General features: G+C 43.2%; 2 protein-coding genes and 212 non-coding genes across 216 annotated transcripts; 1 reads left to right on the forward strand and 213 right to left on the reverse strand.

Moving 5' to 3' along the window:
* Positions 1-25,920: 25,920 nt before the first annotated feature.
* On the reverse strand, positions 25,921-26,063 carry LOC148522371 (U4 spliceosomal RNA). The gene has a single exon (XR_015878719.1). It is a non-coding gene; the product is annotated as a U4 spliceosomal RNA (small nuclear RNA).
* A 450-nt stretch (positions 26,064-26,513) lies between these two features.
* On the reverse strand, positions 26,514-26,654 carry LOC148522372 (U4 spliceosomal RNA). Its single transcript, XR_015878744.1, has one exon. It is a non-coding gene; the product is annotated as a U4 spliceosomal RNA (small nuclear RNA).
* A 450-nt stretch (positions 26,655-27,104) lies between these two features.
* Positions 27,105-27,245, reverse strand: LOC148522373 (U4 spliceosomal RNA). Its single transcript, XR_015878533.1, has one exon. It is a non-coding gene; the product is annotated as a U4 spliceosomal RNA (small nuclear RNA).
* A 449-nt stretch (positions 27,246-27,694) lies between these two features.
* LOC148522374 (U4 spliceosomal RNA) lies at positions 27,695-27,835 on the reverse strand. Its single transcript, XR_015878568.1, has one exon. It is a non-coding gene; the product is annotated as a U4 spliceosomal RNA (small nuclear RNA).
* Positions 27,836-28,271: 436 nt separating this feature from the next.
* LOC148522375 (U4 spliceosomal RNA) lies at positions 28,272-28,412 on the reverse strand. Its single transcript, XR_015878602.1, has one exon. It is a non-coding gene; the product is annotated as a U4 spliceosomal RNA (small nuclear RNA).
* Positions 28,413-28,860: 448 nt separating this feature from the next.
* LOC148522376 (U4 spliceosomal RNA) lies at positions 28,861-29,001 on the reverse strand. Its single transcript, XR_015878598.1, has one exon. It is a non-coding gene; the product is annotated as a U4 spliceosomal RNA (small nuclear RNA).
* Positions 29,002-29,437: 436 nt separating this feature from the next.
* Positions 29,438-29,578, reverse strand: LOC148522377 (U4 spliceosomal RNA). Its single transcript, XR_015878725.1, has one exon. It is a non-coding gene; the product is annotated as a U4 spliceosomal RNA (small nuclear RNA).
* Positions 29,579-30,027: 449 nt separating this feature from the next.
* On the reverse strand, positions 30,028-30,168 carry LOC148522378 (U4 spliceosomal RNA). Its single transcript, XR_015878724.1, has one exon. It is a non-coding gene; the product is annotated as a U4 spliceosomal RNA (small nuclear RNA).
* A 448-nt stretch (positions 30,169-30,616) lies between these two features.
* LOC148522379 (U4 spliceosomal RNA) lies at positions 30,617-30,757 on the reverse strand. The gene has a single exon (XR_015878745.1). It is a non-coding gene; the product is annotated as a U4 spliceosomal RNA (small nuclear RNA).
* A 436-nt stretch (positions 30,758-31,193) lies between these two features.
* On the reverse strand, positions 31,194-31,334 carry LOC148522380 (U4 spliceosomal RNA). Its single transcript, XR_015878577.1, has one exon. It is a non-coding gene; the product is annotated as a U4 spliceosomal RNA (small nuclear RNA).
* A 447-nt stretch (positions 31,335-31,781) lies between these two features.
* On the reverse strand, positions 31,782-31,922 carry LOC148522381 (U4 spliceosomal RNA). Its single transcript, XR_015878599.1, has one exon. It is a non-coding gene; the product is annotated as a U4 spliceosomal RNA (small nuclear RNA).
* Positions 31,923-32,358: 436 nt separating this feature from the next.
* On the reverse strand, positions 32,359-32,499 carry LOC148522382 (U4 spliceosomal RNA). Its single transcript, XR_015878630.1, has one exon. It is a non-coding gene; the product is annotated as a U4 spliceosomal RNA (small nuclear RNA).
* Positions 32,500-32,937: 438 nt separating this feature from the next.
* LOC148522383 (U4 spliceosomal RNA) lies at positions 32,938-33,078 on the reverse strand. Its single transcript, XR_015878637.1, has one exon. It is a non-coding gene; the product is annotated as a U4 spliceosomal RNA (small nuclear RNA).
* A 450-nt stretch (positions 33,079-33,528) lies between these two features.
* Positions 33,529-33,669, reverse strand: LOC148522384 (U4 spliceosomal RNA). Its single transcript, XR_015878641.1, has one exon. It is a non-coding gene; the product is annotated as a U4 spliceosomal RNA (small nuclear RNA).
* A 448-nt stretch (positions 33,670-34,117) lies between these two features.
* On the reverse strand, positions 34,118-34,258 carry LOC148522385 (U4 spliceosomal RNA). Its single transcript, XR_015878741.1, has one exon. It is a non-coding gene; the product is annotated as a U4 spliceosomal RNA (small nuclear RNA).
* Positions 34,259-34,707: 449 nt separating this feature from the next.
* Positions 34,708-34,848, reverse strand: LOC148522386 (U4 spliceosomal RNA). The gene has a single exon (XR_015878731.1). It is a non-coding gene; the product is annotated as a U4 spliceosomal RNA (small nuclear RNA).
* A 423-nt stretch (positions 34,849-35,271) lies between these two features.
* On the reverse strand, positions 35,272-35,412 carry LOC148522387 (U4 spliceosomal RNA). Its single transcript, XR_015878534.1, has one exon. It is a non-coding gene; the product is annotated as a U4 spliceosomal RNA (small nuclear RNA).
* Positions 35,413-35,861: 449 nt separating this feature from the next.
* On the reverse strand, positions 35,862-36,002 carry LOC148522388 (U4 spliceosomal RNA). The gene has a single exon (XR_015878569.1). It is a non-coding gene; the product is annotated as a U4 spliceosomal RNA (small nuclear RNA).
* Positions 36,003-36,439: 437 nt separating this feature from the next.
* LOC148522389 (U4 spliceosomal RNA) lies at positions 36,440-36,580 on the reverse strand. Its single transcript, XR_015878743.1, has one exon. It is a non-coding gene; the product is annotated as a U4 spliceosomal RNA (small nuclear RNA).
* Positions 36,581-37,016: 436 nt separating this feature from the next.
* On the reverse strand, positions 37,017-37,157 carry LOC148522390 (U4 spliceosomal RNA). Its single transcript, XR_015878603.1, has one exon. It is a non-coding gene; the product is annotated as a U4 spliceosomal RNA (small nuclear RNA).
* A 436-nt stretch (positions 37,158-37,593) lies between these two features.
* Positions 37,594-37,734, reverse strand: LOC148522391 (U4 spliceosomal RNA). Its single transcript, XR_015878610.1, has one exon. It is a non-coding gene; the product is annotated as a U4 spliceosomal RNA (small nuclear RNA).
* A 437-nt stretch (positions 37,735-38,171) lies between these two features.
* LOC148522392 (U4 spliceosomal RNA) lies at positions 38,172-38,312 on the reverse strand. Its single transcript, XR_015878645.1, has one exon. It is a non-coding gene; the product is annotated as a U4 spliceosomal RNA (small nuclear RNA).
* A 437-nt stretch (positions 38,313-38,749) lies between these two features.
* On the reverse strand, positions 38,750-38,890 carry LOC148522393 (U4 spliceosomal RNA). Its single transcript, XR_015878664.1, has one exon. It is a non-coding gene; the product is annotated as a U4 spliceosomal RNA (small nuclear RNA).
* Positions 38,891-39,327: 437 nt separating this feature from the next.
* On the reverse strand, positions 39,328-39,468 carry LOC148522394 (U4 spliceosomal RNA). The gene has a single exon (XR_015878714.1). It is a non-coding gene; the product is annotated as a U4 spliceosomal RNA (small nuclear RNA).
* A 438-nt stretch (positions 39,469-39,906) lies between these two features.
* Positions 39,907-40,047, reverse strand: LOC148522395 (U4 spliceosomal RNA). The gene has a single exon (XR_015878605.1). It is a non-coding gene; the product is annotated as a U4 spliceosomal RNA (small nuclear RNA).
* Positions 40,048-40,495: 448 nt separating this feature from the next.
* On the reverse strand, positions 40,496-40,636 carry LOC148522396 (U4 spliceosomal RNA). Its single transcript, XR_015878535.1, has one exon. It is a non-coding gene; the product is annotated as a U4 spliceosomal RNA (small nuclear RNA).
* Positions 40,637-41,072: 436 nt separating this feature from the next.
* LOC148522397 (U4 spliceosomal RNA) lies at positions 41,073-41,213 on the reverse strand. The gene has a single exon (XR_015878559.1). It is a non-coding gene; the product is annotated as a U4 spliceosomal RNA (small nuclear RNA).
* Positions 41,214-41,649: 436 nt separating this feature from the next.
* LOC148522398 (U4 spliceosomal RNA) lies at positions 41,650-41,790 on the reverse strand. The gene has a single exon (XR_015878587.1). It is a non-coding gene; the product is annotated as a U4 spliceosomal RNA (small nuclear RNA).
* A 437-nt stretch (positions 41,791-42,227) lies between these two features.
* On the reverse strand, positions 42,228-42,368 carry LOC148522399 (U4 spliceosomal RNA). The gene has a single exon (XR_015878665.1). It is a non-coding gene; the product is annotated as a U4 spliceosomal RNA (small nuclear RNA).
* A 437-nt stretch (positions 42,369-42,805) lies between these two features.
* On the reverse strand, positions 42,806-42,946 carry LOC148522400 (U4 spliceosomal RNA). The gene has a single exon (XR_015878704.1). It is a non-coding gene; the product is annotated as a U4 spliceosomal RNA (small nuclear RNA).
* A 436-nt stretch (positions 42,947-43,382) lies between these two features.
* Positions 43,383-43,523, reverse strand: LOC148522401 (U4 spliceosomal RNA). Its single transcript, XR_015878536.1, has one exon. It is a non-coding gene; the product is annotated as a U4 spliceosomal RNA (small nuclear RNA).
* Positions 43,524-43,960: 437 nt separating this feature from the next.
* On the reverse strand, positions 43,961-44,101 carry LOC148522402 (U4 spliceosomal RNA). Its single transcript, XR_015878666.1, has one exon. It is a non-coding gene; the product is annotated as a U4 spliceosomal RNA (small nuclear RNA).
* A 437-nt stretch (positions 44,102-44,538) lies between these two features.
* On the reverse strand, positions 44,539-44,679 carry LOC148522403 (U4 spliceosomal RNA). Its single transcript, XR_015878703.1, has one exon. It is a non-coding gene; the product is annotated as a U4 spliceosomal RNA (small nuclear RNA).
* A 436-nt stretch (positions 44,680-45,115) lies between these two features.
* LOC148522404 (U4 spliceosomal RNA) lies at positions 45,116-45,256 on the reverse strand. Its single transcript, XR_015878648.1, has one exon. It is a non-coding gene; the product is annotated as a U4 spliceosomal RNA (small nuclear RNA).
* Positions 45,257-45,692: 436 nt separating this feature from the next.
* LOC148522405 (U4 spliceosomal RNA) lies at positions 45,693-45,833 on the reverse strand. The gene has a single exon (XR_015878732.1). It is a non-coding gene; the product is annotated as a U4 spliceosomal RNA (small nuclear RNA).
* A 450-nt stretch (positions 45,834-46,283) lies between these two features.
* On the reverse strand, positions 46,284-46,424 carry LOC148522406 (U4 spliceosomal RNA). The gene has a single exon (XR_015878671.1). It is a non-coding gene; the product is annotated as a U4 spliceosomal RNA (small nuclear RNA).
* Positions 46,425-46,861: 437 nt separating this feature from the next.
* LOC148522407 (U4 spliceosomal RNA) lies at positions 46,862-47,002 on the reverse strand. The gene has a single exon (XR_015878627.1). It is a non-coding gene; the product is annotated as a U4 spliceosomal RNA (small nuclear RNA).
* A 450-nt stretch (positions 47,003-47,452) lies between these two features.
* LOC148522408 (U4 spliceosomal RNA) lies at positions 47,453-47,593 on the reverse strand. Its single transcript, XR_015878694.1, has one exon. It is a non-coding gene; the product is annotated as a U4 spliceosomal RNA (small nuclear RNA).
* A 437-nt stretch (positions 47,594-48,030) lies between these two features.
* LOC148522409 (U4 spliceosomal RNA) lies at positions 48,031-48,171 on the reverse strand. Its single transcript, XR_015878686.1, has one exon. It is a non-coding gene; the product is annotated as a U4 spliceosomal RNA (small nuclear RNA).
* Positions 48,172-48,619: 448 nt separating this feature from the next.
* Positions 48,620-48,760, reverse strand: LOC148522410 (U4 spliceosomal RNA). The gene has a single exon (XR_015878537.1). It is a non-coding gene; the product is annotated as a U4 spliceosomal RNA (small nuclear RNA).
* A 436-nt stretch (positions 48,761-49,196) lies between these two features.
* LOC148522411 (U4 spliceosomal RNA) lies at positions 49,197-49,337 on the reverse strand. The gene has a single exon (XR_015878624.1). It is a non-coding gene; the product is annotated as a U4 spliceosomal RNA (small nuclear RNA).
* Positions 49,338-49,773: 436 nt separating this feature from the next.
* Positions 49,774-49,914, reverse strand: LOC148522412 (U4 spliceosomal RNA). The gene has a single exon (XR_015878611.1). It is a non-coding gene; the product is annotated as a U4 spliceosomal RNA (small nuclear RNA).
* A 439-nt stretch (positions 49,915-50,353) lies between these two features.
* Positions 50,354-50,494, reverse strand: LOC148522413 (U4 spliceosomal RNA). The gene has a single exon (XR_015878652.1). It is a non-coding gene; the product is annotated as a U4 spliceosomal RNA (small nuclear RNA).
* A 436-nt stretch (positions 50,495-50,930) lies between these two features.
* Positions 50,931-51,071, reverse strand: LOC148522414 (U4 spliceosomal RNA). The gene has a single exon (XR_015878566.1). It is a non-coding gene; the product is annotated as a U4 spliceosomal RNA (small nuclear RNA).
* Positions 51,072-51,507: 436 nt separating this feature from the next.
* LOC148522415 (U4 spliceosomal RNA) lies at positions 51,508-51,648 on the reverse strand. Its single transcript, XR_015878643.1, has one exon. It is a non-coding gene; the product is annotated as a U4 spliceosomal RNA (small nuclear RNA).
* Positions 51,649-52,085: 437 nt separating this feature from the next.
* LOC148522416 (U4 spliceosomal RNA) lies at positions 52,086-52,226 on the reverse strand. Its single transcript, XR_015878683.1, has one exon. It is a non-coding gene; the product is annotated as a U4 spliceosomal RNA (small nuclear RNA).
* A 448-nt stretch (positions 52,227-52,674) lies between these two features.
* On the reverse strand, positions 52,675-52,815 carry LOC148522417 (U4 spliceosomal RNA). The gene has a single exon (XR_015878742.1). It is a non-coding gene; the product is annotated as a U4 spliceosomal RNA (small nuclear RNA).
* Positions 52,816-53,249: 434 nt separating this feature from the next.
* On the reverse strand, positions 53,250-53,390 carry LOC148522418 (U4 spliceosomal RNA). The gene has a single exon (XR_015878538.1). It is a non-coding gene; the product is annotated as a U4 spliceosomal RNA (small nuclear RNA).
* Positions 53,391-53,826: 436 nt separating this feature from the next.
* Positions 53,827-53,967, reverse strand: LOC148522419 (U4 spliceosomal RNA). The gene has a single exon (XR_015878669.1). It is a non-coding gene; the product is annotated as a U4 spliceosomal RNA (small nuclear RNA).
* Positions 53,968-54,416: 449 nt separating this feature from the next.
* LOC148522420 (U4 spliceosomal RNA) lies at positions 54,417-54,557 on the reverse strand. The gene has a single exon (XR_015878562.1). It is a non-coding gene; the product is annotated as a U4 spliceosomal RNA (small nuclear RNA).
* Positions 54,558-54,995: 438 nt separating this feature from the next.
* Positions 54,996-55,136, reverse strand: LOC148522421 (U4 spliceosomal RNA). Its single transcript, XR_015878733.1, has one exon. It is a non-coding gene; the product is annotated as a U4 spliceosomal RNA (small nuclear RNA).
* Positions 55,137-55,574: 438 nt separating this feature from the next.
* LOC148522422 (U4 spliceosomal RNA) lies at positions 55,575-55,715 on the reverse strand. Its single transcript, XR_015878726.1, has one exon. It is a non-coding gene; the product is annotated as a U4 spliceosomal RNA (small nuclear RNA).
* Positions 55,716-56,165: 450 nt separating this feature from the next.
* LOC148522423 (U4 spliceosomal RNA) lies at positions 56,166-56,306 on the reverse strand. The gene has a single exon (XR_015878661.1). It is a non-coding gene; the product is annotated as a U4 spliceosomal RNA (small nuclear RNA).
* Positions 56,307-56,743: 437 nt separating this feature from the next.
* LOC148522424 (U4 spliceosomal RNA) lies at positions 56,744-56,884 on the reverse strand. The gene has a single exon (XR_015878600.1). It is a non-coding gene; the product is annotated as a U4 spliceosomal RNA (small nuclear RNA).
* A 450-nt stretch (positions 56,885-57,334) lies between these two features.
* Positions 57,335-57,475, reverse strand: LOC148522425 (U4 spliceosomal RNA). Its single transcript, XR_015878579.1, has one exon. It is a non-coding gene; the product is annotated as a U4 spliceosomal RNA (small nuclear RNA).
* Positions 57,476-57,925: 450 nt separating this feature from the next.
* LOC148522426 (U4 spliceosomal RNA) lies at positions 57,926-58,066 on the reverse strand. Its single transcript, XR_015878653.1, has one exon. It is a non-coding gene; the product is annotated as a U4 spliceosomal RNA (small nuclear RNA).
* Positions 58,067-58,502: 436 nt separating this feature from the next.
* LOC148522427 (U4 spliceosomal RNA) lies at positions 58,503-58,643 on the reverse strand. The gene has a single exon (XR_015878585.1). It is a non-coding gene; the product is annotated as a U4 spliceosomal RNA (small nuclear RNA).
* Positions 58,644-59,083: 440 nt separating this feature from the next.
* Positions 59,084-59,224, reverse strand: LOC148522428 (U4 spliceosomal RNA). The gene has a single exon (XR_015878746.1). It is a non-coding gene; the product is annotated as a U4 spliceosomal RNA (small nuclear RNA).
* Positions 59,225-59,660: 436 nt separating this feature from the next.
* On the reverse strand, positions 59,661-59,801 carry LOC148522429 (U4 spliceosomal RNA). Its single transcript, XR_015878557.1, has one exon. It is a non-coding gene; the product is annotated as a U4 spliceosomal RNA (small nuclear RNA).
* A 437-nt stretch (positions 59,802-60,238) lies between these two features.
* LOC148522430 (U4 spliceosomal RNA) lies at positions 60,239-60,379 on the reverse strand. Its single transcript, XR_015878734.1, has one exon. It is a non-coding gene; the product is annotated as a U4 spliceosomal RNA (small nuclear RNA).
* Positions 60,380-60,827: 448 nt separating this feature from the next.
* LOC148522431 (U4 spliceosomal RNA) lies at positions 60,828-60,968 on the reverse strand. The gene has a single exon (XR_015878640.1). It is a non-coding gene; the product is annotated as a U4 spliceosomal RNA (small nuclear RNA).
* A 436-nt stretch (positions 60,969-61,404) lies between these two features.
* LOC148522432 (U4 spliceosomal RNA) lies at positions 61,405-61,545 on the reverse strand. The gene has a single exon (XR_015878560.1). It is a non-coding gene; the product is annotated as a U4 spliceosomal RNA (small nuclear RNA).
* Positions 61,546-61,995: 450 nt separating this feature from the next.
* Positions 61,996-62,136, reverse strand: LOC148522433 (U4 spliceosomal RNA). Its single transcript, XR_015878705.1, has one exon. It is a non-coding gene; the product is annotated as a U4 spliceosomal RNA (small nuclear RNA).
* Positions 62,137-62,572: 436 nt separating this feature from the next.
* LOC148522434 (U4 spliceosomal RNA) lies at positions 62,573-62,713 on the reverse strand. The gene has a single exon (XR_015878606.1). It is a non-coding gene; the product is annotated as a U4 spliceosomal RNA (small nuclear RNA).
* A 436-nt stretch (positions 62,714-63,149) lies between these two features.
* On the reverse strand, positions 63,150-63,290 carry LOC148522435 (U4 spliceosomal RNA). Its single transcript, XR_015878735.1, has one exon. It is a non-coding gene; the product is annotated as a U4 spliceosomal RNA (small nuclear RNA).
* Positions 63,291-63,740: 450 nt separating this feature from the next.
* Positions 63,741-63,881, reverse strand: LOC148522436 (U4 spliceosomal RNA). Its single transcript, XR_015878672.1, has one exon. It is a non-coding gene; the product is annotated as a U4 spliceosomal RNA (small nuclear RNA).
* A 437-nt stretch (positions 63,882-64,318) lies between these two features.
* Positions 64,319-64,459, reverse strand: LOC148522437 (U4 spliceosomal RNA). The gene has a single exon (XR_015878628.1). It is a non-coding gene; the product is annotated as a U4 spliceosomal RNA (small nuclear RNA).
* Positions 64,460-64,909: 450 nt separating this feature from the next.
* Positions 64,910-65,050, reverse strand: LOC148522438 (U4 spliceosomal RNA). Its single transcript, XR_015878701.1, has one exon. It is a non-coding gene; the product is annotated as a U4 spliceosomal RNA (small nuclear RNA).
* Positions 65,051-65,487: 437 nt separating this feature from the next.
* On the reverse strand, positions 65,488-65,628 carry LOC148522439 (U4 spliceosomal RNA). Its single transcript, XR_015878687.1, has one exon. It is a non-coding gene; the product is annotated as a U4 spliceosomal RNA (small nuclear RNA).
* A 448-nt stretch (positions 65,629-66,076) lies between these two features.
* On the reverse strand, positions 66,077-66,217 carry LOC148522440 (U4 spliceosomal RNA). The gene has a single exon (XR_015878539.1). It is a non-coding gene; the product is annotated as a U4 spliceosomal RNA (small nuclear RNA).
* Positions 66,218-66,653: 436 nt separating this feature from the next.
* LOC148522441 (U4 spliceosomal RNA) lies at positions 66,654-66,794 on the reverse strand. The gene has a single exon (XR_015878625.1). It is a non-coding gene; the product is annotated as a U4 spliceosomal RNA (small nuclear RNA).
* A 436-nt stretch (positions 66,795-67,230) lies between these two features.
* On the reverse strand, positions 67,231-67,371 carry LOC148522442 (U4 spliceosomal RNA). The gene has a single exon (XR_015878612.1). It is a non-coding gene; the product is annotated as a U4 spliceosomal RNA (small nuclear RNA).
* Positions 67,372-67,810: 439 nt separating this feature from the next.
* On the reverse strand, positions 67,811-67,951 carry LOC148522443 (U4 spliceosomal RNA). The gene has a single exon (XR_015878663.1). It is a non-coding gene; the product is annotated as a U4 spliceosomal RNA (small nuclear RNA).
* A 436-nt stretch (positions 67,952-68,387) lies between these two features.
* On the reverse strand, positions 68,388-68,528 carry LOC148522444 (U4 spliceosomal RNA). The gene has a single exon (XR_015878567.1). It is a non-coding gene; the product is annotated as a U4 spliceosomal RNA (small nuclear RNA).
* Positions 68,529-68,964: 436 nt separating this feature from the next.
* LOC148522445 (U4 spliceosomal RNA) lies at positions 68,965-69,105 on the reverse strand. The gene has a single exon (XR_015878644.1). It is a non-coding gene; the product is annotated as a U4 spliceosomal RNA (small nuclear RNA).
* A 437-nt stretch (positions 69,106-69,542) lies between these two features.
* On the reverse strand, positions 69,543-69,683 carry LOC148522446 (U4 spliceosomal RNA). Its single transcript, XR_015878684.1, has one exon. It is a non-coding gene; the product is annotated as a U4 spliceosomal RNA (small nuclear RNA).
* Positions 69,684-70,131: 448 nt separating this feature from the next.
* LOC148522447 (U4 spliceosomal RNA) lies at positions 70,132-70,272 on the reverse strand. The gene has a single exon (XR_015878738.1). It is a non-coding gene; the product is annotated as a U4 spliceosomal RNA (small nuclear RNA).
* Positions 70,273-70,721: 449 nt separating this feature from the next.
* LOC148522448 (U4 spliceosomal RNA) lies at positions 70,722-70,862 on the reverse strand. The gene has a single exon (XR_015878736.1). It is a non-coding gene; the product is annotated as a U4 spliceosomal RNA (small nuclear RNA).
* A 423-nt stretch (positions 70,863-71,285) lies between these two features.
* Positions 71,286-71,426, reverse strand: LOC148522449 (U4 spliceosomal RNA). The gene has a single exon (XR_015878540.1). It is a non-coding gene; the product is annotated as a U4 spliceosomal RNA (small nuclear RNA).
* Positions 71,427-71,862: 436 nt separating this feature from the next.
* LOC148522450 (U4 spliceosomal RNA) lies at positions 71,863-72,003 on the reverse strand. Its single transcript, XR_015878670.1, has one exon. It is a non-coding gene; the product is annotated as a U4 spliceosomal RNA (small nuclear RNA).
* Positions 72,004-72,452: 449 nt separating this feature from the next.
* On the reverse strand, positions 72,453-72,593 carry LOC148522451 (U4 spliceosomal RNA). The gene has a single exon (XR_015878563.1). It is a non-coding gene; the product is annotated as a U4 spliceosomal RNA (small nuclear RNA).
* Positions 72,594-73,031: 438 nt separating this feature from the next.
* LOC148522452 (U4 spliceosomal RNA) lies at positions 73,032-73,172 on the reverse strand. Its single transcript, XR_015878740.1, has one exon. It is a non-coding gene; the product is annotated as a U4 spliceosomal RNA (small nuclear RNA).
* A 438-nt stretch (positions 73,173-73,610) lies between these two features.
* Positions 73,611-73,751, reverse strand: LOC148522453 (U4 spliceosomal RNA). The gene has a single exon (XR_015878702.1). It is a non-coding gene; the product is annotated as a U4 spliceosomal RNA (small nuclear RNA).
* Positions 73,752-74,200: 449 nt separating this feature from the next.
* On the reverse strand, positions 74,201-74,341 carry LOC148522454 (U4 spliceosomal RNA). The gene has a single exon (XR_015878541.1). It is a non-coding gene; the product is annotated as a U4 spliceosomal RNA (small nuclear RNA).
* Positions 74,342-74,791: 450 nt separating this feature from the next.
* LOC148522455 (U4 spliceosomal RNA) lies at positions 74,792-74,932 on the reverse strand. The gene has a single exon (XR_015878595.1). It is a non-coding gene; the product is annotated as a U4 spliceosomal RNA (small nuclear RNA).
* Positions 74,933-75,382: 450 nt separating this feature from the next.
* On the reverse strand, positions 75,383-75,523 carry LOC148522456 (U4 spliceosomal RNA). Its single transcript, XR_015878654.1, has one exon. It is a non-coding gene; the product is annotated as a U4 spliceosomal RNA (small nuclear RNA).
* A 436-nt stretch (positions 75,524-75,959) lies between these two features.
* Positions 75,960-76,100, reverse strand: LOC148522457 (U4 spliceosomal RNA). The gene has a single exon (XR_015878626.1). It is a non-coding gene; the product is annotated as a U4 spliceosomal RNA (small nuclear RNA).
* A 451-nt stretch (positions 76,101-76,551) lies between these two features.
* LOC148522458 (U4 spliceosomal RNA) lies at positions 76,552-76,692 on the reverse strand. Its single transcript, XR_015878662.1, has one exon. It is a non-coding gene; the product is annotated as a U4 spliceosomal RNA (small nuclear RNA).
* Positions 76,693-77,141: 449 nt separating this feature from the next.
* On the reverse strand, positions 77,142-77,282 carry LOC148522459 (U4 spliceosomal RNA). Its single transcript, XR_015878583.1, has one exon. It is a non-coding gene; the product is annotated as a U4 spliceosomal RNA (small nuclear RNA).
* Positions 77,283-77,718: 436 nt separating this feature from the next.
* On the reverse strand, positions 77,719-77,859 carry LOC148522460 (U4 spliceosomal RNA). Its single transcript, XR_015878747.1, has one exon. It is a non-coding gene; the product is annotated as a U4 spliceosomal RNA (small nuclear RNA).
* Positions 77,860-78,295: 436 nt separating this feature from the next.
* On the reverse strand, positions 78,296-78,436 carry LOC148522461 (U4 spliceosomal RNA). The gene has a single exon (XR_015878586.1). It is a non-coding gene; the product is annotated as a U4 spliceosomal RNA (small nuclear RNA).
* Positions 78,437-78,876: 440 nt separating this feature from the next.
* On the reverse strand, positions 78,877-79,017 carry LOC148522462 (U4 spliceosomal RNA). The gene has a single exon (XR_015878748.1). It is a non-coding gene; the product is annotated as a U4 spliceosomal RNA (small nuclear RNA).
* A 436-nt stretch (positions 79,018-79,453) lies between these two features.
* LOC148522463 (U4 spliceosomal RNA) lies at positions 79,454-79,594 on the reverse strand. Its single transcript, XR_015878558.1, has one exon. It is a non-coding gene; the product is annotated as a U4 spliceosomal RNA (small nuclear RNA).
* Positions 79,595-80,031: 437 nt separating this feature from the next.
* Positions 80,032-80,172, reverse strand: LOC148522464 (U4 spliceosomal RNA). Its single transcript, XR_015878737.1, has one exon. It is a non-coding gene; the product is annotated as a U4 spliceosomal RNA (small nuclear RNA).
* Positions 80,173-80,620: 448 nt separating this feature from the next.
* On the reverse strand, positions 80,621-80,761 carry LOC148522465 (U4 spliceosomal RNA). Its single transcript, XR_015878642.1, has one exon. It is a non-coding gene; the product is annotated as a U4 spliceosomal RNA (small nuclear RNA).
* Positions 80,762-81,197: 436 nt separating this feature from the next.
* On the reverse strand, positions 81,198-81,338 carry LOC148522466 (U4 spliceosomal RNA). Its single transcript, XR_015878561.1, has one exon. It is a non-coding gene; the product is annotated as a U4 spliceosomal RNA (small nuclear RNA).
* Positions 81,339-81,788: 450 nt separating this feature from the next.
* Positions 81,789-81,929, reverse strand: LOC148522467 (U4 spliceosomal RNA). The gene has a single exon (XR_015878673.1). It is a non-coding gene; the product is annotated as a U4 spliceosomal RNA (small nuclear RNA).
* A 448-nt stretch (positions 81,930-82,377) lies between these two features.
* Positions 82,378-82,518, reverse strand: LOC148522468 (U4 spliceosomal RNA). The gene has a single exon (XR_015878542.1). It is a non-coding gene; the product is annotated as a U4 spliceosomal RNA (small nuclear RNA).
* A 436-nt stretch (positions 82,519-82,954) lies between these two features.
* On the reverse strand, positions 82,955-83,095 carry LOC148522469 (U4 spliceosomal RNA). The gene has a single exon (XR_015878613.1). It is a non-coding gene; the product is annotated as a U4 spliceosomal RNA (small nuclear RNA).
* Positions 83,096-83,534: 439 nt separating this feature from the next.
* Positions 83,535-83,675, reverse strand: LOC148522470 (U4 spliceosomal RNA). The gene has a single exon (XR_015878674.1). It is a non-coding gene; the product is annotated as a U4 spliceosomal RNA (small nuclear RNA).
* Positions 83,676-84,111: 436 nt separating this feature from the next.
* On the reverse strand, positions 84,112-84,252 carry LOC148522471 (U4 spliceosomal RNA). Its single transcript, XR_015878647.1, has one exon. It is a non-coding gene; the product is annotated as a U4 spliceosomal RNA (small nuclear RNA).
* A 436-nt stretch (positions 84,253-84,688) lies between these two features.
* LOC148522472 (U4 spliceosomal RNA) lies at positions 84,689-84,829 on the reverse strand. Its single transcript, XR_015878614.1, has one exon. It is a non-coding gene; the product is annotated as a U4 spliceosomal RNA (small nuclear RNA).
* Positions 84,830-85,266: 437 nt separating this feature from the next.
* Positions 85,267-85,407, reverse strand: LOC148522473 (U4 spliceosomal RNA). The gene has a single exon (XR_015878646.1). It is a non-coding gene; the product is annotated as a U4 spliceosomal RNA (small nuclear RNA).
* A 437-nt stretch (positions 85,408-85,844) lies between these two features.
* On the reverse strand, positions 85,845-85,985 carry LOC148522474 (U4 spliceosomal RNA). The gene has a single exon (XR_015878667.1). It is a non-coding gene; the product is annotated as a U4 spliceosomal RNA (small nuclear RNA).
* Positions 85,986-86,426: 441 nt separating this feature from the next.
* LOC148522475 (U4 spliceosomal RNA) lies at positions 86,427-86,567 on the reverse strand. The gene has a single exon (XR_015878715.1). It is a non-coding gene; the product is annotated as a U4 spliceosomal RNA (small nuclear RNA).
* A 438-nt stretch (positions 86,568-87,005) lies between these two features.
* Positions 87,006-87,146, reverse strand: LOC148522476 (U4 spliceosomal RNA). The gene has a single exon (XR_015878607.1). It is a non-coding gene; the product is annotated as a U4 spliceosomal RNA (small nuclear RNA).
* A 448-nt stretch (positions 87,147-87,594) lies between these two features.
* Positions 87,595-87,735, reverse strand: LOC148522477 (U4 spliceosomal RNA). The gene has a single exon (XR_015878589.1). It is a non-coding gene; the product is annotated as a U4 spliceosomal RNA (small nuclear RNA).
* A 436-nt stretch (positions 87,736-88,171) lies between these two features.
* On the reverse strand, positions 88,172-88,312 carry LOC148522478 (U4 spliceosomal RNA). The gene has a single exon (XR_015878655.1). It is a non-coding gene; the product is annotated as a U4 spliceosomal RNA (small nuclear RNA).
* A 437-nt stretch (positions 88,313-88,749) lies between these two features.
* Positions 88,750-88,890, reverse strand: LOC148522479 (U4 spliceosomal RNA). Its single transcript, XR_015878588.1, has one exon. It is a non-coding gene; the product is annotated as a U4 spliceosomal RNA (small nuclear RNA).
* Positions 88,891-89,327: 437 nt separating this feature from the next.
* On the reverse strand, positions 89,328-89,468 carry LOC148522480 (U4 spliceosomal RNA). The gene has a single exon (XR_015878668.1). It is a non-coding gene; the product is annotated as a U4 spliceosomal RNA (small nuclear RNA).
* Positions 89,469-89,905: 437 nt separating this feature from the next.
* LOC148522481 (U4 spliceosomal RNA) lies at positions 89,906-90,046 on the reverse strand. The gene has a single exon (XR_015878706.1). It is a non-coding gene; the product is annotated as a U4 spliceosomal RNA (small nuclear RNA).
* A 438-nt stretch (positions 90,047-90,484) lies between these two features.
* Positions 90,485-90,625, reverse strand: LOC148522482 (U4 spliceosomal RNA). Its single transcript, XR_015878675.1, has one exon. It is a non-coding gene; the product is annotated as a U4 spliceosomal RNA (small nuclear RNA).
* Positions 90,626-91,062: 437 nt separating this feature from the next.
* LOC148522483 (U4 spliceosomal RNA) lies at positions 91,063-91,203 on the reverse strand. The gene has a single exon (XR_015878629.1). It is a non-coding gene; the product is annotated as a U4 spliceosomal RNA (small nuclear RNA).
* Positions 91,204-91,652: 449 nt separating this feature from the next.
* On the reverse strand, positions 91,653-91,793 carry LOC148522484 (U4 spliceosomal RNA). The gene has a single exon (XR_015878695.1). It is a non-coding gene; the product is annotated as a U4 spliceosomal RNA (small nuclear RNA).
* A 437-nt stretch (positions 91,794-92,230) lies between these two features.
* LOC148522485 (U4 spliceosomal RNA) lies at positions 92,231-92,371 on the reverse strand. The gene has a single exon (XR_015878688.1). It is a non-coding gene; the product is annotated as a U4 spliceosomal RNA (small nuclear RNA).
* Positions 92,372-92,819: 448 nt separating this feature from the next.
* On the reverse strand, positions 92,820-92,960 carry LOC148522486 (U4 spliceosomal RNA). The gene has a single exon (XR_015878543.1). It is a non-coding gene; the product is annotated as a U4 spliceosomal RNA (small nuclear RNA).
* Positions 92,961-93,396: 436 nt separating this feature from the next.
* Positions 93,397-93,537, reverse strand: LOC148522487 (U4 spliceosomal RNA). The gene has a single exon (XR_015878544.1). It is a non-coding gene; the product is annotated as a U4 spliceosomal RNA (small nuclear RNA).
* Positions 93,538-93,973: 436 nt separating this feature from the next.
* LOC148522488 (U4 spliceosomal RNA) lies at positions 93,974-94,114 on the reverse strand. Its single transcript, XR_015878615.1, has one exon. It is a non-coding gene; the product is annotated as a U4 spliceosomal RNA (small nuclear RNA).
* Positions 94,115-94,553: 439 nt separating this feature from the next.
* Positions 94,554-94,694, reverse strand: LOC148522489 (U4 spliceosomal RNA). Its single transcript, XR_015878545.1, has one exon. It is a non-coding gene; the product is annotated as a U4 spliceosomal RNA (small nuclear RNA).
* A 436-nt stretch (positions 94,695-95,130) lies between these two features.
* LOC148522490 (U4 spliceosomal RNA) lies at positions 95,131-95,271 on the reverse strand. The gene has a single exon (XR_015878546.1). It is a non-coding gene; the product is annotated as a U4 spliceosomal RNA (small nuclear RNA).
* A 436-nt stretch (positions 95,272-95,707) lies between these two features.
* On the reverse strand, positions 95,708-95,848 carry LOC148522491 (U4 spliceosomal RNA). The gene has a single exon (XR_015878616.1). It is a non-coding gene; the product is annotated as a U4 spliceosomal RNA (small nuclear RNA).
* Positions 95,849-96,287: 439 nt separating this feature from the next.
* Positions 96,288-96,428, reverse strand: LOC148522492 (U4 spliceosomal RNA). Its single transcript, XR_015878685.1, has one exon. It is a non-coding gene; the product is annotated as a U4 spliceosomal RNA (small nuclear RNA).
* A 436-nt stretch (positions 96,429-96,864) lies between these two features.
* LOC148522493 (U4 spliceosomal RNA) lies at positions 96,865-97,005 on the reverse strand. The gene has a single exon (XR_015878749.1). It is a non-coding gene; the product is annotated as a U4 spliceosomal RNA (small nuclear RNA).
* A 448-nt stretch (positions 97,006-97,453) lies between these two features.
* Positions 97,454-97,594, reverse strand: LOC148522494 (U4 spliceosomal RNA). Its single transcript, XR_015878656.1, has one exon. It is a non-coding gene; the product is annotated as a U4 spliceosomal RNA (small nuclear RNA).
* A 437-nt stretch (positions 97,595-98,031) lies between these two features.
* LOC148522495 (U4 spliceosomal RNA) lies at positions 98,032-98,172 on the reverse strand. The gene has a single exon (XR_015878696.1). It is a non-coding gene; the product is annotated as a U4 spliceosomal RNA (small nuclear RNA).
* Positions 98,173-98,608: 436 nt separating this feature from the next.
* On the reverse strand, positions 98,609-98,749 carry LOC148522496 (U4 spliceosomal RNA). Its single transcript, XR_015878596.1, has one exon. It is a non-coding gene; the product is annotated as a U4 spliceosomal RNA (small nuclear RNA).
* A 437-nt stretch (positions 98,750-99,186) lies between these two features.
* Positions 99,187-99,327, reverse strand: LOC148522497 (U4 spliceosomal RNA). Its single transcript, XR_015878716.1, has one exon. It is a non-coding gene; the product is annotated as a U4 spliceosomal RNA (small nuclear RNA).
* Positions 99,328-99,765: 438 nt separating this feature from the next.
* LOC148522498 (U4 spliceosomal RNA) lies at positions 99,766-99,906 on the reverse strand. Its single transcript, XR_015878608.1, has one exon. It is a non-coding gene; the product is annotated as a U4 spliceosomal RNA (small nuclear RNA).
* A 436-nt stretch (positions 99,907-100,342) lies between these two features.
* On the reverse strand, positions 100,343-100,483 carry LOC148522499 (U4 spliceosomal RNA). The gene has a single exon (XR_015878564.1). It is a non-coding gene; the product is annotated as a U4 spliceosomal RNA (small nuclear RNA).
* A 450-nt stretch (positions 100,484-100,933) lies between these two features.
* LOC148522500 (U4 spliceosomal RNA) lies at positions 100,934-101,074 on the reverse strand. The gene has a single exon (XR_015878676.1). It is a non-coding gene; the product is annotated as a U4 spliceosomal RNA (small nuclear RNA).
* A 437-nt stretch (positions 101,075-101,511) lies between these two features.
* On the reverse strand, positions 101,512-101,652 carry LOC148522501 (U4 spliceosomal RNA). The gene has a single exon (XR_015878631.1). It is a non-coding gene; the product is annotated as a U4 spliceosomal RNA (small nuclear RNA).
* A 449-nt stretch (positions 101,653-102,101) lies between these two features.
* Positions 102,102-102,242, reverse strand: LOC148522502 (U4 spliceosomal RNA). Its single transcript, XR_015878697.1, has one exon. It is a non-coding gene; the product is annotated as a U4 spliceosomal RNA (small nuclear RNA).
* Positions 102,243-102,679: 437 nt separating this feature from the next.
* LOC148522503 (U4 spliceosomal RNA) lies at positions 102,680-102,820 on the reverse strand. The gene has a single exon (XR_015878690.1). It is a non-coding gene; the product is annotated as a U4 spliceosomal RNA (small nuclear RNA).
* A 436-nt stretch (positions 102,821-103,256) lies between these two features.
* On the reverse strand, positions 103,257-103,397 carry LOC148522504 (U4 spliceosomal RNA). The gene has a single exon (XR_015878677.1). It is a non-coding gene; the product is annotated as a U4 spliceosomal RNA (small nuclear RNA).
* Positions 103,398-103,835: 438 nt separating this feature from the next.
* Positions 103,836-103,976, reverse strand: LOC148522505 (U4 spliceosomal RNA). The gene has a single exon (XR_015878570.1). It is a non-coding gene; the product is annotated as a U4 spliceosomal RNA (small nuclear RNA).
* Positions 103,977-104,412: 436 nt separating this feature from the next.
* On the reverse strand, positions 104,413-104,553 carry LOC148522506 (U4 spliceosomal RNA). Its single transcript, XR_015878580.1, has one exon. It is a non-coding gene; the product is annotated as a U4 spliceosomal RNA (small nuclear RNA).
* Positions 104,554-104,989: 436 nt separating this feature from the next.
* LOC148522507 (U4 spliceosomal RNA) lies at positions 104,990-105,130 on the reverse strand. The gene has a single exon (XR_015878617.1). It is a non-coding gene; the product is annotated as a U4 spliceosomal RNA (small nuclear RNA).
* Positions 105,131-105,567: 437 nt separating this feature from the next.
* Positions 105,568-105,708, reverse strand: LOC148522508 (U4 spliceosomal RNA). The gene has a single exon (XR_015878691.1). It is a non-coding gene; the product is annotated as a U4 spliceosomal RNA (small nuclear RNA).
* Positions 105,709-106,144: 436 nt separating this feature from the next.
* On the reverse strand, positions 106,145-106,285 carry LOC148522509 (U4 spliceosomal RNA). Its single transcript, XR_015878678.1, has one exon. It is a non-coding gene; the product is annotated as a U4 spliceosomal RNA (small nuclear RNA).
* A 438-nt stretch (positions 106,286-106,723) lies between these two features.
* Positions 106,724-106,864, reverse strand: LOC148522510 (U4 spliceosomal RNA). Its single transcript, XR_015878571.1, has one exon. It is a non-coding gene; the product is annotated as a U4 spliceosomal RNA (small nuclear RNA).
* A 436-nt stretch (positions 106,865-107,300) lies between these two features.
* On the reverse strand, positions 107,301-107,441 carry LOC148522511 (U4 spliceosomal RNA). The gene has a single exon (XR_015878547.1). It is a non-coding gene; the product is annotated as a U4 spliceosomal RNA (small nuclear RNA).
* A 436-nt stretch (positions 107,442-107,877) lies between these two features.
* On the reverse strand, positions 107,878-108,018 carry LOC148522512 (U4 spliceosomal RNA). Its single transcript, XR_015878618.1, has one exon. It is a non-coding gene; the product is annotated as a U4 spliceosomal RNA (small nuclear RNA).
* Positions 108,019-108,454: 436 nt separating this feature from the next.
* On the reverse strand, positions 108,455-108,595 carry LOC148522513 (U4 spliceosomal RNA). The gene has a single exon (XR_015878590.1). It is a non-coding gene; the product is annotated as a U4 spliceosomal RNA (small nuclear RNA).
* Positions 108,596-109,031: 436 nt separating this feature from the next.
* On the reverse strand, positions 109,032-109,172 carry LOC148522514 (U4 spliceosomal RNA). The gene has a single exon (XR_015878727.1). It is a non-coding gene; the product is annotated as a U4 spliceosomal RNA (small nuclear RNA).
* A 450-nt stretch (positions 109,173-109,622) lies between these two features.
* Positions 109,623-109,763, reverse strand: LOC148522515 (U4 spliceosomal RNA). Its single transcript, XR_015878574.1, has one exon. It is a non-coding gene; the product is annotated as a U4 spliceosomal RNA (small nuclear RNA).
* A 449-nt stretch (positions 109,764-110,212) lies between these two features.
* LOC148522516 (U4 spliceosomal RNA) lies at positions 110,213-110,353 on the reverse strand. Its single transcript, XR_015878591.1, has one exon. It is a non-coding gene; the product is annotated as a U4 spliceosomal RNA (small nuclear RNA).
* A 436-nt stretch (positions 110,354-110,789) lies between these two features.
* LOC148522517 (U4 spliceosomal RNA) lies at positions 110,790-110,930 on the reverse strand. The gene has a single exon (XR_015878634.1). It is a non-coding gene; the product is annotated as a U4 spliceosomal RNA (small nuclear RNA).
* A 436-nt stretch (positions 110,931-111,366) lies between these two features.
* On the reverse strand, positions 111,367-111,507 carry LOC148522518 (U4 spliceosomal RNA). The gene has a single exon (XR_015878707.1). It is a non-coding gene; the product is annotated as a U4 spliceosomal RNA (small nuclear RNA).
* Positions 111,508-111,957: 450 nt separating this feature from the next.
* LOC148522519 (U4 spliceosomal RNA) lies at positions 111,958-112,098 on the reverse strand. The gene has a single exon (XR_015878658.1). It is a non-coding gene; the product is annotated as a U4 spliceosomal RNA (small nuclear RNA).
* A 448-nt stretch (positions 112,099-112,546) lies between these two features.
* Positions 112,547-112,687, reverse strand: LOC148522520 (U4 spliceosomal RNA). The gene has a single exon (XR_015878638.1). It is a non-coding gene; the product is annotated as a U4 spliceosomal RNA (small nuclear RNA).
* A 448-nt stretch (positions 112,688-113,135) lies between these two features.
* On the reverse strand, positions 113,136-113,276 carry LOC148522521 (U4 spliceosomal RNA). Its single transcript, XR_015878710.1, has one exon. It is a non-coding gene; the product is annotated as a U4 spliceosomal RNA (small nuclear RNA).
* Positions 113,277-113,715: 439 nt separating this feature from the next.
* LOC148522522 (U4 spliceosomal RNA) lies at positions 113,716-113,856 on the reverse strand. Its single transcript, XR_015878548.1, has one exon. It is a non-coding gene; the product is annotated as a U4 spliceosomal RNA (small nuclear RNA).
* Positions 113,857-114,304: 448 nt separating this feature from the next.
* LOC148522523 (U4 spliceosomal RNA) lies at positions 114,305-114,445 on the reverse strand. The gene has a single exon (XR_015878575.1). It is a non-coding gene; the product is annotated as a U4 spliceosomal RNA (small nuclear RNA).
* Positions 114,446-114,894: 449 nt separating this feature from the next.
* LOC148522524 (U4 spliceosomal RNA) lies at positions 114,895-115,035 on the reverse strand. The gene has a single exon (XR_015878592.1). It is a non-coding gene; the product is annotated as a U4 spliceosomal RNA (small nuclear RNA).
* Positions 115,036-115,471: 436 nt separating this feature from the next.
* LOC148522525 (U4 spliceosomal RNA) lies at positions 115,472-115,612 on the reverse strand. Its single transcript, XR_015878635.1, has one exon. It is a non-coding gene; the product is annotated as a U4 spliceosomal RNA (small nuclear RNA).
* Positions 115,613-116,048: 436 nt separating this feature from the next.
* LOC148522526 (U4 spliceosomal RNA) lies at positions 116,049-116,189 on the reverse strand. Its single transcript, XR_015878718.1, has one exon. It is a non-coding gene; the product is annotated as a U4 spliceosomal RNA (small nuclear RNA).
* A 450-nt stretch (positions 116,190-116,639) lies between these two features.
* On the reverse strand, positions 116,640-116,780 carry LOC148522527 (U4 spliceosomal RNA). The gene has a single exon (XR_015878659.1). It is a non-coding gene; the product is annotated as a U4 spliceosomal RNA (small nuclear RNA).
* A 448-nt stretch (positions 116,781-117,228) lies between these two features.
* LOC148522528 (U4 spliceosomal RNA) lies at positions 117,229-117,369 on the reverse strand. Its single transcript, XR_015878639.1, has one exon. It is a non-coding gene; the product is annotated as a U4 spliceosomal RNA (small nuclear RNA).
* Positions 117,370-117,817: 448 nt separating this feature from the next.
* LOC148522529 (U4 spliceosomal RNA) lies at positions 117,818-117,958 on the reverse strand. Its single transcript, XR_015878711.1, has one exon. It is a non-coding gene; the product is annotated as a U4 spliceosomal RNA (small nuclear RNA).
* Positions 117,959-118,397: 439 nt separating this feature from the next.
* Positions 118,398-118,538, reverse strand: LOC148522530 (U4 spliceosomal RNA). The gene has a single exon (XR_015878582.1). It is a non-coding gene; the product is annotated as a U4 spliceosomal RNA (small nuclear RNA).
* Positions 118,539-118,986: 448 nt separating this feature from the next.
* On the reverse strand, positions 118,987-119,127 carry LOC148522531 (U4 spliceosomal RNA). The gene has a single exon (XR_015878728.1). It is a non-coding gene; the product is annotated as a U4 spliceosomal RNA (small nuclear RNA).
* Positions 119,128-119,576: 449 nt separating this feature from the next.
* On the reverse strand, positions 119,577-119,717 carry LOC148522532 (U4 spliceosomal RNA). The gene has a single exon (XR_015878708.1). It is a non-coding gene; the product is annotated as a U4 spliceosomal RNA (small nuclear RNA).
* Positions 119,718-120,155: 438 nt separating this feature from the next.
* On the reverse strand, positions 120,156-120,296 carry LOC148522533 (U4 spliceosomal RNA). Its single transcript, XR_015878679.1, has one exon. It is a non-coding gene; the product is annotated as a U4 spliceosomal RNA (small nuclear RNA).
* Positions 120,297-120,733: 437 nt separating this feature from the next.
* On the reverse strand, positions 120,734-120,874 carry LOC148522534 (U4 spliceosomal RNA). The gene has a single exon (XR_015878632.1). It is a non-coding gene; the product is annotated as a U4 spliceosomal RNA (small nuclear RNA).
* A 449-nt stretch (positions 120,875-121,323) lies between these two features.
* LOC148522535 (U4 spliceosomal RNA) lies at positions 121,324-121,464 on the reverse strand. The gene has a single exon (XR_015878698.1). It is a non-coding gene; the product is annotated as a U4 spliceosomal RNA (small nuclear RNA).
* Positions 121,465-121,901: 437 nt separating this feature from the next.
* LOC148522536 (U4 spliceosomal RNA) lies at positions 121,902-122,042 on the reverse strand. The gene has a single exon (XR_015878689.1). It is a non-coding gene; the product is annotated as a U4 spliceosomal RNA (small nuclear RNA).
* A 448-nt stretch (positions 122,043-122,490) lies between these two features.
* On the reverse strand, positions 122,491-122,631 carry LOC148522537 (U4 spliceosomal RNA). The gene has a single exon (XR_015878549.1). It is a non-coding gene; the product is annotated as a U4 spliceosomal RNA (small nuclear RNA).
* A 436-nt stretch (positions 122,632-123,067) lies between these two features.
* LOC148522538 (U4 spliceosomal RNA) lies at positions 123,068-123,208 on the reverse strand. The gene has a single exon (XR_015878550.1). It is a non-coding gene; the product is annotated as a U4 spliceosomal RNA (small nuclear RNA).
* A 436-nt stretch (positions 123,209-123,644) lies between these two features.
* On the reverse strand, positions 123,645-123,785 carry LOC148522539 (U4 spliceosomal RNA). The gene has a single exon (XR_015878619.1). It is a non-coding gene; the product is annotated as a U4 spliceosomal RNA (small nuclear RNA).
* Positions 123,786-124,224: 439 nt separating this feature from the next.
* Positions 124,225-124,365, reverse strand: LOC148522540 (U4 spliceosomal RNA). The gene has a single exon (XR_015878551.1). It is a non-coding gene; the product is annotated as a U4 spliceosomal RNA (small nuclear RNA).
* A 436-nt stretch (positions 124,366-124,801) lies between these two features.
* LOC148522541 (U4 spliceosomal RNA) lies at positions 124,802-124,942 on the reverse strand. Its single transcript, XR_015878552.1, has one exon. It is a non-coding gene; the product is annotated as a U4 spliceosomal RNA (small nuclear RNA).
* A 436-nt stretch (positions 124,943-125,378) lies between these two features.
* Positions 125,379-125,519, reverse strand: LOC148522542 (U4 spliceosomal RNA). The gene has a single exon (XR_015878620.1). It is a non-coding gene; the product is annotated as a U4 spliceosomal RNA (small nuclear RNA).
* Positions 125,520-125,958: 439 nt separating this feature from the next.
* Positions 125,959-126,099, reverse strand: LOC148522543 (U4 spliceosomal RNA). The gene has a single exon (XR_015878553.1). It is a non-coding gene; the product is annotated as a U4 spliceosomal RNA (small nuclear RNA).
* Positions 126,100-126,535: 436 nt separating this feature from the next.
* On the reverse strand, positions 126,536-126,676 carry LOC148522544 (U4 spliceosomal RNA). The gene has a single exon (XR_015878554.1). It is a non-coding gene; the product is annotated as a U4 spliceosomal RNA (small nuclear RNA).
* A 436-nt stretch (positions 126,677-127,112) lies between these two features.
* LOC148522545 (U4 spliceosomal RNA) lies at positions 127,113-127,253 on the reverse strand. Its single transcript, XR_015878621.1, has one exon. It is a non-coding gene; the product is annotated as a U4 spliceosomal RNA (small nuclear RNA).
* A 439-nt stretch (positions 127,254-127,692) lies between these two features.
* Positions 127,693-127,833, reverse strand: LOC148522546 (U4 spliceosomal RNA). The gene has a single exon (XR_015878604.1). It is a non-coding gene; the product is annotated as a U4 spliceosomal RNA (small nuclear RNA).
* A 436-nt stretch (positions 127,834-128,269) lies between these two features.
* LOC148522547 (U4 spliceosomal RNA) lies at positions 128,270-128,410 on the reverse strand. Its single transcript, XR_015878555.1, has one exon. It is a non-coding gene; the product is annotated as a U4 spliceosomal RNA (small nuclear RNA).
* Positions 128,411-128,847: 437 nt separating this feature from the next.
* Positions 128,848-128,988, reverse strand: LOC148522548 (U4 spliceosomal RNA). Its single transcript, XR_015878649.1, has one exon. It is a non-coding gene; the product is annotated as a U4 spliceosomal RNA (small nuclear RNA).
* Positions 128,989-129,424: 436 nt separating this feature from the next.
* Positions 129,425-129,565, reverse strand: LOC148522549 (U4 spliceosomal RNA). The gene has a single exon (XR_015878657.1). It is a non-coding gene; the product is annotated as a U4 spliceosomal RNA (small nuclear RNA).
* Positions 129,566-130,002: 437 nt separating this feature from the next.
* On the reverse strand, positions 130,003-130,143 carry LOC148522550 (U4 spliceosomal RNA). Its single transcript, XR_015878739.1, has one exon. It is a non-coding gene; the product is annotated as a U4 spliceosomal RNA (small nuclear RNA).
* A 436-nt stretch (positions 130,144-130,579) lies between these two features.
* LOC148522551 (U4 spliceosomal RNA) lies at positions 130,580-130,720 on the reverse strand. Its single transcript, XR_015878597.1, has one exon. It is a non-coding gene; the product is annotated as a U4 spliceosomal RNA (small nuclear RNA).
* A 437-nt stretch (positions 130,721-131,157) lies between these two features.
* LOC148522552 (U4 spliceosomal RNA) lies at positions 131,158-131,298 on the reverse strand. Its single transcript, XR_015878717.1, has one exon. It is a non-coding gene; the product is annotated as a U4 spliceosomal RNA (small nuclear RNA).
* A 438-nt stretch (positions 131,299-131,736) lies between these two features.
* On the reverse strand, positions 131,737-131,877 carry LOC148522553 (U4 spliceosomal RNA). Its single transcript, XR_015878609.1, has one exon. It is a non-coding gene; the product is annotated as a U4 spliceosomal RNA (small nuclear RNA).
* A 436-nt stretch (positions 131,878-132,313) lies between these two features.
* LOC148522554 (U4 spliceosomal RNA) lies at positions 132,314-132,454 on the reverse strand. Its single transcript, XR_015878565.1, has one exon. It is a non-coding gene; the product is annotated as a U4 spliceosomal RNA (small nuclear RNA).
* Positions 132,455-132,904: 450 nt separating this feature from the next.
* Positions 132,905-133,045, reverse strand: LOC148522555 (U4 spliceosomal RNA). Its single transcript, XR_015878680.1, has one exon. It is a non-coding gene; the product is annotated as a U4 spliceosomal RNA (small nuclear RNA).
* A 437-nt stretch (positions 133,046-133,482) lies between these two features.
* On the reverse strand, positions 133,483-133,623 carry LOC148522556 (U4 spliceosomal RNA). The gene has a single exon (XR_015878633.1). It is a non-coding gene; the product is annotated as a U4 spliceosomal RNA (small nuclear RNA).
* A 449-nt stretch (positions 133,624-134,072) lies between these two features.
* Positions 134,073-134,213, reverse strand: LOC148522557 (U4 spliceosomal RNA). Its single transcript, XR_015878699.1, has one exon. It is a non-coding gene; the product is annotated as a U4 spliceosomal RNA (small nuclear RNA).
* Positions 134,214-134,650: 437 nt separating this feature from the next.
* Positions 134,651-134,791, reverse strand: LOC148522558 (U4 spliceosomal RNA). Its single transcript, XR_015878692.1, has one exon. It is a non-coding gene; the product is annotated as a U4 spliceosomal RNA (small nuclear RNA).
* Positions 134,792-135,227: 436 nt separating this feature from the next.
* Positions 135,228-135,368, reverse strand: LOC148522559 (U4 spliceosomal RNA). The gene has a single exon (XR_015878681.1). It is a non-coding gene; the product is annotated as a U4 spliceosomal RNA (small nuclear RNA).
* A 438-nt stretch (positions 135,369-135,806) lies between these two features.
* LOC148522560 (U4 spliceosomal RNA) lies at positions 135,807-135,947 on the reverse strand. The gene has a single exon (XR_015878572.1). It is a non-coding gene; the product is annotated as a U4 spliceosomal RNA (small nuclear RNA).
* Positions 135,948-136,383: 436 nt separating this feature from the next.
* On the reverse strand, positions 136,384-136,524 carry LOC148522561 (U4 spliceosomal RNA). Its single transcript, XR_015878581.1, has one exon. It is a non-coding gene; the product is annotated as a U4 spliceosomal RNA (small nuclear RNA).
* Positions 136,525-136,960: 436 nt separating this feature from the next.
* LOC148522562 (U4 spliceosomal RNA) lies at positions 136,961-137,101 on the reverse strand. The gene has a single exon (XR_015878622.1). It is a non-coding gene; the product is annotated as a U4 spliceosomal RNA (small nuclear RNA).
* A 437-nt stretch (positions 137,102-137,538) lies between these two features.
* On the reverse strand, positions 137,539-137,679 carry LOC148522563 (U4 spliceosomal RNA). Its single transcript, XR_015878693.1, has one exon. It is a non-coding gene; the product is annotated as a U4 spliceosomal RNA (small nuclear RNA).
* A 436-nt stretch (positions 137,680-138,115) lies between these two features.
* LOC148522564 (U4 spliceosomal RNA) lies at positions 138,116-138,256 on the reverse strand. Its single transcript, XR_015878682.1, has one exon. It is a non-coding gene; the product is annotated as a U4 spliceosomal RNA (small nuclear RNA).
* A 438-nt stretch (positions 138,257-138,694) lies between these two features.
* On the reverse strand, positions 138,695-138,835 carry LOC148522565 (U4 spliceosomal RNA). Its single transcript, XR_015878573.1, has one exon. It is a non-coding gene; the product is annotated as a U4 spliceosomal RNA (small nuclear RNA).
* A 436-nt stretch (positions 138,836-139,271) lies between these two features.
* Positions 139,272-139,412, reverse strand: LOC148522566 (U4 spliceosomal RNA). The gene has a single exon (XR_015878556.1). It is a non-coding gene; the product is annotated as a U4 spliceosomal RNA (small nuclear RNA).
* Positions 139,413-139,848: 436 nt separating this feature from the next.
* LOC148522567 (U4 spliceosomal RNA) lies at positions 139,849-139,989 on the reverse strand. Its single transcript, XR_015878623.1, has one exon. It is a non-coding gene; the product is annotated as a U4 spliceosomal RNA (small nuclear RNA).
* Positions 139,990-140,425: 436 nt separating this feature from the next.
* Positions 140,426-140,566, reverse strand: LOC148522568 (U4 spliceosomal RNA). Its single transcript, XR_015878593.1, has one exon. It is a non-coding gene; the product is annotated as a U4 spliceosomal RNA (small nuclear RNA).
* A 436-nt stretch (positions 140,567-141,002) lies between these two features.
* On the reverse strand, positions 141,003-141,143 carry LOC148522569 (U4 spliceosomal RNA). The gene has a single exon (XR_015878729.1). It is a non-coding gene; the product is annotated as a U4 spliceosomal RNA (small nuclear RNA).
* A 450-nt stretch (positions 141,144-141,593) lies between these two features.
* Positions 141,594-141,734, reverse strand: LOC148522570 (U4 spliceosomal RNA). Its single transcript, XR_015878576.1, has one exon. It is a non-coding gene; the product is annotated as a U4 spliceosomal RNA (small nuclear RNA).
* A 449-nt stretch (positions 141,735-142,183) lies between these two features.
* Positions 142,184-142,324, reverse strand: LOC148522571 (U4 spliceosomal RNA). The gene has a single exon (XR_015878594.1). It is a non-coding gene; the product is annotated as a U4 spliceosomal RNA (small nuclear RNA).
* A 436-nt stretch (positions 142,325-142,760) lies between these two features.
* Positions 142,761-142,901, reverse strand: LOC148522572 (U4 spliceosomal RNA). The gene has a single exon (XR_015878636.1). It is a non-coding gene; the product is annotated as a U4 spliceosomal RNA (small nuclear RNA).
* Positions 142,902-143,337: 436 nt separating this feature from the next.
* On the reverse strand, positions 143,338-143,478 carry LOC148522573 (U4 spliceosomal RNA). Its single transcript, XR_015878723.1, has one exon. It is a non-coding gene; the product is annotated as a U4 spliceosomal RNA (small nuclear RNA).
* A 450-nt stretch (positions 143,479-143,928) lies between these two features.
* On the reverse strand, positions 143,929-144,069 carry LOC148522574 (U4 spliceosomal RNA). Its single transcript, XR_015878601.1, has one exon. It is a non-coding gene; the product is annotated as a U4 spliceosomal RNA (small nuclear RNA).
* Positions 144,070-144,517: 448 nt separating this feature from the next.
* LOC148522575 (U4 spliceosomal RNA) lies at positions 144,518-144,658 on the reverse strand. Its single transcript, XR_015878660.1, has one exon. It is a non-coding gene; the product is annotated as a U4 spliceosomal RNA (small nuclear RNA).
* Positions 144,659-145,106: 448 nt separating this feature from the next.
* On the reverse strand, positions 145,107-145,247 carry LOC148522576 (U4 spliceosomal RNA). Its single transcript, XR_015878709.1, has one exon. It is a non-coding gene; the product is annotated as a U4 spliceosomal RNA (small nuclear RNA).
* A 438-nt stretch (positions 145,248-145,685) lies between these two features.
* Positions 145,686-145,826, reverse strand: LOC148522577 (U4 spliceosomal RNA). The gene has a single exon (XR_015878730.1). It is a non-coding gene; the product is annotated as a U4 spliceosomal RNA (small nuclear RNA).
* Positions 145,827-146,274: 448 nt separating this feature from the next.
* Positions 146,275-146,415, reverse strand: LOC148522578 (U4 spliceosomal RNA). Its single transcript, XR_015878712.1, has one exon. It is a non-coding gene; the product is annotated as a U4 spliceosomal RNA (small nuclear RNA).
* Positions 146,416-146,864: 449 nt separating this feature from the next.
* Positions 146,865-147,007, reverse strand: LOC148522579 (U4 spliceosomal RNA). Its single transcript, XR_015878713.1, has one exon. It is a non-coding gene; the product is annotated as a U4 spliceosomal RNA (small nuclear RNA).
* Positions 147,008-147,455: 448 nt separating this feature from the next.
* Positions 147,456-147,596, reverse strand: LOC148522580 (U4 spliceosomal RNA). The gene has a single exon (XR_015878650.1). It is a non-coding gene; the product is annotated as a U4 spliceosomal RNA (small nuclear RNA).
* Positions 147,597-148,044: 448 nt separating this feature from the next.
* On the reverse strand, positions 148,045-148,185 carry LOC148522581 (U4 spliceosomal RNA). The gene has a single exon (XR_015878700.1). It is a non-coding gene; the product is annotated as a U4 spliceosomal RNA (small nuclear RNA).
* Positions 148,186-148,636: 451 nt separating this feature from the next.
* Positions 148,637-148,777, reverse strand: LOC148522582 (U4 spliceosomal RNA). Its single transcript, XR_015878651.1, has one exon. It is a non-coding gene; the product is annotated as a U4 spliceosomal RNA (small nuclear RNA).
* A 4,450-nt stretch (positions 148,778-153,227) lies between these two features.
* DNASE2 (deoxyribonuclease 2, lysosomal) lies at positions 153,228-230,800 on the forward strand. Of its 3 annotated transcripts, none has more exons than XM_088473911.1 (7): positions 153,228-153,244; positions 207,474-207,582; positions 211,784-211,955; positions 223,163-223,235; positions 225,659-225,820; positions 225,899-226,096; positions 227,711-230,800. In XM_088473911.1, exons 2-7 carry the CDS (start codon positions 207,491-207,493, stop codon positions 228,046-228,048), a joined length of 1,035 nt encoding a protein of 344 aa, XP_088330037.1. In that variant the 5' UTR covers positions 153,228-153,244; positions 207,474-207,490; the 3' UTR covers positions 228,049-230,800. The 3 variants fall into 3 exon arrangements, with proteins under 3 accessions (XP_088330037.1, XP_088330035.1, XP_088330036.1); XM_088473909.1 differs by lacking the exon at positions 153,228-153,244 and adding an exon at positions 198,317-198,370; XM_088473910.1 differs by lacking the exon at positions 153,228-153,244 and adding an exon at positions 201,873-201,884.
* LOC148522584 (tetraspanin-1-like) lies at positions 166,690-198,157 on the reverse strand. The gene is made up of 8 exons (XM_088474006.1): positions 198,120-198,157; positions 195,390-195,516; positions 192,904-193,101; positions 183,726-183,800; positions 177,360-177,467; positions 175,264-175,416; positions 173,665-173,748; positions 166,690-166,776 (listed from the first exon to the last, which is right to left on the reverse strand). The coding sequence occupies exons 2-8, from the start codon at positions 195,477-195,479 to the stop codon at positions 166,729-166,731; spliced, it is 756 nt and encodes a 251-aa protein (XP_088330132.1). The 5' UTR covers positions 195,480-195,516; positions 198,120-198,157; the 3' UTR covers positions 166,690-166,728.
* Positions 230,801-263,715: the final 32,915 nt, after the last annotated feature.

The raw sequence follows: 263,715 nt of genomic DNA on the forward strand, positions 1-263,715 counted from the left end.
GCCTGATGTCTGTGTATTGAGAGAAGGGGAGAGATCTGTGCCCTGATGTCTGTGTATTAGGAGGAGGGGAGAGGTCTGTGCCATGATGTCTGTGTATTAGGAGGAGGGGAGAGGTCTGTGCCTTGATGTCTGTGTATTAGGAGGAGGGGAGAGGTCAGTGGCCTGATGTCTGTGTATTGAGAGAAGGGGAGAGGTCTGTGCCCTGATGTCTGTGTATTAGGAGGAGGGGAGAGGTCTGTGCCCTGATGTCTATGTATTAGGAGGAGGGGAGAGGTCTGTGCCCTGATGTCTGTGTATTAAGAGGAGGGGAGAGGTATGTGCCCTGATGTCTGTATATTAGGAGGGGAGAGGTCAGTGGCCTGATGTCTGTGTATTAGGAGGAGGGGAGAGGTCTGTGCCCTGATGTCTGTGTATTAGGAGGAGGGGAGAGGTCTGTGCCCTGATGTCTGTGTATTGAGAGAAGGGGAGAGGTCTGTGTCCTGAAATATATGTATATGGCAGCAGGTGAAAGGTTTATAGTCTTATCTGTATATTCTATATTTTGAATAGAGAATGTGAGTAAAGGATCTTTAAGATGTTGTTTGCGAATAGCGTTAGGTCCTTTAGGTTAAATATTTACCTTACAAAGCAAACACCTACTGTAGGATTTTTCCTTTTCAAGGAACAAAAGAAGAAAGAAAAAAAAATCAATTATTTTCCCTCCAGCGGTCACTATCCCACGTCATCCTTGTCACCGGACCATATAAAATAACACTTTCAGTGGCTACATTTAGGTGCTGTACACATTTCTTCTACTGGGGAGGACCTCCCTTTGCCCACAGAGCAACCTTAACTCTTTGTGGCATGGAATCCACCTAGTGCTGAAGAAAATCTTTTTGAGATTCTGGTCCAAGCTGACGTGATAACACTGCGCATATAACGCAGATTTCCTCGCTGTACATCCGTGCTATGAATCTCCCGTCCCCCCACATTCCAAAGGTGCCCTATTGGAGTGGGATCTGGTGACTCTGGAGGCCACTGGGGTACACTGACCTCATTGTTATGTTCGTGGAACCAGCTTGAGAAGAAAAGTTCCTTGTGACATGATGCGTTCTCCTGCTGGAAGTACGTAGAGTAGACCTTGGTCATAAAGGCATGCACATAGACAGTAACAATACTCGGGTGTTGGTGAGCCTGTACCCACTGTAGCCTCAGAATCCTCTTCCCATCTGGCAGGAGAGGAACCGGGCGTGGTCTGCTGCTGCTGCTGCTGTAGCCCATCCACTTCAAGGTTTGTCGTGCTGTGCGTTCAGAGATGCTGTTCTGCATACCACTGATGTAACGCATGGTTATTTGAGTGGGATGTAGTTTAAATACCGACGCTCAGAATGCCGGAGCCAGATTCCCGAAACGGGTCAGAATCCCCAACCGGCATCACGACCACCGGCATCCCGATTGGTAAGTTGTGGGGTTAAGAGGAGGGTTACAGTTAGGGGATAGGGTTAGTCCCTAGGAGGTAAGTTTATGGTTAGGCACTAGGCAGGGAGGTTTAGGCACTAGGGGGGAGGTTAGGCACTAGGAGGTAAGTTTATGGTTCGGCACTAGGCAGGGAGGGTTAGATTTAGGCACTAGGGGGGAGATTAGCCACTAGGAGGTAAGTTTATGGTTAGGCACTAGGGGGGGGGGGTTAGGCACTAGGAGGTAAGTTTATGGTTCGACACTAGGCAGGGAGGGTTAGATTTAGGCACTAGGGGGGAGGTTAGGTTTAGGGTGCGGGTGAAGAAGGGTTTGGTTTAGGGGTAGGATAAGGGTTAAGATACTTATCGATAGCTGTCGATATCTTAACCCTGTCGTGATGCCGTCGTCAGGTTTCTGACTGCTGGGATCCTGAGCGCAGGCAGCTCGTACCCAACCCATTTCAGTTACTGCCATCTTCCTGACAGCTTGAACCAGTCTGGCTGTCTTCTCAAACTTATCTAATTAACCAGTTGTTTTCACCCACAGAACTCGCTTTTTTTTTGCACACTATTCTCTGTAATCTCTAACGACTGTTGTGCCTGAAAATCTCATGAGATTAGCATTGTCTGAGACACCCAACAATCATTCCTCTCCAGTCTTGGAGAGTGATAAAATTGTGAAAGATAAAGCACCAACCAATCAGCTCCTAACTCATTTTTCAAACAAAGCCTGTAAAGTGACAGTTGGGAGCTGATTGGTTGGCAGTTTCTCTCACAATTTTATCTCTCTCTAAACTTTCATGAATAACCCCCAAGTCACTTACTGTAAATCACATTTGTACCCCCATTCTGGTGTCTGGCCTGAACAACAACTGAACATCTTGGCCATGTCTGCAATCTTGTATGCAGTAATTTGCTGCCGCATGATTAGCTGATTAGATGTTTACATTTATAAGCAGTTGTAAAGGGGTTCGGTATGGGATGCCACTGGTCAAAATATCGACAGCATAAGGTAAAAAAACCCAACACTGACCCTTATCCCTAACCAGTGTCGTAACTAGGGTATTTGGAGCCCAGGGCAAGTAAAAAAACGGAGACCCCCCCTACCCCCCCAAGTATGTGCGTGCGCTGAAAAGGGGTGTGGTCACTTACCACAAGGGCCGTGGCCACTGCAAAATGGGCATGTCAACATGACACACCACGGTTTCTCGTCACTCTGGGAACATTCCTTGCCATTCCATATGCCTTAATGGCCCAAGTAGTGCCCCTCTTGCAATGTCCACTGTAGTAGTGCCCCTTATGCAATGTCCCCAGGAGCAGTGCCCCTTATGTAGTGCACTCTTATACAGTGCCCCAAGTAATGCATCCTTATAAAGTGACCCTTATGCAGTGCCACTTATACAGTGCCCCAGTAATGCCCCATATACAGTGCCACTAGTAGTGGTCCTCCTATGCAGTGTAGACCCAGAGCAGAGTGATTTACAGGAACTGCCGTTTATGGATGGTGACGGGGGGTGGTCTGCTGAACGCAGGCGTGCCAGTGTGTTTGAACGCTGTTGCAGGGGCGTGCAAAAATTATCCACTGCGATACCTTACACAGCCTGATAGCGTGCGTGGAAGTTAGCAATTTCTGAGTAAGGTCAGGGCTTGTTCAAGTGTGCATGAGGCTGCGATGGTACTCGATTGTACCGATGTTCTCGCAGTCTTGCTAAACATTACAGATGTGTGTAAGTAAAGTGGACGTCCTTATGTAGTGTGATCGCAATGAATTAGCATACTATCGCAGTTGAACTGTGTGCGTAATCGCTATTGCATTTGCAGTTGCGTTCCATAGTGAATCAGGCCCTGAAACATTAAAGGAAATACTGATATACTACTCCCACACATTCTCTTGATTGTTTTTGCTTGCTTACCATATAGGTGCAAGCAAAGAACTAGTATGGCATACTTACCAACTCTACCTGGTTGTCAGGGAGACTCCCTGAAACAGTAGCAATCTCCCTGTCTCCCTGAAGAGTCTAACACACTCCCTGATTGCACCCATTATGAAGCTGTTAGATATATATAAAAAAATGAAAATAAAAACCCCAGAGATTTATATATTCAAATGGGATCATTAGTTTCGTTTCCCAGCATTGGGTATAAGGCACAATGATCCCTATGTCTACATGTATTTTCTCAAAAATATCAGTGGGTTTTCATCAACCTATAGATCTTACTAACTGCTTTTGGGGCTCATTTACATTTGAATGTAAGTCAATGTTATGACACGCCTCTCGGATGTACACGCCCACTTTACCGCAGCGCTCATTCTGTAGGTCATACTTACCGACATCTGAGATTCCCTTCCTGGGAGAAGCCTGGGGAGGAGAAGCAGGTGGGCGGTGTTGGGGGCAGGGCCGGATGGGTCGTGACATTAAGCCCCACCCCCTCATGGGAATTAGCTGCGAATGCAACATATTTAATTAGGGGACGGGGCTAAATGACGCGATTCTCATTGAACGCATCATAAGAACCCACCGCCTACGCAACGGACCTGCAGATCCCTGGCAATATTCTCCCCATTCTACCCACTTCACTAGAGGTGCGGGGGGGGGGGGGGGGTTACCCGTAAAGACGGGAGCCTTCCGCAGGTCCCAGGAGGGTAGGCGGTATGCTGGAGGTGCTGCTTTCACAATCTCCCTGAAATGCTTTTTCAAAAGTAGGCAAGTATGGATTTTATTATCTAATAACCCATATAGTGCCCAGTGGCACATTGCTGCTGCTAATGGTACTAAGATGTACTAAGCCGTGGAGAGAGATAAAGCACCAACAGCTTACTACATCTACCCCCATATGCAGACGCTGTGTTTCGGTGTGTGAGTCCGGTCGCATACCGTTCCATACTGGTGCACGGTACATCCTACACGCAGTCACAGCTCCCCTATGGTGCAAGGGGTTGTGTACGCTATCCCGGTGCACACAGTGTCGGAGGTCGGAATCGGTTTAAGAGCAGAGATTGGCCTGTATGCAGCCTCCACCCTCTCGCTGGAGTAGATTAAAGTCTACTGCACATGTGCAGGTCCCTGTGATATCTCCGTGATGGCGCCGGACTCTGGAGAGGTTAGTATAATGTATGGGTGCAGTGTGGACCGCACACCCAGCACCTGTTATAGATACACCCATGGTTGTAAGCGCTCGTGAGGCAACTAAACTCATTGAAGCTCTTTACAATTAAAGTTCCTGTTGGAAAAACGATTCCACTCTGGTTTTAAGATAATGACCAGAAGTAATGTTGAATTCCTCATCTCACAGTTGCGAGGGAAAAGATTACATTTGTTTTAAATGAATACATTACTAATCCTGTATTCATCCGTCTTGTAGGCAAACACTTTGGTCTATGTGTTTGGTCTGCCTTGTGACTGATCATGCAACCTTTATATCAGAATAAATCAAATATGCCAGGTATTTAATTAATATCCAACCTGTGCTTCACATTGCAAATGACGTAACCTATTCACAACCTTTCTATGGCCTCACTTTGGGGCTGATGCAGGGATCCGCTGCTAGGAGGCAAATGACTGCAAGCTCCGTGTAATGATTACTGCTCTCTGCCCTAGCGCAGGGTGACACTTTTCTGCGGAGTAATCTCCGGGAGGTGAACGTTTGCTCAGGGCTACAGGTTTTTCGAGTGCAACGGGTCAAGGCGGGGCCCTACCTGGGAATACTCTCCCCTCTGTATAGCTGTGGTGTCTTTTTACCTGTGCCCAAGGGGTTACACCAGCAAGTGAGAAATCCTAGAAATGTAACTAGAGAGAAATATGTGGCTGGACCAGAAAGTCTAGAAAACGTGCAGGAAATGTGTAATGTGCATGGGATCAGTCAGATACTTAAAATTCCTCTTTCTTGTTGCTAGCATTGTATGAATGACGATAACCATGGCAGCTATAGGCCAGAAATGTGTAGTGTGAGCTTGCTGCAAAGGCTCATGGGGGATTGCCTATCTCCACAAATGGCCGCATGGAAAGCCAAAGTTGTTTACAAACTGGAGGACAATCAGTCATGGAAATTGTAGGAAGTAAAAAAAAAAGTGGCGTTGTCCATAGCAACCAATCAGCAGTGTGCTTTCGTTTTCTAATCTGGAGTAGAATAAAAAGGATTTGCTGACTGGAGGAACCATTTCTCCTATGTAGCCATACCGCCAGCATTTATAAAATAGGCCATGCCCCCGGAGTCAGCCCCAACTCAGTCCCATCCAACCATCCCCCCCCCCCCAATCTGGGCAAAAATGCCTACTTGTGGGTGAAATTTCTCCCCGTATACGCCCAGCCAATCGGGACTGTCTAACCAAAATCGTGACGATTAGGAGGTATGGAATGTCCTTGGTGTCAGTGCAGATGCTGATTCATCCTACTGTGTGGTATCAACATATAAGTGCTAAACCATAAAACACATTGAAAAGGGTACACCGGAAACCAAATAAAGAAATAATATCAATAATAATGAATCGATGCAACAGAAAACATGCATTGGAACCAGGCGCTGACACCTAATCTAAAGCTCTAGGGATAAATTTATCAAAGAGCGTTTTTGTCCTGGCAGGTTTGCAATCTCTGGTCAAGAGCAGAAAAGAAAGGCAAATATAGCCACTAGTCTACAGAACACATGGTACAGCCAGGGCTGGATTAAGGCTTGCGGGGGCTCCGGGGCAACTAAGCTGTGGGGGCCACTACCATTAAAATTGCCACAGCTATAGCGAGCGGCCATGATGATAGTCGCGATGGTCAAGACCATCGGGATTGTGACGAGACCCTTGTGATAGGGTCTCGTTGCCACAAGCCCAAGAGTGCTTTTGGCTCTAACAGAGCCGAAAGCCCTCCCACTGACATCACTTGTGATGTCAGTGGGACCGTCCCCAGATGGTAGGCATTCCCAACATCGATAGTACGCCCCCTTTGGTATGAGTACCGGAGCGACGGTTTGCCCGTCGCTATCCGGGTCTCGTGCATGCGCATGATGGAGCCGGCTCCGTCATACGCATGCGCACTGGGCCACCATCGACCCGCTCAGCGCTCGCGAGCGGGTCTGAATCAGGCCCTATGTCCGCAACACTGCTGGGAACTGACTCCCGGCAGCATTGTGGACATGATCTAGTACACTGCCAGGGTAACACAGGATTTTGAGTGGTGGGTAAGAGAGGGAGAGAAAAGGAGAGGGAGGGAGAGTGGGAAAGAGGGGGAGAGATGTGGAGAGGGAGAGAGGAGGGAGAGAGAGAGAGTGAGTGACAGATTGCGTAAGAGACAGGTAGGGAAAAAGAGGGTTAGGAAAAGAGAAAGAGAGGGAGGGAGGGGGAAATAGAAAGGGAAAGAGAGAGAAGGGAAGGGAAAGAAATGGAGACAAAGAGGGAGGGAGAAAGAAGGTCCCGCCCCCTACCCATACACCAACGAATCGCAGCATTATCAATGAGGGGTGTGGCTTCGATCATCAGGGAGAATCCAGAGTAGCCCGGTTTGGGACAATGTCTATAATTTGGCCCTGTGTGCAGCAGATTCAATATTCGTCTAATAACAGCAAATATAATAACAGCACAAATAATAAATATAAATAAAGGGGGCACATATAAGACCTGATTTTGTGTTGGAAGCACTGCCGATGTTGGGCACAGTGGGGCGATGTTTTTCTACTGTGTATGTGGCTAAGACGCACTATGCATGCACGCCGATTGTTATTACACAGACTGGCTGTACTGATTTAGTCGCTCAGGGCTCTATTTACTACAATCCGCATATTGAATGCAGATTGTAGTGTGATATTACCGAGTGAATTCGCATTGCGAATTCAGGCAATATCACAGGGATTTACTACAAATCCGTTGCAGGGACAGAGCTTGCGATAAAGCTCTGTCCCTGCGAATCCCCTTCAGAGCCTTATCACGGTATTTTGCAAAAAATATCGTGATTAAGTGCCCGCGCATGCGCCGACCGGTCGCCGCTGCTACCCCCCCCGGCACTAAGCCCCGCCCCCACGATCACGTACCCCCCCTGCCCCCCGCGACCCCCCTCTCCCTTAATTACACTTACCTGCATGTTCCGGGCCTCCGGAGATGTTCTCCATTCCTCCGGTCAGGTGATCTCCCATACGGCACTGGGGCCCGATCACCTGATGACCGGGCAGCAGTGTACTATGGGAGACCAGCTGACCGGAGGGGAGTCATCACCGGAGGCCCGATCACCGGTCCCTGGAGTCAGGTAAGTACATTTTTTTTTGACTATTTTTTTCTTCTTTTTTTTACAGTAATCAGCTTGCGGTCTGTTTAGACCACACAGCTGATTACTGGGAATGACTCCTGGCTCTGCTCTCCCCGTTAGAGCAGGGCAGGAGGCCGGTAACCGGGGGAGACCCTGGATAACGCCACCTCCGGGTGGCGTTATTATCACAGGGCTTTCCCCGATATTTTTTCACATTTTATTTTTAGTAACTCTGGTCGGATCACATTTCCCATTACAATTATGGGAAATGTGATCTGCTTTACTAAAAATAAGTGATACTTAGGGGTTGGAGTAGAATTTTACGAATTCTACTCCAATTGCCCTGTAATAACTATAGGTGATACTAAAATAATCTGAAAAGGGTGTAAAAACACCCTTTTTCACTTTATTTTAGTCAAAATAATGTTAATAAATAGAGCCCATAGTGTCTGAAATGTGTGAGAAATGTATTGGGCGTTCCTGGGCAGTGATAGGGAGGTGGCAGACCAGATGCACACTCGGGCACGTGGCCGCCCCTGGGGCGGGGAGGGGAGGGGGGGTGCATTGTAGCAGTATTAGCATAAAGTCACAGACACGACTGTAGTAAAAGACACAGACATAGACGCAGCTGTGTCCCACTCAGAATCAGGCCCATAATATTTGATATTATAGTAAGGGGCATTTATAAAGTTACTTATTATAATAGGGGTGCACATATAATATTTATTATTAAATGAGAGGGCACAGATAAGATGTATTATTATAAAGTGAGCACAGACACATTCATTTTTATCATTATAAAGGGAAACAGATAATCTTTACTAAAGGAGGCACACTAGGCTACCTGTGGCCCCCAAATACATTTCTTAATGGTGTTATCATGAATTAAATGTTACCTGTCAGCAGTGCCAGCAGGGATTGGCTTTCTGCTCTGTCTACTCTCTTCAGCAGCACTCTTGCTTTCCCTTCTTACATACCATAGCAGAGAGGCAATGGTCCACCAGTTTGCTATAAGACAATTATGTTTACTTAAATGTAAATAACTTCAGAAAAGAGTAACTGGAGTGGGTCATAAACTTTATATAATTTCTTTGCATAAGGTATAATGTGTTCCAATATTATTATTATTATTATTATTATTATTATTATTATTATTAATAACAGTTTCTTATATAGCGCAGCATATTCCGTTGCGCTTTACAATTGTAAACATTAATAGAACAAAACTGGGTAATAACAGACAGATATATAGGTAGAAAGGCCCTGCTCGCAAGCTTACAATCTATAGGGAAATAGGCATTGATACACAAGGATAGGTGCTATATATTGCATTTTGGTCCAGCCAGAATGCAGAGTTTCTTGGTGGGCTGCATGATCCAGTCACACCGGAATATCGACCAAATGTCAGGAGGATGTGAGAGAAAGACAATATGTGTGAGATTGTGTGTGGACTGTAAAAAGGGGATGTAATTAGATATGGAAGCTATGAAGGTTATGTGGGAGGTTCTGGAATTTGATAAGCTTGCCTGAAGAGGTGAGTTTTCAGGGATTGCTTGAAGGATTGGAGACTAGAGGAAAGTCTTATTGTGCGAGGTAGTTAATTCCATAGAGTGGGTGCAGCGTGAAGAGAGTCCTGTAACCGTGAATGGGAGCAAGTAATGCATGGGGATGAGAGAAGCAGATCTTGTGCTGAGCGGAGAGGTCAGGTTGGGAGATATTTTGAGATGAGTGAAGAGATGTATGTTGGTGTGGTTTGGTTAATAGCCTTATGTGTAAGTGAAAGTATTTTGTATTGAATACGGTAGAAAACCGGCAACCAATGGAGGGACTGACAGAGCGGGGCAGCAGAAGAAGAACGTTTCGCAAGGAAGATAAGCCTTGCAGCTGCATTCATAATGGATTGTAATGGTGATAGCCTGTTTTTGGGAAGACCAGTAAGGAGGCTATTGCAATAGTCAATGCGGGAAATAATAAGTGCATGGATTAGAGTTTTTGCAGTGTCTTGTGTGAGATATGGTCGAATTTTGAATATGTTTTTTAAATGTATGTAACATGATTTTGAGACAGATTGAATGTGGGGAATAAAGGACAGTTTAGACAGAGTCAAGGATGACACCAAGGCAGCGAGCTTGTGGGACAGGGTGGATGGTCGAGGTATCAACAGTGATAGAGAGATCAGGTTGGTAACTGTTATTGGCCGGTGGAAGTATAATTAATTCTGTTTTAGAAATATTAAGTTTCAGGTGGCGAGATGACATCCAAGATGAAATGGCAGAAAGACATTCAGTGACACGGACCAATACAGATGGAGATAAATCTGGAGAGGATAGGTAGATTTGAGTATCATCCACATACTGATGGTACTGAAATCCAAAAGAGCTGATTAGTTTGCCAAGAGAGGTGGTATAGATTGAGAATAGCAGAAGACCTAAGACAGAGCCTTCTGGTACTCCAACTGATAGAGGTAGTGAAGAGGAGGCAGAATCAGAAAAACGAACAGTAAAAGAGCGATCAGATAGGGAGGAAGAAAACCAAGAGCTGTGTCCTTAAGACCTAGGGATTGCAGTGTTTGTATGAGAAGAGAGTGGTCAACAGTGTCAAAAGCAGCAGAGAGATCTAGAAGAATTAGGAGTGAGTAATGGCCTTTAGCCTTGGCAGTGACAAGATCATTTACTACCTTAGTCAGTGCTGTCTCTGTGGAGTGTTGGGAACAAAAGACGGACTGAAGTGGGTCCAATAAGTTGTGTGAGTTAAGAAAGTGTGTGAGGTGGGTGTAGACAAGTCTCTCAAGTAGCTTGGAGGGGCATAAGAGCTGGGAGATTGGACGGTAATTTGAGAGAGTACTAGGGTCAGAATTTTTTTTTTCAGAATGGGAGTAATCACTGCATGCTTGAACAGTGATGGAAAGTTGCCAGTAGAGAGAGATTACAGATTTTAGTTAGGGTTGGGATAAGCACAGGAGACAGAGCTTTACTGATTTGTGAGGGTATAGGATCTAGAGGAGAGGTAATAGAGTAGGAGGATGAGAAGAGTGTAGATACTTCATCTTCGTTTGTGAGATCAAATGAGGAGAATGTGCCACAGGGTTCAGGTAGGGAATTGAGCAGGTCACTAGCTGAGGAAGAGCCTACTATTTCATTTCGGATCTTATCAATCTTGTCCCTAAAATAGGAAGCAAGATCTTGTGCACAGATAGTAGCAGGTGGTTTGGGTGATGGAGGGGTAAGAAGCAGTTTAAATGTATTAAAAAGTCGCTTGGGGTTAGAAGCTTGAGCAGAGATTAGAGATTGGAAATATGTTTGTTTGGCAGTGTCCAGAGCAGTACGATAAGAGTTGTAGATAGTCTTATATGTCAGGAAGTCACTTGGAGTATGAGACTTTCGCCACTGATGTTCAACTTCACACAAGAGTTTTTGTAGATTCCTCGTTAAGCTATAATGCCACGGTTGACGTCTAAGCTACTTCATCAAGGGCTTTTTCTAGAATCTGGTTTAGGTGTGATGCAGCAGTCTCAGGAGAAGTGAATGTAGAAATTAGTGAAAGTTGTTGTTGTAGAGAGGTAGATAGTTGCTGAAGGTTAATAGCATTAATATTTCTACGGGTTTTAGGTTTAGGTTTGGTTGATTTCAATGATGTTGATGTAATGGAAGAGAGTGTGCAGGTGATAAGGTTGTGATCTGAGAGAGGAAAAGGAGCATTAGTGAAATCAGAAACTGAGCATAGTCTGGTGAATACAAGATCAAGACAGTGGCCCTCCTGATGAGTAGAGGAGTCAGTCCATTGGGAGAGGCCAAGAGAGGATGTTAAAGAGAGTAGTTTGGAGGCATGAGGAGATTGTGGACTGTCAATGGGGACATTGAAATCACCCATAATGATGGTGGAGATGTCTGAGGATAGAAAGTGAGGGAGCCAGGCAGAAAAGTGTTCCAGAAATTGTTGAGGTGGCCCAAGTGGGCGATAGATAACAGCAACTCGCAGAGAGAAAGGGGTGAAAGTCCTGATAGAATGCACTTCAAATGATGTAAATGTGGGTGAAGGTACCTGTGGGAGAACTGTGTATGTGAAAGATTGGGAGAGTAATATTCCTACCCCACCTCCTTTACAATTACCAGGCCTGGAGGTGTGTGAGAAGTGTAGGTTACCATGTGAAAGTGCAGCAGGGGAGACAGTGTCTGATTGTGTAAGCCATGTTTCTGTTATTGCCAGAAGGTTGAGGTTGGTTGAAATAAAGAGGTCGTGGATGGATGTTAGCTTATTGCAGACAGAGCGTGCATTCCATAAGGCACATTTTAGTGACTTGGATGGTGAAGGGAGGCACACAATGTTTATGAGGTTAGCTGGATTTATAAAAAACACACACAGTATCAATACTGAAGGAGCACTAATTTGGGGTGAGATTTCTATATTTGAAGCAGCTGTATAGAGAGGTTAGTCAGACCTCTAAGATGAACATACAAAAAATACACAAATCACAGCGCTAATCTGACATTTTCACAAAAATATAATTTAATAACGTAAACATGTACCAATAAAATCATTATAGACACAATTAAAGAAGCATCATCCAATCCACCATATAAAAATGTTCCATGGGTGCTTATAGGTTGAATAGAATTCCAAGAGTGTTTGTACTCAATTGTTTAGGATAAATCCAGACAAAATAATTACCAAGTCCAATGTCCAACTTGAATAAGGGGTCCTAATTAGCAGTGCTGGCAGGCCTCTGCAAAAGGTCCGGTCCCCTGGGCACAGGTATGGCGATGAGCTGGTATAATTCCGATGGTAGGCCAATAAACCATATAGATAGCACTCCTTTGGCATAAAAAAAGTGGTGGAGAGGAAACACAACCAGGTGCTGACGCGTTTCGCTGTGTTAGAACCACAGCTTTATCAAAGGTGGCGTTATCCAGGGTCTCCCCCGGTTATTGGATTCCAGGCAGAGCAGAGCTGAGAGCCGGCCCCAGTGATCAGCTGTGTGGTCTAAACAGACTACAAGCTGATCACTGCTTTAAAAAAAAAAAACTTACCTGAGACCAAGCCGGTGATCGGTGCTCCGGTGATGTCCTCCGTGGCTCCGGTCAGCTGGTCTCCCATACTGCACTGTGCCGCGCGGGGATTTAGTGGCGGCAGGTCGGCACATGCGCGGGCACTTTCTCACTGTATTTTTTTCAAAAAGTATAGTGATAAAGCTGCAGAGGGGATTCACAGGGACAGAGCTTTATCGCAAGCTCTCTGCCTGCAAGGGATTTTTAATAAATCCCTGTGATATTGCCTGAAATCGCAATGCGAATTCAGTCGGTAATATCACGCTACAATCTGCATTTTAATGCATATTGTAGTAAATAGAGCCCTTAGAGAGCTCCACCTCTAAGAGAAGGTTTTGTCAATCACACTGCTGACCAGGGCCGTAACTAGGGTGGTGCGACCTGTGCCATGGCACAGGGCACCACAGGGCAGGGGGCACTGTTTGGGTCTGTCAATTTTCTGTTTATTATAATTCTCACTTGTAGCTTCCTTTTCTTTTATCCGCAGCATCTCCTGGCCACCCTATCTCCTCCCTGGCCCTTTCCCGTGAGGCCATGGCCCTTTTTCGGGTCTTATGTCCCTTTTGGTGCACAGGGCACCAAAAAGTGTAGTCGCGGCTCTGCTGCTGACCATTGACATCACAACGTGTGCTCACCACTGGTGCCTGGGGAAGGATGCAGGCTCTGGTTTTAAAAACAAACTTGCTGTTTCTGACCAAATGGTTCAGGGGCAGCCCCTGGGACCCCTACACTAGACCACCAGAGTGAATAAAACATTCATTTATTTTATTATATAATACATATTCAAATACATATATACGGTGTACAGTGTACAATAGACATTTAATTTTCCTCACCCGGCGCATAGCTCCTCAGTGAAAGACATGAACTGCTTTGTGCTGTGGCAAGATTGTCTCTGTCTAATTAAATAACTGACCAGTTCATCCTGGTTTAGCTTATTTTGTGCCCGTGCTCTGTAAAGGAATGTATAGGAGTTTCAGAACACACCTGGATATGAGGATCACCTGTGTTTACGGCTTTGGCCTTTCCAGATAAACAACTAAAGGCAGCATTCCAAATTCTAGCCCCATATTCTAATCACAGAGGTAGAGGACGAACTATTACAGAAACTGTGTGATGCAATGTCATGCTACCTAAAGCTAAGTGCACTCTGGATTTAGGGTCTGATTCAGCGCGGATCGCAAGACTGCGTTCGCACCCACCAGCTCGCTACGAAAATATGCTAATTAATGCGATCGCATGGCAACCGCAGCACTATACCAATACGGCCATCAGCTTATAAAGACGCCCACTTCCCATTACATACATCCGCAAGTCAGCGAAAACATCGGTAACATCGAGTAACATCGGACTCATACGCAGAGTTGTGGTTAAGCTTGACAAGTCTCACAACCAGCGAAGCTTCCTGACGCTAAGTAGTGCTGTGGCTGTGTATGCCGTCGCTTGGGCTTAATTATGCACGCCCCTGTAACGGCGTTCAAACGCACAGGCACACCTGCATTTCCCCTGACGTCCCCCCTTCACCACCCCCAAACAGACACTTCCTGTCAATCACTGTGCGATGGGTCTGCGTGCTCTCTGCGATAGCTTCCCAATCACAGCGGCCGGTTCGCGCACGCGCACTGCGTGCAAACGCAGCCTTGCGATCCAACCTGAATTAGGCTCTTAGTCATTAGCAAGCTTATCTTCCTTACTAAAGATTTATGGAACAGCAATGGGCTGGAACCTGAGATCCGGGAGATCCCTGCAGGGATTAGCACGCAGGCAATGCCGCTTTTAAAAGCAAGATAATTATAAGTGGACAACGTGCAAAGAGAACTTTTCTGCAAGTGCAAAACCTGCTCTATCAGTTTCTTTTGTAAATACAAAGAACACAAAATTACCTAGGTTGCATTTGTATTGTGACCTAACCCTGTATTGCAAACAAAATGTTATGTTACAAAAAAAACGCAGACCAGCTTTCCAATATTATATGCCAGGTCCCTTTACTAGTATATAAAATAATGTGCAACTGTATCACTACCAATATTTTATTATATACAGACTGTGGGACTGATCCAGAGGTGGGCGCAGTCCAGGTCGGAGCTGCGTATTCGGTCGCTGCGGATCTGAGAACATAACGCAAATGCTGCAGGTGCCGTCTTCTGTAATGAGACGCCCAACGCTGGCTTCTCAGATCCGCTGCATGCGTCTGAAGACACATCATCGCATGAACAGTGCAAACGTCACTTGGACCATCGGACATCTGAGAAGCCTCATGGTTGCTTAGAATGTCCCCCACTAAGCTGCCGAGGCCAGAAAATCTGCCTCAGAAGATGGTTACTGCACGCCTGGTGACATGCATTCAATTCATACGCACCTCCCGGTTTTCGCCAGTGGTGGATCTAGACTTTTCTTGTACCGGGAGGGGGGGGTGTTACTGCTTAGCACCAACTCCTCCTCTTTCCAGTCCCGACTCCTCCCCCTCCAATTAATTTAATTAACAACTTGCCTTGCCAGCCAATGAGGTGAGTGTGATAGTGGTACAGTACCCAATATATCTGGGCCCTAGTTTGAAACCATGAGAAAGCTATAATGACACAAGATCATAGCCTTCACCATTTCTAAAAAAGCTTTATATAATACAAACAGGACATATGGTAACACACACATGTGCACACACAGATAGCCACACATATACACACAGCCACATATACACACAGATAGACCCATATATACACAAACACTGAAATATAAGGAACTTATGCGCTGTTATGACCTCGTTATGTACCACATTATGCCTGAGCCGTGTGCTCTACTGTGATGTATTTTACTACTACCACAACCTGCACTCTGCCTGTCTCCACCACGGCACTCTCTTCCATCGGCCCCCTCTTCCAGTCTCACCATCACCAGTTGCTCGCTGCGCACAGCTTCTGGACCTCAGGTGGGGTTGGTTGATTCGACATGCGGGACTCAGGAGCCGGGCATCCCACCGTGGGGTCTGGTCCTCAGGAAAATGGCCGCCGCTCCATATCTCTTGCACACAGACACAGCCATGGGACACCTACTACTAATACTAGTCACACTCTAGTGCCCGGATCTCTACCCCCTGATATCTGCATGAGCGTGACATAACTGGCTGCTGGATGCTATGGGAGAATGGGAACGGGGAGCTATGTCCTGCGGCAGCGGGGCCTGTGCTGCTCTGTCTTCTAGGGGGGGGCGATCGCCACAATCCCCCGCCCCTGTATCCACCAGTGGTCACCGCCCCCAAATGACTGCAGCCTGTCAATCAATCTGCACCTGAAGCTGCACTGCAACCAGTGTCGCAAAACCAACGCTACACATGCGCAGTACGCTCAGGCTCATGTGCAGACCACAAAACATCGGCCAGCAGTGACAGTATCTAAGTAACGTCCACCACTGAATCAGGCCCGATATCAAGATGATCCTACCATTCACACCATACTGTAAAGTTTTTGGGTGCTCATCCATTCTGGAATCGTCTTGTGACATCACTCCATAGTCGCGCCGACGCACCTTTCTTTTGCATATGGATAGCTGCTTCTGTTTGGGACAAATTAACATTTATGCCAAAAACAACTTAAATGTATAAGCCTCATTTATGCAGTTTACAACATATATATCCATAGTGTCCCTTTTTGCAGTGGCAGATGGTTTACGGTTACCACCCATGAACAAAACAATGTGACAGCCAGGGCTGCAAGTAGGGGTGTGTGACCGCCAGTGTCGCCCAACGGCCCTCGCTTCTGACTAGCAGGGTGGAACGGCACCCTGCAGCTAGGATCACTGTTGCTGCACAGCTGGAGAGTCCTTTAAATGTGACCCCGATTAAAACGTTCTCAGGACGCTTCAATCAGCGCTGCACTTACCGGTGTTATGACGTTATGTGCTAAGGGGGCGGGATAGGGCACTATTTAGCCCCGTTACAGCGCTGGTATTGGCAGCCTATTGTTGCAGACAGATTGCACGTTATAATCAGGGTTGCCTACCTTTAACATTCTCTTCCCGGGAGAAGCCCGGGTAAGAGATGCAGCAGGGGGCCGACGGGGGCGGGACTAGACGATTCGCGTCATTAAGCCCCGCCCCTTGCAGTAAAATGCAGAATCACAGTTTAAGCCCCGCCCCCTTCACGGAGACCCGCGATTGCCGTGGGTATTCTCCTAATTCTGCCCACTTCACTAGGAAGTGGGCAGAATGCGGGAGAAATGCCTACCCTTCCGGGGGTGCGGGGGGTTACCCGAAAAATCGGGAGCCTCCCGCGAAAACCGGGATGGTAGGCATGTATGGTTATAATATCCTGAGTAATACGCTCAAATATTTCTCTCACGTTCATTTCATTTTGTCCACGCACTTTCTGGTTACATAACAAGCCAATCACACCGGCCATCACAGTTTGCAAAGTGTTTCATGTTAAGCTGTTTAACATGGCTCCCTACAAAAGATTTACTAAATATTTACAGTAAGGGCAAGTTACACATCTGTGGGCGTTTGCAAACTGACTTGGTTTCCTCATAGTGACTTGTCAGCTGGTACAACAAATAGTAAATCTGAATCACATGTGCAAAAAAGTGTCGTACCCAGTTATCCTGCTGGGAACGCAGGCAATAGCATGGATATCTCCTGCATTCATTTAAGGGGTCTATTTACTAAGCAGTGTTAGGAGACAGAGTGAAAAGTGATAAGGTGCCAGCCAATCAGCTCCCAACTGTCATTTTTCAAACAATGTGCAACACTAGCCCCATACGTTGTATAGAGAAGTTGGAATTATGCAATATATCAAGCCCTGAAAGTTCTTGGGGGTCTATTTACTAAGACTCTGATTTAATGCCACTCCTGCTTCGCCTGCTAGCGCTGTGAAGCAGGAGCTGGCTAATGCAGCAGTGACTAAAACTAGAGCAGCCGAGGACGTTAAGTCACCCCCTCGGCGGTAACTGCTGAGACTCCCTTCCCCTACAGCCCTGTGTTACTCGCCAACTCCGGCCGGCGGCGGCAGCAGCAGTGATTTTTTTTTATTTCTTCAACAAACTTTATTTAAAAAACGGCCAACCTGACACAACTCAAGTCCTGCTTCTCCAGTGAGGAGAAGCAGATACCAGCAGCTCCAGGAGGCAATATCAGCACTGGGGAAGTCAGCAGACGGTAAGTGACATCTCCTCTTAGTAATACCTGGGACACTTAGCGCTGCCATAGGTGTCTATGGCAGCGCTAAGTGCCCCAGGTGCAGTGTGATATTGTAGCCTGCACTTAGCGCTGGCAGGCTGCAGGCAGAGAATATCCCTTTAGTACATACTGAGAAGCGCTATGTACAGGGATTTTCTCTGTCTTTAGCGTTTTTCCCCCTTTTCTCCCCTTAGTAACTAGACCCCTTGGAGCTTGATACGGGCCCAGATTACAAAGGGGGATCCATTGGGATCCCACCACCTCCTCCAGCCTTCGCAGTGCACATTCGCGACCCAATGTTGCACATGAGCAGTAATCACAGGGGTGCACTTGGCTGGGGGGCAGGGTGGTATCCGCCCCTCTCCGGCCGGGCCCCTACTATTTTGCTGATTTGGGTCCGTTGGCTCTCTGCAGCCGCTTGTAGCATCACATGTCTGCTGGCCGGGAGACAGGCAGGAAAAAGCTCCCCAGCTGCTCCAAGTGTGTTATAAATACAATCTGAGCGGCCAGGGCAGCGTAGCTTCCACCTTCAAAATATCTCCAGATTCAGACCCTTCCTCGCCCTGGAGGTAATAAAGACCCTCATCCACTCTATGGTCTTCTTTCAACTGGACTACTTTATCCTCCTCTTTCCTGGCCTCCCGGTCTCCCACCGCCCTCCACTTCAATCTGTACTCAGTGCTGCTGACCAGCTCATCTTCCTCTCCTAAAGTACTGCTTGGGCCTCACATCTGCACCAGGTCTTACTCTGGCACCCCTTCCCCTTTAGAACTTGTCTGTGCAGAGATCGGTGACCAGAGGAGAACTTTAGCCCCCCCCCAGTCAGGGGCGCAGAGAGAGGGGGGAGTGGATACTAATTGCCCAGGCCTGGGCTTGCTAGAGGGGCCCAGGTCTGGCACCACCCTGCCCCTCCCTTTTACCTCACAGCAGTCCAGCACATGCTGCTGTGTGCTTGGCTGCAGTGGGAGACTGCTCAGCAGCCGCGGCAGTCTCCTATGACTGTGGGGGGAGAGATCATATGCAGCGCTAAGGGGGCGTGGTCATGCTCCCGTGATTAGGCCTCGCCCCTTCCCCTGGGCCCGGCTCGGCTCTCAGCGCTACTGCACATGGCATCTATTCAAAATGCTTAGGGAAAGCCAGAGGGGCAGCCCCACATTTTGGAGAGTGCTGGGTACGCCCCTGAGTGATATAAATGGGGGCATACCTTCATGCCACACCCCCTTTACTAATAGGTCACGCCCCCTTTTTGGGCACGCCGGCCTCCGACACGCGTAAGTTTCGAATCAGAAGATGCAAATGTTGGGAGGAATGCAAATAGTATGTGATGTCCGCAGTCTGTGAACATCACAGCCCGGCCTCTTCGGGAAGAGGAAAGTATTTCCTCTTACAGGGGGCGGGGAACAGTAGAGCCTGCGGTCGCATGGGATGCGACAGCAGCAAGGAAAGCCCGCATGCCTGCTGTCGCATCCCATGCGACATTGGCAGGGAAGTGGTTAAATACAGATCATCATTGTAAACACTGTGTGTAAGGTGAGGGCACAACCCATTTTTAGGCATATGATGACATTAGGGTCAGAGTGCGTTCTGCATTTATTTTTAGTTCTGAGATGTTAACTGTTAAATGGAGCATACATGGAATAGATGAGTCACAGACACTGTCAGTGCATACCTGCCTACTATCTGGCTGCTCCTTCCGGGAGGAAGCAGCCAGATCGGCAGGGCGGGAGGGGTCGTGTCCGTGACAAGGGGGAGTGGCCGGGCTGGTGACACACACTTAGGGGCGGGGGGGTGGAGACACGTGATCGCGTCAGTTCGGCCCCGCCCCTGCTACACAATGCCGGTAATATCGGCATTGTGAAGCAGGGGGCGGGGTCAAAATGACGCGATTCGCGTCACCGGCCCCCTTTACTGTGGGGGTTGCAGGGGTTATTGTGGGGGGGATAGGAGGGGAGGGCGGCAGCCGGGAGGATTGCCTGCCTTCCTGGGAGGTCGGGAGCGGCACCCGATTTTCGGGAGGCTCCCGACCAAATCGGGAGGGTAGGCAAGTATGTGCCAGTGCAGGCTCAGTATCCCAGGCACCACACAGACTGAAATAACCCTCACCCACCACCGCTCCCTGGCACCGTACCTCACCCAATGACAAAAGGGGGTGTGGCCAGGTCGGCAGATGTCATTTGCGGGCGTGACGGGGTGGTGCCACATGATCGCATCATTTTGGCCCCTCCCCCGCTACACCATGCCGATTAAACAGGCATTGTGAAGCAGGGGGCGGGGCCAAAATGACGCAATTCTGCGTGAATTCTGTCACCCCCCCTCCCACCGCGGGGGTTTAACAGGTATTCGCGGGGGGCGGGGGGGAATCAGCAGCAGTCGGGAGGCTTGCCTGCCTTTCCGGTGGGCCAGGAGCTGCATCCGTTTATCGGGAGACTCCCGGCCGAATCGGGAGGGTAGGCAACCCAGCTCCACTTATAAAAACCGGCAATTTAGCAAATATATCCCTGAGTTTGCAACCAGTTCTGCGATGCGCTGCGACACTCCGATAACGCGCCCATAACACGGTGCAGCTCTGTGTTTTTGAATAGCCACCGCCCAGTACATTTCCAATACATTTCTGAGGCCGAGCATGTCAATTCGCATTTGTGCAGGCCCCTTGGGACGCAGGCACTGGGAGCGACTTTTCAGTGACTTAGATGCATGCGCAGTTGAAAAACATCAACCATTTATGTGAATATATATCGGCATTGCGTGTGACTCGGATATTGGGCCCTTATTGTGATACTAAGATTCAGCATACAGTATGGATCTCCAAGAGAAAAGCATATGGCCTTATTCAGAGGGATTTTGCATTCCCCTCCCCCCGCAAGTTACATATTTTTGTAATTCTAATATAGGCGGAGTTTTGCCATCTGCGGCTTTTTTCATGTGCATGCGGCTACTGCACATGCAAGGCTCTGGCTTCACGCTCCACTGGACACACATTTTACCCAAATAATAATTGCTTTGTATTCATTTGGATAAGCAGAGCCTGCACATATATTTCTATGGGGGCTCATTTATCAATGATCGCATAAGCAATGCAATCTGGGAGAAATATTAGCGCCCATGACCATATTGCAGGATGCGATCATATAGGTCAAATGTACTAAAGAGCACCCGCAGGGACAGGGGCTGCGATATGAGCCTGTCCCTGCGATGTACTTGGAGTGAAGTGACCGCATTGGCGGTTTCTTCACTTCTGTGCCAGGACTCCAGCGCGTGCGCGATCTACAGACCACATATCGCCGCAGCCATTGCCCTCTCCCAGCAATTTTTTGCAATGTGTAGCTCATGGGCTACAGCAGCACAACGCCATCTTTAGATGGCGTTAGCTGTGGGGGAGCAAGCTTAAATCCGACAGCATCGCATCCCCCATAGAAACCTATAGGTGCTGCGGCTGCTGACGAGAGATCTCTGATATCTCCTGCCGTCTCTCCATAAATAATACATCTGGAGGGATACTAAATATTTGCGATTATCCCCTGAAAACGGGTGTTAATGGGGAATATGCTGCAAATAGTTAATGATAAATGGGCCCCTTAGTAGTGTCATTGTGAAAATTATATATTAGATTTGCTTCTGCTTAGAGTGTTACATGAATGGAAAGTGGAGAGATCCCATTTACCAGGGGCGGATTGGCCGTTACCTACAGCGGGAAGATTCCCGGTGGGCCGATTGGGTTGTGGGGCCGCTTGTCACCTGTGGCCCCGCCCCCTATACACGTCACCCGCCCAAAGCTTAACAGTCTCTTTCTTGACAGGCAGCCCACCGGCTGCCTGTCACAACTAGCAGTGCCGAGGCCCGGGCCGCTGATAGTGTAAGAAGTGTAGAGGCCCCAGGACCGGCAGGAAAGGTAAGTTAAGCAGCAGCAGCACAGGTTCGGTACATCGCCCCGTCCCCCTCCCCTCCTTGTGCATTGTGCAAACATAAAGCCAGCAGGTGCAGCAAGACGTCGGGAGGTTGCTCAAGTGCCCCTTTGTGTCCCCCCCCTCTCTCTCTGAAGGGCCCCCCAGTCTTTGATCGCAGCTGAAATTAATTGAGAAGAATGGTGGAGGCGGAGTCAGAGTAGGGGGCGGAGCTACACGGCACTCTCTGAAGTCAGGGCCAGGAGCAGCATGGATGGATGGGAGCACTGAGAGGAGGAGGAGGAGGAGCAGCTGCAGAGTGTAAGGTAAGTGTGACACTATAGTATTGTCTAAGTGTATTTGTGACATGTGTGTGAGAGACAGTATGTATGTATGTATTGTATATGTGTGTGACAGTATGTATGTGACTGTGTCTGTATATATGTATGTATGAGTATATGTGTGTGACAGTATGTATGTGTACAATATGTGTGTGACAGTATGTATGTGTACAATATGTGTGACTGCATATGTGTGTGACAGTATGTACATACCTCCCAACTGTCCCGCTTCCAGCGGGACAGTCCTGTTTTTCTGGGACTGTCCCGCTGTCCCGCCCGCGGGCCGCAGTGTCCTGCGGTGGGGGGAAAGTTGGGGAGAGCACACCCGCTGCTCTGCCTAGCAGAGCAGCGGGTGTGCAGAAGGTGAACAGATGCCGTGCGCATCGCACGGCATCTGTTCACTAGCGTAGGGAGAGCCTGGGGGGCTGCCCAGCATCTCGGAGAGTGCTGGGCACGCCCCCTAACATATATGCTGGAGATAGAAATGAACCTAATCAAACAAATGAGACAAGTGATAAATGGTCATTTAAACCCTTTGGCTTGACCGTATCCAACATATATATCCACCTTGCTTCCAAACACAATACGGCTTTACGTCGATCACCCCCACGAGGGGTTTCAGGAACTTGATCAATTATCATATGTCTTAGATTAGCCATATTGTGTTTGTTCTCAAAGAAATGACGGGCCACAGGTTGTTCAGAGGGTCTACCTCTCAGTGCGGATCTTATAGCAGATCTACGCAAGGCCATTCGCTCCTTAAATGAGCGGATGGTCTTGCCTACATAATAAAGGCCACATGGGCACTTAATCAAGTATACAACATAAGAGCTAGAACAGGTTAATGGAAATCTGATATTATACTTTCTACCCGTATGTGGATGTGTAAAATATTTACCACAGATCATATGGCTGCATGTGATGCAACCAGTACATTTTGTGGCAACCACCCCCTTTTTTTTTGGATATTTCTAGATGTATTAACAAGCTCAGTAATATCAGATTTGAACAAATGGTCCCTAAGGTTTCTGCCTCTTTTAAGACACGAAAGTATCCTAGTTCGTTTGAGGCTTTTAAGTTCTTTATCTTGTTGGATTATAGGCCATAGATTCCGTGTGGTCTGGTTAATAATACTGTTAGCTAGCGTATATCTACGTGGCCAATGTATTTTTGTATCAGCATTCTCATTAACACTCTTTTTAAATAAATCTGTTCTACTGAGTGCATCCACTCTTTGTCTCGCTAGTCTCAGATTCTCAGATGTGTAACCTCTATTTTTAAACTTAGTACACATCCTATTAAGTTCTTCATCCAGTTTCTCCTGGTTACTAGTTATCCTTTTAACCCTAACTAATTGCGAGAAGGGTAAGCTACTTTTAGTGGCTCTATGGTGGTGGCTTGAAGCTATAAGAAGTGTGTTACGGTCTGTTGGTTTGGAGAAGATATAAGTATTCAATTTGCCATTTTCCCTCTTAATAGTCACATCAAGATAGTTAACCTGTTCTAAACTAAGATGAAAGGTAAATTTAATGGGACTCTGCCTATTATTAATATTTTGCATCAGGCTGACAAAACCATCATAGTCCCCCTGCCAGAACAGTAATACATTGTCTATATAGCGACAGTAAAAGATAATTCTATCCCTTACCTCCCTATTAAAGAAGAGATCTTTTTCAATAGCGAACATGTATGTATTCGCATACGCCGGGACTACATGTGACCCCATAGCGCATCCGGTACGTTGCAAATAGAATTGACCATTAAAGTAGAAGTAGTTTTTACATAAAACCTGCTTCAAAAGTATCATAAAGAAATTAAAATCTGGGCCAGTATATAAGATATTATTATTTAAAAGGTCAAAAGTGGCCCTGATACCTTCCCTATGCGGTATATTGGTGTACAGGCTGGTGATATCTAAAGTGCACATCCACATATTAGTTGGAAGATCATGTAGATCTTGAAGCTTATTTAGCAACATTGTAGTGTCCTTAAGATAGGTGCCCTCAGCCTGAACACACGGCTGAAGATAATGGTCAAGGTATTCCGATATAGGACTAAGCAATGAGTCCCTTGCGGTGATAATTGGGCGACCAGGTGGTCTGTCCAAATTTTTATGTATCTTAGGGACACTGAAAAGTAACGGGACCCTAGGATACTCAGTTTTAAGAAATTCACAGGTTTCACTATTAATAATTTTATTAGACAATGCTGTATTAAGAATCATGTCCAATTCTCCTTTAAATCCAATAGTAGGGTTACTGTCAAGTTTGATGTATACTGTCTTGTCGGCTAATTGTCTCTCTAGTTCTTCTCTATATTGATCCAGATCCTGTATAACGAGGCCTCCGCCTTTGTCTGCTGGTCGATACACAACATCCGAGTATGAGCTCAAATTAGTAAGAGCACTCCATTCCTCACGTGTTAGATTATATCTAATGTGACCAGTCTGGTTGTTGACAGTTTCTGTGACTTGTACATCAAGAGCTCTCATGAAACTTTGTATGGCCACATTGTTAGATACCGGGTCAAAGTGAGATTTTTTTCTAAATCTCATGTCATGTATATCTAGAATCATAGTGTCCATAGTTCCAAAAAATTCTTTCAATTTCAATTGTCTGCATAACAAGTGTTGTTCCACCTTCCACTCAAAGCTATCAAAAGGAGTAGTTGGTATGAAGCTAAGTCCCTTATTAAGGACCTTCATCTCAGTATCGGTAAAGATTCTGGAGGACAAGTTGAAGACTGTATTCATTTCTTGTAGGCTCTGTTCCTGCCTCTCTTGTTTATTCCGGCGGCATTGTCCGCCGCGCCTAGTACTCCTCCACCTCGACCACGTCCTGCTCGGGTATTTACCCCTAAAGGGGGTCTGCGGGAGTTTTGGGGATTCACAGATGGCAGTTGGTTATCATCACCAGATGAGGAGCAAGCTTCACTTGAAGATTGTGCATCCAAGTTAAAATGTTGTCTGCGAGTCATGGAGTACCTGGATTTGCCCCTTTCTACATTGGATCCTGTCAACCATCTGTAGACATGTTGTTCAGAATAGTCTCTGTTGACTTTCTCAAACTTGTCCTTTTTAAAATTAACTAGATCCTGTGACATTTTTCTTCTCTCTGTGAGTATCCTCGACAGCTAAAATGGACATTCCAGTACATGTTTCAATTGTTTATTTATATATTAGTGATGAATCACTTATCTATGCTATTTGACCCATTATAGTTATGTTTGATTACAATGATGCTGTAAGTATTGGACCTGAGATGCTGGATATGTAACGTATCTGTATTTTTTAACTTTTGTTATCTGTATTATATGTGTGCTTTATACACGCATATACACATGGTGTGTTGACATTGTGTTACCCATACATACAAACACACACACATATATACCCATACATAAATAAATACACACACATACATACACACATATATATACCCATACATACATACATACACACACACACATATATTTACTCATACATACAAACACACACACACATATATATATATATATATATATATATACCCATACATACATAGACACCAGGGGCGTAACTAGAACTTTTTGGGCCCCATAGCAACATTTTTAAGGGCCCACCCCTAACTTAGGTCTTACACATTACCCACAGTAGTTCCTCTAAAACACTAAATACCCACTGTAATTGTGCCCCTTATGCAGTGACCCCAGTAGTAACAATTCCCCCTGGTAATAATGAGCCTAAAAATAATGCCCACTGTAGTAGTGCTGCCAGTACTAAGGGCCACTATCAGTTGTAATGCCCTTGTAGTGCCCCCAGTAGCAATGCTTCCTGCAATGCCCCAGGTAGTAAGGTGCCCCCCAAAAAATTGCCAATGCTGACTATATTGCAACTCATCATGGCAGGATATTGGGTAAAGTCTTCAACTAGCAATAATCACGCCTCAGTTGGCCCTCATCAGCTATGATAATGTCACTGCACAAAGTTGATTGAACTTGACTGGAGCAATCAGCATCTGCAACATAGAACTCATTACAACCATGGCTAGACAAATCCAGTCTCTGGCTAGGAGCAGTGCATTGTGGGAACCTATATGCTAATGTATATGCTAATGAGCCCAAGATCGGTGAAAATATTCCTGGGTGATGCCTTCAGGGACATTTTATTTTCTGTTCTTAAGTGCTTTTTTTAATCTCTCAGACTCTGTGTTAACAAGAGTTGTAAGGAATTTTGTTCCAAGAAATCTCCACTTTGTATGAGTATGCAGTTAAATAGCTGGAACCTCTCATGGAGAAGAAAGATAATGACAATCATCTCTAAGTCAATCTTCAATATCAGCAACTGGAAGACATGGAGTCAAATGTGCTTCCTCACCTATAAAAGCAGGAAAACAATTAAACTGGCTCCAACAAATCTCTCATTTAGAAGAACTAATAGTCTCCTGAGAGACTAGCAAAAATTGCCAATGCTGACTATATTGCTAGTCATCATGGCGGGGTATTGGGTAAAGTTTTCAACTAGCAATAATCACGCCTCGGTTGGACCTCATTGGTTACGATAATACCACTGCGCAAAGTTGATTGGACTTGGCTGGAGCAATCAGCATCTGCAACATAGAACTCATTACAACCATGGCTAGACAAATCCAGTCTCTGGCTAGGAGCAGTGCATTGTGGGAACCTATATGCTAATGTATATGCTAATGAGCCCAAGATCGGTGAAAATATTCCTGGGTGATGCCTTCAGGGACATTTTATTTTCTGTTCTTAAGTGCTTTTTTTAATCTCTCAGACTCTGTGTTAACAAGAGTTGTAAGGAATTTTGTTCCAAGAAATCTCCACTTTGTATGAGTATGCAGTTAAATAGCTGGAACCTCTCATGGAGAAGAAAGATAATGACAATCATCTCTAAGTCAATCTTCAATATCAGCAACTGGAAGACATGGAGTCAAATGTGCTTCCTCACCTATAAAAGCAGGAAAACAATTAAACTGGCTCCAACAAATCTCTCATTTACAAGAACTAATAGTCTCCTGGGAGACTAGCAAAAATTGCCAATGCTGACTATATTGCAAGTCATCATGGCGGGGTATTGGGTAAAGTTTTCAACTAGCAATAATCACGCCTCGGTTGGCCCTCATCGGCTATGATAATGCCACTGCGCAAAGTTAGTTGTACTTGGCTGGTGCAATCAGCATCTGCAACATAGAACTCATTACAACCATGGCTAGACAAATCCAGTCTCTGGCTAGGAGCAGTGTATTGTGGGAACCTATATGCTAATGTATATGCTAATGAGCCCAAGATCAGTGAAAATATTCCTGGGTGATGCCTTCAGGGACATTTTATTTTCAGTTCTTAAGTGCTTTTTTTATCTCTCAGACTCTGTGTTAACAAGAGTTGTAATGAATTTTGTTCCAAGAAATCTCCACTTTGTATGAGTATGCAGTTAAATAGCTGGAACCTCTCATGGAGAAGAAAGATAATGACAATCATCTCTAAGTCAAACTTCAATATCAGCAACTAGAAGACATGGAGTCAAATGTGCCTCCTCACCTATAAAAGCAGGAAAACAATTAAACTGGCTCCAACAAATCTCTCATTTACAAGAACTAATAGTCTCCTGGGAGACTAGCAAAAATTGCCAAAGCTGACTATATTGCAAGTCATCATGGCGGGGTATTGGTTAAAGTTTTCAACTAGCAATAATCACGCCTCGGTTGGTCCTCATTGGCTATGATAATGCCACTGCGCAAAGTTGATTGTACTTGGCTGGTGCAATCAGCATCTGCAACATTGAACTCATTACAACCAGGGCTAGACAAATCCAGTCTCTGGCTAGGAGCAGTGAATTGTGGGAACCTATATGCTAATGAGTCCAAGATCAGTGAAAATATTCCTGGGTGATGCCTTCAGGGACATTTTATTTTCAGTTCTTAAGTGCTTTTTTATCTCTCAGACTATGTGTTAACAAGAGTTGTAAGGAATTTTGTTCCAAGAAATCTCCACTTTGTATGAGTATGCAGTTAAATAGCTGGAACCTCTCATGGAGAAGAAAGATAATGACAATCATCTCTAAATCAATCTTCAACATCAGCAACTGGAAGACATGGAGTCAAATGTGCTTCCTCACCTATAAAAGAAGGAAAACAATTAAACTGGCTCCTTCAAATCTCTCATTTACAAGAACTAATAGTCGCCTGGGAGACTAGCAAAAATTGCCAATGCTGACTATATTGCAAGTCATCATGGCGGGGTATTGGGTAAAATTTTCAACTAGCAATAATCACACCTCGGTTGGACCTCATTGGTTACGATAATGCCACTGCGCAAAGTTGATTGGACTTGGCTGGAGTAATCAGCATCTGCAACATAGAACTCATAACAACCATGGCTAGACAAATCCAGTCTCTGGCTAAGAGCAGTGCATTGTGGGAACCTATATGCTAATGTATATGCTAATGAGTCCAAGATCAGTGAAAATATTCCTGGGTGATGCCTTCAGGGACATTTTATTTTCTGTTCTTAAGTGCTTTTTTATCTCTCAGACTCTGTGTTAACAAGAGTTGTAAGGAATTTTGTTCCAAGAAATCTCCACTTTGTATGAGTATGCAGTTAAATAGCTGGAACCTCTCATGGAGAAGAAAGATAATGACAATCATCTCTAAGTCAATCTTCAATATCAGCAACTGGAAGACATGGAGTCAAATGTACTTCCTCACCTATAAAAGAAGGAAAACAATTAAACTGGCTCCTTCAAATCTCTCATTTACAAGAACTAATAGTTTCCTGGGAGACTAGCAAAAATTGCCAATGCTGACTATATTGCAAGTCATCATGGCGGGGTATTGGGTAAAGTTTTCAACTAGCAATAATCACGCCTCGGTTGGACCTCATTGGCTATGATAATGCCACTGTGCAAAGTTGATTGTACTTGGCTGGTGCAATCAGCATCTGCAACATAGAACTCAGTACAACCAGGGCTAGACAAATCCAGTCTCTGGCTAGGAGCAGTGAATTGTGGGAACCTATATGCTTATGAGTCCAAGAGCAGTGAAAATATTCCTGGGTGATGCCTTCAGGGAAATTTTATTTTCAGTTCTTAAGTGCTTTTTTATCTCTCAGACTATGTGTTAACAAGAGTTGTAAGGAATTTTGTTCCAAGAAATCTCCACTTTGTATGAGTATGCAGTTAAATAGCTGGAACCTCTCATGGAGAAGAAAGATAATGACAATCATCTCTAAATCAATCTTCAATATCAGCAACTGGAAGACATGGAGTCAAATGTGCTTCCTCCCCTATAAAAGAAGGAAAACAATTAAACTGGCTCCTTCAAATCTCTCATTTACAAGAACTAATAGTCTCCTGGGAGACTAGCAAAAATTGCCAATGCTGACTATATTGCAAGTCATCATGGCGGGGTATTGGGTAAAGTTTTCAACTAGCAATAATCACACCTCGGTTGGACCTCATTGGTTACGATAATGCCACTGCGCAAAGTTGATTGGACTTGGCTGGAGCAATCAGCATCTGCAACATAGAACTCATTACAACCATGGCTAGACAAATCCAGTCTCTGGCTAGGAGCAGTGCATTGTGGGAACCTATATGCTAATGTATATGCTAATGAGTCCAAGATCAGTGAAAATATTCCTGGGTGATGCCTTCAGGGACATTTTATTTTCTGTTCTTAAGTGCTTTTTTCATCTCTCAGACTCTGTGTTAACAAGAGTTGTAAGGAACTTTGTTCCAAGAAATCTCCACTTTGTATGAGTATGCAGTTAAATAGCTGGAACCTCTCATGGAGAAGAAAGATAATGACTAACATCTCTAAGTCAATCTTCAATATCAGCAACTGGAAGACATGGAGTCAAATGTGCTTCCTCACCTATAAAAGCAGAAAAACAATTAAACTGGCTCCAACAAATCTCTCATTTACAAGAACTAATAGTCTCCTGAGAGACTAGCAAAAATTGCCAATGCTGACTATATTGCAAGTCATCATGGCGGGGTATTGGGTAAAGTTTTCAACTAGCAAATATCACGCCTCGGTTGGACCTCATTGGCTATGATAATGCCACTGCGCAAAGTTGATTGTACTTGGCTGGTGCAATCAGCATCTGCAACATAGAACTCATTACAACCAGGGCTAGACAAATCCAGTCTCTGGCTAGGAGCAGTGCATTGTGGGAACCTATATGCTAATGTATATGCTAATGAGCCCAAGATCAGTGAAAATATTCCTGGGTGATGCCTTCAGGGACATTTTATTTTCTGTTCTTAAGTGCTTTTTTATCTCTCAGACTCTGTGTTAACAAGAGTTGTAAGGAATTTTGTTCCAAGAAATCTCCACTTTGTATGAGTATGCAGTTAAATAGCTGGAACTTCTCATGGAGAAGAAAGATAATGACAATCATCTCTAAGTCAATCTTCAATATCAGCAACTGGAAGATATGGAGTCAAATGTACTTCCTCACCTATAAAAGAAGGAAAACAATTAAACTGGCTCCTTCAAATCTCTCATTTACAAGAACTAATAGTCTCCTGGGAGACTAGCAAAAATTGCCAATGCTGACTATATTGCAAGTCATCATGGCGGGGTATTGGGTAAAGTTTTCAACTAGCAATAATCACGCCTCGGTTGGACTTCATTGGCTATGATAATGCCACTGCGCAAAGTTAATTGTACTTGGCTGGTGCAATCAGCATCTGCAACATAGAACTCATTACAACCAGGGCTAGACAAATCCAGTCTCTGGCTAGGAGCAGTGAATTGTGGGAACCTATATGCTTATGAGTCCAAGAGCAGTGAAAATATTCCTGGGTGATGCCTTCAGGGACATTTTATTTTCAGTTCTTAAGTGCTTTTTTATCTCTCAGACTATGTGTTAACAAGAGTTGTAAGGAATTTTGTTCCAAGAAATCTCCACTTTGTATGAGTATGCAGTTAAATAGCTGGAACCTCTCATGGAGAAGAAAGATAATGACAATCATCTCTAAATCAATCTTCAATATCAGCAACTGGAAGACATGGAGTCAAATGTGCTTCCTCCCCTATAAAAGAAGGAAAACAATTAAACTGGCTCCTTCAAATCTCTCATTAACAAGAACTAATAGTCTCCTGGGAGACTAGCAAAAATTGCCAATGCTGACTATATTGCAAGTCATCATGGCGGGGTATTGGGTAAAGTTTTCAACTAGCAATAATCACGCCTCGGTTGGACCTCATTGGTTACGATAATGCCACTGCGCAAAGTTGATTGGACTTGGCTGGAGCAATCAGCATCTGCAACATAGAATTTATTACAACCATGGCTAGACAAATCCAGTCTCTGGCTAGCAGCAGTGCATTGTGGGAACCTATATGCTAATGTATATGCTAATGAGTCCAAGATCAGTGAAAATATTCCTGGGTGATGCCTTCAGGGACATTTTATTTTCTGTTCTTAAGTGCTTTTTTCATCTCTCAGACTCTGTGTTAACAAGAGTTGTAAGGAACTTTGTTCCAAGAAATCTCCACTTTGTATGAGTATGCAGTTAAATAGCTGGAACCTCTCATGGAGAAGAAAGATAATGACTAACATCTCTAAGTCAATCTTCAATATCAGCAACTGGAAGACATGGAGTCAAATGTGCTTCCTCACCTATAAAAGCAGGAAAACAATTAAACTGGCTCCTTCAAATCTTATTTACAAGAACTAATAGTCTCCTGGGAGACTAGCAAAAATTGCCAATGCTGACTATATTGCAAGTCATCATGGCGGGGTATTGGGTAAAGTTTTCAACTAGCAATAATCATGACTCAGTTGGACCTCATTGGCTATGATAATGCCACTGCGCAAAGTTGATTGTACTTGGCTGGTGCAATCAGCATCTGCAACATAGAACTCATTACAACCAGGGCTAGACAAATCCAGTCTCTGGCTAGAAGCAGTGAATTGTGGGAACCTATATGCTAATGACTCCAAGATCAGTGAAAATATTCCTGGGTGATGCCTTCAGGGACATTTTATTTTCTGTTCTTAAGTGCTTTTTTATCTCTCAGACTCTGTGTTAACAAGAGTTGTAAGGAATTTTGTTCCAAGAAATCTCCACTTTGTATTAGTATGCAGTTAAATAGCTGGAACCTCTCATGGAGAAGAAAGATAATGACAATCATCTCTAAGTCAATCTTCAATATCAGCAACTGGAAGACATGGAGTCAAATGTACTTCCTCACCTATAAAAGAAGGAAAACAATTAAACTGGCTCCTTCAAATCTCTCATTTACAAGAACTAATAGTCTCCTGGGAGACTAGCAAAAATTGCCAATGCTGACTATATTGCAAGTCATCATGGCGGGGTATTGGGTAAAGTTTTCAACTAGCAATAATCACGCCTCGGTTGGACCTCATTGGCTATGATAATGCCACTGCGCAAAGTTGATTGTACTTGGCTGGTGCAATCAGCATCTGCAACATAGAACTCATTACAACCAGGGCTAGACAAATCCAGTCTCTGGCTAGGAGCAGTGAATTGTGGGAACCTATATGCTTATGAGTCCAAGATCAGTGAAAATATTCCTGGGTGATGCCTTCAGGGACATTTTATTTTCTGTTCTTAAGTGCTTTTTTTTATCTCTCAGACTCTGTGTTAACAAGAGTTGTAAGGAATTTTGTTCCAAGAAATCTCCACTTTGTATGAGTATGCAGTTAAATAGCTGGAACCTCTCATGGAGAAGAAAGATAATGACAATCATCTCTAAGTCAATCTTCACTATCAGCAACTGGAAGACATGGAGTCAAATGTGCTTCCTCACCTATAAAAGCAGGAAAACAACTAAACTGGCTCCAACAAATCTCTCATTTACAAGAACTAATAGTCTTCAGGGAGACTAGCAAAAATTGCCAATCCTGACTATATTGCAAGTCATCATGGCGGGGTATTGGGTAAAGTTTTCAACTAGCAATAATCACACCTCGGTTGGACCTCATTGGTTACGATAATGCCACTGCGCAAAGTTGATTGGACTTGGCTGGAGCAATCAGCATCTGCAACATAGAACTCATTACAACCATGGCTAGACAAATCCAGTCTCTGGCTAGGAGCAGTGCATTGTGGGAACCTATATGCTAATGTATATGCTAATGAGCCCAAGATCGGTGAAAATATTCCTGGGTGATGCCTTCAGGGACATTTTATTTTCTGTTCTTAAGTGCTTTTTTTTATCTCTCAGACTCTGTGTTAACAAGAGTTGTAAGGAATTTTGTTCCAAGAAATCTCCACTTTGTATGAGTATGCAGTTAAATAGCTGGAACCTCTCATGGAGAAGAAAGATAATGACAATCATCTCTAAGTCAATCTTCAATATCAGCAACTGGAAGAAATGGAGTCAAATGTGCTTCCTCACCTATAAAAGCAGGAAAACAATTAAACTGGCTCCAACAAATCTCTCATTTATAAGAACTAATAGTCTCCTGGGAGACTAGCAAAAATTGCCAATGCTGACTATATTGCAAGTCATCATGGCGGGGTATTGGGTAAAGTTTTCAACTAGCAATAATCACGCCTCGGTTGGACCTCATTGGCTATGATAATGCCACTGCGCAAAGTTGATTGTACTTGGCTGGTGCAATCAGCATCTGCAACATAGAACTCATTACAACCAGGGCTAGACAAATCCAATCTCTGGCTAGGAGCAGTGCATTGTGGGAACCTATATGCTAATGTATATGCTAATGAGCCCAAGATCAGTGAAAATATTCCTGGGTGATGCCTTCAGGGACATTTTATTTTCTGTTCTTAAGTGCTTTTTTATCTCTCAGACTATGTGTTAACAAGAGTTGTAAGGAATTTTGTTCCAAGAAATCTCCACTTTGTATGAGTATGCAGTTAAATAGCTGGAACCTCTCATGGAGAAGATAGATAATGACAATCATCTCTAAATCAATCTTCAATATCAGCAACTGGAAGACATGGAGTCAAATGTGCTTCCTCCCCTATAAAAGAAGGAAAACAATTAAACTGGCTCCTTCAAATCTCTCATTTACAAGAACTAATAGTCTCCTGGGAGACTAGCAAAAATTGCCAATGTTGACTATATTGCAAGTCATCATGGCGGGGTATTGGGCAAAGTTTTCAACTAGCAATAATCACACCTCGGTTGGACCTCATTGGTTACGATAATGCCACTGCGCAAAGTTGATTGGACTTGGCTGGAGCAATCAGCATCTGCAACATAGAACTCATTACAACCATGGCTAGACAAATCCAGTCTCTGGCTAGGAGCAGTGCATTGTGGGAACCTATATGCTAATGTATATGCTAATGAGTCCAAGATCAGTGAAAATATTCCTGGGTGATGCCTTCAGGGACATTTTATTTTCTGTTCTTAAGTGCTTTTTTCATCTCTCAGACTCTGTGTTAACAAGAGTTGTAAGGAATTTTGTTCCAAGAAATCTCCACTTTGTATGAGTATGCAGTTAAATAGCTGGAACCTCTCATGGAGAAGAAAGATAATGACAATCATCTCTAAGTCAATCTTCAATATCAGCAACTGGAAGACATGGAGTCAAATGTACTTCCTCACCTATAAAAGAAGGAAAACAATTAAACTGGCTCCTTCAAATCTCTCATTTACAAGAACTAATAGTCTCCTGGGAGACTAGCAAAAATTGCCAATGCTGACTATATTGCAAGTCATCATGGCGGGGTATTGGGTAAAGTTTTCAACTAGCAATAATCACACCTCGGTTGGACCTCATTGGCTATGATAATGCCACTGCGCAAAGTTAATTGTACTTGGCTGGTGCAATCAGCATCTGCAACATAGAACTCATTACAACCAGGGCTAGACAAATCCAGTCTCTGGCTAGGAGCAGTGAATTGTTGGAACCTATATGCTTATGAGTCCAAGATCAGTGAAAATATTCCTGGGTGATGCCTTCAGGGACATTTTATTTTCTGTTCTTAAGTGCTTTTTTTTATCTCTCAGACTCTGTGTTAACAAGAGTTGTAAGGAATTTTGTTCCAAGAAATTTCCACTTTGTATGAGTATGCAGTTAAATAGTTGGAACCTCTCATGGAGAAGAAAGATAAAGACAATCATCAATATCAACAACTGGAAGACATGGAGTCAAATGTGCTTCCTCACCTATAAAAGCAGGAAAACAATTAAACTGGCTCCAACAAATCTCTCATTTACAAGAACTAATAGTCTCCTGGGAGACTAGCAAAAATTGCCAATGCTGACTATATTGCAAGTCATCATGGCGGGGTATTGGGTAAAGTTTTCAACTAGCAATAATCACGCCTCGGTTGGCCCTCATCGGCTATGATAATGCCACTGCGCAAAGTTAGTTGTACTTGGCTGGTGCAATCAGCATCTGCAACATAGAACTCATTACAACCATGGCTAGACAAATCCAGTCTCTGGCTAGGAGCAGTGTATTGTGGGAACCTATATGCTAATGTATATGCTAATGAGCCCAAGATCAGTGAAAATATTCCTGGGTGATGCCTTCAGGGACATTTTATTTTCAGTTCTTAAGTGCTTTTTTTATCTCTCAGACTCTGTGTTAACAAGAGTTGTAATGAATTTTGTTCCAAGAAATCTCCACTTTGTATGAGTATGCAGTTAAATAGCTGGAACCTCTCATGGAGAAGAAAGATAATGACAATCATCTCTAAGTCAAACTTCAATATCAGCAACTAGAAGACATGGAGTCAAATGTGCCTCCTCACCTATAAAAGCAGGAAAACAATTAAACTGGCTCCAACAAATCTCTCATTTACAAGAACTAATAGTCTCCTGGGAGACTAGCAAAAATTGCCAAAGCTGACTATATTGCAAGTCATCATGGCGGGGTATTGGTTAAAGTTTTCAACTAGCAATAATCACGCCTCGGTTGGTCCTCATTGGCTATGATAATGCCACTGCGCAAAGTTGATTGTACTTGGCTGGTGCAATCAGCATCTGCAACATTGAACTCATTACAACCAGGGCTAGACAAATCCAGTCTCTGGCTAGGAGCAGTGAATTGTGGGAACCTATGTGCTAATGAGTCCAAGATCAGTGAAAATATTCCTGGGTGATGCCTTCAGGGACATTTTATTTTCTGTTCTTAAGTGCTTTTTTTATCTCTCAGACTCTGTGTTATCAAGAGTTGTAAGGAATTTTGTTCCAAGAAATCTCCACTTTGTATGAGTATGCAGTTAAATAGCTGGAACCTCTCATGGAGAAGAAAGATAATGACAATCATCTCTAAATCAATCTTCAATATCAGCAACTGGAAGACATGGAGTCAAATGTGCTTCCTCACCTATAAAAGAAGGAAAACAATTAAACTGGCTCCTTCAAATCTCTCATTTACAAGAACTAAGAGTCTCCTGGGAGACTAGCAAAAATTGCCAATGCTGACTATATTGCAAGTCATCATGGCGGGGTATTGGGTAAAGTTTTCAACTAGCAATAATCACACCTCGGTTGGACCTCATTGGTTACGATAATGCCACTGCGCAAAATTGGTTGGACTTGGCTGGTGCAATCAGCATCTGCAACATAGAACTCATTACAACCAGGGCTAGACAAATCCAATCTCTGGCTAGGAGCAGTGAATTGTGGGAACCTATATGCTAATGAGTCCAAGATCAGTGAAAATATTCCTGGGTGATGCCTTCAGGGACATTTTATTTTCTGTTCTTAAGTGCTTTTTTTATCTCTCAGACTCTGTGTTAACAAGAGTTGTAAGGAACTTTGTTCCAAGAAATCTCCACTTTGTATGAGTATGCAGTTAAATAACTGGAACCTCTCATGGAGAAAAAAGATAATGACAATCATCTCTAAATCAATCTTCAATATCAGCAACTGGAAGACATGGAGTCAAATGTGCTTCCTCACCTATAAAAGCAGGAAACAACTAAACTGGCTCCAACAAATCTCTCATTTACAAGAACTAATAGTCTTCTGGGAGACTAGCAAAAATTGCCAATGCTGACTATATTGCAAGTCATCATGGCGGGGTATTGGGTAAAGTTTTCAACTAGCAATAATCACGCCTCGGTTGGCCCTCATCGGCTATGATAATGCCACTGCGCAAAGTTGGTTGGATTTGGCTGGTGCAATCAGCATCTGCAACATAGAACTCATTACAACCAGGGCTAGACAAATCCAGTCTCTGGCTAGGAGCAGTGAATTGTGGGAACCTATATGCTAATGAGTCCAAGATCAGTGAAAATATTCCTGGGTGGTGCCTTCAGGGACATTTTATTTTCAGTTCTTAAGTGCTTTTTTTTCTCTCAGACTCTGTGTTAACAAGAGTTGTAAGGAATTTTGTTCCAAGATATCTCCACTTTGTATGAGTATGCAGTTAAATAGCTTTAACTTCTCATGGAGAAGAAAGATAATGACAATCATCTCTAAGTCAATCTTCACTATCAGCATCTAGAAGACATGGAGTCAAATGTGCTTCCTCACCTATAAAAGCAGGAAAACAATTAAACTGGCTCCAACAAATCTCTCATTTACAAGAACTAATAGTCTCCTGGTAGACTAGCAAAAATTGCCAATGCTGACTATATTGCAAGTCATCATGGCGGGGTATTGGGTAAAGTTTTCAACTAGCAATAATCACGCCTCGGTTGGCCCTCATCGGCTATGATAATGCCACTGCGCAAAGTTGGTTGGACTTGGCTGGTGCAATCAGCATCTGCAACATAGAACTCATTACAACCAGGGCTAGACAAATCCAGTCTCTGGCTAGGAGCAGTGAATTGTGGGAACCTATATGCTAATGAGTCCAAGATCAGTGAAAATATTCCTGGGTGATGCCTTCAGGGACATTTTATTTTCTGTTCTTAAGTGCTTTTTTTATCTCTCAGACTCTGTGTTAACAAGAGTTGTAAGGAACTTTGTTCCAAGAAATCTCCACTTTGTATGAGTATGCAGTTAAATAGCTGGAACCTCTCATGGAGAAGAAAGATAATGACAATCATCTCTAAATCAATCTTCAATATCAGCAACTGGAAGACATGGAGTCAAATGTACTTCCTCACCTATAAAAGCAGGAAAACAATTAAACTGGCTCCTTCAAATCTCTCATTTACAAGAACTAATAGTCTCCTGGGAAACTAGCAAAAATTGCCAATGCTGACTATATTGCAAGTCATCATGGCGGGGTATTGGGTAAAGTTTTCAACTAGCAATAATCACGCCTCGGTTGGCCCTCATCGGCTTTGATAATGCCACTGCGCAAAGTTGGTTGGACTTGGCTGGTGCAATCAGCATCTGCAACATAGAACTCATTACAACCAGGGCTAGACAAATCCAGTCTCTGGCTAGGAGCAGTGAATTGTGGGAACCTATATGCTAATGAGTCCAAGATCAGTAAAAATATTCCTGGGTGATGCCTTCAGGGACATTTTATTTTCTGTTCTTAAGTGCTTTTTTTATCTCTCAGACTCTGTGTTAACAAGAGTTGTAAGGAATTTTGTTCCAAGAAATCTCCACTTTGTATGAGTGTGCAGTTAAATAGCTGGAACCTCTCATGGAGAAGAAAGATAATGACAATCATCTCTAAGTCAATCTTCAATATCAGAAACTGGAAGACATGGAGTCAAATGTGCTTCCTCACCTATAAAAGCAGGAAAACAATTAAACTGGCTCCAACAAATCTCTCATTTACAAGAACTAATAGTCTCCTGGGAGACTAGCAAAAATTGCCAATGCTGACTATATTGCAAGTCATCAAGGCAGGGTATTGGGTAAAGTTTTCAACTAGCAAATATCACGCCTCGGTTGGACCTTATTGGCTATGATAATGCCACTGCGCAAAATTGATTGTACTTGGCTGGTGCAATCAGCATCTGCTACATAGAACTCATTACAACCAGGGCTAGACAAATCCAGTCTCTGGCTAGGAGCAGTGAATTGTGGGAACCTATATGCTAATGAGTCCAAGATCAGTGAAAATATTCCTGGGTGATGCCTTCAGGGACATTTTATTTTCAGTTCTTAAGTGCTTTTTTTTTCTCTGAGACTCTGTGTTAACAAGAGTTGTAAGGAATTTTGTTCCAAGAAATCTCCACTTTGTATGAGTATGCAGTTAAATAGCTGGAACCTCTCATGGAGAAGAAAGATAATGACAATCATCTCTAAGTCAATCTTCAATATCAGCAACTGGAAGACATGGAGTCAAATGTGCTTCCTCACCTATAAAAGCAGGAAAACAATTAAACTGGCTCCAACAAATCTCTCATTTACAAGAACTAATAGTCTCCTGGCAGACTAGCAAAAATTGCCAATGCTGACTATATTGCAAATCATCATGGCAGGGTATTGGGTAAAGTTTTCAACTAGCAAATATAACGCCTCGGTTGGACCTTATTGGCTATGTTAATGCCACTGCGCAAAATTGATTGTACTTGGCTGGAGCAATCAGCATCTGCTACATAGAACTCATTACAACCAGGGCTAGACAAATCCAGTCTCTGGCTAGGAGCAGTGAATTGTGGGAACCTATATGCTAATGAGTCCAAGATCAGTGAAAATATTCCTGGGTGATGCCTTCAGGGACATTTTATTTTCTGTTCTTAAGTGCTTTTTTTTATCTCTCAGACTCTGTGTTAACAAGACTTGTAAGGAATTTTGTTCCAAGAAATCTCCACTTTGTATGAGTATGCAGTTAAATAGCTGGAACCTCTCATGGAGAAGAAAGATAATGACAATCATCTCTAAGTCAATCTTCAATATCAGCAACTGGAAGACATGGAGTCAAATGTGCTTCCTCACCTATAAAAGCAGGAAAACAATTAAACTGGCTCCAACAAATCTCTCATTTACAAGAACTAATAGTCTCCTGGGAGACTAGCAAAAATTGCCAATGCTGACTATATTGCAAGTCATCATGGCGGGGTATTGGGTAAAGTTTTCAATTAGCAATAATCACGCCTCGGTTGGCCCTCATCAGCTATGATAATGCCACTGCGCAAAGTTGGTTGGGCTTGGCTGGTGCAATCAGCATCTGCAACATAGAACTCATTACAACCAGGGCTAGACAAATCCAGTCTCTGGCTAGGAGCAGTGAATTGTGGGAACCTATATGCTAATGTATATGCTAATGAGCCCAAGATCAGTGAAAATATTCCTGGGTGATGCCTTCAGGGACATTTTATTTTCTGTTCTTAAGTGCTTTTTTATCTCTCAGACTCTGTGTTAACAAGAGTTGTAAGGAATTTTGTTCCAAGAAATCTCCACTTTGTATGAGTATGCAATTAAATAGCTGGAACTTCTCATGGAGAAGAAAGATAATGACAATCATCTCTAAGTCAATCTTCACTATCAGCAACTAGAAAACATGGAGTCAAATGTGCTTCCTCACCTATAAAAGCAGGAAAACAATTAAACTGGCTCCAACAAATCTCTCATTTACAAGAACTAATAGTCTCCTGGGAGACTAGCAAAAATTGCCAATGCTGACTATATTGCAAGTCATCATGGCGGGGTATTGGGTAAAGTTTTCAACTAGCAATAATCACGCCTCGGTTGGCCCTCATCGGCTATGATAATGCCACTGCGCAAAGTTGGTTGGACTTGGCTGGTGCAATCAGCATCTGCAACATAGAATTCATTACAACCAGGGCTAGACAAATCCAGTCTCTGGCTAGGAGCAGTGAATTGTGGGAACCTATATGCTAATGAGTCCAAGATCAGCGAAAATATTCCTGGGTGGTGCCTTCAGGGACATTTTATTTTCAGTTCTTAAGTGCTTTTTTTTCTCTCAGACTCTGTGTTAACAAGAGTTGTAAGGAATTTTGTTCCAAGATATCTCCACTTTGTATGAGTATGCAGTTAAATAGCTTTAACTTCTCATGGAGAAGAAAGATAATGACAATCATCTCTAAGTCAATCTTCACTATCAGCATCTAGAAGACATGGAGTCAAATGTGCTTCCTCACCTATAAAAGCAGGAAAACAATTAAACTGGCTCCAACAAATCTCTCATTTACAAGAACTAATAGTCTCCTGTGAGACTAGCAAAAATTGCCAATGCTGACTATATTGCAAGTCATCATGGCGGGGTATTGGGTAAAGTTTTCAACTAGCAATAATCACGCCTCGGTTGGCCCTCATCGGCTATGATAATGCCACTGCGCAAAGTTGGTTGGACTTGGCTGGTGCAATCAGCATCTGCAACATAGAACTCATTACAACCAGGGCTAGACAAATCCAGTCTCTGGCTAGGAGCAGTGAATTGTGGGAACCTATATGCTAATGAGTCCAAGATCAGTGAAAATATTCCTGGGTGGTGCCTTCAGGGACATTTTATTTTCAGTTCTTAAGTGCTTTTTTTTCTCTCAGACTCTGTGTTAACAAGAGTTGTAAGGAATTTTGTTCCAAGATATCTCCACTTTGTATGAGTATGCAGTTAAATAGCTGGAACCTCTCATGGAGAAGAAAGATAATGACAATCATCTCTAAATCAATCTTCAATATCAGCAACTGGAAGACATGGAGTCAAATGTACTTCCTCACCTATAAAAGAAGGAAAACAATTAAACTGGCTCCTTCAAATCTCTCATTTACAAGAACTAATAGTCTCCTGGGAAACTAGCAAAAATTGCCAATGCTGACTATATTGCAAGTCATCATGGCGGGGTATTGGGTAAAGTTTTCAACTAGCAATAATCACGCCTCGGTTGGCCCTCATCGGCTATGATAATGCCACTGCGCAAAGTTGGTTGGACTTGGCTGGTGCAATCAGCATCTGCAACATAGAACTCATTACAACCAGGGCTAGACAAATCCAGTCTCTGGCTAGGAGCAGTGAATTGTGGGAACCTATATGCTAATGAGTCCAAGATCAGTAAAAATATTCCTGGGTGATGCCTTCAGGGACATTTTATTTTCTGTTCTTAAGTGCTTTTTTTATCTCTCAGACTCTGTGTTAACAAGAGTTGTAAGGAATTTTGTTCCAAGAAATCTCCACTTTGTATGAGTGTGCAGTTAATTAGCTGGAACCTCTCATGGAGAAGAAAGATAATGACAATCATCTCTAAGTCAATCTTCAATATCAGAAACTGGAAGACATGGAGTCAAATGTGCTTCCTCACCTATAAAAGCAGGAAAACAATTAAACTGGCTCCAACAAATCTCTCATTTACAAGAACTAATAGTCTCCTGGGAGACTAGCAAAAATTGCCAATGCTGACTATATTGCAAGTCATCAAGGCAGGGTATTGGGTAAAGTTTTCAACTAGCAAATATCACGCCTCGGTTGGACCTTATTGGCTATGATAATGCCACTGCGCAAAATTGATTGTACTTGGCTGGTGCAATCAGCATCTGCTACATAGAACTCATTACAACCAGGGCTAGACAAATCCAGTCTCTGGCTAGGAGCAGTGAATTGTGGGAACCTATATGCTAATGAGTCCAAGATCAGTGAAAATATTCCTGGGTGATGCCTTCAGGGACATTTTATTTTCAGTTCTTAAGTGCTTTTTTTTTCTCTGAGACTCTGTGTTAACAAGAGTTGTAAGGAATTTTGTTCCAAGAAATCTCCACTTTGTATGAGTATGCAGTTAAATAGCTGGAACCTCTCATGGAGAAGAAAGATAATGACAATCATCTCTAAGTCAATCTTCAATATCAGCAACTGGAAGACATGGAGTCAAATGTGCTTCCTCACCTATAAAAGCAGGAAAACAATTAAACTGGCTCCAACAAATCTCTCATTTACAAGAACTAATAGTCTCCTGGCAGACTAGCAAAAATTGCCAATGCTGACTATATTGCAAGTCATCATGGCAGGGTATTGGGTAAAGTTTTCAACTAGCAAATATCACGCCTCGGTTGGACCTTATTGGCTATGTTAATGCCACTGCGCAAAATTGATTGTACTTGGCTGGAGCAATCAGCATCTGCTACATAGAACTCATTACAACCAGGGCTAGACAAATCCAGTCTCTGGCTAGGAGCAGTGAATTGTGGGAACCTATATGCTAATGAGTCCAAGATCAGTGAAAATATTCCTGGGTGATGCCTTCAGGGACATTTTATTTTCTGTTCTTAAGTGCTTTTTTTTATCTCTCAGACTCTGTGTTCCTGACTTGTAAGGAATTTTGTTCCAAGAAATCTCCACTTTGTATGAGTATGCAGTTAAATAGCTGGAACCTCTCATGGAGAAGAAAGATAATGACAATCATCTCTAAGTCAATCTTCAATATCAGCAACTGGAAGACATGGAGTCAAATGTGCTTCCTCACCTATAAAAGCAGGAAAACAATTAAACTGGCTCCAACAAATCTCTCATTTACAAGAACTAATAGTCTCCTGGGAGACTAGCAAAAATTGCCAATGCTGACTATATTGCAAGTCATCATGGCGGGGTATTGGGTAAAGTTTTCAACTAGCAATAATCACGCCTCGGTTGGCCCTCATCGGCTATGATAATGCCACTGCGCAAAGTTAGTTGTACTTGGCTGGTGCAATCAGCATCTGCAACATAGAACTCATTACAACCAGGGCTAGACAAATCCAGTCTCTGGCTAGGAGCAGTGAATTGTGGGAACCTATATGCTAATGAGTCCAAGATCAGTAAAAATATTCCTGGGTGATGCCTTCAGGGACATTTTATTTTCTGTTCTTAAGTGCTTTTTTTATCTCTCAGACTCTGTGTTAACAAGAGTTGTAAGGAATTTTGTTCCAAGAAATCTCCACTTTGTATGAGTGTGCAGTTAATTAGCTGGAACCTCTCATGGAGAAGAAAGATAATGACAATCATCTCTAAGTCAATCTTCAATATCAGAAACTGGAAGACATGGAGTCAAATGTGCTTCCTCACCTATAAAAGCAGGAAAACAATTAAACTGGCTCCAACAAATCTCTCATTTACAAGAACTAATAGTCTCCTGGGAGACTAGCAAAAATTGCCAATGCTGACTATATTGCAAGTCATCAAGGCAGGGTATTGGGTAAAGTTTTCAACTAGCAAATATCACGCCTCGGTTGGACCTTATTGGCTATGATAATGCCACTGCGCAAAATTGATTGTACTTGGCTGGTGCAATCAGCATCTGCTACATAGAACTCATTACAACCAGGGCTAGACAAATCCAGTCTCTGGCTAGGAGCAGTGAATTGTGGGAACCTATATGCTAATGAGTCCAAGATCAGTGAAAATATTCCTGGGTGATGCCTTCAGGGACATTTTATTTTCAGTTCTTAAGTGCTTTTTTTTTCTCTGAGACTCTGTGTTAACAAGAGTTGTAAGGAATTTTGTTCCAAGAAATCTCCACTTTGTATGAGTATGCAGTTAAATAGCTGGAACCTCTCATGGAGAAGAAAGATAATGACAATCATCTCTAAGTCAATCTTCAATATCAGCAACTGGAAGACATGGAGTCAAATGTGCTTCCTCACCTATAAAAGCAGGAAAACAATTAAACTGGCTCCAACAAATCTCTCATTTACAAGAACTAATAGTCTCCTGGCAGACTAGCAAAAATTGCCAATGCTGACTATATTGCAAGTCATCATGGCAGGGTATTGGGTAAAGTTTTCAACTAGCAAATATCATGCCTCGGTTGGACCTTATTGGCTATGTTAATGCCACTGCGCAAAATTGATTGTACTTGGCTGGAGCAATCAGCATCTGCTACATAGAACTCATTACAACCAGGGCTAGACAAATCCAGTCTCTGGCTAGGAGCAGTGAATTGTGGGAACCTATATGCTAATGAGTCCAAGATCAGTGAAAATATTCCTGGGTGATGCCTTCAGGGACATTTTATTTTCTGTTCTTAAGTGCTTTTTTTTATCTCTCAGACTCTGTGTTCCTGACTTGTAAGGAATTTTGTTCCAAGAAATCTCCACTTTGTATGAGTATGCAGTTAAATAGCTGGAACCTCTCATGGAGAAGAAAGATAATGACAATCATCTCTAAGTCAATCTTCAATATCAGCAACTGGAAGACATGGAGTCAAATGTGCTTCCTCACCTATAAAAGCAGGAAAACAATTAAACTGGCTCCAACAAATCTCTCATTTACAAGAACTAATAGTCTCCTGGGAGACTAGCAAAAATTGCCAATGCTGACTATATTGCAAGTCATCATAGCGGGGTATTGGGTAAAGTTTTCAATTAGCAATAATCACGCCTCGGTTGGCCCTCATCAGCTATGATAATGCCACTGCGCAAAGTTGGTTGGACTTGGCTGGTGCAATCAGCATCTGCAACATAGAACTCATTACAACCAGGGCTAGACAAATCCAGTCTCTGGCTAGGAGCAGTGAATTGTGGGAACCTATATGCTAATGAGTCCAAGATCAGTGAAAATATTCCTGGGTGATGCCTTCAGGGACATTTTATTTTCAGTTCTTAAGTGCTTTTTTATCTCTCAGACTATGTGTTAACAAGAGTTGTAAGGAATTTTGTTCCAAGAAATCTCCACTTTGTATGAATATGCAGTTAAATAGCTGGAACCTCTCATGAAGAAGAAAGATAATGACAATCATCTCTAAATCAATCTTCAATATCAGCAACTGGAAGACATGGAGTCAAATGTGCTTCCTCACCTAGAAAAGCTGGAAAACAATTAAACTGGCTCCAACAAATCTCTCATTTACAAGAACTAATAGTCTCCTGGGAGACTAGCAAAAATTGCCAATGCTGACTATATTGCAAGTCATCATGGCGGGGTATTGGGTAAAGTTTTCAACTAGCAATAATCACACCTCGGTTGGACCTCATTGGCTATGATAATGCCACTGCGCAAAGTTGATTGTACTTGGCTGGTGCAATCAGCATCTGCAACATAGAACTCATTACAACCAGGGCTAGACAAATCCAGTCTCTGGCTAGGAGCAGTGCATTGTGGGAACCTATATGCTAATGTATATGCTAATGAGCCCAAGATCGGTGAAAATATTCCTGGGTGATGCCTTCAGGGACATTTTATTTTCTGTTCTTAAGTGCTTTTTTTTATCTCTCAGACTCTGTGTTAACAAGAGTTGTAAGGAATTTTGTTCCAAGAAATCTCCACTTTGTATGAGTATGCAGTTAAATAGCTGGAACCTCTCATGGAGAAGAAAGATAATGACAATCATCTCTAAGTCAATCTTCAATATCAGCAACTGGAAGACATGGAGTCAAATGTGCTTCCTCACCTATAAAAGCAGGAAAACAATTAAACTGGCTCCAACAAATCTCTCATTTACAAGAACTAATAGTCTCATGGGAGACTAGCAAAAATTGCCAATCCTGACTATATTGCAAGTCATCATGGCGGGGTATTGGGTAAAGTTTTCAACTAGCAATAATCACACCTCGGTTGGTCCTCCTTGGCTATGATAATGCCACTGCGCAAAGTTGGTTGGACTTGGCTGGTGCAATCAGCATCTGCAACATAGAACTCATTACAACCAGGGCTAGACAAATCCAGTCTCTGGCTAGGAGCAGTGAATTGTGGGAACCTATATGCTAATGAGTCCAAGATCAGTGACAATATTCCTGGGTGATGCCTTCAGGGACATTTTATTTTCTGTTCTTAAGTGCTTTTTTTATCTCTCAGACTCTGTGTTAACAAGAGTTGTAAGGAATTTTGTTCCAAGAAATCTCCACTTTGTATGAGTATGCAGTTAAATAGCTGGAACCTCTCATGGAGAAGAAAGATAATGACAATCATCTCTAAGTCAATCGTCAATATCAGCAACTGGAAGACATGGAGTCAAATGTACTTTCTCACCTATAAAAGAAGGAAAACAATTAAACTGGCCCCTTCAAATCTCTCATTTACAAGAACTAATAGTCTACTGGGAGACTAGCAAAAATTGCCAATGCTGACTATATTGCAAGTCATCATGGCGGGGTATTGAGTAAAGTTTTCAACTAGCAATAATCACACCTCGGTTGGACCTCATTGGTTACAATAATGCCACTGCGCAAAGTTGATTGGACTTGGCTGGAGCAATCAGCATCTGCAACATAGAACTCATTACAACCATGGCTAGACAAATCCAATCTCTGGCTAGGAGCAGTGCATTGTGGGAACCTATATGCTAATGTATATGCTAATGAGCCCAAGATCAGTGAAAATATTCCTGGGTAGATGCCTTCAGGGACATTTTATTTTCTGTTCTTAAGTGCTTTTTTATCTCTCAGACTCTGTGTTAACAAGAGTTGTAAGGAATTTTGTTCCAAGAAATCTCCACTTTGTATGAGTATGCAGTTAAATAGCTGGAACTTCTCATGGAGAAGAAAGATAATGACAATCATCTCTAAGTCAATCTTCACTATCAGCAACTAGAAGACATGGAGTCAAATGTGCTTCCTCACCTATAAAAAGCAGGAAAACAATTAAACTGGCTCCAACAAATCTCTCATTTACAAGAACTAATAGTCTCCTGGGAGACTAGCAAAAATTGCCAATCCTGACTATATTGCAAGTCATCATGGCGGGGTATTGGGTAAAGTTTTCAACTAGCAATAATCGCGCCTCGGTTGGCCCTCCTTGGCTATGATAATGCCACTGCGCAAAATTGGTTGGACTTGGCTGGTGCAATCAGCATCTGCAACATAGAACTCATTACAACCAGGGCTAGACAAATCCAGTCTCTGGCTAGGAGCAGTGAATTGTGGGAACCTATATGCTAATGAGTCCAAGATCAGTGAAAATATTCCTGGGTGATGACTTCAGGGACATTTTATTTTCTGTTCTTAAGTGCTTTTTTTATCTCTCAGACTCTGTGTTAACAAGAGTTGTAAGGAATTTTGTTCCAAGAAATCTCCACTTTGTATGAGTATGCAGTTAAATAGCTGGAACCTCTCATGGAGAAGAAAGATAATGACAATCATCTCTAAGTCAATCTTCAATATCAGCAACTGGAAGAAATGGAGTCAAATGTACTTCCTCAACTATAAAAGAAGGAAAACAATTAAACTGGCTCCTTCAAATCTCACATTTACAAGAACTAATAGTCTCCTGGGAGACTAACAAAAATTGCCAATGCTGACTATATTGCAAGTCATCATGGCAGGGTATTGGGTAAAGTTTTCAACTAGCAATAATCACGCCTCGGTTGGCCCTCATTTGTTACGATAATGCCACTGCGCAAAGTTGGTTGGACTTGGCTGGTGCAATCAGCATCTGCAACATAGAACTCATTACAACCATGGCTAGACAAATCCAGTCTCTGGCTAGGAGCAGTGCATTGTGGGAACCTATATGCTAATGTATATGCTAATGAGCCCAAGATCAGTGAAAATATTCCTGGGTGATGCCTTCAGGGACATTTTATTTTCTGTTCTTAAGTGCTTTTTTATCTCTCAGACTCTGTGTTAACAAGAGTTGTAAGGAATTTTGTTCCAAGAAATCTCCACTTTGTATGAGTATGCAATTAAATAGCTGGAACTTCTCATGGAGAAGAAAGATAATGACAATCATCTCTAAGTCAATCTTCACTATCAGCAACTAGAAGACATAGAGTCAAATGTGCTTCCTCACCTATAAAAGCAGGAAAACAATTAAACTGGCTCCAACAAATCTCTCATTTACAAGAACTAATAGTCTCCTGGGAGACTAGCAAAAATTGCCAATGCTGACTATATTGCAAGTCATCATGGCGGGGTATTGGGTAAAGTTTTCAACTAGCAATAATCACGCCTCGGTTGGCCCTCATCGGCTATGATAATGCCACTGCGCAAAGTTGGTTGGACTTGGCTGGTGCAATCAGCATCTGCAACATAGAACTCATTACAACCAGGGCTAGACAAATCCAGTCTCTGGCTAGGAGCAGTGAATTGTGGGAACCTATATGCTAATGAGTCCAAGATCAGCGAAAATATTCCTGGGTGGTGCCTTCAGGGACATTTTATTTTCAGTTCTTAAGTGCTTTTTTTTCTCTCAGACTCTGTGTTAACAAGAGTTGTAAGGAATTTTGTTCCAAGATATCTCCACTTTGTATGAGTATGCAGTTAAATAGCTTTAACTTCTCATGGAGAAGAAAGATAATGACAATCATCTCTATGTCAATCTTCACTATCAGCATCTAGAAGACATGGAGTCAAATGTGCTTCCTCACCTATAAAAGCAGAAAAACAATTAAACTGGCTCCAACAAATCTCTCATTTACAAGAACTAATAGTCTCCTGGGAGACTAGCAAAAATTGCCAATGCTGACTATATTGCAAGTCATCATGGCGGGGTATTGGGTAAAGTTTTCAACTAGCAATAATCACGCCTCGGTTGGCCCTTATCGGCTATGATAATGCCACTGCGCAAAGTTGGTTGGACTTGGCTGGTGCAATCAGCATCTGCAACATAGAACTCATTACAACCAGGGCTAGACAAATCCAGTCTCTGGCTAGGAGCAGTGAATTGTGGGAACCTATATGCTAATGAGTCCAAGATCAGTGAAAATATTCCTGGGTGATGCCTTCAGGGACATTTTATTTTCTGTTCTTAAGTGCTTTTTTTTCTCTCAGACTCTGTGTTAACAAGAGTTGTAAGGAATTTTGTTCCAAGATATCTCCACTTTGTATGAGTATGCAGTTAAATAGCTTTAACTTCTCATGGAGAAGAAAGATAATGACAATCATCTCTAAGTCAATCTTCACTATCAGCATCTAGAAGACATGGAGTCAAATGTGCTTCCTCACCTATAAAAGCAGGAAAACAATTAAACTGGCTCCAACAAATCTCTCATTTACAAGAACTAATAGTCTCCTGGTAGACTAGCAAAAATTGCCAATGCTGACTATATTGCAAGTCATCATGGCGGGGTATTGGGTAAAGTTTTCAACTAGCAATAATCACGCCTCGGTTGGCCCTCATCGGCTATGATAATGCCACTGCGCAAAGTTGGTTGGACTTGGCTGGTGCAATCAGCATCTGCAACATAGAACTCATTACAACCAGGGCTAGACAAATCCAGTCTCTGGCTAGGAGCAGTGAATTGTGGGAACCTATATGCTAATGAGTCCAAGATCAGTGAAAATATTCCTGGGTGATGCCTTTCAGGGACATTTTATTTTCTGTTCTTAAGTGCTTTTTTTTATCTCTCAGACTCTGTGTTAACAAGAGTTGTAAGGAACTTTGTTCCAAGAAATCTCCACTTTGTATGAGTATGCAGTTAAATAGCTGGAACCTCTCATGGAGAAGAAAGATAATGACAATCATCTCTAAATCAATCTTCAATATCAGCAACTGGAAGACATGGAGTCAAATGTACTTCCTCACCTATAAAAGAAGGAAAACAATTAAACTGGCTCCTTCAAATCTCTCATTTACAAGAACTAATAGTCTCCTGGGAGACTAGCAAAAATTGCCAATGCTGACTATATTGCAAGTCATCATGGCGGGGTATTGGGTAAAGTTTTCAACTAGCAATAATCACGCCTCGGTTGGACCTCATTGGCTATGATAATGCCACTGCGCAAAGTTGATTGTACTTGGCTGGTGCAATCAGCATCTGCAACATAGAACTCATTACAACCAGGGCTAGACAAATCCAGTCTCTGGCTAGGAGCTGTGAATTGTGGGAACCTATATGCTAATGAGTCCAAGATCAGTGAAAATATTCCTGGGTGATGCCTTCAGGGACATTTTATTTTCAGTTCTTAAGTGCTTTTTTATCTCTCAGACTATGTGTTGACAAGAGTTGTAAGGAATTTTGTTCCAAGAAATCTCCACTTTGTATGAGTATGCAGTTAAATAGCTGGAACTTCTCATGGAGAAGAAAGATAATGACAATCATCTCTAAGTCAATCGTCAATATCAGCAACTGGAAGACATGGAGTCAAATGTACTTCCTCACCTATAAAAGAAGGAAAACAATTAAACTGGCTCCAACAAATCTCTCATTTACAAGAACTAATAGTCTCCTGGGAGACTAGCAAAAATTGCCAATGCTGACTATATTGCAAGTCATCATGGCGGGGTATTGGTTAAAGTTTTCAACTAGCAATAATCACGCCTCGGTTGGACTTCATTGGCTATGATAATGCCACTGCGCAAAGTTGATTGTACTTGGCTGGTGCAATCAGCATCTGCAACATAGAACTCATTACAACCAGGGCTAGACAAATCCAGTCTGTGGCTAGGAGCAGTGCATTGTGGGAACCTATATGCTAATGAGCCCAAGATCAGTGAAAATATTCCTGGGTGATGCCTTCAGGGACATTTTATTTTCTGTTCTTAATTGCTTTTTTATCTCTCAGACTCTGTGTTAACAAGAGTTGTAAGGAATTTTGTTCCAAGAAATCTCCACTTTGTATGAGTATGCAGTTAAATAGCTGGAACTTCTCATGGAGAAGAAAGAAAATGACAATCATCTCTAAGTCAATCTTCACTATCAGCAACTAGAAGACATGGAGTCAAATGTGCTTCCTCACCTATAAAAGCAGGAAAACAATTAAACTGGCTCCAACAAATCTCTCATTTACAAGAACTAATAGTCTCCTGGGAGACTAGCAAAAATTGCCAATGCTGACTATATTGCAAGTCATCATGGCAGAGTATTGGGTAAAGTTTTCAACTAGCAATAATCACGCCTCGGTTGGCCCTCATCGGCTATGATAAAGCCACTGCGCAAAGTTGGTTGGACTTGGCTGGTGCAATCAGCATCTGCAACATAGAACTCATTACAACCAGGGCTAGACAAATCCAGTCTCTGGCTAGGAGCAGTGAATTGTGGGAACCTATATGCTAATGAGTCCAAGATCAGCGAAAATATTCCTGGGTGGTGCCTTCAGGGACATTTTATTTTCAGTTCTTAAGTGCTTTTTTTTTCTCTCAGACTCTGTGTTAACAAGAGTTGTAAGGAATTTTGTTCCAAGATATCTCCACTTTGTATGAGTATGCAGTTAAATAGCTTTAACTTCTCATGGAGAAGAAAGATAATGACAATCATCTCTAAGTCAATCTTCACTATCAGCATCTAGAAGACATGGAGTCAAATGTGCTTCCTCACCTATAAAAGCAGGAAAACAATTAAACTGGCTCCAACAAATCTCTCATTTACAAGAACTAATAGTCTCCTGGTAAACTAGTAAAAATTGCCAATGCTGACTATATTGCAAGTCATCATGGCGGGGTATTGGGTAAAGTTTTCAACTAGCAATAATCACGCCTCGGTTGGCCCTCATCGGCTATGATAATGCCACTGCGCAAAGTTGGTTGGACTTGGCTGGTGCAATCAGCATCTGCAACATAGAACTCATTACAACCAGGGCTAGACAAATCCAATCTCTGGCTAGGAGCAGTGCATTGTGGGAACCTATATGCTAATGTATATGCTAATGAGCCCAAGATCAGTGAAAATATTCCTGGGTGATGCCTTCAGGGACATTTTATTTTCTGTTCTTAAGTGCTTTTTTATCTCTCAGACTATGTGTTAACAAGAGTTGTAAGGAATTTTGTTCCAAGAAATCTCCACTTTGTATGAGTATGCAGTTAAATAGCTGGAACCTCTCATGGAGAAGATAGATAATGACAATCATCTCTAAATCAATCTTCAATATCAGCAACTGGAAGACATGGAGTCAAATGTGCTTCCTCCCCTATAAAAGAAGGAAAACAATTAAACTGGCTCCTTCAAATCTCTCATTTACAAGAACTAATAGTCTCCTGGGAGACTAGCAAAAATTGCCAATGTTGACTATATTGCAAGTCATCATGGCGGGGTATTGGGCAAAGTTTTCAACTAGCAATAATCACACCTCGGTTGGACCTCATTGGTTACGATAATGCCACTGCGCAAAGTTGATTGGACTTGGCTGGAGCAATCAGCATCTGCAACATAGAACTCATTACAACCATGGCTAGACAAATCCAGTCTCTGGCTAGGAGCAGTGCATTGTGGGAACCTATATGCTAATGTATATGCTAATGAGTCCAAGATCAGTGAAAATATTCCTGGGTGATGCCTTCAGGGACATTTTATTTTCTGTTCTTAAGTGCTTTTTTCATCTCTCAGACTCTGTGTTAACAAGAGTTGTAAGGAATTTTGTTCCAAGAAATTTCCACTTTGTATGAGTATGCAGTTAAATAGTTGGAACCTCTCATGGAGAAGAAAGATAAAGACAATCATCAATATCAACAACTGGAAGACATGGAGTCGAATGTGCTTCCTCACCTATAAAAGCAGGAAAACAATTAAACTGGCTCCAACAAATCTCTCATTTACAAGAACTAATAGTCTCCTGGGAGACTAGCAAAAATTGCCAATGCTGACTATATTGCAAGTCATCATGGCGGGGTATTGGGTAAAGTTTTCAACTAGCAATAATCACGCCTCGGTTGGCCCTCATCGGCTATGATAATGCCACTGCGCAAAGTTAGTTGTACTTGGCTGGTGCAATCAGCATCTGCAACATAGAACTCATTACAACCAGGGCTAGACAAATCCAGTCTCTGGCTAGGAGCAGTGAATTGTGGGAACCTATATGCTAATGAGTCCAAGATCAGTGAAAATATTCCTGGGTGATGCCTTCAGGGACATTTTATTTTCAGTTCTTAAGTGCTTTTTTATCTCTCAGACTATGTGTTAACAAGAGTTGTAAGGAATTTTGTTCCAAGAAATCTCCACTTTGTATGAGTATGCAGTTAAATAGCTGGAACCTCTCATGGAGAAGAAAGATAATGACAATCATCTCTAAATCAATCTTCAATATCAGCAACTGGAAGACATGGAGTCAAATGTGCTTCCTCCCCTATAAAAGAAGGAAAACAATTAAACTGGCTCCTTCAAATCTTTCATTTACAAGAACTAATAGTCTCCTGGGAGACTAGCAAAAATTGCCAATGCTGACTATATTGCAAGTCATCATGGCGGGGTATTGGGTAAAGTTTTCAACTAGCAATAATCACGCCTCGCTTGGACCTCATTGGTTACGATAATGCCACTGCGCAAAGTTGATTGGACTTGGCTGGAGCAATCAGCATCTGCAACATAGAACTCATTACAACCATGGCTAGACAAATCCAGTCTCTGGCTAGGAGCAGTGTATTGTGGGAACCTATATGCTAATGTATATGCTAATGAGCCCAAGATCAGTGAAAATATTCCTGGGTGATGCCTTCAGGGACATTTTATTTTCAGTTCTTAAGTGCTTTTTTTATCTCTCAGACTCTGTGTTAACAAGAGTTGTAATGAATTTTGTTCCAAGAAATCTCCACTTTGTATGAGTATGCAGTTAAATAGCTGGAACCTCTCATGGAGAAGAAAGATAATGACAATCATCTCTAAGTCAATCTTCAATATCAGCAACTGGAAGACATGGAGTCAAATGTGCTTCCTCACCTATAAAAGCAGGAAAACAATTAAACTGGCTCCTTCAAATCTCTTATTTACAAGAACTAATAGTCTCCTGGGAAACTAGCAAAAATTGCCAATGCTGACTATATTGCAAGTCATCATGGCGGGGTATTGGGTAAAGTTTTCAACTAGCAATAATCACGCCTCAGTTGGACCTCATTGGCTATGATAATGCCACTGCGCAAAGTTGATTGTACTTGGCTGGTGCAATCAGCATCTGCAACATAGAACTCATTACAACCAGGGCTAGACAAATCCAGTCTCTGGCTAGGAGCAGTGAATTGTGGGAACCTATATGCTAATGAGTCCAAGATCAGTGAAAATATTCCTGGGTGATGCCTTCAGGGACATTTTATTTTCTGTTCTTAAGTGCTTTTTTTTATCTCTCAGACTCTGTGTTAACAAGAGTTGTAAGGAATTTTGTTCCAAGAAATCTCCACTTTGTATGAGTATGCAGTTAAATAGCTGGAACCTCTCATGGAGAAGAAAGATAATGACAATCATCTCTAAGTCAATCTTCAATATCAGCAACTGGAAGACATGGAGTCAAATGTACTTCCTCACCTATAAAAGAAGGAAAACAATTAAACTGGCTCCTTCAAATCTCTCATTTACAAGAACTAATAGTCTCCTGGGAGACTAGCAAAAATTGCCAATGCTGACTATATTGCAAGTCATCATGGCGGGGTATTGGGTAAAGTTTTCAACTAGCAATAATCACACCTCGGTTGGACCTCATTGGCTATGATAATGCCACTGCGCAAAGTTGATTGTACTTGGCTGGTGCAATCAGCATCTGCAACATAGAACTCATTACAACCAGGGCTAGACAAATCCAGTCTCTGGCTAGGAGCAGTGAATTGTGGGAACCTATATGCTTATGAGTCCAAGATCAGTGAAAATATTCCTGGGTGATGCCTTCAGGGACATTTTATTTTCTGTTCTTAAGTGCTTTTTTTTATCTCTCAGACTCTGTGTTAACAAGAGTTGTAAGGAATTTTGTTCCAAGAAATCTCCACTTTGTATGAGTATGCAGTTAAATAGCTGGAACCTCTCATGGAGAAGAAAGATAATGACAATCATCTCTAAATCAATCTTCAATATCAGCAACTGGAAGACATGGAGTCAAACGTGCTTCCTCACCTATAAAAGAAGAAAAACAATTAAACTGGCTCCTTCAAATCTCTCATTTACAAGAACTAATAGTCTCCTGGGAGACTAGCAAAAATTGCCAATGCTGACTATATTGCAAGTCATCATGGCGGGGTATTGGGTAAAGTTTTCAACTAGCAATAATCACACCTCGGTTGGACCTCATTGGTTACGATAATGCCACTGCGCAAAGTTGATTGGACTTGGCTGGAGCAATCAGCATCTGCAACATAGAACTCATTACAACCATGGCTAGACAAATCCAGTCTCTGGCTAGGAGCAGTGCATTGTGGGAACCTATATGCTAATGTATATGCTAATGAGCCCAAGATCGGTGAAAATATTCCTGGGTGATGCCTTCAGGGACATTTTATTTTCTGTTCTTAAGTGCTTTTTTTTATCTCTCAGACTCTGTGTTAACAAGAGTTGTAAGGAATTTTGTTCCAAGAAATCTCCACTTTGTATGAGTATGCAGTTAAATAGCTGGAACCTCTCATGGAGAAGAAAGATAATGACAATCATCTCTAAGTCAATCTTCAATATCAGCAACTGGAAGACATGGAGTCAAATGTGCTTCCTCACCTATAAAAGCAGGAAAACAATTAAACTGGCTCCAACAAATCTCTCATTTACAAGAACTAATAGTCTCCTGGGAGACTAGCAAAAATTGCCAATGCTGACTATATTGCAAGTCATCATTGCGCAGTATTGGGTAAAGTTTTCAACTAGCAATAATCACTCCTCGGTTGGACCTCATTGGCTATGATAATGCCACTGCGCAAAGTTGATTGTACTTGGCTGGTGCAATCAGCATCTGCAACATAGAACTCATTACAACCAGGGCTAGACAAATCCAGTCTCTGGCTAGGAGCAGTGAATTGTGGGAACCTATATGCTAATGAGTCCAAGATCAGTGAAAATATTCCTGGGTGATGCCTTCAGGGACATTTTATTTTCTGTTCTTAAGTGCTTTTTTTATCTCTCAGACTCTGTGTTATCAAGAGTTGTAAGGAATTTTGTTCCAAGAAATCTCCACTTTGTATGAGTATGCAGTTAAATAGCTGGAACCTCTCATGGAGAAGAAAGATAATGACAATCATCTCGAAGTCAATCTTCAATATCAGCAACTTGAAGACATGGAGTCAAATGTACTTCCTCACCTATAAAAATAGGAAAACAATTAAACTGGCTCCTTCAAATCTCTCATTTACAAGAACTAATAGTCTCCTGGGAGACTAGAAAAAATTGCCAATGCTGACTATATTGCAAGTCATCATAGCGGGGTATTGGGTAAAGTTTTCAACTAGCAATAATCACACCTCGGTTGGACCTCATTGGTTACGATAATGCCACTGCGCAAAGTTGATTGGACTTGGCTGGAGCAATCAGCATCTGCAACATAGAACTCATTACAACCATGGCTAGACAAATCCAGTCTCTGGCTAGGAGCAGTGCATTGTGGGAACCTATATGCTAATGTATATGCTAATGAGCCCAAGATCAGTGAAAATATTCCTGGGTGATGCCTTCAGGGACATTTTATTTTCTGTTCTTAAGTGCTTTTTTTTATCTCTCAGACTCTGTGTTAACAAGAGTTGTAAGGAATTTTGTTCCAAGAAATCTCCACTTTGTATGAGTATGCAGTTAAATAGCTGGAACCTCTCATGGAGAAGAAAGATAATGACAATCATCTCTAAGTCAATCTTCAATATCAGCAACTGGAAGACATGGAGTCAAATGTGCTTCCTCACCTATAAAAGCAGGAAAACAATTAAACTGGCTCCAACAAATCTCTCATTTACAAGAACTAATAGTCTCCTGGGAGACTAGCAAAAATTGCCAATGCTGACTATATTGCAAGTCATCATGGCGGGGTATTGGGTAAAGTTTTCAACTAGCAATAATCACGCCTCGGTTGGACCTCATTGGTTACGATAATGCCACTGCGCAAAGTTGATTGGACTTGGCTGGAGCAATCAGCATCTGCAACATAGAACTCATTACAACCATGGCTAGACAAATCCAGTCTCTGGCTAGGAGCAGTGTATTGTCGGAACCTATATGCTAATGTATATGCTAATGAGCCCAAGATCAGTGAAAATATTCCTGGGTGATGCCTTCAGGGACATTTTATTTTCAGTTCTTAATTGCTTTTTTTTATCTCTCAGACTCTGTGTTAACAAGAGTTGTAATGAATTTTGTTCCAAGAAATCTCCACTTTGTATGAGTATGCAGTTAAATAGCTGGAACCTCTCATGGAGAAGAAAGATAATGACAATCATCTCTAAGTCAAACTTCAATATCAGCAACTAGAAGACATGGAGTCAAATGTGCCTCCTCACCTATAAAAGCAGGAAAACAATTAAACTGGCTCCAACAAATCTCTCATTTACAAGAACTAATAGTCTCCTGGGAGACTAGCAAAAATTGCCAATGCTGACTATATTGCAAATCATCATGGCGGGGTATTGGGTAAAGTTTTCAACTAACAATAATCACGCCTCGGTTGGCCCTCATCGGCTATGATAATGCCACTGCGCAAAGTTGGTTGGACTTGGCTGGTGCAATCAGCATCTGCAACATTGAACTCATTACAACCAGGGCTAGACAAATCCAGTCTCTGGCTAGGAGCAGTGAATTGTGGGAACCTATATGCTAATGAGTCCAAGATCAGTGAAAATATTCCTGGGTGATGCCTTCAGGGACATTTTATTTTCAGTTCTTAAGTGCTTTTTTATCTCTCAGACTATGTGTTAACAAGAGTTGTAAGGAATTTTGTTCCAAGAAATCTCCACTTTGTATGAGTATGCAGTTAAATAGCTGGAACCTCTCATGGAGAAGAAAGATAATGACAATCATCTCTAAATCAATCTTCAATATCAGCAACTGGAAGACATGGAGTCAAATGTGCTTCCTCACCTATAAAAGAAGGAAAACAATTAAACTGGCTCCTTCAAATCTCTCATTTACAAGAACTAATAGTCTCCTGGGAGACTAGCAAAAATTGCCAATGCTGACTATATTGCAAGTCATCATGGCGGCGTATTGGGTAAAGTTTTCAACTAGCAATAATCTCACCTCGGTTGGACCTCATTGGTTACGATAATGCCACTGCGCAAAGTTGATTGGACTTGGCTGGAGCAATCAGCATCTGCAACATAGAACTCATTACAACCATGGCTAGACAAATCCAGTCTCTGGCTAGGAGCAGTGCATTGTGGGAACCTATATGCTTATGAGTCCAAGATCAGTGAAAATATTCCTGGGTGATGCCTTCAGGGACATTTTATTTTTTGTTCTTAAGTGCTTTTTTTTTTATCTCTCAGACTATGTGTTAACAAGAGTTGTAAGGAATTTTGTTCCAAGAAATCTCCACTTTGTATGAGTATGCAGTTAAATAGCTGGAACCTCTCATGGAGAAGAAAGATAATGACAATCATCTCTAAGTCAATCTTCAATATCAGCAACTGGAAGACATGGAGTCAAATGTGCTTCCTCACCTATAAAAGCAGGAAAACAATTAAACTGGCTCCAACAAATCTCTCATTTACAAGAACTAATAGTCTCCTGGGAGACTAGCAAAAATTGCCAATGCTGACTATATTGCAAGTCATCATGGCGGGGTATTGGGTAAAGTTTTCAACTAGCAATAATCACGCCTCGGTTGGACTTCATTGGCTATGATAATGCCACTGCGCAAAGTTGATTGAACTTGGCTGGTGCAATCAGCATCTGCAACATAGAACTCATTACAACCAGGGCTAGACAAATCCAGTCTGTGGCTAGGAGCAGTGAATTGTGGGAACCTATATGCTAAAGAGTCCAAGATCAGTGAAAATATTCCTGGGTGATGCCTTCAGGGACATTTTATTTTCAGTTCTTAAGTGCTTTTTTATCTCTCAGACTATGTGTTAACAAGAGTTGTAAGGAATTTTGTTCCAAGAAATCTCCACTTTGTATGAGTATGCAGTTAAATAGCTGGAACCTCTCATGGAGAAGAAAGATAATGACAATCATCTCTAAATCAATCTTCAATATCAGCAACTGGAAGACATGGAGTCAAATGTGCTTCCTCACCTATAAAAGAAGGAAAACAATTAAACTGGCTCCTTCAAATCTCTCATTTACAAGAACTAATAGTCTCCTGGGAGACTAGCAAAAATTGCCAATGCTGACTATATTGCAAGTCATCATGGCGAGGTATTGGGTAAAGTTTTCAACTAGCAATAATCACACCTCGGTTGGACCTCATTGGTTACGATAATGCCACTGCGCAAAATTGGTTGGACTTGGCTGGTGCAATCAGCATCTGCAACATAGAACTCATTACAACCAGGGCTAGACAAATCCAGTCTCTGGCTAGGAGCAGTGAATTGTGGGAACCTATATGCTAATGAGTCCAAGATCAGTGAAAATATTCCTGGGTGATGCCTTCAGGGACATTTTATTTTCTGTTCTTAAGTGCTTTTTTTATCTCTCAGACTCTGTGTTAACAAGAGTTGTAAGGAACTTTGTTCCAAGAAATCTCCACTTTGTATGAGTATGCAGTTAAATAGCTGGAACCTCTCATGGAGAAAAAAGATAATGACAATCATCTCTAAATCAATCTTCAATATCAGCAACTGGAAGACATGGAGTCAAATGTACTTCCTCACCTAGAAAAGCTGGAAAACAATTAAACTGGCTCCAACAAATCTCTTATTTATAAGAACTAATAGTCTCCTGGGAGACTAGCAAAAATTGCCAATGCTGACTATATTGCAAGTCATCATGGCGGGGTATTGGGTAAAGTTTTCAACTAGCAATAATCACACCTCGGTTGGACCTCATTGGCTATGATAATGCCACTGCGCAAAGTTGATTGTACTTGGCTGGTGCAATCAGCATCTGCAACATAGAACTCATTACAACCAGGGCTAGACAAATCCAGTCTCTGGCTAGGAGCAGTGCATTGTGGGAACCTATATGCTAATGTATATGCTAATGAGCCCAAGATCGGTGAAAATATTCCTGGGTGATGCCTTCAGGGACATTTTATTTTCTGTTCTTAAGTGCTTTTTTATCTCTCAGACTCTGTGTTAACAAGAGTTGTAAGGAATTTTGTTCCAAAAAATCTCCACTTTGTATGAGTATGCAGTTAAATAGCTGGAACCTCTCATGGAGAAGAAAGATAATGACAATCATCTCTAAGTCAATCTTCACTATCAGCAACTAGAAAACATGGAGTCAAATGTGCTTCCTCACCTATAAATGCAGGAAAACAATTTAACTGGCTCCAACAAATCTCTCATTTACAAAAACTAATAGTCTCCTGGGAGACTAGCAAAAATTGCCAATGCTGACTATATTGCAAGTCATCATGGCGGGATATTGGGTAAAGTTTTCAACTAGCAATAATCACACCTCGGTTGGTCCTCCTTGGCTATGATAATGCCACTGCGCAAAGTTGGTTGGACTCGGCTGGTGCAATCAGCATCTGCAACATAGAACTCATTACAACCAGGGCTAGACAAATCCAGTCTCTGGCTAGGAGCAGTGAATTGTGGGAACCTATATGCTAATGAGTCCAAGATCAGTGAAAATATTCCTGGGTGATGCCTTCAGGGACATTTTATTTTCAGTTCTTAAGTGCTTTTTTATCTCTCACACTATGTGTTGACAAGAGTTGTAAGGAATTTTGTTCCAAGAAATCTCCACTTTGTATGAGTATGCAGTTAAATAGCTGGAACCTCTCATGGAGAAGAAAGATAATGACAATCATCTCTAAATCAATCTTCAATATCAGCAACTGGAAGACATGGAGTCAAATGTGCTTCCTCACCTATAAAAGAAGGAAAACAATTAAACTGGCTCCTTCAAATCTCTCATTTACAAGAACTAATAGTCTCCAGGGAGACTAGCAAAAATTGCCAATGCTGACTATATTGCAAGTCATCATGGCGGGGTATTGGGTAAAGTTTTCAACTAGCAATAATCACGCCTCGGTTGGCCCTCATCGGCTATGATAATGCCACTGCGCAAAGTTGGTTGGACTTGGCTGGTGCAATCAGCATCTGCAACATAGAACTCATTACAACCATGGCTAGACAAATCCAGTCTCTGGCTAGGAGCAGTGCATTGTGGGAACCTATATGCTAATGTATATGCTAATGAGCCCAAGATCAGTGAAAATATTCCTGGGTGATGCCTTCAGGGACATTTTATTTTCTGTTCTTAAGTGCTTTTTTTTATCTCTCAGACTCTGTGTTAACAAGAGTTGTAAGGAATTTTGTTCCAAGAAATCTCCACTTTGTATGAGTATGCAGTTAAATAGCTGGAACCTCTCATGGAGAAGAAAGATAATGACAATCATCTCTAAGTCAATCTTCAATATCAGCAACTGGAAGACATGGAGTCAAATGTGCTTCCTCACCTATAAAAGCAGGAAAACAATTAAACTGGCTCCAACAAATCTCTCATTTACAAGAACTAATAGTCTCCTGGCAGACTAGCAAAAATTGCCAATGCTGACTATATTGCAAGTCATCATGGCAGGGTATTGGGTAAAGTTTTCAACTAGCAAATATCACGCCTCGGTTGGACCTTATTGGCTATGTTAATGCCACTGCGCAAAATTGATTGTACTTGGCTGGAGCAATCAGCATCTGCTACATAGAACTCATTACAACCAGGGCTAGACAAATCCAGTCTCTGGCTAGGAGCAGTGAATTGTGGGAACCTATATGCTAATGAGTCCAAGATCAGTGAAAATATTCCTGGGTGATGCCTTCAGGGACATTTTATTTTCTGTTCTTAAGTGCTTTTTTTTATCTCTCAGACTCTGTGTTCCTGACTTGTAAGGAATTTTGTTCCAAGAAATCTCCACTTTGTATGAGTATGCAGTTAAATAGCTGGAACCTCTCATGGAGAAGAAAGATAATGACAATCATCTCTAAGTCAATCTTCAATATCAGCAACTGGAAGACATGGAGTCAAATGTGCTTCCTCACCTATAAAAGCAGGAAAACAATTAAACTGGCTCCAACAAATCTCTCATTTACAAGAACTAATAGTCTCCTGGGAGACTAGCAAAAATTGCCAATGCTGACTATATTGCAAGTCATCATGGCGGGGTATTGGGTAAAGTTTTCAATTAGCAATAATCACGCCTCGGTTGGCCCTCATCAGCTATGATAATGCCACTGCGCAAAGTTGGTTGGACTTGGCTGGTGCAATCAGCATCTGCAACATAGAACTCATTACAACCAGGGCTAGACAAATCCAGTCTCTGGCTAGGAGCAGTGAATTGTGGGAACCTATATGCTAATGAGTCCAAGATCAGTGAAAATATTCCTGGGTGATGCCTTCAGGGACATTTTATTTTCAGTTCTTAAGTGCTTTTTTATCTCTCAGACTATGTGTTAACAAGAGTTGTAAGGAATTTTGTTCCAAGAAATCTCCACTTTGTATGAATATGCAGTTAAATAGCTGGAACCTCTCATGAAGAAGAAAGATAATGACAATCATCTCTAAATCAATCTTCAATATCAGCAACTGGAAGACATGGAGTCAAATGTGCTTCCTCACCTAGAAAAGCTGGAAAACAATTAAACTGGCTCCAACAAATCTCTCATTTACAAGAACTAATAGTCTCCTGGGAGACTAGCAAAAATTGCCAATGCTGACTATATTGCAAGTCATCATGGCGGGGTATTGGGTAAAGTTTTCAACTAGCAATAATCACACCTCGGTTGGACCTCATTGGCTATGATAATGCCACTGCGCAAAGTTGATTGTACTTGGCTGGTGCAATCAGCATCTGCAACATAGAACTCATTACAACCAGGGCTAGACAAATCCAGTCTCTGGCTAGGAGCAGTGCATTGTGGGAACCTATATGCTAATGTATATGCTAATGAGCCCAAGATCGGTGAAAATATTCCTGGGTGATGCCTTCAGGGACATTTTATTTTCTGTTCTTAAGTGCTTTTTTTTATCTCTCAGACTCTGTGTTAACAAGAGTTGTAAGGAATTTTGTTCCAAGAAATCTCCACTTTGTATGAGTATGCAGTTAAATAGCTGGAACCTCTCATGGAGAAGAAAGATAATGACAATCATCTCTAAGTCAATCTTCAATATCAGCAACTGGAAGACATGGAGTCAAATGTGCTTCCTCACCTATAAAAGCAGGAAAACAATTAAACTGGCTCCAACAAATCTCTCATTTACAAGAACTAATAGTCTCATGGGAGACTAGCAAAAATTGCCAATCCTGACTATATTGCAAGTCATCATGGCGGGGTATTGGGTAAAGTTTTCAACTAGCAATAATCACACCTCGGTTGGTCCTCCTTGGCTATGATAATGCCACTGCGCAAAGTTGGTTGGACTTGGCTGGTGCAATCAGCATCTGCAACATAGAACTCATTACAACCAGGGCTAGACAAATCCAGTCTCTGGCTAGGAGCAGTGAATTGTGGGAACCTATATGCTAATGAGTCCAAGATCAGTGACAATATTCCTGGGTGATGCCTTCAGGGACATTTTATTTTCTGTTCTTAAGTGCTTTTTTTATCTCTCAGACTCTGTGTTAACAAGAGTTGTAAGGAATTTTGTTCCAAGAAATCTCCACTTTGTATGAGTATGCAGTTAAATAGCTGGAACCTCTCATGGAGAAGAAAGATAATGACAATCATCTCTAAGTCAATCGTCAATATCAGCAACTGGAAGACATGGAGTCAAATGTACTTTCTCACCTATAAAAGAAGGAAAACAATTAAACTGGCCCCTTCAAATCTCTCATTTACAAGAACTAATAGTCTACTGGGAGACTAGCAAAAATTGCCAATGCTGACTATATTGCAAGTCATCATGGCGGGGTATTGAGTAAAGTTTTCAACTAGCAATAATCACACCTCGGTTGGACCTCATTGGTTACAATAATGCCACTGCGCAAAGTTGATTGGACTTGGCTGGAGCAATCAGCATCTGCAACATAGAACTCATTACAACCATGGCTAGACAAATCCAATCTCTGGCTAGGAGCAGTGCATTGTGGGAACCTATATGCTAATGTATATGCTAATGAGCCCAAGATCAGTGAAAATATTCCTGGGTAGATGCCTTCAGGGACATTTTATTTTCTGTTCTTAAGTGCTTTTTTATCTCTCAGACTCTGTGTTAACAAGAGTTGTAAGGAATTTTGTTCCAAGAAATCTCCACTTTGTATGAGTATGCAGTTAAATAGCTGGAACTTCTCATGGAGAAGAAAGATAATGACAATCATCTCTAAGTCAATCTTCACTATCAGCAACTAGAAGACATGGAGTCAAATGTGCTTCCTCACCTATAAAAAGCAGGAAAACAATTAAACTGGCTCCAACAAATCTCTCATTTACAAGAACTAATAGTCTCCTGGGAGACTAGCAAAAATTGCCAATCCTGACTATATTGCAAGTCATCATGGCGGGGTATTGGGTAAAGTTTTCAACTAGCAATAATCGCGCCTCGGTTGGTCCTCCTTGGCTATGATAATGCCACTGCGCAAAATTGGTTGGACTTGGCTGGTGCAATCAGCATCTGCAACATAGAACTCATTACAACCAGGGCTAGACAAATCCAGTCTCTGGCTAGGAGCAGTGAATTGTGGGAACCTATATGCTAATGAGTCCAAGATCAGTGAAAATATTCCTGGGTGATGCCTTCAGGGACATTTTATTTTCTGTTCTTAAGTGCTTTTTTTATCTCTCAGACTCTGTGTTAACAAGAGTTGTAAGGAATTTTGTTCCAAGAAATCTCCACTTTGTATGAGTATGCAGTTAAATAGCTGGAACCTCTCATGGAGAAGAAAGATAATGACAATCATCTCTAAGTCAATCTTCAATATCAGCAACTGGAAGAAATGGAGTCAAATGTACTTCCTCAACTATAAAAGAAGGAAAACAATTAAACTGGCTCCTTCAAATCTCACATTTACAAGAACTAATAGTCTCCTGGGAGACTAACAAAAATTGCCAATGCTGACTATATTGCAAGTCATCATGGCAGGGTATTGGGTAAAGTTTTCAACTAGCAATAATCACGCCTCGGTTGGCCCTCATTTGTTACGATAATGCCACTGCGCAAAGTTGGTTGGACTTGGCTGGTGCAATCAGCATCTGCAACATAGAACTCATTACAACCATGGCTAGACAAATCCAGTCTCTGGCTAGGAGCAGTGCATTGTGGGAACCTATATGCTAATGTATATGCTAATGAGCCCAAGATCAGTGAAAATATTCCTGGGTGATGCCTTCAGGGACATTTTATTTTCTGTTCTTAAGTGCTTTTTTATCTCTCAGACTCTGTGTTAACAAGAGTTGTAAGGAATTTTGTTCCAAGAAATCTCCACTTTGTATGAGTATGCAATTAAATAGCTGGAACTTCTCATGGAGAAGAAAGATAATGACAATCATCTCTAAGTCAATCTTCACTATCAGCAACTAGAAGACATAGAGTCAAATGTGCTTCCTCACCTATAAAAGCAGGAAAACAATTAAACTGGCTCCAACAAATCTCTCATTTACAAGAACTAATAGTCTCCTGGGAGACTAGCAAAAATTGCCAATGCTGACTATATTGCAAGTCATCATGGCGGGGTATTGGGTAAAGTTTTCAACTAGCAATAATCACGCCTCGGTTGGCCCTCATCGGCTATGATAATGCCACTGCGCAAAGTTGGTTGGACTTGGCTGGTGCAATCAGCATCTGCAACATAGAACTCATTACAACCAGGGCTAGACAAATCCAGTCTCTGGCTAGGAGCAGTGAATTGTGGGAACCTATATGCTAATGAGTCCAAGATCAGCGAAAATATTCCTGGGTGGTGCCTTCAGGGACATTTTATTTTCAGTTCTTAAGTGCTTTTTTTTCTCTCAGACTCTGTGTTAACAAGAGTTGTAAGGAATTTTGTTCCAAGATATCTCCACTTTGTATGAGTATGCAGTTAAATAGCTTTAACTTCTCATGGAGAAGAAAGATAATGACAATCATCTCTATGTCAATCTTCACTATCAGCATCTAGAAGACATGGAGTCAAATGTGCTTCCTCACCTATAAAAGCAGAAAAACAATTAAACTGGCTCCAACAAATCTCTCATTTACAAGAACTAATAGTCTCCTGGGAGACTAGCAAAAATTGCCAATGCTGACTATATTGCAAGTCATCATGGCGGGGTATTGGGTAAAGTTTTCAACTAGCAATAATCACGCCTCGGTTGGCCCTTATCGGCTATGATAATGCCACTGCGCAAAGTTGGTTGGACTTGGCTGGTGCAATCAGCATCTGCAACATAGAACTCATTACAACCAGGGCTAGACAAATCCAGTCTCTGGCTAGGAGCAGTGAATTGTGGGAACCTATATGCTAATGAGTCCAAGATCAGTGAAAATATTCCTGGGTGATGCCTTCAGGGACATTTTATTTTCTGTTCTTAAGTGCTTTTTTTTCTCTCAGACTCTGTGTTAACAAGAGTTGTAAGGAATTTTGTTCCAAGATATCTCCACTTTGTATGAGTATGCAGTTAAATAGCTTTAACTTCTCATGGAGAAGAAAGATAATGACAATCATCTCTAAGTCAATCTTCACTATCAGCATCTAGAAGACATGGAGTCAAATGTGCTTCCTCACCTATAAAAGCAGGAAAACAATTAAACTGGCTCCAACAAATCTCTCATTTACAAGAACTAATAGTCTCCTGGTAGACTAGCAAAAATTGCCAATGCTGACTATATTGCAAGTCATCATGGCGGGGTATTGGGTAAAGTTTTCAACTAGCAATAATCACGCCTCGGTTGGCCCTCATCGGCTATGATAATGCCACTGCGCAAAGTTGGTTGGACTTGGCTGGTGCAATCAGCATCTGCAACATAGAACTCATTACAACCAGGGCTAGACAAATCCAGTCTCTGGCTAGGAGCAGTGAATTGTGGGAACCTATATGCTAATGAGTCCAAGATCAGTGAAAATATTCCTGGGTGATGCCTTTCAGGGACATTTTATTTTCTGTTCTTAAGTGCTTTTTTTTATCTCTCAGACTCTGTGTTAACAAGAGTTGTAAGGAACTTTGTTCCAAGAAATCTCCACTTTGTATGAGTATGCAGTTAAATAGCTGGAACCTCTCATGGAGAAGAAAGATAATGACAATCATCTCTAAATCAATCTTCAATATCAGCAACTGGAAGACATGGAGTCAAATGTACTTCCTCACCTATAAAAGAAGGAAAACAATTAAACTGGCTCCTTCAAATCTCTCATTTACAAGAACTAATAGTCTCCTGGGAGACTAGCAAAAATTGCCAATGCTGACTATATTGCAAGTCATCATGGCGGGGTATTGGGTAAAGTTTTCAACTAGCAATAATCACGCCTCGGTTGGACCTCATTGGCTATGATAATGCCACTGCGCAAAGTTGATTGTACTTGGCTGGTGCAATCAGCATCTGCAACATAGAACTCATTACAACCAGGGCTAGACAAATCCAGTCTCTGGCTAGGAGCTGTGAATTGTGGGAACCTATATGCTAATGAGTCCAAGATCAGTGAAAATATTCCTGGGTGATGCCTTCAGGGACATTTTATTTTCAGTTCTTAAGTGCTTTTTTATCTCTCAGACTATGTGTTGACAAGAGTTGTAAGGAATTTTGTTCCAAGAAATCTCCACTTTGTATGAGTATGCAGTTAAATAGCTGGAACTTCTCATGGAGAAGAAAGATAATGACAATCATCTCTAAGTCAATCGTCAATATCAGCAACTGGAAGACATGGAGTCAAATGTACTTCCTCACCTATAAAAGAAGGAAAACAATTAAACTGGCTCCAACAAATCTCTCATTTACAAGAACTAATAGTCTCCTGGGAGACTAGCAAAAATTGCCAATGCTGACTATATTGCAAGTCATCATGGCGGGGTATTGGTTAAAGTTTTCAACTAGCAATAATCACGCCTCGGTTGGACTTCATTGGCTATGATAATGCCACTGCGCAAAGTTGATTGTACTTGGCTGGTGCAATCAGCATCTGCAACATAGAACTCATTACAACCAGGGCTAGACAAATCCAGTCTGTGGCTAGGAGCAGTGCATTGTGGGAACCTATATGCTAATGAGCCCAAGATCAGTGAAAATATTCCTGGGTGATGCCTTCAGGGACATTTTATTTTCTGTTCTTAATTGCTTTTTTATCTCTCAGACTCTGTGTTAACAAGAGTTGTAAGGAATTTTGTTCCAAGAAATCTCCACTTTGTATGAGTATGCAGTTAAATAGCTGGAACTTCTCATGGAGAAGAAAGAAAATGACAATCATCTCTAAGTCAATCTTCACTATCAGCAACTAGAAGACATGGAGTCAAATGTGCTTCCTCACCTATAAAAGCAGGAAAACAATTAAACTGGCTCCAACAAATCTCTCATTTACAAGAACTAATAGTCTCCTGGGAGACTAGCAAAAATTGCCAATGCTGACTATATTGCAAGTCATCATGGCAGAGTATTGGGTAAAGTTTTCAACTAGCAATAATCACGCCTCGGTTGGCCCTCATCGGCTATGATAAAGCCACTGCGCAAAGTTGGTTGGACTTGGCTGGTGCAATCAGCATCTGCAACATAGAACTCATTACAACCAGGGCTAGACAAATCCAGTCTCTGGCTAGGAGCAGTGAATTGTGGGAACCTATATGCTAATGAGTCCAAGATCAGCGAAAATATTCCTGGGTGGTGCCTTCAGGGACATTTTATTTTCAGTTCTTAAGTGCTTTTTTTTTCTCTCAGACTCTGTGTTAACAAGAGTTGTAAGGAATTTTGTTCCAAGATATCTCCACTTTGTATGAGTATGCAGTTAAATAGCTTTAACTTCTCATGGAGAAGAAAGATAATGACAATCATCTCTAAGTCAATCTTCACTATCAGCATCTAGAAGACATGGAGTCAAATGTGCTTCCTCACCTATAAAAGCAGGAAAACAATTAAACTGGCTCCAACAAATCTCTCATTTACAAGAACTAATAGTCTCCTGGTAAACTAGTAAAAATTGCCAATGCTGACTATATTGCAAGTCATCATGGCGGGGTATTGGGTAAAGTTTTCAACTAGCAATAATCACGCCTCGGTTGGCCCTCATCGGCTATGATAATGCCACTGCGCAAAGTTGGTTGGACTTGGCTGGTGCAATCAGCATCTGCAACATAGAACTCATTACAACCAGGGCTAGACAAATCCAATCTCTGGCTAGGAGCAGTGCATTGTGGGAACCTATATGCTAATGTATATGCTAATGAGCCCAAGATCAGTGAAAATATTCCTGGGTGATGCCTTCAGGGACATTTTATTTTCTGTTCTTAAGTGCTTTTTTATCTCTCAGACTATGTGTTAACAAGAGTTGTAAGGAATTTTGTTCCAAGAAATCTCCACTTTGTATGAGTATGCAGTTAAATAGCTGGAACCTCTCATGGAGAAGATAGATAATGACAATCATCTCTAAATCAATCTTCAATATCAGCAACTTGAAGACATGGAGTCAAATGTGCTTCCTCCCCTATAAAAGAAGGAAAACAATTAAACTGGCTCCTTCAAATCTCTCATTTACAAGAACTAATAGTCTCCTGGGAGACTAGCAAAAATTGCCAATGCTGACTATATTGCAAGTCATCATGGCGGGGTATTGGGCAAAGTTTTCAACTAGCAATAATCACACCTCGGTTGGACCTCATTGGTTACGATAATGCCACTGCGCAAAGTTGATTGGACTTGGCTGGAGCAATCAGCATCTGCAACATAGAACTCATTACAACCATGGCTAGACAAATCCAGTCTCTGGCTAGGAGCAGTGCATTGTGGGAACCTATATGCTAATGTATATGCTAATGAGTCCAAGATCAGTGAAAATATTCCTGGGTGATGCCTTCAGGGACATTTTATTTTCTGTTCTTAAGTGCTTTTTTCATCTCTCAGACTCTGTGTTAACAAGAGTTGTAAGGAATTTTGTTCCAAGAAATCTCCACTTTGTATGAGTATGCAGTTAAATAGCTGGAACCTCTCATGGAGAAGAAAGATAATGACAATCATCTCTAAGTCAATCTTCAATATCAGCAACTGGAAGATATGGAGTCAAATGTACTTCCTCACCTATAAAAGAAGGAAAACAATTAAACTGGCTCCTTCAAATCTCTCATTTACAAGAACTAATAGTCTCCTGGGAGACTAGCAAAAATTGCCAATGCTGACTATATTGCAAGTCATCATGGCGGGGTATTGGGTAAAGTTTTCAACTAGCAATAATCACACCTCGGTTGGACCTCATTGGCTATGATAATGCCACTGCGCAAAGTTAATTGTACTTGGCTGGTGCAATCAGCATCTGCAACATAGAACTCATTACAACCAGGGCTAGACAAATCCAGTCTCTGGCTAGGAGCAGTGAATTGTGGGAACCTATATGCTTATGAGTCCAAGATCAGTGAAAATATTCCTGGGTGATGCCTTCAGGGACATTTTATTTTCTGTTCTTAAGTGCTTTTTTTTATCTCTCAGACTCTGTGTTAACAAGAGTTGTAAGGAATTTTGTTCCAAGAAATTTCCACTTTGTATGAGTATGCAGTTAAATAGTTGGAACCTCTCATGGAGAAGAAAGATAAAGACAATCATCAATATCAACAACTGGAAGACATGGAGTCGAATGTGCTTCCTCACCTATAAAAGCAGGAAAACAATTAAACTGGCTCCAACAAATCTCTCATTTACAAGAACTAATAGTCTCCTGGGAGACTAGCAAAAATTGCCAATGCTGACTATATTGCAAGTCATCATGGCGGGGTATTGGGTAAAGTTTTCAACTAGCAATAATCACGCCTCGGTTGGCCCTCATCGGCTATGATAATGCCACTGCGCAAAGTTAGTTGTACTTGGCTGGTGCAATCAGCATCTGCAACATAGAACTCATTACAACCAGGGCTAGACAAATCCAGTCTCTGGCTAGGAGCAGTGAATTGTGGGAACCTATATGCTAATGAGTCCAAGATCAGTGAAAATATTCCTGGGTGATGCCTTCAGGGACATTTTATTTTCAGTTCTTAAGTGCTTTTTTATCTCTCAGACTATGTGTTAACAAGAGTTGTAAGGAATTTTGTTCCAAGAAATCTCCACTTTGTATGAGTATGCAGTTAAATAGCTGGAACCTCTCATGGAGAAGAAAGATAATGACAATCATCTCTAAATCAATCTTCAATATCAGCAACTGGAAGACATGGAGTCAAATGTGCTTCCTCCCCTATAAAAGAAGGAAAACAATTAAACTGGCTCCTTCAAATCTTTCATTTACAAGAACTAATAGTCTCCTGGGAGACTAGCAAAAATTGCCAATGCTGACTATATTGCAAGTCATCATGGCGGGGTATTGGGTAAAGTTTTCAACTAGCAATAATCACGCCTCGCTTGGACCTCATTGGTTACGATAATGCCACTGCGCAAAGTTGATTGGACTTGGCTGGAGCAATCAGCATCTGCAACATAGAACTCATTACAACCATGGCTAGACAAATCCAGTCTCTGGCTAGGAGCAGTGTATTGTGGGAACCTATATGCTAATGTATATGCTAATGAGCCCAAGATCAGTGAAAATATTCCTGGGTGATGCCTTCAGGGACATTTTATTTTCAGTTCTTAAGTGCTTTTTTTATCTCTCAGACTCTGTGTTAACAAGAGTTGTAATGAATTTTGTTCCAAGAAATCTCCACTTTGTATGAGTATGCAGTTAAATAGCTGGAACCTCTCATGGAGAAGAAAGATAATGACAATCATCTCTAAGTCAATCTTCAATATCAGCAACTGGAAGACATGGAGTCAAATGTGCTTCCTCACCTATAAAAGCAGGAAAACAATTAAACTGGCTCCTTCAAATCTCTTATTTACAAGAACTAATAGTCTCCTGGGAAACTAGCAAAAATTGCCAATGCTGACTATATTGCAAGTCATCATGGCGGGGTATTGGGTAAAGTTTTCAACTAGCAATAATCACGCCTCAGTTGGACCTCATTGGCTATGATAATGCCACTGCGCAAAGTTGATTGTACTTGGCTGGTGCAATCAGCATCTGCAACATAGAACTCATTACAACCAGGGCTAGACAAATCCAGTCTCTGGCTAGGAGCAGTGAATTGTGGGAACCTATATGCTAATGAGTCCAAGATCAGTGAAAATATTCCTGGGTGATGCCTTCAGGGACATTTTATTTTCTGTTCTTAAGTGCTTTTTTTTATCTCTCAGACTCTGTGTTAACAAGAGTTGTAAGGAATTTTGTTCCAAGAAATCTCCACTTTGTATGAGTATGCAGTTAAATAGCTGGAACCTCTCATGGAGAAGAAAGATAATGACAATCATCTCTAAGTCAATCTTCAATATCAGCAACTGGAAGACATGGAGTCAAATGTACTTCCTCACCTATAAAAGAAGGAAAACAATTAAACTGGCTCCTTCAAATCTCTCATTTACAAGAACTAATAGTCTCCTGGAAGACTAGCAAAAATTGCCAATGCTGACTATATTGCAAGTCATCATGGCGGGGTATTGGGTAAAGTTTTCAACTAGCAATAATCACACCTCGGTTGGACCTCATTGGCTATGATAATGCCACTGCGCAAAGTTGATTGTACTTGGCTGGTGCAATCAGCATCTGCAACATAGAACTCATTACAACCAGGGCTAGACAAATCCAGTCTCTGGCTAGGAGCAGTGAATTGTGGGAACCTATATGCTTATGAGTCCAAGATCAGTGAAAATATTCCTGGGTGATGCCTTCAGGGACATTTTATTTTCTGTTCTTAAGTGCTTTTTTTTATCTCTCAGACTCTGTGTTAACAAGAGTTGTAAGGAATTTTGTTCCAAGAAATCTCCACTTTGTATGAGTATGCAGTTAAATAGCTGGAACCTCTCATGGAGAAGAAAGATAAAGACAATCATCTCTAAGTCAATCTTCAATATCAGCAACTGGAAGACATGGAGTCAAATGTGCTTCCTCACCTATAAAAGCAGGAAAACAATTAAACTGGCTCCAACAAATCTCTCATTTACAAGAACTAATAGTCTCCTGGGAGACTAGCAAAAATTGCCAATGCTGACTATATTGCAATTCATCACGGCAGGGTATTGGGTAAAGTTTTCAACTAGCAATAATCACGCCTCGGTTGGCCCTCATCGGCTATTATAATGCCACTGCGCAAAGTTAGTTGTACTTGGCTGGTGCAATCAGCATCTGCAACATAGAACTCATTACAACCAGGGCTAGACAAATCCAGTCTGTGGCTAGGAGCAGTGAATTGTGGGAACCTATATGCTAATGTATATGCTAATGAGCCCAAGATCAGTGAAAATATTCCTGGGTGATGCCTTCAGGGACATTTTATTTTCTGTTCTTAAGTGCTTTTTTTATCTCTCAGACTCTGTGTTAACAAGAGTTGTAAGGAATTTTGTTCCAAGAAATCTCCACTTTGTATGAGTATGCAGTTAAATAGCTGGAACCTCTCATGGAGAAGAAAGATAATGACAATCATCTCTAAGTCAATCTTCAATATCAGCAACTGGAAGACATGGAGTCAAATGTGCTTCCTCACCTATAAAAGTAGGAAAACAATTAAACTGGCTCCAACAAATATCTCATTTACAAGAACTAATAGTCTCCTGGGAGACTAGCAAAAATTGCCAATGCTGACTATATTGCAAGTCATCATGGCGGGGTATTGGGTAAAGTTTTCAACTAGCAATAATCACGCCTCGGTTGGCCCTCATCGGCTATGATAATGCCACTGCGCAAAGTTGATTGTACTTGGCTGGTGCAATCAGCATCTGCAACATAGAACTCATTACAACCATGGCTAGACAAATCCAGTCTCTGGCTAGGAGCAGTGCATTGTGGGAACCTATATGCTAATGTATATGCTAATGAGCCCAAGATCAGTGAAAATATTCCTGGGTGATGCCTTCAGGGACATTTTATTTTCTGTTCTTAAGTGCTTTTTTTTATCTCTCAGACTCTGTGTTAACAAGAGTTGTAAGGAATTTTGTTCCAAGAAATCTCCACTTTGTATGAGTATGCAGTTAAATAGCTGGAACCTCTCATGGAGAAGAAAGATAATGACAATCATCTCTAAGTCAATCTTCAATATCAGCAACTGGAAGACATGGAGTCAAATGTGCTTCCTCACCTATAAAAGCAGGAAAACAATTAAACTGGCTCCAACAAATCTCTCATTTACAAGAACTAATAGTCTCCTGGGAGACTAGCAAAAATTGCCAATGCTGACTATATTGCAAGTCATCATGGCGGGGTATTGGGTAAAGTTTTCAACTAGCAATTATCACGCCTCGGTTGGACCTCATTGGTTACGATAATGCCACTGCGCAAAGTTGATTGGACTTGGCTGGAGCAATCAGCATCTGCAACATAGAACTCATTACAACCATGGCTAGACAAATCCAGTCTCTGGCTAGGAGCAGTGTATTGTGGGAACCTATATGCTAATGTATATGCTAATGAGCCCAAGATCAGTGAAAATATTCCTGGGTGATGCCTTCAGGGACATTTTATTTTCAGTTCTTAATTGCTTTTTTTTATCTCTCAGACTCTGTGTTAACAAGAGTTGTAATGAATTTTGTTCCAAGAAATCTCCACTTTGTATGAGTATGCAGTTAAATAGCTGGAACCTCTCATGGAGAAGAAAGATAATGACAATCATCTCTAAGTCAAACTTCAATATCAGCAACTAGAAGACATGGAGTCAAATGTGCCTCCTCACCTATAAAAGCAGGAAAACAATTAAACTGGCTCCAACAAATCTCTCATTTACAAGAACTAATAGTCTCCTGGGAGACTAGCAAAAATTGCCAATGCTGACTATATTGCAAATCATCATGGCGGGGTATTGGGTAAAGTTTTCAACTAACAATAATCACGCCTCGGTTGGCCCTCATCGGCTATGATAATGCCACTGCGCAAAGTTGGTTGGACTTGGCTGGTGCAATCAGCATCTGCAACATTGAACTCATTACAACCAGGGCTAGACAAATCCAGTCTCTGGCTAGGAGCAGTGAATTGTGGGAACCTATATGCTAATGAGTCCAAGATCAGTGAAAATATTCCTGGGTGATGCCTTCAGGGACATTTTATTTTCAGTTCTTAAGTGCTTTTTTATCTCTCAGACTATGTGTTAACAAGAGTTGTAAGGAATTTTGTTCCAAGAAATCTCCACTTTGTATGAGTATGCAGTTAAATAGCTGGAACCTCTCATGGAGAAGAAAGATAATGACAATCATCTCTAAATCAATCTTCAATATCAGCAACTGGAAGACATGGAGTCAAATGTGCTTCCTCACCTATAAAAGAAGGAAAACAATTAAACTGGCTCCTTCAAATCTCTCATTTACAAGAACTAATAGTCTCCTGGGAGACTAGCAAAAATTGCCAATGCTGACTATATTGCAAGTCATCATGGCAGCGTATTGGGTAAAGTTTTCAACTAGCAATAATCTCACCTCGGTTGGACCTCATTGGTTACGATAATGCCACTGCGCAAAGTTGATTGGACTTGGCTGGAGCAATCAGCATCTGCAACATAGAACTCATTACAACCATGGCTAGACAAATCCAGTCTCTGGCTAGGAGCAGTGCATTGTGGGAACCTATATGCTAATGTATATGCTAATGAGTCCAAGATCAGTTAAAATATTCCTGGGTGATGCGTTCAGGGACATTTTATTTTTTGTTCTTAAGTGCTTTTTTTTTATCTCTCAGACTATGTGTTAACAAGAGTTGTAAGGAATTTTGTTCCAAGAAATCTCCACTTTGTATGAGTATGCAGTTAAATAGCTGGAACCTCTCATGGAGAAGAAAGATAATGACAATCATTTCTAAGTCAATCTTCAATATCAGCAACTGGAAGACATGGAGTCAAATGTGCTTCCTCACCTATAAAAGCAGGAAAACAATTAAACTGGCTCCAACAAATCTCTCATTTACAAGAACTAATAGTCTCCTGGGAGACTAGCAAAAATTGCCAATGCTGACTATATTGCAAGTCATCATGGCAGGGTATTGGTTAAAGTTTTCAACTAGCAATAATCACATCTCAGTTGGACCTCATTGGCTATGATAATGCCACTGCGCAAAGTTGATTGTACTTTGCTGGTGCAATCAGCATCTGCAACATAGAACTCATTACAACCAGGGCTAGACAAATCCAGTCTCTGGCTAGGAGCAGTGCATTGTGGGAACCTATATGCTAATGTATATGCTAATGAGCCCAAGATCAGTGAAAATATTCCTGGGTGATGCCTTCAGGGACATTTTATTTTCTGTTCTTAAGTGCTTTTTTTATCTCTCAGACTCTGTGTTAACAAGAGTTGTAAGGAATTTTGTTCCAAGAAATCTCCACTTTGTATGAGTATGCAGTTAAATAGCTGGAACCTCTCATGGAGAAGAAAGATAATGACAATCATCTCTAAGTCAATCTTCAATATGAGCAACTGGAAGACATGGAGTCAAATGTACTTCCTCACCTATAAAAGAAGGAAAACAATTAAACTGGCTCCTTCAAATCTCTCATTTACAAGAACTAATAGTCTCCTGGGAGACTAGCAAAAATTGCCAATGCTGACTATATTGCAAGTCATCATGGCGGGGTATTGGGTAAAGTTTTCAACTAGCAATAATGACGCCTCGGTTGGACCTCATTGGCTATGATAATACCACTGCGCAAAGTTGATTGGACTTGGCTGGTGCAATCAGCATCTGCAACATAGAACTCATTACAACCAGGGCTAGACAAATCCAGTCTCTGGCTAGGAGCAGTGAATTGTGGGAACCTATATGCTTATGAGTCCAAGATCAGTGAAAATATTCCTGGGTGATGCCTTCAGGGACATTTTATTTTCTGTTCTTAAGTGCTTTTTTATCTCTCAGACTCTGTGTTAACAAGAGTTGTAAGGAATTTTGTTCCAAGAAATCTCCACTTTGTATGAGTATGCAGTTAAATAGCTGGAACCTCTCATGGAGAAGAAAGATAATGACAATCATCTCTAAGTCAATCTTCAATATCAGCAACTGGAAGACATGGAGTCAAATGTGCTTCCTCACCTATAAAAGCAGGAAAACAATTAAACTGGCTCCAACAAATCTCTCATTTACAAGAACTAATAGTCTCCTGGGAGACTAGCAAAAATTGCCAATGCTGACTATATTGCAAGTCATCATGGCGGGGTATTGGGTAAAGTTTTCAACTAGCAATAATCACGCCTCGGTTGGACTTCATTGGCTATGATAATGCCACTGCGCAAAGTTGATTGAACTTGGCTGGTGCAATCAGCATCTGCAACATAGAACTCATTACAACCAGGGCTAGACAAATCCAGTCTGTGGCTAGGAGCAGTGAATTGTGGGAACCTATATGCTAAAGAGTCCAAGATCAGTGAAAATATTCCTGGGTGATGCCTTCAGGGACATTTTATTTTCAGTTCTTAAGTGCTTTTTTATCTCTCAGACTATGTGTTAACAAGAGTTGTAAGGAATTTTGTTCCAAGAAATCTCCACTTTGTATGAGTATGCAGTTAAATAGCTGGAACCTCTCATGGAGAAGAAAGATAATGACAATCATCTCTAAATCAATCTTCAATATCAGCAACTGGAAGACATGGAGTCAAATGTGCTTCCTCACCTATAAAAGAAGGAAAACAATTAAACTGGCTCCTTCAAATCTCTCATTTACAAGAACTAATAGTCTCCTGGGAGACTAGCAAAAATTGCCAATGCTGACTATATTGCAAGTCATCATGGCGGCGTATTGGGTAAAGTTTTCAACTAGCAATAATCTCACCTCGGTTGGACCTCATTGGTTACGATAATGCCACTGCGCAAAGTTGATTGGACTTGGCTGGAGCAATCAGCATCTGCAACATAGAACTCATTACAACCATGGCTAGACAAATCCAGTCTCTGGCTAGGAGCAGTGCATTGTGGGAACCTATATGCTTATGAGTCCAAGATCAGTGAAAATATTCCTGGGTGATGCCTTCAGGGACATTTTATTTTTTGTTCTTAAGTGCTTTTTTTTTTATCTCTCAGACTATGTGTTAACAAGAGTTGTAAGGAATTTTGTTCCAAGAAATCTCCACTTTGTATGAGTATGCAGTTAAATAGCTGGAACCTCTCATGGAGAAGAAAGATAATGACAATCATCTCTAAGTCAATCTTCAATATCAGCAACTGGAAGACATGGAGTCAAATGTGCTTCCTCACCTATAAAAGCAGGAAAACAATTAAACTGGCTCCAACAAATCTCTCATTTACAAGAACTAATAGTCTCCTGGGAGACTAGCAAAAATTGCCAATGCTGACTATATTGCAAGTCATCATGGCGGGGTATTGGGTAAAGTTTTCAACTAGCAATAATCACGCCTCGGTTGGACTTCATTGGCTATGATAATGCCACTGCGCAAAGTTGATTGAACTTGGCTGGTGCAATCAGCATCTGCAACATAGAACTCATTACAACCAGGGCTAGACAAATCCAGTCTGTGGCTAGGAGCAGTGAATTGTGGGAACCTATATGCTAAAGAGTCCAAGATCAGTGAAAATATTCCTGGGTGATGCCTTCAGGGACATTTTATTTTCAGTTCTTAAGTGCTTTTTTATCTCTCAGACTATGTGTTAACAAGAGTTGTAAGGAATTTTGTTCCAAGAAATCTCCACTTTGTATGAGTATGCAGTTAAATAGCTGGAACCTCTCATGGAGAAGAAAGATAATGACAATCATCTCTAAATCAATCTTCAATATCAGCAACTGGAAGACATGGAGTCAAATGTGCTTCCTCACCTATAAAAGAAGGAAAACAATTAAACTGGCTCCTTCAAATCTCTCATTTACAAGAACTAATAGTCTCCTGGGAGACTAGCAAAAATTGCCAATGCTGACTATATTGCAAGTCATCATGGCGAGGTATTGGGTAAAGTTTTCAACTAGCAATAATCACACCTCGGTTGGACCTCATTGGTTACGATAATGCCACTGCGCAAAATTGGTTGGACTTGGCTGGTGCAATCAGCATCTGCAACATAGAACTCATTACAACCAGGGCTAGACAAATCCAGTCTCTGGCTAGGAGCAGTGAATTGTGGGAACCTATATGCTAATGAGTCCAAGATCAGTGAAAATATTCCTGGGTGATGCCTTCAGGGACATTTTATTTTCTGTTCTTAAGTGCTTTTTTTATCTCTCAGACTCTGTGTTAACAAGAGTTGTAAGGAACTTTGTTCCAAGAAATCTCCACTTTGTATGAGTATGCAGTTAAATAGCTGGAACCTCTCATGGAGAAAAAAGATAATGACAATCATCTCTAAATCAATCTTCAATATCAGCAACTGGAAGACATGGAGTCAAATGTACTTCCTCACCTAGAAAAGCTGGAAAACAATTAAACTGGCTCCAACAAATCTCTTATTTATAAGAACTAATAGTCTCCTGGGAGACTAGCAAAAATTGCCAATGCTGACTATATTGCAAGTCATCATGGCGGGGTATTGGGTAAAGTTTTCAACTAGCAATAATCACACCTCGGTTGGACCTCATTGGCTATGATAATGCCACTGCGCAAAGTTGATTGTACTTGGCTGGTGCAATCAGCATCTGCAACATAGAACTCATTACAACCAGGGCTAGACAAATCCAGTCTCTGGCTAGGAGCAGTGCATTGTGGGAACCTATATGCTAATGTATATGCTAATGAGCCCAAGATCGGTGAAAATATTCCTGGGTGATGCCTTCAGGGACATTTTATTTTCTGTTCTTAAGTGCTTTTTTATCTCTCAGACTCTGTGTTAACAAGAGTTGTAAGGAATTTTGTTCCAAAAAATCTCCACTTTGTATGAGTATGCAGTTAAATAGCTGGAACCTCTCATGGAGAAGAAAGATAATGACAATCATCTCTAAGTCAATCTTCACTATCAGCAACTAGAAAACATGGAGTCAAATGTGCTTCCTCACCTATAAATGCAGGAAAACAATTTAACTGGCTCCAACAAATCTCTCATTTACAAAAACTAATAGTCTCCTGGGAGACTAGCAAAAATTGCCAATGCTGACTATATTGCAAGTCATCATGGCGGGATATTGGGTAAAGTTTTCAACTAGCAATAATCACACCTCGGTTGGTCCTCCTTGGCTATGATAATGCCACTGCGCAAAGTTGGTTGGACTCGGCTGGTGCAATCAGCATCTGCAACATAGAACTCATTACAACCAGGGCTAGACAAATCCAGTCTCTGGCTAGGAGCAGTGAATTGTGGGAACCTATATGCTAATGAGTCCAAGATCAGTGAAAATATTCCTGGGTGATGCCTTCAGGGACATTTTATTTTCAGTTCTTAAGTGCTTTTTTATCTCTCACACTATGTGTTGACAAGAGTTGTAAGGAATTTTGTTCCAAGAAATCTCCACTTTGTATGAGTATGCAGTTAAATAGCTGGAACCTCTCATGGAGAAGAAAGATAATGACAATCATCTCTAAATCAATCTTCAATATCAGCAACTGGAAGACATGGAGTCAAATGTGCTTCCTCACCTATAAAAGAAGGAAAACAATTAAACTGGCTCCTTCAAATCTCTCATTTACAAGAACTAATAGTCTCCAGGGAGACTAGCAAAAATTGCCAATGCTGACTATATTGCAAGTCATCATGGCGGGGTATTGGGTAAAGTTTTCAACTAGCAATAATCACGCCTCGGTTGGCCCTCATCGGCTATGATAATGCCACTGCGCAAAGTTGGTTGGACTTGGCTGGTGCAATCAGCATCTGCAACATAGAACTCATTACAACCATGGCTAGACAAATCCAGTCTCTGGCTAGGAGCAGTGCATTGTGGGAACCTATATGCTAATGTATATGCTAATGAGCCCAAGATCAGTGAAAATATTCCTGGGTGATGCCTTCAGGGACATTTTATTTTCTGTTCTTAAGTGCTTTTTTTTATCTCTCAGACTCTGTGTTAACAAGAGTTGTAAGGAATTTTGTTCCAAGAAATCTCCACTTTGTATGAGTATGCAGTTAAATAGCTGGAACCTCTCATGGAGAAGAAAGATAATGACAATCATCTCTAAGTCAATCTTCAATATCAGCAACTGGAAGACATGGAGTCAAATGTGCTTCCTCACCTATAAAAGCAGGAAAACAATTAAACTGGCTCCAACAAATCTCTCATTTACAAGAACTAATAGTCTCATGGGAGACTAGCAAAAATTGCCAATCCTGACTATATTGCAAGTCATCATGGCGGGGTATTGGGTAAAGTTTTCAACTAGCAATAATCACACCTCGGTTGGTCCTCCTTGGCTATGATAATGCCACTGCGCAAAGTTGGTTGGACTTGGCTGGTGCAATCAGCATCTGCAACATAGAACTCATTACAACCAGGGCTAGACAAATCCAGTCTCTGGCTAGGAGCAGTGCATTGTGGGAACCTATATGCTAATGTATATGCTAATGAGCCCAAGATCAGTGAAAATATTCCTGGGTGATGCCTTCAGGGACATTTTATTTTCTGTTCTTAAGTGCTTTTTTATCTCTCAGACTCTGTGTTAACAAGAGTTGTAAGGAATTTTGTTCCAAGAAATCTCCACTTTGTATGAGTATGCAATTAAATAGCTGGAACTTCTCATGGAGAAGAAAGATAATGACAATCATCTCTAAGTCAATCTTCACTATCAGCAACTAGAAGACATAGAGTCAAATGTGCTTCCTCACCTATAAAAGCAGGAAAACAATTAAACTGGCTCCAACAAATCTCTCATTTACAAGAACTAATAGTCTCCTGGGAGACTAGCAAAAATTGCCAATGCTGACTATATTGCAAGTCATCATGGCGGGGTATTGGGTAAAGTTTTCAACTAGCAATAATCACGCCTCGGTTGGCCCTCATCGGCTATGATAATGCCACTGCGCAAAGTTGGTTGGACTTGGCTGGTGCAATCAGCATCTGCAACATAGAACTCATTACAACCAGGGCTAGACAAATCCAGTCTCTGGCTAGGAGCAGTGAATTGTGGGAACCTATATGCTAATGAGTCCAAGATCAGCGAAAATATTCCTGGGTGGTGCCTTCAGGGACATTTTATTTTCAGTTCTTAAGTGCTTTTTTTTCTCTCAGACTCTGTGTTAACAAGAGTTGTAAGGAATTTTGTTCCAAGATATCTCCACTTTGTATGAGTATGCAGTTAAATAGCTTTAACTTCTCATGGAGAAGAAAGATAATGACAATCATCTCTATGTCAATCTTCACTATCAGCATCTAGAAGACATGGAGTCATATGTGCTTACTCACCTATAAAAGCAGAAAAACAATTAAACTGGCTCCAACAAATCTCTCATTTACAAGAACTAATAGTCTCCTGGTAGACTAGCAAAAATTGCCAATGCTGACTATATTGCAAGTCATCATGGCGGGGTATTGGGTAAAGTTTTCAACTAGCAATAATCACGCCTCGGTTGGCCCTCATCGGCTATGATAATGCCACTGCGCAAAGTTGGTTGGACTTGGCTGGTGCAATCAGCATCTGCAACATAGAACTCATTACAACCAGGGCTAGACAAATCCAGTCTCTGGCTAGGAGCAGTGAATTGTGGGAACCTATATGCTAATGAGTCCAAGATCAGTGAAAATATTCCTGGGTGATGCCTTTCAGGGACATTTTATTTTCTGTTCTTAAGTGCTTTTTTTTATCTCTCAGACTCTGTGTTAACAAGAGTTGTAAGGAACTTTGTTCCAAGAAATCTCCACTTTGTATGAGTATGCAGTTAAATAGCTGGAACCTCTCATGGAGAAGAAAGATAATGACAATCATCTCTAAATCAATCTTCAATATCAGCAACTGGAAGACATGGAGTCAAATGTACTTCCTCACCTATAAAAGAAGGAAAACAATTAAACTGGCTCCTTCAAATCTCTCATTTACAAGAACTAATAGTCTCCTGGGAGACTAGCAAAAATTGCCAATGCTGACTATATTGCAAGTCATCATGGCGGGGTATTGGGTAAAGTTTTCAACTAGCAATAATCACGCCTCGGTTGGACCTCATTGGCTATGATAATGCCACTGCGCAAAGTTGATTGTACTTGGCTGGTGCAATCAGCATCTGCAACATAGAACTCATTACAACCAGGGCTAGACAAATCCAGTCTCTGGCTAGGAGCTGTGAATTGTGGGAACCTATATGCTAATGAGTCCAAGATCAGTGAAAATATTCCTGGGTGATGCCTTCAGGGACATTTTATTTTCTGTTCTTAAGTGCTTTTTTTATCTCTCAGACTCTGTGTTAACAAGAGTTGTAAGGAACTTTGTTCCAAGAAATCTCCACTTTGTATGAGTATGCAGTTAAATAACTGGAACCTCTCATGGAGAAAAAAGATAATGACAATCATCTCTAAATCAATCTTCAATATCAGCAACTGGAAGACATGGAGTCAAATGTGCTTCCTCACCTATAAAAGCAGGAAACAACTAAACTGGCTCCAACAAATCTCTCATTTACAAGAACTAAAAGTCTTCTGGGAGACTAGCAAAAATTGCCAATGCTGACTATATTGCAAGTCATCATGGCGGGGTATTGGGTAAAGTTTTCAACTAGCAATAATCACGCCTCGGTTGGCCCTCATCAGCTATGATAATGCCACTGCGCAAAGTTGGTTGGATTTGGCTGGTGCAATCAGCATCTGCAACATAGAACTCATTACAACCAGGGCTAGACAAATCCAGTCTCTGGCTAGGAGCAGTGAATTGTGGGAACCTATATGCTAATGAGTCCAAGATCAGTGAAAATATTCCTGGGTGGTGCCTTCAGGGACATTTTATTTTCAGTTCTTAAGTGCTTTTTTTTCTCTCAGACTCTGTGTTAACAAGAGTTGTAAGGAATTTTGTTCCAAGATATCTCCACTTTGTATGAGTATGCAGTTAAATAGCTTTAACTTCTCATGGAGAAGAAAGATAATGACAATCATCTCTAAGTCAATCTTCACTATCAGCATCTAGAAGACATGGAGTCAAATGTGCTTCCTCACCTATAAAAGCAGGAAAACAATTAAACTGGCTCCAACAAATCTCTCATTTACAAGAACTAATAGTCTCCTGGTAGACTAGCAAAAATTGCCAATGCTGACTATATTGCAAGTCATCATGGCGGGGTATTGGGTAAAGTTTTCAACTAGCAATAATCACGCCTCGGTTGGCCCTCATCGGCTATGATAATGCCACTGCGCAAAGTTGGTTGGACTTGGCTGGTGCAATCAGCATCTGCAACATAGAACTCATTACAACCAGGGCTAGACAAATCCAGTCTCTGGCTAGGAGCAGTGAATTGTGGGAACCTATATGCTAATGAGTCCAAGATCAGTGAAAATATTCCTGGGTGATGCCTTCAGGGACATTTTATTTTCTGTTCTTAAGTGCTTTTTTTATCTCTCAGACTCTGTGTTAACAAGAGTTGTAAGGAACTTTGTTCCAAGAAATCTCCACTTTGTATGAGTATGCAGTTAAATAGCTGGAACCTCTCATGGAGAAGAAAGATAATGACAATCATCTCTAAATCAATCTTCAATATCAGCAACTGGAAGACATGGAGTCAAATGTACTTCCTCACCTATAAAAGCAGGAAAACAATTAAACTGGCTCCTTCAAATCTCTCATTTACAAGAACTAATAGTCTCCTGGGAAACTAGCAAAAATTGCCAATGCTGACTATATTGCAAGTCATCATGGCGGGGTATTGGGTAAAGTTTTCAACTAGCAATAATCACGCCTCGGTTGGCCCTCATCGGCTTTGATAATGCCACTGCGCAAAGTTGGTTGGACTTGGCTGGTGCAATCAGCATCTGCAACATAGAACTCATTACAACCAGGGCTAGACAAATCCAGTCTCTGGCTAGGAGCAGTGAATTGTGGGAACCTATATGCTAATGAGTCCAAGATCAGTAAAAATATTCCTGGGTGATGCCTTCAGGGACATTTTATTTTCTGTTCTTAAGTGCTTTTTTTATCTCTCAGACTCTGTGTTAACAAGAGTTGTAAGGAATTTTGTTCCAAGAAATCTCCACTTTGTATGAGTGTGCAGTTAAATAGCTGGAACCTCTCATGGAGAAGAAAGATAATGACAATCATCTCTAAGTCAATCTTCAATATCAGAAACTGGAAGACATGGAGTCAAATGTGCTTCCTCACCTATAAAAGCAGGAAAACAATTAAACTGGCTCCAACAAATTTCTCATTTACAAGAACTAATAGTCTCCTGGGAGACTAGCAAAAATTGCCAATGCTGACTATATTGCAAGTCATCAAGGCAGGGTATTGGGTAAAGTTTTCAACTAGCAAATATCACGCCTCGGTTGGACCTTATTGGCTATGATAATGCCACTGCGCAAAATTGATTGTACTTGGCTGGTGCAATCAGCATCTGCTACATAGAACTCATTACAACCAGGGCTAGACAAATCCAGTCTCTGGCTAGGAGCAGTGAATTGTGGGAACCTATATGCTAATGAGTCCAAGATCAGTGAAAATATTCCTGGGTGATGCCTTCAGGGACATTTTATTTTCAGTTCTTAAGTGCTTTTTTTTTTTTTCTCTGAGACTCTGTGTTAACAAGAGTTGTAAGGAATTTTGTTCCAAGAAATCTCCACTTTGTATGAGTATGCAGTTAAATAGCTGGAACCTCTCATGGAGAAGAAAGATAATGACAATCATCTCTAAGTCAATCTTCAATATCAGCAACTGGAAGACATGGAGTCAAATGTGCTTCCTCACCTATAAAAGCAGGAAAACAATTAAACTGGCTCCAACAAATCTCTCATTTACAAGAACTAATAGTCTCCTGGCAGACTAGCAAAAATTGCCAATGCTGACTATATTGCAAATCATCATGGCAGGGTATTGGGTAAAGTTTTCAACTAGCAAATATAACGCCTCGGTTGGACCTTATTGGCTATGTTAATGCCACTGCGCAAAATTGATTGTACTTGGCTGGAGCAATCAGCATCTGCTACATAGAACTCATTACAACCAGGGCTAGACAAATCCAGTCTCTGGCTAGGAGCAGTGAATTGTGGGAACCTATATGCTAATGAGTCCAAGATCAGTGAAAATATTCCTGGGTGATGCCTTCAGGGACATTTTATTTTCTGTTCTTAAGTGCTTTTTTTTATCTCTCAGACTCTGTGTTAACAAGACTTGTAAGGAATTTTGTTCCAAGAAATCTCCACTTTGTATGAGTATGCAGTTAAATAGCTGGAACCTCTCATGGAGAAGAAAGATAATGACAATCATCTCTAAGTCAATCTTCAATATCAGCAACTGGAAGACATGGAGTCAAATGTGCTTCCTCACCTATAAAAGCAGGAAAACAATTAAACTGGCTCCAACAAATCTCTCATTTACAAGAACTAATAGTCTCCTGGGAGACTAGCAAAAATTGCCAATGCTGACTATATTGCAAGTCATCATGGCGGGGTATTGGGTAAAGTTTTCAATTAGCAATAATCACGCCTCGGTTGGCCCTCATCAGCTATGATAATGCCACTGCGCAAAGTTGGTTGGGCTTGGCTGGTGCAATCAGCATCTGCAACATAGAACTCATTACAACCAGGGCTAGACAAATCCAGTCTCTGGCTAGGAGCAGTGAATTGTGGGAACCTATATGCTAATGTATATGCTAATGAGCCCAAGATCAGTGAAAATATTCCTGGGTGATGCCTTCAGGGACATTTTATTTTCTGTTCTTAAGTGCTTTTTTATCTCTCAGACTCTGTGTTAACAAGAGTTGTAAGGAATTTTGTTCCAAGAAATCTCCACTTTGTATGAGTATGCAATTAAATAGCTGGAACTTCTCATGGAGAAGAAAGATAATGACAATCATCTCTAAGTCAATCTTCACTATCAGCATCTAGAAGACATGGAGTCAAATGTGCTTCCTCACCTATAAAAGCAGGAAAACAATTAAACTGGCTCCAACAAATCTCTCATTTACAAGAACTAATAGTCTCCTGTGAGACTAGCAAAAATTGCCAATGCTGACTATATTGCAAGTCATCATGGCGGGGTATTGGGTAAAGTTTTCAACTAGCAATAATCACGCCTCGGTTGGCCCTCATCGGCTATGATAATGCCACTGCGCAAAATTGGTTGGACTTGGCTGGTGCAATCAGCATCTGCAACATAGAACTCATTACAACCAGGGCTAGACAAATCCAGTCTCTGGCTAGGAGCAGTGAATTGTGGGAACCTATATGCTAATGAGTCCAAGATCAGTGAAAATATTCCTGGGTGGTGCCTTCAGGGACATTTTATTTTCAGTTCTTAAGTGCTTTTTTTTCTCTCAGACTCTGTGTTAACAAGAGTTGTAAGGAATTTTGTTCCAAGATATCTCCACTTTGTATGAGTATGCAGTTAAATAGCTTTAACTTCTCATGGAGAAGAAAGATAATGACAATCATCTCTAAGTCAATCTTCACTATCAGCATCTAGAAGACATGGAGTCAAATGTGCTTCCTCACCTATAAAAGCAGGAAAACAATTAAACTGGCTCCAACAAATCTCTCATTTACAAGAACTAATAGTCTCCTGGTAGACTAGCAAATATTGCCAATGCTGACTATATTGCAAGTCATCATGGCGGGGTATTGGGTAAAGTTTTCAACTAGCAATAATCACGCCTCGGTTGGCCCTCATCGGCTATGATAATGCCACTGCGCAAAGTTGGTTGGACTTGGCTGGTGCAATCAGCATCTGCAACATAGAACTCATTACAACCAGGGCTAGACAAATCCAGTCTCTGGCTAGGAGCAGTGAATTGTGGGAACCTATATGCTAATGAGTCCAAGATCAGTGAAAATATTCCTGGGTGATGCCTTCAGGGACATTTTATTTTCTGTTCTTAAGTGCTTTTTTTATCTCTCAGACTCTGTGTTAACAAGAGTTGTAAGGAACTTTGTTCCAAGAAATCTCCACTTTGTATGAGTATGCAGTTAAATAGCTGGAACCTCTCATGGAGAAGAAAGATAATGACAATCATCTCTAAATCAATCTTCAATATCAGCAACTGGAAGACATGGAGTCAAATGTACTTCCTCACCTATAAAAGAAGGAAAACAATTAAACTGGCTCCTTCAAATCTCTCATTTACAAGAACTAATAGTCTCCTGGGAAACTAGCAAAAATTGCCAATGCTGACTATATTGCAAGTCATCATGGCGGGGTATTGGGTAAAGTTTTCAACTAGCAATAATCACGCCTCGGTTGGCCCTCATCGGCTATGATAATGCCACTGCGCAAAGTTGGTTGGACTTGGCTGGTGCAATCAGCATCTGCAACATAGAACTCATTACAACCAGGGCTAGACAAATCCAGTCTCTGGCTAGGAGCAGTGAATTGTGGGAACCTATATGCTAATGAGTCCAAGATCAGTAAAAATATTCCTGGGTGATGCCTTCAGGGACATTTTATTTTCTGTTCTTAAGTGCTTTTTTTATCTCTCAGACTCTGTGTTAACAAGAGTTGTAAGGAATTTTGTTCCAAGAAATCTCCACTTTGTATGAGTGTGCAGTTAATTAGCTGGAACCTCTCATGGAGAAGAAAGATAATGACAATCATCTCTAAGTCAATCTTCAATATCAGAAACTGGAAGACATGGAGTCAAATGTGCTTCCTCACCTATAAAAGCAGGAAAACAATTAAACTGGCTCCAACAAATCTCTCATTTACAAGAACTAATAGTCTCCTGGGAGACTAGCAAAAATTGCCAATGCTGACTATATTGCAAGTCATCAAGGCAGGGTATTGGGTAAAGTTTTCAACTAGCAAATATCACGCCTCGGTTGGACCTTATTGGCTATGATAATGCCACTGCGCAAAATTGATTGTACTTGGCTGGTGCAATCAGCATCTGCTACATAGAACTCATTACAACCAGGGCTAGACAAATCCAGTCTCTGGCTAGGAGCAGTGAATTGTGGGAACCTATATGCTAATGAGTCCAAGATCAGTGAAAATATTCCTGGGTGATGCCTTCAGGGACATTTTATTTTCAGTTCTTAAGTGCTTTTTTTTTCTCTGAGACTCTGTGTTAACAAGAGTTGTAAGGAATTTTGTTCCAAGAAATCTCCACTTTGTATGAGTATGCAGTTAAATAGCTGGAACCTCTCATGGAGAAGAAAGATAATGACAATCATCTCTAAGTCAATCTTCAATATCAGCAACTGGAAGACATGGAGTCAAATGTGCTTCCTCACCTATAAAAGCAGGAAAACAATTAAACTGGCTCCAACAAATCTCTCATTTACAAGAACTAATAGTCTCCTGGCAGACTAGCAAAAATTGCCAATGCTGACTATATTGCAAGTCATCATGGCAGGGTATTGGGTAAAGTTTTCAACTAGCAAATATCACGCCTCGGTTGGACCTTATTGGCTATGTTAATGCCACTGCGCAAAATTGATTGTACTTGGCTGGAGCAATCAGCATCTGCTACATAGAACTCATTACAACCAGGGCTAGACAAATCCAGTCTCTGGCTAGGAGCAGTGAATTGTGGGAACCTATATGCTAATGAGTCCAAGATCAGTGAAAATATTCCTGGGTGATGCCTTCAGGGACATTTTATTTTCTGTTCTTAAGTGCTTTTTTTTATCTCTCAGACTCTGTGTTAACAAGACTTGTAAGGAATTTTGTTCCAAGAAATCTCCACTTTGTATGAGTATGCAGTTAAATAGCTGGAACCTCTCATGGAGAAGAAAGATAATGACAATCATCTCTAAGTCAATCTTCAATATCAGCATCTGGAAGACATGGAGTCAAATGTGCTTCCTCACCTATAAAAGCAGGAAAACAATTAAACTGGCTCCGACAAATCTCTCATTTACAAGAACTAATAGTCTCATGGGAGACTAGCAAAAATTGCCAATCCTGACTATATTGCAAGTCATCATGGCGGGGTATTGGGTAAAGTTTTCAACTAGCAATAATCACACCTCGGTTGGTCCTCCTTGGCTATGATAATGCCACTGCGCAAAGTTGGTTGGACTTGGCTGGTGCAATCAGCATCTGCAACATAGAACTCATTACAACCAGGGCTAGACAAATCCAGTCTCTGGCTAGGAGCAGTGAATTGTGGGAACCTATATGCTAATGAGTCCAAGATCAGTGACAATATTCCTGGGTGATGCCTTCAGGGACATTTTATTTTCTGTTCTTAAGTGCTTTTTTTATCTCTCAGACTCTGTGTTAACAAGAGTTGTAAGGAATTTTGTTCCAAGAAATCTCCACTTTGTATGAGTATGCAGTTAAATAGCTGGAACCTCTCATGGAGAAGAAAGATAATGACAATCATCTCTAAGTCAATCGTCAATATCAGCAACTGGAAGACATGGAGTCAAATGTACTTTCTCACCTATAAAAGAAGGAAAACAATTAAACTGGCCCCTTCAAATCTCTCATTTACAAGAACTAATAGTCTACTGGGAGACTAGCAAAAATTGCCAATGCTGACTATATTGCAAGTCATCATGGCGGGGTATTGAGTAAAGTTTTCAACTAGCAATAATCACACCTCGGTTGGACCTCATTGGTTACAATAATGCCACTGCGCAAAGTTGATTGGACTTGGCTGGAGCAATCAGCATCTGCAACATAGAACTCATTACAACCATGGCTAGACAAATCCAATCTCTGGCTAGGAGCAGTGCATTGTGGGAACCTATATGCTAATGTATATGCTAATGAGCCCAAGATCAGTGAAAATATTCCTGGGTAGATGCCTTCAGGGACATTTTATTTTCTGTTCTTAAGTGCTTTTTTATCTCTCAGACTCTGTGTTAACAAGAGTTGTAAGGAATTTTGTTCCAAGAAATCTCCACTTTGTATGAGTATGCAGTTAAATAGCTGGAACTTCTCATGGAGAAGAAAGATAATGACAATCATCTCTAAGTCAATCTTCACTATCAGCAACTAGAAGACATGGAGTCAAATGTGCTTCCTCACCTATAAAAGCAGGAAAACAATTAAACTGGCTCCAACAAATCTCTCATTTACAAGAACTAATAGTCTCCTGGGAGACTAGCAAAAATTGCCAATCCTGACTATATTGCAAGTCATCATGGCGGGGTATTGGGTAAAGTTTTCAACTAGCAATAATCGCGCCTCGGTTGGCCCTCCTTGGCTATGATAATGCCACTGCGCAAAATTGGTTGGACTTGGCTGGTGCAATCAGCATCTGCAACATAGAACTCATTACAACCAGGGCTAGACAAATCCAGTCTCTGGCTAGGAGCAGTGAATTGTGGGAACCTATATGCTAATGAGTCCAAGATCAGTGAAAATATTCCTGGGTGATGCCTTCAGGGACATTTTATTTTCTGTTCTTAAGTGCTTTTTTTATCTCTCAGACTCTGTGTTAACAAGAGTTGTAAGGAATTTTGTTCCAAGAAATCTCCACTTTGTATGAGTATGCAGTTAAATAGCTGGAACCTCTCATGGAGAAGAAAGATAATGACAATCATCTCTAAGTCAATCTTCAATATCAGCAACTGGAAGAAATGGAGTCAAATGTACTTCCTCAACTATAAAAGAAGGAAAACAATTAAACTGGCTCCTTCAAATCTCACATTTACAAGAACTAATAGTCTCCTGGGAGACTAACAAAAATTGCCAATGCTGACTATATTGCAAGTCATCATGGCAGGGTATTGGGTAAAGTTTTCAACTAGCAATAATCACGCCTCGGTTGGCCCTCATTTGTTACGATAATGCCACTGCGCAAAGTTGGTTGGACTTGGCTGGTGCAATCAGCATCTGCAACATAGAACTCATTACAACCATGGCTAGACAAATCCAGTCTCTGGCTAGGAGCAGTGCATTGTGGGAACCTATATGCTAATGTATATGCTAATGAGCCCAAGATCAGTGAAAATATTCCTGGGTGATGCCTTCAGGGACATTTTATTTTCTGTTCTTAAGTGCTTTTTTATCTCTCAGACTCTGTGTTAACAAGAGTTGTAAGGAATTTTGTTCCAAGAAATCTCCACTTTGTATGAGTATGCAATTAAATAGCTGGAACTTCTCATGGAGAAGAAAGATAATGACAATCATCTCTAAGTCAATCTTCACTATCAGCAACTAGAAGACATAGAGTCAAATGTGCTTCCTCACCTATAAAAGCAGGAAAACAATTAAACTGGCTCCAACAAATCTCTCATTTACAAGAACTAATAGTCTCCTGGGAGACTAGCAAAAATTGCCAATGCTGACTATATTGCAAGTCATCATGGCGGGGTATTGGGTAAAGTTTTCAACTAGCAATAATCACGCCTCGGTTGGCCCTCATCGGCTATGATAATGCCACTGCGCAAAGTTGGTTGGACTTGGCTGGTGCAATCAGCATCTGCAACATAGAACTCATTACAACCAGGGCTAGACAAATCCAGTCTCTGGCTAGGAGCAGTGAATTGTGGGAACCTATATGCTAATGAGTCCAAGATCAGCGAAAATATTCCTGGGTGGTGCCTTCAGGGACATTTTATTTTCAGTTCTTAAGTGCTTTTTTTTCTCTCAGACTCTGTGTTAACAAGAGTTGTAAGGAATTTTGTTCCAAGATATCTCCACTTTGTATGAGTATGCAGTTAAATAGCTTTAACTTCTCATGGAGAAGAAAGATAATGACAATCATCTCTATGTCAATCTTCACTATCAGCATCTAGAAGACATGGAGTCAAATGTGCTTCCTCACCTATAAAAGCAGAAAAACAATTAAACTGGCTCCAACAAATCTCTCATTTACAAGAACTAATAGTCTCCTGGGAGACTAGCAAAAATTGCCAATGCTGACTATATTGCAAGTCATCATGGCGGGGTATTGGGTAAAGTTTTCAACTAGCAATAATCACGCCTCGGTTGGCCCTCATCGGCTATGATAATGCCACTGCGCAAAGTTGGTTGGACTTGGCTGGTGCAATCAGCATCTGCAACATAGAACTCATTACAACCAGGGCTAGACAAATCCAGTCTCTGGCTAGGAGCAGTGAATTGTGGGAACCTATATGCTAATGAGTCCAAGATCAGTGAAAATATTCCTGGGTGATGCCTTCAGGGACATTTTATTTTCTGTTCTTAAGTGCTTTTTTTTCTCTCAGACTCTGTGTTAACAAGAGTTGTAAGGAATTTTGTTCCAAGATATCTCCACTTTGTATGAGTATGCAGTTAAATAGCTTTAACTTCTCATGGAGAAGAAAGATAATGACAATCATCTCTAAGTCAATCTTCACTATCAGCATCTAGAAGACATGGAGTCAAATGTGCTTCCTCACCTATAAAAGCAGGAAAACAATTAAACTGGCTCCAACAAATCTCTCATTTACAAGAACTAATAGTCTCCTGGTAGACTAGCAAAAATTGCCAATGCTGACTATATTGCAAGTCATCATGGCGGGGTATTGGGTAAAGTTTTCAACTAGCAATAATCACGCCTCGGTTGGCCCTCATCGGCTATGATAATGCCACTGCGCAAAGTTGGTTGGACTTGGCTGGTGCAATCAGCATCTGCAACATAGAACTCATTACAACCAGGGCTAGACAAATCCAGTCTCTGGCTAGGAGCAGTGAATTGTGGGAACCTATATGCTAATGAGTCCAAGATCAGTGAAAATATTCCTGGGTGATGCCTTTCAGGGACATTTTATTTTCTGTTCTTAAGTGCTTTTTTTTATCTCTCAGACTCTGTGTTAACAAGAGTTGTAAGGAACTTTGTTCCAAGAAATCTCCACTTTGTATGAGTATGCAGTTAAATAGCTGGAACCTCTCATGGAGAAGAAAGATAATGACAATCATCTCTAAATCAATCTTCAATATCAGCAACTGGAAGACATGGAGTCAAATGTACTTCCTCACCTATAAAAGAAGGAAAACAATTAAACTGGCTCCTTCAAATCTCTCATTTACAAGAACTAATAGTCTCCTGGGAGACTAGCAAAAATTGCCAATGCTGACTATATTGCAAGTCATCATGGCGGGGTATTGGGTAAAGTTTTCAACTAGCAATAATCACGCCTCGGTTGGCCCTCATCGGCTATGATAATGCCACTGCGCAAAGTTGGTTGGACTTGGCTGGTGCAATCAGCATCTGCAACATAGAACTCATTACAACCAGGGCTAGACAAATCCAGTCTCTGGCTAGGAGCAGTGAATTGTGGGAACCTATATGCTAATGAGTCCAAGATCAGCGAAAATATTCCTGGGTGGTGCCTTCAGGGACATTTTATTTTCAGTTCTTAAGTGCTTTTTTTTCTCTCAGACTCTGTGTTAACAAGAGTTGTAAGGAATTTTGTTCCAAGATATCTCCACTTTGTATGAGTATGCAGTTAAATAGCTTTAACTTCTCATGGAGAAGAAAGATAATGACAATCATCTCTATGTCAATCTTCACTATCAGCATCTAGAAGACATGGAGTCAAATGTGCTTCCTCACCTATAAAAGCAGAAAAACAATTAAACTGGCTCCAACAAATCTCTCATTTACAAGAACTAATAGTCTCCTGGGAGACTAGCAAAAATTGCCAATGCTGACTATATTGCAAGTCATCATGGCGGGGTATTGGGTAAAGTTTTCAACTAGCAATAATCACGCCTCGGTTGGCCCTCATCGGCTATGATAATGCCACTGCGCAAAGTTGGTTGGACTTGGCTGGTGCAATCAGCATCTGCAACATAGAACTCATTACAACCAGGGCTAGACAAATCCAGTCTCTGGCTAGGAGCAGTGAATTGTGGGAACCTATATGCTAATGAGTCCAAGATCAGTGAAAATATTCCTGGGTGATGCCTTCAGGGACATTTTATTTTCTGTTCTTAAGTGCTTTTTTTTCTCTCAGACTCTGTGTTAACAAGAGTTGTAAGGAATTTTGTTCCAAGATATCTCCACTTTGTATGAGTATGCAGTTAAATAGCTTTAACTTCTCATGGAGAAGAAAGATAATGACAATCATCTCTAAGTCAATCTTCACTATCAGCATCTAGAAGACATGGAGTCAAATGTGCTTCCTCACCTATAAAAGCAGGAAAACAATTAAACTGGCTCCAACAAATCTCTCATTTACAAGAACTAATAGTCTCCTGGTAGACTAGCAAAAATTGCCAATGCTGACTATATTGCAAGTCATCATGGCGGGGTATTGGGTAAAGTTTTCAACTAGCAATAATCACGCCTCGGTTGGCCCTCATCGGCTATGATAATGCCACTGCGCAAAGTTGGTTGGACTTGGCTGGTGCAATCAGCATCTGCAACATAGAACTCATTACAACCAGGGCTAGACAAATCCAGTCTCTGGCTAGGAGCAGTGAATTGTGGGAACCTATATGCTAATGAGTCCAAGATCAGTGAAAATATTCCTGGGTGATGCCTTTCAGGGACATTTTATTTTCTGTTCTTAAGTGCTTTTTTTTATCTCTCAGACTCTGTGTTAACAAGAGTTGTAAGGAACTTTGTTCCAAGAAATCTCCACTTTGTATGAGTATGCAGTTAAATAGCTGGAACCTCTCATGGAGAAGAAAGATAATGACAATCATCTCTAAATCAATCTTCAATATCAGCAACTGGAAGACATGGAGTCAAATGTACTTCCTCACCTATAAAAGAAGGAAAACAATTAAACTGGCTCCTTCAAATCTCTCATTTACAAGAACTAATAGTCTCCTGGGAGACTAGCAAAAATTGCCAATGCTGACTATATTGCAAGTCATCATGGCGGGGTATTGGGTAAAGTTTTCAACTAGCAATAATCACGCCTCGGTTGGACCTCATTGGCTATGATAATGCCACTGCGCAAAGTTGATTGTACTTGGCTGGTGCAATCAGCATCTGCAACATAGAACTCATTACAACCAGGGCTAGACAAATCCAGTCTCTGGCTAGGAGCTGTGAATTGTGGGAACCTATATGCTAATGAGTCCAAGATCAGTGAAAATATTCCTGGGTGATGCCTTCAGGGACATTTTATTTTCAGTTCTTAAGTGCTTTTTTATCTCTCAGACTATGTGTTGACAAGAGTTGTAAGGAATTTTGTTCCAAGAAATCTCCACTTTGTATGAGTATGCAGTTAAATAGCTGGAACTTCTCATGGAGAAGAAAGATAATGACAATCATCTCTAAGTCAATCGTCAATATCAGCAACTGGAAGACATGGAGTCAAATGTACTTCCTCACCTATAAAAGAAGGAAAACAATTAAACTGGCTCCAACAAATCTCTCATTTACAAGAACTAATAGTCTCCTGGGAGACTAGCAAAAATTGCCAATGCTGACTATATTGCAAGTCATCATGGCGGGGTATTGGGTAAAGTTTTCAACTAGCAATAATCACGCCTCGGTTGGACTTCATTGGCTATGATAATGCCACTGCGCAAAGTTGATTGTACTTGGCTGGTGCAATCAGCATCTGCAACATAGAACTCATTACAACCAGGGCTAGACAAATCCAGTCTGTGGCTAGGAACAGTGCATTGTGGGAACCTATATGCTAATGTATATGCTAATGAGCCCAAGATCAGTGAAAATATTCCTGGGTGATGCCTTCAGGGACATTTTATTTTCTGTTCTTAAGTGCTTTTTTATCTCTCAGACTCTGTGTTAACAAGAGTTGTAAGGAATTTTGTTCCAAGATATCTCCACTTTGTATGAGTATGCAGTTAAATAGCTTTAACTTCTCATGGAGAAGAAAGATAATGACAATCATCTCTAAGTCAATCTTCACTATCAGCATCTAGAAGACATGGAGTCAAATGTGCTTCCTCACCTATAAAAGCAGGAAAACAATTAAACTGGCTCCAACAAATCTCTCATTTACAAGAACTAATAGTCTCCTGGTAGACTAGCAAAAATTGCCAATGCTGACTATATTGCAAGTCATCATGGCGGGGTATTGGGTAAAGTTTTCAACTAGCAATAAACACGCCTCGGTTGGCCCTCATCGGCTATGATAATGCCACTGCGCAAAGTTGGTTGGACTTGGCTGGTGCAATCAGCATCTGCAACATAGAACTCATTACAACCAGGGCTAGACAAATCCAGTCTCTGGCTAGGAGCAGTGAATTGTGGGAACCTATATGCTAATGAGTCCAAGATCAGTGAAAATATTCCTGGGTGATGCCTTCAGGGACATTTTATTTTCTGTTCTTAAGTGCTTTTTTTATCTCTCAGACTCTGTGTTAACAAGAGTTGTAAGGAACTTTGTTCCAAGAAATCTCCACTTTGTATGAGTATGCAGTTAAATAGCTGGAACCTCTCATGGAGAAGAAAGATAATGACAATCATCTCTAAATCAATCTTCAATATCAGCAACTGGAAGACATGGAGTCAAATGTACTTCCTCACCTATAAAAGAAGGAAAACAATTAAACTGGCTCCTTCAAATCTCTCATTTACAAGAACTAATAGTCTCCTGGGAGACTAGCAAAAATTGCCAATGCTGACTATATTGCAAGTCATCATGGCGGGGTATTGGGTAAAGTTTTCAACTAGCAATAATCACGCCTCGGTTGGACCTCATTGGCTATGATAATGCCACTGCGCAAAGTTGATTGTACTTGGCTGGTGCAATCAGCATCTGCAACATAGAACTCATTACAACCAGGGCTAGACAAATCCAGTCTCTGGCTAGGAGCTGTGAATTGTGGGAACCTATATGCTAATGAGTCCAAGATCAGTGAAAATATTCCTGGGTGATGCCTTCAGGGATATTTTATTTTCAGTTCTTAAGTGCTTTTTTATCTCTCAGACTATGTGTTGACAAGAGTTGTAAGGAATTTTGTTCCAAGAAATCTCCACTTTGTATGAGTATGCAGTTAAATAGCTGGAACCTCTCATGGAGAAGAAAGATAATGACAATCATCTCTAAATCAATCTTCAATATCAGCAACTGGAAGACATGGAGTCAAATGTGCTTCCTCACCTATAAAAGAAGGGAAACAATTAAACTGGCTCCTTCAAATCTCTCATTTACAAGAACTAATAGTCTCCAGGGAGACTAGCAAAAATTGCCAATGCTGACTATATTGCAAGTCATCATGGCAGGGTATTGGGTAAAGTTTTCAACTAGCAATAATCACGCCTCGGTTGGCCCTCATCGGCTATGATAATGCCACTGCACAAAGTTGGTTGGACTTGGCTGGTGCAATCAGCATCTGCAACATAGAACTCATTACAACCAGGGCTAGACAAATCCAGTCTCTGGCTAGGAGCAGTGAATTGTGGGAACCTATATGCTAATGAGTCCAAGATCAGTGAAAATATTCCTGGGTGATGCCTTCAGGGACATTTTATTTTCTGTTCTTAAGTGCTTTTTTTATCTCTCAGACTCTGTGTTAACAAGAGTTGTAAGGAATTTTGTTCCAAGAAATCTCCACTTTGTATGAGTGTGCAGTTAAATAGCTGGAACCTCTCATGGAGAAGAAAGATAATGACAATCATCTCTAAGTCAATCTTCAATATCAGCAACTGGAAGACATGGAGTCAAATGTGCTTCCTCACCTATAAAAGCAGGAAAACAATTAAACTGGCTCCAACAAATCTCTCATTTACAAGAACTAATAGTCTCCTGGCAGACTAGCAAAAATTGCCAATGCTGATTATATTGCAAGTTATCATGGCAGGGTATTGGGTAAAGTTTTCAACTAGCAAATATCACGCCTCGGTTGGACCTTATTGGCTATGTTAATGCCACTGCGCAAAATTGATTGTACTTGGCTGGAGCAATCAGCATCTGCTACATAGAACTCATTACAACCAGGGCTAGACAAATCCAGTCTCTGGCTAGGAGCAGTGAATTGTGGGAACCTATATGCTAATGAGTCCAAGATCAGTGAAAATATTCCTGGGTGATGCCTTCAGGGACATTTTATTTTCTGTTCTTAAGTGCTTTTTTTTATCTCTCAGACTCTGTGTTAACAAGACTTGTAAGGAATTTTGTTCCAAGAAATCTCCACTTTGTATGAGTATGCAGTTAAATAGCTGGAACCTCTCATGGAGAAGAAAGATAATGACAATCATCTCTAAGTCAATCTTCAATATCAGCAACTGGAAGACATGGAGTCAAATGTGCTTCCTCACCTATAAAAGCAGGAAAACAATTAAACTGGCTCCAACAAATCTCTCATTTACAAGAACTAATAGTCTCCTGGGAGACTAGCAAAAATTGCCAATGCTGACTATATTGCAAGTCATCATGGCGGGGTATTGGGTAAAGTTTTCAATTAGCAATAATCACGCCTCGGTTGGCCCTCATCAGCTATGATAATGCCACTGCGCAAAGTTGGTTGGACTTGGCTGGTGCAATCAGCATCTGCAACATAGAACTCATTACAACCAGGGCTAGACAAATCCAGTCTCTGGCTAGGAGCAGTGAATTGTGGGAACCTATATGCTAATGAGTCCAAGATCAGTGAAAATATTCCTGGGTGATGCCTTCAGGGACATTTTATTTTCAGTTCTTAAGTGCTTTTTTATCTCTCAGACTATGTGTTAACAAGAGTTGTAAGGAATTTTGTTCCAAGAAATCTCCACTTTGTATGAATATGCAGTTAAATAGCTGGAACCTCTCATGAAGAAGAAAGATAATGACAATCATCTCTAAATCAATCTTCAATATCAGCAACTGGAAGACATGGAGTCAAATGTGCTTCCTCACCTAGAAAAGCTGGAAAACAATTAAACTGGCTCCAACAAATCTCTCATTTACAAGAACTAATAGTCTCCTGGGAGACTAGCAAAAATTGCCAATGCTGACTATATTGCAAGTCATCATGGCGGGGTATTGGGTAAAGTTTTCAACTAGCAATAATCACACCTCAGTTGGACCTCATTGGCTATGATAATGCCACTGCGCAAAGTTGATTGTACTTGGCTGGTGCAATCAGCATCTGCAACATAGAACTCATTACAACCAGGGCTAGACAAATCCAGTCTCTGGCTAGGAGCAGTGCATTGTGGGAACCTATATGCTAATGTATATGCTAATGAGCCCAAGATCGGTGAAAATATTCCTGGGTGATGCCTTCAGGGACATTTTATTTTCTGTTCTTAAGTGCTTTTTTTTATCTCTCAGACTCTGTGTTAACAAGAATTGTAAGGAATTTTGTTCCAAGAAATCTCCACTTTGTATGAGTATGCAGTTAAATAGCTGGAACCTCTCATGGAGAAGAAAGATAATGACAATCATCTCTAAGTCAATCTTCAATATCAGCAACTGGAAGACATGGAGTCAAAGGTGCTTCCTCACCTATAAAAGCAGGAAAACAATTAAACTGGCTCCAACAAATCTCTCATTTACAAGAACTAATAGTCTCATGGGAGACTAGCAAAAATTGCCAATCCTGACTATATTGCAAGTCATCATGGCGGGGTATTGGGTAAAGTTTTCAACTAGCAATAATCACACCTCGGTTGGTCCTCCTTGGCTATGATAATGCCACTGCGCAAAGTTGGTTGGACTTGGCTGGTGCAATCAGCATCTGCAACATAGAACTCATTACAACCAGGGCTAGACAAATCCAGTCTCTGGCTAGGAGCAGTGAATTGTGGGAACCTATATGCTAATGAGTCCAAGATCAGTGACAATATTCCTGGGTGATGCCTTCAGGGACATTTTATTTTCTGTTCTTAAGTGCTTTTTTTATCTCTCAGACTCTATGTTAACAAGAGTTGTAAGGAATTTTGTTCCAAAAAATCTCCACTTTGTATGAGTATGCAGTTAAATAGCTGGAACCTCTCATGGAGAAGAAAGATAATGACAATCATCTCTAAGTCAATCGTCAATATCAGCAACTGGAAGACATGGAGTCAAATGTACTTCCTCACCTATAAAAGAAGGAAAACAATTAAACTGGCCACTTCAAATCTCTCATTTACAAGAACTAATAGTCTACTGGGAGACTAGCAAAAATTGCCAATGCTGACTATATTGCAAGTCATCATGGCGGGGTATTGAGTAAAGTTTTCAACTAGCAATAATCACACCTCGGTTGGACCTCATTGGTTACAATAATGCCACTGCGCAAAGTTGATTGGACTTGGCTGGAGCAATCAGCATCTGCAACATAGAACTCATTACAACCATGGCTAGACAAATCCAATCTCTGGCTAGGAGCAGTGCATTGTGGGAACCTATATGCTAATGTATATGCTAATGAGCCCAAGATCAGTGAAAATATTCCTGGGTAGATGCCTTCAGGGACATTTTATTTTCTGTTCTTAAGTGCTTTTTTATCTCTCAGACTCTGTGTTAACAAGAGTTGTAAGGAATTTTGTTCCAAGAAATCTCCACTTTGTATGAGTATGCAGTTAAATAGCTGGAACTTCTCATGGAGAAGAAAGATAATGACAATCATCTCTAAGTCAATCTTCACTATCAGCAACTAGAAGACATGGAGTCAAATGTGCTTCCTCACCTATAAAAGCAGGAAAACAATTAAACTGGCTCCAACAAATCTCTCATTTACAAGAACTAATAGTCTCCTGGGAGACTAGCAAAAATTGCCAATCCTGACTATATTGCAAGTCATCATGGCGGGGTATTGGGTAAAGTTTTCAACTAGCAATAATCGCGCCTCGGTTGGCCCTCCTTGGCTATGATAATGCCACTGCGCAAAATTGGTTGGACTTGGCTGGTGCAATCAGCATCTGCAACATAGAACTCATTACAACCAGGGCTAGACAAATCCAGTCTCTGGCTAGGAGCAGTGAATTGTGGGAACCTATATGCTAATGAGTCCAAGATCAGTGAAAATATTCCTGGGTGATGCCTTCAGGGACATTTTATTTTCTGTTCTTAAGTGCTTTTTTTATCTCTCAGACTCTGTGTTAACAAGAGTTGTAAGGAATTTTGTTCCAAGAAATCTCCACTTTGTATGAGTATGCAGTTAAATAGCTGGAACCTCTCATGGAGAAGAAAGATAATGACAATCATCTCTAAGTCAATCTTCAATATCAGCAACTGGAAGAAATGGAGTCAAATGTACTTCCTCAACTATAAAAGAAGGAAAACAATTAAACTGGCTCCTTCAAATCTCACATTTACAAGAACTAATAGTCTCCTGGGAGACTAACAAAAATTGCCAATGCTGACTATATTGCAAGTCATCATGGCAGGGTATTGGGTAAAGTTTTCAACTAACAATAATCACACCTCAGTTGGACCTCATTTGTTACGATAATGCCACTGCGCAAAGTTGGTTGGACTTGGCTGGTGCAATCAGCATCTGCAACATAGAACTCATTACAACCAGGGCTAGACAAATCCAGTCTCTGGCTAGGAGCAGTGAATTGTGGGAACCTATATGCTAATGAGTCCAAGATCAGCGAAAATATTCCTGGGTGGTGCCTTCAGGGACATTTTATTTTCAGTTCTTAAGTGCTTTTTTTTCTCTCAGACTCTGTGTTAACAAGAGTTGTAAGGAATTTTGTTCCAAGATATCTCCACTTTGTATGAGTATGCAGTTAAATAGCTTTAACTTCTCATGGAGAAGAAAGATAATGACAATCATCTCTAAGTCAATCTTCACTATCAGCATCTAGAAGACATGGAGTCAAATGTGCTTCCTCACCTATAAAAGCAGGAAAACAATTAAACTGGCTCCAACAAATCTCTCATTTACAAGAACTAATAGTCTCATGGGAGACTAGCAAAAATTGCCAATCCTGACTATATTGCAAGTCATCATGGCGGGGTATTGGGTAAAGTTTTCAACTAGCAATAATCACACCTCGGTTGGTCCTCCTTGGCTATGATAATGCCACTGCGCAAAGTTGGTTGGACTCGGCTGGTGCAATCAGCATCTGCAACATAGAACTCATTACAACCAGGGCTAGACAAATCCAGTCTCTGGCTAGGAGCAGTGAATTGTGGGAACCTATATGCTAATGAGTCCAAGATCAGTGAAAATATATTCCTGGGTGATGCCTTCAGGGACATTTTATTTTCAGTTCTTAAGTGCTTTTTTATCTCTCACACTATGTGTTGACAAGAGTTGTAAGGAATTTTGTTCCAAGAAATCTCCACTTTGTATGAGTATGCAGTTAAATAGCTGGAACCTCTCATGGAGAAGAAAGATAATGACAATCATCTCTAAATCAATCTTCAATATCAGCAACTGGAAGACATGGAGTCAAATGTGCTTCCTCACCTATAAAAGAAGGAAAACAATTAAACTGGCTCCTTCAAATCTCTCATTTACAAGAACTAATAGTCTCCAGGGAGACTAGCAAAAATTGCCAATGCTGACTATATTGCAAGTCATCATGGCGGGGTATTGGATAAAGTTTTCAACTAGCAATAATCACGCCTCGGTTGGCCCTCATCGGCTATGATAATGCCACTGCGCAAAGTTGGTTGGACTTGGCTGGTGCAATCAGCATCTGCAACATAGAACTCATTACAACCAGGGCTAGACAAATCCAGTCTCTGGCTAGGAGCAGTGAATTGTGGGAACCTATATGCTAATGAGTCCAAGATCAGCGAAAATATTCCTGGGTGGTGCCTTCAAGGACATTTTATTTTCAGTTCTTAAGTGCTTTTTTTTCTCTCAGACTCTGTGTTAACAAGAGTTGTAAGGAATTTTGTTCCAAGATATCTCCACTTTGTATGAGTATGCAGTTAAATAGCTTTAACTTCTCATGGAGAAGAAAGATAATGACAATCATCTCTAAGTCAATCTTCACTATCAGCATCTAGAAGACATGGAGTCAAATGTGCTTCCTCACCTATAAAAGCAGAAAAACAATTAAACTGGCTCCAACAAATCTCTCATTTACAAGAACTAATAGTCTCCTGGGAGACTAGCAAAAATTGCCAATGCTGACTATATTGCAAGTCATCATGGCGGTGTATTGGGTAAAGTTTTCAACTAGCAATAATCACGCCTCGGTTGGCCCTCATCGGCTATGATAATGCCACTGCGCAAAGTTGGTTGGACTTGGCTGGTGCAATCAGCATCTGCAACATAGAACTCATTACAACCAGGGCTAGACAAATCCAGTCTCTGGCTAGGAGCAGTGAATTGTGGGAACCTATATGCTAATGAGTCCAAGATCAGTGAAAATATTCCTGGGTGATGCCTTCAGGGACATTTTATTTTCTGTTCTTAAGTGCTTTTTTTTCTCTCAGACTCTGTGTTAACAAGAGTTGTAAGGAATTTTGTTCCAAGATATCTCCACTTTGTATGAGTATGCAGTTAAATAGCTTTAACTTCTCATGGAGAAGAAAGATAATGACAATCATCTCTAAGTCAATCTTCACTATCAGCATCTAGAAGACATGGAGTCAAATGTGCTTCCTCACCTATAAAAGCAGGAAAACAATTAAACTGGCTCCAACAAATCTCTCATTTACAAGAACTAATAGTCTCCTGGTAGACTAGCAAAAATTGCCAATGCTGACTATATTGCAAGTCATCATGGCGGGGTATTGGGTAAAGTTTTCAACTAGCAATAATCACGCCTCGGTTGGCCCTCATCGGCTATGATAATGCCACTGCGCAAAGTTGGTTGGACTTGGCTGGTGCAATCAGCATCTGCAACATAGAACTCATTACAACCAGGGCTAGACAAATCCAGTCTCTGGCTAGGAGCAGTGAATTGTGGGAACCTATATGCTAATGAGTCCAAGATCAGTGAAAATATTCCTGGGTGATGCCTTCAGGGACATTTTATTTTCTGTTCTTAAGTGCTTTTTTTATCTCTCAGACTCTGTGTTAACAAGAGTTGTAAGGAATTTTGTTCCAAGAAATCTCCACTTTGTATGAGTATGCAGTTAAATAGCTGGAACCTCTCATGGAGAAGAAAGATAATGACAATCATCTCTAAGTCAATCTTCAATATCAGCAACTGGAAGAAATGGAGTCAAATGTACTTCCTCAACTATAAAAGAAGGAAAACAATTAAACTGGCTCCTTCAAATCTCACATTTACAAGAACTAATAGTCTCCTGGGAGACTAACAAAAATTGCCAATGCTGACTATATTGCAAGTCATCATGGCAGGGTATTGGGTAAAGTTTTCAACTAACAATAATCACACCTCAGTTGGACCTCATTTGTTACGATAATGCCACTGCGCAAAGTTGGTTGGACTTGGCTGGTGCAATCAGCATCTGCAACATAGAACTCATTACAACCAGGGCTAGACAAATCCAGTCTCTGGCTAGGAGCAGTGAATTGTGGGAACCTATATGCTAATGAGTCCAAGATCAGCGAAAATATTCCTGGGTGGTGCCTTCAGGGACATTTTATTTTCAGTTCTTAAGTGCTTTTTTTTCTCTCAGACTCTGTGTTAACAAGAGTTGTAAGGAATTTTGTTCCAAGATATCTCCACTTTGTATGAGTATGCAGTTAAATAGCTTTAACTTCTCATGGAGAAGAAAGATAATGACAATCATCTCTAAGTCAATCTTCACTATCAGCATCTAGAAGACATGGAGTCAAATGTGCTTCCTCACCTATAAAAGCAGGAAAACAATTAAACTGGCTCCAACAAATCTCTCATTTACAAGAACTAATAGTCTCATGGGAGACTAGCAAAAATTGCCAATCCTGACTATATTGCAAGTCATCATGGCGGGGTATTGGGTAAAGTTTTCAACTAGCAATAATCACACCTCGGTTGGTCCTCCTTGGCTATGATAATGCCACTGCGCAAAGTTGGTTGGACTCGGCTGGTGCAATCAGCATCTGCAACATAGAACTCATTACAACCAGGGCTAGACAAATCCAGTCTCTGGCTAGGAGCAGTGAATTGTGGGAACCTATATGCTAATGAGTCCAAGATCAGTGAAAATATATTCCTGGGTGATGCCTTCAGGGACATTTTATTTTCAGTTCTTAAGTGCTTTTTTATCTCTCACACTATGTGTTGACAAGAGTTGTAAGGAATTTTGTTCCAAGAAATCTCCACTTTGTATGAGTATGCAGTTAAATAGCTGGAACCTCTCATGGAGAAGAAAGATAATGACAATCATCTCTAAATCAATCTTCAATATCAGCAACTGGAAGACATGGAGTCAAATGTGCTTCCTCACCTATAAAAGAAGGAAAACAATTAAACTGGCTCCTTCAAATCTCTCATTTACAAGAACTAATAGTCTCCAGGGAGACTAGCAAAAATTGCCAATGCTGACTATATTGCAAGTCATCATGGCGGGGTATTGGATAAAGTTTTCAACTAGCAATAATCACGCCTCGGTTGGCCCTCATCGGCTATGATAATGCCACTGCGCAAAGTTGGTTGGACTTGGCTGGTGCAATCAGCATCTGCAACATAGAACTCATTACAACCAGGGCTAGACAAATCCAGTCTCTGGCTAGGAGCAGTGAATTGTGGGAACCTATATGCTAATGAGTCCAAGATCAGCGAAAATATTCCTGGGTGGTGCCTTCAGGGACATTTTATTTTCAGTTCTTAAGTGCTTTTTTTTCTCTCAGACTCTGTGTTAACAAGAGTTGTAAGGAATTTTGTTCCAAGATATCTCCACTTTGTATGAGTATGCAGTTAAATAGCTTTAACTTCTCATGGAGAAGAAAGATAATGACAATCATCTCTAAGTCAATCTTCACTATCAGCATCTAGAAGACATGGAGTCAAATGTGCTTCCTCACCTATAAAAGCAGAAAAACAATTAAACTGGCTCCAACAAATCTCTCATTTACAAGAACTAATAGTCTCCTGGGAGACTAGCAAAAATTGCCAATGCTGACTATATTGCAAGTCATCATGGCGGGGTATTGGGTAAAGTTTTCAACTAGCAATAATCACGCCTCGGTTGGCCCTCATCGGCTATGATAATGCCACTGCGCAAAGTTGGTTGGACTTGGCTGGTGCAATCAGCATCTGCAACATAGAACTCATTACAACCAGGGCTAGACAAATCCAGTCTCTGGCTAGGAGCAGTGAATTGTGGGAACCTATATGCTAATGAGTCCAAGATCAGTGAAAATATTCCTGGGTGATGCCTTCAGGGACATTTTATTTTCTGTTCTTAAGTGCTTTTTTTTCTCTCAGACTCTGTGTTAACAAGAGTTGTAAGGAATTTTGTTCCAAGATATCTCCACTTTGTATGAGTATGCAGTTAAATAGCTTTAACTTCTCATGGAGAAGAAAGATAATGACAATCATCTCTAAGTCAATCTTCACTATCAGCATCTAGAAGACATGGAGTCAAATGTGCTTCCTCACCTATAAAAGCAGGAAAACAATTAAACTGGCTCCAACAAATCTCTCATTTACAAGAACTAATAGTCTCCTGGTAGACTAGCAAAAATTGCCAATGCTGACTATATTGCAAGTCATCATGGCGGGGTATTGGGTAAAGTTTTCAACTAGCAATAATCACGCCTCGGTTGGCCCTCATCGGCTATGATAATGCCACTGCGCAAAGTTGGTTGGACTTGGCTGGTGCAATCAGCATCTGCAACATAGAACTCATTACAACCAGGGCTAGACAAATCCAGTCTCTGGCTAGGAGCAGTGAATTGTGGGAACCTATATGCTAATGAGTCCAAGATCAGTGACAATATTCCTGGGTGATGCCTTCAGGGACATTTTATTTTCTGTTCTTAAGTGCTTTTTTATCTCTCAGACTCTGTGTTAACAAGAGTTGTAAGGAATTTTGTTCCAAGAAATCTCCACTTTGTATGAGTATGCAGTTAAATAGCTGGAACTTCTCATGGAGAAGAAAGATAATGACAATCATCTCTAAGTCAATCTTCACTATCAGCAACTAGAAGACATGGAGTCAAATGTGCTTCCTCACCTATAAAAGCAGGAAAACAATTAAACTGGCTCCAACAAATCTCTCATTTACAAGAACTTATAGTCTCCTGGGAGACTAGCAAAAATTGCCAATGCTGACTATATTGCAAGTCATCATGGCGGGGTATTGGGTAAAGTTTTCAACTAGCAATAATCACGCCTCGGTTGGCCCTCCTTGGCTATGATAATGCCACTGCGCAAAGTTGGTTGGACTTGGCTGGTGCAATCAGCATCTGCAACATAGAACTCATTACAACCAGGGCTAGACAAATCCAGTCTGTGGCTAGGAGCAGTGAATTGTGGGAACCTATATGCTAAAGAGTCCAAGATCAGTGAAAATATTCCTGGGTGATGCCTTCAGGGACATTTTATTTTCAGTTCTTAAGTGCTTTTTTATCTCTCAGACTATGTGTTAACAAGAGTTGTAAGGAATTTTGTTCCAAGAAATCTCCACTTTGTATGAGTATGCAGTTAAATAGCTGGAACCTCTCATGGAGAAGAAAGATAATGACAATCATCTCTAAATCAATCTTCAATATCAGCAACTGGAAGACATGGAGTCAAATGTGCTTCCTCACCTATAAAAGAAGGAAAACAATTAAACTGGCTCCTTCAAATCTCTCATTTACAAGAACTAATAGTCTCCTGGGAGACTAGCAAAAATTGCCAATGCTGACTATATTGCAAGTCATCATGGCGGGGTATTGGGTAAAGTTTTCAACTAGCAATAATCACACCTCGGTTGGACCTCATTGGTTACGATAATGCCACTGCGCAAAGTTGATTGGACTTGGCTGGAGCAATCAGCATCTGCAACATAGAACTCATTACAACCATGGCTAGACAAATCCAGTCTCTGGCTAGGAGCAGTGCATTGTGGGAACCTATATGCTAATGTATATGCTAATGAGCCCAAGATCGGTGAAAATATTCCTGGGTGATGCCTTCAGGGACATTTTATTTTCTGTTCTTAAGTGCTTTTTTTTATCTCTCAGACTCTGTGTTAACAAGAGTTGTAAGGAATTTTGTTCCAAGAAATCTCCACTTTGTATGAGTATGCAGTTAAATAGCTGGAACCTCTCATGGAGAAGAAAGATAATGACAATCATCTCTAAGTCAATCTTCAATATCAGCAACTGGAAGACATGGAGTCAAATGTGCTTCCTCACCTATAAAAGCAGGAAAACAATTAAACTGGCTCCAACAAATCTCTCATTTACAAGAACTAATAGTCTCCTGTGAGACTAGCAAAAATTGCCAATGCTGACTATATTGCAAATCATCATGGCGGGGTACTGGGTAAAGTTTTCAACTAGCAATAATCACGCCTCGGTTGGACCTCATTGGCTATGATAATGCCACTGCGCAAAGTTGATTGTACTTGGCTGGTGCAATCAGCATCTGCAACATAGAACTCATTACAACCAGGGCTAGACAAATCCAGTCTCTGGCTAGGAGCAGTGCATTCTGGGAACCTATATGCTAATGTATATGCTAATGAGCCCAAGATCAGTGAAAATATTCCTGGGTGATGCCTTCAGGGACATTTTATTTTCTGTTCTTAAGTGCTTTTTTTATCTCTCAGACTCTGTGTTAACAAGAGTTGTAAGGAATTTTGTTCTAAGAAATCTCCACTTTGTATGAGTATGCAGTTAAATAGCTGGAACTTCTCATGGAGAAGAAAGATAATGACAATCATCTCTAAGTCAATCTTCACTATCAGCAACTAGAAGACATGGAGTCAAATGTGCTTCCTCACCTATAAAAGCAGGAAAACAATTAAACTGGCTCCAACAAATCTCTCATTTACAAGAACTTATAGTCTCCTGGGAGACTAGCAAAAATTGCCAATGCTGACTATATTGCAAGTCATCATGGCGGGGTATTGGGTAAAGTTTTCAACTAGCAATAATCACGCCTCGGTTGGCCCTCCTTGGCTATGATAATGCCACTGCGCAAAGTTGGTTGGACTTGGCTGGTGCAATCAGCATCTGCAACATAGAACTCATTACAACCAGGGCTAGACAAATCCAGTCTCTGGCTAGGAGCAGTGAATTGTGGGAACCTATATGCTAATGAGTCCAAGATCAGTGACAATATTCCTGGGTGATGCCTTCAGGGACATTTTATTTTCTGTTCTTAAGTGCTTTTTTATCTCTCAGACTCTGTGTTAACAAGAGTTGTAAGGAATTTTGTTCCAAGAAATCTCCACTTTGTATGAGTATGCAGTTAAATAGCTGGAACTTCTCATGGAGAAGAAAGATAATGACAATCATCTCTAAGTCAATCTTCACTATCAGCAACTAGAAGACATGGAGTCAAATGTGCTTCCTCACCTATAAAAGCAGGAAAACAATTAAACTGGCTCCAACAAATCTCTCATTTACAAGAACTTATAGTCTCCTGGGAGACTAGCAAAAATTGCCAATGCTGACTATATTGCAAGTCATCATGGCGGGGTATTGGGTAAAGTTTTCAACTAGCAATAATCACGCCTCGGTTGGCCCTCCTTGACTATGATAATGCCACTGCGCAAAGTTGGTTGGACTTGGCTGGTGCAATCAGCATCTGCAACATAGAACTCATTACAACCAGGGCTAGACAAATCCAGTCTGTGGCTAGGAGCAGTGAATTGTGGGAACCTATATGCTAAAGAGTCCAAGATCAGTGAAAATATTCCTGGGTGATGCCTTCAGGGACATTTTATTTTCAGTTCTTAAGTGCTTTTTTATCTCTCAGACTATGTGTTAACAAGAGTTGTAAGGAATTTTGTTCCAAGAAATCTCCACTTTGTATGAGTATGCAGTTAAATAGCTGGAACCTCTCATGGAGAAGAAAGATAATGACAATCATCTCTAAATCAATCTTCAATATCAGCAACTGGAAGACATGGAGTCAAATGTGCTTCCTCACCTATAAAAGAAGGAAAACAATTAAACTGGCTCCTTCAAATCTCTCATTTACAAGAACTAATAGTCTCCTGGGAGACTAGCAAAAATTGCCAATGCTGACTATATTGCAAGTCATCATGGCGGGGTATTGGGTAAAGTTTTCAACTAGCAATAATCACACCTCGGTTGGACCTCATTGGTTATGATAATGCCACTGCGCAAAGTTGATTGGACTTGGCTGGAGCAATCAGCATCTGCAACATAGAACTCATTACAACCATGGCTAGACAAATCCAGTCTCTGGCTAGGAGCAGTGCATTGTGGGAACCTATATGCTAATGTATATGCTAATGAGTCCAAGATCGGTGAAAATATTCCTGGGTGATGCCTTCAGGGACATTTTATTTTCTGTTCTTAAGTGCTTTTTTTTATCTCTCAGACTCTGTGTTAACAAGAGTTGTAAGGAATTTTGTTCCAAGAAATCTCCACTTTGTATGAGTATGCAGTTAAATAGCTGGAACCTCTCATGGAGAAGAAAGATAATGACAATCATCTCTAAGTCAATCTTCAATATCAGCAACTGGAAGACATGGAGTCAAATGTGCTTCCTCACCTATAAAAGCAGGAAAACAATTAAACTGGCTCCAACAAATCTCTCATTTACAAGAACTAATAGACTCCTGTGAGACTAGCAAAAATTGCTAATGCTGACTATATTGCAAATCATCATGGCGGGGTATTGGGTAAAGTTTTCAACTAACAATAATCACGCCTCGGTTAGACCTCATTGGCTATGATAATGCCACTGCGCAAAGTTGATTGTACTTGGCTGGTGCAATCAGCATCTGCAACATAGAACTCATTACAACCAGGGCTAGACAAATCCAGTCTCTGGCTAGGAGCAGTGCATTCTGGGAACCTATATGCTAATGTATATGCTAATGAGCCCAAGATCAGTGAAAATATTCCTGGGTGATGCCTTCAGGGACATTTTATTTTCTGTTCTTAAGTGCTTTTTTATCTCTCAGACTCTGTGTTAACAAGAGTTGTAAGGAATTTTGTTCCAAGAAATCTCCACTTTGTATGAGTATGCAGTTAAATAGCTGGAACTTCTCATGGAGAAGAAAGATAACGACAATCATCTCTAAGTCAATCTTCACTATCAGCAACTAGAAGACATGGAGTCAAATGTGATTCCTCACCTATAAAAGCAGGAAAACAATTAAACTGGCTCCAACAAATCTCTCATTTACAAGAACTTATAGTCTCCTGGGAGACTAGCAAAAATTGCCAATGCTGACTATATTGCAAGTCATCATGGCGGGGTATTGGGTAAAGTTTTCAACTAACAATAATCACACCTCGGTTGGACCTTATTGGTTACGATAATGCCACTGCGCAAAGTTGATTGGACTTGGCTGGAGCAATCAGCATCTGCAACATAGAACTCATTACAACCAGGGCTAGACAAATCCAGTCTCTGGCTAGGAGCAGTGCATTGTGGGAACCTATATGCTAATGTATATGCTAATGAGCCCAAGATCGGTGAAAATATTCCTGGGTGATGCCTTCAGGGACATTTTATTTTCTGTTCTTAAGTGCTTTTTTATCTCTCAGACTCTGTGTTAACAAGAGTTGTAAGGAATTTTGTTCCAAGAAATCTCCACTTTGTATGAGTATGCAGTTAAATAACTGGAACCTCTCATGGAGAAGAAAGATAATGACAATCATCTCTAAGTCAATCTTCACTATCAGCAACTAGAAAACATGGAGTCAAATGTGCTTCCTGACCTATAAAAGCAGGAAAACAATTAAACTGGCTCCAACAAATCTCTCATTTACAAGAACTAATAGTTTCCTGGGAGACTAGCAAAAATTGCCAATGCTGACTATATTGCAAGTCATCATGGCGGGGTATCAGGTAAAGTTTTCAACTAGCAAATATCACGCCTCGGTTGGATCTTATTGGCTATGATAATGCCACTGCGCAAAATTGATTGTACTTGGCTGGAGCAATCAGCATCTGCTACATAGAACTCATTACAACCAGGGCTAGACAAATCCAGTCTCTGGCTAGGAGCAGTGAATTGTGGGAACCTATATGCTAATGAGTCCAAGATCAGTGAAAATATTCCTGGGTGATGCCTTCAGGGACATTTTATTTTCTGTTCTTAAGTGCTTTTTTTTTATCTCTCAGACTCTGTGTTAACAAGACTTGTAAGGAATTTTGTTCCAAGAAATCTCCACTTTGTATGAGTATGCAGTTAAATAGCTGGAACCTCTCATGGAGAAGAAAGATAATGACAATCATCTCTAAGTCAATCTTCAATATCAGCAACTGGAAGACATGGAGTCAAATGTGCTTCCTCACCTATAAAAGCAGGAAAACAATTAAACTGGCTCCAACAAATCTCTCATTTACAAGAACTAATAGTCTCCTGGGAGACTAGCAAAAATTGCCAATGCTGACTATATTGCAAGTCATCATGGCGGGGTATTGGGTAAAGTTTTCAACTAGCAATAATCACGCCTCGGTTGGCCCTCATCGGCTATGATAATGCCACTGCGCAAAGTTGGTTGGACTTGGCTGGTGCAATCAGCATCTGCAACATAGAACTCATTACAACCATGGCTAGACAAATCCAGTCTCTGGCTAGGAGCAGTGCATTGTGGGAACCTATATGCTAATGTATATGCTAATGAGTCCAAGATCAGTGAAAATATTCCTGGGTGATGCCTTCAGGGACATTTTATTTTCAGTTCTTAAGTGCTTTTTTATCTCTCAGACTATGTGTTAACAAGAGTTGTAAGGAATTTTGTTCCAAGAAATCTCCACTTTGTATGAGTATGCAGTTAAATAGCTGGAACCTCTCATGGAGAAGAAAGATAATGACAATCATCTCTAAATCAATCTTCAATATCAGCAACTGGAAGACATGGAGTCAAATGTGCTTCCTCACCTATAAAAGCAGGAAAACAATTAAACTGGCTCCAACAAATCTCTCATTTACAAGAACTAATAGTCTCCTGTGAGACTAGCAAAAATTGCCAATGCTGACTATATTGCAAATCATCATGGCGGGGTACTGGGTAAAGTTTTCAACTAGCAATAATCACGCCTCGGTTGGACCTCATTGGCTATGATAATGCCACTGCGCAAAGTTGATTGGACTTGGCTGGTGCAATCAGCATCTGCAACATAGAACTCATTACAACCAGGGCTAGACAAATCCAGTCTCTGGCTAGGAGCAGTGCATTCTGGGAACCTATATGCTAATGTATATGCTAATGAGCCCAAGATCAGTGAAAATATTCCTGGGTGATGCCTTCAGGGACATTTTATTTTCTGTTCTTAAGTGCTTTTTTTATCTCTCAGACTCTGTGTTAACAAGAGTTGTAAGGAATTTTGTTCTAAGAAATCTCCACTTTGTATGAGTATGCAGTTAAATAGCTGGAACTTCTCATGGAGAAGAAAGATAATGACAATCATCTCTAAGTCAATCTTCACTATCAGCAACTAGAAGACATGGAGTCAAATGTGCTTCCTCACCTATAAAAGCAGGAAAACAATTAAACTGGCTCCAACAAATCTCTCATTTACAAGAACTTATAGTCTCCTGGGAGACTAGCAAAAATTGCCAATGCTGACTATATTGCAAGTCATCATGGCGGGGTATTGGGTAAAGTTTTCAACTAGCAATAATCACGCCTCGGTTGGCCCTCCTTGGCTATGATAATGCCACTGCGCAAAGTTGGTTGGACTTGGCTGGTGCAATCAGCATCTGCAACATAGAACTCATTACAACCAGGGCTAGACAAATCCAGTCTCTGGCTAGGAGCAGTGAATTGTGGGAACCTATATGCTAATGAGTCCAAGATCAGTGACAACATTCCTGGGTGATGCCTTCAGGGACATTTTATTTTCTGTTCTTAAGTGCTTTTTTATCTCTCAGACTCTGTGTTAACAAGAGTTGTAAGGAATTTTGTTCCAAGAAATCTCCACTTTGTATGAGTATGCAGTTAAATAGCTGGAACTTCTCATGGAGAAGAAAGATAATGACAATCATCTCTAAGTCAATCTTCACTATCAGCAACTAGAAGACATGGAGTCAAATGTGCTTCCTCACCTATAAAAGCAGGAAAACAATTAAACTGGCTCCAACAAATCTCTCATTTACAAGAACTTATAGTCTCCTGGGAGACTAGCAAAAATTGCCAATGCTGACTATATTGCAAGTCATCATGGCGGGGTATTGGGTAAAGTTTTCAACTAGCAATAATCACGCCTCGGTTGGCCCTCCTTGACTATGATAATGCCACTGCGCAAAGTTGGTTGGACTTGGCTGGTGCAATCAGCATCTGCAACATAGAACTCATTACAACCAGGGCTAGACAAATCCAGTCTGTGGCTAGGAGCAGTGAATTGTGGGAACCTATATGCTAAAGAGTCCAAGATCAGTGAAAATATTCCTGGGTGATGCCTTCAGGGACATTTTATTTTCAGTTCTTAAGTGCTTTTTTATCTCTCAGACTATGTGTTAACAAGAGTTGTAAGGAATTTTGTTCCAAGAAATCTCCACTTTGTATGAGTATGCAGTTAAATAGCTGGAACCTCTCATGGAGAAGAAAGATAATGACAATCATCTCTAAATCAATCTTCAATATCAGCAACTGGAAGACATGGAGTCAAATGTGCTTCCTCACCTATAAAAGAAGGAAAACAATTAAACTGGCTCCTTCAAATCTCTCATTTACAAGAACTAATAGTCTCCTGGGAGACTAGCAAAAATTGCCAATGCTGACTATATTGCAAGTCATCATGGCGGGGTATTGGGTAAAGTTTTCAACTAGCAATAATCACACCTCGGTTGGACCTCATTGGTTATGATAATGCCACTGCGCAAAGTTGATTGGACTTGGCTGGAGCAATCAGCATCTGCAACATAGAACTCATTACAACCATGGCTAGACAAATCCAGTCTCTGGCTAGGAGCAGTGCATTGTGGGAACCTATATGCTAATGTATATGCTAATGAGCCCAAGATCGGTGAAAATATTCCTGGGTGATGCCTTCAGGGACATTTTATTTTCTGTTCTTAAGTGCTTTTTTTTATCTCTCAGACTCTGTGTTAACAAGAGTTGTAAGGAATTTTGTTCCAAGAAATCTCCACTTTGTATGAGTATGCAGTTAAATAGCTGGAACCTCTCATGGAGAAGAAAGATAATGACAATCATCTCTAAGTCAATCTTCAATATCAGCAACTGGAAGACATGGAGTCAAATGTGCTTCCTCACCTATAAAAGCAGGAAAACAATTAAACTGGCTCCAACAAATCTCTCATTTACAAGAACTAATAGACTCCTGTGAGACTAGCAAAAATTGCTAATGCTGACTATATTGCAAATCATCATGGCGGGGTATTGGGTAAAGTTTTCAACTAACAATAATCACGCCTCGGTTAGACCTCATTGGCTATGATAATGCCACTGCGCAAAGTTGATTGTACTTGGCTGGTGCAATCAGCATCTGCAACATAGAACTCATTACAACCAGGGCTAGACAAATCCAGTCTCTGGCTAGGAGCAGTGCATTCTGGGAACCTATATGCTAATGTATATGCTAATGAGCCCAAGATCAGTGAAAATATTCCTGGGTGATGCCTTCAGGGACATTTTATTTTCTGTTCTTAAGTGCTTTTTTATCTCTCAGACTCTGTGTTAACAAGAGTTGTAAGGAATTTTGTTCCAAGAAATCTCCACTTTGTATGAGTATGCAGTTAAATAGCTGGAACTTCTCATGGAGAAGAAAGATAACGACAATCATCTCTAAGTCAATCTTCACTATCAGCAACTAGAAGACATGGAGTCAAATGTGATTCCTCACCTATAAAAGCAGGAAAACAATTAAACTGGCTCCAACAAATCTCTCATTTACAAGAACTTATAGTCTCCTGGGAGACTAGCAAAAATTGCCAATGCTGACTATATTGCAAGTCATCATGGCGGGGTATTGGGTAAAGTTTTCAACTAACAATAATCACACCTCGGTTGGACCTTATTGGTTACGATAATGCCACTGCGCAAAGTTGATTGGACTTGGCTGGAGCAATCAGCATCTGCAACATAGAACTCATTACAACCAGGGCTAGACAAATCCAGTCTCTGGCTAGGAGCAGTGCATTGTGGGAACCTATATGCTAATGTATATGCTAATGAGCCCAAGATCGGTGAAAATATTCCTGGGTGATGCCTTCAGGGACATTTTATTTTCTGTTCTTAAGTGCTTTTTTATCTCTCAGACTCTGTGTTAACAAGAGTTGTAAGGAATTTTGTTCCAAGAAATCTCCACTTTGTATGAGTATGCAGTTAAATAGCTGGAACCTCTCATGGAGAAGAAAGATAATGACAATCATCTCTAAGTCAATCTTCACTATCAGCAACTAGAAAACATGGAGTCAAATGTGCTTCCTGACCTATAAAAGCAGGAAAACAATTAAACTGGCTCCAACAAATCTCTCATTTACAAGAACTAATAGTTTCCTGGGAGACTAGCAAAAATTGCCAATGCTGACTATATTGCAAGTCATCATGGCGGGGTATCAGGTAAAGTTTTCAACTAGCAAATATCACGCCTCGGTTGGATCTTATTGGCTATGATAATGCCACTGCGCAAAATTGATTGTACTTGGCTGGAGCAATCAGCATCTGCTACATAGAACTCATTACAACCAGGGCTAGACAAATCCAGTCTCTGGCTAGGAGCAGTGAATTGTGGGAACCTATATGCTAATGAGTCCAAGATCAGTGAAAATATTCCTGGGTGATGCCTTCAGGGACATTTTATTTTCTGTTCTTAAGTGCTTTTTTTTTATCTCTCAGACTCTGTGTTAACAAGACTTGTAAGGAATTTTGTTCCAAGAAATCTCCACTTTGTATGAGTATGCAGTTAAATAGCTGGAACCTCTCATGGAGAAGAAAGATAATGACAATCATCTCTAAGTCAATCTTCAATATCAGCAACTGGAAGACATGGAGTCAAATGTGCTTCCTCACCTATAAAAGCAGGAAAACAATTAAACTGGCTCCAACAAATCTCTCATTTACAAGAACTAATAGTCTCCTGGGAGACTAGCAAAAATTGCCAATGCTGACTATATTGCAAGTCATCATGGCGGGGTATTGGGTAAAGTTTTCAACTAGCAATAATCACGCCTCGGTTGGCCCTCATCGGCTATGATAATGCCAATGCGCAAAGTTGGTTGGACTTGGCTGGTGCAATCAGCATCTGCAACATAGAACTCATTACAACCATGGCTAGACAAATCCAGTCTCTGGCTAGGAGCAGTGCATTGTGGGAACCTATATGCTAATGTATATGCTAATGAGTCCAAGATCAGTGAAAATATTCCTGGGTGATGCCTTCAGGGACATTTTATTTTCAGTTCTTAAGTGCTTTTTTATCTCTCAGACTATGTGTTAACAAGAGTTGTAAGGAATTTTGTTCCAAGAAATCTCCACTTTGTATGAGTATGCAGTTAAATAGCTGGAACCTCTCATGGAGAAGAAAGATAATGACAATCATCTCTAAATCAATCTTCAATATCAGCAACTGGAAGACATGGAGTCAAATGTGCTTCCTCACCTATAAAAGAAGGAAAACAATTAAACTGGCTCCTTCAAATCTCTCATTTACAAGAACTAATAGTCTCCTGGGAGACTAGCAAAAATTGCCAATGCTGACTATATTGCAAGTCATCATGGCGGGGTATTGGGTAAAGTTTTCAACTAGCAATAATCACACCTCGGTTGGACCTCATTGGTTACGATAATGCCACTGCGCAAAGTTGATTGGACTTGGCTGGAGCAATCAGCATCTGCAACATAGAACTCATTACAACCATGGCTAGACAAATCCAGTCTCTGGCTAGGAGCAGTGCATTGTGGGAACCTATATGCTAATGTATATGCTAATGAGCCCAAGATCAGTGAAAATATTCCTGGGTGATGCCTTCAGGGACATTTTATTTTCAGTTCTTAAGTGCTTTTTTTTTCTCTGAGACTCTGTGTTAACAAGAGTTGTAAGGAATTTTGTTCCAAGAAATCTCCACTTTGTATGAGTATGCAGTTAAATAGCTGGAACCTCTCATGGAGAAGAAAGATAATGACAATCATCTCTAAGTCAATCTTCAATATCAGCAACTGGAAGACATGGAGTCAAATGTGCTTCCTCACCTATAAAAGCAGGAAAACAATTAAACTGGCTCCAACAAATCTCTCATTTACAAGAACTAATAGTCTCCTGGCAGACTAGCAAAAATTGCCAATGCTGACTATATTGCAAGTCATCATGGCAGGGTATTGGGTAAAGTTTTCAACTAGCAAATATCACGCCTCGGTTGGACCTTATTGGCTATGTTAATGCCACTGCGCAAAATTGATTGTACTTGGCTGGAGCAATCAGCATCTGCTACATAGAACTCATTACAACCAGGGCTAGACAAATCCAGTCTCTGGCTAGGAGCAGTGAATTGTGGGAACCTATATGCTAATGAGTCCAAGATCAGTGAAAATATTCCTGGGTGATGCCTTCAGGGACATTTTATTTTCTGTTCTTAAGTGCTTTTTTTTATCTCTCAGACTCTGTGTTAACAAGACTTGTAAGGAATTTTGTTCCAAGAAATCTCCACTTTGTATGAGTATGCAGTTAAATAGCTGGAACCTCTCATGGAGAAGAAAGATAATGACAATCATCTCTAAGTCAATCTTCAATATCAGCATCTGGAAGACATGGAGTCAAATGTGCTTCCTCACCTATAAAAGCAGGAAAACAATTAAACTGGCTCCAACAAATCTCTCATTTACAAGAACTAATAGTCTCATGGGAGACTAGCAAAAATTGCCAATCCTGACTATATTGCAAGTCATCATGGCGGGGTATTGGGTAAAGTTTTCAACTAGCAATAATCACACCTCGGTTGGTCCTCCTTGGCTATGATAATGCCACTGCGCAAAGTTGGTTGGACTTGGCTGGTGCAATCAGCATCTGCAACATAGAACTCATTACAACCAGGGCTAGACAAATCCAGTCTCTGGCTAGGAGCAGTGAATTGTGGGAACCTATATGCTAATGAGTCCAAGATCAGTGACAATATTCCTGGGTGATGCCTTCAGGGACATTTTATTTTCTGTTCTTAAGTGCTTTTTTTATCTCTCAGACTCTGTGTTAACAAGAGTTGTAAGGAATTTTGTTCCAAGAAATCTCCACTTTGTATGAGTATGCAGTTAAATAGCTGGAACCTCTCATGGAGAAGAAAGATAATGACAATCATCTCTAAGTCAATCGTCAATATCAGCAACTGGAAGACATGGAGTCAAATGTACTTTCTCACCTATAAAAGAAGGAAAACAATTAAACTGGCCCCTTCAAATCTCTCATTTACAAGAACTAATAGTCTACTGGGAGACTAGCAAAAATTGCCAATGCTGACTATATTGCAAGTCATCATGGCGGGGTATTGAGTAAAGTTTTCAACTAGCAATAATCACACCTCGGTTGGACCTCATTGGTTACAATAATGCCACTGCGCAAAGTTGATTGGACTTGGCTGGAGCAATCAGCATCTGCAACATAGAACTCATTACAACCATGGCTAGACAAATCCAATCTCTGGCTAGGAGCAGTGCATTGTGGGAACCTATATGCTAATGTATATGCTAATGAGCCCAAGATCAGTGAAAATATTCCTGGGTAGATGCCTTCAGGGACATTTTATTTTCTGTTCTTAAGTGCTTTTTTATCTCTCAGACTCTGTGTTAACAAGAGTTGTAAGGAATTTTGTTCCAAGAAATCTCCACTTTGTATGAGTATGCAGTTAAATAGCTGGAACTTCTCATGGAGAAGAAAGATAATGACAATCATCTCTAAGTCAATCTTCACTATCAGCAACTAGAAGACATGGAGTCAAATGTGCTTCCTCACCTATAAAAGCAGGAAAACAATTAAACTGGCTCCAACAAATCTCTCATTTACAAGAACTAATAGTCTCCTGGGAGACTAGCAAAAATTGCCAATCCTGACTATATTGCAAGTCATCATGGCGGGGTATTGGGTAAAGTTTTCAACTAGCAATAATCGCGCCTCGGTTGGCCCTCCTTGGCTATGATAATGCCACTGCGCAAAATTGGTTGGACTTGGCTGGTGCAATCAGCATCTGCAACATAGAACTCATTACAACCAGGGCTAGACAAATCCAGTCTCTGGCTAGGAGCAGTGAATTGTGGGAACCTATATGCTAATGAGTCCAAGATCAGTGAAAATATTCCTGGGTGATGCCTTCAGGGACATTTTATTTTCTGTTCTTAAGTGCTTTTTTTATCTCTCAGACTCTGTGTTAACAAGAGTTGTAAGGAATTTTGTTCCAAGAAATCTCCACTTTGTATGAGTATGCAGTTAAATAGCTGGAACCTCTCATGGAGAAGAAAGATAATGACAATCATCTCTAAGTCAATCTTCAATATCAGCAACTGGAAGAAATGGAGTCAAATGTACTTCCTCAACTATAAAAGAAGGAAAACAATTAAACTGGCTCCTTCAAATCTCACATTTACAAGAACTAATAGTCTCCTGGGAGACTAACAAAAATTGCCAATGCTGACTATATTGCAAGTCATCATGGCAGGGTATTGGGTAAAGTTTTCAACTAGCAATAATCACGCCTCGGTTGGCCCTCATTTGTTACGATAATGCCACTGCGCAAAGTTGGTTGGACTTGGCTGGTGCAATCAGCATCTGCAACATAGAACTCATTACAACCATGGCTAGACAAATCCAGTCTCTGGCTAGGAGCAGTGCATTGTGGGAACCTATATGCTAATGTATATGCTAATGAGCCCAAGATCAGTGAAAATATTCCTGGGTGATGCCTTCAGGGACATTTTATTTTCTGTTCTTAAGTGCTTTTTTATCTCTCAGACTCTGTGTTAACAAGAGTTGTAAGGAATTTTGTTCCAAGAAATCTCCACTTTGTATGAGTATGCAATTAAATAGCTGGAACTTCTCATGGAGAAGAAAGATAATGACAATCATCTCTAAGTCAATCTTCACTATCAGCAACTAGAAGACATAGAGTCAAATGTGCTTCCTCACCTATAAAAGCAGGAAAACAATTAAACTGGCTCCAACAAATCTCTCATTTACAAGAACTAATAGTCTCCTGGGAGACTAGCAAAAATTGCCAATGCTGACTATATTGCAAGTCATCATGGCGGGGTATTGGGTAAAGTTTTCAACTAGCAATAATCACGCCTCGGTTGGCCCTCATCGGCTATGATAATGCCACTGCGCAAAGTTGGTTGGACTTGGCTGGTGCAATCAGCATCTGCAACATAGAACTCATTACAACCAGGGCTAGACAAATCCAGTCTCTGGCTAGGAGCAGTGAATTGTGGGAACCTATATGCTAATGAGTCCAAGATCAGCGAAAATATTCCTGGGTGGTGCCTTCAGGGACATTTTATTTTCAGTTCTTAAGTGCTTTTTTTTCTCTCAGACTCTGTGTTAACAAGAGTTGTAAGGAATTTTGTTCCAAGATATCTCCACTTTGTATGAGTATGCAGTTAAATAGCTTTAACTTCTCATGGAGAAGAAAGATAATGACAATCATCTCTATGTCAATCTTCACTATCAGCATCTAGAAGACATGGAGTCAAATGTGCTTCCTCACCTATAAAAGCAGAAAAACAATTAAACTGGCTCCAACAAATCTCTCATTTACAAGAACTAATAGTCTCCTGGGAGACTAGCAAAAATTGCCAATGCTGACTATATTGCAAGTCATCATGGCGGGGTATTGGGTAAAGTTTTCAACTAGCAATAATCACGCCTCGGTTGGCCCTCATCGGCTATGATAATGCCACTGCGCAAAGTTGGTTGGACTTGGCTGGTGCAATCAGCATCTGCAACATAGAACTCATTACAACCAGGGCTAGACAAATCCAGTCTCTGGCTAGGAGCAGTGAATTGTGGGAACCTATATGCTAATGAGTCCAAGATCAGTGAAAATATTCCTGGGTGATGCCTTCAGGGACATTTTATTTTCTGTTCTTAAGTGCTTTTTTTTCTCTCAGACTCTGTGTTAACAAGAGTTGTAAGGAATTTTGTTCCAAGATATCTCCACTTTGTATGAGTATGCAGTTAAATAGCTTTAACTTCTCATGGAGAAGAAAGATAATGACAATCATCTCTAAGTCAATCTTCACTATCAGCATCTAGAAGACATGGAGTCAAATGTGCTTCCTCACCTATAAAAGCAGGAAAACAATTAAACTGGCTCCAACAAATCTCTCATTTACAAGAACTAATAGTCTCCTGGTAGACTAGCAAAAATTGCCAATGCTGACTATATTGCAAGTCATCATGGCGGGGTATTGGGTAAAGTTTTCAACTAGCAATAATCACGCCTCGGTTGGCCCTCATCGGCTATGATAATGCCACTGCGCAAAGTTGGTTGGACTTGGCTGGTGCAATCAGCATCTGCAACATAGAACTCATTACAACCAGGGCTAGACAAATCCAGTCTCTGGCTAGGAGCAGTGAATTGTGGGAACCTATATGCTAATGAGTCCAAGATCAGTGAAAATATTCCTGGGTGATGCCTTTCAGGGACATTTTATTTTCTGTTCTTAAGTGCTTTTTTTTATCTCTCAGACTCTGTGTTAACAAGAGTTGTAAGGAACTTTGTTCCAAGAAATCTCCACTTTGTATGAGTATGCAGTTAAATAGCTGGAACCTCTCATGGAGAAGAAAGATAATGACAATCATCTCTAAATCAATCTTCAATATCAGCAACTGGAAGACATGGAGTCAAATGTACTTCCTCACCTATAAAAGAAGGAAAACAATTAAACTGGCTCCTTCAAATCTCTCATTTACAAGAACTAATAGTCTCCTGGGAGACTAGCAAAAATTGCCAATGCTGACTATATTGCAAGTCATCATGGCGGGGTATTGGGTAAAGTTTTCAACTAGCAATAATCACGCCTCGGTTGGCCCTCATCGGCTATGATAATGCCACTGCGCAAAGTTGGTTGGACTTGGCTGGTGCAATCAGCATCTGCAACATAGAACTCATTACAACCAGGGCTAGACAAATCCAGTCTCTGGCTAGGAGCAGTGAATTGTGGGAACCTATATGCTAATGAGTCCAAGATCAGCGAAAATATTCCTGGGTGGTGCCTTCAGGGACATTTTATTTTCAGTTCTTAAGTGCTTTTTTTTCTCTCAGACTCTGTGTTAACAAGAGTTGTAAGGAATTTTGTTCCAAGATATCTCCACTTTGTATGAGTATGCAGTTAAATAGCTTTAACTTCTCATGGAGAAGAAAGATAATGACAATCATCTCTATGTCAATCTTCACTATCAGCATCTAGAAGACATGGAGTCAAATGTGCTTCCTCACCTATAAAAGCAGAAAAACAATTAAACTGGCTCCAACAAATCTCTCATTTACAAGAACTAATAGTCTCCTGGGAGACTAGCAAAAATTGCCAATGCTGACTATATTGCAAGTCATCATGGCGGGGTATTGGGTAAAGTTTTCAACTAGCAATAATCACGCCTCGGTTGGCCCTCATCGGCTATGATAATGCCACTGCGCAAAGTTGGTTGGACTTGGCTGGTGCAATCAGCATCTGCAACATAGAACTCATTACAACCAGGGCTAGACAAATCCAGTCTCTGGCTAGGAGCAGTGAATTGTGGGAACCTATATGCTAATGAGTCCAAGATCAGTGAAAATATTCCTGGGTGATGCCTTCAGGGACATTTTATTTTCTGTTCTTAAGTGCTTTTTTTTCTCTCAGACTCTGTGTTAACAAGAGTTGTAAGGAATTTTGTTCCAAGATATCTCCACTTTGTATGAGTATGCAGTTAAATAGCTTTAACTTCTCATGGAGAAGAAAGATAATGACAATCATCTCTAAGTCAATCTTCACTATCAGCATCTAGAAGACATGGAGTCAAATGTGCTTCCTCACCTATAAAAGCAGGAAAACAATTAAACTGGCTCCAACAAATCTCTCATTTACAAGAACTAATAGTCTCCTGGTAGACTAGCAAAAATTGCCAATGCTGACTATATTGCAAGTCATCATGGCGGGGTATTGGGTAAAGTTTTCAACTAGCAATAATCACGCCTCGGTTGGCCCTCATCGGCTATGATAATGCCACTGCGCAAAGTTGGTTGGACTTGGCTGGTGCAATCAGCATCTGCAACATAGAACTCATTACAACCAGGGCTAGACAAATCCAGTCTCTGGCTAGGAGCAGTGAATTGTGGGAACCTATATGCTAATGAGTCCAAGATCAGTGAAAATATTCCTGGGTGATGCCTTTCAGGGACATTTTATTTTCTGTTCTTAAGTGCTTTTTTTTATCTCTCAGACTCTGTGTTAACAAGAGTTGTAAGGAACTTTGTTCCAAGAAATCTCCACTTTGTATGAGTATGCAGTTAAATAGCTGGAACCTCTCATGGAGAAGAAAGATAATGACAATCATCTCTAAATCAATCTTCAATATCAGCAACTGGAAGACATGGAGTCAAATGTACTTCCTCACCTATAAAAGAAGGAAAACAATTAAACTGGCTCCTTCAAATCTCTCATTTACAAGAACTAATAGTCTCCTGGGAGACTAGCAAAAATTGCCAATGCTGACTATATTGCAAGTCATCATGGCGGGGTATTGGGTAAAGTTTTCAACTAGCAATAATCACGCCTCGGTTGGCCCTCATCGGCTATGATAATGCCACTGCGCAAAGTTGGTTGGACTTGGCTGGTGCAATCAGCATCTGCAACATAGAACTCATTACAACCAGGGCTAGACAAATCCAGTCTCTGGCTAGGAGCAGTGAATTGTGGGAACCTATATGCTAATGAGTCCAAGATCAGCGAAAATATTCCTGGGTGGTGCCTTCAGGGACATTTTATTTTCAGTTCTTAAGTGCTTTTTTTTCTCTCAGACTCTGTGTTAACAAGAGTTGTAAGGAATTTTGTTCCAAGATATCTCCACTTTGTATGAGTATGCAGTTAAATAGCTTTAACTTCTCATGGAGAAGAAAGATAATGACAATCATCTCTATGTCAATCTTCACTATCAGCATCTAGAAGACATGGAGTCAAATGTGCTTCCTCACCTATAAAAGCAGAAAAACAATTAAACTGGCTCCAACAAATCTCTCATTTACAAGAACTAATAGTCTCCTGGGAGACTAGCAAAAATTGCCAATGCTGACTATATTGCAAGTCATCATGGCGGGGTATTGGGTAAAGTTTTCAACTAGCAATAATCACGCCTCGGTTGGCCCTCATCGGCTATGATAATGCCACTGCGCAAAGTTGGTTGGACTTGGCTGGTGCAATCAGCATCTGCAACATAGAACTCATTACAACCAGGGCTAGACAAATCCAGTCTCTGGCTAGGAGCAGTGAATTGTGGGAACCTATATGCTAATGAGTCCAAGATCAGTGAAAATATTCCTGGGTGATGCCTTCAGGGACATTTTATTTTCTGTTCTTAAGTGCTTTTTTTTCTCTCAGACTCTGTGTTAACAAGAGTTGTAAGGAATTTTGTTCCAAGATATCTCCACTTTGTATGAGTATGCAGTTAAATAGCTTTAACTTCTCATGGAGAAGAAAGATAATGACAATCATCTCTAAGTCAATCTTCACTATCAGCATCTAGAAGACATGGAGTCAAATGTGCTTCCTCACCTATAAAAGCAGGAAAACAATTAAACTGGCTCCAACAAATCTCTCATTTACAAGAACTAATAGTCTCCTGGTAGACTAGCAAAAATTGCCAATGCTGACTATATTGCAAGTCATCATGGCGGGGTATTGGGTAAAGTTTTCAACTAGCAATAATCACGCCTCGGTTGGCCCTCATCGGCTATGATAATGCCACTGCGCAAAGTTGGTTGGACTTGGCTGGTGCAATCAGCATCTGCAACATAGAACTCATTACAACCAGGGCTAGACAAATCCAGTCTCTGGCTAGGAGCAGTGAATTGTGGGAACCTATATGCTAATGAGTCCAAGATCAGTGAAAATATTCCTGGGTGATGCCTTTCAGGGACATTTTATTTTCTGTTCTTAAGTGCTTTTTTTTATCTCTCAGACTCTGTGTTAACAAGAGTTGTAAGGAACTTTGTTCCAAGAAATCTCCACTTTGTATGAGTATGCAGTTAAATAGCTGGAACCTCTCATGGAGAAGAAAGATAATGACAATCATCTCTAAATCAATCTTCAATATCAGCAACTGGAAGACATGGAGTCAAATGTACTTCCTCACCTATAAAAGAAGGAAAACAATTAAACTGGCTCCTTCAAATCTCTCATTTACAAGAACTAATAGTCTCCTGGGAGACTAGCAAAAATTGCCAATGCTGACTATATTGCAAGTCATCATGGCGGGGTATTGGGTAAAGTTTTCAACTAGCAATAAACACGCCTCGGTTGGCCCTCATCGGCTATGATAATGCCACTGCGCAAAGTTGGTTGGACTTGGCTGGTGCAATCAGCATCTGCAACATAGAACTCATTACAACCAGGGCTAGACAAATCCAGTCTCTGGCTAGGAGCAGTGAATTGTGGGAACCTATATGCTAATGAGTCCAAGATCAGTGAAAATATTCCTGGGTGATGCCTTCAGGGACATTTTATTTTCTGTTCTTAAGTGCTTTTTTTTCTCTCAGACTCTGTGTTAACAAGAGTTGTAAGAAATTTTGTTCCAAGAAATCTCCACTTTGTATGAGTATGCAGTTAAATAGCTGGAACTTCTCATGGAGAAGAAAGAAAATGACAATCATCTCTAAGTCAATCTTCACTATCAGCAACTAGAAGACATGGAGTCAAATGTGCTTCCTCACCTATAAAAGCAGGAAAACAATTAAACTGGCTCCAACAAATCTCTCATTTACAAGAACTAATAGTCTCCTGGGAGACTAGCAAAAATTGCCAATGCTGACTATATTGCAAGTCATCATGGCGGGGTATTGGGTAAAGTTTTCAACTAGCAATAATCACGCCTCGGTTGGCCCTCATCGGCTATGATAATGCCACTGCGCAAAGTTGGTTGGACTTGGCTGGTGCAATCAGCATCTGCAACATAGAACTCATTACAACCAGGGCTAGACAAATCCAGTCTCTGGCTAGGAGCAGTGAATTGTGGGAACCTATATGCTAATGAGTCCAAGATCAGCGAAAATATTCCTGGGTGGTGCCTTCAGGGACATTTTATTTTCAGTTCTTAAGTGCTTTTTTTTTCTCTCAGACTCTGTGTTAACAAGAGTTGTAAGGAATTTTGTTCCAAGATATCTCCACTTTGTATGAGTATGCAGTTAAATAGCTTTAACTTCTCATGGAGAAGAAAGATAATGACAATCATCTCTAAGTCAATCTTCACTATCAGCATCTAGAAGACATGGAGTCAAATGTGCTTCCTCACCTATAAAAGCAGGAAAACAATTAAACTGGCTCCAACAAATCTCTCATTTACAAGAACTAATAGTCTCCTGGTAAACTAGCAAAAATTGCCAATGCTGACTATATTGCAAGTCATCATGGCGGGGTATTGGGTAAAGTTTTCAACTAGCAATAATCACGCCTCGGTTGGCCCTCATCGGCTATGATAATGCCACTGCGCAAAGTTGGTTGGACTTGGCTGGTGCAATCAGCATCTGCAACATAGAACTCATTACAACCAGGGCTAGACAAATCCAGTCTCTGGCTAGGAGCAGTGAATTGTGGGAACCTATATGCTAATGAGTCCAAGATCAGTGAAAATATTCCTGGGTGATGCCTTCAGGGACATTTTATTTTCTGTTCTTAAGTGCTTTTTTTTCTCTCAGACTCTGTGTTAACAAGAGTTGTAAGGAATTTTGTTCCAAGATATCTCCACTTTGTATGAGTATGCAGTTAAATAGCTTTAACTTCTCATGGAGAAGAAAGATAATGACAATCATCTCTAAGTCAATCTTCACTATCAGCATCTAGAAGACATGGAGTCAAATGTGCTTCCTCACCTATAAAAGCAGGAAAACAATTAAACTGGCTCCAACAAATCTCTCATTTACAAGAACTAATAGTCTCCTGGTAGACTAGCAAAAATTGCCAATGCTGACTATATTGCAAGTCATCATGGCGGGGTATTGGGTAAAGTTTTCAACTAGCAATAAACACGCCTCGGTTGGCCCTCATCGGCTATGATAATGCCACTGCGCAAAGTTGGTTGGACTTGGCTGGTGCAATCAGCATCTGCAACATAGAACTCATTACAACCAGGGCTAGACAAATCCAGTCTCTGGCTAGGAGCAGTGAATTGTGGGAACCTATATGCTAATGAGTCCAAGATCAGTGAAAATATTCCTGGGTGATGCCTTCAGGGACATTTTATTTTCTGTTCTTAAGTGCTTTTTTTATCTCTCAGACTCTGTGTTAACAAGAGTTGTAAGGAACTTTGTTCCAAGAAATCTCCACTTTGTATGAGTATGCAGTTAAATAGCTGGAACCTCTCATGGAGAAGAAAGATAATGACAATCATCTCTAAATCAATCTTCAATATCAGCAACTGGAAGACATGGAGTCAAATGTACTTCCTCACCTATAAAAGAAGGAAAACAATTAAACTGGCTCCTTCAAATCTCTCATTTACAAGAACTAATAGTCTACTGGGAGACTAGCAAAAATTGCCAATGCTGACTATATTGCAAGTCATCATGGCGGGGTATTGGGTAAAGTTTTCAACTAGCAATAATCACGCCTCGGTTGGACCTCATTGGCTATGATAATGCCACTGCGCAAAGTTGATTGTACTTGGCTGGTGCAATCAGCATCTGCAACATAGAACTCATTACAACCAGGGCTAGACAAATCCAGTCTCTGGCTAGGAGCTGTGAATTGTGGGAACCTATATGCTAATGAGTCCAAGATCAGTGAAAATATTCCTGGGTGATGCCTTCAGGGATATTTTATTTTCAGTTCTTAAGTGCTTTTTTATCTCTCAGACTATGTGTTGACAAGAGTTGTAAGGAATTTTGTTCCAAGAAATCTCCACTTTGTATGAGTATGCAGTTAAATAGCTGGAACCTCTCATGGAGAAGAAAGATAATGACAATCATCTCTAAATCAATCTTCAATATCAGCAACTGGAAGACATGGAGTCAAATGTGCTTCCTCACCTATAAAAGAAGGGAAACAATTAAACTGGCTCCTTCAAATCTCTCATTTACAAGAACTAATAGTCTCCAGGGAGACTAGCAAAAATTGCCAATGCTGACTATATTGCAAGTCATCATGGCAGGGTATTGGGTAAAGTTTTCAACTAGCAATAATCACGCCTCGGTTGGCCCTCATCGGCTATGATAATGCCACTGCACAAAGTTGGTTGGACTTGGCTGGTGCAATCAGCATCTGCAACATAGAACTCATTACAACCAGGGCTAGACAAATCCAGTCTCTGGCTAGGAGCAGTGAATTGTGGGAACCTATATGCTAATGAGTCCAAGATCAGTGAAAATATTCCTGGGTGATGCCTTCAGGGACATTTTATTTTCTGTTCTTAAGTGCTTTTTTTATCTCTCAGACTCTGTGTTAACAAGAGTTGTAAGGAATTTTGTTCCAAGAAATCTCCACTTTGTATGAGTGTGCAGTTAAATAGCTGGAACCTCTCATGGAGAAGAAAGATAATGACAATCATCTCTAAGTCAATCTTCAATATCAGCAACTGGAAGACATGGAGTCAAATGTGCTTCCTCACCTATAAAAGCAGGAAAACAATTAAACTGGCTCCAACAAATCTCTCATTTACAAGAACTAATAGTCTCCTGGCAGACTAGCAAAAATTGCCAATGCTGATTATATTGCAAGTTATCATGGCAGGGTATTGGGTAAAGTTTTCAACTAGCAAATATCACGCCTCGGTTGGACCTTATTGGCTATGTTAATGCCACTGCGCAAAATTGATTGTACTTGGCTGGAGCAATCAGCATCTGCTACATAGAACTCATTACAACCAGGGCTAGACAAATCCAGTCTCTGGCTAGGAGCAGTGAATTGTGGGAACCTATATGCTAATGAGTCCAAGATCAGTGAAAATATTCCTGGGTGATGCCTTCAGGGACATTTTATTTTCTGTTCTTAAGTGCTTTTTTTTATCTCTCAGACTCTGTGTTAACAAGACTTGTAAGGAATTTTGTTCCAAGAAATCTCCACTTTGTATGAGTATGCAGTTAAATAGCTGGAACCTCTCATGGAGAAGAAAGATAATGACAATCATCTCTAAGTCAATCTTCAATATCAGCAACTGGAAGACATGGAGTCAAATGTGCTTCCTCACCTATAAAAGCAGGAAAACAATTAAACTGGCTCCAACAAATCTCTCATTTACAAGAACTAATAGTCTCCTGGGAGACTAGCAAAAATTGCCAATGCTGACTATATTGCAAGTCATCATGGCGGGGTATTGGGTAAAGTTTTCAATTAGCAATAATCACGCCTCGGTTGGCCCTCATCAGCTATGATAATGCCACTGCGCAAAGTTGGTTGGACTTGGCTGGTGCAATCAGCATCTGCAACATAGAACTCATTACAACCAGGGCTAGACAAATCCAGTCTCTGGCTAGGAGCAGTGAATTGTGGGAACCTATATGCTAATGAGTCCAAGATCAGTGAAAATATTCCTGGGTGATGCCTTCAGGGACATTTTATTTTCAGTTCTTAAGTGCTTTTTTATCTCTCAGACTATGTGTTAACAAGAGTTGTAAGGAATTTTGTTCCAAGAAATCTCCACTTTGTATGAATATGCAGTTAAATAGCTGGAACCTCTCATGAAGAAGAAAGATAATGACAATCATCTCTAAATCAATCTTCAATATCAGCAACTGGAAGACATGGAGTCAAATGTGCTTCCTCACCTAGAAAAGCTGGAAAACAATTAAACTGGCTCCAACAAATCTCTCATTTACAAGAACTAATAGTCTCCTGGGAGACTAGCAAAAATTGCCAATGCTGACTATATTGCAAGTCATCATGGCGGGGTATTGGGTAAAGTTTTCAACTAGCAATAATCACACCTCAGTTGGACCTCATTGGCTATGATAATGCCACTGCGCAAAGTTGATTGTACTTGGCTGGTGCAATCAGCATCTGCAACATAGAACTCATTACAACCAGGGCTAGACAAATCCAGTCTCTGGCTAGGAGCAGTGCATTGTGGGAACCTATATGCTAATGTATATGCTAATGAGCCCAAGATCGGTGAAAATATTCCTGGGTGATGCCTTCAGGGACATTTTATTTTCTGTTCTTAAGTGCTTTTTTTTATCTCTCAGACTCTGTGTTAACAAGAATTGTAAGGAATTTTGTTCCAAGAAATCTCCACTTTGTATGAGTATGCAGTTAAATAGCTGGAACCTCTCATGGAGAAGAAAGATAATGACAATCATCTCTAAGTCAATCTTCAATATCAGCAACTGGAAGACATGGAGTCAAATGTGCTTCCTCACCTATAAAAGCAGGAAAACAATTAAACTGGCTCCAACAAATCTCTCATTTACAAGAACTAATAGTCTCATGGGAGACTAGCAAAAATTGCCAATCCTGACTATATTGCAAGTCATCATGGCGGGGTATTGGGTAAAGTTTTCAACTAGCAATAATCACACCTCGGTTGGTCCTCCTTGGCTATGATAATGCCACTGCGCAAAGTTGGTTGGACTTGGCTGGTGCAATCAGCATCTGCAACATAGAACTCATTACAACCAGGGCTAGACAAATCCAGTCTCTGGCTAGGAGCAGTGAATTGTGGGAACCTATATGCTAATGAGTCCAAGATCAGTGACAATATTCCTGGGTGATGCCTTCAGGGACATTTTATTTTCTGTTCTTAAGTGCTTTTTTTATCTCTCAGACTCTATGTTAACAAGAGTTGTAAGGAATTTTGTTCCAAAAAATCTCCACTTTGTATGAGTATGCAGTTAAATAGCTGGAACCTCTCATGGAGAAGAAAGATAATGACAATCATCTCTAAGTCAATCGTCAATATCAGCAACTGGAAGACATGGAGTCAAATGTACTTCCTCACCTATAAAAGAAGGAAAACAATTAAACTGGCCACTTCAAATCTCTCATTTACAAGAACTAATAGTCTACTGGGAGACTAGCAAAAATTGCCAATGCTGACTATATTGCAAGTCATCATGGCGGGGTATTGAGTAAAGTTTTCAACTAGCAATAATCACACCTCGGTTGGACCTCATTGGTTACAATAATGCCACTGCGCAAAGTTGATTGGACTTGGCTGGAGCAATCAGCATCTGCAACATAGAACTCATTACAACCATGGCTAGACAAATCCAATCTCTGGCTAGGAGCAGTGCATTGTGGGAACCTATATGCTAATGTATATGCTAATGAGCCCAAGATCAGTGAAAATATTCCTGGGTAGATGCCTTCAGGGACATTTTATTTTCTGTTCTTAAGTGCTTTTTTATCTCTCAGACTCTGTGTTAACAAGAGTTGTAAGGAATTTTGTTCCAAGAAATCTCCACTTTGTATGAGTATGCAGTTAAATAGCTGGAACTTCTCATGGAGAAGAAAGATAATGACAATCATCTCTAAGTCAATCTTCACTATCAGCAACTAGAAGACATGGAGTCAAATGTGCTTCCTCACCTATAAAAGCAGGAAAACAATTAAACTGGCTCCAACAAATCTCTCATTTACAAGAACTAATAGTCTCCTGGGAGACTAGCAAAAATTGCCAATCCTGACTATATTGCAAGTCATCATGGCGGGGTATTGGGTAAAGTTTTCAACTAGCAATAATCGCGCCTCGGTTGGCCCTCCTTGGCTATGATAATGCCACTGCGCAAAATTGGTTGGACTTGGCTGGTGCAATCAGCATCTGCAACATAGAACTCATTACAACCAGGGCTAGACAAATCCAGTCTCTGGCTAGGAGCAGTGAATTGTGGGAACCTATATGCTAATGAGTCCAAGATCAGTGAAAATATTCCTGGGTGATGCCTTCAGGGACATTTTATTTTCTGTTCTTAAGTGCTTTTTTTATCTCTCAGACTCTGTGTTAACAAGAGTTGTAAGGAATTTTGTTCCAAGAAATCTCCACTTTGTATGAGTATGCAGTTAAATAGCTGGAACCTCTCATGGAGAAGAAAGATAATGACAATCATCTCTAAGTCAATCTTCAATATCAGCAACTGGAAGAAATGGAGTCAAATGTACTTCCTCAACTATAAAAGAAGGAAAACAATTAAACTGGCTCCTTCAAATCTCACATTTACAAGAACTAATAGTCTCCTGGGAGACTAACAAAAATTGCCAATGCTGACTATATTGCAAGTCATCATGGCAGGGTATTGGGTAAAGTTTTCAACTAACAATAATCACACCTCAGTTGGACCTCATTTGTTACGATAATGCCACTGCGCAAAGTTGGTTGGACTTGGCTGGTGCAATCAGCATCTGCAACATAGAACTCATTACAACCAGGGCTAGACAAATCCAGTCTCTGGCTAGGAGCAGTGAATTGTGGGAACCTATATGCTAATGAGTCCAAGATCAGCGAAAATATTCCTGGGTGGTGCCTTCAGGGACATTTTATTTTCAGTTCTTAAGTGCTTTTTTTTCTCTCAGACTCTGTGTTAACAAGAGTTGTAAGGAATTTTGTTCCAAGATATCTCCACTTTGTATGAGTATGCAGTTAAATAGCTTTAACTTCTCATGGAGAAGAAAGATAATGACAATCATCTCTAAGTCAATCTTCACTATCAGCATCTAGAAGACATGGAGTCAAATGTGCTTCCTCACCTATAAAAGCAGGAAAACAATTAAACTGGCTCCAACAAATCTCTCATTTACAAGAACTAATAGTCTCATGGGAGACTAGCAAAAATTGCCAATCCTGACTATATTGCAAGTCATCATGGCGGGGTATTGGGTAAAGTTTTCAACTAGCAATAATCACACCTCGGTTGGTCCTCCTTGGCTATGATAATGCCACTGCGCAAAGTTGGTTGGACTCGGCTGGTGCAATCAGCATCTGCAACATAGAACTCATTACAACCAGGGCTAGACAAATCCAGTCTCTGGCTAGGAGCAGTGAATTGTGGGAACCTATATGCTAATGAGTCCAAGATCAGTGAAAATATATTCCTGGGTGATGCCTTCAGGGACATTTTATTTTCAGTTCTTAAGTGCTTTTTTATCTCTCACACTATGTGTTGACAAGAGTTGTAAGGAATTTTGTTCCAAGAAATCTCCACTTTGTATGAGTATGCAGTTAAATAGCTGGAACCTCTCATGGAGAAGAAAGATAATGACAATCATCTCTAAATCAATCTTCAATATCAGCAACTGGAAGACATGGAGTCAAATGTGCTTCCTCACCTATAAAAGAAGGAAAACAATTAAACTGGCTCCTTCAAATCTCTCATTTACAAGAACTAATAGTCTCCAGGGAGACTAGCAAAAATTGCCAATGCTGACTATATTGCAAGTCATCATGGCGGGGTATTGGATAAAGTTTTCAACTAGCAATAATCACGCCTCGGTTGGCCCTCATCGGCTATGATAATGCCACTGCGCAAAGTTGGTTGGACTTGGCTGGTGCAATCAGCATCTGCAACATAGAACTCATTACAACCAGGGCTAGACAAATCCAGTCTCTGGCTAGGAGCAGTGAATTGTGGGAACCTATATGCTAATGAGTCCAAGATCAGCGAAAATATTCCTGGGTGGTGCCTTCAAGGACATTTTATTTTCAGTTCTTAAGTGCTTTTTTTTCTCTCAGACTCTGTGTTAACAAGAGTTGTAAGGAATTTTGTTCCAAGATATCTCCACTTTGTATGAGTATGCAGTTAAATAGCTTTAACTTCTCATGGAGAAGAAAGATAATGACAATCATCTCTAAGTCAATCTTCACTATCAGCATCTAGAAGACATGGAGTCAAATGTGCTTCCTCACCTATAAAAGCAGAAAAACAATTAAACTGGCTCCAACAAATCTCTCATTTACAAGAACTAATAGTCTCCTGGGAGACTAGCAAAAATTGCCAATGCTGACTATATTGCAAGTCATCATGGCGGTGTATTGGGTAAAGTTTTCAACTAGCAATAATCACGCCTCGGTTGGCCCTCATCGGCTATGATAATGCCACTGCGCAAAGTTGGTTGGACTTGGCTGGTGCAATCAGCATCTGCAACATAGAACTCATTACAACCAGGGCTAGACAAATCCAGTCTCTGGCTAGGAGCAGTGAATTGTGGGAACCTATATGCTAATGAGTCCAAGATCAGTGAAAATATTCCTGGGTGATGCCTTCAGGGACATTTTATTTTCTGTTCTTAAGTGCTTTTTTTTCTCTCAGACTCTGTGTTAACAAGAGTTGTAAGGAATTTTGTTCCAAGATATCTCCACTTTGTATGAGTATGCAGTTAAATAGCTTTAACTTCTCATGGAGAAGAAAGATAATGACAATCATCTCTAAGTCAATCTTCACTATCAGCATCTAGAAGACATGGAGTCAAATGTGCTTCCTCACCTATAAAAGCAGGAAAACAATTAAACTGGCTCCAACAAATCTCTCATTTACAAGAACTAATAGTCTCCTGGTAGACTAGCAAAAATTGCCAATGCTGACTATATTGCAAGTCATCATGGCGGGGTATTGGGTAAAGTTTTCAACTAGCAATAATCACGCCTCGGTTGGCCCTCATCGGCTATGATAATGCCACTGCGCAAAGTTGGTTGGACTTGGCTGGTGCAATCAGCATCTGCAACATAGAACTCATTACAACCAGGGCTAGACAAATCCAGTCTCTGGCTAGGAGCAGTGAATTGTGGGAACCTATATGCTAATGAGTCCAAGATCAGTGAAAATATTCCTGGGTGATGCCTTCAGGGACATTTTATTTTCTGTTCTTAAGTGCTTTTTTTATCTCTCAGACTCTGTGTTAACAAGAGTTGTAAGGAATTTTGTTCCAAGAAATCTCCACTTTGTATGAGTATGCAGTTAAATAGCTGGAACCTCTCATGGAGAAGAAAGATAATGACAATCATCTCTAAGTCAATCTTCAATATCAGCAACTGGAAGAAATGGAGTCAAATGTACTTCCTCAACTATAAAAGAAGGAAAACAATTAAACTGGCTCCTTCAAATCTCACATTTACAAGAACTAATAGTCTCCTGGGAGACTAACAAAAATTGCCAATGCTGACTATATTGCAAGTCATCATGGCAGGGTATTGGGTAAAGTTTTCAACTAACAATAATCACACCTCAGTTGGACCTCATTTGTTACGATAATGCCACTGCGCAAAGTTGGTTGGACTTGGCTGGTGCAATCAGCATCTGCAACATAGAACTCATTACAACCAGGGCTAGACAAATCCAGTCTCTGGCTAGGAGCAGTGAATTGTGGGAACCTATATGCTAATGAGTCCAAGATCAGCGAAAATATTCCTGGGTGGTGCCTTCAGGGACATTTTATTTTCAGTTCTTAAGTGCTTTTTTTTCTCTCAGACTCTGTGTTAACAAGAGTTGTAAGGAATTTTGTTCCAAGATATCTCCACTTTGTATGAGTATGCAGTTAAATAGCTTTAACTTCTCATGGAGAAGAAAGATAATGACAATCATCTCTAAGTCAATCTTCACTATCAGCATCTAGAAGACATGGAGTCAAATGTGCTTCCTCACCTATAAAAGCAGGAAAACAATTAAACTGGCTCCAACAAATCTCTCATTTACAAGAACTAATAGTCTCATGGGAGACTAGCAAAAATTGCCAATCCTGACTATATTGCAAGTCATCATGGCGGGGTATTGGGTAAAGTTTTCAACTAGCAATAATCACACCTCGGTTGGTCCTCCTTGGCTATGATAATGCCACTGCGCAAAGTTGGTTGGACTCGGCTGGTGCAATCAGCATCTGCAACATAGAACTCATTACAACCAGGGCTAGACAAATCCAGTCTCTGGCTAGGAGCAGTGAATTGTGGGAACCTATATGCTAATGAGTCCAAGATCAGTGAAAATATATTCCTGGGTGATGCCTTCAGGGACATTTTATTTTCAGTTCTTAAGTGCTTTTTTATCTCTCACACTATGTGTTGACAAGAGTTGTAAGGAATTTTGTTCCAAGAAATCTCCACTTTGTATGAGTATGCAGTTAAATAGCTGGAACCTCTCATGGAGAAGAAAGATAATGACAATCATCTCTAAATCAATCTTCAATATCAGCAACTGGAAGACATGGAGTCAAATGTGCTTCCTCACCTATAAAAGAAGGAAAACAATTAAACTGGCTCCTTCAAATCTCTCATTTACAAGAACTAATAGTCTCCAGGGAGACTAGCAAAAATTGCCAATGCTGACTATATTGCAAGTCATCATGGCGGGGTATTGGATAAAGTTTTCAACTAGCAATAATCACGCCTCGGTTGGCCCTCATCGGCTATGATAATGCCACTGCGCAAAGTTGGTTGGACTTGGCTGGTGCAATCAGCATCTGCAACATAGAACTCATTACAACCAGGGCTAGACAAATCCAGTCTCTGGCTAGGAGCAGTGAATTGTGGGAACCTATATGCTAATGAGTCCAAGATCAGCGAAAATATTCCTGGGTGGTGCCTTCAGGGACATTTTATTTTCAGTTCTTAAGTGCTTTTTTTTCTCTCAGACTCTGTGTTAACAAGAGTTGTAAGGAATTTTGTTCCAAGATATCTCCACTTTGTATGAGTATGCAGTTAAATAGCTTTAACTTCTCATGGAGAAGAAAGATAATGACAATCATCTCTAAGTCAATCTTCACTATCAGCATCTAGAAGACATGGAGTCAAATGTGCTTCCTCACCTATAAAAGCAGAAAAACAATTAAACTGGCTCCAACAAATCTCTCATTTACAAGAACTAATAGTCTCCTGGGAGACTAGCAAAAATTGCCAATGCTGACTATATTGCAAGTCATCATGGCGGGGTATTGGGTAAAGTTTTCAACTAGCAATAATCACGCCTCGGTTGGCCCTCATCGGCTATGATAATGCCACTGCGCAAAGTTGGTTGGACTTGGCTGGTGCAATCAGCATCTGCAACATAGAACTCATTACAACCAGGGCTAGACAAATCCAGTCTCTGGCTAGGAGCAGTGAATTGTGGGAACCTATATGCTAATGAGTCCAAGATCAGTGAAAATATTCCTGGGTGATGCCTTCAGGGACATTTTATTTTCTGTTCTTAAGTGCTTTTTTTTCTCTCAGACTCTGTGTTAACAAGAGTTGTAAGGAATTTTGTTCCAAGATATCTCCACTTTGTATGAGTATGCAGTTAAATAGCTTTAACTTCTCATGGAGAAGAAAGATAATGACAATCATCTCTAAGTCAATCTTCACTATCAGCATCTAGAAGACATGGAGTCAAATGTGCTTCCTCACCTATAAAAGCAGGAAAACAATTAAACTGGCTCCAACAAATCTCTCATTTACAAGAACTAATAGTCTCCTGGTAGACTAGCAAAAATTGCCAATGCTGACTATATTGCAAGTCATCATGGCGGGGTATTGGGTAAAGTTTTCAACTAGCAATAATCACGCCTCGGTTGGCCCTCATCGGCTATGATAATGCCACTGCGCAAAGTTGGTTGGACTTGGCTGGTGCAATCAGCATCTGCAACATAGAACTCATTACAACCAGGGCTAGACAAATCCAGTCTCTGGCTAGGAGCAGTGAATTGTGGGAACCTATATGCTAATGAGTCCAAGATCAGTGACAATATTCCTGGGTGATGCCTTCAGGGACATTTTATTTTCTGTTCTTAAGTGCTTTTTTATCTCTCAGACTCTGTGTTAACAAGAGTTGTAAGGAATTTTGTTCCAAGAAATCTCCACTTTGTATGAGTATGCAGTTAAATAGCTGGAACTTCTCATGGAGAAGAAAGATAATGACAATCATCTCTAAGTCAATCTTCACTATCAGCAACTAGAAGACATGGAGTCAAATGTGCTTCCTCACCTATAAAAGCAGGAAAACAATTAAACTGGCTCCAACAAATCTCTCATTTACAAGAACTTATAGTCTCCTGGGAGACTAGCAAAAATTGCCAATGCTGACTATATTGCAAGTCATCATGGCGGGGTATTGGGTAAAGTTTTCAACTAGCAATAATCACGCCTCGGTTGGCCCTCCTTGGCTATGATAATGCCACTGCGCAAAGTTGGTTGGACTTGGCTGGTGCAATCAGCATCTGCAACATAGAACTCATTACAACCAGGGCTAGACAAATCCAGTCTGTGGCTAGGAGCAGTGAATTGTGGGAACCTATATGCTAAAGAGTCCAAGATCAGTGAAAATATTCCTGGGTGATGCCTTCAGGGACATTTTATTTTCAGTTCTTAAGTGCTTTTTTATCTCTCAGACTATGTGTTAACAAGAGTTGTAAGGAATTTTGTTCCAAGAAATCTCCACTTTGTATGAGTATGCAGTTAAATAGCTGGAACCTCTCATGGAGAAGAAAGATAATGACAATCATCTCTAAATCAATCTTCAATATCAGCAACTGGAAGACATGGAGTCAAATGTGCTTCCTCACCTATAAAAGAAGGAAAACAATTAAACTGGCTCCTTCAAATCTCTCATTTACAAGAACTAATAGTCTCCTGGGAGACTAGCAAAAATTGCCAATGCTGACTATATTGCAAGTCATCATGGCGGGGTATTGGGTAAAGTTTTCAACTAGCAATAATCACACCTCGGTTGGACCTCATTGGTTACGATAATGCCACTGCGCAAAGTTGATTGGACTTGGCTGGAGCAATCAGCATCTGCAACATAGAACTCATTACAACCATGGCTAGACAAATCCAGTCTCTGGCTAGGAGCAGTGCATTGTGGGAACCTATATGCTAATGTATATGCTAATGAGCCCAAGATCGGTGAAAATATTCCTGGGTGATGCCTTCAGGGACATTTTATTTTCTGTTCTTAAGTGCTTTTTTTTATCTCTCAGACTCTGTGTTAACAAGAGTTGTAAGGAATTTTGTTCCAAGAAATCTCCACTTTGTATGAGTATGCAGTTAAATAGCTGGAACCTCTCATGGAGAAGAAAGATAATGACAATCATCTCTAAGTCAATCTTCAATATCAGCAACTGGAAGACATGGAGTCAAATGTGCTTCCTCACCTATAAAAGCAGGAAAACAATTAAACTGGCTCCAACAAATCTCTCATTTACAAGAACTAATAGTCTCCTGTGAGACTAGCAAAAATTGCCAATGCTGACTATATTGCAAATCATCATGGCGGGGTACTGGGTAAAGTTTTCAACTAGCAATAATCACGCCTCGGTTGGACCTCATTGGCTATGATAATGCCACTGCGCAAAGTTGATTGTACTTGGCTGGTGCAATCAGCATCTGCAACATAGAACTCATTACAACCAGGGCTAGACAAATCCAGTCTCTGGCTAGGAGCAGTGCATTCTGGGAACCTATATGCTAATGTATATGCTAATGAGCCCAAGATCAGTGAAAATATTCCTGGGTGATGCCTTCAGGGACATTTTATTTTCTGTTCTTAAGTGCTTTTTTTATCTCTCAGACTCTGTGTTAACAAGAGTTGTAAGGAATTTTGTTCTAAGAAATCTCCACTTTGTATGAGTATGCAGTTAAATAGCTGGAACTTCTCATGGAGAAGAAAGATAATGACAATCATCTCTAAGTCAATCTTCACTATCAGCAACTAGAAGACATGGAGTCAAATGTGCTTCCTCACCTATAAAAGCAGGAAAACAATTAAACTGGCTCCAACAAATCTCTCATTTACAAGAACTTATAGTCTCCTGGGAGACTAGCAAAAATTGCCAATGCTGACTATATTGCAAGTCATCATGGCGGGGTATTGGGTAAAGTTTTCAACTAGCAATAATCACGCCTCGGTTGGCCCTCCTTGGCTATGATAATGCCACTGCGCAAAGTTGGTTGGACTTGGCTGGTGCAATCAGCATCTGCAACATAGAACTCATTACAACCAGGGCTAGACAAATCCAGTCTCTGGCTAGGAGCAGTGAATTGTGGGAACCTATATGCTAATGAGTCCAAGATCAGTGACAATATTCCTGGGTGATGCCTTCAGGGACATTTTATTTTCTGTTCTTAAGTGCTTTTTTATCTCTCAGACTCTGTGTTAACAAGAGTTGTAAGGAATTTTGTTCCAAGAAATCTCCACTTTGTATGAGTATGCAGTTAAATAGCTGGAACTTCTCATGGAGAAGAAAGATAATGACAATCATCTCTAAGTCAATCTTCACTATCAGCAACTAGAAGACATGGAGTCAAATGTGCTTCCTCACCTATAAAAGCAGGAAAACAATTAAACTGGCTCCAACAAATCTCTCATTTACAAGAACTTATAGTCTCCTGGGAGACTAGCAAAAATTGCCAATGCTGACTATATTGCAAGTCATCATGGCGGGGTATTGGGTAAAGTTTTCAACTAGCAATAATCACGCCTCGGTTGGCCCTCCTTGACTATGATAATGCCACTGCGCAAAGTTGGTTGGACTTGGCTGGTGCAATCAGCATCTGCAACATAGAACTCATTACAACCAGGGCTAGACAAATCCAGTCTGTGGCTAGGAGCAGTGAATTGTGGGAACCTATATGCTAAAGAGTCCAAGATCAGTGAAAATATTCCTGGGTGATGCCTTCAGGGACATTTTATTTTCAGTTCTTAAGTGCTTTTTTATCTCTCAGACTATGTGTTAACAAGAGTTGTAAGGAATTTTGTTCCAAGAAATCTCCACTTTGTATGAGTATGCAGTTAAATAGCTGGAACCTCTCATGGAGAAGAAAGATAATGACAATCATCTCTAAATCAATCTTCAATATCAGCAACTGGAAGACATGGAGTCAAATGTGCTTCCTCACCTATAAAAGAAGGAAAACAATTAAACTGGCTCCTTCAAATCTCTCATTTACAAGAACTAATAGTCTCCTGGGAGACTAGCAAAAATTGCCAATGCTGACTATATTGCAAGTCATCATGGCGGGGTATTGGGTAAAGTTTTCAACTAGCAATAATCACACCTCGGTTGGACCTCATTGGTTATGATAATGCCACTGCGCAAAGTTGATTGGACTTGGCTGGAGCAATCAGCATCTGCAACATAGAACTCATTACAACCATGGCTAGACAAATCCAGTCTCTGGCTAGGAGCAGTGCATTGTGGGAACCTATATGCTAATGTATATGCTAATGAGCCCAAGATCGGTGAAAATATTCCTGGGTGATGCCTTCAGGGACATTTTATTTTCTGTTCTTAAGTGCTTTTTTTTATCTCTCAGACTCTGTGTTAACAAGAGTTGTAAGGAATTTTGTTCCAAGAAATCTCCACTTTGTATGAGTATGCAGTTAAATAGCTGGAACCTCTCATGGAGAAGAAAGATAATGACAATCATCTCTAAGTCAATCTTCAATATCAGCAACTGGAAGACATGGAGTCAAATGTGCTTCCTCACCTATAAAAGCAGGAAAACAATTAAACTGGCTCCAACAAATCTCTCATTTACAAGAACTAATAGACTCCTGTGAGACTAGCAAAAATTGCCAATGCTGACTATATTGCAAATCATCATGGCGGGGTATTGGGTAAAGTTTTCAACTAACAATAATCACGCCTCGGTTAGACCTCATTGGCTATGATAATGCCACTGCGCAAAGTTGATTGTACTTGGCTGGTGCAATCAGCATCTGCAACATAGAACTCATTACAACCAGGGCTAGACAAATCCAGTCTCTGGCTAGGAGCAGTGCATTCTGGGAACCTATATGCTAATGTATATGCTAATGAGCCCAAGATCAGTGAAAATATTCCTGGGTGATGCCTTCAGGGACATTTTATTTTCTGTTCTTAAGTGCTTTTTTATCTCTCAGACTCTGTGTTAACAAGAGTTGTAAGGAATTTTGTTCCAAGAAATCTCCACTTTGTATGAGTATGCAGTTAAATAGCTGGAACTTCTCATGGAGAAGAAAGATAATGACAATCATCTCTAAGTCAATCTTCACTATCAGCAACTAGAAGACATGGAGTCAAATGTGATTCCTCACCTATAAAAGCAGGAAAACAATTAAACTGGCTCCAACAAATCTCTCATTTACAAGAACTTATAGTCTCCTGGGAGACTAGCAAAAATTGCCAATGCTGACTATATTGCAAGTCATCATGGCGGGGTATTGGGTAAAGTTTTCAACTAACAATAATCACACCTCGGTTGGACCTTATTGGTTACAATAATGCCACTGCGCAAAGTTGATTGGACTTGGCTGGAGCAATCAGCATCTGCAACATAGAACTCATTACAACCAGGGCTAGACAAATCCAGTCTCTGGCTAGGAGCAGTGCATTGTGGGAACCTATATGCTAATGTATATGCTAATGAGCCCAAGATCGGTGAAAATATTCCTGGGTGATGCCTTCAGGGACATTTTATTTTCTGTTCTTAAGTGCTTTTTTATCTCTCAGACTCTGTGTTAACAAGAGTTGTAAGGAATTTTGTTCCAAGAAATCTCCACTTTGTATGAGTATGCAGTTAAATAGCTGGAACCTCTCATGGAGAAGAAAGATAATGACAATCATCTCTAAGTCAATCTTCACTATCAGCAACTAGAAAACATGGAGTCAAATGTGCTTCCTCACCTATAAAAGCAGGAAAACAATTAAACTGGCTCCAACAAATCTCTCATTTACAAGAACTAATAGTTTCCTGGGAGACTAGCAAAAATTGCCAATGCTGACTATATTGCAAGTCATCATGGCGGGGTATCGGGTAAAGTTTTCAACTAGCAAATATCACGCCTCGGTTGGATCTTATTGGCTATGATAATGCCACTGCGCAAAATTGATTGTACTTGGCTGGAGCAATCAGCATCTGCTACATAGAACTCATTACAACCAGGGCTAGACAAATCCAGTCTCTGGCTAGGAGCAGTGAATTGTGGGAACCTATATGCTAATGAGTCCAAGATCAGTGAAAATATTCCTGGGTGATGCCTTTTTGACATTTTATTTTCTGTTCTTAAGTGCTTTTTTTTTATCTCTCAGACTCTGTGTTAACAAGACTTGTAAGGAATTTTGTTCCAAGAAATCTCCACTTTGTATGAGTATGCAGTTAAATAGCTGGAACCTCTCATGGAGAAGAAAGATAATGACAATCATCTCTAAGTCAATCTTCAATATCAGCAACTGGAAGACATGGAGTCAAATGTGCTTCCTCACCTATAAAAGCAGGAAAACAATTAAACTGGCTCCAACAAATCTCTCATTTACAAGAACTAATAGTCTCCTGGGAGACTAGCAAAAATTGCCAATGCTGACTATATTGCAAGTCATCATGGCGGGGTATTGGGTAAAGTTTTCAACTAGCAATAATCACGCCTCGGTTGGCCCTCATTGGCTATGATAATGCCACTGCGCAAAGTTGGTTGGACTTGGCTGGTGCAATCAGCATCTGCAACATAGAACTCATTACAACCATGGCTAGACAAACCCAGTCTCTGGCTAGGAGCAGTGCATTGTGGGAACCTATATGCTAATGTATATGCTAATGAGTCCAAGATCAGTGAAAATATTCCTGGGTGATGCCTTCAGGGACATTTTATTTTCTGTTCTTAAGTGCTTTTTTATCTCTCAGACTCTGTGTTAACAAGAGTTGTAAGGAACTTTGTTCCAAGAAATCTCCACTTTGTATGAGTATGCAGTTAAATAGCTGGAACCTCTCATGGAGAAGAAAGATAATGACAATCATCTCTAAGTCAATCTTCAATATCAGCAACTGGAAGACATGGAGTCAAATGTGCTTCCTCACCTATAAAAGCAGGAAAACAATTAAACTGGCTCCAACAAATCTCTCATTTACAAGAACTAATAGTCTACTGGGAGACAAGCAAAGATTGCTAATGCTGACTATATTGCAAGTCATCATTGCGGGGTATTGGGTAAAGTTTTCAACTAGCAATAATCACGCCTCGGTTAGACCTTATTGGCTATGATAATGCCACTGTACAATGTTGATTAGACTGGGCTGGAGCAATCAGCATCTGCAACATAGAACTCATTACAACCATGGCTAGACAATTCCAGTCTCTGGCTAGGAGCAGTGCATTGTGGGAACCTATATGCTAATGTATATGCTAATGAGTCCAAGATCAGTGAAAATATTCCTGGGTGATGCCTTCAGGGACATTTTATCTTCTGTTCTTAAGTGCTTTTTTTTTATCTCTCAGACTCTGTGTTAACAAGAGTTGTAAGGAACTTTGTTCCAAGAAATCTCCACTTTGTATGAGTATGCAGTTAAATAGCTGGAACCTCTCATGGAGAAGAAAGATAATGACAAACATCTCTAAAACAATCTTCAATATCAGCAACTGGAAGACATGGAGTCAAATGTGCTTCTTCACCTATAAAAGCAGGAAAACAATTAAACTGGCTCCAACAAATCTCTCATTTACAAGAACTAATAGTCTTCTGGGACATTAACAAAAATTGCTAATGCTGACTATATTGCAAGTCATCATGGTGGGGTATTGGGTAGAGTTTTCAACTAGCAATAATCAAGCCTCGGTTGGCCCTCATTGGCTATGATAATGCCACTGCGCAAAGTTGCCTGGACTTGGCTGGAGCAATCTGCATCTGCAACATAGAACTCATTACAACCATGGCTAGACAAATCCAGTCTCTGGCTAGGAGCAGTGCATTGTGGGAACCTATATGCTAATGTATATGCTAATGAGTCCAAGATCAGTGAAAATATTCCTGGGTGATGCCTTCAGGGACATTTTATTTTCAGTTCTTAAGTGCTTTTTTATCTCTCAGACTATGTGTTAACAAGAGTTGTAAGGAATTTTGTTCCAAGAAATCTCCAGTTTGTATGAGTATGCAGTTAAATAGCTGGAACCTCTCATGGAGAAGAAAGATAATGACAATCATCTCTAAATCAATCTTCAATATCAGCAACTGGAAGACATGGAGTCAAATGTACTTCCTCACCTATAAAAGCAGGAAAACAATTAAACTGGCTCCTTCAAATCTCTCATTTACAATAACTAATAGTCTTCTGGGAGACTAGCAAAAATTGCCAATGCTGACTATATTGCAAGTCATCATGGCGGGGTATTGGGTAAAGTTTTCAACTAGCAATAATCACGCCTCGGTTGGCCCTCCTTGGCTATGATAATGCCACTGCGCAAAGTTGGTTGGACTTGGCTGGTGCAATCAGCATCTGCAACATAGAACTCATTACAACCATGGCTAGACAAACCCAGTCTCTGGCTAGGAGCAGTGCATTGTGGGAACCTATATGCTAATGTATATGCTAATGAGTCCAAGATCAGTGAAAATATTCCTGGGTGATGCCTTCAGGGACATTTTATTTTCTGTTCTTAAGTGCTTTTTTATCTCTCAGACTCTGTGTTAACAAGAGTTGTAAGGAACTTTGTTCCAAGAAATCTCCACTTTGTATGAGTATGCAGTTAAATAGCTGGAACCTCTCATGGAGAAGAAAGATAATGACAATCATCTCTAAGTCAATCTTCAATATCAGCAACTGGAAGACATGGAGTCAAATGTGCTTCCTCACCTATAAAAGCAGGAAAACAATTAAACTGGCTCCAACAAATCTCTCATTTACAAGAACTAATAGTCTACTGGGAGACAAGCAAAGATTGCTAATGCTGACTATATTGCAAGTCATCATTGCGGGGTATTGGGTAAAGTTTTCAACTAGCAATAATCACGCCTCGGTTAGACCTTATTGGCTATGATAATGCCACTGCACAATGTTGATTAGACTGGGCTGGAGCAATCAGCATCTGCAACATAGAACTCATTACAACCATGGCTAGACAATTCCAGTCTCTGGCTAGGAGCAGTGCATTGTGGGAACCTATATGCTAATGTATATGCTAATGAGTCCAAGATCAGTGAAAATATTCCTGGGTGATGCCTTCAGGGACATTTTATCTTCTGTTCTTAAGTGCTTTTTTTTTATCTCTCAGACTCTGTGTTAACAAGAGTTGTAAGGAACTTTGTTCCAAGAAATCTCCACTTTGTATGAGTATGCAGTTAAATAGCTGGAACCTCTCATGGAGAAGAAAGATAATGACAAACATCTCTAAAACAATCTTCAATATCAGCAACTGGAAGACATGGAGTCAAATGTACTTCCTCACCTATAAAAGCAGGAAAACAATTAAACTGGCTCCTTCAAATCTCTCATTTACAATAACTAATAGTCTTCTGGGAGACTAGCAAAAATTGCCAATGCTGACTATATTGCAAGTCATCATGGCGGGGTATTGGGTAAAGTTTTCAACTAGCAATAATCACGCCTCGGTTGGCCCTCCTTGGCTATGATAATGCCACTGCGCAAAGTTGATTGGACTTGGCTGGAGCAATCAGCATCTGCAGAGCCGGCCCTAGGCATAGGCATAATAAGCTAATGCCCAGGGGCATCCGACGGCTCTGATGCTGCCCCCCACCTTCCGCTGGTCACACATCTGCCGCTGCCTCCCTGGCATTACCGCAATCGGAGCTCAGCGCGTGACCAGGTCAGGTCAGCTGTGGGTACCAGCCGGGACCTGGCCGCGCTGTCCATATACAGTTAGGGGTGGGCACTGGACAGCTGAGATGAGTCAGCTGTCAGCCCATGCACCCGACCGTCCAGAGAAGAAAGTGGAGTGACATGGGATTTGTAGTTTTTTTTTACTGCTCAGACTCTTAGCAGTAAAAGAGAAACTACAAATCCCATGGGTCATTACAACCTTTTCAAAGATGGCCACCACCGGAACAGCCCAGCATGTAAATTGCGAACAGGGGGTATAAAGTAAGAGTGTAACACATGAAGACAGAATTTGAAGAGAGAGGAACCTCTTCCACCAGGTAGGACCACCCAGTGGCTGATCCTAGGTGGGGTAAGGGTAGGAGAGGAGGAGAGGTCCCCTTCAAGTCTGCAGACCGACAATGGACACTGCCTGGGGGTAAACATGGGTCCAGGTCCAGGTCCAGGCAGTCAATTTGAAAAAGAGGAGCACTCACCAGAATAAATATAAACAGCTATAGGTTTTTATTGCTTCCATATCCAGTTTGTCAAAGAAACCGTGTGAGACTATAGAGCTTAACAACATGTAGTTATAGGAGATTCATGGATAGTATCTATGAATCCCTTACACGGTTTCTCTTTCCCCCGTCCCTATTTCTTCTTTTATGTTTGGTTGGTTAAGTGAATGATTATCATTTTTATAAGTAATTTATAGATATTAAGAGGCACGTAGTCCATCCTTTTCTCCATATTTAGCATATATTATACTGGTGGAGTTTATTTCCTCAGTAAAACTTGCCAGTTTATGCTATTAAGAGAATATCTTCCTCCTTTCTTCCTCTTCTCCCTTTTTCCTTTTCCTCTCCCTCCCCCCTCCCCCTTTTTTTCCATCTATTCGTTTTCTACAGTTTTGGTTTAGATTCAGACACAGCTTTTTGATTGGTAAATTTTTTTTTAGGGTAGATACTTTAGGATCATGGGTCATGTCTGGTTCTTAATTTAGTTTAATAGAGGCTATATGATTTAAATATATAGCATGTAATGAGTGTTTGATATAACCATATTTATACATATATGGTTAGTGTTGGATAATCATAATTGTCTCCTTAACATACATAATATGTCTATATTTAAGTGCAATACACATGTATATCTGTGTAAACTATATGTGTAATGTTGAAGGCATCTCAATGTAGCACCTTATGTTTGATCTAGATGTGTTATGATACATTTTAATGTTGGATTATTGTAGATGTTATTGGAGGTTTTTATTTAAATGAATATTGGTATAAGATGGCATGTAAACAGTTAATAGGTAATTGAGTAATCTTGCCACCAATCAGCGCTCCTTTGGAGTGATAAAATGAGGCTCTAACAGCCTTAGAATTATACTCAGATGAAACCGCCATGTCATAGGGCGGAGAAACGCGTCAGTTGACATTTGACACGCAGGTGGAATGCGTACCGGAAGCCGGAAGTTCCCGAATACCGGAAGTGGCGTTACGATTCATCCCCGGCGGTTGTACACATTGCAGCGCCGTGGTCGTCTAAGAGTGCCGTGGAAAGAGTACAGAGGTCCCTCTGCCTTGGACCCAGGCATCCCCAGTCTCACGGTGTGGATAGCGCCTTACCTAAGTGCCAGTGTACACACGACTGGAGCATAAGACTTACCAATCTTCTTAAGGAGTCAGTATCCTCCCCTGGCATAGGGTAGAGGTAAGAACTACCATGTCATCAGTGCTTTTGGATACAATGAAGGCTATTGGATGGTAATATATCCTGTGCTTATTTTCTTACTAACTTCTACACTGAATGGACTTTTGTCTTGATGACATTACTAACTGCCATGCTCTGCTGCTAACACTAACTCCAATACTAACCTGACTCTGCTAAATTGCTTGATTATTCTTACATGTGACTGGACTTTGAGTTGTCTATACAGTGCGGATATAGCTGCCATTATTGCTATTTTATACAGACCGGGATTTAGTTACTTGCCACATTTTTACATATGTATATTTGTATGCTCTAACCGGATCCGCGTAATTATTGGAATTTATTTTAGTGACCATTTGGCTTTTTATATTGTTATTATTCATTATTGTTTGTTCCTACTGCGTACCATGGTATAGCAATTTTATATGCTTTTTTACTGAATAAATTGGTTGATTTAAAACCAGCAGCCGGACTAGCGCTCCCATTTTTTTCCTTTGGCTTTTCACCAGTGTACACCGACAGGAGGTCCGACTAGTACCCTAACCCCCCTAAAACCTGTCCAGGATCCAACTGGACCATCTCGCATTGGATTTATCACAATCGGTGCAGGGGTGTCCAAATGCATAACTAGACAAGCAGACAAACAAACAAACAGACCAATGAATTTTATATTTATAACATGTGAAAGTTGCAAATTATTTTATGCTTCCAATTTCGTGAAATTATAGGGCTATTTATATAATTAACAATACGGTATATGAGGCTATATTTGCTAGACAGTAAAAAATATCCAAAAATACCTTTTTTTGTCCTTGGCAATTTTTTTTATATGGCCTCAGAATGGATTTATAGACTAAAGTTTATAAAGTGGTGGCCATTTTGAATTTATGATGTCGCACAGGCAATCTGTCACAAATTAAAACAAAACACCTGGAAGCACACGATAGTACATTATGGGGCTTATTCTGCGATGGAGCCGCGATTTCCTGTTCTGCCTATACCCTTGGTGGCTAACCTTGACACTCCAGATGTTGTGGAACTACATATCCCAGCATGCACTGCTACCATTTTGCTATTAGGGCATGCTAAACTGTGGCAAGGCATGCTGGGATATGTAGTTGCATGTAGCCCACAAATACTGGACAACTTTATTTTTACACTGTAAATTAGATTTGACCTAGGACAGACCCCTCTCGAAGCTAAATTTCTCTGCAAATTTTATCTCCCCGCCTGTATTGCAACATGGTTTTGACAAGGTGCAAAGTTACTTGTTTTTTTTGCTTTGCTGTCAACTCAGAATCAGTACCCAGGGCTGTAGCTAGGTTAGTGCGGCCAGTGCCATCGCACAGGGCACCACAGGTCAGGGGGCGCTGTTTGGGCCTGTAAAATATCTGTTTATTATCATTCTTGCTTGTAGCTTCCTCTTATTTCATCCCCAGCATCTCCTGGCCTCTCCTATCTCTTCTCTGGCCCTTCCCCATGAAGTCATGGCCATTTTTGGGTGCTTTATGTCCCTTTGAAAAATGAGGGGGGCGCCAATGCTCTTTCTGGCACAGGGCACCAAAAAGTCTAGTTACGGCTCTGTCAGTACCTACTCCCTATATTAGTAATGCATCCTCAATTCTCATTCAATCCCTTCCATGAAAATCCAATAGACTAGGTTATTGTGACAGATGCCCCTACACTGTCCTGTACAAAATATTCTGCTCTAGAATTTCTCACTTAGGGCCTGATTCAGCAAGGATCGCAAAGGCTAAGATGCACGCAGTCGGACGATTTTCGCGATCTGCGCATGCATATGCATTGCAGTGTGTGTGCGCGAATTAGCCACTGCGATTGGGAATGAGAGCGCAATGTGTACGCAGATCCATTGCAGAGTGATTGACAAGAAGTACCGTTTGGGGGGGGTGATCGGGCCAACGCAGGCGTACTCGTGCATTGGGACGGTGTGCATAAATTAGTCACTGCAATACCATATGCAGCCTGAGGCCTCATAGCGTGCACTGAAATTAGCAATTCCTGAGTGAGGTCTGACCCTGCCTTAACTGTGCGTATGGGTCCGAAGTTACTCGATGTTACCGATTGTTTCGCTATGTTGCCCAAGTGTATGGATGTGAGTAAAGGGAAGTGGGCATCCTTATGTTAGGCTGAGATCGCATTGCGAATGCAAACATTTGCATATTCCCGCTGACTTTAGCAACTGCATTGTGTGCGTATAAGCAGAATAGCGATCCTTGCTGAATTAGGACCTTAATTAACTATTGCAGTTAAAGGTGTTTAAATTAAAGTTAATGGCATTTCTTTTAACCATTATTTCAGCACAGGTACTAATTGGAGGGAAACACTGTTAACAAGAACCTATTTCAACCCCTTCTTATGTTTTTGTGATGCAGATCGTTCTGCTAAGCCTTTGCGAGTATCCTCTAATGTTGCTGTGAGTAATCTTGCTGAACACTGGCCGAATGCCGTGTAAAGTGCCTGGTTGTTCGGAAAATTGGAGAAGTAGGCAGTCTTACGCCCAGTGCTTGTGACTGTTCCAGGAAGTGTACGGAACTCTTTTGGTGAGCTGCTCTGAGGCGAAAGGAAGGTAAACAGGCTATAGACATATTACTGTGCATTATTTTCCATCAGGTCAAACCCATTTTACCAACACATTCACTACCAGGATTGTGCAACAGGCACTGTGACAACAAATAAGCAAGCATGTCAGTGCAAATTTGTGAATCTCGCCTGGCTTTGGGTACACTTTAAAACTGTCCATAACTTCCAGGGACAATCACAGCTTTTAAAGATTTGTTCCAGAAAATGTCCATATTTTCTGCTATTCGGCAACTACACGACAACATTCCTCTCTTGCTGCTTGTTGAATGCAGTTCTTACTATTTAAAATGCAAAATTATAACTCAATTCAGTAAGCATGACATGATGTGGACTGTAGTGGGCAAAGGTCGTCCGAGCCAATAGCATGTAAGACAGGGATGGGGAACCTCAGGCCCAGGGGCCGTATAAGGCCCCCAGAATCATTTGGTCTGGCCCTCTGAGCTTTTTTCTGCTAGCCTCATTTGGCTAGCAGGGTGCCTGGAATGGCACCCTGCAGCCAGAATCTATGCAGCAGTGCCACCTGGAGCATCCTTAGGAAGCTTCAGACAGTCACACCGCTGCCCTTACAGCTCCACGGAGCATCCTTAGGATGCTCCAGGCATTGCTGTAATCATTGGCGATTGTGGCCCCATCCCTGTGTGACATCACACGAGGGGGCGTGGCTGGCACCGTGCCCGCGAATAATGTTATATATATCAAAATGGCTCTCGGCAGAAAAAAAGGTTTCCCACCCCTGATGTAAGATGTGCTTAAATAAAAAGCAGAAAAGTATTCCTGTAATGTACTGTAAAATGTTAAGAACCTCATGTGATTACATGCACAGGGTTCCTACATAACTGAACGTGTGCTGTCTATAGGCAGGTGGCAAAACACAGGTGTATGAATTGGTGTGGTTCCATATTGTGTGTAGTGATCACATAGGCCGGGACCTTCTGTGGCACTACAGGTGTTGTGAAACTACAAATCCCAGCATATCCTGCCAGCTATAAGAGTTTATAGCAATTGCTGTCCACCATACAGCAGTGTCCAGTGATGAATCTTACAATTGGCAGGGGGAGAATCTGTCAGGAATGGGATTACATTTTGTAACATACTAGCAACACAGATAGAAATAAATGGTATTGTACCTTTTGGTTTAATATCTCTACTTTCTGCTGTCTCTCATTCCAAACGCACCAGACCACTAAAAGTAGCCGCACAGATATGCCCTCTGATAATGTTTCTGCCTTACACCCAGGGGTGCAGAGGGGAAGGGGCAGTTACTAATTACCTGGCTTGTTGGAGGTGCCCGGTGGGGACCCAGGTCAGCTGCTGAGGGGCTCAATGCCTCCCTTTGCTGCTAAGGGAAGGACGTGACCCCCTTTGCAATTCAAGGTGCCCCCCTATGCTGCGCGTGGCGTTGCGTATGGTATTTTTTCACATATACTTTTGGGAGAGAATTTGGTCACGGCTCCCAGATTTGACCACGCCCCCTCCAGTACCCAGGCCCATTCCGGATCACAACGGCCCTGCTTATAGTAGCACCAACACTCTCCCCAGCAGCAGGTACAACTGTTATTCTGGCTACGTTATGTATTAATTGTAAGCCTATTTGGGCAGGTCAATCTTATAATGTCATTGTATGAAATTTGTTTATATCACGATGAAGATGTGTACATCGCTGTTGTCTATGGGCCTGATTCATTACGGATCGCAACTGCAATTACGCACGCAATCGGCCGATTGTTGCGTTCTGTGCATGCATATGCATCGCAGTGCGCGAACTAGCCACTGCGATCAGGCATTGACTACGCAGACCCATCACAGAGTGATTGACAGGAAGTGCTATTTCAGGGAGGTGATGGGGGTGGTGGTCGGCGACACGCAGAAGTGCCAGTGCATTTGAACGGCATTGCAGGGACGTGCATAAATTATCCACTGCGATGCCATACGCAGCTCGAATGCTCAGCGCGTGCGGTGAGGTTAGCAGTTCCTGAGTAAGATGTTACCGACGTTTTCGCAGTCTTGCTCAAACATACGGATGTGTGTAAGGTAAGGCGGGCGTCCCTATGTAGTGTTGCGACTGCATAGCGATCGCAATAGATTAGCATGTCTGCATTAGTTGTAGAAATGATTCCAGTTCTAGCCCGTAAGTCCAGACTTAGGGCCTGATTCAGACCAGCTTGCGCGCGCTATGTGCTCGCAAGCGGGTGGCCCAGTGCGCATGCACATGACGGAGCCGGCTCCGTCATGCACATGCGCGAGACCCGGATAGCGATGGGCAATCCGTCGCTCCGGGTCTCGTACCAAAGGGGGCGTGCTGTCGAAGTTGAGTGACAGCACGCCCCCTTTGGTGGGCGGGCCGGGGACGTGGCTGCCCAGACGGAGGCGTTCCCATGGGAACGCCTACCGTCTGGGGACAGCCCCACTGACATCACAAGTGATGTCAGTGGGAGTGCTTTCGGCTCTGTCAGTGCCGAAAGCACTCTGGGGCTTGCGGAAACGAGACCCTACCACAAGGGTCTCGTCACAAGGCCGATGGTCGCGATGGTCTTGACCATCGCGACCATCTTCCTGGCCGCTCGCTATAGCTGTGGGTGGTCACCCACAGCTATGCGAGCGGCCAGGAGGCCGCTCTAAAAAACCAGAGGGCCGGCCCTGATTTAGAGCGAGCGCTCTGCTCTGTCAGAGCGTCTGGCTCTGAATCAGCCCCTTAGTAAACAAAATATCTTTATTCAGACTTAGGGGAAGATTTATCAAAACCTTGGATAGAGACAGAGTGGAGAAGTTGCCCAAAAGCAACCAATCAGCTTTTAACTGTCACTTTTACAGGCTGTTCTAGAAAAACGACAGTTAGAAGCTGATTGGTCGTTATGAGCAACCTCTCCACTTTGTCTCTACAATCTACAATTTTTAACTTTAATGATTTCTATAACAGCACTTATAAATAAATAAGGGATCATAATAAATTCTACTTTGAATGCTTATAAATACTGTTTCACTTCACGTAGTGCAATGATGATTCATATATCAAATTAAAGGAAATGTAATGCTTAATTCAACACAATAAACAGAGGTCAAATATTTGCATTACAAGGGAAGTTATGCTACTTTCAGTCAGACAAAGAAGCACAGATGCGTGAGATTCAAGAAGCGGATTGTAGTAACAGCTACTACCAGCCAATCGGAATCGTCGTTCTGAGGACCAATCAGCTTTCGTTTATGAGCAGATGCAAGGTCATGTTCAAAGGTGGGAAAGGTCAGTTTGGCTGTTTCATTTTGCAGAATAAAGTTGGTTACTGAAGTGCAATTACGGTTGGATGTTTGTGTGTATTGTTTAGTGCTAACGACGGTGTAAAAATTAAATACAACAATGTCGTCCAGGCAAAGTGGTGACTGGTCACCCAGGAAGATATCCAGGATTGTGGTGTTACGTGAAAATGGTCTTTCGTATGCAGCAATTGCGAGAGAAGTTGGTGGGAATGTGACAACATCAGGAATATGAAAGTTTTGTTTATGCTATCAGGAAACACAATCTATACAAAACAAAGAAGGAAATGGTCGGAAAAAGTGCACAACAGCTGTTGATGATAGGAGAATAAAACAAATTTGTGTCAGGGACAGATGGATGTTATCTGCGGCCATTAGCAGTGACCTGAGTGCAACTAGTGTTTTTGTCAGTGCAAGAACGGTACGGAGAAGACTAACGGAGGTTGGCCTAAAAGGTAGGATTCCCCGAAAAAAGCCATTGCTGAATAAAACGCAGCAGCAGAAATGAATACAGTGGGCAAAAGAACACATTGCATGGACAGAAGGTCAGTGGAAACAAGTGATATGGAGTGACGAAACTAAGATATCGATATTATGCAGTGATGGGAGAAAATATCAGAGACATAGCATCGGGGAAGAGGTACATCCAGATTGCATTCACGCGACAACAAAGAATCCTACAAGTGTTATGATCTGGGCATGTATGACAGCAGATGCTGTAGGCCGCCTTTATGTTATAGATGGCACACTGAACAGCAGAAAGTACATTGACACCATCCTACAACCAAAACTTCTACCTTTTATCAGGGATCTTTTTCCAGATAATGCCCCATTTTTTTCCCATCAGGATTCAGCTCCCTGCCACACTGCATGGATATGCAAACAGTGGTTCACGGAGAATGACATACAGGTGCTGGGATGGCCAGGAAACAGCCCAGACCTGAACCCCATAGAACATTTGTGGTTTTGTTTGAAAAAACTGGTACATCTGAGGCGCCCATCCAATAAAAGACAATTAATTGAGGCTATAATTGTCTCATGGCACCACATAATAAAGAAGGAAGAGCTCCAAACATTGGTTGGCTCAATGCCACGTCGCTGTGCTGCTGTTTTGAAAAATAAAGGATACCCAACGAAATACTGATAGGACAGTAACATCATAAGTAGACAGGGATTTTCACCCTTAGTGTTGTTTTCACTGCATAATTTCCCTTGTAATGCAAATATTTGACCTCTGTTTATTGTGTCGAATTCAGCATTACATTTCCTTTAATTTGATATATGAATCATTGCACTGCATGAAGTGTAACAGTTTTTATAAGCATTTGAAGTTGAAAAACATTCAAATTTCAAAAAGTGTCCGCTATTTTGGCCACCACTGTACGGTATATATATATATATATATATATATATATATATATATATATATATGCTGCTCTTCTGCTCACAAGAGGGGCTTATGGGCTTCACATTTGCAAATCAGGAGAATAAAAGGACTATACAAAACTATCTAGTAAAACTGCAGGAATGACTCAATGGGGGCACTGGAAGACTGGGGGTATAAGGAGCCTGTCACTTTAAAAATATTAAACTATCAGAACTAAGGTTCCTCCCCCTTATAACCCAGCTGCTGCCTGCAACTTTCGTTTAAAGCCCAAAGCATAGTGCAGGGAGGAAAAGACCATCTCAACAGAAACATGGATGGAATTAACAGACAAGAAACAGAAAACAAAAGAAGAGTACTGGAAGGACATCCACTGTCCCCCATGGAATGAGAGAAAGGGATACTACGGTAAGTGGTTTAGCCTTGATACCATCATTTCTATTTCGGGTAAAGCTCACCTGTCCACTAAGGGTGGAATGACCATTCTATCAGGTGAATGCCCTGACTGCTGAGGTAGTCAGCTTCCCAGAAATGGTGAGAGCACTTAGCTCTGGCCACCTCATAATTTAGGTTGGCACTCTCATAGCCTTGGCACTTCTTGTGCCCCACTGGTGAATCAAATATGTCACTGCTGTGGCATTGTATAACTGGATCTTCACCAAGCCCTAGAAATATCCTGAGCCCTTGGAATACTGCACTTACCTTGAGGACATTGATTGGTAGGACATATTCCTTGGGAGCCCATGAAAATGTGGTCTGAAGAATAACTGAACCTCAACATTGGAGACCGGTGTCCATTGTCACTGTTGAAGCCACCATACTAGCAAGAGATGAGTCTGAGGAGACAACCTGATGCACTGAGACAGATGTAAGTGAGACCTGTTCCATTTCATGAGAATTTCCCTTGAAATTCTCAAGAATGGAATTGTGCGAAGTAGAACTACCTTGAAAGTGGAAACCGTATTGCCTAGAAGACACTTGCATAGAGGAATTGACACTCTGGAGTATCTTTACTAAAGTGTGGGTTTTTAGAATTGGAGATGTTGCCCATAGCAACCAGATTCTATTTAGCATGTATCTAGCACCTTCTAGAAGATAATTGCTAAAGTAGAATCTGATTGGTTGCTATGGGCAACATCTTTTCTAAAAACCAGCACTTTAGTAAATATACCCCTCTGTGTTGATTCAGGGCTTGATCGCAGCCTGCAGGGATTACATTTTTCCATTGTAAAGAAAACCCCACTGCAGAATGGTGTTGAAAAGCATCCCAAGAAATATAATCTGTTGAGATGGAACCAAGATAGATTTTGGAATGTTGGTAATCCAACTGTGGGACTGCAATACCATGTGCATCAAATTCACCTGGTTCCTGAGGGCTGTGGAGAAGGAGCTTTGATGAGAAGATTGTCCAAGTATGAGATGATCATGACCCCCAAAGATCATAAGTGTTTAGTCAAAATCACCTTGAGTTACGTAAAAACTCTTGGAGCTGAAGAAAGACCAAATGGAAGGACACAATATTGGAAATTATGATCTTGCACAGCAAATTTGAGTATACTCTGGTGTCATACCCAAATTGTAACATGAAGATTAGTGTCCTTTATGTCTATGGATACCATAATTTCTCATTGTTCCATATTAGAGATCACCAATCTGAGCAATGCCATTGTGAATTTCTCCACTCTGAGGTAGACATGTAGTGATTTCATATGCAGAATGCGACGGTATGAGCCATCTGGTTTCTCTACTAGGAAGAGGTTTGAGTAAAAATAATTTCCTCTCTGATACTGTGGAGCTGGAATGACTGCTCCAGAAGAAAGTAAAATGTGTCTAGCGTTCTCTAAGACTATTCATTTTCCTCTGTCTACATGCAAACCATTGAAAAGAAATAATGAGGTGGAAAACATTGAAAGTGGTCACAAACAAGATTAAGCTAAACTGAAGCAGCTAAGCTCCCACCCAAGCATGGGAGGGAAGCCTGTCATAGAGAGTGCTTCTCCAAAGGCTTGGAATCTCGGCACTGACCTATCTACACCTGCCTACCTCTGACTCAGCCTCCACGGCTGGCCAAAGTGCTACAGCAAGGGACCTGCTGTCTTGATTTGGTCTGAAGGTGAGAGAACCGAAAGGAGGGTACTAGATATTGAGGAGTAACACAGGGGAGAAATGTTCTCTTAACCCTGAAGCCAGAGTAATGATCTTATCTAGCTCTGGTCCAAATAGCACATCACCTTTAAAAGGAAGAGCCTAAAATTAACATTTAGATTTAGAATCTGCCTGCCAAGTCTGGAGCCAAAGAGCACACTTTAAAAACACTGCAGAAGCAGAAATTCTAGATGAAATTAAACTTGCATCAATGTCTGCTTCACTTAGATAGCTAGCTGACTCACAAATGAGTTCATCTAAAGGAAGCAACTCTGAATTTAGCCTTCCAGGAGGCCATCAGGTAATTGTTCAGCACATTTTTCTATAGGCTCATTAACCCAGCCCAAGACAAGAATGGGCCTAAGAATGGCTCTTGCAGCTGGATCGATACTCGATACTCTTAAGGGTGAATTCTAATTTTTGGTCCAATCTATTCCTGAACAAAGCTGAACCAGAAATTGGGATAGTAGTCTGCTTCAATAGAAGGCATATGGATGATTCCACCACTGGAGGAGTCTTCCATCTATTTATTTCCCGTTTGGTAGAGAATAAATAGAGAGTACCCTGCAAGACACCTGGAATTTTCTATTTTGGTGTAGCTATCCCCCACTGGGGTTATTCTCAAGCTGGGGAGAAGAAGGGAAAGAGTCTGCCTGCTTCTTATTCGTTCTCCTGAATAAGGCAGTGTCCTGTATGAGCAAGACCTGCCTAACTGCAGCCACAGGGCTACCACCCCATGTAAATTACCTAGATCATCCTACAAATAGGAAAAACACATTTCAGGATCTGAAAACTCCTGATAGTCAACCTCATCATGAGATGAATGGTTTATGGAGAGTACTCCCAGGACCAAAGAACTATTGGAATCTGGCATTTCTGGGACCTGAAAACAGAGACTGGAACCAATATTTTTTTCATTGGAGGATGACACTTGTACCAACCCCTGTACAGATCAAGTGAGGTCCTAAGCCCAGAGCGGCTCCACCACCACAGGCTGGTAAGGGAGGGAGGAGGGGGAGTGTGGTGGTGAACCTGAGAAGACTGATCCAGTGTGAAGAGAGCAATGATTCTTGTAAAGGAGACTGGGCTGGGACAGATGACGATGAACCAGCGCATGGCACCCTAACTACACTAGGTGTTTTGAAAGCTCAGTCATAGCCAAGGTTAATGTACAGGCCCAAGCCAGGGTGTCCCTTTCTGTGGACAGACTCCCAGGCAAGTAAGGACTTGCTCCTATCTTACAAGCTGCACAGAGAGCATCAGACTGAGAAAATCTAGATTTACATTTAACCATATGCATAAATTATAGCCACAGTTCCCTTTATTGGAACGTGCTTGAAATTTCCCTTCCCAGACATAGCGAAAGTAGGGAATGCAGAAAATAGAGTGACTGACAAAAGTAGCATAGACTGCTAAATAGAAACTGACACTAAAATGCTAACACTGAACATTTAAAGTGTTGCAAGACACCAGCATGTCAATTATACAGAAATATAGACAGCACTCCACAAAGGAGTACTGTAACGGAATATCAACCCTCAACTACTCTGACCCCTCCGCAACTCAGTAATAAAGGGAGGTAGTCAGCATCCCAGCAGATGGGATGCCGACGGTCAAAATACTGGCGCTAAAATCCCAATCGCTGGCATCCTGAAAGTAAGTATCAGGGATTAGGGGGAGTGTTAGGTTTAGGGGTTAGGCATTAAGGGGGGAGGGTTAGGTTTAGAGTGTGGGGAGGTGGAGGTTAGATTTAGGCACTAGGGGGAAGTTAGGTTGAGGCACGAGGGAGGGAGGGTTAGGGGTAAGGGTTAGCGGTAGAGTATTTACCTAATGGTGTCGGTATTCTGACTAGTGGGATGCCGCTGTCAATATTCTGACCACCGGCTTCCCGACCGCCGGGATCCCATACCCAACCCATAATAAATGTGCTGCAGGAAATTACAATTTCAAATAAATATAGTGTAATATAACACAATACATAAACAAGCATGAGCCAGTATTTAGAAATATGGACCTCATTCAGAGTCGGTCGTAAGCGGCCGCTCGGTCGTACGCATCCGATGTTTCCAAACCACGCATGCGTACGGTTAGTTGTGCGCATGTGCGTACGAGACCTTGCGATCCAAAATGCTGTCGATCGTACGGCTTATGAGCAGGAAGTGGCTTACGAGAGTTGATTGACATGAAAGGCTGTTTGTGGGTGTTGACGGGGGTGGTGGTCTGAAAACGCAGGCGTGCCTCAGTGTTTTCAGGGCATTTTAGGGGCGTACATAAATTACCTGCTCCGACCGACATAGAAGTAAAACATCACTCTGCGAGCAGGTTAGAGGCCTGGCTGATTGTACAGCTTAAGGTTGGGTACATGCTCTCTCAAGCCCCAGAGTACAATCGATACTATCGAATGTTACTGATGTTCGGAGTGATGTTTCTATTTTGAGCCACACAATGCAAGCAGATGATAATCGTTTGTTGTAGCTAATAACACTGCTAATTGGCATGTAATTGATTCAGCTGCGTTTGCATTAGCGAATAATAAGAATAAATATATTTCAGGGGGATGGCTTGTTCTATGCGTTTTTTTGGTAATTTTTGGAGTAATTTGCACACAACACAAGCGGCCGCAACCATCAGAAGAAAATTAACATACAGCGACTGACAATGACTGACAACGATTAACTCGATCGCTAGCTGCTATCACTCGCTAGCTAGAGGAGGTGCATTGTTCATGTATGGGCGTCACTTTGGTTGCGACCGACCGGCCGTGCGATCGCTTCCTTTTTCAGTTTTGCGGTCATTAGGCGTACGACCGAGCGGCCGCTTACGACCGACTCTGAATGAGGTCCAATGTCCCTCAGCAGCTGATGAAGGAAGCAGACACTGTCGGCTGTGGCTCTATAAGGTGAGGTGATTCTGGTGGGCTTTCCCTCAGAGTGGTGCAAGTATAGTGGTCAAGTTGCGGTGTCAGGGTTAGTCCCTCCTCCCTGGGCCAGCAAAGAAACGCACTCGGAAAACTTCCTATATATGCCCGAGTGATCAAGAAAGAATAAATCAGTGTCAGCGGAGCATCTATAAACAGCCAATCATAAGGGGTCTGCTAGTGCCAGCAACTGTCATCATCATCCACTATTTACAGCTGTCCCTGTCTATGTGCAGATAACACAGCTTTCTCTAGTCGCATGTGTACACTTACTGTACTTGCCCTACGTTAGAATGCCCCAGGCACAGGAGCAGAATCATGCACAGGTGTATATCCATGCTGCCAGTTTTCACGCAAGATAGGCTATGCCAACTACTGTACCTCAGTACTCACATGGCATAGGCCCCTCTGAGTCCATTGATGTAAAGACATTCTGGGGAGCAAGATTTTCATTTTAAGAAGAATGTTATAAATGTCCTTTTCTAAAAGCTTCGGCATTTTATTTAGAGATGGAATTTTATACGGTCTTCTTTTTTACTAGTTGACAGTAGTGTGTTGTGGGATTTTTATGTGTTACCTTTTCTAAAGGGCATTTTCCCTATATTTTATTTTGAAATACCCAATAGCACTCCCATTGCATTACTGGGTATCCCTCTAGTCAGCAGCTGGCCGTCACTTTCAGCTGCAGTTTCAGGCTACCTTGCTCTAGATCTGCCAGAACGTTGCTGAACATGAGCAGTGGAGGAGCTGGCTATATGTAAGAATTAGTACTTAGCTTAATACAACAAACAGGGGAGAGAGCTCTAACACAGCAATATGAATTGGAAGGACGGGTAGTAAAATATACCATATTTAAAGAGGCTTTTTTTTTCTTTTAAGCAGAATTTGCAACAATCATCTACATCTACAAAAGTACTTGCTGCTCACCATACAACAGTGAACCTGACTCAGACCCGCACAAAGGGCCTGATTCAGACCCGCTCGCAAGCGCATTGCGCTCGCAAGCGGGTCGATGGTGGCCCAGTGCGCACGCGCGGCGTGTGCACTGCGCGTGCGCGAGCCCCGGAGCGAGCGCACAAAGCGCTCGCTCCGGGACTCACTACAAAAGGGGCGGCTGTCGATGTTGATCGACAGCTTGCCCCGTTTTGTAGGAGGCGTGGTGGGGGGTGGCTTCACAAACAGAGGCGTTCCCATGCGAACGCCTGCCGTTTGTGGGCGGCAACACTGACATCACCAGTGATGTCAGTGAGAGAGCTTCCGGCTCTATTTGAGCCAGAAGCTCTCTGGGGCTTGCGGCCACGAGACCCTACCACAAGGGTCTCGTCGCAAGTCCGATGGTCGCGATGGTCTTGACCATCGCGACCATCATCATGGCCGCTCAGCTATGCGAGCGGCCAAGAGGCCGCAACTAAAAAAACCTGCGCCCACCCTGATTCAGAGCAAGCGCTCGTTTTTTGCGAGCGCCTCTGAATCAGGCCCAAAGTCCCAATTTGGTCCCAAATGACCGATGGTTTCGGGACTGTAGATGTGTCGGGGATGCAGTGTGCATGTGCTGTGATGTTACTGCGACTCCAGTCGCAGTGCCCTGGACGTCGCAGTATGATTGACATGCTGCAGGCATTTGGGGGAGAAAACAGGGAGCGTTCCTTAAAATGGAGGTGTGTTGGGTGCATGCCGAAGCCAGTGGCTGCGTCCTCGGACACAATTTCACTGGCCCTGCCAGCACAGTTTTGCCGAACATCGTGAGTAACCTGAGGCTTACTCAGATGTCTGATGCTGCAACTGTTGGTGTCTTTGGGCGCAGCCAGCAGATCTGGGAAGCCAGCAGTAGGTACAAAGATGCAGCAACAGCGGCGACCTTTGCGTCCACTTCTGAATCAGACCTTAAGTCCGGTGATGCACATGAAAATTAACCAATCGGAAGAATTGAGACCCAATCATTTGATTATAACAGGAGTGTTAGGTGGGTTCTCCTCTTCCCCATTCAGCTCCCACATAGCACGCGTTTCACAACAGAATGGGGTTCACTTTCCTTTACACTAAAGCCTGGTACACACTATACGATTTCTCGGAAGATATGCCTGATTCCGATGCATAGGAAGGACATATCGTCAAAATCGTTTAGTGTGTACCCACTATGTCGGCTGTTGGTCGTCAACTGCATCATCAGGTCGTCCCAACATGCAGCTCAACCTGACGATGCGACTGACGACCCCATGCAGCAAAATGCGTGAGAGGCCGACATATCGGGCAGTCGGTCACCAGATCGTCTAATGTGCACCAGCCGCTTGATATGTGGGCCAGTGGGTAGGGGGGGTTGCACATTGTATCGATGGGTACACATATCGTTTAGTGTGTACACAACTTTACTAGTAAACTGGAAATGCATTTGCTGGGGGTGGTTACAAATATTCTACACACTGCACTTGTATAAATCGGTATACTGTAGCTGTTTTAATGGAGGGAGCAGAAAAATAGTATGTAAGTAGGACAGAGTTTACCTTTACCACAATATAAGTGTCATTTAAGTAATATGGTTTAGAAACATTAAAATGTTAAACCTAACAGGATGTTTTTAATTGTTCATAAACACTGATGTGCATCTTAAAAGACAAATGTACCTGCTGGCAAAACATTAATATTTGAGGTATGGAGTTCAGGATTTTCAGCATATTCCCCAATGACTAGGGTGCAGCCACCATTGCACAGGATGCCGGAGCAAGTTGAGCAGTGGTAAGTTGTTGATGATCTGCTGGTCAGCCTGAATTCTGGACCCCAGGTAAGTCATTTTTAGGACTAAAGCTGGCCATACACGATGCAATATGCACCGTGTCACGCAATGGGGGATCCGACATCCGATATATTGGGCGGCCCCCACACACTGTGCGATCGGGTGGCTGACCGCCCGATATGCCGGCTCCCCCCTCCCCCACCTGCATAGCACTGCATGGGATCACACATCACATCCCAAGATCGACGGAACCTGCAGTAAGATCTTGGGGTGCGATGTACGACCACACGGGTGCGCGCTCTGACCGATATCATGCCCATACACCGTACGATAGAGCAGCCAAATCGTACCAATCCGTCAGATCGGCTGCTTTATTGCACCGTGTATGGGCACCTTATGTTTTACTTGTGACATTCCACCCAAAACTGTTATCAATTCTGTTGACTTCAGAATGTAAAATCATGTGCGCCCTCTTGTGTTGAAAGAATGATGATGAAAGCATTTAAAAGTATTGTGTTCCAATTATTTAGGGAATAAATATGCCATTCCACATTTGTTTCTATAACAACATTACTTCTTCCTCTCATTACAGCACACCAGCCAAGCATTCATTCAGTCAAAGTTCATATCCTAATTACTGCTATTACATCTACCTACTGTATTCTGTACACAAGAGAAGAGCTCAGTGTGAGAGGATAAAACATATAATGCTGTATTTATTTTATTCTATATAAAACTAAACTCCCAAGAACATTCACTTTTACATAAATTTACATGTAAGTGCTCTCCGCCAGAAATGGGAAGAGCATAAATAAACATTATGTAACAACACTAACAGTAAACAACTTCAGTAGTAACAAATAAAACATTTAACAAAAGGTAATAAAATAAAATTTTACACATGTAATAATTCTGTGCTTATTAGCTGAACTGCCGCAAGAAAAGGCCCTGCCATGTACGATATGGCGCTGCCACGTACTCACTGGGACTTCAGGCACTGAATGGAGGTGATGGATGATAACGTCTCCCGGTTGGCACATTGCATTATCCAAGTTTGACAAATAACACCAATGCGACAATAAGGGACGACATCTGAAAATATAAACAGGAGATTTATCGCAATATCTGACTGATAGCACACAACATAGGTCAATGTCGTAGCAGATAAATGTATTTTAAGGATACTACTGTACACGGAATCGGTATGGAATCCCGGCTGCCGCATGGCCGGCAGTTCGATTCCCGGCAGCGGCAGCCCGACAGATCAGCAGAGCCCGGCAGCGGAAGCCCGACAGCGCTGGAAATCCCGATCGTCCCTAAGGTAAGTATAAACTAACCTAACCCCCTAACCCTCCTTAGGGGTGCCTAACCCTAACCTCTCCCCCAAGTGCCTAACTCTAATCCCCCCTCTAAGTGCCTAACCCTAACCCCCCCTTCCCCGCTGCCTAAACCTAAGTCCCCCGGGGGGGGTGCCTACCCCTAACCCTCCCTGCCCCTAGCCTACCCTAACTCTCCCAGGGGGTGCCTAACCCTATGTCCCCCCCGGGTGCCTAAACCTAACCCTCCCCCACCGCGGCTGTCCGCTCGCGGCGCCCGGCATCCCTTCGATCGGAAATGCCGGGCGCCGGTCTCCCGGCGTCGGGTAAATGACAGGTGTCTAGATATAGACGCCGGTCATTTATCCCACGCCGGAATAAAGCAGTCGGGAAGCCAGCTGTCGGTATTAAGGCAGCCGGTTTCCCGACTGCATACCCTGTACACACGTGCTTGCACAGACCAGCAAATATTTATATTGCCAACACACAAAAATATGTAGCCCTTTAACCATTTAACTGGCTAATATTTTTTCCAAAAATGTCCCCAAAATTGTTGATTTTTTAAAAATGATAAACAGCTATATATTCAATTTAATTGTATTAACAAATATGCAGATCTGTTAATACATGTATGCTGAATAAGGTTTAAATAGCTCTTATTTATGTAATTTGATCATTTAAAAAAACTATCAACAATTTTGTGGAAATTTTGGGAAAAAATAATTTTACAAAGTTAAAAAAAAGAAGGAAACGGAGCGCTAACGAGAAAAAATGGTGTCAAACTGATATATAATGTAAATAATCTTAAATTCAAAATATATTAGGATAAAATTAAGATCTTTAATAAGATTTAATGAAAAAGATTGAGCGAGATAGGTCTGCTTGTAAACTATACAATAAACTCTGACATAAAAAATACTGACATGTAACAGATACAATTTAGTAAAGAAAACAATTGTAACACATATATAAAAAAAAACAGTAATTAGACTCTTGAATGGAGGATAAATGAGCATGTGAGCGTAAAAAAGTCCTGTTGTTCTACACAGTCCAGATAAAAAATATGTCGTATGATGTTAACTGGTATAGTCTATAATTTGTATATGATATCCAGTATGGAGAATTTAAGGCTGTATAAAAAGCCGATCTATGGGAGTTCTTACACGATGGTTAATTGTGACTAAATACTTGTACAGGTCACAGTGAAAGCGCCAGCTTATCTGCTTCACAGCTGGTCCCGTCCGGGAAAGGAAAGACAGAGGGCCTGATTCAGAGCCAGACGCTCTTTAATTGTTATTTTAAAAGTTTATTTTTTAAAGACAGCCTCCTGGCCGCTCGCTAAAGCTGTGGGTGATCACCCACAGCTTAGCGAGCGGCCAGGTGTTGGTCGCGATGGTCACGACCATCGGGGCTTGCGACGAGACCCTTGTGGTAGGGTCTCATTCCCGCAAGCTCCAGTGAGCTTTCGGCTCCAATAGAGCCGGAAGCTCACCACTGGGGCCGCCCCCAAACGGCAGGCGTTCCTTCGGGAACGCCTCCGTTTGGCCAGCCACCCACGCTGCCAGCCTCCAAAACGGGGCAAACTGTCAATCAAAATCGGCAGCCACCCCGCTTTGGGGCGAGACCCGTAGCGACGGAGCGCACGTCACTGGCCGGGTCTTGCGCATGCGCAGTGGGGGACCATCGACCCGCTTGCAAGCGCTGTGCGCTCGCGAGCGGGTCTGAATCAGGCCCAGTGAGTGCTGTAAGTCTGCTGTGTCAGGAGTTGCGGGTATCGGCAGCTGCTACAAGTGAACAGCTTGTTATGGCTGTGAGTCTGCTATGTCCCCGGGTAATATGCACTGGCGGCTGCTAGTAAAGTCCTGAAAGAATGCTGGATGAGCCGTGTTGTAGAGTGGACGTGGATGTAACCACAGCAATCCCGGATAAATACAGGTATCCCAGCAAATAGAATTGGTCTTAGTGAGAGTACTAACGCGTTTCTCGGCCCTGTATCAACTGACCGAGAAACGCAAACTGTTTCCTTCTTCTGTTTCACATACCCAGGGTTACCCTATCCTTTAGGTGAGCAGAGTTTGGATGATATCGCATTTTATTATCTGGAGCGCCCTACTGTGTGTTTTCTCTCTACAAAGTTAAAAACAGACCAGTGTGTGTGTGTGTATAAAAATACACACACCTTCGGCCTTTTGTGCCACAACGTACACCAAGGAGTATATCTGTTGGGAGATATATATATATATATATATATATATATATATATATATATACACAGCTATTTGGAGGCACCGAGAGACTTCGTGTAAAGGTAATAACAGCCCTTATATATATATATTGTGACAAGAATCACATAGACCGGGTAAAATCCAACAGATGTTTATTTCCTTACCACAGGCAGGTATACAGGACAGTGCAGTGTTCACAGGCAAGATGTTACAGGCTGGTACACAGAATCTTCCAAACAGCAATACTTTTCTTTTAGTGGACTCACAGGTCCAGGACTCCTAACACTAGTCACCCCCAGGCCTATAACCTGAGCAACTAATTCACCGTCAGGATCCCTGTAGACCTGCAAGAAGATTAGCCACTAGCAGGAGGTAACTTTGATTTACAGTAGGCAGTGCATTATCTCTTATATAATTCCCAGTGCAGTCATGAGCTTGAGTATACAGAAGTGTACAGGGGATGCGACCTTCATCTAGGTTGTCGGGATGACGGCGCTCAGAATCCCGGCGCTAGCATCCCGACAGTAAGTTGTGGGGTTAGGGGGAGGGTTAGGCACTAGGAGGAAGGTTAGGGTTAGGCACTTGAGGAGAGGGTTAGGCATTAGGAAGGGAGGGTTAGGGGCATTGTTAAGGTAATATACTTACCTTCATCTGTCTGCATTGTGACCCAGTCGGGATGCCGGTGTCAGGATTCTGACCACCGAGATCCCGGGCACCGCCATCCCGTACCCAACCCGCATACAGAGAGTAGTGAAGTTAACATCACTGGGTGGAATGAAGCTGGTCCAGAAATTGTGGAGTCCATGTACAATGTGTCATTTATGTAATAGAGAAAAATGCAGTGCATCATTTTTGGGCAGATGCACCTCTGTCTATTACTGTCCCTAACCTGCATTCATCCAAGGAATATTCCAATACTTCCAGCTTCTCCTATAATACAGATATTTGCACACCGGCAGTTGAAGGGAATCTCGGCATCCTTATTCATGCCCTTACCCATACTGAGGTGTGACATGACAAATGGGAATGCAGTGATTTCCTAATTGCCTAATGTCTGTCCATTTTCTCTGCTCTCTGGTAGGATGCTGTCTGGGTCACATCTTCAACACGTGTGACTTTTGCGACACGCTGCACATCGGTATCATGTAAGTCTTGTACTGTTCTGCTTAATGCATGTAGCAATTGCAAAAAAGAAACACAGGAAAGAAACACATAGTCAATGTATTTGGTTCACTATTGTGCTTTTCCTTTTTATGAATTATTTTGTATATTTCTGAATAGGTGTTTATTAGTAACTTTTGCTAACACAATGACCCTATGACTCGCATTTTAAGTCTATTACTGTGTGAGTTCTCTTCACTGATACAAAACTGAAATCAGTTTGCAGGTTTCTTGGCTCTAGCCCAACACAAGTCATTGTAAAGTAAGGCGATAGTAAGGAAATGTATGATATAATTAGATCCTCTGATTTGAAAATGTTCTGCAATAATTTTGTAATTCAAGAAAAATAAGAGAGAGAGATATTTGAAAGACTGAAGTCCCATTCTTGGTTGGTTCCCTGTCTCCATGTTTCTTTGTGTTATATTTTTATTTGCTGACAGATACCCTCCACTGGGTAGTGAATCCATTGCTCGGTAACAAGTTATTTAATCTGCAAACATTGGCCCCTGATATCGCCTTCAATCAGGAGGCTCATTGGTATCTTGACCAGTCATCCACTTTGGAAGACACCTGGGTGGGGGGAATGTCTTGTTGCTTCTAGCACCAAAAGATGAGATATGTTGCGGTGATATTTAACAAAAAAATGTGCAATATATGATTTAGGGTAGCTGCTAACCCAGGAAGATGTTCCCTACTGGTTGCTTTTCTGTCTTCTTACTTTGATCACTGTCTATATCCTTAACGAACCCTACAATGACTATTGTAACCTGATTGTAGAGGGTGACCTGAATACAATTGATGAACCTCGAGTTGACAATTAGACCTTGCTGATGGCCTGCTGCCCATACCACTGGCGCAATATTCATCTACTTAAAATTACTTATGGGGGGTATTCACTTAGCGATATACAAACGAGAGCACGATTGCGACATTGCAATCGTGCTGTCGTTTGTATAGCTAGTGATGTACCTAGACTGAACGTTCACTCGTTCAGTCCTGGCACATCCCTCATCCCCGCACATGCAGAACCTGACAAGATCGTCAGGTTAACCTGCATGTACGGGCGATGTCGGATGTCGAAAGCGACCCGCGGACACGCTATTCGCGGGTCGCTTCCGTCCAAAACATTGCTGATGCATGCGCGTTTTACAAGCGATTGCATAGTTATCGTGCAATCGCTTGTTTAAATCGCTAAGTGGATACCCCCCTTTAGTCTCTCTCAGATCACTGGCGAAGTCACAGTCCCCATGCACATTTCATTACCATGTCATTCTACATAGTAGACTGTAATCTGGTTGCTGACCATTTCTTTTCCAGAGTAGTTTCCACCTCAATCCATGTTATTGTGATCTCTGACAACGCTTGCGTTACTTTAACAGTCCCATGTTTCTCATCCATGTTTTCAGAAGGGGCAAAAAGGCAAGTAGAAAAATTCAGGTTTGGCCAAAACGAAGAGCAGGAAACACTATCAGTATATCCCTATCCAATCACAGGTGTTGTGCACTCGGCCACGCCCATGACTGTCTCTGCATTTCCACGATTATTATGATACATCGTATAGAGCTACACTTTCACACCCAATGCCCCTTTGCCACAGGTGGCAGAATTGTCCAAGCTTTCCTCAACCCAGAAGGACTTTCCTGCTCCTAACTGAATTGCAAAAATCACGCACTTACAGGAAAAACCTCGCAGGTGCGGGATTTTTGCAATCATGCACAAAATTGAATATGCCCCTATGTATTTCCCCTATAAGCTTCAGCAAAGAGTTGTAGAGGGTGGTATCAATTTTCCCAATCTGTGCTTAATTATCCTTAGATATATTAGGGATTGGCTACATCAAACGGTCGGATATGCTAATACCCCCGATTGAGGAGGCTCTTCTTCCCAACATGTCTTTGGTGTCCTTTCTCCACTCTCCACTCTGATCTTCCTAAGTAAGTTCAAGATAACCCACTGTGGATGTCTAACTGGGCCACATGAAAGCACATTCGCAAAACATAGGTCTCCTAATAGCCATTATTCCCTGTTGTTGCCACTGGTTTTCAACATTGTGATGCTGCATACCCTTTCACCCGATGGCTGTCCAAGGGCTCACCTCTGTGAGACAATTTGTTGACTTTGCCACTCTTTAGCCCATGATGATCATCAAAATTTTGACATTTAGGGCCGTATTCAATTAAAAGCGAAAACTCAGTTTCGGCGATACTTTTTCACAGATGAAGTCATTTTCGCCGATTTCATTTATCCCCGTATTCAATTAGCCCGACTTTTCGTCGGTGCGTAAAGTAAATGCATCAGACCCGGTGAAAAAGTATCGCCTATGAATAGGTGGCAAGAAAAAGTGCAGAATTGGGGTTTTGGGGTGCAGACTTCCAAAAACCACCCTGCAGCCCTTGGACAGGTCCCTAAATGTAAGCTGTGTCAAAAAATTTTTAAAAAGTACCTTCGGACCCCCCCAAAAAAGTACTTTCATTTTGGGGCGAAAAAAAACCCAAAGTAAAGTTGGGGTACAAAGCTAAAAACTAGCGAAATAGACTCCAGGGGGTCCCCAAATAAGCAGCAGGTGTTTTTATGATTGCAGGTGGTTGCGCCAGCTGGATTTTCACATTGTTTAAAACGTTACATTAGCAACTTTAAAATATGCTAATGCCCATTGTCTTGTACCCCAAATTTGAAGAGACTAGTTATTTTCTCCAAAAAACCCACCAAAGTGCTATTCTTCACCACTTTTTAAAACACGCAAAATAGCACCTTTCGAGACCATTTAAAGTGGCCAAATACCTTCAGCAGGGCTATTCGGGGGTATCCAGAGTGATTCCCCATGTCAGTGCATCTTTTGGGGGGTGTCAGGCTGATTTCCCCAAAACTGACAGAACTTTTCGAATATTTAAGTTTTGCCGGGTCCCGTTTTCGCCAGTTTGGAATTGAATACGGGGATAAGCGGGGACGAGGGCGATACTTTTTCGCACCCAAAACTCGCAATGACGGCGACAAGTCCAGCAACGGACTTTTCGCTTCTAATTTGAATTTTAGACATCAAAATCGACCTTTAGTAAATGTATCTCCTAATCTACAAGGTATCTAGGTTCACTTTAGTCAAAACTTTTGTACCTGTCCATGCCTGACAGGACATCAGGCCTCAAAACATCATCACCCCCAACACAAAGCTAGACAAGTACTTACACATAAAGACATGTAAGGATTACTAGAAAGAAAGATATGTAAATCCATATCACATATTACACAGTAGAATGACACGGAATATCTTGAATATTTACCTCAAATGCAGTTACAGCGGCTGCTGCTATTCCTATAGCCACACTGTTCTTCTTCACCGCAACTGCTATTGCCATGAAACAGCCCTGCATGTCAACAGATAATCAAAATGAATTGCTATAATTCCTGCTGTAGCTAGTGGGGAGAACGTTACATGTGTTATATGTTTGAGGCAGCATTTGAGGAAATGCTTGGACATCTCCATAGTAGGATTCTAAGTTTTATATTATTACAGAGGGTATCCAGAGGCCACTGCGTGTGTGGGACACCCTGCACTTTAATCTCTAAACAGAAGGTTGATGAGCAAGGAGTCCCTTATACATGGAGTCACTGGGAGCAGCCATTCATGGCTGTAGAGAGCCGGCCCGGGCCCCATTACTATCGGGTGGGAAGGCCTAATCGTGAAAAGTGTGGCCACGCCCCTTTAGAAAAAACATGCACTGCTTGTGCGCTGGGGAGAGTGGCGCTGAAAGCCCATCAGCCCGACGCATATCTGGTGGGGTGGAATCAGTGTAATCGATCCCCCCTAGATGCAGAGGAGACTACTGCTGCTCAGTGGCTGTGAGTGTGTGCTGGACTGCTGACAGGTAAGAGGTAGGGGGCCAGAGTCATAATTAGTGTATAACAGCCTGTATAACAGCTCTTTCTACCCATGCCTATAGTGAGCTTAAGGGCTCATTACAGAATAATCAAATCTCATTTTGCTAATATGCATAGGTCAGCACCTACTCATGTGGTCATGGTCCTTTCTGTCTCAGGGTCTCTGGTGTTCATGTGGAATTTTACAATACCCCACAGAAAATATGAGATGTCCAAAGTTGCAGCTCACTGTATCACACCCATCTGGTATAGTGCACATTCAAACCCGTGGCCAAGACATTTTGATGGCCAGATACTGTGGGCTTCATTCAGAGGCGGCCGTACGGTCTACGACCGCACGGCCGCCTCGATGTTTGTCCAGTGCGCATGCGCACGAGGGAGCTGGCTCCTTCGTGCGCATGCGTGAGACCCGCTGCGACCGACAGCGCCGGTCGTAGCGGTCTCTTTCCAAAGGGGGCGAGCTGTCGATGTTGATTGACAGCTTCGCCCCGTTTGGAAGGCGGGCCGGGGGGTGGCAGCCCAAACGGAGGCGTTCCTATGGGAACGCCTGCCGTTTGGGGGAGGCCCCACTGACATAACTAGTGATGTCAGTGGAGAGCTTCCGGCTCTGACAGAGCCAGAAGCTCTCCGGGGCTTACGACAAGTGAGACCCTACCCTAGGGTCTCGTCGTAAGCCCCGATGGTCTATGACCATCGCGACCATCACCCTAGCGGTCATTAGAGCTGTGGGTGTAAACCCACAGCCTAATGACCGAAACAGAGGCGGCCGGTCAGGATGCAAGCGGCCGCCCAGTTTCTGAGCGACCGCTTGCATCCTCCGACCGCCTCTGAATGAGGGCCTGTATGTCAAAAGATGGGTGTACAACAAAACACCACAAAAACAAATAAATACTTACTTGTATGCAGAGATTACTTGGCATACATTAACAATATAAATAAAGATCCTGTTTAAAATTTAACGCAGACTTCAACACATCCTCGTACAACTGGTCCCTACTTGCCTCTGTATAGATAACTTTGTCAGATATATTAAGGCCATCACACTCTTTTAGTTTGGCATTTTTGCAGCAGTTTTTGGGGTACTTCAAAGCCGTTTTCGCGGTGAATGTGGAGTTGATGAAGTCATTGTAACCAAAGAATCCACAGCAGTTGAACTTAAAGGAAACAAATTGAGGGAAATAATATTAAAAAACAATGTCCTGAAAGGTAATTAGCCACATACATATTAGAACTATTATAATGAGAGGCATATTAATGCCCAGGGGAGCCGTGTGCTGCGGGTGCCCCCTTCATGCAGCAGGGGGCGCCACCCATACCTCCTCCTGGGTGTTGTATAAAAGATAGACATTTAAAAGGTCGACAATGTCTAGATAGATACCAGGGGGTAAATGCAATAGGGTGCGGAGCTCTGACATCTGCGAATCCCGTGCGAGACTGCCTGATGCTTTAAAGTAGCAGTTATTTAACAGGTAAAATCAACCTGGTTTTGCATATTAAATGGCTGCTACTTTAAAGCATCGGGCAGTCTCGTATGGGACTCGCCAATGTCAGAGCTCCGCACCCTATTACATTTACCCCCTGATGTTAGGCAGGCAATAGATCGACAGGGACAAAGGGTTAACAGGGCAAAAGGTCAACACACTAAAGGTCGACAGGCCTAAATGGTTGACAAGGTCAAAAGGTCGACATGAAAATGGTCCGCCACACAAATGGTTCGAAACATGTTTTTGTTTTCTAACCCTAATCTTTACCTTAACCCTCCCTCCTAGTGCCTAACTCTAACCATCGGGGTAGATGCCTGACCCTAACCTTCCCTTCTAGTGCCTAAACCTAACCCTCCGGTAAGTGCCTAACCCTAACCGTCAGGGTAAGTGCCTAACCCTAACCCTCCAGTAAGTGCCTAACTCTAACCTCAAACCTAATCCTTAAAAAAAAAAAAGTGTCGTCAATTTTCATGTTGACATTTTGACCGTCGACCATTTGTAGAAGTCAATCTTTAGTGTGTCGACCTTTTGTCCCTGTCGACCTAATGCCTGTCTAACATCTGGTGTCTATCTAGACCAGGGGTTCCCAACCACGGTCCTCAAGAAACATTAACAGTCCAGGTTTGAAGGATAGCCATACTTGAGCACAGGTGTCCTAATTAGTACCTCAGTTCTTTTGATTTAACTATCTGTGCTTCAGCATGGATATCACAGAAACCTGGACTGTTAGTGTGCCTTGAGGACCGGGGTTGGGAAACACTGATCTAGACATTGTCGACATTTTAACTGTCTGTCTATAGATACCGGTGACGCCATATTTTGGGTGATATTTTTGGGATGATGGAACATACACAGAAGATAGCAATGGCTATCAATTGCCCCATCACCATCTTTCAGAAGATATCACCGGAAAGATGGTCTAGCTGGCTGAATACATCGATTGTGAGCTTATATTAGTAGAGCCTTCTCCCCTTAATCCTCTCTAAAGTCTGTACTTATGTATCGTGTTGTCAGCTTAATCCCTTTGAATGGTGCTACAGAACCCCTGTGGTGCCATATAAATAAATTCTAACAATAATAATATGGGGGGATCCACTGCATGGCACACAGTGGGGTCTGTTCTGGGCACTGAATGTGTGCCCCCCGACTTGACCCATAGGCCACCCTGAACCCATTACACAACTACTGATTAGATATATTATACTTCCTACACACACCACACAAGATAATTATATCAAGTGTTGTGAGTTTAGGTGTGCACCAAATAACCATCTGTTTCCAATTTGGCAATACATGTGAATTGCCAAATAGGGTCGATTGAACCAACAGATCTTTAGGACCACCATATTTTCTGTTGACATAACCACTCACAGACATGCCAACAAAGTCATCTATTGTCGGAATTTAATGCCAAAACCATATCCAATCTGCCTGCATTTTAATTGGACCAAGCTTTTGTTCTGTGCGTACACATAAATGTTCATCAAAAGTGTATGGGTAACTCACCGATGAGAACATACATAAGACTGGTTCTCTTTCAGCTACATAAATGTATAAAAGATATAGTATTTCCACGCTACATATTCACACACACACCAGGTACCCAAACTTACTTTATCCATGACTGCATTCCAGGCCTCTTCCACCAGCCCTTTGCCACCAGTCTTATAGTAGACCTCCTTCAGGGATTTCAAGCCTTTGTCTTTTAGGACACTCTCAGCCTTATAAGCAGGAAATATTGTTACAGCAATACACTAATAGTATTCTGATGTATCATTGTGTCGTGTGGTTTATAACACTTAGGGCCGAATTCAATTAGAGGCGAAAAGTCGCAATCAGCGAAAAGCGCTCGCCGTTGCAATCTTTTCGCCTCATTCGCCTGTATTAGTATGCAGTTTTAAAAACTTTTAAAAATACCCCTGCTGCAACCACCTGGAAACAGATGTCCCATCCATACAGTACCCCAAAATACCTGACCCATTTTCCAACACTTTGTAAATTTTCACCCCAAAAATGTAATTATTAGGGGGAAATAACTTTTTTTTTATTTATTTTTTTAAATGCCTAATTAGTCATTAGGGAGGGTGTTCAAAGGGTTCTGAACCAAGGAGCTGATTCAGACCCGCTCGCTAGGATGCGATCGCTCGTAGCTGGCTGTTAGTTTCAATCTGTGCATGTATACGCATCGAAATGCGCGTGCGCGAACCAGTGCGAACGCTCGGGAAGCAATTGCTCGCTGCGAACCTAGCTGAATGAGTGACAGGAGAGGCCATTTGTGGGTGGTGACAGGGGCAATCCACTGGAAACGGGGGAGTGGAGGTACGAACACAGGCGCGCCTGAGTGTTTCAACGCCGTTTCAGAGGCGTGGATAATTAAAAGGCAGCGTCATAGTACACGTCACCTTAAACTTCACACTGAAGTGATCGCAGTGCTTGCGGCAGGATATAGTCAATCTCAAGCGTTGCGATCGCATCCGATGGTGCTCGATGTACTAATGTTTTCATGCACTTCCAGGAGATGACTTGCGCAAGTGGGCATCTTAGGAATGTCTAGTGAACGTCTGCAAACACAAAGTGATCGCACGCCAAGACATAGTGGACGTGCTAATGCCTTGCCGTGCGATTGCCTGCTCCCAAGTCCCCACATTTTTGGGCCAAATATGGATTTTGCACATCTTTTCTCCCGCTTCTGAGGTGGTGAAAACTTTTCGCCTGTTTTAGCCTAGGGAGATTTCGCACCTGCGAAAACGTCCGGGAATTGAACAGCGCGACATGCTGGTATGTGGCGAAAAGCTCGCATTGGCGAATGCTTTTTGCCAAATGCGACTTTTCGCCTCTAATTGAATTCGGCTCTTAGCTTTAATTTATTTTTACAGTCCAAGTTAGCCGCAATTCCTCCAGCATTGCATGCACGGAAAAAAAATGCATACTCTTACCCTGTGCAGAATTGTGACAGCTCCTATCCGTGCGCTTAGTTTAATACCCATTATCATTATCAGTGCAAACGATATGTCTGAAAGCTACGTAAATTTTGCATAAGCGCACGTCTGCATCGTGCAGTGCGAGACAAGGCCTTTCAGCACTCATCCTAACCCACCTCATGCTCTTTCCTTCCTATCTTCCCCTTCTGTGTCACGCCTGTCTGTCTGCCCCTCCCCTTAGAATGTAAGCTCTCACGAGCAGGGACCTCTTCCCTCATGTGCTTCTCTTTACATTTTCTTCTACTCTCTACTCCCCATTAGGGCACCTAACACGTGACTGCCAACTCCCGGCAGCTTATTGTGAGTGCTTTAATCACTATTTCAGTAATGTATATAAGTCATGTCCTTGTCCTGCACTGTAATGTACTGTAAGTTACTTGTTTCTTGTTCACCTATTAGTTCTATGTACTATGTAAGGCACTGCAGAACACTTGTGGCGCCATATAAATAAAGGATAATAATAATAATAATAATTATGCATCAGCCACAAATTTTCCAAGTGTTTTTCTTTTGTGTTTTCTTTTGAAGCCTGTGGTACGTTTCTTTTAATCTGCGTTACTAGTCTAATCTATTTTACTTCAGCACTCTTGTGTATTGTGGCTGCATTCTTGCATTCTCTACAGGGTTACATTAGAAAAGTAAAAGTATCCACATAAGACTCCATTTTGCATAAATCTTTTCCCCACAGGGGCCTATTCATTAAACGTAAAAAATCTCTGGAGATAATTAGCTTTAGAACTCTCATGGAGTTCTAGCTAATTATAGGTGGAATTCATCATTCCACCTCTCCATAAGTATCTATTCCGAAAAGCTGTCATTTTTGCGATGACAGCTTTTCGGGAAATAGATACTTTTCCCTGCTTACACTGCCTTATCGCATCTGGAAACAGTGCTGCGCATGCGCTGTTACATCTGTAAAACCAGCGCATGCGCAGCACTGCCTACAGATGCGTTAAGTTTCGTACCCCCCCCGACCCCCCCCACCCCCCTCCGCTCACCTCCCCCCGCCCCGACTTACCTGTCTGCGCAGCAGCCTCCGGCTCCGTCCTGCTGGTCTGTCATGTGGTTTCCCAGCAGATCACATGACTGATTAGAAAAAAAATATATATATATTTTTCTAAACTTTCTTGTGCTCTGCTGGGGAGCACACATGTCCAACCAGCCTCTGGAGCCTGAGGACGGAGCAGAGCGCCGGAGGGACTCGTTGGGGGACCTGCACACGCGGATACAGGTAAGTTTCACCTGCTATTCGCCACTTCACAGTGGCGAATAGTAACTGCATCAAATTCCGAAAATTGATAATTTTCGGAATTTGATGAATACCATAATTTCCACATCCCCATACTAATGTATGGGGAGTGTGGAAATTAACGCAGGGGAACTTAGCAAGGAGATATCTGTGATATCTCCTGTGCTAAGTGGCTACATGAATACCAAAATAACGTTATTTAAGGAAAATGTCCTTAAAAACGTTATTTTAATGTTGATGAATAGGTCCCTTAGTGCAATAACTTTCAATATATCATCTTGTGGGGATGTGCACCTAAATAGAATAAGAATATAAGAATAGTAGAACATCTTTCTTCTTTTTCTTTGGTCTGTTACATTCTTTACAGGGTTCCATGATCCCATTTCTAAAGTGTATTTAAGTTGTACTTACCGTGTACTATAAATAGCCTGTAGGAGGTAATATGTAACTACATTTATTTCATTTGCTCTTGTATTTGCCTAGTGGAATGATTTATAAATAACAGTGTAACAAAATCCTTTTGAAAGAAATGAATAATATTTTATAATGGTGTTATTAAACGGCTTGCTAAAGTCACCATTCAGTAGACTGACATTAATTTCAGCTCTCTCACACCTTACAGAGATATAAGGTGAAGAAGTTGGCTATAAGAACCAATCAGCTCCTAGCTATCATTTATCTAGCACAGTCTATAAAATGACAGAAGCTGATTGGTTGCTATGGGCAACTTCTCCACTTTATTTATCTCGAAGGTTTGATGCGTCAGCCGCATAAGCCCTTTATCTTCTCGCAGAACATCCTGTGAATCTCATTCATGTTGGTAGTCTTCTCACAATACAATAGAGTAGTTTAGGGGGAAGGGGGGGTGGATTTGTGACAAGTAGTAAGTATGACAGCATTGGGAGTTGGGTATGACATCATTGGGAACATGTCTAGCATCCAGGGGTTTAAATATATTACACAGTCAAGAGTCAGCTAAAAAGGTGTCAGGTAAAACTTTCTAAAGCTGAATGACACCTCATTCATAAGATTTAGCTCAAGGTTTTACTTAGGACTTAAATTAAGGCCAGTAACCTAGTGTGCATCTTAAGGTCTCTTTTAAGCCTCAGCACAAAGGCTCATCTTAGATTTATACCACAGGCTTACATGGGTATTAACTCAATTTTTATTAAGAACTTATCTCAAGGCCTCAAAGAAGGCATACATGTAGGGCCTCCCGTAAGGTTTAGTAAAGACTTCCTATTAAGATTGGCTTCAGTCGTCACAAGAGGCTGGTCTCCAGAACTCACATAAGGTTTGTTTCATGATCCTGCATAAGCTTTGCCTCATGATCTCACACAAGGTTGACTCAGGGCATCAAACAAAGCATCAGGAGAAGCAACATATGTTCAGTACAGAAGCAATAACTGGTTGTATAATGTACCCAGGGTTTCAGATGGATCTCCTGCACCAGGTAGAGGGTGGAAGTGTGTGCTGATAATGATGAGGGGTATTTGAAGTAGTATATGGATAGGGCCGTATAGATTTTCACAATTGTGCATACAGGCAAAAATCTGCATTTAGGGCTTTATTCATTATGGATTGCAATAGCGATTACACATGCAGTCTCACTGCGATAGGATGCTAATCCCTGCGATCGCTATGCCGTTGCAGCACTATAAAAGGACGCCCTCCTTACCTTACACACATCCGCAATGTTTAGCAAGACTGCGAAACCAAGCTCTGACCTTACTCAGAAATTGCTAACCTCGTTGCACGCTATGAGAGCTCAAGCTGCATATGGCATCGCAGTGGATAATTTATGCACGGCCCTGCAACGGCGTTCGAACGCACTGGAACGCCTGTGTTTCGCCGACCACCCCCCGTCGCCTCCCACAAACGGTACTTCTTGTCAATCACTCTGCGATAAGTCTGCGTAGTCACTGCGCAGTGGCTGGTTCGCGCACTGCTATGCATACGCATGCTAAGAACGCAACAATCTGCCGAATGCGCGCGTAATCACAGTTGCGATTCTTGCTGAATCAGGCCCTTAGCTCTTGTGCACGCAGTGCCACTAGGGCGCACCAGCAGACTGCGCTGATGAATATGATATGCAACACTTGTATATCTGTGTGCTCCTGAGTCTCTGAATCTGTTATATGAAGTGCTACAATGTAGCGGCCGCAGCTTTTTTCATTCCAAGTTCCGTTGTGCTTCATATACAGACTCAGGTGCACACAGACATACAAGTGTCAAATTAATCAACACAGTCTGCTGGTGCGAAAAAAAAAACACAGCAAAAAAAGGAGTCCGACGCTAGCAGGGTAGCACGGGAGCTGGCGGCTCACTCACACCAGGCAAATCGCGCTGCGTGGCAGATTGAGGCTAGATTACAAGGACACATCTATTACATCCCTCTTCTTGCTATTAATAATATCTGGCATCTTTAACCAGATACCCATTATTTAGGATTATATAGGGGATGATTCAGAGGCGGACACAGTTACAGTAGCGGCTGTGGCCAATACGCATGCTATTGTATAAAGACGCACTATCGGCGCAAGATCGGGCACACCATTGGACATTGCACCTGCCTATGGCTGCTGATATCCATGCAACTGTGTCTTTAGACGCAGTCGCTGATACCGACACGGCTGTGATACACCCGCAACTGGTAGCCGCCCCCTTTAGTTAACACTCAGAAAAGCCCATTGAAATTGCAAGGATCACCATGCAATTACGATCTGCGTCTCAGTGCGGCAACCATCACGACGCATGCGCAGAGAGAAACCAAAGGACACTTGCGCTCGATAGTTTCCCTGTGTCCACCTATAAATCAGGCACATAACAACCAGTAAATAATGGCTGCTGTCATACACACTGACAGCACCACGGAGTGTCTCTCCTTATACATTTCCTTAACTCTATTTAATGGGAAGGATAATACCAAGAACGGCAACTGAGAAAGACAGGAATATATTTCAAATGTTATTTATGATATTATAGGCACAGTATTCCAAATGACACTAAGTAACTCCCAAGTATTAAGGATAATAGTTACCATACCCGTGTTCTATTTGGTCTTACCACAGGTTTATTAAAATCTTGCGTAAGGCTTACATAATGCATCCAGTGTTGTACAGATGTGTCCTCGCTCATCTCGCCTCGATACACCATGTAGCGCGATATGCCAGGCATGAGAGGGCCGCCAGTTCCATGCAACTCTGCTAGCATCTGGTGTCTTTTCTTTTACAAAAATTGTGTCTAAGTCGCAATGCGACACTTGTATATCTGTGTGCGACTCAGACTGTAAACAGAACTGTGGTCGCTGCATCGTAGCACTTCACATGCTGATTGAGTAGCACACAGATATACCTGTACCAGTGTCCCATATCAATTAATCAGCACAGTCTACTGATGCATCCTAGAATGCTAGCAGAGTCTCACGGGGCCAGGCTCTCCGAGAGGGGCTGTTTGATGTGATTGCAGCAAAGACGAGTGAGGAAATGTCTATAGGCTCCCCTCTAAATGCCCCCCACTCTATCTCTTTTTCTCATTTTAATTATCATGTCCAGCAAAATGAAATCTCCTTTCTGCTCTTCGGTTCATAAATACTGTAGGTGCACTTGTGACCCACTCCTGTCATACACCAGTGCAAAGTCCTGGACCGCAGAATGCTTCCCCCTAAAACCTGATGTCAATTTGCTCTGTGGTTTTCCCCCTTTTGGGGTCATGGAAATAACCTTAAATAAACAATTAGTAACACTCACCATATCAGAGAAAGTAAAAACCACAACAGCTGCTACTATCTCGGCGATGAACAGAACCAGCATGATCAGAATAAACTGTACAGAAACAACAACACACATTGATAAAGTCATAACAACTAGAAGGAAATTTCTGTTTACAACACCAGAAAAACACCAATACAAGTAAACGACACGAGAGCACCATCATTATTGTGCAGTAAGAAGCCTGGTACTCTGCATTGAGAAAACACTCTACTACTAGAACTGTAATGCAAACTGATAAATGTGCAATTGCAACAAGTAATATTTAATTTAACATGGATGCCCATATTCTTTTCCTCTTGATCTCCCTAAAGGTGCGTACCCACTACACGAGAGTGGAACGACTGTACGATTACAACATTGTAATCGTTCAATCGTTCATCATCCTGTGCAGTAGATAATGTGCCCACGCTGAACGATATGTCGTTCAGTGCAGACATCCTCTCTCATCCCTGAACATGCACAACCTGTCGATATCGCATCACTGGTCGTTGCCGGCATATTCACTGCACGATTAATGAACGATTGAACGATGACGATGTCGTGATCGTTCAATCGCTCATTTTTCCTGTGTAGTGGGTACGCCCCTTTATATTCAGTAAAAACAGATTGAATGAAAGAAAATACAAAAAATTGCACTGCAGTTTTGGTGCAGGTAATATAAAATTATGGGATCTCACATTAGTCCAATTGTTTTCCTACATATGGTGCAGTCCCTAGTACTTTTTCCCTGGCAGAAATGTACTTCATTTGATTGTATGCATATGTTATGTAGATAAACTTAGCTATGGATAGGACCAATATTGGGCAAGGTGTTAAATGAGGTCAGAGGTTGAAGGTTATTTGTCCACGTGTGCAATGAGGGCCTGATTCAGAGCCGGACGCTATTTGCGGCCGCTCGTTCAGAAAAAGGGGCCGGATATTTAAATTTAGCGCTCGCTCTTTGTGGTCTGTTGACGCCTCTATGTCTGGGCGAGCTAACGAAATATGCGCTCGCTATTTTGTAAAGACGCCCCCTGGCCGTTCGCATCATACATCATCTCCGCTATTTATTAGATCGAGTACATCGAAAGGCGTCTGAACTGCTCGCAGTGCTTGTGGTTGGATTTTCCTACCGCAATCATGCGAACAGTTCAGGCTAAGAGACAACCAAGTGACGTGGCCGATGACGCTGCTTTGTTAATTATGCCCTCCCATTAGACGCCCGTTTTGACCGTTTGGCACGCCTGCGTTTGGATCTCCACTCCCCGTTTTCAAGCACCTTCCCCTGTTACCACCCACAAACGCCTCATCCTGTCAATCAAATTAGCAGGCATTCGCTATTTTGCGAGCGCACGATTTCCGACCGCACTGACTGGTTGGCGCATGCGCATTACGACCCATACTAATGCGCAGATGTGCGAACATCGCTCGGAGCGAACGAGTGGCCGCTTACGAGCGGCTTTAAATCAGGCCCTCAGTTTCTGACTGTTCTAACAAACCATCATTAAGCCAGACATCATCTAATCTTAAATAGGTCTAGCAGCAGGACAAGCCCAACACTGGTCACTGTAAAGCTGGGTACACACTATACGATATGTGTACCCAGCAATACGACGGGCATCACCCCCACCAAAGGGCCGACAGGTGGCTGAAAAACATCAGACGATCTGGTTCCCGACTGCCCAATATGTCGGCATGGGGTCGACAGTTGCATCGTAAGGTTGAACTGCATCTAGGGACGACATGACGTTGCGGCTGATGACCAAACGGGAGTGCGCAACAGCCGACATAGCGGGTACACACTAGACGACTTTGACAATACGTCGTTACGATCAATCAGAGTCAGGCATATCGTCTGAGAAACCGTATAATGAAAATTATTACTCTACCTTGAAGCCTTTAAATCAGTGGTTCCCAAACTGGGTGATGTGGCACCCTGGGGTACAGTGGGGAACTTGCATTGGTGCCATGGGTTAGTGGTCCAGGACTGAATCAAATTATTTGTGGTCAAGGTTATAGGCAAAACCAGAGTTGGTGGCTGCCAATAATAAAATATATGGACAAACAGAAGCGCACCCTGTCCTCCACCACATAACTGACCCCAAGGATGACAGCTAAGCACATTTTACTTTTATTTTTTTCTGAATTTCTCATAAAAAAAAACTTTTGGCCTAGGGGTGCCATGAACAAAATGCTTCAAGAAAGTTTGGGAACCTCTGCTTTAAGACTTTGTCAACTATCTCATAAACAGCTGAAAAAGTATCTACAACATTGACTATTACCTAAATCTCTTGTGATAATAATAACAGTTTTTATGTGGAAGTTATAGGGGCCTATTCATTATCGAAGGCCATATGGCCCCCGATGATTAAGTATTGATCTCGCTGCGACGGATACTTTAGTATCCAACGCGCAGTGGGGGATAGTTTACACCGGAGCAATTCATCATTGCTCCGGTGTGGGGGCAGCTGCTCCGAAAAGCAGCTGTCCCCGCAGTTAGTATCGCAGCTACAGAAGTAGCTGCATTACTTACCTTCTTCCCGTCGGCGCGGCTACGCATGCATGATCCGAGGTCACTCATGCGCACAGCCGCTGGGGAGGTAGTGAGAAGGCGGCGGAGGGATCCCTCTTCGCATCCCCGGAACTCCTTCCCATAAGAAGAAGCGGGTATCCGAGAACAAGTGTTCTCACAAGCAAAATCTGAAAACTTTCAGTTTTCGGAGTTTGCTGAATATCAAGTGGTCCATTTGGGACCCCTGATGATGAATGGCCCAGTAACTTAAATATGCAGAAACTAGCGTTTCCGCATGGTTACTGGGCCATTTATCGATGATGAATAGGCCCCATAGTGTGGTACAATGCAGAAGAGCAGCTGGTTACTGTGTGTACATGTGAGTATTCTGCTTTATGATGATTTGTGAATGTTTGGTCTGTGATAAAATGCCCAAGCCGGCAACAGTAAAACGATAACCCCTAAGTCCTGCCTAGCAGCGATCGTGGACTGCCCCTGCAATGAATACCAACTTTCCCTTTACTGAAAGTACTGTTTGTATAACCTTTCACTTGGACTTAAGGACCTGATTCAGACCCGCACGCTAGATGCGTATGCAAATTCTGCAAGACAGGCGAACGCACAGCAAGGCATTAGCACCCCCACTATGTGTTAGCGTATGTTCGCATTGTGTATGCAGATGCCCACCAGCCTGTTTTAAGACACCCACTTGCGCACGTCATATCCAGGAAGTGTATGCAACCATCAGTAACATCGGATGCAATTGCAGCACTTGTGGTTGAGCATACCCTGCCGCAAGCACTGCGAGTGAATACTACCAAGTGACGTGTACAATGACGCTGCCTTTTAATTATGCACACCTATGTAATGGCGTTAAGATGTTCAGTCACACCTGCGTTCGCATCTCCACTCCCCCTTTTCTAACAGACAGCCCCTGTCACCACTCACAAACGGCTTCTCCTGTCACTCAGTTAGCTGGGCTGTCTATGCGCAGCGAGCGAACATTTCCCGAACGCTCGAACTGGTTCGTGCATTGCACTGCGTGCGCATGCGCAGAGTGCAAACAATCGGCTGGCTGCGGGTCTGAATCAGGTCTTAAATTCTAGCAGCAAGCTGTCATTGTGGGTGCCTTTTTTTTAGAGGTCACAGCTGGACAATTGTAGGTCAAATAAACTTTGTTTTATGTGTTCATATTAATGTACTTCTTCCATAAACATATCTATATGCCACCACCCTGGGCCAGCTTTGGCAGGCCTCTCACCTACCACCCTCATTAACTTAACCAATCTTTGCATGCAAACTGCTATTTGGACACTTTGGGCCTGATTCAGACCCACTCGCGAGCGGCTGTCCGCTCGCAAGTGGGTCGATGTTCTGGACTGAGCATGCGCACGACGGAGGGAGCTCCGTCGTGCGCATGCGCCAGACGCGACGAGCGAAGGAAAGTCCTTCGCTCGTTGTGTCCGATCAAAGGTCAAAGGGGGCGTGCTGTCAATGTTGATTGACAGCACGCCCCCTTTGGTAGGCGTGCCGGGGGCATGCCTCCCTGATGGGGGCGTTCCCACGGGAACGCCTCCCGTCAAAAGCCGGCCCACTGACATCACTAGTGATGTCAGTGGGAGTGATTTTGGCTCTGATAGAGCCAAAATCACTCCGGAGCTTGCGGTTGAAAACCTCAACCGCAGGCTCCGGCTCGCAATTTCGATGGTCGCGATGGTCTCGACCATCGCGGCCATCAAAATGCACTCTCGTATAGCCTGTGGGTGGTGACCCACAGCTATACGAGCGTCCAGGAGGACGCTCCATTTTCATGGAGGCCGGCCCTCATTCAGAGCGTGCGCTCTGCTCAGAGCGTACGGCTCTGAATGAGGGCCTTTATCCCCGACAGGTGCAGCACACGCCCCCGCACATTTCTGTTGTGTGTACGTACAAGATGGCGCGCAACTTGCGTGACCACCATTGGTTGGACAGACATACAAATTTGTTATGCATCTTGCATGCTCACGTCCCAGGAAATGACAGGTCCAAAAATGCTAGTTCTAGAATAATAGTATTAAAGCCAAGTTTTGAAGTGGTGACTTATCCTTGGAGCTGATAAATCTGAACTCATGTCCTTGTTTCCCTCTAACTGGCTGCGTCCAAAAATTCTTTTGTCCAGGGACAGATACAGAATAATAAATCAAACATGTTCCAAACCCATGGCTGTCTCCTTGAACTTCTAACATGCTGTTACCAAGTTACCCTGAAGAGCTCATACATAAGGGCATTGAAAAAAAAAAAAGTGCTATTAAAAGCATACTTTGGGAGTGATTCAGATATGGACATTAATACATTAGCAGCTGTGAATGTGTACGCGGCTGCTGTGCGGAAATATGCTAATACTGCGGCCGGCTGGAAAAGTATTGAGATACTAACCAGCGGCCTCGTAGATCCAAGCAAGTGTGTACAAACACATAGCAGTGGTCGCAGATCCTTCAATATTCAACCATCTGTAACCCTATGGTCGCGCATAATGGTCGCGGGAGTTGAGACGCTGGCGCCATAGTTTTTGCGCACAGGATTGCAGAGGTAGGCAGATACACGTCCCTAAAACGATCACGATACGCCCAAGTTTTTGCCACCACTCCGTTACCTCCCACAGAATGGCCTCTGTCTGTCATTTACTTGAGAATAAATCCTCACTCGCCCCCCGCATTGGCAAAAATGGACTTTCCAACTTTCTAATCGTGGAGTCCTTGGGAATAGGCAATGTGGTGTACTTCACTAACCTTGTAATCTTTTTCGATGTCCTGGAGGAAAGGATAGAAGGATGAGATCCATTTGGACACCAAGAATTTCGCATTAGGATGTGACCAGGCCTCCGCTAAAATATCCTCCAGCTGAGGAGATGGAGGGAAAACAGCCTGTTCCTTCTTCTTACGTTGGAAGAGGGGCACCTCCAATGCTGGAGAGGCATCTGTATCCTTGAAAAGTAAGACAGGCTTAACTGCCTTTATCAAGGACTCCACATCGAACTGTGAGCCTGATTCAGACCCACTCGCAAGCGCTATGCGCTCGCGAGCAGGTCGATGTTTGGCCACTGCGCATGCGCACACCGGAGCCGGCTCCGACGTGTGCATGCGCAAGACCCGGCTAGCGACAGGCGCTCCGTCACTCCGGGTCTCGCACCAAAAGGGGGCGGCTGTCGATGCTCGCCCCGTTTTGGAGGCGGGCAGGGGGGGTGGCTGGCCAAACGGAGGCGTTTCCGACGAGTGATGTCAGTGGTGAGCTTCCGGCTCTATTAAGAGCCAGAAGCTCACTGGGGCTTGCGTGAACGAGACCCTACCGCAAGGGTCTCGTCGCAAGCCCCGATGGTCGCGATGGTCGAGACCATCACCTGGCCGCTCGCAATGGCTGTGGCCAGGAGGCCGAACAAAAAAAAAAAAAAACGCCCTGATTCAGAGTGAGCGCTCTTTCAGAGCGTCCGGCTCTGAATCAGGGCTGTGTTGGATGCTTGTCCTGAGCGGAGGAGGATTCGAAATCTGATGTCTGGGACAACTCACTGAGGAGTCGCCAGACTAGGAGTCATAGTCCGAGTAAAGAGGTATACAACCCTCACGTCGGGTTGCTTTGCTTTTATCCGAGGGCTCCAGCATATGATGCAGGGAGCTGGAGACTTGCACCAAGCCTTGGACCGTCTTAGACAAACCTTAAACCCAAGCAGGCTTGGAAAGGGCCTGCTGTTGATCCACAGGAGTATTCTTAGAAGAGGTCAATTGCTGTCCCCCGGAGGCTATTGATGAGGACAGGGGCCCCAGGAGGCCGCCAGCTGAGATGACAATTCCCGCATGGCGAGTGTCAGGAAGGACGCCCACGCAGGTTTTTGTGGGGGTCCACCTCTGAGAGTTACTTATCCTGTGTCTCTGCAGAACACTGGTCACAGATGCCAGTGTGATCCTGAGCCATAGATTAAACATTTTCCTTACAGGCTTTGTAGGTATAAGCGTGCAGCACAGGAGCATCCCTCTCCTGGGAAGACTTTGCAGAGGTACCCTAGGAGGACTTTGTTCCACTGCAAAGGAATGGCACACAGACACACAGTAAATAAACTAAGTGGTGTGTGGGGACTAGAGTGCTGAACATAGGGGTTGATTCAGCGAGGAACGCACGAATGCAGACGCCCGCACCTGGCTGCTGCAAGAATATGCTAATGAATGCATACGCACAGCAATCACAGCAGAATAAGCAGATGCCCAGCACTACATAATACCACCCACTTCCCTTTACTTGCGTCCTCAATACTTGGCAAGACAGCGGTAACATCAAGAACCATCGGACCCATACGCACAATAGTGGTTGACCTGAACCTCCCGCAGACACAGCGAGACTTCCTGTGTGCAACTAGACCTCAGGTTGCGTCCGCCGCCGCAAGGGCTTAATTATGTATGCCCCTGAAATGGGAAAGAGGAGCCTGTGCTTCTTCCAAAGACGTTAACTTTTTGGCCCCAAGATTCTTGCAGCTCCTCCTATACCCATGGTCCCAGTGTCCCCCAGTGGACGAAAGAAAAAGTATAATTTTGTCCTAGAGACCAGGTGTCAATACAAACACTGGAGATTTCACAAAGCAGGACAAAAAATTATTTAGAGGAGAGAACATAACAGTCACTTGCTCACAGGAATAATGTACCATTGACAATAGGATGGAAAGTCAAAGAAAAAAACAAAATGTCAAAAAGCTGAATGTGCTAGCGTGCTTCTTGCTTGTTGAGGCAAGCCAGGTCTATTGCCTGACTGTATTCTGATCAGCTTGCCCGGAATCCATGCCAAAGCTGCCACTGGGGGAGAATACGCCCAACCAGAGCTGCAAGTATTGTGAAATTTAGTGAAAGTATGAATGAGGGAGTAGGTGGCCACTTTACACAATTGCTCCACAGATGCATTGTGATGTGCTGGCAAAGAGGTGCTAGCTGAATTATTTATACACTTTGGAACTGGAATGCATGCCGAAACGTATACTTGACAATGGTAGCTGTGATCTTTCTAACAACTGACTGCTTGGTTGCAAACTAACCACGCTTGTGCGCATCATACAAGACAGGAACTGATGACAATAAGGCACGAGAAAATCACAGGCAGAATGAATGGATGAAAATGAGGAACAAGAATATTAGGAAAGTGGTAAAAAGTAAGGAGAAACTGGATACCGGGCATCAGGTAACTAAAAGAATAAGCATAAGAAACAGCAGTGTCCATGCTGCAAGCTAGGTCTGGCAGCCTGAGAAATACTGAGCAAGTTTAAATAGCTTGTTCAGTGGTGCGGAGGTGGGCTCCTGGCTGAGCTTTGTCACATGACTGAGTGGTTAAAGTGCTCCTGAAGGTCCAGCGTCTGACACACTTTCTACCCAGCATAGATAAGTACAAAGGCAGGAAAACTGTTAATTGTCCAAACTAAGAGAATGTCCTTACTAGGTTTATAAATAATAATAAATAATAAAAGCACTTAGCAGAAAGGATTAGCATGCAAAATAAATTATTGTTCCACCGCTTTTCTTGGCCCTGTGCATCTTGGCAGCAGGACAAATATCTAAAATGGAAGCAGTATGAGTGTGATCAGAATTCACACCATGTCCTGCCTTCATCAACACAGGATTATAACCCAGTGCCTTTATTGATACAGGGTCTTCAGGAGTTATTCCTCTTACACAGAGGGCCTCATTCAGAGGCGATCGGAGGATGCAAGCGGTCGCTCAGAAACTGGGCGGCCACTTGCATCCTGACCGCCCGCCTCTGTTGCAGTCGTTAGGCTGTGGGTTAACACCCACAGCTCTAGCGACCGCTCGGGTGATGGTCGCGATGGTCAGAGACCATCGCGTCCATCGGGGCTTACGACGAGACCCTAGTGTAGGGTCTCACTTGTCGTAAGCCCCGGAGAGCTTCTGGCTCTGTCAGAGCCGGAAGCTCTCCACTGACATCACTAGTGATGTCAGTGGGGCCTCCCCCAAACGGCAGGCGTTCACATAGGAATGCCTCCGTTTGGGCTGCCACCCCCACGGCCCACCTTCCAAACGGGGTGAGCTGTCAATCAACATCGACAGCTCGCCCCCTTTGGAAAGAGACCCGCTACGACCAGCGCTGTCGGTCGTAGCGGGTCTCACGCATGCGCACGAGGGAGCCGGCTCCCTCGGGCGCATGCGCACTGCACAAACATCGAGGCGGCCGTGCGGTCGTAGACCGTACGGCCGCCTCTGAATAAGCTCCAGAGTCTCCAATATTACACGCTAAATCAATGACATATAGCTATTATCTTTACCTGTTCCCCACAAAAAGTTCAGAGATTAAAAATCCATTTACGAAACTACAGTATAGCACCAAAAGGACAGTCTGATCTCTACAGGAAAAAAAACATGTAAAGTTAACCTGGTTTATTACAAAAATTGCAAAAATGATTCGACACAATATCAATGTTACGTGAAAATGTGCCACGTGGTAAATAGAATGTAAAATTAGATGGCTTATACTATTGGTTCAACTTGCATTTAGATTTTGTATCAATTCGTAGTGTAAAATAAAATGCAGCATTATTGTATTGAAATTTTGTTAAAGTAAACATAAATATGTATAGAGACGGATGTGTTTATATATAAAAAATTTGCTTTTATGAAAACCATTTCAGTTGTTACTCACAATTAACAGTAAGAGTCGTTTCTCCTTCAGGGCTCCACAGCAACCCAAAAATCCCAGAAAGCATATAATAAATCCAGCTGCAATGCAGAATAAGCCCACGTTCAGGAAATGGGCAAATTGGATTCCTAATATCTGCACAAAGGAGTTGGTTCCAAATTTAATCCACAGACCCATTCCTATGAGTATGGCGCCACATGTCTATAGGATAAGGAGAAAAGAACAGGAGTAGAAAAATGTAAGAGAAAGTAAAAGAACAAGACTGGCCAATTGGGTCAGACCCAGTACTATGCATTTCGCCAAGTAGCCAGATTACTTATGACTTCACTTGGGCCTATGCCATAAAACGACGACCTGTAGTGGTCATCTTTGGACTATAAAGATCAATTCGCCTTTGCCCTGATATTGGATGGATATTAGTAAACCATAATTACCATTGCGCTTTTGTTTTGATGTGGTGCAGATATTCTGGCCATTTACTGGTTATTACAGATATACTGAACATATTCTGGGTTATTTGTTATTTTTATGGTGAGTGGTGTGTACAAATGTGAACTGAAAATTCGATCTGTGGCGACTATAAAGAACAAAATGTGTTCATAGGATCCTATATATGGGCAATTTCTATATGAGCTTAAATGGAACTGCATATAGTGTTCATTTAAGCCTATAAAGAAAGTATCCGTAGTACACAAGAGCGGGCAAAGTGAACTCTGGATGGACATGGATGCAACATATTATATTGTCCTGTATACATATCTGTCCATTGTTCACTCTAAGGGGCATATTAACATTATTTTTACTACAGTTCCATTGGCAGCCATACATGCCCACGCCATGACACTACCACCACCATGCTTCACTGATGAGGTGGTATGTTTTGGATCATGAGCAGTTCTTTTCCTTCTCCATACTCTTCTCTTCCCATCACTCTGGTACAAGTTAATCTTTGTCTCATCTGTCTATAGGATGTTGTTCCAAAACTGTAATGGCTTTTTAGATGTTGTTTGGCAAACTGTAATCTGGTCTTCCTGTTTTTGAGGCTCACCAATGGTTTACATCTTGTGGTGAACCCTCTATATTCACTCTTGTGAAGTCTTCTCTTCATTGTTGACTTTGACACATATACACCTACCTCCTGGAGAGTGTTCTTGATTTGGCCAACTGTTGTGAAGGGGTTTTTCTTCACCAGGGAAATAATTCTTCTGTCATCCAACACAGTTGTTTTCCGTGGTCTTCTGGGTCTTTTGGTGTTGCTGAGCTCTCCGGTGCATTCTTTCTTTTTAAGAATGTTCCAAACAGTTGATTTGGCCACACCTAATGTTTTTGCTATCTCTGATGGGTTTGTTTTGATTTTTCAGCCTAATGATGGCTTGCTTCACTGATAGTGACAGCTCTTTGGATCTCATATTGAGAGTCGACAGCAACTGATTCCAAATGCAAATGTCACACCTAGAATCAACTCCAGACCTTTTACCTGCTTAATTGATAATGAAATAACGAGGGAATAGCCCACACCTGTCCATGAAATAGCTTTTGAGTTGATAGTCCCATTACTTTTAGCCCCTTAAAAGTGGGAGGCACATATAGAAACCGTTGTAATTCCTACACAGTTCACCTGATTTGGATGTAATTACCCTCAAAATAAATATGAAAGTCTGCAGTTAAAGCATATCTTGTTTGTTTCATTTCAAAGCCATTGTGGTGGTGAATTGAGGCCAAAATATGAAAATTCTGTCAATGTCCCCAATATTTATGCACCTGACTGTACTTCTTGCCTAGCAGTGCAACTCTACTAGGCAGTGGTATAACATGAAGTGAACAGTGTATGCTATATGCAATCTGCCATACTTGGAGGACAATCACCTGTATTTGTATCCATGACTAGGTTATCCCACCACTACATAGTATGCTGGCGCTCTATAAATAAATGTTAATAATAATACAACATATATCTGGCACCCATGCTATGCCTCAACAGGTTGGAGAAACCATGACATGACCTAACAATATTAGGTGTATAACTATGCCTCCATGGCTGGCCCAGGCCCCATCTCTGCACCCCTATGACTTTATGCAAAGTAATGCACTTACACAAACACCATTAAACACTAGTACACATTGACGAGGTAAGAAGAATAACCATTAAGCCATTAGTTTGCCTTACTCTCAATTTTTATCTCATTTGAAAAAAAAAAACGGGCATCATTTTGCTAGTGAAACTAGAGCATGCTTTGTTATGTTCTGTTTGTACTCTTCTTGGCTTCCTCAATAAACATACAATGGATAACAAAATAAAATTGGAGCAGTCCATTGTTATTGTGAAATGAGTCATGTTGGATGTACATAATACACAAGGGGGCCCCCATTTTAACCACTGTTCTCCCTTTAATGACTACAGCTTTTATTACAGTAGACTGCTATTATTATTATTATATAATTATTATATTATTATTGCTATTATTACAGTAGTATATAACCAGACTCACAAATATCACAGCGTTTACGAAAACCATGGCGTATTTCAGGCAGGCATAGACATTATGAAGTCTGGGGCCATCAGTTTCATTATCTGGCATTTTGCTGAATAACTTGATAACAGCAACACCTACAAAACTGAGAATAAGTATATACTTATAGGGCTTACTCAATAAAATCTTGATTTAGAGAATAGGTAACAGTACTAAAACGCAAAGTTACATTTACAAATGTGGCATTTTAATATTGAAAGTTTATGGGGGCAATTAATTTCTTTTCCCCGGCGGCTATTACTAGTGCACGCACTACAGAGCACTCTACAATTGTTGCTCCATTTGGGTGTGAATGCCGTGGGGGCTCACATTTCTGCTCGCGGTCTCCTGAGGAGGCAAGCAGAAATTAGTAAAAACTCTCTTTGGGAGCCCTAACAAGGACTTTAGACGTGCCTAGCCGCTTTACGCAACTAAACCTGGTCTGTTTGGTCGTGACAAGCGCGATGAGTAATGGCCCCCCAAAGCCAATTCAATTGCCTACTAAATATCATAAAGATTAAACAGTAGTGAAAATGCATCCATCTATTGATATGTTTTGAAATAAAAATGAACCAAATGTTACAGTTTTGTACTTTTTAGCAGTTTCAAACCTAAAACGCATTTGATGTCAATACTTAGTGCTATCGGCATTCGTAAGCTGTAATTTACATTAACGGAACGCTTTACAACATAATCACAGCCAATAATGCTGGTATTACACTAAAGTGCGCAAGCGCCAGCTTGCCGACTATAGACATACAGCACATAGATGTTTTTTGTATTATTATTAAATAAACTCATGCTTGCTATAAACTATAAACCAGTGCTTTTCAACCACTGTGCCACGGCACACTAGCGTGTCGAGAGCAGTTGTCAAGTGTGCCGCGGCGGTCAGCTCGGCACACTTGTACTTTAGTGTGTTTTATTGCTGTGGGGGCCAATGTAGTGTGTTTTATTCCTGTGGAGGCCAATGTGTGTGTATATTTTTAAGTGGGAGCCAATGTGTATGTTTTTTCATTGGTCACACGTGCTACATCGCTGGATGGTGTGCCTTGGCAATTTTAAAATCTTGTGTAGTGTGCCTTGAGTTGAAAAATTTTGAAAATGACTGCTATAAACCTACCAAAATATTGTAAAAGTAAAGCCCCATACACACTGGATGATGTGTGTACAAAGCGATATTGGCGACGGTGGGGTGCCAGCAGCGTTAAATGCATATACACTTGCCGATGTCGGCAATGACCAACGTCGACGGGGGGGGGGGGAGCGGGGCCATGCTGCATTCGGCAGCATGGCATCGTTATCGCATACTTGCCTACTCTCCCGGGACTGTCGGGAGCCTCCCAAAAATCGGGTGCTGCTCCCGGCACCCCGCAAGAGTAGGCAAGTCCCCCGGATTGAAACTGCACATGAAAGTGGGAGGGGGGGGCAAGGTCGCGATTCCATACCTCCCAACATTTGATGAAAGGCATTCGGGACATCTGCGCGCTGAAGGCGTGCGCACTCCCGAAAAGGGGGAGTGACTTACACATAAAGGAGGCGTGACCTATTGGCAAGCCCAGTTTACATCTCCGAGATGCTGGGCTGCCCCCCCTGTGCAGTGAATAGATGCTGTGCGCATGCGCACAGCATCTATTCTCGCTCTGCATACATGCTACTCTGCTATGCAGAGCAGCTGTGTATGCTCCCCCAACTTCCCCCCCACCGCGGGACACTGCAGCCCGCGGGTGGGACAGTCCCAAAAAAACGTGACTGTCCCGCTGAATGCGGGACAGTTGGGAGGTATGCGATTCGCGCTGAATCGTGTCATCATAGCCCCGCCCCCTGCTTGCAATTGCGCTGTCACGCCCCCGTTTCGCCCACTTAATCCGCCTCCATCCTCCCTGCTGCACCGACCTGGCAGCCTATGCGTTAACGGTATCCCCAGTTTGGACATCATGTACAGACGACTGGGGATATCGTCAACGATCCGCGGGAGTGCGCATCGTTCTACTTAAGTTCATACACACTGGACGATTTGAACGATACATCGTTCAACGATATCGTTATTGTTCATAAAAATCATCCAGTGTGTATGGCAAGGGCGTTATTAAGAGAGGAGGGGGCCCGTATTTACTCACTGTCCGGGGGCCCCCTCCTCTCTTCCCGGCTGCCTTCAGTGAACTGACAGCAGCAGTAGACTCCGGGCACTAGAGTGTGCCCGGAGTCTACTGCACATGCGCAGATCACGGGCAAAATGGCACGATGGCCATTTTCCAGACGTTTTCTGTAGCGCAAATCCATGTGACATCGGAGAGGTTAAGTATAAAAAAAATATATGGGTGCAGGGTGTGCGGTGCGTGCCCCCCCTGTACCCAGGGGCCCGTGTGCATTGCACACCCTGCACCCATTTTAAATACGCCCCTGGTGTACATGCTAATAGTGCATGCAAATAAACATGTCAAAGTAGTACAAAACCCATGTTGAAATCAACTCTGCATTCTGGTTAACCACTACATTTGTAGATACACTGACGTTTCCAACATCTGTTGCAGGGCTAAAAACTGTGATATGTAATATTTAACTATGTTGTTACTATGAGCATGATATGATCTCCATTTTATGAGGAAAAAAAAAATCACATTATGTACGTCTTCCTGCTGAGTCCTAATGTAAATGATACATAAAGCATCCTATATGACCCCTATATAACACGAAGGCGTTCTTTACACAAACAGCAGAGACCAGGTCACGACGGCCTGAGCAAAAGAGCGGGAAGGGAGAGAGAGACGCACTGCGCATGCGCACTGGCCGAAGCGGCAGCCGCGCTCGTTCTGATTTCTGGCGCTTGCGCACAAAGAAGGGACGTAGCCCGTCGAGGCGGTGTTGTGCGCATGCGCACCTTAACCATTTGTTTATGTCCCCGGCAGCAACCGGGAAGAGCTGAGCATATGCTGGTCGGATGGCGTGGTCTCCCCTATGTAAGGTTCCATCATGTGTTTGCAAGCCAGCTTTCTCTGTTGTTGCCATTTGTACATGCTTGGTGATGGGTTACCCGATCAGGGCTGTGGTCACAGCTAGCTAGCCAGCTTAGCAAAGTAAACACAACTATCAGACCCTCCAACATGACCCATTCCATTAGGTACAAAATGCTCTGCTCCTGGACTTCCTTCTTAATTGCTGATTGCAGCCACCTGTGTTGAAACACCATTCTTATCAATTAACTAGCTCAACACAGGTGACTGCAATCATTAATTAGGTGGTAAGTCCAGGAGCAGAGCATTTTGTACCTGGTGGGAGGGGTCATGTTGGAGGGTAGTTACTAGGTGCAATGTATCATGGTTTTATTGCAATTAGTTTGCATGCCTGCTGCAGTTTTTACCAGGTAGCATCCACGTGTGCCGGACTATACAGCCACAGCAAAAACTGCATCCTTTATCTTGTGTGCCCACTGCCCAGGGTGATGGACAGATGTTATGGGCCAGTTCAATTACCGGTGAAAGTCTGGCGATGCCCACATGTTCCAGTGTCAGCAAAGGCACGCTAATTCACCCCCTATTCGTACTGACTTCACCCCAAAATCATGAATTTTACTATGCAGCCCCATAGCGGTGCACAGAGCTGTAACTAGACTTTTTGGTGCCCGGTGTTGGCGCTAGGTGTCTGCGCCCAGCGCCATTCTGTTTCCCCTCCGCCCTCTCCTTCCATGTGTCCTCCCCCTCACCTTATAATAATACCTGCGACAGATGGGTGGAGGATGGGGATTATCTCCGTCCGGACCCGGCGCCCCTGTGCGTCCGCACTGACAGAACGTGTCAGGAGCCGGTCCTGCCTGTGCCAGAAAGAGAATTGGTGCCCCCCCATATTTGAAATAGGGACAGAACACACTCGAAAAAGGGCCATGGCCTCATGGGGAAGGGCCAGGGAAGAGATAGGGGAGGCCAGAAGATGCTGGGGATTAAAGAAGAGGAAGTGAGAATGATAAATATAAAACTGACAGGCCCAAACAGCGATATCCACCGCTGTTATGCGGTGCCCTGTGCCATGGCACAGGTCGCACTCCCCTAGTTACGGCCCTGGCGGTGCATATTAAAATATGCAATTTCGGGTTAACATACAGTATGTGGGGTATAGGTACACACTAAATAGCCAGCATCAGTAATTTAATTGACACCAAAATGTTTCTTTTGCAACTGCCTTACCTCCAAAATTGCAAAAAAAAAAAAAAAACAATTGGGTTGATAGGAATGGCCTTCGACTATTGATAGTTTACAAATATCAATGATTTGCTACAGATGGTTGATGGTTTTGCCATTAATGGCAGAGAGCCAATGGTTTTCTGCCATCGATGGCAAAGGGAAACCTGATGTCTTTTTTTTCTGCTGCTGACACGGAGCTTAGGCTTGCTAAGCTCCGTCCTCATTTTTGATTGGCCCATGCAGTGGCCATCGAGTGTTGCAAACCATCAATGGTTCACCATAGACGGCTATTGTACAATCGATGGTTATCACCGATGGCACCATCCTATGGGTTGATGTATCAAGCAGTGAAATGAGTGGAGAAGTTGAAACCAATAAACTTCTATCTATTCTATTATAGAATGTACTTGATAAATGCTACCTTCTTGCTGATTGGTTGCTATGGGCACCTTCTCCACTGGTTCACTTAGTCACTCTTTTCACTGCTTGGCACATTAACCCCTACCGGCTTGATTTTGGGCGCCCGTGCATTTTCATCCATGTCGTGTCGAAATAGACCGGGTTTAGCCGGGTAAAATAACTAAACCCGTCTAAAGTCCTGGTTAGCGTGCCCAAACCAGGACTTTCAGGAGGGTGCGAGTAGAAATGCCGGCAGCTCTCGCACTGCAGGTTGCACGGGGAGAAGCCGGCAGCGAGAGGAAAATGAGATGAAGCAGCAGCGTTAAGGATAGATTGAAGGAGAAAAGCAAGAACAGGAAGGGCCAGAGAGGAGGTTACAGTAGTTGAGGCAGGAGATAAGTGCGTGGAGGAGAGTCTTGGTGGATTCAGGGGTGAGAAAGGGACTCATCCTTGAGATGTTATGGAGTTGGATATGGCAGGAGCCACAGATTTTTTTGAATGAGCGTGGGTGAAGGAGTCAAGGATGACACTCAGGCACTGGGCTTGGGGGACAGAAAGAGAGAACGGGCTGGATACATGTGCCCTCAAAGGGGGGGAAAATGATGACTTTGGTTTTGGCCACGTTTAGTTGATAGTGTTGGAACATCCAAAATGATACGGCAGGAAGAGAAATAAGAGTGGTCACTGGAGGATACTGTAGGTATATTTGAAGGTCATCAGCGCATAGATGGTTTCCAAGTGAGGAGGTGTAGAGAGAAAAGAAGAGGCGGTCAGAGACTGGCCATTGCAGGACATCAACAGGGAGAGAAAGGGGGTGGGGGTGTAATCAGACAAAGAGATAGGAAAGAAACGGGGAGATGTATCAAACCTGGTGATCCTGTGTGGCTGACTGATATCCTGCCTTATGTTATCTGAGGGCCTGATTCAGCAAGGAACGCACATGAGAGAACGCACGCACTTGGACGATTTTTATGAACTGCGCATGCGCGAACTAGCCAGCGCGATCAGGTAAGCGTACGCAGACTATACGCAGAGTGTACCCAGACCCCTTCTGACATTGATTGACAGGAAGTGCCGTTTATGGGTGGTGACGGGGGGTGGTCGGGCAAACGCAGGCGTGCCTCTGCGTTGGGATGCCGTTATAGGGGCGTGCATAATTAAGGCAGTGCGGTGGCATACGCAGCCATACCGTAAGCTGTACACAGGAAGCGGCCAAAATCCTGCGGCAGGTCAGGTCAGGTCAACCACTAATATGCTAATGGGTCTGATGGTTAACGATGTTTCCGCTATCTTGCGTACTGATCAGGCTTTGAGTATAGGGAGATGGGCGGCTTAATATGCCACTGGGCGTCTGCATCTTCTGCTGCGGTCTCCGTGCGTATGCATTGATTAGCATATTCTCGCAGCGGACGGCTGCGTGCGTTCTCTTCTTTGCGTTACTTGCTGAATCAGGCCCTGAGTAAGCTGCTTAGCACGTTACGTTAATGATACAAAAAAAGCAACATGTAACAAGGGTCCTTATTCTGTATAATCCAACATGACCCTCCAAAATTAAATATATATAGATACTAAATACTTCATCGTTTGTAGTATTTGCATCGAATATGTCCATACAGGTAACCACACACTGTTGTGCATCCTGAAGTAGTCCAGTAGTGTAAACCCAGGATAATATAAATGGTTTTACCCCGCTGTCTGTGGGTCTGGTATAATTTATGTCTCTAGGCTGTATGATTATCAGCCATAATGCTTGTTTTGATAGATAAAGCACAAATGAGGGACAAGTTATTATTATTAAAAAATAAAGGAAGTGAATGTTTAGGGCAAGTCACGGGTATATGTAGAGTTATGAGGAAGTTGCTCTTCACTTTTCTCCCAGCATCGCTGTGTACTAGACGTGAGTTATATTTTACATGACTGTTTTTTCTTATTATTCTGGGTTCTAGTACGAGAACACTCTTAAGGTGCGTACACAGTAGATAATTCTCTCCATGAGCGACATCGTCTAGTGCAGTGGTTCCCAACCTCGGTCCTCAAGGCACACTAACAGTCCTGGTTTTGGTGATATCCATGCTATAGCACAGATGGTTTAATCAAAATAACTAAGGTACTAATGAAGTTGCTTGTGCTCAAGTATGGCTATCCTTAAAACCTGGACTGTTAGTGTGCCTTGAGGACCCTGGTTGGGAACCCCTGGTCTAGTGTGTCCCTGGCAGGGGTGTGCTCAGTTTCGACACTGAGCACAAACACTGAACGATATTATGAACAATATCGTTCAGTGCCAGGCTCTCTCCTTCTTTACCGATCATGCAACAACCTGACAATATCGTCAAGTTGGCCTGCATGTTCGGGCGATGAACGACAAAGTCCAACGACCAGCGGGAGCGCGCATTGCTCGTTATTGTTCATCGTTTTGGGGCAGAAACTGAACGATATTTTCGACGACTGAACGATACCGTTATCGTTCCGTCATCCTAAATATCGCCCAGTGTGTACTCCCCTTTACATACGGCTATATTATAGCAATACGGCGCACAAGATTGCTTATGGGGAGGGAAATATGCAGAAGCTGCCGAATGAAACATTATGGAACACGGGGTCAGGGGTCACATACGCACAACGCGGACAGCTTATCGAGTCACTAGAACCTAATGACCTCACTGAGGCATCGCTTTCCTCAGTAACGTCAGTGGTTTCTTCTGAATTTATAGACTTAATGTTGGTATAGCCCGTAAATTGCTGTCTCCAGTACAATGCATCCAAGTAAGTTTGTTTGTGTGTTTTGTACAATCAACGTTAATATACTGAGCTCTTTGCATGTAAAGAGATCTTAGTAGGTACTTAGGGCCTGATTCAGAGCCACTCGTAAGCGGCAGCTCGTTCGCTCCGAGCGATGTTTGCCCAAAGCGCATGCGTACGGATTGTTATACGCATGCGCAAACCACTCAGTGCGGCCGAAATTCATGTGCTCGCAAAATAGCGAATGCCTGCTAATTTGAGTGACAGAAAGAGGCGTATGTGGGTGGTAACAGGGGAAGGTGCTTGAAAACGGGGAGTGGAGATCCGATCGCAGGCGTGCTTAAAGGTCAAAACGGGCGTTTTATGGGTGTGCATAATTAATACAGCAGCGTCATTGACCACGTTACTGGTTTTTTTTTTAGCCAGAACTGCTCGCAAAATTGTGGTAGCAAAAACCAACCACAAGAATAGCGAGCAGCTCATACCCTGGTCGATGTACTCGATTAATCTAATAAATAGCGGACATGACGTAGGATGCGAGCGGCCAGGGGGCGTAGTTTCCCAAAAAACGACCGCAAGTTTTGTTCGCTCGTTCAGACCTAGAGGCGTGAACAGACCGCAAACAGCGAACGGTTCATTTGAATAACCACCCCTATTTTCAGGATGAGCGAGCGCTAATTGCGTCCGGCTCTGAATCAGGCCCTTAGTGTGCTCCATTTGATCCATAGCCGCGCTGCAATAAACTATGCTACATCTGTAGATCAAGTGGATAACTGGAAATATATTCTTATATTTTGTACCCTAAAGTAATCACAGCTCAATTTGTTTTTACTTGTACTTATCTATATTATTTTTGAAGTAACTGTGCTTATAGCAGTTGGGTTCAGCTGGCGGTTTTCTGGGCATGTTTTGGTTAGTTGGCAGTGTTGGTGTATATTAGTACATTATGAAAGGCAGTATGTATTATGTGTTGTTTGGTTACACGCAGTGGAGATCATAATGTGTCCCCTGCTGGTTTCCCAGTCAGACAACAACCTCCACAATCACAAGAGTTTAAGGGGCTTATTCATGAACACTAAAATAACGTTTTTACGGACATTTTAAATACGGTTATTTTAGTATTCATGAAGTATCTTAACACAGGAGATATCACTGTTAATTCCATTTATCACATTAATTTCCACACTCCCAATACATTAGTACATTAGTATGGGGATATGGAAATTATACTATTCATCAAATTCCGAAAATTATGTATTTTCGGAATTTGATGGAGTTAGTATCCGCCACTGTGAAGTGGCGAATAGCAGGTGAGACTTACCTGCTTCCAGCTGGTGAGGTCCCCCGACGTCTTCCTCCGGCGCTCTGGTCCCTCCTCTGGCTTCGGAGGCTGGTCGGACACTGTATTCTCCCAGCAGAACACAATAAAGTTTAGAGAAAAAAAAGTTTTCTTTTCTTTCTAAGCTGTACAGTGTGCTGCTGGGAGAACACAGTGTCCGAGCAGCCACCGGAGCTGGAGGCAGCTGCAGTGGGCAGATAAGTGCAGGACAGGTGGGGAGACACAAAATTACCGCCTCTGTAGGTAGTGCTGCGCATGCCCTGGTTTTATGAATGTAACGGTGCATGCGCAGCACAGATTCCATCTGCGATAAGTTAGAGTAGAGAGGGAAAACTATTTATTTCCCGAAAAGCTGTAATCGCAAAAATGACAGCTTTTCGGAATAGATAGTTATAGGGAGGAGGAATGATGAATTCCTCCGGTAATTAGGTAGAACTCCATGCCAGTTCTAAACCTAATTACCTCCAGAGAATTTTAAGTTATGATGAACAGGCCCCTATGTTTGGTGACTATCTTACCAGCTGCGGCTTTGGTTTTATTAGTGTATGTGTGCCCTACAGGAAGAAAACATGAATGTAGTCTGGCTGTTACAAGTCGCGGTCACGACTTGTCTCTTACGTGCAGGTAAACCAGTCAGGGCGGGGTTACTCAAGTTTCTCCTGTCACCAGGCGATCGGCACGCCTTAGGAAGTGACGTGTCATCCACAGTGCAGCATGATTGGTCCTTCCCTCTATTTGTACACACTGAACTTTTACCGCTTCGCCGACTATAGCGTGTCTGTGAGTTTCTCCTCGTGGTGCAGATTTTGACCTTCCCGTAGTGGCTTCCGTGTCTCCTCCGGCTCTCCACCTTCCTGACGGCTTCCAAGCCGCATCTACACCACCGTGCTGCCATCGGCTCTCCAAGCCGCAGCACCGACTATTTACTCTCCTACCATCGGCTCTCGTCGCATCTTCGGCACATTTGCCGCACCAACAGCTTCTGTGCTGTTCCCAGTACTCCAGCTTCTACGGCTTCTGAGCCACATCTACACCTCCTTGCTGCCATTGGCTCTCGAAGCCGCAGCGTTACCTTGAACTATCTACTAACAGCTATTGCCGCTCCATCAGCACACAAGCCGCACCATCGGCACATTTGCAGCACTTTCGGCTCTCCAAGCCGCAGTGTTACCTTGAACTATCTACTAACGGCTATTGCCGCACCATCGGCACGCAAGCCGCACCGTCTGCACATTAATAGTAAATCCTCTGGCTTGATATAAATGTCTGCATTCCCTGGATGCTTGTCTAATAAGACACTGTCCTGGCATCTTGCATCCGCTGGCGATCAGCGCGCACTTCATTGGTGGACAATACATTAGGCTGTAATTATCCATACGCAGAGAGGTACGCATCTCTATGGCCGAACCAATCCCTATCTGCATGCTTGGCTGCATAACCCCCATCATTGTCAGTGCGCAAAGATGAAAATGGCCGTATTTACTCGTATGCAGAAGTCTGTTAACTCGCCCTCTCTGCTCTTAGGCTACATGCGAACACCCGTTACAGCCCAGTTACGCCCATTCAGTCACAAGTGGGGTTACTCCTGAGATGCCTGCGACTCTGGATTGCCCGGAGACTGGTGCACTTGGCACTGGAAAGTGCGAATTGTGCGAAAACATGCAGGATGACGTTTAGCAAACATACTTGCATTCAGCTCATTTGTCTTAAAAAGAAAAAAAAATGCGGTCGGCAGGAGCGAGGAATGGCCGTGACATCTGCCGTAGTCTGCCCGTTTCTGCAGATGTTTGTGGGGTATTTTTCCCGGCAGGAATCCTGTTGCCGCTATCAGGGGTGCGCCGGAGTGAGCAGAGCTGGTGCTATCAGTTACACAACCAAAATATCAGTCCATAAATCAAAGAGCAAACGTGCCGCAGCGTTCAAGATTAGAATACATTTAAGTAAATAGTACATGGCGGAATAAAATTAGATATTTGCTGAATTGATGCTCTAATCGAGATACCTGATTCTGTGTTTTTACACTAGATCAATATTATAATTTATTCAGCGACATACTATTTATGTAGATTTGCATTCTTGTGGAGCTGTAACGGTATAATTAATAATCCAGGCAAATGTCACGTGGGTAATTTATCACTGCGATTTATAGGCCCAGAATAGTGAAGCAGCATGGATAATGGACCACCGGCAGCGCGAGCGTTGCGCTCATGCTCATTTACAATCGCTCTCGACAGCCATTCAAGGCGATTTGCAGCTGCCGTTTGTAGTCTGCATTAGAATGTGTATATAGATAGATTTCACATTGATTTACACTAGCAAAAAAATGAAAACAGGAGTAAACAAAATAGGAAGTGGGGCTCGCTCCGGGTCTCCCCGGCAATGGTGGGGACGGGCCCAGCCAGTGTCACCTCTCGGATTGTTTATTTGTATATTGGAAGATGTAGCGGTCCTCAATGTCAGCTTGTGCCTGCGTTAGGTAAGTGCAGAACTTAAATCTGAAAATATACCGTGTTTCCCCGATAATAAGACACTGTCTTATTTTATTTATTTTTTTTGGTCAAAAAAAACTCCATAGGGCTTATTTTAATTAACATTGACAGCAATTTCAATAAACAGGTAAGTGTCAACAAAAAAATCTACCATTATTCAAAAATGGTCATATCATCTTCTTCAACAACATCATCATAAGTGTCCATACCCCGAATTCCGGCCTGGATTTCTTGCGCCTCCATTTTCTGCAGAAGAATCGGACCCAATCTTCTCTACTCTCCTCCGCGACGCTGCTGTAAATGACGCTGCCACGCATGGCAGCTGCCGCGCGCTCACTGTGAGAGAGTGAGACGCTGCAGCTGTGATTGGATGCCACTGTTAAATCTTTAACAGCGGCATCCATTTCATACGGGGGGGCGGGCATTTTAGTGTAGCGCAGGGACCGGAGAAAATGGGGATTTTGTTAGGGCTTATTTTTGGGGTAGGGCTTATTTTGGACCGTTTTTCAAAAGTAATGGTAGGGCTTATTTTCGGGGTAGGTCTTATTATAGGGGAAACACTGTAGCTAGAGATATTTTTGAATAGGACTCTTCTCTGCGTCTACATGCCCGTAGTGTTCTCTACTTGCTTGTGAGCTTTGTCGGGACATTAAGCCTTCTGTCAGCTGGATGGAAAACTGTATTGACTTTATTCAAACCCTATTTACTTTCTATGTAGGTTAGTCTATCACATGGTAAATATAAAATCAGATCTAGTTATCTCTGGCGACTCTAGATAACCTCGGGCCGATAGCACGTCCCCGTGACGGTGACAACGCATTCGGATGTCTGCCCTATCAACTTTCGATGGTACTAAAGAATATATAATTAATACATTGAATAAATTGCCCAAAGCATTATGATATCTTTTTTTTTTCAGATCCCTCCAACCAGAGGATGGCGCTCCAGGTTTTGATGAGCCTGTTACTGCCTTGTCTGTGCTCTGCAGCCATCTCTTGCTATGGAGACCAAGGAAAACCTGTTGACTGGTGAGTTCTCATTGGCTGCACAGCAACCAAGTCAGTGTGTTCTCCTAACCTAAGTTAGTGACCTACAGTAACCTGAACGTCGGTCACCCTGCTTTCGGCAGACACACCCGAGAGAATAGACAAGTGTCTCTGTAAATCTCAGCCCTGCTGCGTTGGTTAGCTCCAGACATTGCAGCGGAAGCTATAATCTACAGCCAGAGCTGTCAGTGGGAAATCTCCTTGGTTCTGGGCATCTCCCTTTCAAAGGCTCCCTGATTCCCTCGGTCCAGTGACAGTGCAGTGTCCCTCCACGGGATCCATATTGGTGGCTCTTGCTGAGATTGGTGTCTGACCACACTCGTTGCTCATGTAGCTTTGGGACTACGCGCTGCTTGGGCTTCCAATAGTTGGTGGCTATCCCGATTTAGCAACAGGGGCACCCGCTTGCACACAGTGGGGCTTAATCCTAAGAGGTGAGCATTGTACTCTTGCTGGAATGAACCCTTAGCTGCCATTTTCGTCTATATAGGGTTTTGTATAGGCTAACTAAACCCAGGGTGAACACTTACCAACATTTTACATTTACAAAACACTATGCATATAGTAATACTTAACCTTTATTAACAGTACCAATTCCCCTGATCTTATCACAGAGTATATCAAAGTCCAATTCATCGCGTTACAGTATATTTACGCCGGAAGATGAAATCTAGTTTCACAGGTGAAAATGTAGACACCCGCCGGTTCCGCAACCTCCTTTGTTTGTTCCCTTCACAAATTCCATCCAGCGTCTTCTGTAATGGTTTTGGCGCTGTTTCATGTAGTTTGTTTCCTCCAGCGGTGGGTAACGGGTGGCCTACAGCGTGGTCATATATGGCTTCTGTAGAGAGTCAATACCTCTCTGTGATCCTCTAGTGGTTCCAGAGTCGGAGGGTGAGTGCAGAAAGTTATGTAATCTGATGATCTTCCACAAAGCTACAATGCACCTGCTGATGGGGCTCGCTGTCACTTGTGAGGTCCCTGAAACATATACTGTCCACCACCGGCAATTGCCTTGCAGAGAGATTAGAGTCAAATGATGTTGGGTTGCAAGCGTAACGGCCCGATACACATGTGCACGCTAACAGCATGCAGGGCCGATATTCACGCAGCTGGCCGATGTTAGAATTACTGCGCTTGCATCCTGACGGTTAGTGGTATGAGATGCAGGACGAATTTGAATGCAAAAGCTGCGGATTTCAGTGTACGTTCCTGGGCGGTAACTGCGGGGTGGTTAGGCAGACGCGGGCGTGTCGCTGACACAGGACGCCATGTTCAGGTGGAGAAATTGCACCTGCTTTAGTGCTGGTGCGACAGTGTGACTGTTGGTGCTCCTAAAGACGCACCGAGACGTATTAGCCAGTGATCGCAAAATGCACGCTATAGCGCATATTTATGCGCTACAGACAATGCCTGGGTCCTGCAGGAGGCACTGTGGCACGCCGCAGCAGCCGGGCCAATGACAACCTAAGCATCGCCCCCATGGACAGGAGTGCGGGTTGCATGGCGCGCAGCCTGTATACGCATGCACAGTTTACGCAGCTGGAGCGGGAAGTAAATTCCGCGGTTGAGTGCAGCAGAGTACGGCGTAATGGGTACCGGGGCCTCGGGATGCAGCAGCCGCCGTCGCTGGATGAGGATGACCGGCATAGAGTGACAGGGAGAGTAGCAATAAGCGCAGTACCACCCGATACCCGTGTTCTGTATTACACCATGCTGCCCGCTGAGGCTGTGGACAGCGACCTGCTGGACACCTCTGACCCCCGGGACAGCACCGCTAGCCCGGAAGAGCTGGAGGTGGAAGGCCACTCCGGCAACACAACGTGGTGACCAAGAGCTGCACGTACCAGGGCTGCCAGGAGAGCACCATCCAGGTGCCCTGGATGTGCAAGAAGCACCGCAACAAGATGTACAAGGACAAGAAGAGTGACCAGGCTATCACCTGCTCCAGGAGGTCAGGGCATGCTGGAACTTGTAGTTCTGTTTTGCTTAGGGCAGTGTACCTGTTGCAACTACAATTTCTGGTTGGTAGGGCATGCTGTACTATCTAGTCTACCCCAACTGGGGCTTGCCCTTAACCCCCTCTATTCCAACTGCTTCCTGTCCCCAGCATTGTCCTAACTGCTTCCTGCCCTCACCCCCCATAATATGTGATGGGACCCAGAAACAGTGGAGTAGGACCCCTAACTTTTATAGTGAGGGATCACTGGGACCCATAAATTTTTTTCGCTCAGTACAATCACTGTTAGCGCCGCTGCAAGTGGGCGTTTCAGTGTGCTCAGAGGCTGTCGCGGCATTAGCATAAAGATGCTGCGTGCACCTCCGCAATTAGGGCCTGATTCAGAGCCGCTCGCTGTTTGCGAGCGCTTGCTCTGAATCAGGGCGGGGATTTTTCATTTATTTTTTTCTCCTGCCCGCTCGCTAAGCTGTGGGTGCCCACCTACAGTTTGTGCGAGCGGGCTGAAGATGGTCGCGATTATCGCGCCCATCGGGCTTGTGGTAGGGTCTCAGCTCTCGCAAGCCCTAGAGTGATGTCAGTAGGGCCGCCCACAAACGCCAGGGGTTCCTAAGGGAACGCCTGCGTTTGTGCAGCCACCCCCCTACAAAACGGGGCGAGCTGCCAATCAACATCGACAGCCGCCCCATCTTGTAGCGAGCCCCGGAGTGACTGAACTTCAGTCACTCACTGGGGCTCGCGCATGCGCATGCCGGTCGCAGCGCATGCGCAGGGGCCAAACATCGACCCGCTTGCAAGCGCTATGCGCTTGCGAGCGGGTCTTATTCAGGCCATTAGGCTATACATGTTTTGATCAAAGTATGAACAAATTCTCCATGCTTTTATTGGCTAAATACACAGGTTTGCAGTGTTTTGTCCAGCACAAGTGTTTAGAATAAGTTAATGGGTGTTTTTTGGTTGTGCGTAGCTAATTTTTTTACTCTGTACATTACTGTTATAGTGTAAGTTGTCTTGTTATTGTTGTAGTGTGAGTTGTTTATGCTGTATATAGTTATTGCTGAGGTGTACGTTGTAGTGCTGTATGTAGTTGTTATAGTGTGAGTTGTATACACTGTATATAGTTATTGTTGCAGTGTGAGTAGTTTATGCTGTATATATTTGTTGCAGTGTGAGTTCTTTACGCTGTATATAGTTGTTGTAGTGCGAGTTGTGTCTGTAGTGTTGTGTTGTATGTAGTTATTGCTGTAGTGAGAGTGGTTGTGCTGTGTGTAGTTATTGCTGTAGTGGGAGTGGTTGTGCTGTATGTAGTTATTGCTGTAGTGGGAGTGGTTGTGCTGTGTGTAGTTATTGCTGTAGTGGGAGTGGTTGTGCTGTATGTAGTTATTGCTGTAGTGGGAGTGGTTGTGCTGTATGTAGTTATTGCTGTAGTGGGAGTGGTTGTGCTGTATGTAGTTATTGCTGTAGTGGGAGTGGTTGTGCTGTATGTAGTTATTGCTGTAGTGGGAGTGGTTGTGCTGTATGTAGTTATTGCTGTAGTGGGAGTGGTTGTGCTGTATGTAGTTATTGCTGTAGTGGGAGTGGTTGTGCTGTATGTAGTTATTGCTGTAGTGGGAGTGGTTGTGCTGTATGTAGTTATTGCTGTAGTGGGAGTGGTTGTGCTGTATGTAGTTATTGCTGTAGTGGGAGGTGTTACGCTGTATGTAGTTATTGCCATAGTGGGAGTGGTTGTGCTGTATGTAGTTATTGTTGTAGAAGGAGTTGTTTAAGCTGTATATAGTTATTGCTGTAGTGTGAGTTTTTACTCTGTATATAGTTATTGCTGTAGTGGGAGTTGTTCCTGTGAATGAAGTAATATATACACTGTATATGTTGTCATTTGATACTCTGTAAGTTGTTGTAGTGTGAGTTATGTTTTGTTGTCATCTATCTTATTACTCTATTTTAGAGTTGCAGTGTGACTTGTTGCTGTTTAGAGTTATTACCCTGTAATTAAGTTTGTAACCTACAATAAGGGGTAAATTTACTAAAGTGAGAGGTTTTTAGAAGTGGAGATGTTGCCCATAGCAACCAATCAGATTCTACAGTACTATACATTTAACTAGCACCTTCTAGAAGATAATAGCTAGAATCTGATTGGTTGCTATGGGCAACAACTCCACTTCTAAAAACCCTCACTTTAGTAAATTTACACCTAAATGTTTAGTTGACAATGACTCTTGTCACCAGGTTCATCGTCTACAAGTTGCCCCGGCAGGATCGCAGCCCTGAGGGGGGCATGAGGTACATGTATCAGGACAGTAACAGCGGCGGATGGGTGCCGGGGTCCTCGCTGATGAACTGCACAGAGAGCGCCGTGGGACGGACCCTCAATCAGCTCTACAAATCCTCAATGTCACAGGTGATACTTCAGTACTTCAGGGATATGTATTGTTTAGTATACAGAGAGTACGTTTCTGCTCTGGCACAGTGCACTGATCCCGTGTTACATTTGGATTTCTTAGCCTAGCGTAGACTAGGGTGTTCATGTAGCGTAGACTAGGGTGTTCATGTAGCGTAGACTAGGGTGTTCATGTAGCGTAGACTAGGGTGTTCATGTAGCGTAGACTAGGGTGTTCATGTAGTGTAGACTAGGGTGTTCATGTAGCGTAGACTAGGGTGTTCATGTAGCGTAGACTAGGGTGTTCATGTAGCGTAGACTAGGGTGTTCATGTAGCGTAGACTAGGGTGTTCATGTAGCGTAGACTAGGGTGTTCATGTAGCGTAGACTAGGGTGTTCATGTAGCGTAGACTAGGGTGTTCATGTAGCGTAGACTAGGGTGTTCATGTAGCGTAGACTAGGGTGTTCATGTAGCGTAGACTAGGGTGTTCATGTAGCGTAGACTAGGGTGTTCATGTAGCGTAGACTAGGGTGTTCATGTAGCGTAGACTAGGGTGTTCATGTAGCGTAGACTAGGGTGTTCATGTAGCGTAGACTAGGGTGTTCATGTAGCGTAGACTAGGGTGTTCATGTAGCGTAGACTAGGGTGTTCAGTGCTGTAGATCACATTCACGCCATGTGAGGAATATTTTATACAAGTGATCAGTACCTTGGGCCAGAATTAAAGCCCAACCAACGTTCTCCCTCGCCCTGCATGGCCAGTATTGCAGCATTAATGGTCCATATCTATGAGGGTATTGGATGTACCCAGCAGCGGTGAAGGGGAAGTGTAGATTTCATTTTGCTGATGTTGCTTAACAGTCTATTTTTTATCTACTATACTAGACATGTTCCCTTTAGCTCTACATGTAGCTTCTGCTTTCTCCAAATCTGTGCGCCAAGTAATAGCAGTAATTGTCACGTCACGTATTCTGTTAAAAACAAATGAAACCGTAAACTGGAATTGCCGCAGTGCAGGGCGCACGATTACCGGTCTGAGGCAAACACCTTTCCTGTACATCTGTCTTGTTTTAGACTGCAACCACTTTTGTTCCCACTGCTGCTTGTAATCAATATCTGGTCGCACATGATGCGATCACCATTCCGGACACTTCAGGGATCGCAAATCCCATGCAAACATCCGCCTGCATTCTGATTCGGATGCGACCACGCAACCGCGGAGCGCCAATCCTCCCCCACTTGCAGGAGGAGTCGTCATTGCTATCACCAGCATTTGCACCAGCCGACTGACATCAGGTGAATCTCTGCATATGCCCTGCTCAAAAGTAATAGAGTGACTGCGCTACTCTGTTCTCTAGGGCCCAATATGTTGGAAGCCAAATAACCTATCTGTATGAAACCAGAGCCCCCTAAGGAAACCCACACAAATCCCGGAGAGAACATACAAGCTGCACACAGACAGGGCCCTGGTTGTTGTATAACACGTGACCCAGCGCTATGAGACAGCAATGCTAACCACTGTGCATTCCTTGAGGTCAAAAGGACTGTAGTCGACCACTAGCTGGTGTGATGAGGGACACCCATGAAGCTACTCTTAGAGGAGAGCTTACTCCTTTACACCAGTTATCTGTATAAGGTCCAAAGTGCTGTGTGTTATGTAATCGGTCCCATGCTGACGTCTCTAAACTGTTTCTTTTTTTTAAGAATGTTATTCCTCTCCTTGTGGATACCGGACCTGATTCAGACTCGGTTGCTAAGGCGCAATCGCTCGCTCCCGGGCGATTGTTGCTCAGTGTACATGCGTCTAATTCGCAGTGCGTGTGCGCAAGCCAGTCTCAGCGATGGGGAATCGTGCGCTTGTAGCACACAGACTGCCCGCTAGTTTGAGTGACATATGGTGCCGTTTGTGGGTGGTAACAGGGAAAGGTGCTTGTTAATTGGGGAGTGGTGCTGTGGACGCAAGTGTGTCAGGCTTCCAGAACGCCGTTTAAAGGGCGTGCATAATTAACAAAGTAGCATCATTGTACACGTCACCTGCATGTATATCAGCCCGCACAGATTGCAGTGCTTGCGGCGGGGAAAGGCAATCTCAAGGGCTGCGAGCAGCTACGATGGCTCTCGATGTTACCGATTAATCCTACAATTCCTGGAGATGACGTGTGTTACGAGTGGAAAGGGGGCGTCTTTAGATACTTGCGAGCGCTCAGTGCCGTAGCTCGCTAAGACATAGAGGGTGTCCTTGCGCCACGCAGTGTGAGCGCTTAATTTAAATATCCGTCCCCTTTTTGCCAGCCAGCCGCCGCATCAGCGATCAGGTCTGAATGAGCTCCACTGACCACATTACTTTATTCATTTTATGAGGGCTGTTGATGCCAGTGTTAGGGTGTTTTGGTTCCTGTGTGGGTTTCTTACAAGTGTGTTTGCAAAGTTATTGCTATAAAAAACCAGAGTATTCGTATAAGATCCCTAGAGCCACGCTACAGAGGTCTTCTGCCTATAACAGCCGCCCGTTGTTCCCTTAGACTAGAGTACACTCACCGGTACTTAGGATGCTGCCAGGTCTTACTACTCAAGAGTGGAAGGAACTTATACAATACGCTGGTGATCGAAGGGTAATTGGCTGGAGTAGTATTAACAAGGCAGAATACAGGCAAATATGTAATAAATACTGAAAACACTTACAGGATAACTATAAAGCAGGGCTGGTAATATAACAGCAGAGGTGGGCAAACACTGAAAATAAGAGGTTACTTGCAATGATATACAACAGCAGAGTTGATAAACACTTAGGAGCAGGATATAAAAGCTTGCAGATGGTAACTCACGAAGAAATGCAGAGGCTATAAATATATAATAGCTCACGGTAGGGATGGGAATCATTTCATGTGTCATCTGTACCATCGGTCAAATGCTTCCAATGTTCGATGTTTAACCCTCCAATGGTGAGGATCCAATGTTTCATCACGATCACTAGGTTTCTACCCCAATGTTTTTCCAATTTTTCCAATGTTTTTATTTTTTTGTGACACTGTGTAATGCTTTCACTGCTTTGTGCTGCCAGCTGGCGCTGTCTTCTTGTTTTATATTCAATAACAAAGACTAATGCAAAACACACTGGCTGGGCTACTGCTGCTGCTGGAGTTGGTGGCTGGCAGACAGTGAAAGACACATTGGTCAGCCAGTCAGCAGCAGCACATAGGACAGCCCCACCCGTGGATCACTGCCATTGGTGCTGCTCTCAGTGAGTCACCGGCTGCTGCAGCTGTTGGTAATTGAGCAGTGAGTGAGGCCCTCACTTCATGTGCACTGCATGACAGGCCCAGCGGTGCCTGAGTGTCAGTCTCTGGAGTGACATCACTGGTGAGGAGCTGAGACAGAGTGTACGTGTGGTGATACAGGGCGTGATTCAGAGATGGACGCGATTGCGGCTGTGACTTCACACGGACCGCAGCTGCGAAAGTATGTTTATAGTTCCAAAGCTTACTCGGGCATAGGGACTCCCACCGCTGCCTTCTCATCTGTGTCCGACGCCTCGTACCAGCTTATATATCGGTAAAATCGACGCACATCGATTATCCATGCAGCGGCAGGTCTAACCTGTCTCAACTACAGCGGCTCTTCTGACATCTGATGGCTGCACAGGAAATCGCAATGCTTAATTTATGCACGCCCATATAATGGCACTTAAACGCTAAGACTTCCTTGAGTTTTTCTAACCACCCACCTTTACCTCCCCCAAACGCTGACTTCCTGTAACTCACTTTGTGAATGGATCCTCTGTCCATGCGCCATTGCGAAACAATCTCTGCGCGTGCGCAGTGCAGCTTACACGCAATGGCAAACAATCGCTCAGTCTGCGTAAAAATTTACATTGCTTCCAGCTCTGAATCAGGACCCATAAGGTGGGTACACACTGGGCGATTAAAGTGGACGACTGAACGATAACTATATCGTTCAGTCGTCCACTTTATCGTCCATTTTTAACCCAAAAACGATGAACGATAACGACGATGCGCGTTCCCGCGGGTCGTTCGTCATTATCGTTCATCGGGTTAACATGTTATGGAATGGGGGAGAGAGCCCAGCGCTGAACGATATCGTTAATGATATCGCTCAGCGGGTGTGCTGAATGTCATGAACGACATTGAGCACAGCCTGCCGGGGACACACTAGATGATATCGCTCAGGGACCATATCGTCTAGTGTGCACGCTCCGATAGACTTCTGATGAGAAGAGAGAGAAAAAAAATGAATTAAAGAGGAGGCTCAGGCTGAAAGAGCAAAGTCTGGAAGAGAGGACAACAAAAGATATTAAATTATACTGTGAGGCTCCATGTAGATAGACCTAGTATTAGAATTATTTTAAAAGCTTATTATTCTTATTATATGTTTAAGAAGAGAGTTTACAAAAATAAATAGAGAAACATCAGTTAACATCGCTTCCAGAGAACCAATGTTTAGGACTAAACAAAGTTTTGTAACCAATGTTAAAATTATTGGTACTTCCAATGTTTTCTTTCGATGTCCCATCCATAGCTCTCAGGTGTAGAGACAGAATCCAGGTTCCAATCAGACTGGGGGTCTCCTGGTACAGACAAGGCACACACAGGAGAGACACCAGGACACAGGATTCAGGATACAGACCAGAGGCTTACACAGGAGCATAAGCTATAACCGCCATCGGTGTGCAGGGCTGGCTGCCCTTTGAGAAGAAGCTGCACCAATCGCAGGCAGCCAGAGAGACCAGCCCCCTGATGATTCATTCATTCTGTGCGTAGTTCTCCAAAGCCGCAGCCTGATTGACAGGCAGTGGCACGTTTGGGCCGGCGAGTGGGCTGGGCCGGCCTCCATTCCAGACTTCCTGGCTTCAGCTACGGAGCTGCGAGGGGCAATCAGTAGCCTCAGGGTTACTGAGATTGTCAGTGGTCTCGCAGAAGATCCGATGCTGAGTCTTATGATGCAGTACCCGGATCTGCGGTGGTATCAGGAGGCGTTTACTTAGATCAGACGCCTCGTGCTGCATTAGCATAATAGTTGTACGGTATTACAGAGGCGCTCCCCTGTGGCTGTGCAACACCGCACAACTCTAAGTCAGGCCCACAGGTCTTTACAACGTTCTCATTCATGCCTCTAATCACTCCCCCTGTAATACCGTACAAGTAAGTAAGTATTGTATACATCAGTCAGTCACATCTCCCCACCTGTGGTGTCGTCATTCCCGGCGCTGCATGGTAATGTGCACTATTACTGTACATTGTCACTGTCACACCTCGCAGTGGGCCTCATTCTGAGACGTACGCAGCAGCGTCTATCGGCGGTCGCCCATCTGAGACTTTATGCAAATGCCGCTACATACGCCTTCCCTTGTGTACATCCGTGCAGCCGAATGTACAAGGACGCCACCATCAGTCGCACCATCGAAACTTGCACCAGACCTATGCAGTTTCTTCGTCTGCCTATAGCCTCCTGGGACCAGATGACCTCGCCAAGCGATGACAGATTACTTTTGATCACACTGGATCCTGGGGTATTAAGGATTCCCTGTTACCGTCAGTAACCGCCTGTAACGGACGCCAACTGCGCCATGGATGGGTAACACGCTGCCAAAAACTAACTCCTACATCGGCGATTGGAACCGCTTCTCCAAGGCTCCTACGCCGGCACCTGGAACCGCTTACTTCTGGGTAGGTGTGTGGACACGCTGCTGCAACACTTCCTGGATAGTGTCGCCTAACTTCCACTGGTCTCTCACCATGGACCAGTCTCTGCACGGTAGCTGGCAGAGGGCTTTAGCTTGGAGACACTGGGCACAATCCAGAACAGCTGGAGAACGGAACAGCGGGTTGCGTTATTCTTATGGTCACAGGAACACGTAGATGCGTCATCTTAAAGGCAAGATGTTTATTGCTCAATGTCTTGAAAAAGACAATTCCTTCACAGCATACAGGTAATCTTCAGAAGTACAGACCTCTCTCAGGGGTAACTATATTAACATTCATGTTGGTCCCGATTTGTCCCGTTTTCAAATCGGCTTGGATCGATCAAAAACGGCCGTTTTTTACACTTTTAAAATCGGGAGTTTACCTAGGTCCTGGTTTTGTCAGGATCGTTTTGATTGATGGTGTATTTGGTCGTTCCTGTCCGATTTGAAGTCCCGATTAAAGCGCACAAATTTGTCTCTCAAACAAGCAGCCTGCACATATCGGTGAAATATGTGCAAGACTGTTTGTTCTTCTTTTTTTTTTCTTTTTAGGGTTAAATTTGTTTTTAAAAAAATTGGACGTGGGGTCCCCCCCCAAAGGCTAACCAGACCCGGACTTGCCAGCCTGTCCTGGTACCTAAAATTACGGGGGAACAAAACCTGTAGGGTTCCACCGTAAATTAGGTACCAACACCAGGCTGCAGTGCCAGTCCTGGTTTTAATTATAGGGGGAAAAAATTGCGTAGGGGTCCCCCTATAATTAAAACCAGCACTGGACTCTATCTAGCGGGGGGCCGATGCGACAGCCAGGGGTGCCCTTTCACCACGCCCCCCAGCCGCAGCATCATGATTTGTCTATATGTTCGATGGCAACTTGCAGCTCAAGAGGTGGTGCATTTAAAACTTCTATTGAGTCCCCGATTTGAGTGTAAAACGGGCGACTTTAGCAAAACGAATAATGGTAAATTCCCGATTTGTATTAAAGTGAAAAGTACTTCCGATTTCAGCGATGGTGATATAATTTCTGTTGTTCAAAACGGCCGAATTTGCGGCATTAAACCACACGATTTCAATCTGAAAAAATTAAGAAATCACCTCACGTTAATGATAGTAAATTCCCGATTTGCAAAAAAGTGATATCACCCGAAAATGCTAATCGGGACCAACACGAATGTTAATAAATGTACCCATGAGAGTCAGATGATATACATTCAGAGCACGCAGGCTTTTATCTTAATCCAACACACAATACCACATGGGGTAAGTCCACCCTGTGGTTTTCACCCAATCAAGTGCATGTGCCTGGCATTGGTTTAGTATAAAAGTTCTACAACAAAAAGATACAGGACCTCATTCAGAGTCGGTCATTACGGTCGTACGCCACCGATGTTCGCTAAACTGCGCATGCGTAAAGTTCGCAATGCGCGTGCACAAACTAGTGGCTACGATCAGAAATTTCTCTCTCCTTGAACACAGCCAGGTCGGTAGTTTGAGTGACAGGATGAGGCGTTTGTGGGTGGTAACAGGGGAAGGTGCTTGAAAACGGGGGAGTGGAGATCCAAACGCAGGCGTGCCTAATTATGCGAACGGCATTTTATGGGAGTGCATACGGTTTATGGGAGTGCATACGGTTTATGGGAGTGCATAATTAACAAAGTAGTGTCATAGCACACGTGACATGGGAGGTTTTTACACTGACATGATCGTAGAGCTTAAGAGAGGGTATGGTCAACCTTAAGCTCTACGACCAGTTCCGATGGTCTCGATTAATCCTTATATGCCCGGAGATGACGTGTAATGCGTACGAGAAGGGGGCATATTTTTTTGTCTTCCGGCCGCTTCCTCCCCTTGGTCGGCCAGCTACCGATCCGACCTTAGGGACGCAACTTGCGAGTGAATCATTTGCATATCCGGCCCCTTTTCCAGTACGACCGTGTGGCCGCAACGACCGACTCTGAATGAGGTCCACAGTGTCTAGATAGAGACCAGATGTTAGACAGGCAATAGGTCGACAGGGTCAAAAGGTTGGCACTGTTTTTTTAAGTTTCTAGCCCTAATCTTCACCCTAACCCTCCCTCCTGGTGTCTAACCCTAACTGTCAGGGTAAGTGCCTAAACCCAGGGGTCGGCCTGCAGTCCGGGGCTATGTCCTGGCTGCAGCGGTTCTTTGTACAGTGGAGGTTAGTAGCAGCAACGCCGCCGTTGATCAAGGGCTGCGGCACATCAAAATTAAAATACAGTTTTCTTAGCAGACGGGGCCTCGCGTCAAATGTGGCACCGCAGCACGGGTTAGCCCCTTCAGTGCCGCAGCCGTCATCAGCCACGTGGGGAAAGCAGGCGGGTGGGCGGCATCAGGACTGGGGGCCTGGTCACACCTCCTTAGGACTGCGGCTGTGCGTCTGTCAACGCAGCCTTTCACTGAAAGGCCCATGTGTGCGTGCACTAGTAGCCACCTCCCAGTTACACCCATCACTTTTCTCACAATATTTCTGATACCGTCTCCATTCCCAACCCCCCTCCCCCCCAAAAGTATATTCCTTTCACAATCCTCCTGTTTCTATCTCTGCAATATTTCCAGAATCTGTCCCTTCCTCACCCTGGAAGCTACTAAAACTCTTATTTATGCCCTCATCCTTTCCTGCCTTTATTACAGGACTCTGCACCCCTCTGGTGTTCCCAACGCTCGCCTCACGCCTTCCCAGTCTATCCTATACTCGTTTTCCTCTTATGACTGTGACTCTGCTGCTCCTACCTAGGGCTGTACGGAGTGGGCCGGGCACTGTAGGGGGTGTGGCCTATTGAGGGTGTGCCCACACTCCCCACCAAAAGTATCTTCAGCGCCAAGCTCTGCACAGGGGGGCGCCATGCTCCCTCAGCCAGGGGCAGATGACTCCGCATATCATGGAGGGCCAGGCAGAGGAGACTGCTGCGGAGCTCAGCAGCTGCAGCCTCCCTAGACCCACCGCAAGCCAGCACACAGCAGCGTGTGCTGGGCTGGGGAGAGAGGCTGCTGCCGCTGACAGGTAAGGGGGAGGGGAGGGTGGCCCAGGCCCCTCCAACAAGCCCGGTCCTGGGTAATTAGTATCTGCGCCCTTCTCCTCCCTGCCACTAGCTACTTATGTTGCTCAGAATCTAATTAAAACTCCTCTCTGTCACCAACAAAGCTCTCGACCTCCCCACACATCCAGCCTCATTTACTCCCATACTCCCTGCTGGCCACTTTGCTCTGCAAATCATTGCTGCCTCCTCTCCTCCCTGATCACCACTTCCACCCTCGCATTCAGGATTGCTCCCGGACCGCTCCTAACTTCAGGAATTCCCTCCCTCGCTCCAATAGACTCTCATCCAGCCTCCAGCGTGGCCTTTAAACTCACTTTTTCATTCTGTCTTAACAACCCTCCTCCTAACTCTGCAATCTACGTCCTCTTCTCCCATTGTGTGCAGAAGCAGCGATTTTCCTAAACTGTCGGACACCCAACCCTCCACCCTCAATGCTGACATCACATTATACGAGACGTCGACTGCCATTAAGGCCTTCAAGTCTTCATCTGCCCAAGTCCATGACAGGTTCACAGCCCAACAAAATACTTGAACAAGCCTCATTTGATCTTGCCACTACTCATGCCAATACTATCGTAGCCCTGACACCGGAGGGAGACCCTGTGCACTGTTGGAATTACAGAACGATATCCCTGCTCAGTGTTGATATGAAACTTGTTAGCTGGCAAATTGAGCCCTCTCTCCCCTCCGCTAAAACATCCTGATCAGGTTGGGTTTGCTCTCGGAAAACTGTCCCCAGAGATCATCAGACAAGCCATGGACCTGACTCCCTATATTCATGAACACCAACCTCCTTCCCTCATTCTTGTATTAGATGCAGAAAAAGCGTATGACTGCGTATCCTGGCGGTTCGTGTTTGGGGTGCTTCAGTCGACAGGTTTTCCAGGGACATTTATTATCATAATGTCAGCCTTGTACATCTGCTCGGGACTGACCTCTATAAGTGTGAATGACTGCAGTCCCCAGGAAGTGGCATGTAAGGTGCAGTCAGGATGACGGAATATGTACAGTGACTATAGAAAATTGTCAACCTGTCAAAATCCTGGAAAATGGAATAAATTAAATCGGACACTTTTTTTTCCTTGCTTTATTTATATATTAGAAGCTTCAACGTGAAAGCGAAAATAACATTTACACAAAATCTTTACAATTATTATAATTATAATATATAATTTAATTACTAAAATTATTTGGTTAAGTGATCATACCCTTAGAGTAACCAGTATAAACTTAGCTCAGGTACCTTTTCAGGTCACACAACGGGCTAATTATCCAATCAATCGCCACTAACCACAATTGAACCCGATCATTTCTGCAAGGAAGAATGGACAAGTAAGCCACAATCTAGGTGCACAATGCTGGGAGACTGATGGCTGTAATTATAGCAAATGGTGGCTCTGCAAAGCATTCAATCAGGGGACTGATCATTTTCCAACCTTGTTCTATCTAGTTTTTCATTTTTTATTAAAAATACGCATAAATAAACTAATGGCCTGATTCAGAGCCGCTCGCTGAATCAGCCCCACAGTTTGGTACCCACTACTGTAAGGAATAATGATGGGCACATGCGTTAAACATGCCAGTCTTGACTTATGAGCTCCAACTGTTGTAGAACTACAAGTTCCTGCATGCCTTTTGTTTTTTTCGGTGAAGTTAATGTTGAGGATTTTTCTAACTGTATATTCATACCTACCATTGTTATTGTTTTCCTTTACGTATATCTAACACATGAAGCAGGACTGTACAGACTATATGTGTGTTCGTCCATGATAGACCTACTGGCAGGTTCATTGGCTACTGACAAAGGATGAACCCTAGTGGATGTGTGTTAAGGAATATAGATTGTAAGCTCTTCTGGGGAAGGACTGATGGGAATGGCTGCTGATGAAATATTCTCTGTAAAGTGCTGCAGAATATGCCCTATATAAATAACTAACTGCTAATAACTCTTTTCCCCAGTAGGGTTTATATAATACATAACCTTTTTAGACCAATTTACCTGTGGGTACGATTCAATTTAGCACGATGTGAATTGTGCCGGGAAGGAGTTCCCGAAGCTATTCAATTCACCGCGCTGTAGTCCAACTAAAGGATTTCGGTACGGGCAGAAATCTGACTAAAGTGCCGGCCGCAATGCTGTTTTCCAGCTTAGCGCGACGCCAACAGCCTCACGGCCAGCGCTTTAGTCGGAGAATGCCGGTTAACGCGACCAAACACCCAGCTCTCGGCGCGCTATCCGCCATTCTCCAACTTAAGTGGTTTTAGTAGAACTTATCAGCCCGGTAAATTCAATCGGCCCCTTTTTATGTTTAGACTGAGGGAGGAAATTGTTGGGAACATGGAAGAACCTAAAACTCAGATTTAGATGTGTTTCTGCTACATTTTTATTTTATATATATATATATATATATATATATATATATATATATATGTTACAAAGTACAATGCTTTTCAATTCTGTCTTGCAGGATGTGGCTTATGTACTCTATAATGATCAGCCTCCGAAGGACATGGCCAATGCAGTTCGCGGGCACACAAAAGGTACCCATACACCAATGATTCGGTCTATTTCCCTGCCAACTCCTGCTCGTCTCTCTCTTCATTCTCGCTGCGATCTCTGGATTAAACGTTATAACTGAGAGAAGCGTCACCCTGAGTCCTTTCCATCTCACAGCCTGCGGCAAAACAAAGGGGAAATGCTCGTGCCCAATATAGGCACTAAGAATTCTAATGATCAAATTATTTCAGTGTTAAGGACTCACCGTATGAGGTTCACCGTGACGTGGTAGGTGGGCAAACATCTTTGGCCAAATATGTACTAAGAAACCTTACTTAAAAACCATGTTAATTGTTGGAGTTTATTATAAATATTTTGATCATTAGAATTCTTCGTGCTTACGGCATGCGCCTGCATCTCCCCTATTTTTCTGATGTAGAACTACAAGTCTCAGCATGGTAGCACCTCATATTATGTTTAAGATTAGGATGTTTAGCCCAGTCCTCTCCTTTTTTTTTTATCTTGCAGCCTAACCAGGATCATTCTGGAACAAATATGTTAATGTTGCATAATCTTACTTAATATCTCAATTTACTTTAGTCAGAATGGTTTCCAGCCATTCCATTGTGTGTAAGCAATACAAAGTCTGGATTAGAGGACAACAATAGATAGTAAATTAGTAAATTATACTGTGAGCCTCCATGTAGATAGACCTAGTATAAGAATTATTTTAAAAGTTTATTATTCTATTATATGTTTAAGTAGAGTTTACAAAAAAAAAATAATAGAAAAATCGGTATGCAGTCGGGAAGCCGTCGGACCTAATCCCGACAGCCGGCTTCCCGACTGCTTAATCCCGGCGAGGGTTAAATGACAGGCGTCTTAATCTAGACGCCTGTCATTTTACCGTCGCCGGGAGACCGGTGCCCGGCATCCCGATCGAAGGGACACCAGGCGCAGATAGCCGCGCGGGGGTAGGAGGGTTAGGTTTAGGGTTCCCTAAACTCCCCCCCCCCCCCGGGGAGGTTTAGACTAGGGGAAGGGGGGGTTAGCGTTAGGCACATCCGGGGGGGACAGGGTCAGGCACCCCTCACCCCCCCCGGGGGATTTAGGTTAGGCGGCGGGGAAGGGGGGGGTTATGTTTAGGCTCTTAGTGGGGGGATTAGGGTTAGGCACTGGGGGGGGGGGGGTTAGTGTTAGGCACCCCTGAGTCAGGGTTAGGGGGTAGAATTAGGTTAGACAATACTTACCTTGGACCATCGGGATTTCCTCCTCTGCCGGGATGCTGCTGTCGGGATTCCAACCGCCAGGCATGGGAAACATCAGTTAACATCGCGTCCAGGGAACCAATGTTTAGGACTAAACAATGTTTGTAACCAATGTTAAGGTGATCGGTACTTCCGATGTTTTCTTCCGATGTCCCATCCGTAGCTCATGGGTGTTGAGACAGGACCCAGGTTCCAATCAGACTGGGGGTCTCCAGATACATACAGTAGCCCAGGCAAGGCACACACAGGAGAGACACCGGGACACAGGATTCAAGATAAAGACCAGAGACTTACACAGGAGCATAAGCTATAACCACCATCGGTGTGCAGGGCTGGCTGCCCTTTGAGAAGAAGCTGCACCAATCGCAGGCAGCCAGAGAGACCAGCCCCCTGATGATTCATTCCGGGCAGCTGTAGAGCTGAACGCAGAGCTGGCGTCCCGGCTGGCACACATTCAGAGGCCTGATTATTATTTACTCATTGATATCCTGGTATCCCATAAGAGGAGTCACCTTTTCTCTTTGTCTCCCAGTTAAGTGTCTCATGGATCCTCAAACATTGACTAAAATCCGCATTTGTGAGATGAACCAATATTCTTAGGATTGCAGCCACGGTACAAAGCTACTCCGCCATCTACATGATTTCTGTTCAATTATTTGTCCGTATCCTATAAAGGCCTCCCCCCTCTCTGTGTATGCAGTGAGCTGCTCCTTGGCAGCGTCCTCCTGTTTTGCAAAGGTTCCAATGTATTTTGTAACTAACTCTTGTAAAAATATATTTAATTGGCACCAATTCTCCAGTGCACTTAAAGGCTCGCCCAGTCGCTTTCCATGGGTAATTGGAATTCTTACGTCTAAGCGCCGTTCACTGTTTGGCGGCCGTGAATGAGTTTGATTAAACTCTATACAGAGACTGCCACCAGCGTGAGTAAGCATTGGAAACGAACGCTGGAAAAAACATGGACGCTAGACATTAGGACACGACCAGCAGTCATCGTACGTTCTCACATTGTACCGGTGTGTACAGTGCCGCTATGTGATCGCAACTCGGACTAAACGTATACCAGGTGCAGTAAGAGTCCGTTTGTAAGAGCCAATATAATGTAGTTTACTTTTTTTTAGACATTTCTGTACCAAGTGATTAGATGATATATGAATACTAGTATGTCTGAAATTTATATGTCATCCTCTCTTCATCAGGTGTGGTTCTCCTGGACAAAGATACAGGGTTCTGGCTTGTACACAGCACTCCCCATTTCCCCCCTGCTAGTAATCTTCAGTACGATTGGCCGACCAACGCGTTTCACAATGGACAGTCTTTTATCTGCGTCACTTACCCGTATACACAGTTTATAGATATCGGTAAGGAGTGGGGGAGAGGAATATGGGTGGTTAATCTAGGGCAGTAATTATTAACAGTTACATGTTTATCTCTCTTAGGCAAACAACTTCTGTATAACACCATCACGCCATATAACTCCTCTATTCCCAACTCCTTCTCTGATGACCTTCATGACCTGAAGTCCGCAGCAATGAGGAAGGAAGTTACCGCGCCACCCTGGAACCGGCAAGTCACCCTCACCTCAGCTGGTGGCAAACAGTTCACGAGTTTCGCCAAGCACGCACGTTTTGGAGATGGTAAGATACTGTAATAAGTCCATAATAAGAGATGTTACAGAGATTATACTGTATTCAGGAGCAGGGGCACTGTGTCAGATATTGCATAAACAATTAGGGCTGGGTTAAGGTAATTCAGTGTTATAGTTGTAATATAGCACTCACGACCTTCTCTGCTGGGTTACTAGAGTAATACGGAAGCTGAGTTACTGTAATAACTAGAGATGTGCGGTTTTGGTTTTACTTGGTTCTTTTCTCCACATTAGCGCAAGTCTGGATTTATCTTATTGGCTATCACGTGTTTTGGATAGCCAATAAGAGAAATCCGAACTAATCCGGACTTGCGCTAATGTGGCGAAAAGAACCGAGTAAAACCGAACCCTCACATTTCTATTAAGAACATGTTACAGGGCTAATAAGACACTCAGGAGCAGGGTTACTGTAATAAGATGTTACAGGGGTAATAAAACACGCAGGAGCAGGGTTACTGTAATAAGATGTTATAGGGGTAATAAGACACTCAGGAGCTGGGTTACTGTAATAAGATGTTATAGGGGTAATAAGACACTCAGGAGCTGGGTTACTAATAAGATGTTATAGGGGTAATAAGACACTCAGGAGCAGGGTTACTGTAATAAGATGTTACAGGGGTAATAAGACACTCAGGAGCAGGGTTACTGTAATAAGATGTTACAGGGGTAATTAGACACTCAGGAGCTGGGTTACTGTAATAAGATGTGTACAGGACTAATAAGACACTCAGGAGCTGGGTTACTGCAATAAGATGTTGCAGGTGTAATAATACACTCAGGAGCTGGGTTACTGTAATAAGATGTTGCAGGTGTAATAAGACACTCAGGAGCTGGGTTACTGTAATAAGATTTTGCAGGTGTAATAAGACACTCAGGAGCTGGGTTACTGTAATAAGATGTTACAGGTGTAATAAGACACTCAGGAGCTGGGTTACTGTAATAAGATGTTACAGGGGTAATAAGACATTCAGGAGCTGGGTTACTGTAATAAGGTTACAGGAGTAATAAGACACTCAGGAGCTGGGTTACTGTAATAAGATGTTACAGAGGTAATAAGACACTCAGGAGCTGGGTTACTGTAATAAGGTTACAGGAGTAATAAGACATTCAGGAGCTGGGTTACTGTAATAAGGTTACAGGGGTAATAAGACACTCAGGAGCTGGGTTACTGTAATAAGGTTACAGGAGTAATAAGACACTCAGGAGCTGGGTTACTGTAATAAGATGTTACAGAGGTAATATCACACTTAGGAGCTGGGTTACTGTAATAAGATGTTACAGGGCTAATAAGATACTCAGGAGCTGGGTTATTATAATGAGATGTTACAGGAGCTGGGTTACTGTAGTAAGATATTACAGGGGTAATAATACACCCAGGAGCCGGGTTACTGTTGGTAAGATGTTACATAGGTAATAAGACACCCAGGAGTTAGGCTAATGTAATAGGCTGTTCGGGAGCTGGGTTAGGGTTAATAAGATATTACAGAGGTAATATGATACTCAGGAGCTGGGTTAGTGTATTTATATGTAAACTCTATGAATCTTATATAATGCAGATTTGTTTTCAAGTGGTTGTTGTTGCTAATGTCTGTTTTCCCCACAGACCTGTACTCTGGATGGGTGTCCGAGGTGCTGAAGTCAGACCTGTGTGTTCAGTTTTGGTTGAATTCCAGGGGCATCCTCTCATCCAACTGTTCATTACCACATCACACGTACAACGTCCAAAAAGTCTCCTTCAGCTCCTCCATCACCTTCTCCTCACATGTTGACCACTCCAAGTGGTGTGTGACCTGGTCTGACACCACCGGCTGGGCCTGTGTTGGTGATATGAACCGGGACGCAGAGGAGGAGCAGAGGGGTGGGGGCACAGTGTGCAGCTCCGACCCCATTATCTGGAAGTCTTTTAAAACCTTGGTGTTTAACTACAGCAAGTGCGACTGATATCGATGGATCAAGGGCACAATACAGTGGAATAGAAAAGTTTCATGTAAATGACTATATTAGCGTAGCTCAGGAAAACGGGTAATATGGATAGTCCATGGGTGGCGGCACCGTCTTAGGTGAGTGATGGCACCCTCTGATGTCATTGGTGACCTTATTGAACTTTATATGTTTGTGGGTCCTCCAGCAGTTGTGTGATCATACTTTTGTATTAAGTAGCAACAGTTTTCCCCAATTCAACATGTATAGATAAAGCCTTTTGTGCTTCTTCCACCATTTTTTTTTTTTTATATAATGAATCTATCCTGGCATAGCTGTATCCATATTTTTTATTGGCTCTGTTAAAGAGCTTCAACAATTGCCCCCACATCAGACGGCAGGAGGTTAGGATGAGGTGTCTGCACACTGGTTGTGGCGTTGGAAAATGACAAAAGCAGCGTCAGAAGCTGTAAATGTCCCTAGGATGTCCGCTTTCTCTTCATGTCCAAGACATTGATGCACAGAACAAGTCACTTCTGTGAAGAACATAAAGAGCTTCGATCAAGTCGTTGTCCATCAGTACACTGCCGGCAAGAACAGAACCTGTTTTTCAGAGTCACTCTGCAAACGATTAGACTTCAGATGCAGGTTCAGGTTTCCTGGTGACAGGCCAGACTCTGAATGAAGCAGCACCAGAATTCTCAAGACAATTTCTATTGGTTGGCCAGATCTTTCAAATTCTGCAACAGGATCGAAGTCATGGAATTCCGCATCCAGTACTACAATTTCATCATTGGACACCATTGTAGGCTTTAAGAATTCAGAGTAACGTTCTGAGGATCTGTCATTGACTTTCAAAGAAGTTTTTTCCACTGTGTCCAAGGTTAATGTAACATCCTCAATCTTGTGTCCCCCCTGTGGTATCCAATTTGCTCACACCTGCCTCCTACTTCTCTGCTGCATTGGCTTGTTGGACACTCCTTACATGGAGGTCAAACGGTACTGATTCATCACCTTATCCCCTAACAAGTCTAAGGGCCTGATTCAGAGCCGGTCGCTATTTGCGCTCGCTCGTCCAAAAAATAGGGGTGGCTATTCAATGAACCGTTCGCTGTTTGCGGTCTGTTCACGCCTCTAGGTCTGAACGAGCGAACAAAACTTGCATTCGTTTTTTGGGAAACTACGCCCCCTGGCCACTTGCGTCCGGCTCTGAATCAGGCCCTAAATCTTTGTTTCTGATGGCTTTATTCATAAATGGAGAAGGTGCTTCTATAGATTGGGAGCGTTCAGTCCTTGTACAGTGTGAGACATGTAAATCCACTTCCTCACAAACCAATTCAGCTGCATTGTAAGTACAGACTTGCTTCATGTACAGGAGCACGACTTTCCACAAGACAGTTATAGGAACCCTCTGCAATGGTTTTGCTTTCGGCTGCAGAAGTGTGTGACCTGGTCCTATTCATGTCATTCTGATCACAGGGAAAGATCGTGGGAAGCCATAGATCATCTTATATAGTCTTCTGTATGTCTTGTGCCGCTGCCTCACAGGACAAAAGATCACCATGTGTATTTGTCAGCTCCACGTCCCCGACTTCAGCTTCATCACCGGAAACTGTGAGCCTCTGGGAAATTGTACGCCTCTGTACGCCGCGCACCTTTATCTGTAACGGGGGGCTGAAGGTCACTGCAAGGCTTTTCATCTTCTGGAACCTGCTCTTCTGGGGAGTTTTGATCCAGTAGTAGTAAATGGATCAATCCGTTTTTATTTATTTTTTATTTTGGAAAATATTTTTATTGTTGAGACATATACTGTACCAAAACATGACAAAAATACATTCCAAAGGAAACAAACTAAAATATATTAATGGGAAGTATAGACAGAGTATAGTTCTATGCAGCACATTGAGGGGGCGATTCAATTGTTTTATCGTGCTGCTCTCCCGTTTACAATGAAACGGCTAAAGTCCTGCTATGGACGCCAAAAGTGCCGACTTATCGCACATTTCTGCTCGCGAGCAGAGCAGAAATGTGTGCTCTCACGGCTTTACGCACGTCCGAACCGATCAACAATTGAATTGCTCTGTCGGGCACCCGGCACCATCAGCCTTGGGTGAAAATTAAATTCCCCCCTTATAGTGATACCTTTAGAAAGGTATTCGGTAGACCAAAAGATACGTCTTTAGCCTCAATACACCATGCGGCACGAGACACCTGGCGCTAGTGAGCCGCCAGGTCCCGTGCAGCTTTGCTTGCGCAGAGCATTTTTTTTTTGCATATCGGATGCTAGAAACCGCTTCACAAGACTGCACTGATTAATTTGAAAAAAGCCGCGGCCGCTGCATCTTGGCGCTTCATATACAGAGTCAGACTCGGTCACACATCAAATTAATCAGCGCAGTCTCGTGAAGCGCTTTTCCGCAACCGATTGCAACCAAGACACGTTTTTGGGCAAAAAAATGCGCTTGGTGTCTGGTGCGTCAAGAATGGCCGCTCGGCTCGACTGCTGCAATAGTGTAAGAGGACACGTCTGTAGATGAGAAAACCATCTAACATGGGGTAATAAGCATATTGTAATAAAGATGAATGAAAACAAAAAGGGTGCATGGTAAAGCAAAGTGTGTGGCGGGGGGCTGGTCTGTGGGAATGAGGGGATTCTTCATAATTGACTGGAAGACCAGATTAACACCATTTATTCATTGGGAAATTTAATGAATCTAAGATGTGATTTTCTGCTGAGAGTGTTTCAATAAAACTTTCCCGTATTTAAAAATAATGGCGTACGGCTTGTTCTTTACTAAGAGCGGTTACTGACCAAGGCCCTGATTCAGAGCCACTCGCTATTTGCGGTCGTTCGTTCGAAAACAAGGGGTGGCTATTCAAATGAACCGTTCGCTGTTTGCGGTCTGTTCACGCCTCTAGGTCTTAATGAACGAACAAAACTTGCGTTCGTTTTTTTTAAAAATACGCCCCTTGGCCGCTCGCATCCTACGTCATGTCCGCTATTTATTAGATTAATCGAGTACATCGACCAGGGTATGAACTGCTCGCTATTCTTGGGGTTGGTTTTTGCTACCACAATATTGCGAGCAGTTCTGGCTATAAAAGAACCCAGTGACGTGGTCAATGACGCTGCTGTTTTAAATATGCACACCCATAAAACGCCCGTTTTGACCTTTAAGCACGCCTGCGATCGGATCTCCACTCCCCGTTTTCAAGCACCTTCCCCTGTTACCACCCACATACGCCTAATCCTGTCACTCAAATTATCAGGCATTCGCTATTTTGCGAACACATGAATTTCGGCCGCACTGAGTGGTTCGCGCATGCGTATAACGATCCGTACGCATGCGCAGTTGGGCAAACATCGCTCGGAGCGAACGAGCAGCCACTTGCGTCCGGCTCTGAATCAGGGCCCAAGTCCATATTGAATATGACAAAAATTATTTGCGCCTGAGCGTGGAAAAAGTGGGGGGCGAAGGGGAAATCCACTGAGGCCATACTCTAAAACTCACCGAAAACAATGAGGCACTTATGACAGGTGAGATAGCTCAAGAAGAACTCCTCTAACAGGTCAATCAGAAGGAGAAGTATCACTATATACTTATAACGAGGGCAATCCTTATATATTCAATAAGGAGGCAGATAATATTTATAATTCTCTTAATGGGGGAAATACTATTTTATGAATATATTAGTGGGGACATTAATGTTTAATTGTATTAGGAGAGCAATATTTATTGTATTAAATTGTCAATATTAAAATGTCTTTATGACAGGGGGCAACACTTATAGACCCTGCGAAATAGTAAATGTTGAGCCCCCCATCATAGAAACATTTTCAGACTCCGATTAATATTGCCCTTTTAATCTAATATTACTTTCTTTATATAATGAAACGATAATTTCCCCCGCTGATTTATTAATAAAATTGTATTTCTTCCATAAGGGAATTGTCAGCGCTATCTGCCTTATTATAAGTGTATTGTGATTCCTCGCCTGCTGTTTGGCCAGACAGATGCGGAGGGGGAGGGGCTTGTGGTGGTTTCGCCAAAAACCACAGGAAAAAAAAAAATGCAACAAACCCATAGCAAAACAGATGGACATTGGCGGTAATTTACAAACACCCTACGACAGCACAAAAGTAAGTAAGTATTCCTTGTACGTTTGTATAAATAAAAACACAAGGCAAATTTTGGAAACCTCATATATAATTTATTTGCAGAATATTCCAGTTTTAATGTGTTTCATATTTCGCTTGCTTAGAATTTTAGAGATATTAAATGAAAGTTATGTTTTATTAATTGGGCAGGTTGCCTTTATCCCTTGTTCACCAGATCATGATTAGATAATAGATTAATAACAGAGAGTTTAAGAATCATGTTAGTGCCCCGTACAAGGAATACTTACTTCTTTTGTGCTGTTGTGGATTCAATAAATTCCTGGGAGAACGCCTTCACCGTAAACAGAATTAAAAAAGAATTGAGAGGTACGTGGGAAGGATTTTTTTATACGATTTTGAAAATATAAGTCTGTGCGGATATATCTCTCTTTCTGTTATAATCCAATAAAAAAATCCACAGAATAGTAAATGCTGTGGTTTGGTGCTTCATTCTGCCGGCGATTGTCAGGGGTTTCAAATCCCCAGCTTAGTAAATTTAACCCCTGGACTCAAGGGGAGGTGAGTATACCCCTTTTCCACCAAAATTCCGGGTCTGACCCGGAGTTGGAACAGGGTTCCTATCCGGATCAGACCCGGAATTTAGCTGGCGCCCACTCGGGAATAAACCGAGTCGGCGCCGCTCGCACCACAGTCGGGTCTGCATAGACCCGGCTTTTCCGGTGTGAAAGTGGACGCTTGGAGATTACGTCATCTCCAAGCGCCACTGAAGCCAGACCAATCGGCCGGCTTGCGGCGCACTGCAGGTCATCAAGACCTGGAGTGCGCCGTACACACAGCAGGGTTTCACGGGTTACTCCCGTGTTAAACCCTGCTAGTTACCTGGGTTGGATTGCCGGGTCACTCGACCCGGCAATCCAACCCTCTCCCCTTTTACACCAAGGAGCTGCCCGGGTTAACCCTGCAATAAAAGTTCAGATGCAGTGAAGGATCTAGCCTGCAGCCAAAAACTCTTAATTAATGGACATTCCCATAGACAGCAGTATAGAGAAGCAGGGGCGTTGGAACATGGAGGACAAGTAGCAACTTGAGTTATGCCAATAGCACAACAACAGGATGGTGACAGATATCCTGTATAATACATGTTATAAATTGTCTCTATAAGATATTGCCGGCAAATCTATAATGATTCTCAATAAAGTTTTTTTAAATTTGCCTCAGAAGATAAATTATGAAAGTGCTGCCTGCAAGGCCTCATCTATAAGTCCCCGAGCGGGTGGGTGTACGTAACTATTTATAAAAGGAGGATACTTTATCCAAAAACTCCTTATCCAATGGATTAGAACCAGGGGTGAGTAATAAGCCACCCTCTCAAGATACTGTTGAACTGCAGATCCCAGCATGCCCTGTCACAGTTTTAGCATGCCTTGATAGCAAAACTGTTGCAGGGCATGCTGGGATGTCTAGTCCCACAGCAGCTGGAGGGCTACTTTTTTGCCCACCCCTGGGTCTAATCAAGAGGCTCGGTCTCCTTGATTGGATTAGACCAATTAAGAGGAGAAATAAATAGTTTTAATAATATAATTCTGTGCCTGAAACTAAGCAAATGTAAGTGGGTAAGTCACCACCAGGGGGAGATGAACATTCCCGATAATAGGAAAAAGGGGCGTGCAAACTTATATCAATAATACGGCTTTTAGAACTAAATTCCGGATCTGACACGGAGGTTGGAACAGGGTTCCAAACCGGATCAGACCCGGAATTTAGTCGACACCGACCAAGGATGTTCCCGAGTCGGCGCCGTTCACACCTGCAGTGACCCGGCTCTTCCGGAGTGGAAGTGGACGCGAGATGACATCATCTCCAAGCGCCACTGAAGCCAGCCAATCGGCTGGGATGCGGCTCGCTCCAGGTCATCGTGGCCCGGATCGCGCCATTTACACTGCAGGGTTTCACGGATTATTCTGATGTTAAACCCTGCAAGTTACCTGGGTTGGATTGCTGGGTCACTCGACCCAGGAATCCAGCCCTGTCCCCTTTTACACCAAGGAGCTACCTGGGTTAACCCTGCAATAACCCGGGTTTTAGCTCTGGTGTAAAAGGGGTATTAGTGAGCTAACTGAAATTATACCCGCCCGATCCCACATAGTAAAGGGGTATATGGTCACTTTGTGAGGAAAATTGGGATTTCCAATAAGGGAAAGGAATAGTGAGTAATATGCATTAAGATTCCGTTATTTGTTGCATAATGACATTGGTCTGCTAGACAGGACAGTGTCACTTTCACCCTGAAATTGTAGACAGTCAGCGTGTACGATAAGTGTCACTAAACCAGAGTGTTAAAGGTCCAATCCAGTAATAATAATGTCTGTGCAGTCGCACACACTCTCGCCTAGAATGGGGATGGGGACATATGGCGTTGTGGTCGCTAATGTAGCTATGTATATTTTCCATGTCCTTGTCCTGCATTCTACTGTATTGTACTGTAAGTGTTTGGTCACGTATTTGTTTATATACTATGTAAGGCGCTGCGGAACACTTGTGGCGCCATGTAAATAAATGATAATAATAATAATTGGTCTGTCTAGCAGTTGCTGTCTGTAGTGGCATCTGTTAGATATTTAGCCCTTAATCCACCTAGGTAAATGATTCTTTAATTAATCATATACTTATTATTTATAGTCTGTGGCTTATATATATATTGATATCCCCATTGGCGGTGGTTTGTTGTCCCACCTTTTTTTTTTGGTTAGCTCACCAACGCCACCCAGCAACATTCTTCCACAGTAGATTAACTTAGATACGGTGTAGCAAATAAAACGGGGAAAGAATATATATTTTTGTCAATTCCCTATTAGAAGCCCAGGGAATGAGATACAAACATGGTACATTTGCCGGTAAACCTCACCCTTAGTATATTTTTGTGTATGGATGTATTTATATATAACTCTATTACTCTTTGTTCATCAGCCATGCTGCAATACCTGCTATAACCATTGGGTGGCGACATACCATCATTTTTTGTTTTATGTTTCCCTTCTGGTTGGTTTGTGATGCTGAAGTACAATATGCTGTGATTTATTTCACTCATTATTAGATGGGATAAGGAAGTGAGTAAATCCTGAGCTCTGTCATTTCTGACACAAACGTTCCAGCCTTACTACCACTTTCATTAAATCAAGTATTTGTTTATACATAAGACCCTGCACAGCCGGGCACATAGTCTTTGTGAGTGAGCCGTGTAAAGTGACAGTAATGATGCCTACACCCTATGGGATGCTGGTTGCTTGTACAGCTTGGTCTGGTTGTCAGCCATAGCAGTGGGGTGCTGTAAAGTACCAACCAATCCGCTCCTAACTGCCATTATTTAAACACAGCCTGTAAAGTGCCAGGAGCTGATTGGTTGGTTCTTTATCTCCACCTTATCACTTTCCAAGGCTTAGTACATCTCCCCCTGTATCACACAAACGATGCTGCCACCTGTAAGAGACGGGGGTATCCTGCTGCAGGCACACTGTGCCATCTGTTTTGTGTGCTGTGCAGAACCTTCCTTATCCGAGGGGTCCGTGTTTACTTCACATTATGCACCCATTTTAGATACGCCACTGGTGCACCCGTTTCCATTCAGAGACAATGATTTCTAGCAACTTCAACTGTTGATTGAAACAAGGTACTGCAAGCTATTTAAAAAATGCTAGGTAAGACCCAAAACAGTACATAGAGTGAAAATATGTATGATATAAATGATATTATTAAGTATTTATATTTTGGTGATACCACCCATATAATGTAGCCATGAAGGGAGCTCGCTTAGAGTAGGCAGGAAACTCAATTTGCACTTTTTTCTCCCAGCAAGTTGCATTTCTATTTTTCAGCTGTGGATTTGTGCCAAAAATGATTACACAATCGGTGATGTCCGAAACACATTTCATCTGTTAAAGGGGAAAGTGACAGGTGTGTGTACCGATATGGGCTATAGTAATACTTTCATTTTGTCTTTGCATATTATTCTAATTTTATTTTTGATGATAAATGCACCTTTTAGTTATTGATAACACTGTCCAGACATGTGCACTATATCGTGTATGAATTGTGAACTGTAATTTTAGCTGTTCTACCTAGTGTAAACCTGGTGCATAATCTACTATTCTCTCCTGGTGTAACCCAGGCACATATACTACTGTTCTTTCCTGGTGTAACCCTGTCACATATACTCCTATTCTCTCCAGGTGTAACCCAGGTACATATACTTCTGTTCTCTCCTGGTGTAACCCAGGCACATATACTACTGTTCTCTCCTGGTGTAACTCAGGCACATATACTACTGTTCTTTCCTGGTGTAACCCAGGCACATATACTACTATTCTCTCCTGGTGTAACCCAAGCACATATACTACTGTTCTCTCCTAGTGTACCCCAGGCACATATACTACTGTTCTCTCCAGGTGTAACCCAGGTACATATACTTCTGTTCTCTCCTGGTGTAACCCAGGCACATATACTCCTGTTCTCTCCTGGTGTAACCCAGGCACATATACTACTGTTCTCTCCTGGTGTAACCCAGGCACATATACTACTGTTCTCTCCTGGTGTAATCCAGGTGCATATACTATTGTTCTCTCCACTGGTGTAACCCTGTCACATATACTCCTGTTCTCTCCCGGTGTAACCCAGGCACATATACTCCTGTTCTCTCCCGGTGTAACCCAGGCACATATACTCCTGTTCTCTCCCGGTGTAACCCAGGCACATATACTACTGTTCTCTCCTGGTGTAACCCAGGCACATATACTACTATTCTCTCCTGGTGTAACCCAAGCACATATACTACTGTTCTCTCCTGGTGTAAACCTGGTGCATATACTACTATTCTTTCCTGCTGTAACCCAGGCGCATATACTCCTGTTCTCTCCTGGTGTAACCCAGGCACATATACTACTGTTCTCTCCTGGTGTAACCCAGGCACATATACTACTGTTCTCTCCTGGTGTAACCCAGGCACATATACTACTGTTCTCTCCTGGTGTAACCCAGGCACATATACTACTGTTCTCTCCTGGTGTAACCCAGGCACATATACTACTGTTCTCTCCTGGTGTAACCCAGGCACATATACTACTGTTCTCTCCTGGTGTAATCCAGGTGCATATACTATTGTTCTCTCCACTGGTGTAACCCAGGCACATATACTACTGTTCTTTCCTGGTGTAACCCTGTCACATATACTACTGTTCTCTCCTGGTGTAACCCAGGCACATACACTACTGTTCTCTCCTGGTGTAACCCAGGCACATACACTACTGTTCTCTCCTGGTGTAACCCAGGCACATATACTACTGTTCTCTCCTGGTGTAACCCAGGCACATATACTACTGTTCTCTCCTGGTGTAATCCAGGTGCATATACTATTGTTCTCTCCACTGGTGTAACCCAGGCACATATACTGCTGTTCTTTCCTGGTGTAACCCTGTCACATATACTACTGTTCTCTCCTGGTGTAACCCAGGCACATATACTACTGTTCTCTCCTGGTGTAACCCAGGCACATATACTACTGTTCTCTCCTGGTATAACCCAGGCACATATACTACTGTTCTCTCCTGGTATAACCCAGGCACATATACTACTGTTCTCTCCTGGTATAACCCAGGCACATATACTACTGTTCTCTCCTGGTGTAATCCAGGCACATATACTACTGTTCTCTCCTGGTGTAACCCAGGCACATATACTACTGTTCTCTCCTGGTGTAATCCAGGCACATATACTACTGTTCTCTCCACTGGTGTAATCCAGGCACATATACTACTGTTCTCTCCCCTGGTGTAACCCAGGCACATATACTACTGTTCTCTCCCCTGGTGTAACCCAGGCACATATACTACTGTTCTCTCCCGGTGTAACCCAGGCACATATACTACTGTTCTCTCCCGGTGTAACCCAGGCACATATACTACTGTTCTCTCCCGGTGTAACCCTGTCACATATACTACTGTTCTCTCCCGGTGTAACCCAGGCACATATACTACTGTTCTCTCCCGGTGTAACCCAGGCACATATACTACTGTTCTCTCCCGGTGTAACACAGGCTCATATACTACTGTTCTCTCCCGGTGTAACCCAGGCACATATACTACTGTTCTCTCCCGGTGTAACCCAGGCACATATACTACTGTTCTCTCCCGGTGTAACCCAGGCACATATACTACTGTTCTCTCCCGGTGTAACCCAGGCACATATACTACTGTTCTCTCCCGGTGTAACCCAGGCACATATACTACTGTTCTCTCCCGGTGTAACCCAGGCACATATACTACTGTTCTCTCCCGGTGTAACCCAGGCACATATACTACTGTTCTCTCCCGGTGTAACCCAGGCACATATACTACTGTTCTCTCCCGGTGTAACACAGGCTCATATACTACTGTTCTCTCCCGGTGTAACCCAGGCACATATACTACTGTTCTCTCCCGGTGTAACCCAGGCACATATACTACTGTTCTCTCCCGGTGTAACCCAGGCACATATACTACTGTTCTCTCCCGGTGTAACACAGGCTCATATACTACTGTTCTCTCCCGGTGTAACCCAGGCACATACACTACTGTTCTCTCCCGGTGTAACCCAGGCACATACACTACTGTTCTCTCCCGGTGTAACCCAGGCACATACACTACTGTTCTCTCCCGGTGTAACCCAGGCACATACACTACTGTTCTCTCCCGGTGTAACCCAGGCACATACACTACTGTTCTCTCCCGGTGTAACCCAGGCACATACACTACTGTTCTCTCCCGGTGTAACCCAGGCACATATACTACTGTTCTCTCCCGGTGTAACCCAGGCTCATATACTACTGTTCTCTCCCGGTGTAACCCAGGCACATATACTACTGTTCTCTCCCGGTGTAACCCAGGCACATATACTACTGTTCTCTCCTGGTGTAACCCAGGCACATATACTACTGTTCTCTCCTGGTGTAACCCAGGCACATATACTACTGTTCTCTCCTGGTGTAACCCAGGCACATATACTACTGTTCTCTCCTGGTGTAACCCAGGCACATATACTACTGTTCTCTCCCGGTGTAACCCAGGCACATATACTACTGTTCTCTCCCGGTGTAACCCAGGCACATATAATACTGTTCTCTCCCGGTGTAACCCAGGCACATATACTACTGTTCTCTCCCGGTGTAACCCAGGCACATATACTACTGTTCTCTCCCGGTGTAACCCAGGCACATATACTACTGTTCTCTCCTGGTGTAACCCAGGCACATATACTACTGTTCTCTCCCGGTGTAACACAGGCTCATATACTACTGTTCTCTCCCGGTGTAACACAGGCTCATATACTACTGTTCTCTCCCGGTGTAACCCAGGCACATATACTACTGTTCTCTCCCGGTGTAACCCAGGCACATATACTACTGTTCTCTCCCGGTGTAACCCAGGCACATATACTACTGTTCTCTCCCGGTGTAACCCAGGCACATATACTACTGTTCTCTCCCGTTGTAACCCAGGCACATATACTACTGTTCTCTCCCGGTGTAACCCAGGCACATATACTACTGTTCTCTCCCGGTGTAACCCAGGCACATACACTACTGTTCTCTCCTGGTGTAACCCAGGCACATACACTACTGTTCTCTCCCGGTGTAACCCAGGCACATATACTACTGTTCTCTCCCGGTGTAATCCAGGCACATATACTACTGTTCTCTCCCGGTGTAACCCAGGCTCATATACTACTGTTCTCTCCCGGTGTAACCCAGGCACATATACTACTGTTCTCTCCCGGTGTAACCCAGGCACATATACTACTGTTCTCTCCCGGTGTAACCCAGGCACATATACTACTGTTCTCTCCCGGTGTAACCCAGGCACATATACTACTGTTCTCTCCCGGTGTAACCCAGGCACATATACTACTGTTCTCTCCCGGTGTAACCCAGGCACATATACTACTGTTCTCTCCCGGTGTAACACAGGCTCATATACTACTGTTCTCTCCCGGTGTAACCCAGGCACATATACTACTGTTCTCTCCCGGTGTAACCCAGGCACATATACTACTGTTCTCTCCCGGTGTAACCCAGGCACATATACTACTGTTCTCTCCCGGTGTAACACAGGCTCATATACTACTGTTCTCTCCCGGTGTAACCCAGGCACATATACTACTGTTCTCTCCCGGTGTAACCCAGGCACATATACTACTGTTCTCTCCCGGTGTAACCCAGGCACATATACTACTGTTCTCTCCCGGTGTAACCCAGGCACATATACTACTGTTCTCTCCCGGTGTAACCCAGGCACATATACTACTGTTCTCTCCCGGTGTAACCCAGGCACATATACTACTGTTCTCTCCCGGTGTAACCCAGGCACATATACTACTGTTCTCTCCCGGTGTAACCCAGGCACATATACTACTGTTCTCTCCCGGTGTAACCCAGGCAGATATACTACTGTTCTCTCCCGGTGTAACACAGGCTCATATACTACTGTTCTCTCCCGGTGTAACCCAGGCACATATACTACTGTTCTCTCCCGGTGTAACCCAGGCACATATACTACTGTTCTCTCCCGGTGTAACCCAGGCACATATACTACTGTTCTCTCCCGGTGTAACCCAGGCACATATACTACTGTTCTCTCCCGGTGTAACCCAGGCACATATACTACTGTTCTCTCCTGGTGTAACCCAGGCACATATACTACTGTTCTCTCCTGGTGTAACCCAGGCACATACACTACTGTTCTCTCCTGGTGTAACCCAGGCACATATACTACTGTTCTCTCCTGGTGTAACCCAGGCACATATACTACTGTTCTCTCCCGGTGTAACACAGGCTCATATACTACTGTTCTCTCCCGGTGTAACCCAGGCACATATACTACTGTTCTCTCCCGGTGTAACCCAGGCACATATACTACTGTTCTCTCCCGGTGTAACCCAGGCACATATACTACTGTTCTCTCCTGGTGTAACCCAGGCACATATACTACTGTTCTCTCCTGGTGTAACCCAGGCACATATACTACTGTTCTCTCCTGGTGTAACCCAGGCACATATACTACTGTTCTCTCCCGGTGTAACCCAGGCACATATACTACTGTTCTCTCCCGGTGTAACACAGGCTCATATACTACTGTTCTCTCCCGGTGTAACCCAGGCACATATACTACTGTTCTCTCCCGGTGTAACCCAGGCACATATACTACTGTTCTCTCCTGGTGTAACCCAGGCACATATACTACTGTTCTCTCCCGGTGTAACACAGGCTCATATACTACTGTTCTCTCCCGGTGTAACCCAGGCACATATACTACTGTTCTCTCCCGGTGTAACCCAGGCACATATACTACTGTTCTCTCCCGGTGTAACCCAGGCACATATACTACTGTTCTCTCCTGGTGTAACCCAGGCACATATACTACTGTTCTCTCCTGGTGTAACCCAGGCACATATACTACTGTTCTCTCCTGGTGTAACCCAGGCACATATACTACTGTTCTCTCCTGGTGTAACCCAGGCACATATACTACTGTTCTCTCCTGGTGTAACCCAGGCACATATACTACTATTCTCTCCTGGTGTAACACAGGCTCATATACTACTGTTCTCTCCCGGTGTAACCCAGGCACATATACTACTGTTCTCTCCTGGTGTAACCCTGTCACATATACTACTGTTCTCTCTCCTGGTGTAACCCAGGCACATATACTACTGTTCTCTCCCGGTGTAACCCAGGCACATGTACTACCTTTGCTGAACTGGGCGCATCTCGTGTATATAGCCAGCTTTACAAGCTAAACAACATGCGCCATGTACATTTACCGCTTGTGATTTATACACAAATTCTATCCAACTGGAAATGAGCCCCAAACCGCATACGTGCCTCTGCTAACCTCACCACAAATGATCATTGTCTTTGCATCATGTAATAAGGACTTGCTGAGGCATATCCAGACACTGCTAAAGCAATTACAATATCGTAAAATTATTTCTGGGACGCTAAACAGTTATATATAATTACAGGTGATTTCCAAATATTTAAATCTGCTTTTTCATTATGACGACCTGATTTATCTTATCCTATTTTTTGTTAATTACTCTTGATAGTGGTGCTGTTACTGTGTATTGTCAAACTGTAAACACCTGGTAGGAGGGAGACTTGCAAAGTAAAGATGTGCCAGACATACATTGGTGCCCAGTAACATTTTATAGCTTAACAATCTGGCATAGGCAGCTCCATTATCTAATTAATTCCTTGTAAAAACTTGTATATAGGGCAAGATTGTGTAATGTGCTAAACATCTTCCCCAGCAGTGATATAAACAGTCATATTACATATTGTTTTTATTAGTATTATATGTAAAAATAGTTTCTCAGCCTTTATCAGATTGTTTTTTGAGCTGTTGTCCATTAATGATGAATATTATCTTTATCGTCCCACATAGGGCCTAATTCAAAGAGGTATGTCAATTCAATATTCACATACATCGCCGATATTTGCAGATATGCGCGGGAGCCGCACTGCGCATGTGCAGGTCGGTTTCTGCGATGTTGGACGCAGTGCCCCAAAAGCTGCAGCATGATTAACCTGCTGCTGGCGTTTGGGGGGCAGTGACGGTGAGCATTCCAGAAAACTGGGGTGTGTCGGCCCAGTTTTCTGAGGAGTGCCACAGCCCTCGGCAGCGTGATGTACCTAGACATCCTCCGTAACCTGGGAGTTACTCAGATGTACAATGTTCAAGCAATTGATTCGGTGCTGTCTCTTTTACTCATTTCCCCATATTATCAATATTAACTATATTAAAACTTTTATCTGTTAACTTCTGGGAAAATAAGTAAGTCTAGAGTAGCTGTTTCTAACCGATCTACTTGTGAGCTGGAGATTTCATCTGATATCTATCAATTTAGTTTTAAAAGCTATCCGAAAAATGTGGAATCAGCCTTCCACAGCTGGGTAACATTACCGGTCTGTTGGTAAATGCTAACTACTTTCTCTTGACCCCACATTTGCCCGACAATGGGGCGTAGAGAAGCCAAACATCGCGGGCCATGGTGGGGTCCCACCTTTCTTGACTGATAATCAGATAAAATGGAAAGAGAAAATGTCTTCCCTTTTAAACTGGTTTACTAGACCAGTGGTTCTCAAACTCGGTCCACAGGACCCCACACAGGTCATGTTTTCCAGGTCACCCAGCAGGTGCACAGGTGTATTCATTACTCACTGACATTTCAAAAGATACACAGGTGAAGCTAATTATTTCACTTGTGATTCTGTGAGGAGAGTTGGAAAACATGGTCTGTTTGGGGTCCTGAGGACCGAGTGTGAGAACCTGTGTACTACTAGACAATATGTGTAGTGTAATATAATCTCACTGGATAGCGTGCGTCAGAGTTAAATTACATCCTTTAATTAATTGTCATTACTGCCTGTGGGTGTGTTTCTATGGTACCGCCATACAGGGCCTCTCGTCTCCCCGCGCACACAGCGGTTTGTTGACATCCCAATGATAACTTTTGAGTTCTAGAGCCAGGGGACGCAGAGTGTGCGGGGTTAAACTGTGCTGGATCGGCCTTTGTGGCGGCGATGCTGTACAAGTTGTAATGTCTTGGTTGTTCATTAGCTGTGTGTGTTTGCACGTAGCTGTCTGCAGACTCACAGACTGTCAGTTTTACATTAACAGGCTCCGGGCCCCTGTCCAGACGGGCGTTTGAGGACAAGGAAGCATAAGGAAGTGGCACAGCTCGTCCCCTCCTATACACGCTGCTTTTACTATAGCTGCCAGTTGTTTATATCTATCCAGCTGCCTGACTATCTATCACGACACAGCCAATCTAATATTTTGGCTGTACGTCCTGTGTCCCGGTTTTACCAGGACACTGAAGGGGTTTGTTTTGTTTTGTATTTTTTTTGCCACTGGGAAATTGTAAAGGCTATTTAGATGAAGACTGAGAATTCAGTGTTGATGGAAAATGCTAAATAGGCCCAGCTCCCAAAGATTATTTAATTGGGGTCCAGCGTTTAGGCCGGCCGGCCGGCGGTTCTCAAGCCATATTCTGCGCGCCACTGTTCCTGCTACCATTGTGTTTTTGGTGGACAACCTGTTGCACGTCTGAAATAGGCAACAAGGTCTGCCACGCTCTCCTGGTACCTGTAGAGAGCAGTCTTGGGGGTCGAGGTCGGGAAGCAATCGGGAAGCCGACTGCCTAAATACTGGCAGCCGACTTCCCGACTGTCTTATCCTGGCAAGGGTGAAATGCCGGGCGTCTAGATGCAGACGCCCACATTTCCCCGACGCCCGGAGACCAGCGCCCGGCATCACGATCGTAGTGATGCTGGGCGCCGCGAGGAGGGAGGGTTAGGTTTAGGGCTCCCGGGGGGGACTTAGGGTTAGGCATCCCCCCCCGGGGGACTTAGGTTTAGGCAGCGGGGAAGGGGGTGGTTAGGGTTAGGCACTTGGCGGGGGAAGTTAGGGTTAGGCACCCCTAAGGAGGGTTAGGTTAGGTTAGTGGATACTCACCTATCCACGATCGGGATTTCCAGCGCTGTCGGGCTTCCGCTGCTTCTCACTCTGCTCCTGTCGGCCTGCCATGCGGCCGGCGGTATTTCATACCCATTCCTCGAGGTCAAGGGGACCTGCTGGTAGCTGAAGCCCAGATGAATGATCTTTCGGGACATTCATTTATTACAGCAGTGCACGCTGCCCCCCGAAGTGACTTAAGGTCATTCGTGGTCATCTCCAATCATTATAATGCAGAAGCCGTGTCAGGAGAGACGCAGTGTTTGAGGCAGGTCAGACTTGACTTACATGCTGCGTTGATGTTTACGCTGTTGCACGTCATCAGATGGATATGAGAAGGCAGCAGCGGGCGTCCCTATGCTCGGGTAAGCTTTTGGAGACAGCATATTTTTGCATTTGAGATTCCAGCCGTGATTGCATTAGCGCATATCTCGGAATCCGGCCTTGAGCGTGGTGCCTGGAACATGTCATCATGGGCCAAGCGAGCGCTATGGATACGAATATCTTTCCATCTGGAAATTCACTGGCGTTTAGAGCCCACAACTCCCACTCCACCCTCTTTTTCTTAGATAACTTTTCTTGATATGCCGTCCTGCAACTTTTACTAGATACATTGTTTTACCTTCCTGGTTTTCATCTGTTTATTGGCACAGCCTTTAAATGTTCCAATCGGACTTGTTTATATCCGGTGCCCATGGGTATGAGATACACTATACCTGTACCCATGTGTGTTTCCAAGGGCAACTAAAATAAACAGCTCAGCAACCAGGATGCTATAAATATTTCTGCTGTGAAGAGCATAAGAAAGCTGGACAGATAAAACAATGTGTGTAGTCATAGCAACAGGGTGGTTAAAGCTGTCGGACGGTAGAAAACTTCTTAATCAAAGTTAATGGAAGTTTCTCCTCACAAATAATTTAGTAGTGATCGGGGAAGCTAAGTGTGTCGCACGCTGCTGCCTGTCTGTGTAAGGATTAATGTATCTCTGTGTGTGCTCTGTAGTATATTCCCGAGCACGAGGGACAGGAAGTGTGCGAGCTTGCACCTGTGTGTGTGATACAGTGCAGAACACTGGCGAGCCTGCCCAGCATTGTGTCTGCAGCCCCATGGGCTCTACCAGATGAGTGAAGAGGGATCTGCATTCATTTTTAATATCCGTCAATTGGCAGCCTGTTTCTCTAAGTGTCTAGCGAGCTCAGCGTCTAGTGATCTACAACTCTACAAGTACGCTGTATAGGCTATTAAGAAGAGACCGATGAGCTGCACTATATTGTTTCCAACTCCTAGCACGCAGAAGATTATTTTCCCAGTGTTTTCAGAAAATGGAACTTTAAGTGATCGTTGCTGCTTCAGACATTGGAGTCCTCCAGTCACTTCCAAAAATAAGTAGGCCTTAATTATGCTGGGGAAGCCAATACTGCAGCCTAGGAGTTAGAGAGAGCATGTATGGGCAGCACAGATGGTGTAATGGTTAGCATTACTGCCTCACAGCACTGAGGTTATGGGTTCAATTCCCACTACGGCCCTACCTGTGTGGAGTTTGTATATTCTCCCTGTGCTTGCGTTGGGTTTCCTCCCACACTCTAAAAATATACTGGTAGGTTAATTGGCTCCCAACAAAAATTAACCCTAGTGTATGTGTGTGAGCATGTGGTAGGGAATATAGATTGTAAGCTGTCTGATGTGGCTACTGTACGGTGGAGACCATTCCCTTTTGACTAGCGTACAATACAGATGCCTCACCTTGGGGGGCTAGTTATAATCTCTAAGGTTTTTTTTGTTTTTTTTACTCGTAAAGGGAAATTGGACGGGGCTTTATTTTTTTTTCCTTCGTCTGAGTCACTTAAGGCTTTTTTTTTTTTTCTTCAGATAAAAAGTCGAACTTGAAGGACATACGTCTATATTTAAACTAGGCAATTATGCAATTATGTTCTTCATCCGGTGGTCACCTCCAGGTTGCCCCACGTGGCAACGTCTTTTTAAAGCCCAGATTACAAACCCAGATTACTGACGGATTTCATTTATAATCTGAGGTCATGTACAATCCATTATGACACAGTTGGTAACCTGTATACTATATATAGAACTGTCCGGATAATGGATTCCCGGATAAGAGATTAACATGGTGGGTGTGTATATATATATATATATATACATACATGCTGCGTAATGTCAGCGCTTCCTAAAATGTAAATATATGCTAGTAGGACCCTGGGTCACCGCAGTCTTCCTCCTCCCGGAACGTTCAGCCTCCCTCTGTCCGGTGCTCCGCCCCATTCCACCACCCTCCCCTCGGTACCACTCCTCTGCCCCATGCTGTCTACCACTCTGTCCCTTCGCTCGCTCTTCTGACCCATCCCACCTCGCTGTCCGTCCCACTCCGCCTCCCTCCCCAACTCCGCAATGCCCCCTTTCTCGTTGTTAACTCACCTCCCGTGCGGGTCCGCCTCCTCTCTAGCTAGTGTTTGTCGCATCTCCCTAGCAGTGTGAGCCATTGGAGGGGCAATACGCTCCCCAGTTCCCACTGTGCATACCAGTAGGAAACGGGACCAATTTATTATTGGCACATCTGTGTAATGCAGTTCTGCAGCGACATTGGGCAGGGAAGGTTGTGCTGCACCAATCAAAGCAAATAGTTGAATGCTGGGTGTAAAAAGCTCCTGTAGTCAACAACTCATAGTTACAAACAAAAAGTAAACAAAAGTGTAGCCCAACTTTTGCACTTGTTTGAGCCGTGCAGACACCTATTTCAGACAGATCTACTGTCGATTCTAATAATGGCGGCTGCAGCTGCCGCAGGAATAGCAGTGGCTGGTGCGACCGTACACTTGACGCCACGCAGACGGACAGATGCTCGCATTGACGTGCCGTGGACTTCTACACATGTTGCTGATTTGCAACTGGCTCTATCTGCAGTCAGGGGTGTATCTTGGGGTCCGAGCGTCCCTGGCAAAGTAAGGGACTGTTGGCAGTTAGTAAATGGACACCGTGGTGACTGAATGGGTGTGATCGCCTCTCCTCCCCTCCCTCGCTGTCCGGAGCTGATGCTTCTGACTGAAAGATCAACAGCAGCACAGACCTTTTACAGGCTGAACTGGCCACTAGCGGTATTGCCGGGCTGCGCCAGCGCGCCCCCACACCGTTGAACACCCCTGACGAATGCCATCCTTGGCCAATAGGAAGATACACCCCTGTCTGCAGTGAACATTTGATCTAACAAATCGAATCCATAAAAGCAAGTTCATAATTTTACTAAAAAAAAAAAGTCAACCTTACGCTACGGACCACTTTGCTGCCCTAAGCGTTTGCACTTGGCGCCTCTTCAGCTGCTGTGGAACCACATAAGAAGTCAGATGACAGCACTAATTAGACCATAGAAATGTGCAGCCATCTAATACATTAAATTAGCCACAAACTGGCTCGCTGCGCGTGGAAGTACGGCTATATGCCGCACTTACAGTAGCTCCAGAGATGCTGATTTTTTTTTTTTTTATGGCTGCGTGGAAAAATCCGGGGCGAGATCAGGCCGCGCGGGGAGTGAGTTGCAGTACCGTTGCCTGCGTTTCCACACCATTGCGACAGCAACTCGCCCCCCTTGTGGCTAATTGAATTGACCGCTTAGTATATTTGACAAGTACATTCAAAGAGCTGCCCTTTACATCCTTACCCACGTTGGGGAGCCAGCTAGCTTACATAGCAGAAGCAAGCCATAAGGTACTAGTAAACCTCACTATTGTTAGATATATGAAGTGAATGGGAGGAGATAGTGGAACAAACACTCTACTGTGCCAGATCTGGATACCTGCAGGGCAAGGCAGCTATAACATTATACAATAGGGCTTTCTGGCACTGGTAGGGATTAATTAGGCCATGTTCTGCTGATTTCCAGGAAGAGTTAAAAGCGGCATACCAAGTAAAACTCGTAAGGTTTCTAATAATGAAAGGTAGAAGATATGGTAAAAGGAGCAATGCTCTGCAGATCTGGAGGTGGAAGAAATGCTTTAATAAGTGATGATCTGCATGATCTGGGAGGGTTATATTGCCTGTGGATGTTCTTAATATTAAATGCTCTGCGGCTCTCTGACTAGAGAAGTGTAAAGACATGGGTTAAGGGAGCAATGCTCTGCAGTTTCTACTAGGGATGGGTTAAAAAAGAGATGTTCTTCATGTGTGGGATTAAAGGGGCAATGGTCTCTATAGCTCTATTTTGAGAGGGATTAGTAGCAATGTAAAAGGTTTGCTGTCACCATATGCTGAGGGTGTCCTTAAATACACCATACCCCTCCCCGCAGCCTTGGATGTGTTTTTCTAAGAAAAGCAGGACATTAAGGGCAGTCTGTATGATAAATGAACACGGGGTAGGGAGGGGAGGTGTGCATGTACAGAGGAAGCAAGAGTTGCAATACTACCCTATTGCTACATAGCCCTAGCAGCATAACTCCTACCATTGCCACAAATCACCCCTGTTGCGAGAATGTTCTACAGTATGTAATTTCCTACATTTTTTTTTGCTGTTACTCCATATAATCTCTCCCTATACCTCCTCCTATTACTCCATATTACATATCCCTATATCTCCTCCTATTACTCCATATAACCTCTCCCTATATCTCCTCCTATTACTCCATATAACCTCTCCCTATATCTCCACCTATTACTCCATATAACCTCTCCCTATATCTCCACCTATTACTCCATATAACCTCTCCCTATATCTCCACCTATTACTCCATATAACCTCTCCCTATATCTCCACCTATTACTCCATATAACCTCTCCCTATATCTCCACCTATTACTCCATATAACCTCTCCCTATATCTCCTCCTATTACTCCATATAACCTCTCCCTATATCTCCTCCTATTACTCCATATAACCTCTCTCTATATCTCCTCCTATTACTCCATATAACCTCTCCCTATATCTCCTCCTATTACTCCATATAACCTCTCTCTATATCTCCTCCTATTACTCCATATAACCTCTCTCTATATCTCCTCCTATTACTCCATATAACCTCTCCCTATATCTCCTCCTATTACTCCATATAACCTCTCCCTATATCTCCACCTATTACTCCATATAACCTCTCCCTATATCTCCTCCTATTACTCCATATAACCTCTCCCTATATCTCCTCCTATTACTCCATATAACCTCTCTCTATATCTCCTCCTATTACTCCATATAACCTCTCCCTATATCTCCTCCTATTACTCCATATAACCTCTCCCTATATCTCCTCCTATTACTCCATATAACCTCTCCCTATATCTCCTCCTATTACTCCATATAACCTCTCCCTATATCTCCACCTATTACTCCATATAACCTCTCCCTATATCTCCTCCTATTACTCCATATAACCTCTCCCTATATCTCCTCCTATTACTCCATATAACCTCTCTCTATATCTCCTCCTATTACTCCATATAACCTCTCCCTATATCTCCTCCTATTATTCCATATAACCTCTCCCTATATCTCCTCCTATTACTCCATATAACCTCTCCCTATATCTCCTCCTATTACTCCATATAACCTCTCCCTATATCTCCTCCTGTTATGCTGGGCATACACAGCCAGATAAAATGTCTGTCAGACCGACAGACATTTTATCTGTCCGTCTGCCAGCCGCAGATGTCGCCGGCATACACTGTGAGAGAAATCTCACAGTGTATAGCCCGACATCCGCGCTCCGCTCCCGGGGGAGGAGACATTTCCCTGTTCCTTCCGTTGGAAGGAACACAGGAAATGTCTGTCGGCCGCGCTGGGAATACACTGCCCGATGCGGCCGACAGTTACCGGGTAAATATCGCATCGGACGGGCATGCTGGACAATCCTGCGTGCCCCACCGAGCAATATTTAACCCTCGGTCGCCCGCACACACGCTACAATTATCGGGGCGATCCGCCGATATCAGGCGGATCGCCCCGATAATTGTAGCGTGTATGGCCAGCATTACCCCATATAACATCTCCCTATATCTCCTCCTGTTACCCCTTGTAACCTCTCCCTATATCTCCTCCTGTTACCCCATATAACCTCTCCTCTAATTCCACCTTTTACTGCACACAATTCTCCCTATTACCCCGTATGACCTCTCTAAAATATCGCTCTCTTTTCTGTTCCCTTTTCTCTCCTCTCCCCTCCTCCCTCTCTCCAGTTCTCTCACACTAACACCGTTCCTGTCGCTGAGAAATCTATTAATAGCTTTGTCAAAGTACATTCTGTTCTCCTCGTTACACAAGTCTGTTTACTCCCCTGCAGGGATCCAAAAAAGAGGGAGGGGAGCGGACATAACAGACCTCAGATCCCCTCTCACACCAGTGACCCAGAACATGCTGTTGGAGTAATTTGGTGCTTCAATGCCTCATTAATATTATTGCAGTAACCCAGATCCTCAGTGTCTTACTAACCCTGTAACATCTTATTACAGTAACCCAGATCCTCAGTGTCTTACTAACCCTGTAACATCTTATTACAGTAACCCAGATCCTCAGTGTCTTACTAACCCTGTAACATCTTATTACAGTAACCCAGATCCTCAGTGTCTTATTACCCCTGTAACATCTTATTACAGTAACCCAGCTCCTGACTGTCTCATTACCCCTGTAACATCTTATTACAGTAACCCAGCTCCTGAGTGTCTTATTACCCCTGTAACATATTATTACAGTAACCCAGCTCCTGACTGTCTCATTACCCCTGTAAAATCTTATTACAGTAACCCAGCTCCTGAATGTCTTATTCCCCCTATAACATCTTATTACAGTAACCCAGCTCCTGAGTGACTTATTACCCCTGTAACATCTTATTACAGTAACCCAGCTCCTGAATGTCTTATTCCCCCTTTAACATCTTATTACAGTAACACAGCTCCTGAGTGACTTATTACCCCTGTAACATCTTATTACAGTAACCCAGCTCCTGAATGTCTTATTACCCCTGTAACATCTTATTACAGTAACCCAGCTCCTGAGTGTCTTATTACCCCTGTAACATATTATTACAGTAACCCAGCTCCTGACTGTCTCATTACCCCTGTAACATCTTATTACAGTAACCCAGCTCCTGAATGTCTTATTCCCCCTATAACATCTTATTACAGTAACCCAGCTCCTGAGTGACTTATTACCCCTGTAACATCTTATTACAGTAACCCAGCTCCTGAATGTCTTATTACTCCTGTAACATCTTATTACAGTAACCCAGCTCCTGAATGTCTTATTACCCCCTGTAACATCTTATTACAGTCACCCAGCTCCTGAGCATCTTATTACCCCTGTAACATCTTATTACAGTAACCTAGCTCCTGAGTGTCGTATTACCCCTGTAACATCTTATTACAGTAACTCAGCTCCTGAGTGTCTTATTACCCCTGTAACATCTTATTACAGTAACCCAGCTACTGAGCGTCTTATTACTCATGTAACAACTTATTACAGTAACCCAGCTCCTGAGTATTGTATTACTGATGTGACATCTTATTACTGTAACCCAGCTCCTGAGTATTGTATTACCGATGTGACATCTTATTACTGTAACTCAGCTCCTGAGTATTGTATTACCGATGTGACATCTTACTACTGTAACCCAGCTCCTGAGTATTGTATTACCCCTGTAACATCTTATTACAGTAAGCCAGAGCTTTAGGGGCTAATTCAGTTAACTTGCCCGTGCAAGTAAGTGTGGCTATATGCTGCTCTTACGGTACCTTTGGACTCGCTGATTTCTGTCACAAAGTGCGGGCGAGATTGGGATGCGAGGGGAGGTGCCATCTCCGGCGTTTTCATGCTGTTGCAGCGGGAGTTCGCTCCCCCTCACGGGTAATGGAATTGAACTCTGTTTATTACTCCAGTATATAACCTATTATTACAGTGACGTGGCTCTGGAGGGCTTGCACCTGTAACATTGCATTACACTGCACTAGCCCCTGAGAGTACATATACTCCTGTGATATGTAGCATTGCTGTAGTAAACAAGGTAACTAAGTGTTTTAAGCTCTTTTACACGGTCACTCGTTTCCTTGCTCCCTCTTCATACCCGTACTTCCCCGCGCTCTGCGAATTCTGACGCTGCTGGCTGTGTCATTGGTTAGTCCCCTTGGCACAGGGACACGGAGGAAGTCTTTCAGGGTCCCCCTCTCTCCTTTTTCTCTCTCTCTCTCCGTCGTCTGCCAACTTGGCTGAACAGCCCAGTGCAGCGTAACTCTTATGTAATGTTCGGGGAGGGAGGAGAGCAGCGTGCGCTGTGGTGATGATACTCATTTTTGTATTGCCACAAATTTAAATCCCTTTATCTTTCATCGAGTTGGTGATACTCCTCTTTTGTGCCTTCCTGTTTTTTTGTCGTTGTTTTTATCCTCACTCTCCTTCTGTAAGATAGCGAAAGTCAACAATAAACCACAAAAACCCCTGAGGACATATAAAAATGCTAAATATATAGAAAATTAATACAAATCATAATTACTCATGTACTATTACTCAATAATACTTTAGGACTTTAAAGGAACATTAACTTATTTTTTTTATTTTCCCTCTGTGTAATCTACATATTAAAGCTTTAATGTATAACTATGTTTCTGCTGGTCCCCTAACTGGCTTTTGTAACGGCATTGTTACCTCTAAGCAGGTTACACACTTCAGGCAGAGAGTCCTTGTTGCTGTCTCTGGCCCTGATTCAGAGCCGGTCGCTCTGACAGACCACCCACAGCTATAGCGAGCAGCCATGATGATGGTCGCGATGGTCAAGACCATCAGGACCATCGGGCTTGCGACGAGACCCTTGTGGTAGGTTCTCGTTGCCGCAAGCCCCAGAGAGATTTCGGCTCTAACAGAGCCGGAATCTCTCATCTGACATCACTCGTGATGTCAGTGGGGCCGGCCCCAAACAGTAGGCGTTCTCGTGGGAACGCCTCAGTTTAGGCAGCCACCCACCCCGGCCCGTCCACCGAATGGGGCGTGCTGTCACTCAACATCGACAGCACGCCCCCTTTGGTGCGAGACCCGGGGCAACGGATTGCCCGTCGCTATGCGGGTCTCGTGCATGCGCGCTCAGCGCTTGCGACCGGGTCTGATTCAGGCCCTCTGTCCCATATTTCTTTACCCTTTCCGAAGGCTCTTCTACCAGTATTACTTGTGTGTGCTAATCCGCTCACAGTATGGGGTCTGTCTGTCATCACTGTGCCATTCATTCTTAAAGTAATGTTGCTTACCGTTATGTCCCGATCTGGCTCGGCCGTCTCCATGCAATAGTTTGGGGCCCTAAATTCAAGCTCCGAAAATTAAAAATGTTCAGAACTCTACAGTGGAAACGTACAGAGTACGTCATCTCCAGGTGGTGGTGATTCCCGGATGCCTGCTCCTTCCTTTTGGATGCCTCCTTCCCTGTTTGGCTTCCACCTGTTGATATGTTCTATGGTGTAGAACCTGTGAGGTTAACAAAAGGCACTAGCGGAATTGTGAAATGGAGTTTTAGGCCAGACAGTTAGTCCTAAACTAGGCTTGTTGCAGGTCTATTAAGGATCACAGAGTAAGCGGTATATGTAAGTAGAGACAGCGGTGGTAACGTGCTGTGCATATAAGGGATTTAACTCCTCCCCAGTGCTGTGACAAGGCTCCCGGAGCACCCTGTACCGGCCCCACCCCCTAAGAGCATGATGTCGCGCAGAGGGGGGCGGGGCTGCCAGCATCGGGAAGTGCAGTGTCTTGGAGATGCTCTGAGCGGCTGTACAAACGGTAGGGTACATGCCCGCAGCGTCCATAGGACTCTCTGGGTGGCACTGCCGCAGCAATACTGACTGCAGGGTGCCGTTCCAGGCACCCTGCTAGCCAGAAGAAAGGGCAGGGGGGCAGCAATGGTGCCACCCACAGATCCCTGTGATCTTTGTGACGGCACTGCTTACACACCCCTAGTTACAGTCTTGCTCTTCCCCCTCTCTCTCTTCTCCACTTCCACTTCTCCCTATGGTGTGCCTAGTGCTACTGAAATGCCAGGCCGCTCCCAAAACCCTACCCTAACTTATAAATATCAATACATTGCTGCTCACACTAGTGGCAGGAGCAATCTCACCATGGAAACACATCTCCAAACAAGTGTTTGGGGACAGACGGTTAGGGGTCTATTATGGGGCAGATGTGTGAAGCTCTGGAAAGTGATAAAGTGCAGAGTGGTAACCGACCAGCCACTCAGCTCCCAGCTGCCATGATACAGGCTGAGGGGTCTATTTACTAAGCAGTGTTAGGAGACAGAGTGAAAAGTAATAAGGTGCCAGCTAACACGCCTCCGTTTCGGGAAAAGGAGGGCATTGCCGCCCCCAAATGGCAGCAGACTGCCAAGCACTGGCCGCCGCCATCTTCCCAGTGATTTTTGCTGCTCAGCAGCACTCTGGGTAAATATAAAGACTATAATGGGTGCAGTGTGGGCCCCCCCTGGACCCAGGGACCTGTGTGCGCCGCACATCCTGCATTCATTATAGATACGCCCCTGGCCATGTGTGGGCCTGATTCAGCGGGTGTGGTATAAGAGAGAGACAGTAATTAGATAGACAGTGTCTAGGTAGACACCAGATGTTCGACAGGGTCAAAAGGTTGACATGAAAATGGTCGACACATGATTTTTTTTTTTTTTTTTTAGCCCTAATCTTCAACCTAACCCTCTCTCCTGGTGCCTAACCGTCGGGGTAGGTGCCTGACCCTAACCGCCCCTTCTAGTCTCTAACCCTCCAATAAGTGCCTAACCCCAAAAATCATGTGTCGACCATTTTTGACGACCATTTTCATGTTGACCTTGTCACCCTGTCGACCTTTAGTGTGTCGACCTTTTGTCACTGTCAACCTATTGACTGTCTAATATCTGGTGTCTATCTAGACATTGTCTATCTAATTATTGTCTATCTACAGTCCGAAACCCGAATCAGCACGGATCGCACAGCTGCGTTCGCACGCACTCGCTAACTGCAAATATATGTTAATAACTGCAGTTGCATGGCAGCCGCAGCACTATACCAAGACGCCCATCACTGTATAAAGCCGCCCACTTCCCATGACATGCATCCGCAAGTCAGCGAAAACATCGGTAACATCGAGTAACATCGGAACCATTCGCACAGTTGTGGTTGACCTGACCCTACCTCACAAACTGCTAAACTTCCTGTCGCCATCTAGACCTCTGCCAGTATATACAATCAGAGGGGCTTAATTATGCACACCCCTGTAACGGGGTACAAACGCACAGACACGCCTGCGTTTCTCTGATCATCACCCCCCCAACGTACACTTCCTGTTAATCACTGTGTGAATAATCTACGTGCTCACTGCGGTCGCTTGACAGCCGGTTTGTGCATGCGCACTGCGATGCATACGCGTTTTTACGCCGTTACAGGGACGTGCCTAAATTAGCCACGCCGATGCCATATGCAGCTTGGGCTTTCACTGCGTGGCTGAAGTTAGCAATTTCTGAGTAAGGTCAGACCTTGTGCAAGTGTGCGTGAGGCTGCGATGGTAATCGATGTTAACGATGGTTTTGCAGACTTGCTAAGTATTACGGATGTGTGTAAGGTGAAGTGGGTGTCCTTATGATAGGCTGCGACGGCATGACAATAGCAGTAATTAGCATATTTTTGCAGTGAGACTGCGTGTGTAATCGATCCACTTTATCTCTCTCTAAGGCTTAGTATATAGGACCTCATTCAGAGTCGGTCGCTCGGTCGTAGGCAGCCGATGTTCGCTAAACTGCGCATGCGTAAAATTTGCAATGCGCGTGCGCAAACTAGCAGTTACCATCAGAAATTGCTCTCTCCTTGAACACATCCAGGTAGTTAGTTTGAGTGACAGAATGAGCCGTTTGTGGGTGGTAACAGGGGAAGGTGCTTGTGAACGGGGGTGTGGAGATACCGACGCAGGCGTGCCTGACTATGCGAGGGGAGTTTTATGGGAGTGCATAATTAACAAAGTAGTGTCATGGCACACGTGACATGGGTGGTTATTACACTGACTAGATCTTAGTGCTTGAGAGAGGGTATGGTCAACCTTAAGGTCTACGACCTGCTCTGATGGTTCCCGATGGTCTCGATTAATCCTTATATCCCCGGATATGACGTGTGTTGCGATCGAGAAGGGGGCGTGTATTTAGTCTTACGACCGCTTCTTACCCTCGGTCGTTCAGCTAACGATCCCATCTTAGCGACCGAACTTACGATCGCTTCATTTGCATATCTGGCCCCTTTCCCCTACGACCGAGCGGCCGCAACGACTGACTCTGAATGAGGTCCATAGACCCCTTAGTCTCATAAAATCAGGGCAGTTAGGAGGCATGTAACAAATCGTAGATAAGATAATGACAGAATTAAGTGTAGTGGATGAAAATGATAGTACGATGCGCTTGGTCATTACCGAATTATAGGTACACTTGCATGGACCTAAAACTCCAGAGTCCAATCTATTAAACCGAGTTTCTTGTCACTTAGCAACAGATGACAATTCATACATGGACATTCAGACTTACAGCAATAAGAACTGGCACAGAGACAGTAGTTCTCCCGACCAGCACCTCCTCCTAAAGTACCTTTCTGTCAGCTCTCTGTTGGCCAAGTAAAAGTTCAGTTTTAACAGTCACAGCGGTCACTGGAGCCTCAGGTTGCAGGATGAGGCAATAATGCAATTTCCTATTTCTTACAACCGAGGTTGAACTCTTGTTATCATGTAATGAGAGGAGCTTAGTGGAAGGGCTCTATCTTATTCCTCATGTCCGGAAGCGGAACGGGAAATAATAATCTTTAGTGTCTAATCAGATAATCAGCAAATTCTGTATCACCAAACATGTTATCTCAGGAATTGACGGGCGTCTCCAATGTTTCTGAAGTGCAGAACATCACCATCACCCTTCACTGAAATTACCCTTTTAATGCAGTTTACAAAAGCCGTAGTGTGAGGGTCACCCATCAGCGAGCATACTACCCCACTGTTCTGGTATCGGGGCAAAAGTCCCCTCTAATTTGGAAGTGTCCTGTCTAAACAGTCAGTTGAGAAGCAAGGCATTTGGATGTCCTAATGGGTTGGTTATATGAAAAGACCCATGCCGTCTGGATAGCTTCCCACAGCTCCCTGATATTTGTAGTAGGTGCAGGATCTTGGGTGCGAATTGACCTCTCCACCACGTCCTATAAATGCTTAATTGGGTTCATGTCAGGCAAACGTGGTGGCCACACCATTCGTCAAAAATCCCCAGAATGCTCCTCGAACCCATTCTGGACAACTTGGCACAGAGGACAGTGCATTATCCTGCTGGAATATTACATTGTTGCGGAGGTACATGAAGAGCTGCAAATGGTCATCAAGAGATGCAACATAGAGGTTACCGCTCAATGATGTGTTCAGGCGGACCAACGAACCCAACCCGTGCCACATGAACACACCACCACCAGCCTGCACCGCGCCTTGTTGACAACTGAGGTCCATGGCCTTGTGGGGTCTGTGCCGCACCCGAACCCGATCATCAGCCCGAAACAACTGGAACTTTGACTCTAGGGTCCAATTTGTGATGTCACAAGCTCATATAAGACAGTCAGGGCCTGATTCAGCAAGGAACGCAATGGAGAGAACGCACGCACTTGGCCAATGTTTTTGTACTGCGCATGCATCGCACTGCGCGTGCGCGAACTAGCCAGTGCGATCGAGTAAGCGTATGCAGACTACACATAGCGTGCACGCAGACCCCTTCCGATATTGATTGACAGGAAGTGCCGTTTGTGGGTGGTGACGGGGTGGTCGGGCGAACGCAGGCGTGCCTGTGTGTTGGGACGCCTTTTTAGGAGCGTCCATAATTAAGCCAGTGCGGCGACAGACGTAGTGATGAGACTCCGTGCACACAGGAAGCAGCCAAGATCCTGCGCGAGGTCTGGTCAACCACTATTTATGCAAATGTGGTCGATGGAAATAACGTTCGATGCCCGACAGCTGAACAGATCCCGGCAGCGGCAGCCCGACAGCGCTGGAAATCCCGATCGTCCTAAGGTAAGTAATCACTAACCTAACCCCCCTAAGGAGTGCCTAACCCTAACCTCCCCCCTGTAAGTGCCTAACCCTAACCCTCTCCTTCCCCGCTGCCTAAACCTAAGTCCCCCAGGGGGTGCCTAACCCTAAGTCGTCCCCTCTGGGGGTGCCTAACACTCCCTCCCCCTAGCCTAACCCTAAGTCACTCCGGGTGCGCTAAACCTAACCCTCCCCCCCCCCCGCGCGGCTGTCTGCTTGCGGCGCCCGGGATCCCTTAGATGCCAGGCGCCTGTCTAAACATAGACGCCTGTCATTTAACCCACGCCGAGGTAAAGCAGTCGGGAAGCCGGCTGTCGGGATCATGTCAGCCGGTGTCCTGATTGCATCCCGTGGTCGATGGTTCTTGATGTTACCGATGTTTACACTATCTTGTGTACTGATCAGGCTGTGATTAAAGGGAGATGGGCGGCTTAACATAGGGCTGCGCGTCGGCATCTTCTGCTGCTGTCTCCGTGCGTATGCATTGATTAGCATATTCTCGCAGCGGACGGGTGCGTACGTTCTCTCCTTTGTGTTACTTGCTGAATCAGGCCCTCTGTCCTTTATTGTAGTGTAAACAGGGTCACTCTGGTGGGTCTTCTGCTCCCAAATCCCATGGAAGCTAAGGAACATTGCACTGACCTGCTGGATATGCGTCTGGTACCTCCTGCATTGAATGTGGATGTGATTTGGGCCAGTGTCGCTTGTCTCTTACCACAGACAATTCTGGTCAGACGCCGCTGGTCACAATCATTATGCACCCATGGTTGGCCACGGCGCTGCCCACAGTGAGTGGTAACACCTTCCATGAGGTATTCCCAGTACACAAGTCACACCATAGATCGAAGAATGTTGAATGTCCTTTCCGTCAGGCACACACTATCATGCCCTGTTCAAACTCCGATAATTGCCATGAGCAGGCTTGCCGGTGTTCAAACCGACTCAAGAGATGTCACAATACAACTGATGCAGGTCTGGGCATTTCCACGGTCACGTCTCTTTCATTATCACTCGTAGTGAGGATTTTTTTGCAAATCGACTGATTGTTAGCCATTGCGCATGCGTAAAAGCTGCACTGCGCATGTGCTACGATCGCACTGCGATTACGTACATACAGAGGAATCCATCGCAGAGTGAGTGACAGGCTGTAAGCGTTTGCCGGTGGTGACGGGGGAGTGGTCGGAAAAACGCAGGCGTGCCTGTCCGTTAGAGCGCCGTTGCTTGGGTGTGCATAAATTAGCCACAGCAGTTGCATATGCAGCTTGAGAGCTCTCTGCGTGCGAGGAGACCTGCAGTGTCTGCAGCTGGTGTGACCTGGTGTAAATTCTGCGTACCTTTGTGATGTACTTCGATGGTACCGATGTTTACGCAGAAGAGCGGCAGTGGGCGGATGTGAGAAAGCAGTAGTGGGCGTCTTTATGCCAGATGAGCTTTGGAAAGCATTAGAATATTTTCGTTGCTGCGTTCCGTGCAAATTTGCAGCTGCGAACACAATAGCAATCCTTACTGAATCAGGCCCTAAGATCACATGCCCCACTTCACAATGCTGGTAATTGTGTCATTGCACCAATACGCCCCCCCATGTCACTCTGTGGTGGGAGGGACAGACTCCATATCACATAGCTCCCTCCTGTCTGTGTCACCCTGTGGTGGGAAGGACAGACCCCATGTCACATAGCTCCCTCCTGTCTGTGTCACCCTGTGGTGGGAAGGACAGACCCCATGTCACATAGCTCCCTCCTGTCTGTGTTACCCTGTGGTGGGAGGGACAGACCCCATGTCACATAGCTCCCTCCTGTCTGTGTCACCCTGTGGTGGGAGGGACAGACCCATGTCACATAGCTCCCTCCTGTCTGTGTCACCCTGTGGTGGGAGGGACAGACTCCATGTTACATAGCTCCCTCCTGTCTGTGTCACCCTGTGGTGGGAGGGACAGACTCCATGTTACATAGCTCCCTCCTGTCTGTGTCACCCTGTGGTGGGAGGGACAGACTCCGTCACATAGCTCCCTCCTGTCTGTCATCCTGTGGTGGGAGGGACAGACCCCATGTCACATAGCTCCCTCCTGTCTGTGTCACCCTGTGGTGGGAGGGACAGACTCCATGTCACATAGCTCCCTCCTGTCTGTGTCACCCTTTGGTGGGAGGGACAGATTCCATGTCACATAGCTCCCTCCTGTCTGTGTCACCCTGTGGTGGGAGGGACAGATTCCATGTCACATAGCTCCCTCCTGTCTGTCACCCTTTGGTGGGAGGGACAGATTCCATGTCACATAGCTCCCTCCTGTCTGTGTCACCCTGTGGTGGGAGGGACAGACCCCATGTCACATAGCTCCCTCCTGTCTGTGTCACCCTGTGGTGGGAGGGACAGACCCCATGTCACATAGCTCCCTCCTGTCTGTGCTACCCTGTGGTGGGAGGGACAGACTCCATGTCACATAGCTCCCTCCTATCTGTGTCACCCTGTGGTGGGAGGGACAGACTCCATGTCACATAGCTCCCTCCTATCTGTGTCACCCTGTGGTGGGAGGGACAGATTCCATGTCACATAGCTCCCTCCTTTCTGTGTTACCCTGTGGTGGGAGGGACAGGCTCCATGTCACATGCCCCACTTCACAATGCCGGTAATCGCGTCACTGCACGAATATGCCCCCCCATAAACACACTACCCACTTGGCCACACCGCTCCCTCTGCACTACTGATTGGGCCATATATATCACATTTTTTTTTAATTGATCCTGGAGGTGTGATGTATTTATAGGAGCGATCCAAAAATCATTATGCTGGCTGCAATTATCTAACCTGGTTCCCCAACGTATCTTGCTCCACTGCAAATGTGCGACCTTTCCCTATCTCCCCCACTGCCACATATATATTCATCATGTATAGATTAGCTGCAGTGATCATTTCGTTTTCAACTCGCCACTTTGAAAATTCGTATTTTCCGAGCTGTTCATCACCCAGGTTGTATATAAATAGCGCTTCCATTTCTGCGTACACTGCTTCTCGGATGTGTGTAAATTCTCACCCCCTGGACGGCATCCTCGTTAATCCCCACAACCTGCCATTCCGCCTGCCCATGCGCCTTTGTGGCTTTATGATCCTGGGCATGCACTATGTCTCGGGCAAGCCGAATAATCAATTTTATTATGGTCATTGCTACCAATTAAAAATAAGTTTGGAAATTATTGCTTTACAAATAGTTGAGACTGCAATCATCATGTAATCTGCGCCTGCTAATGCTATATCTGCTCGTTTGCCTATCTGCCGTGTCATTTGTAAAGTAAGTTTCTCTTAATTCATTATTGGCAACAATGTGAGTCTTCACCCCAGTGAGCTCCGGCTGCAGACAGTTCCAGATCCTCTCCTGCCCTCCTGCTTCAGTCCGGGTTACCCCCACCAAGTTCCCGCCCCCCTTTCCCACCTTCTGTCTGTGCTACCCCCACCAAGCGCCCGCTTCGGTCTGGGCTGCCCCCTCCCCTGACTTCTTTGGTGCGGGATAACGTTGCCCAGCCCCGCCACCTGCAGTAGCAGCTGGAGTATGTGCCGCCCCTCCCCCGCACTGCTGAAGTCTGTGTGTTTCCCCCCTAGTCATACTGCTCCACCGCCACTGTGCCCTCTCCCTTGATCACTGGAGGAGAGCTCAGGGAGCCGGGAGGTAGCTGCATGAATGAATGAGGACACAGTAAGGAGGGATCTTTACAGATCCCTCTGCTGTATCGGGTGCTGTACGCCATCTCAGGATGGCGTACAGTATTACTGTCAAGTTCCGAAAAAAATGATTTTTCGGGATTTGATACATTTCTTCATTTCCATATCCCCATACTATAGTGTGGGGACTGTGGAAACTATCGGGGAACAATTGTTACCAGGGGATATCACTGATATCTCCTGTGCTATATGAATGATGAATTACCCTGACACCTAATTTATACAAAAGTAGGTGAAAATCTTAATTTCACCTACTTTTGTAGAAATTAAGTGATGATGAATAGACCCCATACCCCATAAATCCTCTACTGTACTGTACATCCTCCTGTGTCATTCCCCCTTTTGTGTCCCCTTGCTTCCATACATTATATAGCGCTTTCCGTCTTCTGTGAGAAAAGCAGTATATAAATTGTATTACTATTAGCTGCCACCGCAATCAGGTGAGACCACTCCAGCTTCCTGTGTGCAATGTGTAAATTCAGTCGGCATCTCCAGACTGAATGTGTCACAGGGAACACGTCAAATGGCTGCTCTGCTTTCCTCTCCGGCGGGTTATGTAAGTTCCTCTCCGGCTTCTCTCCAGAGTGCAGCTAATGTTACAGCATGTTACAGAGGCAGCCTGTCCTGACCTCATTCCAGGAGGAGACGCAGACGGGAGCAGAGCGGCTGCGTGATAGTAAATACACAATATTTATCCTAATACCCTATAATCCTCCACACCGATAATGATCACACTGCACTGTATAATGATACTGAGTATGTATACACTGATAGTGATCACACTGCACTGTATAATGATACTGAGTATCTATACACTGATAGTGATCACACTGCACTGTATAATGATACTGAGTATCTATACACTGATAGTGATCACACTGCGCTGTATAATGATACTGAGTATCTGTACACTGATAGTGATCACACTGCGCTGTATAATGATACTGAGTACTGTACACTGATAGTGATCACACTGCTCTGTATAATGATACTGAGTATCTATACACTGATAGTGATCACACTGCACTGTATAATGATACTGAGTATCTATACACTGATAGTGATCACACTGCACTGTATAATGATACTGAGTATCTGTACACTGATAGTGATCACACTGCTCTGTATAATGATACTGAGTATCTGTACACTGATAGTGATCACACTGCACTGTATAATGATACTGAGTATCTATACACTGATAGTGATCACACTGCACTGTATAATGATACTGAGTATCTATACACTGATAGTGATCACACTGCACTGTATAATGATAC

This window comes from Taudactylus pleione, unplaced genomic scaffold (assembly GCF_031769625.1).
Source record: "Taudactylus pleione unplaced genomic scaffold, aTauple2 ptg000145l, whole genome shotgun sequence".
In the NCBI taxonomy this organism is placed as follows: Eukaryota; Metazoa; Chordata; class Amphibia; order Anura; family Myobatrachidae; genus Taudactylus; species Taudactylus pleione.

Bases quoted from the DNA above. Each gene is read 5' to 3' on its own strand.
- LOC148522584 (XM_088474006.1), bottom strand. From the start codon at position 195,479: ATGCCAGATAATGAAACTGATGGCCCCAGACTTCATAATGTCTATGCC. The intron at 183,801-192,903 runs GTGAGTAACAAC...GTTTCTGTACAG, and splicing joins AACGACTCTTACTGTTAATT to TTTATTCTGATCATGCTGGT. The intron at 175,417-177,359 runs GTAAGTTTGGGT...GTTTCCTTTAAG, and splicing joins GGAATGCAGTCATGGATAAA to TTCAACTGCTGTGGATTCTT.
- DNASE2 (XM_088473909.1), top strand. The intron at 211,956-223,162 runs GTGATACTTCAG...TCTGTCTTGCAG, and splicing joins ACAAATCCTCAATGTCACAG to GATGTGGCTTATGTACTCTA. The intron at 225,821-225,898 runs GTAAGGAGTGGG...TATCTCTCTTAG, and splicing joins TACACAGTTTATAGATATCG to GCAAACAACTTCTGTATAAC.